The following is a 288,358-nucleotide window of genomic DNA, read 5'->3' on the forward strand; positions in this document are numbered from 1 at the left end:
TGTGTGACCTTGGGCAATCATTTAACCTCAATGCTCTAGACAACTTTCTGTGATCAAATGTTACAGAGAAGATGCCAGTGGCACTGGAATTAAGGGAATTCCACATTGGGTTTTCCCTCTGTCAGTGAAATCACAGGTCCAGCCACAGGCTCTATGAAATGAAATAGTTTAGCTTGGTAACTTCCAAGTTCCATTCCAGTTTATCATGATTTTATTAGAAGTCATTTCCCTAATCTTGGTCTCAATTTCCCTGTGTATAAAGTCCCTTCTAGATTGTAATCTATGATCCAATGAAAACAGTGCCATATGTGTGTGTGTGTGTGTGTGTATAAAACATATATGTTTGTATAGCTATATAGATAGTTGTTGTTCAGTAGTTCTTAGTCATGTCTGACTCTGTAACCTCATTGGGGGATGTTTTTTGATCTGTTCCAGGTACCACATCTTAGGAGAAAGACTGCCATGTTGGATAGCATACTGAGAAGGCTGACCAAGATAGGGAAGGCTCTGAAATCATCCTATATAAAGATATCTTGCTGAGGATACTTAACCTAGAAAATAGACAATCAGAGAGAAAAAGGCAACTCTAAAAAGTATTTGAAAGGCTATTATATGTAAGAGACATTAGATTTGTCTTCCTGATTCCAAACCCAGTTCTATACTGGAAGCATTTGATGAAAATTATAGAGGCAAAATGTAAAGACTGTTTTTGAATAAGAATAGATATAGATAGATAGATAGATAGATAGATAGATAGATAGATAGATAGATACATGGATGGACGGAAGGATAGATAGATAGATGGACAGATAAATATGTAAATGTGATATATAGAGAGATGTATAGATAGATAAATGGACAAATAACTAAATAATTAGATACATAAATGAATAGAAAGATAGATGATACAAGACTAGATGAATGCATGTATACATACATAGAGGGATAGATGGATAGCTAGCTGGATAGGAGTGTGTGTGTATGTGTATATATGCATGTGTGTAGGTATATATGTATACACATATATAAAAGTTATATTACATTGTATATCTTACAATATACTAATATATTTATGAATATATAAAATGAATTAAAGTAAATCAGGGAGGTCATAAAGGTGCATTTGATCTTTGTTGAAAAAAAAATACAACCCATTTCTCTGAGACACAAAACTCAAGAGAAGAAAGGCATCAATCACCCCCATTCAACATGATAAAGTCTCAGTATTGTGCCTACTCATTTCTGTGTAGCCCAGTAGCCTGTTGCATGAAAAATAAAAGGAGGAAGGGATGAAAAAAAGTTCTCAGAATACTACATTGTTTGAGATAAAAGCTGCTCTGCCCATTTAGGTAGTTATGAATAAGAATTATAGGCATTGGGCTGCCTATTTGATTCATGAAGTTAACTTAACAGTCATTGCTGCTAGACTGTCTTCTTCATCTTTGTCTTTATTCAGGACAAAAGTTTTAAACAGCTGTATTTTATTTTATTTAGGCAAAATGTAGTAGTCCAAAGCCAGCCTACAAAAATGATTCACACAAATACTAAGAAGTATGGACCCAGCAACAACTGCCATCCCAGATCCCATCAGCCTTAGATCACCTAAGTATTCACAGCAGAATAAAGAATCAGCCCCACCTCTTCCCTATCATTAGGTACTGTGACTCAGTATCCCTCAGTTGACTACTTAAAGAAGTGGACTTCCCTTTTGGTCTATAGTGAAGATTTTTGCTTCATAAATATCAATATGCCTGGTAGCATTTGTAATACCAAGGGGGTGTAATTGCCTTTGTTGCCAATAAATCAAGGTTAACAGCAAGGCCCTTTTGTGTAATCACTGAGATTACTCATGTTCCATTTGAAATCTAGAGTTATTAAATCACAATCCATTTTTAATAGATTTCGGAAATACTGTAGTTTCAAAGCACTACTCTATATACTTTGAACACTAAAATGCCAGATTGTAATCTTGCCCCTTCATATGTTGACTGGAACATCGATCCATGATATTAGCTGCCTTGTAGAGGAATACCAAAAAATGTCTGATTTCAAACTTCATCCCAAAGGGATCTTCATTGTTTATAATTTTGAGCAAGAAAATAACCAGTACTAGAAAACAGTTTCAGTTAGAGTTAATATTAAAATGTAAGAATCTCAAGAAATCGCAAGGTCCTCTCTTTTCACCACACTTAAAAATGTCCATTTTCTCCTTCCCATTTTGATAAATTTCACTTCTTAAACATCCCTAACCCTATCCTTCTTTGTGATTCTTCTCCACAGGAACTCAGGGACTACATGGAGTCCAACACAAATAGAAAAGAAGAAAAAAATTGCCTAGACAAAATTGTGTTGTTAGTAAAATACCCTCAGCCTCCTTGTTCTTAGCTTTTATTTCCCCATTCTGAGGAATGGTCCTTTCCCATCCCCCCAAAGAATACTTAAAGTTTCCCTTTACACTAAGGTATAAGTGACTGAAAACAGTTTCAAATATTCTCTCTTAAAATGATTGTTGCATTTTAACTGGGTTCAGAGCCTGAAAGGACCAAAAACTGAAGCTAAAGTTATAGGTGATACCTTTCATATAAGATTTAATCTTATCTATTCCTATAATGTTAGCCTTAAGGTAAGTAATGAAAAAAAAAAACAGTACTATTTCCTTTAAATCTATGATTTGTTTTAAAATAAAATAACCCACTTTCTCAGGGCTGATGCAAGCTTCCAGCTATGGGAAGGAGGAGCATATGGGTGTGAGTGGGTGAAGGTAATGGATAAAGCTAAATGTCCTTTTTTGGGGGGAAAGCCTCATGAATGGCTACTATAGGAAGGATGGGATTCTTATCTGATCACTCAAACCTTGGAATCATTCCACCCCTCTCTTTCTAGATCTTGTATCTGCCCTTGTCGCCCTTATTTTGGTGATCAAGAATCTACACAAATAAGCTGAATTTTTCTTTTGTGTAAGGTAAAACACTAGACCTTAGATTCTTTCTGTACCCAGAGAAGAGAAGAGGAACCAAGCTTCTCACCAATTTTCTGATAGCCCAATCACTGAGAATCTTACCCAGCAATACCAACTTTATTCCCAGTTATGCAGTAACCAAGAAAGGTCTCCAGCTCTGCAAATTTCTGGAAGCTGCAAAATGGGGAAAAGCCACAATGTGATGTTCCTACAGCCTGTTCTCTCCAAGCCTGGGGGTTTAATGTCATCTTATATCTGGAAGCCCAGGACTGTCAATAATACCAGTTTCTGTTTCACAAAAGCTGTATTCTGTGGTGGGCAAGTTAGCCACCAAAAGGACAGAATTTCAGGGTTGAGGTTAAGAGCAAGTCTTTGTTTATTTAACCAACAATTCACATATACAATTTGATAATTGTAATGCCTCAAAATGTATTTTTGGTTTGACCAATGGACTTTTGCTTTCAAGTCTGTCTCTTTACCAGAGGTCACATCTTTGATAAATTTCTCACAATGTAAAGCACATTCCATTTTCAGTAAGGCAAGATTCCAGCTTACAGAACCTGATTGTGGGGATTTATATGCAGGGATTATTCCGTTGCTGTGGAGCTGAATTTTAAAACAAATCTTTTCTATGTTCTTCCTTCCTTCCTTCCTTCTTTCTGTGTTTCCTTTCTTGCTTCCTTCTTTCTACTCTCTCTTTGCTTCTCTCTCTCTCTATTTCTGTCTTTTTCTATATTTCTTTGTCTCTCTTTATCTCTCTCTCTCTTCCTGACTCTGTGTGTCTGTCTATGTATATGTCTCTGTCCCTATGTTCTCTAATTCTGTCTCATTTCTCCATCTCTTTCTGTCTCCATCTGTTTTTATCTCTGTTTTTTGTTTCTGTGTGAGTCTCTCTCTGTCTCTATGTCTCTGTCTGTTGGTCGGGCTATCTGTCTCTGTCTGTCTCTGTCTGTCTCTGTCTTTGTGTCTGTCTCTCTGTCCCTCTGTCTCTGTCTCTGCCTTTTCATTATTTCTGTCTCATCTCTCCATCATTCTCTGTCTCTCTCACTCTTTCTCATTCTCTCTTTCTCTCTGTGTGAGTCTCCATCTCTACTTCTCTGTCAGACTCTGTGCGTGTGTGTGTGTGTGTGTGTGTGTGTGTGTGTGTTTCATTTATGTCTGTGCAGAGCTGGAAATGTTTATATCTACTAGTCTGATGAGAAAGCAGCAAGAGTTTAAGCTTTAGAGGTGAAAAACTCGGGTTCAAGCCTTAATTCCATTACTTGTTATTTTGGTGAATTTGGGGAAGAACTTGAGCTCAGTTTGCTTCAACTCCTTTCTCTGCAAAATGAAGTTTTTGGACTGGATGGTCTCAAAGACATCTTAAGGCCCTAACTTTAATCTTTGGAATAGTATTGTCTCTTTAACTCTTGCTTTGGATGGTTTATGAAGAGCCTGCCTAAAGTTTAGGAGGTAAAACAATCACTCAAAGTCCTTGCTAGACCTTGAATGATATAAATCTATGACTAAAACAGGGACATAAATCCTATGTTAACATGCGCTTATTTTAAATTGGAGAGATGGAGCATTATGGCTGAATAATTATGGTTCAAGTAAATCCCATTTGAGTCTACAACACAACACAGTTCAAAGACCCAGAACAGTGTCTTCTATGGTGGGTGTTACCCAGCAGAGTAATAAAGTCTGGCTTGGGAGGAAGCAATTACCTTCCATCTCCTCAATATTTACTTGTGCAAATAACCTTAACCAAGTAACTTAATTTGAAGGAATCAAAAGAATCCACAGCTTACATTTGCAGAGAAGCTTATGAAATAGCTTTCATATTTCATTTGATCCTCATAAGAATCCTGTAAAATTATTAGTACAAATATAGTTTTCTTCATTTCAATAACAGTTCACATTTATATAGATCTTTAAGGCTTGCCAGATGCTTTATATGTTATTTTACTGGGTCTTCAGGTCAGCTTAGTGTCAAAATTTATTCCCATTTTACAGATGAGAAAAACTGATGCTCAGAAAGTTTAACTCACTTGCTTAAGCATGTGAGACAGGACTCAAACTCAGGTCCACTATGCCAGATCACTGCCTATGAGGATATAGGATCAGAGGGGATGAGTGGGTACTCCAGAATACACAAGAGAGTGACAGAGCTATGGATACGATGTAAGACTTCTGACCACTTTCAGGCTTATTTCCAAAGCACCACAGCAGCATTTACATGAAGCTTCATAAATGTTTGAGCGCATAACTCATGTTTGTATAATATGGCACACTAGAGATTGCTGGACCTGGATACTGATTCAATAATCGATAGTGTGAGTTCCAATACAGTGTTGGATACAACTCACTATGATATCCTGCACAAATCATTTATCTTAGATAAGCCTCCATTTCTTCATTGTAAAGTGAGAAAAACAATAGCTTTTACATTTCTAGGTTGTCATGATCAAATGAGACAATATATGTATTACATTATATTTTTATATTATTCTTTTTGTTATCATTATCATTACTAACAACACCTTGAAGTAAATTTTAAAAAGTTTTTTCAGTTGTGTCTAATACTTCTTGATCTCATTTGGCATTTTCTTGGCATAGATACTGCAGTGATTTGCCATTCCCTTCTCCAGTTCATTTTACAGAGGAGAAAACTGAGGCAAACGGGATTAAGTGATTTGTTCAGGATCACACAGATAGTAAGTGTTTGGGGACAGACTTGAATTCAGGAATATGAGTCTTCCTGATTCCAGGCCCAGAACTCCATCTACAGGGGGTACAGCTTCTAATATAGTGATGATGAGATCCCCTGATTTTAGGTTGCTTTTATTATAACAATCCGTGTGGCGATGATTCTAAAGTCTTCTGGTCTTAGGGTTATCCTACAAACATTACTGACTGTCACAGATAATCTGTTGGTCAGTAATAACTAAGTTCCTGAAGCAATAGTGAATCAATCACCCCTCAAACCTACTTAGCAAATAAGTAACAGGAAGCTCTAACTTTTCCTATAAATTCATCTTCTTGCCCTTGGTTCTTTTGGAACTTTGCCCACTTCAATTGGTGTTACAATCATAATAAACTTTGCCTCTTGACTTGAAGATGGGTTCAAGCCTGCCTTACAACACTGGTCTGCAACCCCAGACTTTTGGGGTCTTCTTTTGAACATCAGCATATGTACCATATAGCTGATTCCACTAACAAACTTTATTGCTCTTTTTTACAGATATGAAAGTTAAGACATAGAGGGAATAAATTACTTCTCATGATAAAATAGTATTATTTTATTAATAATAAATATTAAAGTATTAAATATTAAAGTATTAACATAGTAAAGTAAATAAGTATTAATCATAAGTATTAAAGTCAGGATCTGGGTCTTGACTCTAAATCTTTTCACTATATTTACTCTTTAATGTAAATTATTCTTATTTCAGTTCTCTAACTAAGAAAGAGTTTGTTATTTCAAATGAATTTTCTGCCTGGAGAGTGCATGGCCCCTGCTGCACTGCTGCATGCTCTAGCCTATAGGTTTTCTTCTGTTGCCCTTTGATAGCTTTGTTGTCACTGTGTATATTTGATCATTTAATCATTAATCTTCTATGAGTTTATCTTCAAGAGAAGAACTTTGGGAAAAGTAAGTCCCAGCAGTTTTTTAGTGAACTCTGTGTTTAGGCAAGAGTCCAGACTAGAAGGCATGGTGACAATGTCCTTGGTGTTTAGAGGGAAGGAGACATCTCTTATCACACAGAAGCCAGCCCTCTTGGCTTATCTTGCAGGGGCACTGATATGTCTCTGAGGGGGTGTCTCAGCACCATCATTCTGCTCCTACTGGGGCCTTGATGAATCATCCCAGATTGGGTCATGCTGTGCACACAGCATTATTTTTGAGTAACAGGAGCAATTTGGAGAATGGGGAAAAAAGGTTACTGTGACCCAGGGACTTAATGGGAAGTAAAAAAGAAAGAGAAATAGAAAGAAGCAGGAAAGCAAACAAATAGCCCAAACAGCATGTCAATTGAAAGTGGTAAAATGTTCCATAAATATTCTATTTGATTAAACTTTGTTAAATTGAGATTTCTCCAGAGAGGAGGAATATTCAGGATTATATGTAAAAAAAAAAAATATATCCCAAAGATATAGACCTATATCCCAAAGAATAGATGCTTAGGTAGGATGGAACTTGGGGGAATCTAACAATGAATGTAGTCAGATAATTTGTATTATAATCTTTTTTTTTCTCAAATGCTTGTAACTCCATTTATTGTTCCCAATGCAAATATGCTCAGAGTACATTCTATGCATCAAGGAAATAAATACAAATATGCTAAATAAGTTAATATTTTGAACTGAAATTTCCCATGCTGATCTCAGCTGGGATGGAACATAAATAACAATTTCAAGAGGTGTCAATTAGGTTATTCATAAGAATGAGCTTCCTGTAAAAATTAAGAGAATGAAGTCACTATAAAAAATGATAATGAAAAGGGGACCCTGAAACTCTGAAAATCCTTAAAGGAGAAAATCTCCTTCAATTCTGCCTCAATAAGGGACTCAGCCCCCGAGGGACAAACAGTTTCCTTGTTATCTAGGTGAGGTTGGCTCAGTCCTGAAACTTATTGAATCAATTCAAATTCCAGCTCAAGCTGAAACCCAGGGAGGAGCCAATGTGGGACTCCACTCACAGGCCCCTTTAGCTAAATCTCTCATTATAAAAAGAGCCAAACTAAAACCCTCTCTTTGCAGAGGTTCCAAACATGCCAAGGAGCCTCTGTCCACTGGAATACTCTTTTTTCCAATCTTTTCCAATACTCTTTTCCAATCTCTCTTTACCCTCATCTATTTCCTAACCAGACTTTATGCCTCTCTGACAGGATTTCTAACCTTTCCTATAATAAATCTCTTTTATCAATCTAGGTTTTTGGGTCTGTAAATTCCTTTACAGAGAACCTCTGTGACGCCAGAAGGGAGTCCCCAAAGCTCCCCAACCTTATGCCGAATCCCAAGGGGGTGCAGGAGAGCCAAACCTCTCCATTTGGTTCCCTGAACCCCGAACCTGCCACTAGACCTTATCATTTAATTCTCTGACCACCAGGAATCTTAATCTCATTTTGGTTCCCTAAATCTAAACCTTATCAATAAAAATGTCTTCCTCATTGATTTTTGAGTATAACTATATAGTATGTTAGTTACTATATATATATATGATATTTTTAACAAGCATATAGAATTTACACACCTAAATGAATGATATTTCTTTCCAAGTTGTCACCTTGAACATCTATAACATCCCATTGAAGGTACTATTGTTCACAATATTTTCGAAAATCATCCTTTAGAATTGATTTTCATACTATATTTTAATCTGGTGCCTTCTAGGTGCTCAGCACTTAAGAGGCTATAAACTTGAACATCACAGAGTATTTGCTACATTGTGTCTGTGTGTTGTGCCACAGTCTCCCCTAATTGTCCTGCCTCAGTTTCCCTAATTGTCCTGCCTCAGTTTCCCTAATTGTCCTGCATTAGTTTCCCTAATTGTTCTGCCTCAGTTTTCCTGAATTGTTCTGTAATGCTGGAGAAACTGAGGCAAGATAGAGATTAGAGAGTTATTAATATTTTTTAATTGGAGAGTATAATTGATTGGACAGGACTCTCGTCTTAAAGTATCCAAAGACGAATGGGAGAATCCCAAGTCTTTATATACCCTTTTTAGACAAAGAAGGGGAAAGAAGTGGGAAACTTCTTCACAGACCCATTTGGTTCTGTCAGGATGGGGGAAAGCTATAAATTCTTACTAAAAGCCAGAGTCAGGATGTCTGGATAAACAGAAGTAAAGATGTCAATGAGGTAGCTGAGATAGTCTTATCTTTTGGAATATTTTAGAGGGATAGTGTCACAAATTCTTGAGAACAGAAGGATTTAGGAGCCAAGAAGTCTGATCTCCCCCTTATCTTGAGTCTCACATTGACAATTTATAACCTTAGAGCAAATGGTCCTCAGTTTTGATGAACCAGAGCAGGGGTTTACAACTAAGGGGATTGAGCAGAAAAGTTAAGGAAACTGAGATAGAACAATTCAGGGAAACTCATTCAGGACAATAAGGGAAACTAGTGCAGGGAAAGTGAGGTAGAACAGTTCAAAGAGACTGTGGCATAACAGTTCTGTCTCTAAAGCTGGATGCTTTGAGATGTCAGCCTTGGGGGCAACATGCCCCTAGCACAATCTCTCTCCCTCTCAAAAATCCAAATAAAATATTAAAATCTCTCAAATCTCTATCTTGCCTCAGTTTCTCCAGCAATACATGTGCTTGGGACCAATGGGCTTCTCTCCCTCCCTTCCTCCGTTCCCCCCCTTCCTCCGTTCCCTCCCTTCCTCCGTTCCCTCCTTCCTTCCTTCCTTCCTTCCTTCTTCCTTCCTTCCTTCCTTCCTTCCTTCCTTCCTTCCTTCCTTCCTTCCTTCCTTCCTTCCTTCCTTCCTTCCTTCCTTCCTTCCTTCCTTTCCTTCTTAAAAAAATGACCTCATCCTTGGGATGCTCAGAGTTGTGGAACTAAGCATACTTTACTCTTTGATCCCACAATATTGGCCTCTTGACTGTTCCATCATTGGGACATTTCATCTCTAAGCTCTGGGAATTTTGGGGGTCTTACTATCATGTCTGGACTGAGCTCTCTCCTCCACTCCTATTGGACTCCCTGGCTTCCCTCAAAACCCAGCTAAAATCCTACCTTCTTACAGGAAGCCCTTTCCACTTCTTCTCAATTCCAATGTCTCTCCTCTATTAATTATTTCCTACTTTGAGCAGACAAGTGGTGCTATGGATGGAGCACTGGGTTTGAAGTGAGGAGGATCTGAGTTTAAATCTGGCCTCAGACAAGCTGTGTGATCCTGGGAAAATCACTTAACTCCAATTGCTTGACTGAAAAACAAAAAAAGTGGTATGTTCTTAAGTGGAAAATTCCTATTTATCCTGTTTATTGCTTGTTTTGTATATATCTGTTTGTACTTTTTCTTTCCCATTAGATTGAAAACCTCTTCAGGATAGGAACGGTCTTTTGTCTCCTCAGTGTTTAGCATGATGTAGTATATAGTAGGAACTTAATAAATGTTTGTTGAATTGAGTTTAATTGATGTCTGTTTTCAACCTAGATGATTAGTAACTAGTGATTTCTCTAGCAGGTGCACAAAGTATGATTGAAGGCTCATTTCTAAGGTCAAACTATAGACACCAATTTCCTGGAGGTCTATCAACTCATCTTAATTAGCTCATTAAATCTTGTGTAACTACCTCATCCTCTTCCCTCAAATCCCTCCCTCCCTAAAACTATCAATGACCTCACACTGTCAAACCCTCAGTCTGGTATTACTCTAATTATCAATCGACTTCACTCCCATTTAAATGTAAATGAAGCTGGAGAAAAATTTTGAAACCATTCTGATCAGGGCCACTACAAATTTATGCTATGTAATTTCAACTGGCCATACAATCTTTTTTACTTCACTAATAGATTCACTATAACTCTCCTACCACAGCATATTTTCCAACCTTTTCATCTTTCCTCAATCCTCTCATTAGTTATTTACCACCCCGTACCATCTCAGCTGAAAATCTTGCCTCATATTTTATTGGGAAAAAAAAAATTGAGACTGTCCACCAAGAGCTCCCTCATCTCCTTCCTTACTCATTTCAAATCACTCAGACACCTTCTCACACACTTCAATACACCTATCTCACATAAAGAGGTGGCCCGTCTTCTTTTCTAATGGAAACCCCCTACATGCACAAGTTATTCAACTCCATTTCATCTTCTCCAGAAGATTATTCCCTCTCCCTTTCCCACTCAAACTAATGTTCAAACTCTTCCCATCTACTGGCTACTGAATACCCTTCTACCTCTCTAATCTTATTTCTAATTCCTAGGCTTCTAAAAACCAAGGGTCCCAAGGGCCAATATTGATAAATCTTTTCTGAGATGAATGGCCAACCCATTAGAAATAACTTGCTTGGTTTTAGTCTTGGTCTCCAGAATATACTGAAATTCTTGGGATTTCTTTCTCCAGCATCCATAGGGCTTTTCTTCTTAAAGGGACAATTACTTCTGGTTTAGAAACTGGGACAATTCTCTAGCATCACAACCCTGTCCATGTACTTCTGAATAGGATAAAATTCCTACTCGTTCAACTTGTGAGCCAGTTGCGGGTATGTTATATTGGCTATAGTCAAGAGAGGTAGCAGAGGTATCCTAATAGTACTTCTACTCCTAACTCTACCATTCATATAGCTAAATGGTCGTTAGGGATGATTGAACTGACTAAACCTCAAAACAAGGAACTCTCAATAAATGGTTAAGTCCTTCAGATTCTTCTATTGGTGGATATTACCTGGATGTTTACCAAGCCCCAGAGTACTTCTTGAGTGAGGAGATACATATTCACTCAGAACATTTCAGTCTAATAATCCACAAAGCAAGAGACAAGTAGAGGAAGAATTATTATTTATTAGATTAAAATTTGCATTTTAATGGACATCCCATTTATTCTCATTAATACATATATTTTGAAAAAACTCTGCAAACAATGAGTTGAATGGATAATAGAATGGGGGAAATGGCTAGCCTAGATTGCCTTTTAATTCATATTTTTTAGCACTAATATCTTGGTAAATCAAGCAACTCTAAAATTGAAAGACATAATATTATGGACATAATTATTATGGACTTAAATTAGTAACTTGGCAGTGGGTAAAGCATTGCCCTTGAAGTTAAGAAGACCCAGATTCAAATCCCACATCAGATACCTTATAAGCTTTGAGACTCATAGCAAATCATATAGCCTCACTGAATAGCAATTTCCTTATTTATAAAAATAGGAATAATAATAGCATCTATATCACTGGGTGTTGTGAAGCTCAAATTGTATATAAAAGTTCAAGTTATATGGAAAGTACTTTGTGAACTTTTAAGGGTAGAAAAATATTAGTTATTATTAGATAGAGATTGAATTTTGTAATTGTATTATAAATATCTTGTATTTAAGAAAAATATTAAATGTATTTTCTGGGAGACATGATCAGGAAAGGATGTGGTTCAATTATGTAACAAGAGTGAATGATAAAAGATGAATATTCTTGAACACAGGTAACATATAAAATATTACTAATAGTTTCTAATTTCACACTATAGTCATTTCTTCACATACTCTTTGTGTTTTAATATCCTTCCTTATAACACAGAAAAAACAATGACTGAATCTAACAATACTGTAATATTCTGCACCTATGTTAACTCCCCTCTCTATTAAGGAAAGGGAGGTCTGTTTCATCATTTGTTTTCTAAGACTGGTCATTGCAACTAAGAGAGTTTTGCTTTTGATTTCATTTGCATTTAGAATCATTCTCCTGATTCTAATGATCTTATTTTGCATTTAATGATATGTCGTTTCATGTTTAGCTGATTTCCAATATTTACTATTTTACCATAAAAACACTCCATTACATTTATACAGCTATACATCACACACCATTCAGCCATTTCTTAATAGAAAAATATTCCTCTTTTTTATCTTTTTGTCTCTCTGTCTTTCTCTTTCTCTCTCTGTCTGTCTCTGTCTGTCTCCCTCTGTCTCTCTGTCTCTGTCTCTGTTTCTCTGTCTCTGTCTCTCTCTGTATCTGTCTCTCTGTGTGTCTCTGTTTCTCTGCCTCTGTCTCTCTCTCCCTTCTTCTTCTTCTCTTCTTCTTCTTCTTCTTCTTCTTCTTCTTCTTCTTCTTCTTCTTCTTCTTCTTCTTCTTCTTCTTCTTCTTCTTCTTCTTCTTCTTCTTCTTCTTCTTCTTCTTCTTCTTCTTCTTCTTCTTCTTCTTCTTCTTCTTCTTCTTCTTCTTCTCTCTCTGTCTCAATTTTTTTTTACTATGGATAATGGGCATATATAGAACTTTTCATTCTGTCTTTGACCTCCTTGTAATATGTACTCAGTAGAATATTTAGTGTGTCAAAGAAGTATATATACTTTTTCCTTTATAATTGAAGGGTAATTTTCATCATAAGTCTTTCAGTATGGTCTGAATTACTGAAAGGGGCTAAGTCATTCACAATTGATGATTCTAATATTGTGGTTATTGGATACAAAGTTCCCTTTGTTCTGCTCACTTTGCATCAGTTCATATAAATCTTACCAGGTTTTTCCAAAACTATCCTGAGCAGAGAGATTTCCAAACAAACAAACAAACAAAAACAAAAAAATAAAATAATTTGCAACTATAACTCATCTTTTCAATATGTCCTTGATGGATCAGGGCATAGATCACAAAGGATATGCATGGATATTGGGAAGTATGTATAAGAAAACATTTCCCAGAAACTTCTGAATGCTATTCTTTACCTTTGCAGAGTGCAAAAGAAATTTATTTAATTTAATTAGTCTTAGAGCTTGGGGAAGAAATAAAGGATAGTTTCACAACTCCACAATTTTTTCTGATACTGCGGCTCAAAGGTGGAGCTCCCTGCTTTTGTGACCACAAAAAAGAAAAAGCAAAACAACTGAAATCTGTGTTAACCTCTTCATGGACTGGGTTGTTGATATTGTTTGTACTTCATTCTCAAAGAGGACCATAACCTCAGAGAGGTTATGCCATGGCATGTAAGTGCATTGAATATAAGTGAGGGAGGCCTGTGCAAAACCACCTGCCTCACTTTCCCTTCCTGAGCTATCTAGGTCCAATGGCCAGATATAGATTAAAATGACTAGAGATGGCTGTAGAAATCTTTGAGTAGAGGGGAAAAAAACCCTTAATTTTTGTTCAAAATAGGAGGAGAGAAAAGAATGGAAAATCTTGAAGGATGTGGCAGACTTTGATTTATAGGATCACAATGATGCAAAAAGAGATTTCAATAGACTAGAATGAGAGACAAAATCTAATAAGCTTATAAAAATAAATGTAAAATCCTGTATTTGTATTAAAAAGCCAATGACACAAGTACAAGATGAACTTGATGTATCCTAGGTAATCATCCCTGTAAAAAAAAAAAAAAATCCAAAGTTTTTGTAGGACTTTGAGACAAGTGTGAGAAATTAGGTTTCCCCAGATATTGTCAAAATGGAATGGGTTTACTGTGTGATTCAAGGAACTGGCTGAACAACAAAGTTCCTGACAAAGGGGAGCAGACTGAAAGAATCAGAGATGGAGTAGACCAAAGGTGAATGAAGGGTAAAAATCAGAGGGGGACATGTGGACAACTGACTAGAATACTCCTGTCCTAGTAAGATCAAGCAGAGTTCTAGTCCAGTTTCTTTCTTTGATATCCTCACAATATCTTCCTAAAGAAGTTCCCCCGAGTTTTTAAAGTTGTCCAATTCTTTTCCTTTCTGTAACCTTTGACTATCTGGAGCAACAGTGAGAAGAAAAGGAAATCCACAACAACAATACATACACTCTGTGATGAGAAAGCCTTGTTTTATTTGCTCAAATTTCTCTGGACTATTATTATTAATATATTATAATCTTACTATACTATTAATAAATCATAAATAGATCTTTCCCCTATTCTACCCAAAAATTAGTGCCTTCTTTTAATAGCTACTAATGTTGTACCACAGTTCCCTAATTGTCCTGCCTCCATTTCCCCAAATTGTCCTGCCTCAGTTTCCCTAATTGTCCTTCCTCAGTTTCCCTGGTTGCAAACCTCCCGCCTTTTCTGCTCATTAGAACTGAGATAGTTAGAGCTGTGGATATTTGGCTTTCCAGAAGATAAAATTCCAGATGTCCTATCTCAGATACCTAATTGGCATTGTTTATAACTCTAAGTCCAGACTTCCTGACTCTAAGCTGGATACCTCCTTAACTCCCAATTTGTTAGAATTTATGGTCCTACCCTCAGTCTGTCAGAACCGGATTGATGGTCCCTGCTAGAGATTCCTGCTCACCAGAGTTAGGACTCCACCCCTTGCCATTGTTTAGCTACCTGAGCTTGGAGCTACTTATGCATATATATGTCACTGAAAACTTACATTGGCTGCTGGTTGCTTTGGACATCAGCCCTGGGGGCATCATGCCCCCAGCACAATCTCTCCCTCTCAAAAATCCAAATAAAATATTAAAAACTCTCTAATCTCTATCTTGCCTCAGTTTCTCCAGCATTATACTTTCTAACTACCTTGTATATATTTATATTTATTCTGTATATATTTCTTAAGATACATGTTGTCTCCACTGGAAGAATGGAAGTTCCTTAAATGCAAAGATTCTTTCATTTTTAGCTGTCTCCTTAGTTGATTAACAGATTGTTCTTTGCAATAATAGGGAAGCCTGCAGGTAGTATTCATTATTAAATGCAGCTTTTAGTATTGTAACTAGCATGCAGTTAATGGTATTGTCACAGATGATTAAAGGTTTATTTGGGGAGGGTTTTTCTTTCTATTGTTTATTTACTTTTACTATTTCTCCTTTTGCAATATATGAAAGCTTGTGAGACTCTTGACAGAATGACTTCATAGGTCCCCTCCATTTCTATTTACATCATTTTGGAAAATGCAAGTGTCAAGACAATGTTGTAGAAGTGACCTGTAGGTTTAACTTTGGAAATGTTGAGTTTTGAAAAATTCAATCTTTCTGCATACATCTATCTCTCTCTAAGGACATCTGAAAAATGTGTATTCCCTGAGATTTTATTCTTAGATCTAATCAATCTAGCTATTATTAGTTATGAAGGATAGAAAAACTAAGGAAATAGTCCATAAAATTCAGACTGAAAAAAGATACATCCGTTTGCTATTGAAAAAAATCAAATAAATCCCTGATAATTAAAGAAAAGGTAATTTTTTTATTTTTTTATAGTGGCCATGGGGTGGGGAAGGAGGAAAGGAGGGAGAAAGAGAGACAGAGACAGAGACACAAAGACAGAGACAGACAGAGAAACAAAAACAGAGAGAAAGAGAGAGGAAGGAAGGGAGGCAGGGAAAGGGAAGAAAAAGGGAGAGGTAGGGAGAGATTAGGAAAACCTCAAATACTCTTGTTACAAGTTTTATTCCCAATTTACAGATAGTGACCTAAAACTATTCAAGTCTCATTCAAGTCTGGAAACATAATATGCCGGTGGCTATTGTCAGAAATAGATTTACTGAGTTGTCTTGAATAAAATTTTTAGAGAGTGAAAATATGTTTTCAATTATTCTGACCTCCAGGGTCAAATGTTTTAGAACATGATGTCACTTTTCACTAATAAAACACTAAACTTTTTCAGTTCTTGGGTTCATATCCTGAAATAACTCTAGTATTGTCCTGGTGACCTATGAGGTGCTAAATGACAGGAAACTCTTACCATAATCAAAAACAATACTAAGAGCAGTTTGGAACTAAATAAAGAGACAAATTTGATTATGACAATTAGTTAATCAATTAGTTCATATTATAAAAAAAAAACAAGTTATACAAAACAATGACATAAAGCATCATCTAACTTTTCACTTGTTAAAAAGTTTAATTCAAAGATAATTTTGTAAGCATATAAGTACTAAACCTATCCAAATTCTGGCTTTCTTAACATATAAATTGAAGAATGGAGTTTAGAATAATAGACTCTGAGAAAAGAATTTTAAAAGTCGGGTAATCAATGTGTCATAATAAAACAATGTTGATAACTCCATTTTGCCATTATCTTGTGATTTTGTGAAGTTAAGTTTCAATTTCTTGATTGAAACCTGATTTTCGCATGATTTTGAGAAACAAGATTACTCTCCCCTCCCATTTCTGAAGGTCCCAATCCCATCAACAAGGAACAAGTTGATTTAATCTTTATACCCTATTTTTTATTCTCTTCAATTGCATAACTGTAAAAACTAAGATTCAAGGTCCTTATGCTAACTGAAGGCCTTGGACCTGATTTATTTATTACAATTGAATGCCTTGCTAAAAAATCATTTTCTGGATTAATTGGGTGTCTTTAATTCATTGTGTAATACATGTCACTAAAGTAGAAGTCAGGGTACTTGGGGAAGGCCCCCAACATGGCCATAACTTAAATCTAAGAAAGATGTGATTAACTAATTAGAGCATGGGAAATTAGGCAATTTCTCTCTGTGTTTGACTCCAATATAATCTCACCTATCCTTCACTAATTACAGTCTAATACTTATCATTCCATGCATTTTTCTGCTGGCCTTCCCTTTTGGGCACTCAAACTCAGATGATAACTTCTGCTTAACATGGTGGGGTGAAAGGTCATAAAGAAGTCCACTTTAGAAAAAAATAAGAGAATGAATTACCTTTGAAGAAAAGTTTGTGGAGAAGACATTCCTAGGAGAATTAAAGAAGTGAACTGAGAGACTTCAAGTACCATCCTGGGGTGAAGGTCACTATTATTAAGGAAAGATGAGCTGATTTCTGAGAAGAATTGAATCAATGGACTGTGATTTCAGAGTTCTGAAGCAGTCAGCAATTGTAACAGTGATGACAGGAATTCCAGTTTGCACCTTTCCTCTTGCTTTTTCAAAGCACAGAAGTGACTTTGGACCTTACCTTCTTCATAATTAACACATTGTATAAATATTAAACTATGTTTTTATATTCTTTTTACTGTTGTTATATGGCTGCAACATAAAGGTTTTTTTTAAGCCTAGGATGTCAGAGTTAGATAGTGAGAGATTGGGGGGGTAGGAGATTATAGGAAAAAAAGTTTCTCCATGCTTTGGAGGGGATAGGAGGGAGAGAGCAGCTCAAAGTGAGTTAGTTAATTAAAGAGAATTTTCATTTTTGGCATTTTCTGAGTTAATTCTAGTTACATCTCTTTGACTGACTTTGAACTAAGTAAAAGAATTAATAAGATAATGAGCCAAGAACAGTTTTGAGGGAACTGGGGAAAGGGTTTGGGGCAGAATGAATTGTTATGTATTTCTTTCTGAGATCACCTGAGAGATATTATTTATACTTTACATCAGTTATAACACACAAAGACTGCTACATGTGAAACAAATGTGGGTTATTGTTCACAGTCTGCATCAAAATATGCTTCAAAATGATTCCTTTTTGTGGCGACTTGTTCATGGGATTGTTGGAGGTAAGCTATTGTGAGTCTGAATTTTCTAGATTCTAAGTTGAAAAAAGTATGCATTATTTCCTTGAGAATAAGAATTAGAGAACACTTTTCCTCACATCCTCACAGAAATTTAAACACAAACTGTATAAAGCTACATTGACATTTCCTATGAAGTACTTTAGGTAAATGGGCAAAAGAACTAAAGTGATGATTTTCTAAGATGACCTCAAAACAGAATTTAAAAGTTAAAGGTTAGGACTTCATGATTGAGCAAGGTGGCACAGTGGATAGACCACTGGGCCTGGAGTTTGGAGAACCTGAGTTCAAATCAGGATTCAAATATTTACTAGCTGTGTGTAAATTTGAACAAGTCATTTAACCCCATTTGCCTCAAATATTTAAAAAATAAAGCACTGGAACTTAGTAACACTAAAAATCTCAACCATCTTAAACATTTCAATAGGAAAATCTATAGATTTAACAATATGAATTCATATTATTCAAAGAAAAGTTCCTTAGAACTTTTTTTAGAATACTTTTAGCCTATTTACTCTTACTTTTTGGTTACATTTCTGAAATTCTTGGTTCTCCTTGGTTTACCAGACCACAGTAAATGAGTTTATAAATTGGTTTATAATAGAGCAGCTAGAGTTGGAGTTAGAAAAATTGGCAACAGTGAAAAATGATCATTGGTAGTCTAAGACTAAAGAAGGAAATAGCACAAATTATAAAGATGTAAAAACTCAAAAAATATGGCAACCTAAGTACATTTAGTAACAGAGCACATACAACACAATAACTTCTGAATAAATCATTCCGATTTAACTGCCAGGAAGGTTATTTAGATGTCTTCCTTTTTTGAATCTAGTTCAGGGTGGTTCAGAGAAGAGAAATGAATTCTGGGACCTTTCTGCCATAAAGGAATTGCCCTGGAGTTTTGTGAATTACCTCTGTGACAAAGGAAATAGCCTGAATTTCCAAGTGGAATTGCAACCTCACCAGCATGCAAGAGGAAGGATGCCAAGCTAGACTGCCAAGGTTTAGCTTCACTAAAAGAAAAGAGCTCATTATCGGCTGTTAGCCAGAGTCTGAATCTTGCTTAGTGAAATGGAGGCATGAGATTTTTGTTTTGACTCCTACTTTGTCACTTAGGAAAGCTAAAAGGGACTTTTTTACTCCACCACTTTCAATAAGTTGCAAGAATAAGGACTTTCTTAGCATTACAGAGCAGTTAGTGTTAGTGAGAGTAGAGGACTTTGTTTTACTTGTGTATGTGTGTGTGTGAGTATATATATGTATATACATATATATACTCACACACACATATATATACACATATATATACATATATATACTCACAAACACATACACATATATATACACAAATATTACCGTTGTTATATATATATATATATATTACAACTGTAATAATGCATATGATGTGTATCTGAAATAATATATACAGAGGGGAAAGAAATTGAAAAAGAGTGCATACTTTTTTTTTAATTAAAGCTTTTTATTTCCAAAATATATACACGGATAATTTTTGACATTCACTCCTACAAAAACCTATGTTCTGATTTTTTCTCTCCCTTCCCCCTCCCCCAGTCAGCAAGTGATCCAATATATGTTAAATATGTGCAATTCTTCTACACATATTTCCACAAATATCATACTGTGCATACTTTTGTCAGGAGAAAAATTAGAACATAAATATTGCAATTATATTTTAAATATTCATATATTTGATTAGATTGTAGAAGACAGTAGCATTGGCAAGGGCTTAAAGCTAATTGAGGCCAAAAAAGTGAAAGAAAAAGTCATCTGGTAGTCATTAATATAGAGGAACAGGTCTACCTGGGAGTGTCCTCCAATGACCAGAAGGAATATTGTAGCCTATTGGAAAATTGAAAATTCAACTGAGTCAAAAGAAGGAAGGAATAGCTTTACGAGAGCGCCATCTTGTAGCTGACTCAAACCTTTCACTCTGAGTTATTCCAAACTCCTTTGACTAGATTTTAACTACGTGACTGTAGCCTTCCTTAATGTTCAAAATGGGAATTACAAATCCTAACAAACTGAACAGGGTAACAATAACACAATGTAAAGATGATCCTCAGTCACTGAGAAAAAGTTAAATTATGTACAATATATGGATATGTGTGTGTATATATATATATATATACACACACACGTGTGTGTATACATATAATATACATATATTTGTGTGTATATTTGACAGAATCACAATGTCAGAATTGGAAAGAACCTCAGAACCCATCATCTCGTCCAATCCGTTCCCTTTTTCTTTTCTTTATTTTTTACATTGTAAAATTTATTAGGTTTAAGTTTATTTGATTTAAGTGGAAGAATCATTTTCCTCCCCTAAGAGATTTTTTTCTTTTTTTATGAATGGGTACTTAAAATGTGGTATAGAACATGTCTCCACATAAAGTAGTACCATGAGATTATCACCTCCCTTGGTTTAGATACTATACTCTTATACATGAAATTTAAGATTGCATTTATAATCTTGATTACTCTATCAAACTGTTGATACATGGATCTGCAATCCCTTAAACTCTTCAAGTCTTTTCCATAAAAACTGTTGCTAGCCACAGCTTTCCCATTTTGAATGTGTAATTGACTTAATTTAATCTAAGTATAGGACTTTATATTCATCCAAATTAAATTTTATCTTATTAGATTCAATTCATTATTTAAGCCTGTCTATTCTATTTGAATCCTGTCATCTGAGATTATAGTTATCACTCAGCAACAAGTCACTTACAAATTTGTTAAATGTGCTATTTTTCTTTAATTCAAGTTATTGATAAGATTATTGAAAAGCACACAGCTAAGGAATGGACTAGTAGGCCACTGTAATCCCATTCTCCACTGAAATTCTTTAGTTAGTCTTGAAAAAAAGATGACAAAATCAATAAAACTTTAATTGCTGAAATGCTTTCTATAATGTCTTAACTCTGGAGTTCTATAGCTGCTTATTAAGGACATAGTTATATCTAAGAATCTAATAACTGACAGTGCTATTCTTCCTTTTATAGCCTCTGAGAAATGTAAATGAATCAATATTATTTTCTATCAAATATATATGTTCAGTTACATGTACATATTTAGAAAATAGATATTTTAAATTATTAAAAAATAAATTTTCAATTATAATTCATTAAAATAACTATTAAATAATAAGATCTTTATTCCTATGTTATAATCTTTGTGTATTGAAAGTGCAATTCCTCCTCCCTTAAGGGAGCTAAGCCGTGCAGCGGATAGAGTACTAGAATCAGGAAGACCAGAATTCAGATTTGGCCTTAGACACTTACTACTTGTGGGAGCCAAGTCATCATTTAACTTTTGACTACCTCAGTTTTCTCATCTATAAAATGAAGATAATATCATTTACCTTCAAGAGTTGTTGTGAGGATCAAATGAATTAACATTTGTAAAACACTTAATGCAATGCCTAAAACATAGTAGATGCTTAATAAATACTTATCACTTCCCAGTGGAATCTGAGCGAACATTTCACGTGAATCCAAAGCAGGATAAAACAAAACTCTATGAGACCTATAATTTCTCTGTTAAATAAACACTCCAAGTTCAGCCTCCTAAGAAAGAATCACCTCAACAAAAAGGTAGACAGGAGATATTCAGCCTTGGTTTGAAATCTTCCAATGACAGAGAACCTATTATCTCATGAAGTAACTCATTCCATTTATAAGAAGCATTGGAGTTTCACCAATTATCTGTATAAAATGTTTTATTTCTATAATACCAAAACTATTGGTTGAAAATGGAAGCATTCAAACAATTCACTAGTTTTATCTACATTCACTAAATATATTTTTATTGAACTGAATGATTGTTTTTTAAAATATTTATGGTATTACACACTCAAAACTAAAATCACAACCTATTTAATATAATTCAATTTAGTTTAAATTTGAGATCCCCTCACACCACTTCCCAGACAATACATAATGTAGTAGAAAGAGCCATTTACCAGACCTAAGGAAACATGACTTCTATTCCTGACTTTTCCCTAACTTAATGACTTTTGGCAAGTCACTGGTTTTTTGTCTGGGACTGATTCCTCATGTGTAAAATGATGAGGTAGGACTGGATAAATGCTAAAGTACCTATTGATTCTCACATTCTGTGCTCTTGAGCTCTGCGTGACAGACAGAATCTGAACCATGTTTTCCTGTGCTGGTAAGATAATGGAATTCTTGGTTTTGGAGGGATCAGTTGACAGATCTAAAATTACAAGAGAGACAAAGGCAGAATTATTTCTTCATGAGATCAGGCACATGAAAATTTTAGGGAAAATAACATTTAAAGAACCCATCCAACTTCTATCAAAAGACAAAATGAAGGGCATGAGTGAGAAGCCCAAAGGCCTGAAAATGTTGTTGTTTATGTAGTTAAAAGATTTAGGGGGTTATTGTGAAATACAAGTATAGTGTTTCCCTCCAGAAACAAAAATCTTTATCATAAGAGTTTGCTTGTCCTGTGTTTAACACTCCTATGAAAAGCAGACACAGCTGTCCACAATATGTAAAAATAGAGCTCAAAAAACGAATAAAATAACATTAAGAGCTTGGCTGCTATCCACCAAAGCAAGGAAAAGGTCAAAGTTAAAAAAAAATCAAACCCAACAACATTCTATCTCTTCACAGTGATTCTAACACCTCTCCACTCCTCTGGCTTGATAAATTGTGTTATATGATCATCAGTAGTTCCAAGACCTCCAGAAAAGTATCTGGAAAATAGAGTTTAAAAGTACACTTTTATTCAGGTCCCTTTTCTTGTAAGCAATGAAGAAAGTCTGATTTTTTATCTGGAAAAGCTAGCTATGATCTTCAAAACTTTATGTTTCTGGGGCACCTAAATGGCACGGTCAATGGAACAGTGGCGGTAAAGTCAGAAGGATCTGACTTCCTATCTGCCTCAAACACTTAACACTTCCTAGCTGTGGGACCCTAATTGCCTCAAAAATAAAACAAAACCTTCATCTCTGAAGATGGGAGAATAGCTGAAGGGAGATTTAGAGAACCATTGATGCAGTACAGCAAGATTCTGATCTATTAATGAAGGGAAAAGGATGCAGAAATTATAGTTGTTTTTTTTTTATATTTATAAAAATTACTGTGCTATTCAAATTTTATTAGAGAAATTTTTACATAATCATTGCAGATCTCAGAAAGTCCTCTAAGTGGGTGCATTTCATAGGGAATAATGCTAAAAACAGCAATTGCAATACTTCCTTTGACAACTCTGACAACCCTGTTAACATAAAAGGTCTTTGTCATGCTTATTGTCTAAATTAAAACTGTTGTACACTTGTTTGATAGTGATCATGAGTTCCTGAAGTGGTTAATTTTAGCATAAATCCTTAAAGGATAGCTTTTTCAAACTCTGGTACAACTAGAGAACCATTCTTTGGTATATCTACTCTCTTTTTAAAAAAATATTATTATACCTTTTTATTTACAAGATATATACATGGGTAATTTTTCAGCATTGACAATTGCAAAACCTTTTATTCCAATTTTTCCCCTTCTCTCTATCCCCTCCCCCAGATGGCAGGTAGACCAATACATGTTAAATATGTTAAAATATATGTGAAATACAATATATGTATACATATACATAGTTATTTTGCTGCACAAGAAGAATCGGACTTTGAAATATTGTACAATTAAACTGTGAGGGAAATCAAAAATGCAGGTGGACACAAACAGAGGGAATGGGAATTCTATGTAGTGGTTCACACTCACTTCCCAGAGTTCTTTCACTGGGTGTAGCTGGTTCTATTCATTATTGAACAAATGGAACTGATTTGGTTCATCTCATTGTTGGAGAGTCCATCAGAATTGATCTTCATATAGTATTGCTGTTGAAATATATAATGATCTCCTAGTTCTGCTCTTTTCACTCAGCATCAGTTCATGTAACTCTCTCCAGACCTTTCTGAAATCATCCTGTTGGTCATTTCTTACAGAACAATCATATTCCATAATATTCATATACCACAATTTATTCAGCCATTCTCCAATTGATGGGCATCTACTCAGTTTCCAGTTTCTAGCCACTACAAAGACCTGCCACAAACATTTTGGCACATACAGATACCTTTCCCTTCTTTAAAATCTCTTTGGGGTATAAGCCCAGTAGAAACACTGCTGGATCAAAGGATATGCACAGTTTGATAACTGTTTGAGCATAGTTCCAAATTGCTCTCCAGAATGGCTGGATGTGTTCACAATTCCACCAACTATGTATCAGTGTCCCTGTTTTCCCACATCCCCTCCAACATTCCACATTATCTTTCCCTGTCACTCTAGCCAATCTGACAGGTGTGTAGTGGTATCTCAGAGTTGTCTTAATTTGCATTTCTCTGATTAATAATGACTTGGAGCATCTTTTCATATGGCTAGAAATAGTTTCAATTTCTTCATCTGAGAATTGTCTGTTCAGATCTTTTGATCTTTTATCAATTGGAGAATGGCTTGATTTCTTATAAATTAGAGTCAATTCTCTATATATTTTGGAAATGAGGCCTTTCTCAAAACCTTTGAGTGTAAAAATGTTTTCCCAGTTTATTGTTTCCCTTCCAATCGTGTCTGCATTAGTTTTGTTTGTACAAAAACTTTTCAATTTGATATAATCAAAATTTTCTATTTTGTGGTCAATAGTGATCTCTAGTTCTTCTTTGGTCATAAATTCCTCCTTTTTCCACAGGTCTGAAAGGTAAACTATCCTATGCTCTTCCAATTTATTTATAATCTCATTCTTTATGCCTAGGCATGAACCCATTTTGACCTTATATTGGTGTACGGTGTTAAGTGTGGGTCAATGCCTAGTTTATGCCATACTAGTTTCCAATTTTCCCAGCAGTTTTTGTCAAACAGTGAATTCTTATCCTGTAAAGTCCGGACTAGCTCCTTGGAGGCCTCAGGAACAGCTGGAGTCAGGATAAGTAAAAGTCCTTGGTTTTTAAGGGAAGAAGTGAAGGAGACAGACAAACTGCCACAGGCTCACTACCAACCTTTCTCCTCCTCATCCTGCTGAAAAGTGAAGTTCTCAGACCTCTCTCACCCCACCCCCTAATCCTTATCTACAATTCTCTTAACCTCAAACATTGAGCCAGCATTAACTATGAGAAGAGCAATTCCAAACATATGCTAATAGAGGCATTGTCTTATTTTGAATAGCCTTAAGTGCTCAGTTGTCTGATTCAAATGCACCTATTCAGAGTTTCAGCCCTTTACATTACCCCCAAAGCTAGAATCTTTGGGTTTGTCAAACACTAGATTGCTATAATTCACTATTTTGTCCTGTGAACCTAACCTATTCCACTGATCAACTAGTCTGTTTCTTAGTCAATACCAAATGGTTTTGGTGACTGCTGCTTAATAATATAGTTTTAGATCTGGTACAGCTGGGCCACCTTCATTTGATTTTTTTTTTCATTAGTTCTCTTGAAAGTCTGGTATATCTACTCTCGAGAGATATTAGTCTATATAAAATATATAGGATGCCATGTTTTGTGTGGTGATTTTTCAAAAAGAAACGAAGGGATACAAAAATCATAACAAAATAGAAAGAATGATGATAAGGATAGATAAAACCCAGGACTTTCTCACCAATATCCAATAATGTTACTAATTTTTCTAGTTTCATTTAATATATTATTACTTTACTAAAATAATTCTCTGGATTTTTTTTTGTTAAATCTCTAGAATTTAAAAAAATAAACCTTATATCCTTGTAAATAGAGAAAACTGTATTTCCTCTTTGTCTAGGTATAATAAATCAGGAAGACCTCATATCAAAAATAGGATTTCCTATCTTGTAGGAAGCTGGGAAAGCTAAGAGACAGAAGTTGCCATGTACCAGCCAGCCCTTCATTCTAAAAACATCATTCTGAGACTGAATTCAAACACTAAAAGTACCTCCCACCCATATGACTTGTCCCTCTCATTGGAAGGCTCCTTAGAAGGGAACCTTCAAGGCGGGCACCCAAGCAATCCATGTCACATTCTTCTCCAGGCTGCACTCAGGACTTCACCAGAATTCTGTGCAGAATACTTATATCTCTTTTCTTTTCATGTTCCTTTGATGTGTTCTTCTCCACTCCTTGTTTTTACATTATTATTATGGATGGCATTTGTAGCATTGTGTCAATAATATTAGAAGCAGTGGACATCTTGCTTTATTCCTGATCTTATTAATAAAGTTTTTGAAGTTTCTTTTTTAAACTGATGGTTTTGTATTTGGATATATTCTATAGAACATATTAAAGAAAGCCCTTCAATTTATATTAGAGCTTGTTAGTACAAATATATGTAACTTTTATACCAAGATTTTCCTGTTTTTATTTATATAAACGTGATTTTTTAGTTTTTTTTAGCATTAATATAATTATTTTAAAAGTTTTCCTAATGCTAAATCATACTTGTATTCCTAACATAAACATAGACACATGGAATATGCTTTTAATAAATGCCTGTAGCCGCTCTGCTAATATTTAATTTAATATTTTTGCACTATCATTGATCAGTGGTATTGAGCTAGGGTTTTCTTTCTCTATTTCTCCTTAACTTCGGTATTAGCACCATATCTGTTTCATAAAATGAGTGCCTTAATTCTCTTTAATTTGTGTAAACAATTCAAATATAATAAAATTTGTTTATTTTATTAATATTTGATAAAATTAATTAGTAAATACATTCAGTTCTGGGTTGTTAATTTCTATTGTGAGCTTTTTTCCTTGTATTTTTTTTCTCCCTTTGGAATTTTTTTTAAGGTTTGCTTAATTTTTTTGCAATTGGATTACTTAGATAATTAAATTTCTGTTTGGTTCATTTGGATGTTCTATATTTTGGCAGCTATTTATTCATCTCATTTAGATTTTCATTTTTGTTGGAATCTAATTGGATATAATAGTTTCTGATCATTTTTTATATCCCCTTTAGATTGAGTCTAAGGTCTCTTCTTTGCACTTGAGGCAGCTAAGTGGTGCCATGAAAGAGTGCTGGGGCTTGAAGTCAGAAAGACCAGAGTTCAATCTGGCCTTAGACACTTACTAACTGTGTTACCCCTGACAAATCACTTAAACATTGTATGTTTCAGTTTCCTCATGTAAAATGGGCATAATAATTGCACCTAATTGTGAAAATCAAATGAAATAATTGTAAAATACTTAACACAATGCCAAATAACACTGTATAAATGTTATTATTTTTGAAATAAATAATTTAATTTTCTCTCTTTTTAAATAAAATTATTTAATAATTTACTAGTATCCAAAAATAAAAGCTATATTTTTAATTGATTCAATAGTTACTTTGTTTTCAGTTTTAGTTCTCTACTTGAAATTTTAAAAAAAATTCTAGAGTTTTTATTCTTTTTAAGAAATACTTAATCCAAATACTAAAGTTTTTTCTTTCTTTTATTAAGCATTCTGAGGTTTAAATTCTCCTATAAGGATTATTTTAACTGAAGCCTATAAATTTTGGTACATTATCTCTATTATCATACTATTTAATATAATTATTATTTATTTGAGTATTCAAACCACTAGTTAGGATTATATTAATTAATCTCCATATAATTTTGTCATTTATTCATAATTCCCCCATTAATTACAATTTTGTTGAATAAAAGATGCATTTGTTATTTCTAACTTCCAAATTTTTTTCTTAATGCAAGAGGCAGCACAGTATTGTGGACAAAGAGCTAGCTTCAAAACCAGGAAGTCTTTGATTCAGCACCTGCTTCTGGGATATCATAGCCATGTGAACCTGAATGAGCAATTTAACTTCTGGGTGCTTTAGAACAAAGTGTATTAAACATTGGATTGTAACCCTATATGAAGTCAGAACTGTATGTGAAGGTTGTGAAATTGTGATTTATTATCAATAAATGTTTGATAACAAATCACAATTTCACAACCTCTACATTCAGTTATATTGCTTTTCATTGATAAAGGAAACAGGTTTCCTACCTGTATGTTCTTAAACCATGATCTTTTTTTGTTTTGTTTTGTTTTTGTGACAATATCATTCAATCATGAAAAAAATGGCATATGTCTCCAAATTCCTATTTTATCTTCCCAAAGATTTATCTTATTTTATTTTTTAAATATTTTGTTCAGCTAGGTGGCACAGTGGATAGAGTACTGGAATCAGGAAGACTGGAGTTCAAATCTGATTTCAGGTACTTACTAACTGTTTGACCCTGGACAAATCAATTAACTCCAATTGCCTCATAAAAGAAAAACGAAGAATACCTCAAATAGGATCACAAAGACTCAGACACAATTGAAATTACTTGAAATCATTCAACAACAGCTCTATAATTTTGTAGTCTTTTGTTGTTTGATGTGTCTAAATCTAAAAGGAAGATTGAAGTAACCTTGCATTATTGTCCCCAAACCTTGGTGACTTGCCAAATCTCTTTTTTTCCCCTTAAAGAACTCAGCTGTCTTGTTATTCAGTGTTGATTTAGTTAGTATTGATATTGTTCCACTGTCTCTGGTGCCTAATTTTTATTGTTGCGTTAATTAAATGACTGGCACTTCAATTTTTTTGTACTCAGCTAATAAATTCTGCTACACACCTTATTTTAACTCTACATGTATTTTTTTTGTTTAAAACATTTCTTATGTCAACCTGATTGGTGATCTTTGCTTTTAATCCTTTCTGCCCCCTCCCCAACCTGTTTTATGGACGACATTATACTATTAACATTCATAATTACATTGTTTGTAACAGGACAAGAAGTCCTGTTATACTATCTTCTGGTCAGAAGAAAGAAAAGAGGGAGAAAGGGAATAGGGAATTGAGGAAAGGAAGACTAGAAGTCAGTACTAAATATCTGCAGTTTATTTTGTTTGGAATAATCTGATTCTAATCTCCTCCCTTTTTTCTCCTTTCCTGATACACATAAAATCTTGAGTTTTAACACCCTCCTGCCTCCCACCATTTTAAGAAAACATCTGCCCTTATTAATTATGTTTTATTTTACATAAGGCAATTTCCTCCTCAATTCTACAGCCGCCTCCTTCTTAACCTAATAGTTCTTTGTCCACTTAACTATATTTTCTCAGCTATAGTCTCTTTCACTTTTCCTTGGTCAGACAAAATAAGGGTATATTTCATATACTTTTGTTCCCCACTGAATTATGTATTTTAATGACCTCCCAACAGTGCCACCCTAATTTTAAGAAATACAAAGTCCTTTCCTTCCCCTCTCCTCTCCTTGTCTAGAGCAGGATTTTTTAAACTTTTTGTTTTTTACCCTCAATGCCTTTTCACTCAAGAAATCTTTACTCCATCCCAGGTATATAGATATACAAATCAAATATTTGCTGATAATTAATCATAAAGAAATTTATTTTAAAATAATTATTTGGTATAGCATAATGTTTCCATTTATTAAAGGCAAAAGCAAATTTGCATATTAGTGAGATGGATGCATTTGTTTATTTTTTACATAAAAAATTTAATTTTGGTGGAATATTTGATGCTTTTTACTCTTGTCAAATTTTTAAGAACCTCCACATTAAGTTGCATGACTCCCTATGGGGTCCTGACCCACAGTTTAAGAAGGAAAAAAAATAGCATTTTCTTTTTTTTTTTCTTAACACCTCAAAACAGAGATTGTATCTTTCTTTTTGATAAATAAGTATTAAATCCCTACTTTGCGTTGCACTAGGTTTATAACAAAAATTTAAACACTTTAAGTTATTCAGACATGTTTAGCTATTCTTTAAATTATTTTCTATTTTGTATTTGAATTTCAAAGACTTTACCTAACTGTTGTAATTGTCTTAAAGAAAGTATTTGAAAATCATTAATTCCTTTACCAGTAAATTTTTCTATTGGTCTCAATTTGGAAGATAAGTTGGATTCTATTCATTTGCATATTCTTTCATTTCTTATATTCCTCTTCTTTCTTTAATTTTTTCTCATTGTCTATTTGTCCTGAACATTTTTGTGTTTTGATAATCCATTAGACACCAAATTCTTGAAGTTGTTTTTTTTTTTTTTAAATAATTTGTATCCCACAGCTTAACCTAACACTTTAGCTTATAGTTCTTGTAACCCATTTGAGGTTTTTTTCATAGAATTACTGGAGTGCTTTGCCATTTTCTTTTCTAGATCATTTTACAGATGAGAAAACTGAGGCAAACAGAGTTAAGTGGCTTGCCAAGAGTCACACACCTAGTAAGTATAGGAGGCTAGATTTGAACTCAGGAAAATGAATCTGAATCTTCCTGACACCAGTTCAGCTCTCAGCTGCCACATAGTAAAGCTAGCACATAGTAGAGAGATGCAAATGATACTTTACCAACAGTTTGTGAAGAAAAATTGGCTTTTAGACACTTTTAATATTACATTTTCTTTTACCTGAAAAAATGTTTTAATATTATGAGTGCACTTACAACTAAAGTAAATTTTGGGTTTCTTTCTGTTGGCATAATGCTCAGATTATTGATTTACCCTTTGCTCCTTAGCTTCTTTCCTTCTGCACAATTTTCTTTTATAGTTATCTGAAATATTGCAGAGATTTTTATTTCATTGAATTTTTTGGTGAGTCAGCTTCTTTTTTTTTTTTTTTGATCTTCTAGATCAATTATCTTTGTAATGTCCATGCATGTTCTAATCCAGCTGCTTTTTGACTGTGCTCTAATATTTTTATTGATTTTTATATTTTTAAGTTCTAGCTTTTCCATTTTCTTAAAAAATATTCACTACTTTGTTAAAATTCATCAGTTTTTCTTCTAAATTATTCTTTTCCTTTTCGAAGTTTCTATTAAGAGCTCAAATGTGCCTTATCTCTTCCTGCAAACCATTGCATTAGATTTTCTAGATTCTTGTGTCTCTTCTACTGCCTTTTCTAGAATACTAGTTATAGTTATTGTGAAATTATTTTCTTCTTTTGGAAGTTAATCTTTGCATTTCTTTATTCTATGATGTTTGTTATATTAGAAGCTTTTATTTACTTCCTCCTTTCCTCAGTCCTTTTTCTTGTCCATACTCTTGGCTTCCACTCCCCTTCTCTCATTTAGTTTTTCTTCAGGATTTTCTTACGTTTCCCTCTTTCTATTACTATTGTTCTTTTCATGTTTGTTTTGGTTTTGTTATTCTTTTTTGCTGTTATTTATTTTCCTTGACACATTTCTTTCATTTTGTGATAAGAAAGAACAGAGCTTAGGCACACCCCTTCACTTGGCTGTATTCTGAATTGTTGTTGTTTAATCATTTCAATCATGTTTGAATTTTTGACCCATTTGAGATTTTCTTGGCAAAGATACTAGAATGATTTGCTGTTTCCTTCTGCAATTCATTTTATAGATGAAGAAACTGACCCAAATTGGGTTAAGTGACTTGCCCAGAATCACACAGGTAGTATCTGAGGTCAGATTTGAACTTTGGAAAAGGAGTGTTTCTAACTCTATCCAGTGAGCTAAATAGCTCTGGATTAGCCCCATCTAATTTTCTCCTTTTGGTTAGCAAATATACTTAATATTTCTCAATAGTGGAAGAAAAATGACTTCTATGTACTATGTATTTTTTCAAATGAAATATGGAATCTTTGAAAATATAAGGTTTATCCTTATCTATATCTATGCCTATATCTATGCCTATATTTATCTATATATCTCTGTCTATATTTATCTACCTATATCTATGTCTATATCTATCTAGTCTCTCTCTCTCTCTCTCTCTCTCTCTCTCTCTCTCTCTCTCTCTATATATATATATATATATATATATATATATATATATATATAAATTTTTGCCATACTGTTTTCTTCTCCATTAATTATGCATGTGTATGTGATAGAGATGACATGTCCACTTTGACAAATGATTTAAGCTAACATTATTTTTAAAATATTTAATAAGTACTGACAAGCATAGAGAAACAAGTTCCATCTCTGATTTACAGCTACCGTGTGACTTTATATGAATTACTTACCTTTTGGTGCACCACTTCCTTCGTCTCTTATAAAAGGATGGTATCTGGGAAATGTTTATTAAAAATTACACCTACCTCTCTCATCTATTTAGAGAATTACTGACATGTTGGCATTTCTCCTCTTTAATTTTAGAAAAAAGATCATATGTCTTTCCAAAGTAAATATGATCTGAGATGCAGTTTTTAAGTTCCCACTGTTCACATTGTATTTCCATTGCCGTGGGCTAACAGTATTTAGTGTTATTTAAATATGAACTGATCACATCATGCTAACTCAATCTTTTTGTGCTATCTTATCTTTTATATATTCTATTTTCCATTTCAAATATATATTCAAATCAAATCAACAGATATTTATTAATTACTTTCCATGTCTAAGGCTCAATGCTGGGTGCTATGAAAGATACAGTGATCATCAAGACATAGTGCTTTTGAAAAAATGACAGTCTGAGGAAGAGATAAAAGAAGTACATTAATAATGATATAATAGTTTGGTTCCACATAAAGCCGAGGAACAATTGTCAAACTGAACTACTCGTTGATTAAAATTCCCAGAAAAATCTACTTAGCATTATTCTCTGGCATACATCCCATTTTCTATCATGTTTTAATATATACATATATCCAGTAGATTTCTGGTTTATAAAGTTTTATTGTCTTAGTTCCATTAAAAACTGACAGTTAAGGAAGATTCATTGTATTTACAATTGTAATAAAAAGGATTTGTATGTATATATAGAATAAATAATAATATTTCCATTCATATTATGTTTTACAATTCACAAAATGATTTCAAATAAATCATTTCATTCATTCACTTACTGAGATTTTCTCATATACTATTTTGCATTAAAAATCAAGAAAGACAAAAAAAAGTAAATGACAGTCCCTACCCATAAGGAGTTTATACAACCTTGTAAGGTAGGCAAGGGAAATATAATCATTCCCATTTTACAGATGAGAAAATTTGAGCTCAAGGAAGTTAGTGTGCTCAAAGCTACATTCCTGTGAAAGAAATAGGACAATAATCTAAGCTGTGATGATTAAAAACTTCCAAGACACATTATTTCTGAGTAATTTAATCATTTTATTAATAAGGCCATCATGTTTAATTAATAAAAAAATTTGGCCATTTCTCTGAAAAAAAAAAAACCTTACTAGTAGTGGGCTCACAGTTTATATAACCTTCAAAGAGTACATATGAGGGGTGGCAATCAACTCTTTGTTAACAATTAATGAAAAAAATGATATACAATGAGAGATTAGATTATATTACAATAAGGCTTTGGGCATACCTGACTTGGAACACCTAAATCTTGGTCAAAGAGACATCAATTTCCATATCATCTATCTGACAAAAAAGACAATCAAACCTTTACCAGACCTGTCTGAGCAAACCAATGAGCAGGAATACATCCATTAACCCAAAGTTAGAATGTCTTTTACTGTCTGATTAGATCTTGGTCTGGGTGAACCTTTCAAAGAGATTTTCCACACTGGTTGATTTCTGGATGAGAAAATAGAAAAGAGGAAAATCTTGGTTCTGATTCAATAATTAGTTATTAAATATGAGAGGATTAATTATTTCTCACAAGGCTTTCTGGCCCTTAGTCTAATACTCTAAATGTAATAATAATTGGCATATAAATGGCATTTAAAATTTGCAAATGATGTTAGATGCCTTATATCTTTTCAACCTCACTAATAAGCTATCAGTCAAGTACTACAATATTAGCATCCTGACTTTACAGATGAGGAAACTCAGTTTAGAGGTTTAAGTGACTTGCCTATGGTCACAAAACTATTAAGTGTCAGAGGTAATTTGAATTTCTTTTTCTGACTACAAGTACAGAAGTCTCAGAATGTGTTAAGTAACATAAAAGAGATTTAAACAAAGGATTTTACAGATTCAGAGAAAAGCATTACTTCATGAAGAAGGTGACATTTTTAACTGGGTCGCAAAGTAGGAGTGATAATGACAGCAGTCTAAATAAAGCAAATGACATCTGGGCAATAGCGTGTGGCAAAGTTTGATGGAAGATATTTGTATGGTAAGAATAAAAGATAATGCAGGAGGGAAAAATTAGGTTAGATCAATGCAAAGAGAACCTTGAGGGCTAGCTAAGAGATTTGGACTTTATTCTATAGACAACTTGGACCCCTGAAGCTTGCTTGTTTGTTGGGTTAGATAAATTGATTGTTGGTTTTGTAGGAGAATACCACATCAAGCTTTGTTTCAGGAAACACAGAGAGACCATTTGGATATTTAAAAAATAATAATTCAAATGGAAAGTAATGGAGCACTGAACTGGGGTATTGTCAGTAGAAATTAAAATAAAGACATGAAACTTTTCTGAGATAGAAATGATAGAAGTTAAGAGCTGCTTATTGTCTGGGGCAATAGAGAAGGAGACCTAAATGATTGTAGTTTTTTATTTCAGTGACTAGGAGAATAGTGGTGCCATTAAGAGAAATAAGACTCTTCAGAGGACTAGTTGGCAGGTGAGACAATGACTTTGTTAAAGATCTGTTAGCTTAGAACAGCTAAAAGGACTTCTGGATGGTGATACCTAATAGGAAGTTAGAATTGTGGTATATGATTGTGATAATATACTACTGTGCTTTAAGAAATGATGAGCTCAGTGATTTTAGAAAAAAAAATAGAAGGACTTGCATGAAACAATGAAGAGTGAAATGACCATAACCAAGAAAACATTATATACAGAAAAAGCAATATTGTTTTAAGAACAACTTTGAGCAAATGAATTGTTTTGATTATTATAAATGCCTAAATTAACTATAAAGGACATATTAAAAATGCTATCTCTATTCAGAGAAAGAAATGATGAATAGAAGTATGTACAGGACCATTTTACATATATCTATATGTATACTTATATACATATATGTGTGTATTTGTATACATATATGTGTGTGTGTGTGTGTGTGTGTATACCTATTTATGTCTGATGGTAACTAAGTGCGGGGTAGGGGAATAAAAAAGGAAAAAAATTACATGATACTTCTGTTATATATTTGAAAGGAATAGTACTAGTGTGCATAGTAGATTTATAATTTCATATGCAATTATGTTTTTTATTGTGCTGGTATGGAAATACTTGTTTTATTCAATAAATTAATATTTAGATTTTTAAAAATTAATTACTGAAAGTTGGAAAAAAGTTTGGGACTGGAGATAATTTACAAAAAGATGATAATTAAAGCCATAGGATGAGTTGGGAATGCTGAGAGAATAGAAAATGAATTGGAGAAGAACAGAACTTTGGAGAATGCCTAAGGTGTCAGGCTAATAGAAGGAAACAAAGTCAATGAAAGAGACAGAAAGAATGATTGAAAAAAGTAAGGAAAGGACCATAATAGTGTAGTGTCATAGAAATTCAAGAGAGAGTTTCAAGTATAGTTTAGTTAGTAGTGTCAAACATTATAGAGAAGTCAAGAAGGATGAGGATTGTGAACTGACTATTAAAACATCACTGAGCTACACAAATTTAAATTTATTGTTGCAGTTATAAATACAGTGAAGTTTGCTTAAATTATTTTTCATGGAATTAAGAAAATAAAACTTTATAAACCAGAAATATACTTTATACAAATATTATGCTGTAATAATTTTTTCTTTTAAAAAAAGTGTTTGTATAAAAACTTGCCACTTTCATCAAAACTTTAACTAGAAAAATGAAGAAAGAAAGAGACTCTCATAAAAAAAGACACTCAGAAAAAGACACCCATAAACATGGCTGCATATCAATTATGATATAGAAAAAAAGCAACTTTTGAGGAGGTACTCAATAATTCAAAGAAGAAAAAAATGAAAAATTTTAGCAGAAACAATCATTATCACCTCTAATGGCAATATAGGTAATAAATTATGTGAACTTGTGAACTTGAATTTGAAATGAAAATAGATAACTATAAGCTCATAAGAATCACCAATTCTTCGTGGGATATAATAGTGCAAAAAGCACTAGATTAGGAGGCAGCAGGAGCTCTATGACTTACTAGTTTTTGAGCTCAGGAAATCATTTTTATTTTCTGGGTTTCAATTTTCTCATCCCTGCCAATGTCACCTAGTATCTACTTTTTATATGTTTTTTGGTATGTTTTGCTGACTTTCATGTTAAACGTAAGAAACATCTTTTTTTCCAATTTTGCTTAGAACATAATAGGAACTTAATAAATTCTTATTGATTGAATGGTAAAATTTAAGTCTTGGGTAAAATGTTCTTTAAACTTCCTTTCAGTTTTCAAATCCTATAATTAAATGATTCATGACAAAAATACTAGAATTTAAGGGTATTTCATAAGAAACCATAAAGAGGAATTTATAAACAAAGAAATAGAAATGAACCTATGAGAAAATTCATGAACCTAAAATAGGAAGTATGGGAGAGAGAGATAAAAGGGGAGGAAATACCGCATGATGGTGAGAGGGTCAGCCAGGGAATGAGGAAGACCTGGGTTCAAGTTGTAATTCTGACACATACTTAGCTGTGTGATCATGAATAAATCATTTACCCACTAAAATTTTCAACTTGTTTGCCATAGAAACTCTCCCTAACAAGGTAAGTAGACAAGTCCTCTGTAACTTGGTGTGTTAACACTGAGAAATTAAGTGCCTTGCCCAGGCATCTGAATGTCAGAAGCAGAATTTCAATCTAGGTCTTGCTGATGCTACTATACTGTGCTACTGCTCTTTAAATGAAATAAAACTAAAAAATTGAAAAATAAGCTGATTATATGCCTTTTGACAATGCACTGGTTCAAAAATTTTCTGAGAGAGAGCTGCCCTGAGATGGGCTAGCTGGCTGAGCTAATCAGTGAAAGCAGGGAGTTCTAAGAGTCGTGGCCACATGTAGGCAAAGTAAAAAGTGGGCCCCCTCATCTGTGTCAAATTATAGCCTCTATTTGAAAGGTCTTTCAGCTTCCAATCATACCAGAAGTAGCACATATAACAAAAGCAGTGTTCACTTGCCCAGGAGCTATTGACCATTTGCAGGTATAAATCAATACTACATTTTCAAAATGCCTTGTTCTTTTTATGAATGCCTCCATTCCTTTTGGCCAAAGGAAAACAGAGGCAGAGGAAAAAAGCCTCAGCCAATCCACATTAGCATCTATTCATGGAAGTGCAATCAGGTCCTGCACAGAACAGTATGTTCTGGGGAAGGCTCTTGGCTTGTGCAATCTATGCAAATATCTAATTCCTTACTTAGAGACCTATCGGCAGACTTCTAGTAAGTGTTCCTCACCCAAGGATGGGCAAGATTTGCTGTGTGCAGTTTACCTTTGTCCTGCTCCTGGGGAAAGTTCAGAGAGCGGAAGCTAGGAGCTCGTTTTACAAATAGAGTTGCAGGACTTGCTCAGGATCACACAGCCACTAAGAGTCAGAGGCTGGATTTGAACTCACGGAAATGAGTCTTCCTGATTCCAGACCTAGATGCACTGAGAAACCAACTGTTCCACTCTCACCTTATTCATCTGTAAAATGGGAATAATCATACCATATATCTCACATCCTCACACAGGGATCAAAGAGATAATTGTTCAGTTATTTTTCAGTTGTATCTAAGTCTTAATGAACCCATTTGGGTTTTTTTTTTTTGGCAAAACTATTGGAATATTTTGCCACTTTCTTCACTTATAAGTGTTTTGCAAACCTTATACCACTACAAAAATGTTATTTATTATTATTGTTATTTTAAATAATCTAGAATCTGGGATAAAGTCATAAATTCTAGAGTCATAAGAAAATTTAAGAGATTATTGGATCATAGATTTAAAGATAAATAAGAGTCTTTAGAGTTTGACATACTTAATAGTATCTGATCACTTCAATTTATAGGAAAGAAACTAGGGCTTAAAGTAATTTTTCCAAATTCACAGAGGTTATAAAACACAATAAAAATTTGAATTCAAGTTCTCTGTTTCCAAATACAATGCTCTCCATTCACTTTTATTATCATTGCTCATAATTACTATCATTTTACACAAACGTAGACAGAATTTAGACAAGCCATGTAAAAATGACTTCCAGAATTAAGCATCATGGAGGAGCTTTAGAATTTTAGGAGGGGAATCTTAGATCTGGCCCTAAATCCATTGATTTAGAGAAGGGCCAGTAACATAAAAAAATTTTTTTTAAAGAAACATTACAATTCATTGAAGATCACAATACTAATTAGGGGCATAGTGGGGTCTAGAACTAAGATCTCTTCGTCACCAATAATTGTTTTTCCCATAATAACAATTTCACTTCTTATTGAAAGAATCACAGAAAGATAAGCAGAATTAAATTCCATTAAGTCTATATGCTATTATCTTACTCAACTTATTACCCATGAAGATGTTAATCCAGTAAATAAAGTAACCTTTATCCCTCTGCTACTTTACTACTCTAAGAGAATGATTACCTTGCATGAGTGTAAATGTATCCTTAGACCAGGATATTTATAGAATTAAATGGAGCTTTGCCTCCTACATTTTGAGTCACCTTTGGATAATTATTTAGGTCTCTGCCTTTTCCTCATTAGTGAAATGAATGAATAAATGTGCATTTGTGTATGTTTATATTCTTGTTACTACTATTTGGATCTTTTTTTTCAAATAGTTTTAAATGTTTTAAAAACTTTCCTTACCCTGAGAACTTAAAGGCAAATCAGAGATGGGGAGAGGAATTTTAAAGGTTTTAATATACTTTAACTGTTTTTATTCTCACAGTGACCTAGCAGCTAGAACTGGAGGTCAACACTGGAAGTTTGCAGTTTTTTTTTTAATCTATTCTATAAATGAGGAACCTAAAATTCAGATAATACTCATAGCACTTACATAAAACTTGACACACAAGAGTTTTATCTGAACCTCTCCTTTTGGGATGCATTCTTATTGTCCATAGTTTAGAAATTTTAAAAAACCGAGACTGAGAGAAATTAAATGAACTGTCTAGGATCATACATCTGCTAAGCATTTAAATCAGGTCCTTCTAAATCCAGCTCCAATGCACCACATACCAGGTTAAGAGACTGATGCATGGTCACATAGATAACAACTGGTGGAGTCAATCCTCAAACCCAGATTTTCTGATTCCAAGTCCAGCAGTATTTCCACTATGCAGTATCAATATACTGATATCAATAATGCAATATTAACATAAAAGATCATCATTTGAATGATGAATCACACTCCATTTGTGAATGACCTGAAGGAGTCACAACTTAATTCTTTTGAGGGAAGGTCACAAGGAGTTTAAATTCAAGTTTAAATTCAATGCAGTAATCTTTTTCTCTGAGAGGAAGGAACTCTAGGACTGAGATGTATGTTTTATTGCCCCAGTGAACCTGTACATCTTTCCAAAGTGCCACTAATCATTGCTTTTACTTCAAAATGGATGAGCCTGAAAAAAAGTATGAAGTTTCATGGGGCCCAACCTAAATATTGCAGCTAAAAGTGATTTTCACGACCAGGAGCTTGCTGCCAACTCAGAGTCCTCTAACCAATAATATCTATGGAAATGACATTTCCAATGAATGAGATCGCCATAGAGACCCAGAAACAAAAAAAGTCCTCTCTGTGTTCCTTAAAGGTTTCTGAAACTTATAAGTTTACCATCTGGGGAAAGAACAAAATTTTATTTCTTTTGAGATTGGTTTTTCTCTGTTTATAATCTGTTTTCTTGTCAAGATTTTTTTTTCTTTTAAAAAATTTGGTATTGATACATTTTGATTTGACATAATCTCTTTGGGGATTTATTCTTGAAGTACACATTGAAAATGCCTCTAGGGGTGCTGATATAGATGACAGCTTTTTGGATTCATAGTGCATTGCCCAGAAAAATGCACTCAATAAATATCTGTTGAATTCAATTCAATTTGATCCAAATTTCAGGCTGCAAAGAACTAGTGAGAGCCATTTCTTTTATGTCATAAAAACCTCCAGAGAGCAATGACTACCGCAGTCTTGGCAATAGAAATCAATCCATTTGAGGAGCAATGTGGTACTGCATTTGATATTGATGTCACATCTTTGTGGCTAAATTGTGTCTATCTGGCAAAACCTTTTTTTTAATACTCGCCACAGGTGTTCATCAGTATCATGATGAACATCCTGCACAAAGGCCAATTTGGAGAAGTATTCTGTACCAGAGTGAAGTTTTCTAGCTGCTAATATTTGAAAATGCTATTTTGTTAATTCTATCAAATGTTGTAGGACTTTTTCATGAGATTTGCAGCCACTTAAGAGAGACTGACCTAGCCAATCCCACAAGAAAAACTAAGGGGATGAAAAAATCATGTGCAGATTATGCTACATAATCAGATGGACAGTTAATACTTGCATGTACCTGATGGATAGTGAAATGAAGAAGAATTAGAGAAAATCAGGCTAGATTTCATTAAGGAAACTATGCAATGTTTTCATTAACATCAAGTAATTAAATGCAAAAGCCCAGTTGTCTCTGAAATCAGGGAGACCTGGGTTCAGATGCCATCTCTAAAGCTTATTAGCTATGTGAGCCTAGGCAAGTTATTTAACTTGGTAGTGTTCCATAGGCAACCAAGATCATGAGTTTCAAAGAAAATAGCAACTTGCACCTATAGAACTTTCAACATTTGGGGGTTTTCTGTATCAACGAAATTACAGTAGAAATCCCTATCCTAATTCTCTAAATGATGCTATATGGCTATGAATAATGGAATATTAAAATCTCAGAGGAATTAAAATAACAAGACTCTAAAAGGTTAATTGCAATCAGAAACATGGTAATAGATACAATTTATATAATACTCTAAGGTTTTCAAAGGGTTTAATATATGTTATCTTATTTTATTTTCATGATAGTTCCATGAGCTAAAACATTTTATCCCTGCTTTTGCAGATGAGGAAACTGAGGCTAAGTGATTTTCCCAGGTCCTTCAATCTCTAGGCAATTAGATGACATCATATCCCTTCAGGGACAGGGGTTTTTCTGACTCCAAGTCCACTGTGCCACTTAGCAGTATGAAGATATATTTGGCAAATATGAGCAGGCTATAACCAAGAACATTTTGCATACAAGAACTGAAGAAAACCAATCAAAAAGGGGAAAAGCAAGGGGGCCAGTTCTGTGGTTAATTACAGTCATTTCTGAAATGGAATGAACATAAAGTGGGGGAAAAAAGCAATTCCCATGATAATTTTGTTGTATATTTAAAAGGAACAAGTTGTACATAGTGAATTTGTGGTTTCATGTGCAATCATCTTTTTTTACTATATTATGTTATGAATTTTTTTTGTTTTACTCCAAAAATTAAAAAATAATAATTTAAAAAAAGAAAGTGAAGGACTCAAGGATAGATAATCTGCAAATTGCCCTAAAAACTACAAAATCTTAAAAGAACCAGAAATTGGTTTCTAATACAATGGGTAGTTCTTCTATGGAGGATTTATGGAAATAAAGAAGTAAGAGTTTCTTTCAGTGAGATTATTGAAAGCATTGCTGTTTTCCAAGTTACTCAGGTTTGTTGACTTCATGTCATTCTTTATTCTTCTCTCACACATCATCTCTTGCCTGATCACCAGTACAGCCTCCTAATTGGTCTCCTTGCTTCAAGTCTCTTCTCTTTCCAATTTATCCTCCACCAAGCTTGCCAAATAAACTTCCCCAGTCTCAAGTTTAACCATGCCAATATAAAAAAAAAAAACCCACAATTCTAGTCTGTCCCATTGCTTATAGAATAAAATACAAACACCTTGGCTCTGCATTTAAGATCTCCTAAATCTCTGTCCTATCCACCTTGCCAGCCTCTCTGCATAATACTCCCCTTCATGAAATCTATGTTTCAGCCAGGCACGGTTTTGAGCTGCTTCCTGAACTTAATATTCCATGTCCCATTTCCTTGCATTTACACAAATTTCTCCCATTCCTGGAATTCATTCCTCATCATCTTTTCCTCTAATAACTCTTATTCTCTTCCAGTCTCACCAAGGATGTCATCTTCTCCTTTAAACCTTCCCTAATTACCTTTTCCCCCAGTTGATAATGTTCTTTCTTGCCTCAAACTCCCTTGTAATATATTCATTTTTATCCAGGTAGACTCTCACTGGGATGGACGTTTCTGAGGGAAGAGGCTGTTTCATTTTTGTCTTTGCTATAGACTCTAAACTGTAACTGCTATCTTAGGGTCATGCTTTCCTGATTTGTAAGTAGCCATTCTGTCTAGCTAGCTGCCTAATTTTTCACCCTTCTCCTCACCCTCCCTGTCACCCTATATCTTCCTGCAATGAGAATAATTCCATCCCTTTAATTTCTACCTCTTAACTCACGATCTTCAATAAAATTCACAGACTTGTGAATGATTCTATTGCCCAATTGTTCCATTCACCATCTTTATGATTTTTCAGACCAAAACACCCTTTCTGGTTATTATTTCCTTAGATATGTTGTCTCCTTAGAATGTAAGCTGATTAGGACAAGGACTGTTTAGATGTGATATTTGTATCCCCAACATTTGGTATAGCTATTGGCATGTAATAAATATTTAATGTTTTTTTTTGGTTCCTTCATTTATTGTTGCCTAGCATAGTGCCAACAGTACCATCACAATGTGTAATACACAGTAGGCACTTAATAAATCTTTTTTGAATTGAATTGAAGGGGGTCTTTATATCAATGAGACTCCAGATCCATCGAAGTCATGGAATAATGTTAACAGAAAAATTTTTAGACAAATGCTAGTTGTCATCAAAGTAACCAAAACATATCAGATTATCTCTGATTGCCTTGTGTCTTACCTCATAGGTAGAAGCGTCCTTGACCTTTGATCTTCACCCACTTACCTTTCTTTGTAATTTCTCTGATGTACTGTGATGTTTCATGGTTCCATTACTGTGGTTACTCACTTTACTCATATAGTGCATAACCTCTTCACTGATTCTCAGTCTATGCAATTTTTTTTTACATTTCCCCATAAATCCTCCCTAGAAGGTTAATTAATTAATAACTGGCATTTATATATGGCTCTTAAGGTTTACAAAGTGCTTCCCCTAATATCTCTTTTGACAAATTCAGTGTGCTAAAAGCCCTCCTCTGCTTCTCTTGCTACCTTAGGAATACCAGAGTAGTATTTTGGCTGTCTATCTATCATTTCACATTCTTTTATGGTTATATATGTCCTTGATGATATTTTTGGTGCATCTTCTTGGATACAGGAATAAGTATAGAAAATTGACTTACAAGAGAGAATTTTCTTTTGATCAAAGAAACCCAAGAAATGAAAAAGAAAAATCTTTCTTGGATATCTGCATAATTCTATCATGAGGATTAATTTTATACTTATTGGTTCATCTTATTATTGATGCTCCTCCCCTTCCCCAACTGCTTCTTGATTTGTTTTCCTCAGTTCAATCTCCCCAGTGAATTATTCCAAATCAATTCCCCTTGGTCAGGTTTCAGTTATAGAGAGCTGGACTCATGTCAAGTTCTGGTTCTATCAACATTCCTTCTACATTATCTTATGACTCATCTGAATGGCCAATCATTCCCTGGTAATATGGAAAGAGTGTTGATTGTTTGTACAATTTCTTATTCTTTTCAAAGCACATTCATATGCACTTTTTTATTGGATAGTAACAGTTCACATTTATAAGTACTTTAAGTTTTATAAAGTGTTTTCTTTACAATATCCCTGTGAGGAAGGTTGTATAAATAGTATTATCTCCATTTGGTAGATGAGAAAAGTGTGGTACAGAAAAGCTTAAGGAATGTACTGCTGAGTTTTAGAAGAACCTGATTAGGAATGCGTCTCCTGAATTCTAATCTGCTATTTTCTCCAATACACTACTAAAATTTTTTGAGGTTAATTTTTAAACACTTTTGTTGGAATCCTTACTAACTGCTAAGTAATTAGAGTTGATCTAATCTTACAAGAAGTTGTTTTGTTCTGGTTGTGCTGGGAGGTTCACCCACTCTATCACACTGTCTCCTTGATGAAGGACTGCTGTGGGTGCTTCTTTCGTAGCAAAAGCTGATATTTCCAAGGGTTTTTGAGTTACTCTCTCAACTACATTGGATAAAGCCAGTTCAACTTCTCTCAAGGTCTCTTGAGCTTCTTTTGTAAGCCGGCGTGGTGAATTTAAAGCAGTGTCTCCCCTTAAAATGTCATATAGGGGTTGCAATTGATTGGTAGTTAAACCTAATACTGGACGCATCCATTGGATATCTCCTATTAATTTTTGGAAATCATTTAAGGTGTTCAACCTCTCTGTTCTTAAAGACAGTTTTTGTAGTGTAAGTGCCTTAGGATATATTTCATATCCTAAATATTGAAAAGGAGCATGCCTTTGAATTTTTTCTGTAGCGATATGAAGTCTGTAGTATCTTAGTGTTTCTATGGTTTTTTGTAGACATGCTTCTAGAATTTGTTCCTCAGGTGCACAACCCAATATATCATCCATATAATGTAATAGCATAACTTTTGGAAATGCTTTTCTTATTGGAGCAAGAGCAGCAGCAACATACATTTGACACATAGTGGGGCTGTTCTTCATACCCTGTGGCAAAACCGTCCATTCATATCTTTTATAAGGCTCAGCTAAATTGACACTGGGCACCGAAAAGGCAAATCTCTTCATATCCTCCTTATCCAGAGGAATGGAATAGAAACAATCCTTGATGTCTATAACCCAAAGAGGCCATTCTCTAGGAAGCTGAGTAGGAGATGGAAGTCCAGGCTGAAGAGTTCCCATAGTTTCCATCTGTTCGTTCACTTTTCTTAAATCAGTGAGCATCCTCCATTTTCCCGATTTCTTTTTTACAACGAACACTGGTGAATTCCAAGGACTTAGAGAAGGTTGTAAATGCCCTTGTTCAAGCTGCTCCTGTACTATATCTAATAAGGCCTGAATTTTATCGCTACTTAAGGGCCACTGTTCTATCCACACTGGTGTATCAGTTTTCCATTGGATAGGAATAGGTGAAAGTGTTGGCAGGCCTTCAACAGCAGCCCTGCTTAAAAAACCGAAGTACTCATTTTTAACCCCAATTGTTGTAAAACGTCTCTTCCCCACAGATTGATGGGGATTTTTTCAACTATAAAAGGAGTAAAAACTCCTGTTTTGCCTTCAAAAGTCCATCTCATAGGGGCAGCACTAACTTCAGCTGCTATTGATCCTCCTACTCCAGACATATAGGTATCTGCTTTAATCTTTGGCCAGTGACTGGGCCAACTGGCACCTCTAATAACTGTACGATCCACACCTGTGTCTACCAATCCTTCCAATGGTAGGCCATTTATATAGATAGTGAGCATAGGTCGGTCAGCTGTTACTGCTGCTGTCCAGTATATTTCTGGTTTTTGTGGTCTGGAGTCAGAACCTGGGTGACTAAGCTAGGAGCATAGTGAAAAGCTGTACAGCTTGCCTTCCCTTCCACGCTCCTACACTGCCTCCAGGGAAGAATCCTCGTGGTTTGAGACCCAATGAAATCTGGCAAATGGATGTGATTCATTATAAATCTTTTGGTCGTCTGTCTTTTATCCACGTTGTGGTAGACACCTTCTCAGGATTCACTTTTGCCATACCAGCAGCAAAAGAGACAGCCCGAGTGGTCACTGAATTCCTCATTCAAGCATTCGCAATTATGGGTGTGCCACAAGAAATAAAAACAGATAATGGACCGGCATATACCTCCAAACATTTTGAACACTTTTGTGCACAGTATAAGATTTTACACACTACTGGCATACCCTTCAATCCTCAAGGTCAAGCAATAGTAGAAAGAAGAAACAGAGACATTAAGACACTCCTCCAAAAACAAAAGAAAGGGGGAGCCACGGGTAACCCTAGAGAACTTCTAAATTTAGTTCTCTATACCATTAATTTTTTAATCTTTGATAAAGATGCACTGGCTCCAGCAGACAGGTTTTATAACCCACCAGAAGAGCAGTGTCCAGTGCGAGCAGCTCCACTATCTTTAGATAATCGCCAGGTGATGTGGAGAGACCCAGAAAGTGGTGAATGGAAGGGACCAGATAGGCTAACTGCTTGGGGGAGAGGATTTGCTTGCATCTCTACAGGTGGAGAAGGAATCAGATGGGTGCCTACGAGCCGCATTCGCCTTGTCCATCGCAGAAAGATGGAGCAGACCCTTGAAACAAAGGAGAAGACCCAAGAAATATCGGGTGGTTCTGTTGCTGATTGTGCTCACAAGAATTATTAGATTCCTGGCACATGAACTAATGGACAATGGAATCCTATTGGACTGTTTCTAGGACTTATGGACATGTGTAAATTTTCAGATTGATTCTTGTTATTTGTTACATTACTACTAGCCTGTGTTATATTGCTATGTGCTCATGTAAATTATGTATAATGCCTCCCATATTGATGGATTTATGTATACCATGTATATCTGTTACAAAGTTCTGGCCCATATTGATGGATTTATGTGTACCCCCTCAGAAACCCCCTATGTTTTAAAACAAAAGAAAGGGGGAGATGTTGGAATCCTTACTAACTGCTAAGTAATTAGAGTTGATCTAATCTTACAAGAAGTTGTTTTGGCCAGAACCTGAAACAAGGTACTAAGTAGAACTAATCAAGACAAGGCTTGTGTTCCCACCTTTACTCATTGGACTCCACAAGTATGCTAGCTTCACAAAGTACACTTTCTAACTTCAAGAGAGTTCACACCTCCCTTAAAGTCATTGGGCCAGAGAGCACTATGGGAGAAAACCCATAATCCCATTCTCTCAGAAGAGGCAGATAAAAAGCCAGCGATGAAGGATCTATGGCAGAATACATTTTTTCCTCTTGGCTGGCTGATCGCGCTAGACTCGAGAGAAACGACTCTGCTGCAGAGAACACTTTTGACGGATTTCAGTAGAGTTACGCCAGAAGCCCTCTCTCCGAGGCAAGGCAGAATATTTTCCACTTGGCTGGCTGGTGGCAGAAGTGTTCTTCGGAGAGAGGAAGACGCTACAAGTCGAGATTTCACCGGAATGACATGAAGACTGGAGCTGGCTGGAGGCTGAAGAGGCAGAGGCAGAGGCTGAAGGACCAGACCTTTGGATTTAAAGACATTTGGAGAGAGCTCTTGGAACCAAGCAGAGAGATAGGCCTCTAAGCTAACCGGGCTTTATTGGAAATAATAAAAGATCTGAACTTTTATCACCTGGCTGCTTTTTGAGAAGAAAAAGATCACAACACACTTTGATTTAATGACCTAATCCAAAAAGACAAAGATCTAATTTTTGTGATTCAGTTATAAGTAATTATGAGGTAGATAGTGTGTATGTTGTTATCTCTATTTACATATGGGGAAACCAAAGTTTAGGGAGTTTAAGTAACTTAGGGAGTTTAAGTAGTTGGCCATTAAGGGCACAAAGCTAGTATCAAAACAAAAAGTACCATGCTGATAAGATGAGACCAGTGATTCTCAATATACAATCTGGGGTTCATAACATCCTTCAATGTGGTTCATAAGCTTTTCTCTAGAACTATTAATGTTATAATATGAGCAAGCATGAATAATAATTTATCCACAATAACTTTATAGAAAACAGATGGCATCCAATTATAGAAATGTAGACAAGCAGCACTTTCCTGTTCATTAATTTTGGTGATCGCTTAGTGGAAGTGAAGTGGTGGTAGGAAAAACCAGGTTGGGTAGATTGTCCCAAGGGTCTTTTGGTGAGCTGAAGGAGAATTGAAATAATTGAGCACCAAATGAGCAAGTTAATAATATCAAGATTATTCAAATTGCTTAATTCATTAGGAAAACAGCTAATCAAATATATTGAGGGTAACAAGATGGCATCATGGAGAGGTCTGGAGTTAGAAAAATTCATCTTCCTAAGTTCAAATCTGGCCTCAAAACCTTCTGGTTCTAATTAGATTCTTCTGAAACTCAGTAGTATGTCCCTTGAGCTTTTCTGTACCTCGTCTACCAAATGGAAATAATGCTATTCATACATTTCTGACAGGGACACTGCAAAGAAAGCAATTTAGAAAACTTAAAGGACTTATAAATGTGAGCTATTATTATCCAATAAAATAGTGCATGTGAATGTGAGTTTCCTCATCTATAAAATGGGCTAGAGAAAGAAATGCAAACTAGTCCAGTATTTTTGCCAAACAGTCCCGAATGCAATATTGTAGAGTTGTACATGACTGAAATGACAACAACAATGAATGTGTAATAAATTATTAAAGGAATGCTTATTGAATATAGTAAAGATAATCAACAAGCAAAACAGGTTCATCAAGAACTGGCTATTCTCAACTCATAATTTTTTGACTTGAAATAAGGGACTATCTTTTGCCTTTGTCTCCTCAAGCTCTTCAAATGCTTCAAATGCTTAAAAAGTTGTTTATTGACTAACTGACTAACAAGATTACCATCAAATTAATATATTTCCAGAGATATAGGATACCCATATACTTGGCATTTGATCAAAACTTTCAGGATATATTCACAAAGAATGAATGAATGAATGAATGAATGAATGAAGCACTTAAATGTACCATAGTAAGCACTAGAACAAAATCAAGCATTGCAAACAACGTGATAACACAATGAAATAAATTGGCCTAATAGTCTGACTTAAGGAGTAGAAGTTAATAAATTAATGACAATCTAGACAGTGGTGGCTGATGGCATGAATATAGAGATTTTCTAAAGATAGTCTCCATAAGACTTATAATTTGATTGAAAATATTAGATGAGGAACGTTAAGTAAGTGTTTAGTAAATGCCTGTGGGTTGCTTGATTAAAAGAGCTATTTAGGTAAGTTTGGTTCAAGAATAGATTTAGGTTCAAAATTAAATACTTTTATGATGTATCCAATGAATTTGAGGAGTCTATACGTCATTCAAATCAAGATAGAGATTTCCAATAAACATTTGATCACAGATTCAAGTTTGGAAGATATTCCAAGGCTAGATTAATTGATATGGTAGTTAACATTGAAAATATAATTTAGTCCACAAAAGCTAATGATAGGACAGAGAGAAGGGAAAAGATAACAGACTCCAGACTGAAGTGTTGGGTGATACTTTTAGTTAGGGTATAGGATATAGATGGCCATTATACAAATTAAGTGAAAGGTCCCAGTTCTACTCTTAGGCTTCTGAAAGAAGGTACCACCACTATTTAAGGAATCAAGACTGTCCAGTTCTCTAGCTCATGATTCCTTCTGCTTTCAACTCACATGGGAAATAGGGTGTGGAGCTATAAACAGGAAGAGACATAGGAAGAAATAGTGCCAGATTCTGACTTCTCTCAAATATCGGAGGATGATAAAACAGGCAGGAGTGATAAAGGAAAACATTCACCAGAGGAGACAAAAAAAGTCTGCCTCCTGTTTCCTCCCCTCTAGTGGATTATCCATTGCTCCTCCCCACCCATGCTTGAACTAATTTACCCCTCTCTAAATTCTGCCCACCAGGAGCTTTGCTTTGTTTAAATTGGTGATGGTTCTGAATAAGTTCTATGTTTATCCAATGTACACAAAGTATAGAGGAAAAATTAATATGATGGAAGAAAATCAGGATCCAAACAGATCTCGACAGGCTAGAATGAGAACCTAAATCTAAGAAGATTATATGTAATAGGGATAAATGTGAAGTTCTACACTTGTGTTAAAAAAACAATACATGAATGTATATTAGTTTTTTTAAGATCTATAAATTTTAATAGACTACAAGTTAAATAAGAAATAATAGCATGGTAGCGTATACAAAAATGCTAATTCAATTTTAAGCTGTGTGAGAGAAATAATGGCTCTATAGTTCTGATAAGACTAAATTTGGAGTATTGTCTGGACAACTCTTTTTAGAAAGGACTTTGTAAAATGAAGCATTTCTAAGTAATGCTAAGTAGGCAGATTAGAACACAGAAAGGTATGTGTCAAAGACTTTTGAAAGAACTAACACTAGTCTGGAGAAGAAGGGATGGATTGTGAGAGGAGTGAAGCTGAATTGAGACTAGGGATGGGTATCTTCAAACATTTGAAGGTCTATCATGTAGAATAGATATTAGCATATTTTTTTTCTTCCAAAGAGCAGATTCAGGACTATTGGATACAAGCTGCTGAGGCATATTTTGACTGGAATAGACAGGAAAGTCTCTAACCAACAGAGCTATCAAAAATGAATCACTAGAAATCTTTAAACAGAAGTTGGATTGTTCTTTGTGAGGGGGAATATGGAAAAGATGTCTATTTTGGTATAGGTTGGAGTAGATGACTTTCAGTTCCCTCTCATATCTGGTATTGTGACATACAGGTCAAATTGTACAATGATGAAAATCTTGGGAAGCTAGGTGAACAATAAGAATTGGAGGGCAAAGCAAAGGACAACTCCCAAAGCCTCCAAAGGCCAGATTTCTCTTCATCACCCTCTCAGATAGATACACTTCTTTGGATTTTTCCTTTCCCACCATCAGGTACATTCCCACATCTCCCCCTTTTCAACTTCTTTTTGTGTGCTATTTCTCCTCATTTAATTGTAAGTTGCTTGATGGCAGAAAATGTAATTCTTTTTCACATTTGTATCCCCAGAAAGTATCTGGTATACTGTTAGTACTTAATAAATGTCTATTGACTAGCTGAAAGATTGGGTTATATAAGAGAAAAGGGTCAACAGAAAGGGAATGGACCAGTTTTAGTGTCAAATAAGCAGCTCAAAAGTAGGATTCATTTTGTTTCCTCTCAAATTCATTTTTTGTATCCCTGGCTATTTAGATCTTCATGAAAAAAAAATTAATGTCCAATTAATTTTGAAAATTAGTATTATCAGTCATATTTCCCAATCTCTGAAGAGTTTTTAAAAACCTTACCATTTAGAAAAGGTAAAGTAAAATAGAATTTTCAGCTCTCCTGAACATCAATGAAGCTTTTCAATTAATTCAAACTGGAACTGATATCATATTGTTTCAAATAACAATTGAATTGAAGAAGTTACATAGAAGGGGATATTCCACAGCTAGCCATAGTTGGCTTTCTTTTTGCAGGTAAACAATACAACAGTGAGAAAAAGAGGTCATGGACAAGAAAGGGGAAAAAATTCTAAATTTACTTATATCCTGAAGATAGGTTTCAAAAGACTTTATACAAGACCAGCCTTAAAGTAAAGATACACACAACCTTAAAGTATGTGTGTATCCACTGTACTCCTGTATTTTCAAACTTTGTTAATTATTCAATATCTTTTCCCAGCTTTTCTTTCTCATCTTTTCTTGTTCTTTCTAGAACACACACACACACTCACACACACACACACACACACACACACATACACACACCCTATAATACTATGTCCTCGGCTTTCAAATCTGTTACTAAGAAAGAACTAAAATTCATTATAGCATCTTGCATATAGTAGATATTGAAACAAATGTCTGAAGCGTGAATGTTTTCAGTTAAATGATGGTGACAGTAAAGTGAAGTTTTTTTTGCTAGTCATCACTATAGATTCTGCACCCTTTGTGAACTTGTGCAATGTTGTACTTGGAGGGATAAAGGGACAAGGAAAGAAGAGAGGCAAAAACAATAGAACATGTGATCATTGCTCTCAAATTACTTAGCATGGAATTGAACTCTAGGAATTAGTAACAAGAATTTAAGTGTATATACATATTTATATACAAATACATGTGTGTATGTATATATACATATGTATTATAAGTGGAAGATTTTTTTAGTAGAAAGATATTAGCTAGGGATGGGATGAAAAGTCCTTCATTTTGGGGAACTCTGGTGTTGAGTCTTTGATGTATACTTTTTTGACTATTGTTTGAAACCTCACATGATATTCTTTTATTCTCCATGTATAAGTTTCTCTTCATGAAACTAGTGACTAAACTCCTTAAATGGGATCCAGAAAAATCTGAATTCAAATGCTGCTTCCTTTGTTTACTAGCTATGTGATATGAGGCAAGTAATTTAGCTTGTGTGAACCCTTAGTTTCATCATTCATAAAATGGAGCTAGAAATAAGTTATCTCCAAAGCTTGTTGTGAAGATCGATAATGCTATATAACTGGTAATTATTATTATTATTAACAGTACATAACCTCTTCTTACAGCAAAAGAACAAAGATAATTGTTACAATACATATATGTGTATATGTATATATATATAATATACAAGTATATATAAATGTTTTCATTTATATGTATATAATTATGTACAATATATACTTTTATTATATATGTATATACTTAAGTTCTATATATATATATATATATATGTGTGTGTTCATATATACCTACACACATATAAGTAATAAAACATTGCAACATTGTCTCCTCAGAGACAAGAGTTTTTTATAAATCAGTGTGGTGGTGATAGTGTTCTGAGATACCAACTATGCTCTTTAAAAAAAAAAAAAAAGGTCTGCTCAGCTGAGCAGAAAAGAATCAGAAACAGATCTTTCTCATGAAGAAAAATAGAAAATAATTCAAAGGATGGGAAGATAGATGCCTGGAAAAATGGCAGTTTGCTGTCTAAAAATGCTCATAAATTATTTTACAGGCTTGGCTAAGCACTGGTCACAGCTGGATTCTGCTCCATTCCAAATTAAAATGAACACAAAGAGACAGGGTTATAGGGGGGCAATGTGAAGCCTGGTACCCAGCACTATGCCTTGCCCATAATGGATACACATAATGGCCAACAAGAAATGTCTGCTGAATTTTATTTAACTTTAGGCAGTTGGTAGAACATAAGCAACTTGAGAGCAAGCAGCCTATTTTGTCTGGGTTTTCTGTTTAGCACCTCATTTGGTGCCTGGAACATTGTGGAGACTAAGAGCTCATTGGTGATGATAATCAGGGATATTTCTGAAACTGCTAGGCTCTCAGAAACCCAATCCAAAAGGAGTCTTCTGGGTCACAGCTGGAAAGAAGTTCTGAATTTAGACCCATGCTTGCAGAAGAGCCTCATACCCCAGCCCTGAGGAATTTTTTTAACTGCCCTTTACCAAAAATTACCATAAAGTAAATGACCCTGAGTGTGCCCTCTGGAGTCTGTTCACAGACATCCAGGTGACTCACATTTGGTCCTACTCAGTCAGAGGCAGTATGATTTTGATTACCTTGTGCCCAATCTCATCTTCAATGCTAAGCCTCCTGTTCAATTATTCTATTCAGGAAGGAAATGAAGTGTTAGGCTCAGGAGAGCAAGAGACTGTTTCTGAATCCCTGAAATGAAAGAAGACAAAGAATTCCCACTAGTGAGCAGTAAGAAGAAAGATGGCACTGGGGCATTAACCCTAAAGCTTGGAACATCCTTTTGTTTCAACTGTGATCAGGAAAATAGTGGGGGATTGTAGGATGGGCTGTGGGGGTGTTTTAATCTTAATTCTCTAGAATCTGGAGTATTTTGAGAAGCAAGAGTTTTATATATAAAACTTATGGCTCACATATGTCCATATGAACTGGATTCAGTCTTGGAAACATCTCTTTAGTATCTTCTTTATAATTTGATCTTCCCCCATCCCTGGAAACCTGGGGAATGTCTGAATTTAACTAATTCTCAGTTCTATGGGCCATCTCCTTCCTTCACCCAGTATTTTTTAAATATTGTAGGCTCACAAAACTTTCAGAAAAAATTAACTTTTTATTTTTACTAAAGCTTTTTATTTTCAAAACACATGCATAGATAATTTTCAATATTTTGAATTCCAAAATTTTTCCCTCCCTTCCCCCCATCTCCTCCCCTAGATGGTAAGTGATCTCATATGTTAAACATGTGCAATTCTTCTATTCATATTTTCACAATTATCATGCTGCACAAGAAAAATCAGATCAAAAAGGAAAGAAAATGAGAAAGAAAATAAAACAAGAAAACAACAACAAAAAGTGAAAATACTATGTTTTGATCCTCTCTAGGGGTGCAGATGGCTCTCTTCATCATAAGACCATTGGAACTGGCCTCAATCACCTCATTATTGAAAAGAGCCACATAGTATCAGAACTGATCATTGTATAATCTTGCTATTGCCACATACAATGATCTGGTTCTGCTCATTTCACTCAGCATCAGTTCATGTAAGTCTCTCCAGGCCTTTCTGAAATCATACTGCTGATTTTTTAAAAATATTTTGTTAGATTCCATAACAAAGAATTAACTTTTTAAAAGAGTGAAAAAAGAAACTTGTATCAGAGCCCACTTGTCAGAGAGTAAGTTATATGCCAGGAAAACTAATATTACACATTAGTCAAGTCTCTAAATTATATACTACTTTTGAGAATATCATAGATCAATATCAGCAATATCAATAATTCCTTGCAATGACAGCTTGATGTAGAGAATAGGACAATAGACTTGGAGTCAGTAAGACCTCGTTATGTGTTCTCAAACCGATATAAATTATTTATCAAAATGTGTAATAAAAGGGAACTTAAAGGATATTTTACATTTTGGAAAATTTTACATTTTGAAAATCTTCCAGCTAGATGGTACCATGGATAGAGTACTGTGTCAGAAGTCAAGAAAACGTTAATTCAAATCTTGCCTCAGAAACTCACTAGCTATGTCTCTAACTTATCACCACTCTTTTTATGTATGCAGAAAATGCAGAAAATTCTTCTCTTTGTATCACTTATGTGTCTAGGAAGACACTCAGCTTCCTTCCACTATTGTCTGTGTCATTTTAGTGTCGGGCCTACAGCATCATGGGGAAGGACTATCTAGGTTCTGAGTGAGCTGCACGATAACATGTGAAAATTAAGCAACAGATTCTGATACATTTTTTTGTTTCCTACCTTAAATATATCTTAAAAGAGGAATATGGGAAATATTAAAATGGCAAAATATCTTAGTAGATTAAATTTAGCTTGTGTGACACATAGTTTATGTCAGGGGGAGTTTTCTGTGTAATCCTCTGGTCCATCTGAAATTTAAACTTCCCAGGTGAGTTTTCTTAGTAGGGTGCCCAGCACAGAGGCCTTTGTAGGAGGGGTTAGAACTGAATTGTTTTGCTGAAATATGTACCCTATTTCCAAAGAACTATGTGACCAGGTGAATTTGTTGGTTATTACACACACACACACACACACACACACACACACACACACACACAAAATGTCTAACACAATTGAATATTGAGTCACATTCTCTGCCCCTCCATCTATCTCCTCATTATCATAGGGTACTATACAAAACATGCACTTTCTTCATAATTCTTATTTTATTTTTGTCTCAATAAATCAAGTGGAATAACAGAGCTTCATCAGGCTTTTCTCTGAGTGAATTTTCAGAGGCACCTTCGTGGAAATATTTGGAATAAAATTAAAGATCACTCAATGGCTTCTTCAAGAATCCAAGGCAGGTATATTTATTTTGCTTCTTTCTTTACTCTTTGTAGATCTGCCTGGAACTGTGGCTCCAGTTCTTAGTCATTCAACAGCTAGAGCTGCCATACTCAGAGTCACATGCTTGTGCCCTGATATTATGCAAGATATACTTTCTTTAAAATTAGTGAACTTGAGTCTTATTTGCACTGATTTCTCCATCATCTCTCCTCATCTGGTTGTTTCAGGCATGAAACTTTGGTTTGAATGGCATCCAGGCTCCAAGGTGCAGAGGGCTCAATAGGCTCCTGCTGTGACAAAATCTAGTCTTCCCATCTCAGCCTCAAGCCCTGCACTGTGAATTATGATAATAGACTCCCTGTGCAGTTCACGGGTTCTTCCCGTCAGTTGTTTACAAGGATTCCAGTAGATTGTATTACATGACTAAAATAATGGCATTGGCTTTTAGAAGGAACACAGGAGAACTTAGATATTTAAGTGAATATTGTCCCCTTCCACAGGGTTTGTGTCCTTCCTATGAAACTAACACTAAAATGACAGCAACAACAAAAGCATCTTGAGAGCTGCCTTCTTTGGAAATGCCTTCAGTTTATGAAGCACGCAGATAAATCAGTCTGATTAGATTCATAGACCCTTTTGTCTTGGTTCTATGTCATTTTCATCACCTCCCTGTTTTTAATTTGCTCTGTTCCTATCATACTTCTTGAGAACTGGGGGGCTGTCTTGATTTTTCAGTTTGTGTCCCCTTCATTAATTCATTCATTCACTCCCTCTGTTAAGTTTTACACATATGCTCTTCTTTTGTTTAAATCCCAGAATCCTCAGAGAAAGGATGTATCAGGCTATTAGGCTCTGAGGAAGAAGGTGAAAAAATAAGTTACACAGGAAAGGTTAGAGAGGAGAAGTTTAGGTTGCAAGGATCAATGAATTTAAATGACTTCCCCAATATCATTCAAATATCAAGTGGGAGAGTCTGGATTTGAATGAGATCTTTTGACTTCAAATCTTTCACTGCACTGTACTACCTATTCTGATACCTAAGTTCATTTAGGAGTTTCTTGGTGCTGCTAAGATAAAGGTAATAGATTGAGTACCGTTAATATAAACACATCCAAGTAAAATTTCCATGGAAGTCATCAATAATAATAGCTAATATTTACATAGCTCCACAAAGTTTTCTAAATTCTAATACATTATTTTATTTGATCTCACAACAATCCTGAGGTAGATAATACATATATTATTGTTATTCTCTTTTGTGAGGTGGAAACAGATTAAGGTAATTTGCTCATTGTTAGCCATCTAATTAAGTGTCAGAGATAGAATTTGAACTCAGTATGAGACTCACTGTTATATCCCCAGAATGACCCTGTTCCTATTGGGGAAGAGGGCTAGAGCAGGTGCAATGAGTAAGATACGTGAGAGAAAGTTTGATTGTAGGCTGCTGAGTTTAGATGGATTCAGATGGACAATAAGAGGTCACTGTGAATTTCTGAGCAGTGGAAGGATAGAGACAGAAAAAGCAAAGAAAACAAAAACCTTTGCTGGTTTTATGGGCCTTTCTTATGTTAAGCTTGATTTGGATTCTGTCCAAAGTAAAATGGTAAAAAGAAACAATCATTACATTCAGCATAGATTAGACATCTATTGCTATAATGGCAGCTCAGGCAGGGTTTTTCTTTTTCTTCCACTGCCTCATTTTCCTCAAGACCCTCCTTTTAGCATTTTCTGCTTTCCTTTTGGATTTTTGTTCCCTACCTGGGCAGGTATCTTGTGCCTTCTTGCTGGGATTTTTGATAAATAGGCTCTTCCCTAAGGGAAATTCATAAGCAAAAGGTTGCTTTCCCATGCTGGGACCTCACTATTGCTTTCTCCAGATTCAGCTTACATAATTTTGACTTATCATTATCTGAATGCATGCATAAGGACTGCCTGTTGTTTGCTAGATGTTTTATATGTACATATCTTATTTCCCGACTAAATTGCAGCCTTTTCAGAGGCCATGATCACATTTACTTTGCATCATTTCCAGAATCTAATACAGTGCTAATCACATAGAAAGTGCTTTTTGAATGAATGATATTATAAGCATCTGTGATTTCATCATGATGGATACATACAAAGGTATAGGTGGGGTGAGATATGTATCAGTGGATGGAATGTACACAATAAAGGTGGAAACCCACTTACACTTTAATGGTTCCAAGAACTGCTGTGACCAATTGCCTGAAAATGACTCTGAGTTTACTTCAACTTTGGATGACATTTGTACTTAAAATATTTCAAACTTTGTATGACTCCAAGAGCTGGTGCTTTGCTGACATAGCCTTAGAGATTCTAGGGTCTCCCACAAACCACAATGAAGCACCAGAGAAGAGCATTATGAAGGATGAAATGAAAGGATAAAATTTATTAAGCCTTCACATTGCAGTGCTAGTTAAAGTACCCAAGAAGCAGGCACAGAACGAGCCTATAGAAACCAAAACTTTGTTGTCCTAGTCAAGTCTGTAGAATCATGTGCATAAATCTGATGCTGACCTTGCCAATTTGGGACAATGCAGCTGACTCCAGGCAGTCCTTTAATCTGCCATCCTGGTGATAATTGGAGCAGGGATGCATCAGACAGGACTGGCCATTAACCCAGGAGGAATGATTTGCTTAAAATGTTTAAAGGGATTTATTCTGCTTCTAGCTCTCTTTCACTTTGCTCTTCAGCTGGAATCCAAAACTTCCTATGAAGTGGGGAAGAGTAAAGGCATTTACCCTATCCTCCCATGGGCCCTGAACACATGGCAGTTAAAGACCATGTTCAGTCTCAGTTTTAAGATGCATCTTTTGTATGTGTTTTTCTCTGACCTTAGGTAAATGAGCACTGATCACAAGAGAGACATGTCCAGGCTTGAAAGTTCAAGAGGTTCAGAGATCCTGAGTCTTTTGATTAGAGCTGATCCTTACTATATGTAACACGAATGCCAAAGAAATATCTAACTATCTTCATATTTACATCATATTAAAGGGAGGAAGCAAAAAAGTGCATCAGAATCTGTTGTTTAATTTTTACACATATTATTGTCCAGTGCACTCAGATGATAGATAGATAGTATCTTCCCATGATGCTGTGGGCCTGAGATTAACTTGACACAGACAACAATGGAAGAAAGCCGAGTGGCCTCCTGTGAGTAATGAGGAATAAAGGATTTGCATCATGTCAGAAAATGATCAGACATAAGATATGGCCATTACAGTCATTTTCCCCCATTTTACCTCAGCCATGTAGTTGCTTCCCAACTAATGAAGAAAATGTTTCAATTATCCTGTGTGTGATTTGGTGACTGTGTATTGGTACAATGGCAGCTTCCACCTGATATACTCTGAATCCTGTGACTATTCAATCCTTAACTCCTTTTAATTTTTTTTGCTTCCTTCCTTTATGCTCAACAAAATTCCATCAGGATAATTGGCCTGGTTCCTAAGGCCACTACTGGTTTGCTACTCCTCAGTGCCGAGAAGGAGTCTATGAAACAGCATAATCTCTGTCCAGAATATTCCCAACACCCCCAACGCCCATCAGTCACAGGTCTTGACTGCCCCCCAGATATGGGCAATCCTTTGCATATAGACTGAGCTTGACTCTATCAGATCTGCCAAGCATCAGTCTCAAAACTGGCCTCCCCATGAATTAGGAGTAAAAATAGAGTGCAGAGTATATAAGGAAAAGGCATGACCTTGCGGCCTCTCCTTATCATTTCTAATGGACCATAATCTAGCAGATGTAGCTAGTCTTAGAATTAGAAGAGCATGATTAAAAATCAGGTCTCAGACTCCTACCTGCTATATGAAATGGGTGGAGCGAGACGTTTAAACCTAATTGACTCCAAAAAAAACCCCATAATGGAAGAAACTGGACATACAAAAGAGGCTTCTTTTTGTATGTCCTGTAATTGTTGTTGCCTTTCACATAATTGGAGGAAGGGAGGGAGGGAGGGAAGGAGGAAGGAAGGAAGGAAGGAAGGAAGGAAGGAAGGAAGGAAGGAAGGAAGGAAGGAAGGAGGAAGGAAGGAAGGAAGGAAGGGAAAAAGGAAGGAGGAAGGAAGGAAGGAGGAAGGAAGGAAGGAAGGAGGAGGAAGGAAGGAAGGAAGAAGGAAGGAAGGAAGGAAGGGAGGAAGGAAGAAGGAAGGGAGGAAGGAAGGGAGGGAAGGATGAAGAGAGTGAGGGAGGGAAGGATGAAGAGAGGGAGGGAGGGAGGGAGGAAAGAATGGAGCGAGGGAGGAAAGAATGGAGCGAGGGAGGAAGGAAAGAAAGAATGGAGGAAGGAAGGAAGGAAGGAAGGAAGGAAGGAAGGAAGGAAGGAAGGAAGGAAGGAAGGAGAGAAGGAAGAAGGAAGGAAAAAAAGAAAGAAAGAAGGGAGGGAAGGAGGAAAAAAGGGAGGGAAGGAGGGAAGGAGGGAGGGAGGAAGGAAGGGAGGGAAGAAGAGAGGGAGAGAGAAAGGGAGAGAGGAAGAAAGGAAGGAAATTTTTTTCCACTTCATGAAATAACAGAAGCAATAAATTACCAAATCTCAGATTTTGGAAAAGATCTCAAAGGCCACTTGTTCTGTTTTCTGAAGAAGAATCTCCTCTCCAATATACCAGATAATTAGCCATGTGACCTTCAATTAAAGCCTCCTGGTAAGGAGAAAATCCAACCCAGCATCCACCACCCTTTCTGAGTCCACTTCATCTCCTTTTTTCTGGTCAAGGCAATTCAGTTCAATGAAAATGTTAGTTTTGCTCCATGTGGAAGCACAAAGTTAAAGCATATATTTTAAATGACCAGCAAACATTGTGTTCTGGGTTCCTTTTAGTGTAGTTTCAACAGAGCTATAGAAATAGCCTAGCTCACCCCAACAGCAAAAATGATGGAGCTCTGTTATTGTTAGTCACAAAATTCATGTCACCAATCATGTAGCACTGAACACAATGCTGACACAAGTTGACTCACTGACACTCTCAGGTATTAATCAGGATATCCAACTACACTCAGACAATTATGATGTGGAAATGTTGTTGTGTTGTTATTGTTTTCCTGATAAAAACAATTACATGGGGACAGCTAGATAGCACAATGAATAGAGCAACAGTCTTGAAGTCAGGAGGACCTGAATTCAAATCTGGTCTCAGATACTTAACACTTCCTAGCTGTGTGACCCTGGGCAAATCACTTGACCCCAAATGCCTCAGCAAAAAAAAAAAAAAAAAAGAAGAAGAAGAAGAAGAAGAAGAAGAAGGAAGAAGGAAGAAGAAAAAGAAGAAGAAGAAGAAAAGAAAAAGAAATTACATGTTTTAATACAATTATATTCCAAAGAGATATTTAGTTTTATCATAAAAGTTCTATCAACAAAGCATCACTTGAAATTTGATTAGATTCTTCTTATCTGCTAGAAATAGAAACAAAGTCAAATAAAACTGTACTCCTAGGATTGGGCTATAAATTTAAGAGGGACAAATTAAATATTTGTAAATTAAAACCCAGAAATTCCACCAGCAATTTTTATTTGTTGGGGGAGAAGGAAATAGTGGAAGTACAAGTTCTTCATAAGCACAGTGATGCAATGATCTCTACTTCAAGGAATTTGATTGAAGTATGTTTCTTTGAAATTCAAAAATACATGGTGAAAATTCCTCAGTCTGGCAAGACAGTATGATGGGGAAAAAACATTAAATGATGATTCATTTCTCCCCAGAAACTCTCCTCACATTTAAATTTTGATAATTTTCAGAGGAAAAAAAATCATCTCCACTTAATATTAGTAACTCGCTCTCTAGGTCTAAGAACTATCAAAGAATTACTCATATTTGTATTTTAAATAGCTATCATTTCATGGCTAATTTTCAGATCATTTCATATATTTGGGGAGAGAAATAAAAATATACTGAATTATTTTAAGACTTTTAAAATTCCGTATAATTCCTTAAATAAAGTGAAAATATCCTATTTGTTCTACCTTAAGTGTTTTATAGGCTTGTGCTTATATAGATATGCCCCACTCTCCCTCATACCCCAATTAATGTTAGGAACTCCTATGATAAATTAATGGAAGGACATTAGATTAATAATAAACTAAGGGTAGACAGTCATTGCTGGGCTATGGTCCATATCATCAGAGTAAATTTCCACATCAGTGACATCACAGATCTTTTTGAGTGCTTGAGCTATACATCTGTCTATCTCTGTCTAGCATATCTCTTCCATTTAAAAGTCTCTTCATTTAATGTCTCATCATGACATGGATCTGACCTTGGATTCTCAACTACTGTATTAGCAGATCTCATTCTTTGTATTAAAACATATACCTAGAAACAGACTGAATCTAACAATCAAGGTCCAGCCCAGTGAAAAACACAGAAACAGAATGTTGCTTACCTGGTGATAAGTTTCATCTTTATTATAACATATTATAATATTAATTTTATAACTATCTATTAACTTCATGGAATGGTTGTACCCTACACTTGTAGAAATATTGAATCTGTAAAAGTAATGAAGCACAATTGTGTACATATCATATGTATGTATATAAAAACACATATATGACTGCATACATGAAAACACATTTTAGAAACCTGGCTAGCCGCCCAACTTTGCAAAATAACAAAAAGAATAATGATGAACTGAAAGGGTCTGAACAACAAAGTGATGGAAAAAATCTGGAAAGAATTTGCTTTAAAAAAAAAAAACTAATATAACTCAATTTTTAAAAAAATCAATTTCACAAGCAAGCAGTAATGATAGTGAAAGGGAAGATATGACTAGATATTAGCTTGTTTGAAAAAAGCTAGGAATTTTCATGTACTTCAAGCCACTAAAAAAATCTTAATGAATTTTAGGCTACATTGAAAAACATAATATCCAGGACCAGTGAGGGATTATTCCCATCATTCTCCACAGTGTCCAGACTACATTTGGAATGTTATGTTCATTTTTGAGCACCATATTTTGCGATGATCATTAAACTGGGAAGCTTTCACAGAAGCACCAGGATACTGAGAGTCCTTGAGGTCATGCCAAATGAAGATCAGTTTAACAGACTTGAAATGTTCAACCTAGAGAAAAGAAGACTTAGAAGAAACATGATAGTCATTTTTAAGAATCTGATAGGCTGTCACATGGGAGAGGAATTAAATTTGTTCTTTGTTCTGAAGGAAAAAATAGTAGGAGAAATGGATAAAAATTTTAAAGGCAGATTTTACTTTATAACTTTCTAACAATTAGAACTATCCCTAAGAGGAGTTCCCACCTTGGGAATTAGTGGGTTCTCCATCCTGGGAATTTGTAAACTGGATGAAAACTTACCAAGAAAGTTTTAGGGGACATTTCTGTTGAAGAACATATTAAACTTGACTCTTAAGGCCTTTCAAATGCTGATTCAGTGATTTTTTTTGGTTTGGCCTCAAAAGTAATTTCTCCTCCCAATATACCTCCTCTTGAGCCTTATAATGTTTACCTTCCATTTTCCATCCATGCTGTGAGACTCAATGAGATGCCTTACTGTAAGTGCTCTGAGATCTGCAGAAGAAAGCAATCCCCATTTATTGCTGCATTAACCCATCTAGTCATTTGGTACTGACTTATGAAACCCTATTTTTCATTTCTCACTCCATGATTTCCATTGGCATCCAAATAACAATCTGAAATGATATCTCATTACCCCAAAAAGGTTGGATGGGTTAAAAATATCAAAGAACCTCCAGAGAGACTTAGCTAAATTCATAAATAATTGACCAATCCACAGTGGAATACTAAGACAATTAGGAAACTTAAGCAGAAATACCCCTTTTTTGCTGCAGGCAGAACTAGATTTGAGTCATGGAATTTCTTATATTTTCATGTTCTGTGGGCTGGAAGGACAGGGAAATTCTGTTTTAAGGCATCACATCAAAAGTACAGGATACTAATTCTGATTTCTAGGGAAGGAAAAGGAGACAGAGAAATCTAGAAAAAAAACTGAGGCTAGATATATAGAAATTCATCAATGATTATTCACCTAGATAGCCATAATGAAAAGAATATTTGTGGATATACTCAAAAGAAGTTCTTTTTATTGTTGCTGATGCTGTTCCCTTCTTTGATACATATTGCGTTTGTAACTGAGGGCAAGGCGCTTTACCTGTCAAGTTCCCAGGCAACTCTCTAAGACTATTTATAGATCAAAAAGAGATCTACATGGGCAGACTTTCCCATCAGGGTTCTCCCTAAATTGATGAAGTCTCACATCTGGACCACAACCCTAGACTCAAATCAAATTAGTTGTTTTAAATTCAAAGCTGTGTCTTTTTGATGAAATCCTCATTAATATTCTTTTAAATTCAGAATGGAATCAGCGAAAGGAAAAAAAAAAAAGACAAAAAGAGCTGCCAGTTGATTATGCTTTCAAGAGTGTGTGAATCCTCCCCCTCCTCTCTCTAAATCCATAGGGCTTCTTAATTCAAGAGGCGGTCCCTGGGTAATGGAGTTCTCTGCCATAAAGGGATTACTAAGGAACTGAAGCAGATTGCTCAGTGATGGGGGCTTCATGGAGACTGAGCAGATACTGTATAAGCAATTTCAGAATTTGTGCAAGACTGCTAAGACTAGCAGGGAGCAATTAAAGTTTGGCTTTATTAGTTGACCACTGCATCTAAGGGGGAGAGAAGGATCATGGAGGTATGGACTAAAGGGAAGGGAAAAGTGTAGTGAGAAAAAAGTTGATGCATTTTATCTTTTGATGGTCTTGTATAAAAAACAGCTGGATTTTGCCAGCCTTCTAATTTAAAAGCTAAGGAATTAGTGATGACAATATTCTGGGAATATTCTTTAGATTGGAATCTATACTCCTCAACCCTCAAAGAGCTACTTTGCAAAAGCATCCAAGGAAGCCACCCAGTGCTTCATCCTTGGGAATCCCAATTTGCATCTTTCTGAACTTGTGATGCTAACTGACAGTCAGAATGCTGCTTTTAGGCTTACTAAGTCACAATTCTTAATTCCCTTGCTCCCAGAAAATCCCTAACATACTGGATAGCTAGCCATTTAAAGATCTGGGTTCAGATTTCCTTTGGACAAATCACTTAAATTTCCTCAGTGTTTCAGGCAATTCTCTAAGATTATGAATTATGAGGAAGGTACCAACCTGCATTGATAGAGGAAAGTTCCATACTTGAGAGCTCCCTGGATAAATGAAATCACAGGTGGAAACCCTATTCTCATCCCAGAGTTCAGGGAAATGGTTAAGTATAAACTACATTTTCAATGTGTTAGAAGATTACTTTCTGGTAGCTTCAGTGAGATCTTTAAGAAACAGAGAAAGGGGAGTGGGCTGTTGTTCATATTGATAAATGCATCACCAGCTACAAGTATTCCTAGGACTCAATTTACTGCTTCTATTGTTTCTTCTCCTCCCTAAAAACTCAAACAGAAACTCACTCTTCCTTTTTCTCCCCTCAGATGGGGTGGGCCAAAGCCAACTCAGAAAGTCAACTGTTAAATTTTAGGGGTGATCGTTTACACGTGGAACATGGAGAAGGAAATGGTAAACTACTGCAGTATCTGCAAGAAAGCCCCAATTCACGTCACAAATAATCAGACATAAAAAACAACTGAACAACAAATATATATCTTGAAAATCAGCAAATGGTACAAATCAAAACTTAAATTCTTGTTTTAATGATTATTCAGTTTTAAGAAAGTAGTGGATGCAGTTAATGATGCAGCTTGAATTTTTCAATATTTTATATAAATTCTTCTTTCCTTCATCCACCAGAAGCTGGTTGTTAAACATTTACTAGCAATGCCTCTGGAGAAATATGGAAAAGGGACTGGACAGAGTAAGCAGCTGCAGACATACTGAAGGTGCCCAGAATAGTTCTCAGAACCTCTCAATCTTCATTTTCTTGAAATTGTGGGAAGAAATGTAATGGCCTAAGAATAAACCTATAGGCCCTAAAATAGATAATTGTCAAAGTTTAGACAACATTACTTCATTGCTAGTTGATGGAATTTTTTCAGAGCTTGCTTTGGATTAAATAACTGGGCCAAATCCTTTTTTGCCATTTCATTTACATTCTTATTTTTAAAGTATATTAGAACAAGTTTAAGAAGGGGGGGCAAACTTTGAGGCACTGACTTCCTAATATGTCCAGAGATAATATTTGTTAAATGCTTAGCACAGTGCCCAACACATAATAGGCACTATATAAATGCTTATTCCCCTCTCCTTACATATCCCCAAACAGCACGGCTAAAAGTTGCCTTTTAAAAGTGTCTGCTAATTTTCCATTTTTATTATAAGACAGAGTTCCCATTATAGCTAAATCTTGGAGCTCATCTCTCAGTCTGGAAAGTTCTCTCTCTGCTTAAATAGATTGGTTTAATGTAAGCCTATGGATCAGAAATGAATTGGAGAGGGGATTAAGATTATGCTTAAAAAGGAATTTCAACAGTTCATGGAGGGAACTTTTAAAAAAATAATCTACAGAGTCCAGCTGGTACTTAGCTTATTAGAACTTTTGTTGTCTGTTTTTTTGGTATATAAGATCTTAAGAAACCAATCAATTGTTCATCCTTTGTATTTAAAGAGAACCAATGATATCATTGTTTTCTATTGTGTCTTATCAGTCTAATACAAGGTTGGAAGGCTCTACCAACATTTGGACACAAATAATCCTTTGGTTTGGGGGATGGAGATGTCTTGATTTGTTTATTTCATGTTTGCAATATGCTCTTGAAAGCTCTTCAGAGAGACCATTTCTTCTGACCTCTTTGTGAGCACTTGCCTTTTGTGAGTTTTTTGTGACACTGTTTTGGCTAAATGGGCATTTGACATGCAAGCTATGGAGCCAACCCATGAAAGTTGCACCCTCTGCAGTAGAGCTAGAATGCTTGGCAGTTTAGTTTGAGGGAGAACCTCAGAATCTGATACCTTAAAGTCAGGTAATCTTCCGAATCTTAGTAAGACAATTCAAAAGGAACCAGCTCAATTTTTAGGTATGGTGCTCCAGGTTCCACAGACAATAATGAAGTTAACACAACGGCTCTGTAGACTTTAAGTTTGGTATAGAGTCTAGCACCTTTTCTCTCTCTCCCCTACTCTCCCCCCCCCTGCTTTCCTTCAGTGCTTCTCAAATGCTGAACTAGCTCTGGCAATGTATATATTAACCTCATCATCTATGTAGACATCCTTGGAGAGTGTTCTCCCAAGGTAAATGAACTTATTCACACATTCTCCAGTTGCTTTAATTAATGGCTCTATGTATGGGTTGGAGAGTGGAGAATCTTTGTTTTTCTTTCATGTAGCAGCACTTGGCACTAATTCCATCTCAACAGAGATTTACAAGGGAAAGGGTCCATTTCTTATATAGAAACTTCTGGGTTATGTGGCAAGAGGAGTTAATCCCTCCCCAAAAAAGGTCAAAGATACTTCATTGTCCATCTCTGTAAAGGAAAATGAAAACTGGTTGTTCTGTGACAATCACAGGTGGGTTTCTCTCTTAGTCATTGATGGCAAGATTCACCTCAGAATTCTCTTCAGCTGGATGATCCTTCAGCTGGAAGATGGTCATCTACTCCAGAGCTAATATAGCTTCAGAAAGGGCCAAGGAACGGTGGCTATAGTGTTTGCTGCCCAACAACTCTAGGAGAAATGCCAGGAGCAAAGCAGAGGTCTGCCCACAACATTTATCAGTCTGATCAATCATAGTATTCTCATTTTATACTCAAAGAGAACCAAAGACATCATGATGTTGTTTCTGCTGTGGCTTATCAAGCTTGAAAGGTTCTACCTCACTTTGGGTACAAATGGTCCTTTTAACACCTGTCAGTTGTGAGGGCCTTTGGAAGATCATGGCAAAATGTGGTTGCCTGAGTAGAATAATTAGTATGGATTTTCCTAAAGGCACGCTTGTACTGGTTCTGGATAAAGAATGCTGCTGTTATGTTTTCCCAGTCACCAGTGGAGTGAAACAGGGTTGTGTGCTTGCTATCTCGCTTTTTAGCACGATGATTTCCATAATCATCAAAGACAGAACAAGGTCAGCTGCTCCGCTGATGGTAAATTATTTAACTTGAAAAGCCAAGAGACTACAGTGGAAGGAAAGTTAATGCGTGACTTTTTGTTCACAAATGACTCTGTACTCTGTGCAGTCTCTGAAGCTGAGACACAACAGATAATGGTTCAATTCTCTAGCATTTGTGCTAATTTGGCCTTGACAATTGACATCAGGAAAACAGAGGTTCTCCAGCAGCCATGGTATACTAAGGGAAGTCAGGAGGTCATAGTGAGCTCTTTCTAAGGTGTGTTTTTTTTCTTTTTTTTACCCCTTCTCAATCAAGAGTAAAATGTTGCCAGGATATCACTGAGGAGCATAATTTGTACCCAGGTTGTTGGAAATTTAACTCAGGAAAGTAGGGAACTTTTCTAATCTTTTGCTAGCCATATGTCTTAAAACCTCTTCAATTGGATGATCCTTCACCTGGAAAATGGCCATCTCAAGAGCTAACATAGCTTCAGAAAGGGTCAAGGAATGGTGGGTACAATGTATTGGAACCCAGAATCCTTTTTGTAAGAAACAAAAATTGATGAAAGGGTTAACTGTAATTATAGAAGCTGCTGCTGCTGCTATTGTTTATAGTGATGATCTGTACACAAAAGATTATAACAAACTGTTGAACTGAATTCATTGGTCAACAATAATATGATAATAGAACTGCAGAGTTGGGAGGATATCAGAATCCAGCAGATTAGGTTATATTCCCACCCACTGTAGGAATCCATTCTGTAGTATTCCTGATGGATTCTGAATGGTGAAAAATAATAATAAACAGCATAACCACAGAGTTGAAAGATTCATGGAATTCATGGAACATACACTATTGATTAGGACTTCCCACTGCCCACGCTGATGCTGTGTTTGAAACTATGCTTTAATAATCATCTAAAATTTGTAAATAATGCAATATGGTGTATAAGGAGCTGACTTTGAAGTCAGGAAAGCCTGTGTTAAAGTCTACTCTATGATACAATGCTGGTTTTGTCTGGCACATGATAGGTACCATATAAATGTTAACTTTTTTTTAGATCCTGTAAATTATAGGGGAGTTGCTGATTCACATTGATAGAAGGAGTCTATACTAGGAATTCCCTTTTTTGTTATTGATGTTGCCCAGTTCTTCATGCTCATTATTAGTATTGTTTTTGGAAAGGCAATTGGGATTAAGTGCCTTGTCCAGAGTCACACAGCTAGTAAATATTAAATGTCTGAAGGAGTATTTGAACTCAGGTACTCCTGAATCCAGAACTGGTGCTCTATCCACCAAACCATCTAACTGTCCCTATGTCCAACTCTTTGTGACCTTATTTGACGTTTTCTTGGCTAAAGATACTGGAGTGTTTGCCGTTTCCTTCTCCCGTTCATTTTACAGAGGTATACATACAGCTTGTAAGTGACTGAGGAAGATGCGTCTTCCTGACTTTAAGACACTGCATTACCTAGCTTTCCAACAACAGCAACAATAACAACAAATATTGCTGAAATCACAAATCCAGACCAGAAAAAAAGTATAAACAGTCTTATTGGTCCTTTTTCAGGCAATTAAAAACACAGTCATTTCTTAAAAGTAGTATGAGTATAAATATGAACAGAACTGGTTTGTTTCCTTCCCCAATCCACCCTGAACTTGGTCTTCCAAGTTTCTCATATTCCACTTTAGACAATTGCCTCAAACCTTTCACTCACCCAGCCAATCAACAAGTATTTATTAAGTGTCTATTCTGTTCTGAACACTGTTTTATATATAAGGCTTTCCAGATAAAAAGGCCCTCAAGGAAATTCCTTGCTTCCTTTTATTCCCTAATTATTTGTGTCTGCTACTATCATATTCCTCCTTTTCTTGACTATATGACTCATTGCATCTTACCTTTCATGCATCCCATTGTCTTAGTGCTGTGCCCTGTGCCTTCCAAGGTATCAAACAGTAAATTTACAATCCACACTATTAAGGCAATGGGAGAGTCATTGAGCTTCTCTCCATTCTTTGAAAATGTAGATTTTTAATAGTGGCCATCCAGAGATAATCATCCTGTTTTTTGTTGTCAGATCCCCATTGAATGGATAATGGAGTAAAATTAACCAAAGTTATTATCATTTTGACAGCGGACTCTATGAAAATGAACTAAACACTATAATTACAAAGATATAGCTAATAGCTGGCTTTTATTATTAAATCTCTCTCCTAATCAATGGTATTGGCCTCCCTAGGTAGGACTCTTATTTCCTTCCTATCATTACATCTTAAAATTCCCATGGTGATTTCCATAGCTTTGGAGGTATAATGAGAACATTTTCCCACTTAGCCCTCCCATTCCCTGTTCACTTTGCTCCCTGATGGTACTACAGCTTTTGGGAAGGTTAAAACCTGCTATAGCCATAAAGACACTCTGCAGCTGTGAAGAACAGCTAAATGTACCATTGTAATAAGATGCTTTTCTCTATAGATCTCTCAGTCATAGCTAATGTACCTTCTGTGGTTTATCAGCTGTGAAGAATATTTCCTGTTGGATAGCTTTATAAAGCAAGTTTTTCAAATACCAAGGGTACTATTAATACTTTCATAAGTTAGGATCAGGCCTCTGTAATCTTAGGAAAAAATCTCTCTACTTCCCATTCTGGAAAAAAAAATATATATGCTTCTTGAGAAAAGATATATTGGACCTGGAACAATCACTTTGAAACAAAATAATTTATTGTGAAAAAAATTAGGATAAAATATGTGGTTTTAACATTATGCTTTAAAAAAAAAACAACCCTTCAAAATTTTATTGGAAAGAATTTTCTTTTGCTTTTCCATCATTGTGTCAAAATGTCATTCACCTAATTATTCTGAACTGCTAGCTGCTTTTTCCCCAGGATGAAAAAAGAAATCTATTGTTAACCATGAATGACTAGCTAGACTAACTGGGTAGGGAAGAACAATCAGGAAACTATTGGATCCATATGAAGGTACCTCTGGGGCATGTACCTTTTGTTGAGTTATTCCTTAGTCTTTCTCCCTGCCATTCTGTATGCAGCACAAATGGGTTGAGACTCATTTTTTCTGAGTAGCTAAAACTATAGATACCTTTATCTTATTGTCTAAGAATTTTAAATCAAAACTTCCCTGCTACAATGAACATTAAAAACATTTTTTAAGTTGTGAGAAATTATGGAAGAGGAGATATCTTTTGGTATATCTTTCTCTAGATATAGCATAAATTTGAAAATAATTTTCAAAAGAGTAATTATCTGATGAATTCAAATGTATAGCATTATAAAAAATGAAGATAATAAAAAGAAATGTCAATAAATTATATGTCCTGATAGTCAAGACTATATTGACATTGATTGCTAGCAGAGACATTGATTGTCCTTCTGAATAAGTTCTTACATTATCTATTATCAACAATTATGTTTTATCAAAACCCTAAGGCTTTATACAACACTAGCTCAGAAAACAATGGATCAGAAACAAAACAAGATAAAATATCAGCAGTCTTTGCTATATTTTAGCATGTATCACCTACAGTATATTAAGAAATTAAAACTGAAAATCTGATTTTAGTGTAAATGAAATAATTGATAGTTTGTTATAGTGAAAATAATGCAGAGAACCTTGATTTATATATTGGCTTGGCCACTTATACCTATTTGATCTGGAACTTCTGTGGGTCTCAATTATCTTAACGGTAAAAGAGAATCAATTGACTAAGATGACTTCAGAGGTCTCTTCTAGTTCTAAAATTGTGATCTTGTAAGTTGCTGTGATAGACGCTTATGGTATTTATGAAAGGAAAAATTAGATTTCATGATACGTATAATGCTTTCCTTATAAATTCAGTCCTCATGCTACAGAGGAAATGTCAATGCTGTTTTACCATCAACTATGTCCCAATATTTCTTTGTTGATTACTTCTCAAGTATTGACTAATGGAGGACTGCTTCGTAGGTCTTTTTAGTACTTTTTTAATACTATCTTCTACTTTAGAACCTTTGAGGAAAAAAAAGTCATGGTGGTATCAATACCTATGAATTTGTGAAAGATTGCTTGGAACTTCCTATTTCTCGAAATATGATGAAGAAGTAAGGGTTACTATATTTGAATATGAGCTACAGAAAGGAGTTTTATGGAGGATGTCATAAAATACCTTCTGTCTTTAAAGATAAAGTTAATTTTTATTTCATTGGATGGAATAAATGGTATCCTGCCAAAGAAAAGTAAAGAAAATGAGTAATCTCAGTTCTTCTTAGATAATCTTCATTAGATAACTAAAAAAAAAAAAAACTTGAAAGGAGACATAAAATATTTTAGTTGATTTTTGTGATACAAAAATGTGTTTTCCTTTTTTTCTGTTTTTTTATTAATTTATTGTTTTGTGGGGTTTTTTTTGGAGTGAGGTTGGAATGTTATGCTGTTTCCCTTTGAAATTATATGTTTATATTTAGAAAGATAATTTTTCCACATATAAATTGATAATGAGATTTTGACAATACTGAAAATACTTCTAAGAAACACCCTCTGTATTCTTTTCTTTGGGTAGCTTTGTGGTAACTTTCAATCTCTATTAATCATATACTTCTTCCCCCTGAAAAATAATGCAATGTTAATAAAGGGTGCAATTTTCATAGGCCTGAAGTGGGCATGGCTGACTATTCTCTTTCTGTATAAATATGGACACAGGCACTATTGCTGGGAAAGGGGAGAACACTGGAAGAGTAGAGAGGAAGTAGAGTCAAGCCAAGTAGAGTAGAGCCAAGTAGAGTCTCTCAGTATATTCCCTTTCTTCTAAAGTGCCTATTTAATTCATAATTCAGTGAAAGGATCTAGTACTTTCTATCTCAAAATTGGGGATAGGATTAAGTCAGTTAATCAGCATCCAAGAGTATATATAGCCTAATTATTGGGGCTGATCAGATATGTTATGATTCTGACACCTAATTCGTATCTGAAGTCTCTTTATTATGCATTTAGAGAATTAAAATGCAAAATTGAATGCCAACATTATCTCTATTTTTCATTATATGTGGCTGATGATTTTCATGGTAAGAATAAAAAAATATTAGGTACAAATGATTAATTACCATTTTTGGCAAAGAATTTTGGCAAAGAATCTACTTTCATCATCCAATATTTCCCCCCTTTCATTGGTTTTTCAACCAATAGCTTATTCTTTAGGTTTCTACTCAGTTCCCATTTTTCTGTCTCATTGGAGAGTCATTTGTTATTGATAATAATATTAAATCAAATATCTATAGGATTTGTTAGTTTGATATACAAATGCTGTTTGCAAATATTAAGTATTTCATTTATAATTATTTGTAAGTTAGATAATAACGTGCCTTATATCACCTGCTTTTTAATTTATTCATTAATCAAACATGATTCTTCTAATTAAACTCAAGAAATACTCAAGTACCCACATGTTCATATTTGTCTCCTCATTTCTCTAAGAATTGAAATATATTATATACTTCAAGAGGTTTAGAAAAGTAGAAAATTCACAGTTATTACCAGCTAACAATATTTCTCAAGGAATAAAACCGCTTGACTTTGAAAGATTTATTTTTTTTCCTTCATTTAATGAATGGCTTCAAGTCCATCTCTGATTCCTCAGCCTAGCATGGAGTTAACCCTGGGTCATTAAGGCCTTTGTTAGTGGAATATAAAGTCTAGTAAATCCAGCCAATCTTGTAAGAATTGTATGCACATGCACCTGGCAATGGAGTGTATGCCTGTTTTTAAGAGCCAGCACAAGTGTGTTTAGTGAAATTGACTTGTCAATAAATAATCGGCCAGTAGATGACCAAGTTTTTCAGTCACAGTCAGTTATGAAGAACCATTGATTAAGGGGGGAAAAAATTAACAGCGGCACTTATGGAACCATAAGTCTTTGAAGCAGTGAAGTTAGTAGTAAGTGGTCATTCTAGTAAACTAAAAAAAAAAAAAAAAATTAAGACTAGAAAGAAATAATCCTTTCAGGAAATAGTTTACTCATCATTAAGATTGGTGTTAAGACGATTAATTATAAATACAGCTTTCAAAAACTAAAATCCAGTGAAATTAATAGAATTGCTAGTTAACAGACTGCAATTTGTTGCCAAGGATAAGGTCAGTTAAAAGTGTCTCAATCACTTTAGACCAAAACTTCTTAAACTGTGGGTTGCAACTCCATATGGGGTTATATAACTGAAGGTAGGGATTGTGAAATTATGATTTATGAGTAAATGTTTGATTTGTACACTTAATTTATATACCTATGTATCTGGGGTCATCTAAAACTTTCTTGGGTGAAAACAGATCTCTAGTGGGAAAAGTTTAAGAAGCCCTTGTTTAGACAAGTAGCATTCTCTATCAGCTTACCAATGCAAAAATATAGGGAATTTTATAGAGATGAAAACTTAAGTCAAAGTATGAAGTATTTTTTAAAGTTAGAAAGCATGTTATGTGTGAGTTCTTAATTCTGCACAATGATCCCATTTCAATCCAGAAACCTGGGTTCTAGTCCCAGCAATCTGTGTGTGTGATGATCTGTGCCACCTTGGGCAATTAATCCAAAAACACACTATGGTACCATGAATGTGAGGAAAGAGAGTATTTGCAGAGTGCCTACAAATGCACATCTGCCTCACTTATTTAATAGTAATTTACTGTATATCTGTAATCATTACCTAAAATCTTTCTCAGTTGCAAAGCTGAAAAATTACACATTGCGCAAAAAAGTTTGGTAAAAATATATTTAAAACAAGCAAGAAAAATATTTTTGGCTGTAAGGATCAGTTTCTTCATTGTGTCAACTAATAACATGTAAATTATATTTCAAATGATTCCAAGTACCAACTTATAAAAAATGTCATAAATCAGAAAACAAAGAGCAAAGGGACTTTTTTTTCAGAAAATGTATTTGCAATTCCATTGTTCATATAAAAAGCATAAATTTAAAAAGTTCATATATGTTTTTAGAAGTGCTATGGTTTCACCATTCATTGCAACTACATTCCAAAATGCTGTTTCGATGGTCCACAGTGCATTATCCTTACATTTTCATTACACTGAAGTCACTCTCATCACAACCTCCCCCGAGCTGTTATCTTCTGACAAGTCTTCATGGGGCCTCATTCGATTGAACAGGTGTAATAGTACATAGCCACACTGAAATCTTGGTGAGGTTAACTGTGTTGGGTGAACTAAGTTTCTATTTCGCAAAGCAGTCAGTGGCAACCACAATGTCCTACTTGTTGAAGACTCTCCTCGGCTACTTTCTTCTATATCTGTGGCTTTGTCGTAATTTAATACATCCCAGTGCAAATTAACGGCCCTCCAGCGCTTAAATACTCTGTAAACTGCTGCCCCTTCATGCACAATGAGACCTGAAATCCAGGGGGAAAAAAAGGCCAAGTTACAATCCAGAATTTAGGAGCATGATCTTAATGGACAAAAGCAATTCAAGGTCTGGTCAATTCTCTGTTCCACAACCTGGCCAAGGAGTAGAGTGTCGTATTTGGATTAATACTGTAATTCATAAGAAATTCTTTTATATAGCATTAATACATTGCCACTAAGAAGGAGAATACAACAAAAACATTTTACAAAAACAGAATGAAGTTAAGTTTGATTTTCTTTAAAGTTTCAGAAAACACTTTAGGACCTTTCATCTCTTTTAGGTCATTATTATGAATGTGTAGTATTCATTATATAACTTTAACTAACTAGAATGTTCAGGGAATGTGAGCAGCTATGACTCCACTTTGTATCTGCTTCTCTGCCTGGTTTCAGTTCCATGGAATAAGTGGCTCCTCCAAGCTGTTGGCAAACTCAGAGTGATAGCATCTCTGTCAGTCTCTTCTCTCCTCTGACTGAAGGACTACAGAGCTGAGTTCCTAACTCTTCCCGATGTCTTCCTTCATAAAGGTCAGAAACTGTACTTTGGGGCTCATTTTACTCGGCACCTGCTGCTCTGCCTGGTTTCAGTTCTATATATTCCAGGCTGGGTACTCCTTGGTGTTCAGTCTCCTTCCCTCTTTCCTGCCTCCTTTTGTATATCTCCTCCTTTAGAGTGTAAGCTCTTTTGAGGGCAGTCTACCTTTTTTATTTTTATTTTTTTATTAATTCTATCCTCCAGCACTTAGCTGGCAAGTAGTAAGTTTTTAATAAATGTTTATTGGATTGAATTATTAGTTAGTTGAATAATCTAGTCACTTAAGATTCAAATTTTTTCAATTTTTATTTTTTAAAATCTTTCTACAGTATATATTTTACTGAAAGAATATAACAAAGTGAACATAAATTAACCTTTTTTTTGGTGAGTGAGAATTTTGCTCATTTCAGGCTTGTCATTCTGAAACCACAGCACTCTAGAGGAAACCTAGATTCTAGTACCAATATAATCTCTAATGATCTGTGCTCCATTTTTATGCTCCAGTTTCCCCAGCTGTAAAATAAGGAGCTTAGATTAGAGAATCTCTCAGGTCCCTGACAATTTACATATACCACTGCCAGCACACATCCTCAATGTAGTGCTGTTGACTAAATTCCTCCTAAGAATTTCCCCAAAGTTTATTACTATATCACAAGGGTAGAGTACAACAAAATCATGGAGTTCAACAAACATTTATTGAGCATTCACTTTATGCAACTCATTAGTCAATGGTAAAAGGTCAATATAAAATGCACTGTATAGTGATTACTATATGGGGGATTTATTGGAAAACAGACCTGAACCACATTGAATAGGAAACGCATGTAAAACATACAATCAATCTATCAATTGAAAGAAAACATGATTTTGATTCTAGCCAACTACTTATTACTTTCAAAATATTATGCTAAAGATTGTCCCAAATTTATGTCCCAAATCATATTATGTGCAGAAATGCTGTCTAATAGAAATTGAGTTAAATCAGTTTTTATCATTCATGTCCACATGAATCTATCAAGTATCTGTTATCAAAGTATCCACTGATAATGATTATATCCCTTCATCAACAATTGATTCAGGCATCAATCAAGCAATCAACCAACCTAGAAGAATTTGCGTTTCCAAATGGCTACTATGTTCTAGGTATTGTGCTAGCTACTGAGAATACAAAGAGACAAGAAATAGTTCTGGACCTATCCACTGTTAAGGTAGATACCAAAAGCATTATGAATAAATATGTCCTAGTAATCTCTCTAGGTTGCTGACTTGGAACTATCTGGGTAAAAATGCAAAAATTCAAAGTAATGCCAAATAATTTTCAACTCAAAACTTTTACATCCAATTAGTAAAAAATAAAATTTGAACCAAATTGACAGGATATTTCAGTGTCATAAGTAGAAAACCCGATTCAGGAGAACTGGCTTTAATTGCTGCTTTTGTGAATAGTTTACTGAATTATTAAGAATTATTTAGCCTTTTGGGTTTGATTTGATCCTCACTAAAATGGTGGCCTTTGCCTTTACCAGGCTAGTAATGAGGATAAATTACATCTCATCTGACAATTATGGCACAGAAACCATAGAAACGCATAATGGTAATAATAATTTTTAAAATCAATACTATGTAGTAAGAAACACTCATTCACACTTGACAAAATAATTACATCATGAAATAGGTTTCTTGTAGGTACATGATATGAGAAGGAACAATTCAATTGAAGACCCCCACCTTTGAATTTGGAGAGCTCTAGGATTTTCTACTGATTTCTTGGGCAAGGCCAGAAATAAAAACAATCATTCAAATTTTAACATCACTTTCTGGCTAACTTTCCAGTAGATCTTTTCTAAATATGCAAGTCTATCAAACGATCAGCAATAAATGCCATAGATGTATAGAGTAGATTTAAAAATTTGAAGAGAATCTTCTATTTGAATTATCTCTTGGAAGTACAGTCCTCTGGAAATTCTGGGTCTATGTTGTCTCTTTTTAATTGCATTTTGAGATATTAGTGGTGTGTTTAGTTTAGGTGAATACTTTTCATTAGCACATAGACATCATCTTTGAACTCCAGAAAATTTTAATTCACTAAAATAAGGTCAATGTCAAACATTTTACATAGTTTTTATTTTTCCTTCCTTTTTTGAATTTTTTAGAAAAATTCTTCCAACTGATATTGGCATAAAATATGGCATGACCTCTGTGTTCTCTAAAGTCCAAGGGACAGATTCACTTCAACATAACTTCTAAAAAAAGAAATTGATTAATCTGTATTTTTTTAAATAAAATACATTAACAATATTGTTTGCTGATAATTAAATCTCATTATGGAGGAGGCTTATGGTAAGAGAGAAATCATAATCTGTTTTTGCTTTGTGTTTTCTGAACTCACTCATTAGATTACATGTGAGAAAATGTGGCTTCACCAATGTGATAATTTTATCATAAGATCACATATTTATAAGCAGAAGAAACTTCAAGGGCCAACTAGTTAACTTTTCATTTTACAGATGAGGAGCCATAGAGTTAATAAAGTTATTAGAAAAAAATTTAAGAGTTGCACTACAACTTTTTTGTATTGTGTTTGTCATATCATAGCATGAAAACCTCTTTATAGAAAATATTCTATATAAATGTCCCCAATTTAAGAAAGGGATTTAATTTCTTTCTGGAGTTTTCAGTTCCATTATTCCCCTTTCGCTTCTCCTTGTTAATGCCATCTGATTTGATTATCCTGCTCACAGGTGTAAACTAAAGTCTCATTCTAGAGAATCACATTTCAAAAACCAACACAATTTTAGCAGTAAATAAATCTTGTAATATTTAAATACCAAAAAAGGGCTTCTTTATAAACCATATGCACCCTAAATTATGGAATAAAGAATTTGGAATTGAGATTGAGAGTTTTACACTAGATTAAAGAAATGATATATTGACTAAAAAAAGGATGGTGGAGCAGAAGAGTATCATTTACATAAATTTATTTCAAATTCCTAGCCCTCTGTTACGCACTACGCTAAGGAAACAGTCCAAATACAGACAGAAAAGAACAGAATTCATTGTTGTTGTTGTTTTTTTACTTCATCTGAACTATTAATTTACTTGTTAAACAACTGTATTTCAATTTGGTTAAGTAAATACTTTCCCATTATCAATAGCCTGGATATTTCTCAGAATCATAGACTCTTAAAACTGGAAGGACTGGAGAGGCTGGGATATTTCCCAATATCATGGAGTAAGTTTCTTTGACTTATTTGCTTGAAGACATTCAGAAAAACTGCTACAAGTTATGCTTTTCTTCTGCATATGAATTTCTACATATGCAAAAAAAAACAACAAAAACACAACTTGTTTTACCACAGAATGTCTGATAGGTAAGAAGGCTGGTCAGTCTTATATAAGCATTAATATCAAGGGCTGAGAGCACTGGTGATTAGATATAGCCTTTTCCAAGGTGATAGCTATGTTGCACCCACTGTCAAGTATTACATGGACCACATACCCTCTTATGAAACTAAACCCAAGCTAAAAAATTTGAGAAAGAAGGACTCATAGGAAACTTAAGGAATTCTTGGCAACTACAGACTATAGAAAGGCTCTTCTCTGTGTAGATACCCAGAATTTCTAGGTTCAGAATCAGATATAAAATGTTTCTTTGCTAAGATGAAGAATATAGTGTCTATGTTGTATGTATGGTGAGGTCACCATTCTTGGCAATTCCAAGCTTTGCAAAGCATTAGGCATATGTTATTATCTCATTTGTTCTTCATAACAACTTCATGAAGTACTAGTCCTAGAAAACATTTTGAAGGCAGGAAGGATGAATCTATTTCATAATTTAGCCATGGAGACTAGGAAAATAACTTGGGAGTCCCCATTATTCCCCTTCATTTCTGCTGAAGTGGTAAAACACCAAAAATATTCCTATAAGTAGAGTGATCTAAGAATAGACTTTGTTGCCTGATGAACCACATGCATGGGCTTTTTTTCTGTGAGAGATGCGAGTTCTTCTAACTACTAAGCTTGCCCAACAGTATGTTTCTCATCAAACCAAGTTGACCACCTCTCAACCCCACACCCTTTAATGTTGACAGAGGTACAAATAATAACTAGAATAAGTGCAACAATAAATTTGTGAAAATATTTAACATGAAGGAGAAAAGAGGCTACTACATGAATAATAAAGTTGATAATTATAGGGCTACAAAAAGTTATCAAACTGTGCATACCCTTTGATCCAGCAGTGTTACTTCTGGGCTTATACCCCAAAGAGATACTAAAGAAGGGAAAGGGACCTGTATGTGCCAAAATGTTTGTGGCAGCCCTGTTTGTAGTGGCTAGAAACTGGAAATTAAATGGATGCCCATCAACTGGAGAATGGCTGGGTAAATTGTGGTATATGAATGTTATGGAATATTATTGTTCTGTAAGAAATGACCAGCAGGATGAATACAGAGAGGCTTGGAGAGACTTGCATGAACTGATGCTAAGTGAAATGAGCAGAACCAGGAGATCATTATACACTTTGACAATGATATTGTACGAAGATGTATTCTGATGGAAGTGGATTTCTTTGACAAAGAGACCTAACTCAGTTTCAATTGATAAATGATGGACAGAAGCAGCTACACCCAAAGAAAGAACACTGGGAAACGAATGTGAACTATCTGCATCTTTGTTTTTCTTCCCGGGGTTATTTTTACCTTCTGAATCCAATTCTCCCTGTGCAACAAGAGAACTGTTCGGTTCTGCAAACATATATTGTATCTAGGATATACTGCAACATATCTAACATATATAGGACTGCTTGCCATCTAGGGTAGGGGGTGGAGGGAACGAGGGGAAAAATCGGAACAGAAATGAGTGCAAGGGATAATGTTGTAAAAAAAATTACCCTGGTGTGGATTCTGTCAATATAAAGTTATTATTAAATAAAATAAAATAAAATATTTTAAAAAAAGATAATTATAGGGCTAATTTTGAAAGCCAGGACAGCCTGAGCCACAATACATGGATATGTGCACCAGTCACTTTGTGTGTGTATGTAAGAATATAAGAAGCAATATGTCTCAATTGTTCATCATGCAGAAATCAGTATAGTAAACCTATTACGTTATCAATATACTTCATTTTTATCAAAAGTATGTGCTGATTTCTCCATACTATAATGATATTAGCTAGTATTTACATAACATAACACTTTAAAGTATGCAAAGCTCTTTAGAAATATTACCTCCTTTTATCCCCACAACAACCCTATGAAGTAGATTCTGTTATTATCCTTATTTTAGTATTGGGGAAACTGAGGCACAGATCAGGGGATTGCTCAGGGTCTGAGGCTGAATTTGAACTTGTCTTCCTAATTCCAGATCCAACTTTGTCCTATGCTGATTTCACTCCCGATGTCCATTACTATCTGGGTAGTCTTGACCAATCTATGTAGGGTTCAGTTCCCTCATCTGCAGAAGGGATTGTATTAGATAAAACTCTGAGATTCTTTCTAGGAAAAAATCTATGATCCTAGGATTCTTGTAATTGCCAAGTTTAAAGTTAAGAAAAGTCTGCTTCTTTCTCCCAGAGACTACTATGACATAAGTATCATTCAACAAATGGATTTATGTTGCTGGAGTAGGAAAAAGTAATTGAAGGTAAGCAAATGTGCTTCACCCTGATACATAGAAGCTCAAAGGAAACCTTTTAGGGGGTAGAGCCAGTAGTTATATAAAGATATTGCTTCTGCTGTACCTCCTGAACTGTTGGAAACCTGCTTTCCTGTAGAACTTCCTGAAGAATTGGGCAAAGTAAAATAATGCTTATCTGCCAACAACCCCTTAGGCTAGCTAGGACTAAAGGCTAAAAGTACTGTTTCCTCCTCCCCCCTTTGCCCTATGGGGTGCACTGCAGTGTCCTTCTGGATGCAAAAGAAAAGCAGAATCACACTATGCTCCTCACAGCTTCTGATCACAAATGAGAATGCAAATCTTGATCTGAATGCAAGCAATGTTCTTGCCTTCAGAACTCAACGATACCCATATTCTGCAAATGAACATTTTCTGGGACTGAGGCTTATTTGTATTAAACCATTTTATTTTATCTGTCCCCTCCCAAGATGGCTTAGCTTGTAGCCCATTTTCTAGAAAAAGCTGTCAGTGGACCTGACCTTGTAGCAAGGAAAGGGAAAATAACTATACTTAATTATCTCTTACCTCTTCAATAACTAAATTGTCTAGCCCAGATTCACAGGATTTGATTATAATCACCTTTAAGGAAAATCATACATATTTACATTATCAGTTTCTTTTCTGGGAATATTTTAACAGGTCTAAATTGAAATGTCTAATTAAAACTCATGCTTTTTGACAAATGACCAAATTTTTGTTTTCCTGGTCTTACAGGCTTAAGGTACTGAGATTGTCTTCAATAATGTATGGACTGTACAAAAATACAAATCAGAAGCTATCATCATATATAGAACTTGGAGAAGTAAATTGGAAAGACAGGTGGCTTCCACATGGGGTCTGACATACAAAAGAGTATGACTGATGAGGGCTACTTTTTAATATAGTCTCTAGATACCCCTATGTTTAATATCAGAAAAAGTCTATTCTATGTGACATGAACATTTTTTTTTTATTTTGATGTAAGTCAAGTTGTATGTGTTATAGTGAAGACTGTAGTCCCTAGTAGACAGTAAAAACCCAGAGGTTATAATGTTTCAGCTTTGCCTAGCATACACAATTGTCATGTCATAGTAGTAATCTTACTTTTTTCCTACTCTCCTGGAAAAAAAAAAAACTTCTGTTCATCTAATATCAGTGCCAAGAATACAGGTCAAGAAAATAGGAATTAACTAGTATACACAAATATCCAGATTTTAACTTCTTTCAAGATCCATTCCCCAAGTCCATAGCTTATGAATACTTGACACAAATGACTCTCATGAAAAGAACATTTCATTGACCAATTGCCGTGGTTTTTGGTACAATGAGTTCTCTTCTATTTGCTGATATAATCCATTGTAAGGGAACATTCCTTTCTGTAATAGCATAGATTAAAGCTTTTGAGACTGGACAAACCAAACCACATTACCCCTTAGGTTTTTAGAAAGAAAATATTCTTCTTCTTGTCTATAATTAAATAACCCTCCACTGAGATCTTGGGTGGATGTTTCCCATAAGCCTAAATAGGTATGTGCTCCTTTGCTACATACTGTCATTCTGAAATAACATCCTGAGGAAAGGATTGCGCTCTTCTTGGCTAGAATGAGTCATTATATACATTAAATACATGTTCTATGTATTTAGAAAAAATTCTACAAGTTTCTCCTGCAACAGGAGAATATTCATTTGTATTGATAGTCTTAGTAATTACACACACAGCTGAAGCATTTCACTATCCCTCAAGATCCTTAGGTCCACTTATTTAGTGGCAAATGAGAAAACAGATCGCCCGCATTCTAAAGCTTTGTATTCCCCCATTTAGTGTTTCCAGCAGAGAAATATTCCTAATCAGGGGAAGTCTTAGAGGGGAGGAACGTTTATTGAACTGCATTGTTATCATTTTCATTGCTGCTACTAAAGGAATGATTCTTCTGGAAATCATTGTTTGGATACTATCAGCTTCTTCATCTGCAAATTTCTTCCAATAAAACCATTATTTGCAGAAATTAAGCTACTGATTTTTCAATGCCTCAAAAAGTCCTAAGTTACAAAAAGATGAAGCCTTGAATGCTGGACTTATAAAGAGATTCTTTTTAAAAAGCAACCCAAAATGTTTAGCTTTAAAGGAATCATCTTTCCTGTGCCCTGTAGGTGATGTCAGAGCTTTTCTTCAGATACAAATTAAAACTACTGTAACAAAAGCCACACTGTACCATTTTCCAAAAGAAAAATGTCCTCTTCAGTTAATATATTTGTATGAACTAGTCTCAACTATCTTTTGCAAACTTTTGAGATTTTATAGTTTTTTACTGTCTACTTGGCTCAGAGACTTGCTAGGAAATTCTATCACCAGTCTGTATTTTTGTTCTTCCCTAACCAGTGCTTACATACATGTGAAACTAAGGAGACAAGAAAATTGTGATTCTAAAAGGGTGACACCTGTTTCCCCCTTTTGTCTACAAAACTGGTAAAGATATCTATGTTTAGTCAGTTTGGCTTTCTGCTCTATAGTTTAAAAAATTTAAATAAACTAATAGTAATTTCTCTAATAAGCTTTGAAACTAGACAAGACTGTAGAGTCACCACAAAGCCATACCAGAATGTAAATACAATGGAAACATTTCTTCCTGGGACAGTATAAGAAAAAGTGAATAGGCTGAGAGACTAAAGAATGTTGAACCTAGTACTAGAAATTTATTTTAAAATTTCTCTTTCTTCTTCTTCTGGGAATAAAAGGCAACATATCAAAAGTGATCCAATAAGATAATGATCTTTAGAGAAATTAATAAACATAATTATAAGTGAGACATATATAAAGTCTTATTAATTTATAGCTTAGAACTAAAGGGACTATAATGACTTCCCAAAACACATAATTAAGATAAAAATTTAGTAGTAGTAATATTATATTTTTAAATAACAAAGAACACTCCCTTTCTGTTCCCTAAGGAGAGTTACTATTTTGCAGTCACTGAGAAGAAAGGTCTACTGCATTCAGGATTCAAGAAATCTTTATAAATAGAGAATTTACTACCAAATCACTATTATCACAGTCATCATAAGGTATAGAAAGATAATTTTTCCATGTAATGTTTCAGACAGAGAAGTCCCACTATTATTAAACCAGGCCATTATTACATTTCTCTTGTACACACATACACACACACTCACTCACACACAGATACACATTTATATAAAATTAAAATGAGGTTTATCTTCTCCAGAGGTAAGGAAGGCCTGCTGTGTATGAAGAGAGGGTATTTTAGGAAGGGGAAATTTGTATATGTGAGATGGGTGTATGTGGGGATGTGCTCAAGTGTGTACATGTGTATACACAGAAGAGACTAGTTCTGATAGTAGTAGCCATAACCAGGTCACATAAAGTAATTGTATTTTAATTACAATTTAGCCCTACATCCAATTCTTTTGTAAAACTCTTTGATGGAAGCCCTGAAATTTAAGACAAGGCTCTGGAGCAATTTGTTTGGTCTCTCCCTGCAAAAACAAGGAGCTGTGATTCTAAAGGAGATATTGTGATGATTTGTGGAGCCAAATGCTAGGTAATTTTCCTGAAGAGCCCCCCACGAGCTAGTGATGCTCAGTGACTTTCCTCCCATTCCTCCTCTCTGACCCAACTACAGAATAGATGACCCCTGGTTAGACCGATTAAAGAAAGATTGCTGTTCAGATACAGATTAGGCTAGATGACCCCTGGAGTTCCTTTTAATTCTGAAATTTTGTGCCTGAATCCCTCTAGAGGTCAATACCATTTAGATGGAACCACCACTTAACTCCCATGCTCTGCCCTTCCTATCCCTTCTAGGTCATGTTATCTGGAAAGCTTTCTAAACCTCAGCCCTAGTTTTTGAGGATTTCCCTTATTAGTTTTTAATTCTCTGTTACTTTCAAGTGATGTTTAGCAGGTGAAGATGGAATTCCATTTCTTAAAAATAAATAATTTCATATTGGACATAGGGAGAAAAAGATGAAAATTATGTCTTATCTACTTTGTAAGGTTCTTTGTATATATCTATTTACATGTCTCTGCCATTAAGATTGGAAGCTTCTTAAGATCAGCGAGTGTTTTTGCCTTTCTTTGTTATCTCCAGTATTTAGCACCTTGTCTGGCACACAGGTGGTGCTTAATAAGTTCTTTTAGATTGACTAGATTTTTCCTGGTGATGTCTTGAATCAGAGACTCCCACTCTTTTCTGAATATGAGCTACTTTTGATTTCCTTCAAGTATTAACGTCTTTGAAAATGTAAGGAGACACTATATAAATCATTGAGATGTGTAAATGTTGCAGAAAACTGACCACTGAAATTGTAGTAATTTGGAGGTTGTGGGTACTCAGGAACTGAGGTAAGGGGAATGGGCTAGTGTTCCCTGGCCTTAGAGGGCCATGCTGGTGGGAACATGAGCTTAGAAGGAGCACCTGGCATTAGCTGCCAATCCTAAAGTGGTCCAGGTCAAAGATTCCTGTCAGGGAACTTAGACTCCCAGAAAACTGATTAGCCCTGAGACCATCTATCTTATCATGTAATGTGAAGGCATAAAAGGCTCTTAATATATAAGCTTTCAGTGATTTTCTGAATTCTGAATCTCCTATTCTTTCTTCTCAGAGCTGTTAACAGCAACTTATGATTGTTTTACCACTAAAAAAAAATTCTCAATACTGGTGATAAATACATTTTATATTCATTCTAATTATTTTTCAGCTTGAAAGAAACTATTTCTATAATGATCCAAATGGTAGAATATTTATAACTTTCTCAAAGGTTGTTCTTTTATTTATGAGGAAAAGGGATTTTTTTTTAATCTTTTGGTGACTTTGAGGGAGCATTTCTGCAGCAAAAGTGATCATTCAAACCTTTTTGATGACTTTTATCAAGAAGACATTTTTTGATGGAACTTGTTTATTCCTTTTAAATCATTCTCTATCTTTTATGTCAAATTCCCACTTCCAAGGCTGTTTCCTGGCTTCCCTAGCTTCTTCTGAGATTCAACTAAAATCTTACTTTCTATAGATAGCCTTTCCCTATCCTTCTTAATTCTAATGTTTTTCCTCTGTTAAATTTGGTTGTTGTGGTACGTGTTTGTTTGCTTGTTGTCTTTCCCATTAGAGTGTAAAATCCTTGAAGGCAGGATTTTGCCTTTCTTTGTATTCCCAGTCTCCTTAGTATGGTGCTTGGAAATAGCAGATACTTAATAAATGCTGACAATCTGCTAATTAATATCTAACTGCTTTCCTTCCAGATTATATTCCTAATTCTCCAATTGGACTTTTGCTTACAATGCTTCAGAAAGCTATCCACCCTTGAAACTCACTCCAGCTCTAGACTGACTACATTGAAAGTTACTCCATCTTTGTGATCACTCCCAACTTAAAGAAGTGCCACGTTTGCCTTTATTGTTCTCCAGTCTGTCTTTCTGATCTTTCTCTTGGGCTTTTTCTACTCTTCAATGTGACTGTTGGGCATCCTTCTCTCTCCTATCGAGACAGCTACAGTAGATAGAATATTGGATCTGGAATCAGGAATACCTAAATTCAAATCTGGCCTTAGATACTATCTCTGTGATTCTGAACAAATTATTTAACTTCTGTCTACCTCAATTTCCTCAAATGTGCAATGACTACAGAAACAGCATCTACTTTAGCAGGGCTGTTATAAAGATGACATAAGACGTGTAATGTGCTTATCATTGCCTGTCATATAGCAGTGCTATATAAATGCTTATTTCCTTCCTTTCTTCCCCTTGTTGTAGCATACTTTTTTTATTAATTATCTTCTACCATAAGAATCTAAGCAACTTGAGGGAAAGGACTTTCTTGAATTTGTACTTCACAGTGCCTGTCATAGAGTAAGACTTTAACAAATGCTTGTTGATTTGACAAGGGACATTTTTTTTAATCCTTTCTTTTCTTTTTAATAATTATAACTTTTTATTGACAGAGACAAGAGACATTCTTTAGAAAACTCATATTTAGTGATCCAAGTCAACATATAGCTGGTAGCTATCACCAAGTCATTATTCCCCTGACTCATAGGCATTATTATCTGAAAAAGGGCCTGAGAACAGAAGTCATTAATATCATTCATTACATTTAACCTTTTCAATTAAACAACCAAACAAACAAACAATAACAAAAATTTGCTGAATATTTTCTATGTACAATCCACAGTGGTATATGCTTCAGAAGATGACAAGAAATTTTTAAAATCTCTTTTCACAAATTAAATAGTTCCATTTTAAATGCATTATTATGAATGATCCAAAGGAGTGGATAATGCACAAATTATTTTATTATTGCTTGTAATGCATGGTATACTTTTTTTAGCACTAGATTTTCTTTCCTGATTATGTTTTATTTTTGGTAATATTAAAAGTAGGGCTACATTCTCTGAACTATGGGGAGAAATGTCTCAGAGCTACTGGAATTAAGAATATAGTGCACAAAACCCATAGAGCAGATAAAACTGAATGTGGATAATTAATGACTAGATAGAACTACAATTAGAAGTGAAAAATCTTTCATGAGTTCTCCATATATGTTCTCATTTTTCAAAGAGCCAAGAAATATGTATTTTCATTCAATGATGCTACATATTGTGCTAGTTTCTAGGTATTTAGAAAAGAAAAAAAGAGATCATTACCTTTCCTCAAGGAACATGTCTTATTACTAAATTTTAAGCTTTGTTATTACAATGTCCAAAATCATGTTTTTTTTCCCCATTTCTTTGCTATTAAAAAAAAACAGATGCTTAACTGTCAAAAATATAAGGCAAATGCTGATCCTTTAAAAGGTCAATGTTCATGTAAATCTGGCACATGAATACAGAATGGTGTTGTGTTTACTACTAGGTGCTGAGATGCTCAATATGTTTTCCAGTTTATGCATATCCTTAAAATAGATTTTTATGCATCCCCAAGTAGCAGTGACGGGATAAATTATGAATTATTTTAAATTGATTTTCAAAAGGGCTGTAATATGTACCCATAATATTTTGCATAGATTTTGTCAACTATGAAGTACTATTACAATTATATAAAACTGTGTTTTGCTGAATATGACTTTTTAGTTTATATTACAATTAGTGTAAAAAGGTAGAACTATCTCAACTTGGTAGTCATTCTGGTATATTTAAATCAAGTAAAGAGCTTTAAGCTCCTCTTTTATCTCTTAATCCCTCTAGTTAAAAAAAAAAAAAAAAAAAAAACATGAAAAATTCAAGAGGACAAGACCAGTTATTTTTGTCTTTGGGAATGGGTAAGTTTCCATTGATCACTTTCTGTTCTGATTATTTATCCTTTAATTTCAGAAATAAAGGAATATGAAATATAAGCAATAATAAAAATTGTACTTTAGCAATAGAACTAAGAACTTGATTGAAGCATTTTCTTCCATAAAACAATTTTAGGAAGCACTTCTCTGTTAAAGATAAAAAGTGTGAGAAATGAATCCTATCTGATGTAAAATACATATAAAAGAAGAAAATGACCTAATCTTCACCTATCTTGGAAAATTCAGGGCATTTGAGTAGCAAAGCCCTTATGAAAACTGCTCCAGGAACTCCTATCAATTCTCTTTAAATCAGTTGTAAGGAAGACAAAGATGAAGTGTTTGGAGAATAAATCAATTCCCCAAGAAATATTTTAAGAGCAAAACTACCAAATAACTGATTTTTAATGAAATTAAGCAATAGAAGTTTTGTTTGTATAGCAGCTAAAGGCAAATTTTGTTTTTGTGATTCTTGGCAGTTAACATCTTCAAATACTAAATTTGTTGACATTTTGGCTCTCAATTTGAAATTCCAACACTTAACTAATAGCCATTTTTCTGCTCTCAGGAAGCTTTGAGAAACAGTAGCACCACTTTAAGGTTAAAGGTCTACATCATTAAGTCTGAATAATGTTCACTACTCCTAAAATGGAGTGCATTAAAGGGATGATTTGGACCACTTGAGGATGAGAAAGACAAACTGCTTTCTGGATAGTACATCGGTTCCTCCATGTAGATTAATACTTTGATTTAAATTAAATTCCCTGAAGACCATACACATTTACATTCTAATGTGAGAAGTACTAAAATCAAATTGAATGATGATTAGATTCTCTTCTTTACCCTCCTAACTTTACCATTCCACTGATAGTTCAGATAATCAAAGTGGACTATTATTTGCATTGTATTATATTGAAGTAGAAAGTTTAACTTTCATAGTTCTGTCTGGCCTTTGACACAAAACTTGCTCTACCTAGGTCTTAATTTTCTAATCTATAAAAGGGATTGTTCTAGATGGCCTATGATATATCATAAAAAAATTGTGAGGTGCTTAAGGGTCATGGTTTAGAAACCATTATTTTCTCTATAGTTATCAAATATCATCCTTTTACTACTAAATACTCCCCCCCCCAATACTGTATCTATCTTAGGTCATAAACTCTTCCTTTCTTTTGGTGATCTCACCAAAGCTTCAGTCACAATTTCTAAACAAAATTCCATGTCTGGCCCTCATCTCTTTCCTAAACTCTACAACTCTTTGCTGGACATCTTCATCTGAATTCTTTATAGATATTTCAAGTTTAACAGGGACAAAGTAGAATTCATTCTCTTCCATTATTGGTGTGGGAACTCATCAGGATTGATGATCTCGTTCTTCTTTGTAAAGTCATAAATTTATAGCTTCTTTCTCTTCATTAGTAACAGAGGATAAAATAGGAGGTTGTTATATTCCAGGCAGGTTAAACTGTCACCATCACATTAACTTTCCTTCAGATCTTAATAACAAACCCCTTTTTGTCATTCAAAATCCTACACACTTTCACTGTTCTACACTGATTTTACAAGACTTCCTCTTATACTTCTATGATTCAACCAAACTATACCACTGACTAATGCTTGTGTTCCATCTCTCATCTCTGTACTTTTTCCTCTACGCCTAAATTAAAATTACTTTGCAATTGTTTTGCATGTTGTTGGGTTTTTTTTTTCATTTTATTCCCTGGATAGATGCTTCCCATCTTGCTCCCTGGTATAATATTAATCTTAACAACAGAGGTTATTTTGTTTATGTCTTTGAATCTCCAGTATCTAAACCAGTGCCTAGTACACAGTGCTTAATAAACTCTAAACTGATTAGAATTAAATAATAAATCAATCTGCCCCTTTATTCGTGTTTGTTTTCTGTGAAGCTTTGAAAACACAGTTAACCTTACCTGCAAATGTACATCTTATGTTCCATGGCCAGTCACTTCTACTTTTTCTCTCTTCAAATATATTGCTTATATCAGTACCAGAGAAGGCTACCATTTTAAGGAGAAGGTCTATTGAACTTTCAGCTTTGTATCTCCAATTTACAATGCTTCATACATAGTAAGCATTTAACAAATGCTTGTTAAATTGAACAGAATTCCTAGAGGTTTTTTCAAATATGCTCTTCAAGGTCATGCAGAGCTTCATATTCAGTGCTGATTTCCTTCCACCTTTTATCTTCACGGTCTATAAGTATTTAGACTTTACATCTTTGCCAAATGAACTGAATGTCCAATCAATTTAAGCTACATTAACAGAGCATAAAGTGGAGACTAAGTAAGCAATGGCATAAATATGCAGCTACTGAGGGAGAACAAAGCTCAAGGAAGTGCTGGGATTTTTTATGGGAAACAACACTCTAATATAGGAGTTGAGAGCAAGATGGGAAAGAATAACAGCAGCAATTGTTGTAACAAAAACTCAGCTAAGTTGGAGTGATAAAGATCAGAAAGTTCTTAATGAATTGGTCACCTTGCTTAGAGTAATGATAAGCTGTTAAGACTTATTTCATGAATGCCGGGTAATAATACTGTAGGTTTAGAAATTATAAAATCTGCTCATAAAAAGATCTCATAAAGAAATGAGTTATCTATTTTGTTATTTGTATTTAATAAATTCATGTATAATTGTTGTTTTTCAGAAGGTAATGATTATTGACCTAGCCATATGTGAATTTCTACTATTCCTAAGTAAGACAACAATATGTGTCTATGAAACAAGGTGAAACTAAATCCTTAAAGGCTGCTAGATAGAGCAGTTAATAGAATGTTGTACCTGAATGCAGGAAGATCAGAGTTCAAAACAACTATATGATTATAAGAAAGATACTTAACTTCTGACTCAGTTTCCTCAAATATAAAATGAGGATAATAGCAGCACCTAATATCCAGAAGCTATTGTGAGGACCAAATGAGATAATATTTGTAAAGCACTTAGCATAGTGCCAGACACATAGAAGACACTTGATAAATATTTGTTTCCTGTCTTTCTTCCTTCTCTCAAGAAGGGAAGGCCTCTTCAAGATGCTTCTCTATCTAGTTAGGCTAGACTTTAATTCATAGACTTTAGTATTAGAACATTTCTTGTTCTTTTGGACATCGACACTCAAAGAGTTTTAAAGATTACTTTCAACCTTATAAACACATTATTGTAAAATTTTATTGATGAACTCTGTCTTTGAATATCTCTCTCATTTAGTTATTTGAAGTATTTTAACACAGTTTATTTAGGTCCGAAAAATGAGACGATTCTTGAAAAATTTTCCAGTTATATAGTACTTAAACATAAAAAACGAACCATAGATTATGACCTAGAAGAGTTATTATAGATTATTTCTTGAATATTCTGTTAATAAATGTATTAAAAATAAAAAGAAGAAGAACCTTTGGTTATATCAGGTGTCACATCTTTGCACTCCTTCTTCTGAGCTGGTATAGATACTCTATAGCCTAATGATCATGAAGACAATTTTCACTGTCTACAGAACTGAGGACACGCCAAATAGGAAATTCCTACTGTATAGGAATAGGTATACAGAGTATAAAGATCACTTTATGAGCTCAACTCTTCCAGCACATAAATACATGGGCCTATGACTGGAATAGAGCTACCTCTGACTTCTTTTTCTTGGTGAAACCCGGTGAATCTTAAAAGGCATCTCCTATTTTCCATCATCCCGAAAAATCAGCCACAGAAACAGACTCAGTGACAATGGCAGCAGACCCACCAAGATAGAATTACCCACAGAGAGAGAAGCCACCAAAAAGATTAAAGAGATCTTTTGGCATTCTTCAGGTTATATTTAATAGAACTGATATGGAAAACAGCAAATGAGCAGTTCTGGCGCAAAAGCCCAAAGGAGACATATATTAACCTGCTAACTGATTATGATCATCCCATAACTTATTATTGCTTAGCATTCCTTTTCTATGTCAGAATAAATCTTCCTGTTCCATACCTGATTCATTTATGCATTCTGGGAAGCATTTTACTTTCCCCCACCCACCCAGCTTAGGCTCTCCTCTTAAATTGGAACTGTTCTTTAGATACAGAACTTTAGATACAGAACTGTTCTTAAACAAGTAGAACTGTTCTTTAGTTAACTTAAGTTAAAATGAAATTGGACAACGATGGACCTAATTCCCCTATGGAGATGACAAACAATGTCAAAGCAAGGAACTTAAGGCAAAAGGAGAAAGAATGGTGCCTTCTGGGCTCAGCCTAGCAGTGCTTGGCTAACTAATTTTCTAGACAAAGAATATTCTATCCTTATCTGACCTCAGACACTTAACACTCTTCCTAGCTGTGTGACCCTGGGCAAGTTACTTAACCCCAAATGCCTCAGCAAAAAAAGCAAAAAAAAAAATTCTATCCTTGTATAAAACTATGGTATGTCTGTAGATGGAATAGTGTTGAGGAATTGTGGTCAGTGCATCTTCAGGAAGTTAGCAGAGAAATAGAGAAGGATAAACAAGCAAGAGAATAACAGCAAGATGACTTTTATGAAACTGTGTGCATGGAAATATGGGAAGAGAAGGAAGAGAATCTGTAATGCAAAGTTTTAAAAACAAATGTTAAAAAATGTTTTACAGGGCAGTTAGGTGGTTCAGTGGATAGAGCACCAGCCCTGAAATCAAGAGGACCTGAGTTCAAATCTGGCCTCAGACACTTAACAATTCCTGGCTGTGGGACCTTGGGCAAGTCACTTAACCCCAATTGCCTCTGCCCCCCCAAAAAAGTTTTACAGGTAACTGTGATAATTTATATATACAAAAAAAGAGGATAGCAGAAGCTGTATAAATATGGGCAAAAAAGGGATTATAGTTCTTTAGTCTCAATAGAAATCTGAAAGAGGATATGGTCAAAATCTATAAAACTGTGAAGGCTAGAGATAAAGTGAAGAAGTCTAGGTTCTTTAATTTCCAGAGGATACTAACAAAGGGAGCCTCCTTAAAGCTTAAAGTCAGTTTAGGACAAATAAAAAGAGAGGTTGTAAATGCAGAGAATTCATTACTCCCAAGCATTTTCATAGAGTCATAGAAATGTAGCACTAGAAAGAGAGCATTTATTCCAACCCCATCTTTTTTATAGACAAGGAACTCAGATACAAAGCACAAAATGATTTCCACAGGTTTTTAATTCTAGTGAGTGATGAATTAGGAAATAAAGCTCATGTCCCCTAATTCTGAGTCTCACATATCACATGGCACAAACTGAAATATATATATAAACAGTTGAGATAAAGGCAAAGAAAATAGAGCCAAAATTTTTTCTAAGGGAAATCAAGATATTTGGAGAGTTATCTTAAGCAAATTGGAGGGACATGGAAGGAATTACCATTTACATTTGTGGATAGAGGAAGTGGTCATGACCAAACCAAGAGATAAATTCACAGGAGGTAAAATAAACACTTTTGATTAAATAAAATTCTATAAGTTTTCATACACACACACACACACACACACACACACACACACACACACATATATATATATATATACATACACACACATATACACATAGACACCAATTAGAAGAGAAGCAGGAAATTAGAAGAAAATCTTTGCAGCAAGTTTCTCTGATATATGTTTCATTTCTGAAATAGAGAACTGAATTAAAACAAATTAAGAGTCATTCCACAGCTGATAAATGGTCAAAAAATATGAATAGACAATTCAGAGAAAAAATATTTAAGTTATAAATATCTATATGAAAAAATGCTCCAAATTATAAGTATCAAACTCATTGCCCATGTGCAATTTGAACCAGATTAAAATATCATTTAGAAATATGTTTCAATACAAATAAAATATAATAGAAGCTAAATGATGTTAATATGTGGTTTTCTAAATCAACATTTAATCTACAGAAATCCTTATATATGGTATGGTGGCTCTTCATTTCTATTTGAGTGTGATATTACTACTCTAAATCACTAATAATTTAAAGAAATAAAGTAAAACAAGTCTGAGATACTACTTCACACTAATCAGATTGCCTAAATTGACCAAAAAAAAAAAAAACCGACAAATGCTGGAGAGGCTGGGGGGAAACAGGTACACTGCTGAACTGTTGGTAGAGCTACGAATTGGTGTAATCACTCTGGAAAGTAATTTGAAACTATACCCTGAAATACCACAATTAATATCTGCCTTAAAAATAAAGGAAAAAGATATATATTTACAAAATGTACTTATAGCATTCTTTTTAAGGTAGTGAAGAATTAGAAAATAAGGATGTACCCATCAATTGGGGAATAGTTGAACAAGTTACCTTATATGAATATGATGGAATACTACTGTATGTAAGAAATGCTGAAGTAGATGATTTCAGAAAAACCTGGGAAAACTTGTCTGAGCTGATGTACAGTGAAATGAACAGAGCAAAAATAACTATGCATACAATAACAATAACATTATATGCACAAAATACTTTGAAAGACTTAACTCTGATGAACATAATCACCAATCAAAAGACTCATGATGAAACATGCTATCCCCTCCAGAGAGAGGATGACTTAGATGATGGACTTAAGAGTACTTATTGAAACATATATTGTTCTCTTCTGCAGCCATTTTAAAAATAACTTCATACAACAAATCATTTTCCCTGCCATCTGCTCCTAGCTGACAAACCTACCACCATGAAGGACATGAATGAATACAGAAATATCAAGTTCACTGGTTTCTCCAAAATCAACATCAGCAAGAACCAGCAGGATGACAATAAAATGTCTAATAAAGGGCTAAACTGGGATATGAGCAAGAAAGATCTAATTGAGTACCTGTCTCATTTTGAAGAATCTGGAGACTGCACAATTAAAACAGATCCAGTCACTGGAAGACCAAAGGGATTTGCATTTGTGCTTTTCAAAGATGCTGCCAGTGTTGATGAGGTCCTGGAACTCAAAGAAAACAAACTGAATGGCAAGATAGCAAGTCCCTCAAAGTGTTAATGCTTTAAAAGGAAAAGAGTTCCTCAAAAAAGTATGTGTGGGTAAACAGGGCACAAATACATCTAAAGAACAAATCAAAGAATATTTTAGACCATTTGAAAAGATTGAGAATATTGAACTTCCTATGGACAATAATAATAAGTGAAAGAAGATTCTGTTTTTATCATATACAAAGATAATCAATGAAGAATTTGTTAGAAAACAGCTATTTATATTGGTTCTGGAAAGTGTGAAATCAAAATTTCACAGCCCCAAAAGGCATACAGGAAGCAAGAGAAACAACCAAAAGGGGCATTGTGGTTAGTGGCCACGATGGCACCAGAGGTCATGGCTGAGGTAAACAAAGCACACTGAAAGAAAAAATTACCCACTATGTTAAAGAAGGGTGTGGAGAAATAGTTGCAAATGATGCAGCAATTTATCTTGCAGAATGACGACACTGAATTGAAAGTGGTCTTCAATAGATCTGAAATGAGTATTTAGAAAAGACTTTTAGTGTACATGACACAGTTGCATCCAATTATATAAAGATGCCTGTAGGGGTTTTTAAAATATAATTTTTATGTTATCTTTTGCCATCTGTTGGGAAAAATGTGAATTTGGTTCTATAGAAATTTCATTTGTAAAATTTCATGATAAATTATTCACAAAAATAAATTATTTTGGGGAGAGGATTTTAGAAGATGGCAGAGTAGAATTTATGGGGAAAAAAAAACAAGGGTAGTGATCATGAAGAGATGTGACTACAATAACATACAGCTAAAAACAAAAAGAACAAGCAAAGGAGAAAGAACCCAACAGAGAAATTGTTATGTAGTTCATCTTCTCAAGAGGAGAGTGAAGGAAAAAAAAACCTCTCCTACCCAAAAGAGTAATATCAAAAGTTTACCTGCCCAAAAAGAATTCACAAAAGAACTTTTAAAAAACCAAATGAGAGAGACTGAAGAAAAATATTTTAAAAATAAGTACAACCCAAGAAAAACAAGATGATTATGGGGAAAAAATCATTTATCTGAAAAAGGACATCTAGAATCTTTAAAAAGAGAACAACTTCTTGAAAATTAGAATTGGACAAAAGCCAACAAAGTTATAAGAGACCAAGAAAAACTTTATGATGAATGAAAAATTGAGTAAAATGAGATAAATGAAATTAGATATAAAAAATGAAAAAAATAAGAAAAACAACTGTTCTGGAGAATAGAGCAAGAGAAAACATAAGAGTAATTGGAATATGTGAAAGCTACAATAAAAAAAAAGAATCTTGATACAATAATACAAGAAAAAATTAAAGATAATTGTCCTGTAGTGTTAGAACAAAAGGGAAAAGTAGAAATAGGAAAAAATTCACAAATAACCAACAGAAAGAAATCCTATTAGGAAAACGCACAGGAATATCATATCCAAATTTTAAAACCTCCATGTTAAGAAGAAAATATTATGAGCATTAAGAAAAAAAATCAAATATGGCAGAGCCACAATTAGAATCACATAAGATCTAGAAGCAACTATATTAGAAGACCATGGGTCTTAGAACACTTTATATATATATATATATATATATATAATATATATATATATATATATATATATATATATATATATACACATATATATATATATATGTATATATATATATACATATATGCAAAAAGAACTGAGTTTGAGACTGAAAATATCATATCCAGCAAAGTTAAGCATATTCTTGAATGGGAAAAAAAAAAACATTCAATGTATTGCCAGACTTTCAGGATTCTGCTGCAAAAAGACTTGAAACTTAATAGAAAAATTAATAGAAAAATACCAAGATCCAAGAGAACTGTAAGATAAATATCAAAGACTAATTATAAGGGACTCAATAGGAATAAACTTTATTTTTTATACTTGGAAATGTAAGCATATGTCTAAGACTGTCATATTGGTTGGTCAAAAGCAAGATGAGGGCAGAGCTAAGTATGATATAATTCTAAAAAACAAAATCATTGAGAAAAAGGTAAAAAAAAATCATGCAAATGAGATGAAAGAGGAAGAATGTCACAGAGGAATTAGATGAAGGAAAAGGACTGGTAGTTTTGAATTGAGAATGGGTTAAAAAAGGAACTATACATACACATATATATGCATGCATACATACACATACACGCACACACAAAGGTATAAAAGTCTTCTAAATTTAGAAAGGGAATAGGGAGGGAGGAGAGGATAAGGGAGGTATTTTTAGAGAGAACTCTACTTATATCAGATCTGGGTTAAAAAGAGAAAAACAAACAGTTAGAAGGGAATAAAAGTATTCTAAATTTATAAAGAAATAAGAGGATAAGAAAGTAATAGCATAGGGAGTGTTGAAGGGTGTGTATATAGACAAGATGGGATCAAGAGGGAATACAATATATATATATGGCTATAAAAATCTTCAGAGAAACAAGAGGGCAAGGCATAAATGTGGGAGAAGAGGATAAGGGAAGGTTCTGATTGGGGGGAGAGATAGGTTAAGTAATAGAAGGAACTAAGTTGTGGATAGAAGTAAAGCAGAGGAGTCAGGAGGAATAGAAAATAAGAGATATAAACATAAAGTAAAGATTAGAAGTATAATTTGTATTTTTAAAAAAAACAAGGGTAGTAATCATACTCTGGGTCAAAATCAAAGATAAAATAGATTTAATCAAAACAGAAAAATAGGGAAAATCCACTATATGTTAGCCTTATTAATCAATATTATTTTAGACTACTAAAATAACAAGACAATATAAAGGTTGGAATATTGTGTGGTATAGGAAATTTTGAGTTGGCAGAGTTAGAAAAAGATGGAAAAACTTGGGCTTATGAAGGAAGAAGTTATGCACCTTTAAAGAAACAAAGGACTTAAGGTCCTTACATAGATGCATGTAAATGTGTGTGTGTGTAGATATGTATATAATTATAGTTATCTATGTATATGTATGTGTGTATATGAACATTTATCATATGTGTGTATGTGGGTTTACCTACACATCTTCCTTTCTTTCTCTCTCTCTCTTTTCACTTAAAAAAAAGTAGCCTTCAGGAATCCAGGAAGGAATAAAGCAAAAAGTACACAGTAAAGAAAAAAAGAAAATCAGCAAAGAAAAGATGGACAGATCTGACTGAACACAATGTGTAATATTTATCATATAGAATTTCTTGAAATCGAGATTTATTGCTTTATATTTTGAATTCTCTCATGTGTTCTGCTGCACACATAGCAATGGATTTTTTTTCTTTTTCTATTTTGTATTTAGGTTTAAAATGAATGAAGAAAAGAAAAAAAGAATAAATTATTTTAACTTTTTTTCTGTTTTTGACACTAAGTATCTCTGTGAAGACATAATATTAAATAAGCAATAATTGAGGTGCAGTTTATTTTCTAAAGAGTCATGGATAGTGGGGAGAAGCAGTAGTCTTTTATCAGGAACAGCAAACTTTGCTTTAGTTGCCTAATTCCTTATGTTAGGGATTCCTGTTCATGTTTAAAATAACAGGTTATAAAATGTAGTTAAGTAACATTTGTCTCCCAAGTGCATTCTTTGGAACTTTGTAATGAGAAGTTAATTCAAAATGTTGTGAATAACTTAAACTGTTTCTATCAGGCCATAGACGCCTTGACTTTTATTTTTAAGAAGATCCATAAAAATAAGGTATGTTTAAAAACTTCATGGGTTGACAAAATGATTTGAACTCATTTATAAAAATAACAACAAAAAAACCTCCTATGATTATCTGACATTTGAATTGAATAAATATAACTCGATTTGGATATTTCCATATCCATTGAAAGTGGATCAAAGATTAATATGATCAAGCATTTTCACCATAGAATTGGGAGTAAATGAATTTTACCCAAAATAGTGCATTATGTCACAGACACTGCCAAACCATAAACAGATATCCTACCGGAATACTTATTTGGAAAGTTAGAAGAATTATGGAAAGTTTTTAAGAAAAATCATTAAAGCAAATCCCATGAACTTGTGAATAGTTTTGTACTGTAACTAAAGGTTATTTTTCCATGAAAAAAGAAACATATCTTCTTTTTTTCTTTTTCTGCTTCTTTATCTGCTCTCTTCCGTAGAAGGATTTGTTTTTCTTGTTTTCTCAATGGGTAGAGGAGGGAAAGTAGAAAGGAAAAAAATTGGAATTGAAAATAAAATAAATTGTATTAAAAATAAAAGAGCAGCCAATAACTTCAAAAAAAAAAAAGATGTTTGTAGTATTCCTAACCTTTGAAGATTTCAAGGACAGCAACTATAAGTTCCCACAACATATCTTTATTGAACCATAAAGGCTGATCCCAATGTGGCAAGTCTTATATTCATAAAATAAAATGATTTCATGCAAAAATGGATACATGATTTTTAGAAATTCTTAAAGAAAACCAAGTAATTTTACATGAATCACTAATAAAAGACACATTTTAAAGCTTCCATTTTTTTCAAATTTCAAATTTTTAATTTTAATTTTAAATTTTCAAATTTCAAAATTTTAATCCAAAAGAGAGCTAATTCAGTTTCAATTGATCAAGGATGGACAGAAGCAGCTATACCCAAAGAAAGCTACACCCATTTACACTGGGATGTGAATGTAAACTATTTGCATTTTTGTTTTTCTTCCTGGGTTATTTATACCTTCTGAATCTAATTCTCCCTGTGCAACAAGAGAACTGTTCGGTTCTGCACACATATATTGTATCTAGGATATAATGTAACCTATTCAACATGTAAAGGATTGCTTGCCATCTGGGGGAGGGGGTGGAGGGAGGGAGGGGAAAAATAGGAACAGAAGTGAGTGCAAGGGATAATGCTGTAAAAAATTACCCTGGCATGGGTTCTGTCAATAAAAAGTTATTTAAAAAAAATTTTTAATCCAAGATATTTAATTGTATAGCAATAATTATTCTTTCTCAGAGTCTCAGAGGGAATCAAAATATTTTCCAGACATTAATTATGACACCAATTAGGAAAGGAGCAAACACTGTTATTGTTCTTACTTCATAGTTATTGCTCCTGAATCAATATGTCATTTTATTCATTAGCTGCAAAAAGGACTAGATGAATTTAAAACTGCTGGTAAAGCAGATCACAAAACAGTATTTATATCTGTATACATGTGAGTATACATAATATATGTGTATTGTGTGCATGTGTATGTGTGCATTAAACAAATGCTGAAACAACATTACATACTCATGACTAATCTCTTCTGCTAAATTCAGCAGCCTATGTTAGGTCATCATGCGATTTGCCCTTTCGGCTGCTTTTGACACTTGAAAGAAATGTCGTCACTTCTTTCCTCTCATTCTCTTCTTAACCCTTTAAAATCTGGCTTTCAATCTTACCACTACACTGAAACTGTTCTTTCCAAAGTGACTAATGATTTCTTAATTTCCAAATCCAACAGCCTTTTCTTAAACTTCATTCTCTTTGATACCATTGATCATTCTCTCTTCTCCTCAGGTTTTAGAAACATCATTTTCTCAGCCTACTTGAATGCTCCTTTTCTGTTTCCTTTGATGGATTCTTCTCCATATCATGCCCTCTAACATAGGTATCTCTCAAAGTTTTGCCCTGGGTACTCTTCTGTTCTCCCTCTGTAATATTCCACTTGGTGATCTCATTAGCTCCTATGAATTAATTATCATCTTTATGTTGATGATTCTCAAATCAACTTTTCCTGCCCTAACATCGCTGCTGGTCTCCAATCTCCAATTGCCTTTCAGACATCTCAAAACAGAAGTCCAGAAGACATCTTAAACACAGTATTTCCAAAATCAAACTCATCATCTTTCTGGCTAAATCCTCCCTATCTCCCTATCTTTCCTTATTATTGTAGAAGATAACACTATCTTTTCCAGTTCCTCAAACTTGCAACTTAGGAATCACATGGAATCCTTTACTATTTCTCAACCTCCATATCCAATTTCACCTTTGCAACATTTCTCAAAAGTGCCCCCTTCTGCTACTACATTGGTATACATCTCCATGACTTCACAGTAGAGCTTCCTCAAATCTCCCCACTCCAATCCATTCTCTATTCAGACACTCAAGTTCTTTTCTTAAAATCCTTATCTGGTTGCTCCATCACTCTATAAACTCCAGCGGTTTCCTGTTGCCTCCAGAAGAAAATACAAAATGCTTTGTTTAGCATTCAAAGCCCTTCATTATCAAGCCCCCTCCTACTTTCCAGTATTTTTACATTTTGGTTCCCAACACATACCCTTTGATCTAGTGACATTAGCCTCCTAGCTGTTCCACAAATGGATGACCCCCATAGCTGGAATACTTTTCCTACTCCACTCCCACTATTGACCTCTCTGACTTCCTGTAAGTACCAAATAAAATCCCACCTTATACACACAATCTTCCCTAATCCCTTTCATTGATAGTTATTTCCTATATATCCTGTATATTGCTTACTTTGTATATATTTGCATGTTTTCTTGTCCATTAGACTGCCTCTTTTTTATCCCTAGGACTTGGTGTAATGCCCAGCATATAGTAGGCACCTAATGAATGTTTATTTAACTGAACTAAAGTGAATTGTCTTAAGGCTTCCCTTCAATCTATTGATATTCTATCATCAATTTCATGTACTGCTGTCTTCTAAACATTGGTATCTTCCAAGACTCTGTTCTAGTGCCTCTTCTCTCACCATACTTCCTCCTTTGATGCCTCACCTATTCCCATCAGTTAAGTTATTCTATATAATGACTTCCATATATATAGCCCTAATTTCTTTCTTGAATCCCTACTCTGTATAACCAACTTAATATCTCCAACTAAATGGTCTACTGATATCTCAAGTTCAACATGTTCCTAAGAGAATTCAATTATCTTCACTCTTCCAAAGTTCTCTATTTTTGTGGAGGGTAGCAACATCCTTTCAGCTACCCAGGTTTTCTACCTTGATGACTCTTCTCCCACTCTGAAATCCCACAACCAATTGGAAGCCAAGTCTTCCATATCTACAATTCTCCCTCCTCCATTCTCCTTTTCCCCACTAGCTTCAAAATCTCATTACCTTATATTTTGATGACTCAGCCTCAATTGTGGTCTCCCTGTTTCTGTCTGGTCAATCCAGAGCATTGCTAGCAACATGATTTTCTAAGGCTTGGATAATCTTTTTTTTTAAATAAAACTTTTATTTTCAAAACACATGCATAGATAGTCTTCAACACTCACCCTTGAAAAACCTTGTATTCCCAGTTTTTTTTTTCTCCCTCCCTTCTCCCCACTCCCTCCCCTAGATGGTAAGCAATATGTTAAATATATGTTAAACATGTCGCACAAGAAAAATCAGCTCAAAAAAGAAAAAAACCTGAAAAAGAAAACAAAATGCAAGCAAACAATAGCAAAAAAAGATGAAAATACTATATTGTGATCCACACTCAGTCCCCTTCTGGGGTGCAAATGGATCTCTACATCACAAGATCTGGCCTAAAACCTCAGGTAATCTTTTTTACACTATCTATATTCACATACCTCCCACTAAAAATCTTCAGTGATTCCCTTCTATGCAACAAATTCCTCAGCTTTTCCAGACTTATGTCATCTCATTCCCCTTTTGCAGAGTTTATGTTCCTGCCAAAGTGACTGCCAATTGTTCCCCAACCATAATCTATCAATTCCCATCTCTGTGTCTTATGCCTGGGATATAGCACTTTTTAACCTAAGCCTCTTAGAATTATAAGCTTTTTTCAAGGTTCAGATCGATTGTCCCAAATGTTAATGTCCTTTCTGTTCTCAAATTACCTTACATTTACTTAACTTTATACATAGGTATCCCACCATTTAACCCATAGTAGAACAGAATCTCTTTTGAGAGCAAAAAGTGTTTTTCATTTTAAATTATGAGGGCTCAGTGACTGGGACATAATGTTCTTGCACATAGTAGGCATTTAATAATGCCTAAATTTATTAAATTGAATAGTATTATAAGTGCATTCATCCTGTAGCAAAATGCTTTGCTACTTCAGTCATGTGTAACGACAGTTTATTCTGTAGCATGTGACAAATAGGATATTAAGAAGGAAAACTAGGGCTGAAAGTGTTACCATACCTTCAAGTCTGTATATTCCCTTCAATTTATTCCTCAGTTTGCTAATCTTCATTTGTACATAATAAAAATCTTCTTAAAAGGAATCCAGCACAAGAAATTTTGGTTATTACTTCTTTTTAAATTACTGCCATTGGGCTGCAATGTTTGTAGTGATTTAAATCTTTTATATTGGTTTCTTTCTGCATGACCACAGTCTGAATGCTACCTATTTAAATATTAAAAAGAGCCTCCAAATATAATATAAAATTATATTTCTTTACATTTCCATTATTTTAGCAGTGAAGTATAATTGATAAAGTAGTATGCTATAAAAATAGCTCAGAGATTGAATTTGAACCTAATCCATAGAAGTATCATAAGAAAGGTTAGTAACAGAAAAAGGCCATCTGCTGAAGAGGCTTGCTGCCTTTTATGGATTATCTCTCCTCTACCTCCTTGCAATTACTCTCTAACCTTGAATACCCTTCTCCAGAAACTGTTGAGCTCATTCTTACTTTAATCATTTCTCTTGGAACACAGACTTCTATTGCCATTTAGAAAATGCAAACCCATTTATAGGAACCAGATAACATAGTTTATTGAGCCATTTATCTATTTATCAATCTATCTAGCTATCTATTTCAATCCCATAATATCTAGACCCCTGACACTTCCACCAATAAATTAATATCAAGAGAAAGTCAAACAATGGAAAAGGTGAATAGGCACATCATTAAATATTTAACAAAGTCCTAACTAATCAGAATATGTTCATCATGAAAACACATAATCAAATTCCTATTTAAGTGGCTAGCTTTTTTAAAAAAAGAAATTAAATTGCTTTTATATATTTTGCTCTAAAGTTGATAACTCATTTATTAGCTAACTAGAGGATGTTATGGTTTGAACATTTACGTTTCATGTATATGAGCCACAAAGAAAGTGTTTAAGAGGCTAATTAGTATCTTGACACTGTAGATAAAACTTAATGCAGTTTCCCACACCCATATAAACTGATAGCACTCCATTTTTCCCCAAGACCTCCAAAGAGTCAGAAGGTTTAACTTCACTCTATAATTTCTGTGATAACCCTCACTGTCAGGAGCTTTTTACTTATAGATGACCTAAATCCCCATGCTGAAGTTGAAACTCATTTGTATTTGTCTGATACTCAGGAAAAAATGGAAAATAACTTGTCAATCAACTTCTATATTCACTTTGTGGAACTTTAGAATATTAAAAGGAAAATGGCTTCTTGGGTCAAGGAAGTTTTCTTATGTTTCACAAGTTTCAAAAGATTATTTTCAAAGATTATTAATATAATTAAGGCAGCAAGGTGTCACCGTGAATAGAGCAGGGCTTCTTAAACTTTTTCCACTCACGACCCCTATTTGCCTGAGGGATTTTTATGGGTCCCTGGGTATATAGGTATATAAAATAGGCATAAAAATCAAAGATTTATTGATAATAAATCATAATTTGCTACACATTCAGTCATGAGATCCCACATGGGATGTAGCTCACAGTTGATGAAACTGGGAAATTGAGCACCAGCTCAGGAGAAAAGAATTCAAATCCAACCTCAAACACCTACTAGCTATGTGACCATGGGAAAGACACTTAACCCTATTTCCCTCAGTTCCTCAACTGTAAAATGAACTGAAGAAAATGGCAAACCACTCCAGCAAGAAAATGGCAAACCACTCCAGCATCTTTACCAAGAAAACCTCAAATGAAACAGATCAACAAAAAATGTAATAAATAAGAATCATTAGCTACTTTAACAAAATTGTTTATAGATACATGATTTTGTGTATTGCTTAGACATACTAAACCATGTCTCAAAAAGCAGACTTCTTTAGTACTTAATACATGTTTATTGATTGACTGGCTTCTTCCTAGTCATTACCAGAATCACAAGATAGAAAAGATCTGTAGCAAGTACTTCAGCACTTTAGTGGAGACCTATCTACATCCACTTCCCCTCTAAGGAGAAACGTGGTGAAATCCACACCACCAACCAACATGCCTCCAAACAGAAAACCACCTTTGAGCTTCGAATCTATGATCCTATGAATTTGCAATACAGACACTTACTAGTTATGTGACCCCAGGAAAGTCACTTAAGCTCTGTTTCGTCATCTGTAAAATGAGAATAATAGTGATAATAATAATAATCGCACCGATTTCCCAGGTTGTGGTGAAGACCAAATTAGATAAAAATTGTAAAGCACATAGTAATCGGCATCACATAAAATTTTAATTGCTATTATTAATTATTAATATCTTTCCTTATTTATTTTTGAATCTCCCATGGTACTTAGAATGGTGTCTTGGACATATATGAGATGTAAAATAACTGTTGAATAAATGAATGGCCTTGAATATACTTCTAAGAGGCTCATATTCTTTTGAAGTAATTTACACAGATTTATGAGGCTGCTATGTGAACTAAGCAACATTTTTTAATGTGAATTCTTTCATATTTTTCAGTAGTTTAGGAATGATTTAGTGATGATGTATGAATCAATTCATCAAAAGATATTGGAAAGCACTTACCAATATGAAAAATACTGAATTAATGAAAATGTTAACTCCCAAAAGATTTAACAAAAAGACAGTAATTGCTTACATTGATTACTTAGCAAACCATGCTTTCAAACAATTGTTAAAAACTTTATGAAGCATAACGCTTCTTTTACATTAGTTAAAATTATTTGTTGTTATGATTTAACATTCAAAATATTTAAATGCTGAATTCAGGAATTAAAATGTTTTGTTAGAACAACCAAAAATTTTTATCTTTATATCACAAGAAATAATATTTTTAAAATTATCAAATATAAAAAATATTTTCTTACCCATGAAACTAATTAGTTTTCAGGATTCTAAGAACAGTCAAAAACTGAATAAAATTCTTATTTGGAGGTTTGGGGGAAGAAAAAGCTTAAATTTAAGCTATATTTTCTTACCAATAGCAATAGGCAATAATTCTTTTTTTTTAACAATTATTATTGCTTATTGTATTTCCTCACATTGATTCTCTCTTCTTTCACCCTGTCTAACTTCTAAAGTGTTTTGTTACTTCCCCCCTTCCCATATCACATTCTGCTCTTATTATCCTGCATGGTAAAATAGATTTCTATACTCCTATTATGTATATTATTTCCTATTTGAACCAGCAATAATTCTTTAAAATACTGGTGTGGTTCAACAGGACTAATTCTTTTCTAACAAAATGATTCTATAAACTGTCCAGTCAATTCAGTTGTTCTCTACTGAAAACAAAATGCAGTAATTCATGCAAGGGATAATTGAGTTGTTCAGGTAATGACTGTTCAGTTTATAACTTATCCATTAGTTAAAATGAAGCTTGAATGGAAATTGTAATGTAAGAGACCTGAAAAGGTTAATGCAACTCACTTTCTAAACTTCTTAATTTACAGCTATATCATAGCTCTAAAAATGTTAATTATATATGCTTTCCATTATCAAATCAGTTATCTTTGTGGCCACATTGAGAGGAATCAAACTTGCATCACTGAAAACTACAGGTAGCCATTTAAAGTCTCATTTTTGCCAAAAGTTTCAATTTCATTCTTTACCAAGCCATTTAATTTACTAAATAGTACCTTGTGGCTTGAAGGGGTAATAAATATTTCCTAGGGTGTCCAATAATTTTTGAGAGTAGCTTAATGCCCTAGGAGAATCAATCCCATTGTCTCCCTAAATAGTATCATCCTCCCATTCACATCAGTTAAAGCATTATCAAACATGAAAGATGTCACTATCCACTGCTATTTCACAATGGAAATCCTTGTCCTAATATCATCCATTTATGTAATGATTTCTTCAACTTTCTTAACCCTTTATTTCCAAAACAGGTAAAACAGGCAAATTTTTCTGAAAAAAAAATTTTTTTTCAAAGGAGTGGGATGGGAAGGAGGAATTTAGGAAACTATTTGATCTAATTTTTTTTGGGGGGGGAGGCTATATTAATTCATTTTAATTTTTTTAAGTTTTACATTAATAATATTTTACTTTTCCCAATTACATGTAAAAAAATGCTGAATTTTATTTTTAAAAATTTCTGCTTCCCCTCCACCACTCTCAAATAAGTTAATGATCTGAAGAATCAAGAAAACATGAATTATATCACACTGCTGTAGACAGAATTTACAAAAAGAGAATAACAAATATATTAATGACAGTTTTCAAAGTTTGATGTCATAATCTTACCTATGCACACTAGATCCATAAAACCATACATCCCATAGCATATTTGAAAGAGGATGTCCTTCCTTTGCCATACCGCATAGGGGCTGAAGGCTGACCACAGAAGCCAAGTCACACTTGCTATTAAGAACAGTGATCCTAGGATTACAGCAATCATCTGAACTTTCTCAACCAATGTTATAGAAATGCTCTGCCACTAAAAGAAAAACAGAGTCATGTAAGGAAAAAAAAATCTGTTTATTACCAAAAACAAACAAACAAACAAAAAAACATTTTCGGTTGTATATTCGTCTTGAAAAAACTATTGTCAATACATTTGGTTTCCAAATGTACTATGCTGTTTCATCAAGATTAGAATGGAAATACATAAATTGATTAAGATGAATGAATTTCTTCAACTTCATTATTTTCAGTAATTTACCAGTCTGCAGGAGTTAATTTCATTATGCCCCAGATAGTACTACCATATAGCAATAGCTCAGAAATATTTAGCATCTGGGAATCACATCTATTATCTTTCACATATGCATGAAATTAACTACTATGAAGATGCATGAGTGCTTCAATATTTGCACTTTATCTTGCTTTTCTCAAAATGCTTGGCTAGAAGACAAAATGCCCATGCCCCTTTTTGCTTTCTATTTGAAAAAGAAAAATTATAGGAATAAACTTCACTGGATCAGCCATGGAACAGTAATGCAGTATTTCCCAAATAATTTGACCACAAAAAACTTTGGAGGTTGCAATATAGACATAATACAAAAAAGCACTGAGGCAGAGTCAATAATAAGACTTTGGAAAAACACTGTAACAAAAAGAATTTGGGCATATTTTGAGTAAGATAAAAAGGAAACTAAGCCTAATTTTATACTAGGAAAAAATGTCACAACTTTTTGATAACACACAATTTTATGTTAAAAAGTTTGGGGCAGCTGGCTGGGGGGAGGTAGGGTAGAAGGAAGACATTTGCAATTTTTCAGGGAATCTTATTTACTTCATAAAAAGTATTTGCAAAATACTCTTTTATAGAAAACAAAATGACAGTCTTAAAACTCTTATCAAGTATAGATTTATTCTGATTTTCTGCAACCCAATGTAATCAAAGATATAATATTTGACATATTTATGAAGACCAGCTGGGCAAATATTGCAAAAGTATTTAAAATTTGTAAGTATTGGATGATGATTAAAACATTAAAGTTGTATTAATAATAGAGGTTTTTTTGCATTCCTTCTTTTTCCTTCTCTTGCCCCTTTTTTTGGAGACTTTTTGTCCAAATTAAAAGTTCATATTCTCTCCACTGCTAATCAGCACAGAAGCTGTGGCCTGCTCCATTTCTGATCTGAGCTCCTTCTTTATGCAGCTCATTGGCCACTCTTGTTATAAAGAGTTCCCCATTTTGGCGCCGTACTTAGTATTTGAACAGCTTTAACCCTATCACAATTCAGAGCCCCTGAACGCAAAGGATCTATAAGTTCCAGCCTAACAAAAGCAAGGATTATATGTATAGCTAGCTCACCACAGCTAGTTAAAAGGAGATTTCAATGAAAAAAATAATATTCATGCTTTTAGCAACAGCATTTGCCAGAAATAATAGCATAAATGATCAAGAATCTGTGCAAAGCACCATTCACTCTGAATTTTTAGTCATGTTTTCATTTTTGCCAAAATGAGACAGAACCAAAATTATAATTGCTATTCTGATTTGACAGTAGTCTATGAAAATCCCTAAATCCATAATCTTACCCCATTCTATATATAGCAATTTGTGTTGCTATATAACAAGAGCCTTTCAAAAGAATTAATGTTTCAAGTAAACTTTACTTGTTTAAAAAGTGAGTATTTTAAGACTCACCCCTTGAAAGAAGTTAGAACCATCTGAATTTCTATTAAATATACTACTCACCTTTACAACTGAGTGTGTTTGTTGTAGGTTTGACTTCCCTAGAATTTGCTGGAACATCCCACATTATTCACATACATATACCTGTGTGTATTCGTATGTGAAAAGCACTATGACACAATGGACAAAGAACCATTCTCAGAGCTAGGAAGACCTAGATTTAAGGACTAACACATACAAAAGTCAAATCATTTAAAATTCAGACTAGTCCATTTGTATTGGTGGAAGAACTTTTTTCTCTACACTGATGAAATCACAGGTCTTGTTTATTTGGTTTTTTTTAAATTTATTTTTTGTTGAGGCAATTGAGGCAACTGCCCAGGGTCACACAGCTAAGAAATGTTATGGGTCTAAGGCCAGACTTGAACTCAGGTCCTCTTGACTTCAGAGCTGGTGCTCTATCCACTGCACCCACTAGCTACCCCTCAGGTCTTGTTTAAAAAAATAGAAATTATACACAAAAGTATGTGTATATATAATATATACATTTACATAAAGGAATAGTTATAAGAGACAGAGGTAGGAGGGTGAGGGGGGAATAGAAACAGGGCTTCTAACTTCGATGAGATATGTGTATATGTATGAAATGATTTTTTAAAAATTATATTGCTAAGAGCATTTTGTAATACTTCATATTATAACAATCTTATTTTATTGAGCCATTGCTTTAAAAATATTAAAATTCCAACAAGGCATAAATATAATTGTACTAATTTTAGGTAAGTCTAGTAATAGTATTATAGTCAATTTTTAATAAAAATATTCATTTCTTGAGATGAAAGACATTGGGTTTTTTAAGGCTCTGTAAGCATAATAGGTTAAAGAACAAAACTTAGTATTTTTACTTTACCAATTACAACTTTCCAATCCTCCTTGGGAACCTGGAAAATAGTAAAAATTCTGTTTGAAATATTATATGATTGGGAGTATGGCATACTAACTAGAATAACCATTCCTGTAATGAAAGTATTCATGTCCACCCCATGAAAGTATTTCATGTCTGCAAACACATAAACTTTCTCAAAAAGATAGGAATAAAGATTATTTTAAAGGACTATTATGTGTTAATTTTTAAAAAATATTTATAACAATAAACTTTTTTTCATCACACTGCTTTGGAGAATTTGAATTAAATTTGTTTTTATATGCAAATGCATTATGTTTTCTGTTTTAATAAAAGAGATGAACGTAATAGAAAATAAACTGGATTCATTCAAAGAAGACTAGCATTTTAGGCAAGTCACCAAAGTTCTGGGCCTTTGTTTTCTCATTTAGAAAATGAGAGAGAAAGTTGCATTAGTTTATCTGTAAGGTTTCATGCAATTCTAAAATTCTATGCAGAAAAAACATTGCATTTGGAGTCACAGAGACAGAGTTCAAGATACATCTTGACATTTACTCACTATATAACATGGGACTAGTCACTAAGAATTCTAGGCCACAGCTTTATCAAATATAACATGAGTATAATATCTTAGACTCTTTCTACTTCACAGAATTGCAAGTATCAGATGAGATAACTTTTTAAAGTGTTTTGTAACTCACAAAATACTATAGAAAGGTCAACTATTTTTATGGCAAAGAATTAGTTTTCACTGCAGCAAGATTTAGTTTTTTTTTTTTTTTTGTTTTGTTTTTTTATTGTGGGTTTTAAAAAAATCTATTAAGGACAGAATGTGTAAAATTCACAACCAAGTTGTTGACTTTCCTATTTTCCATGATTTGAGCATTGATACACATGCATTATATTTGTGTAGGACACCAGGATAGTGAGAGATCATTTTGAGTTTGTGACAATATAAAGAACAATTGAAAGATAAAGAAGACTTGAATTTCCATCCTAACTAGGTCAATTACTAGTTGTGTGATCCTGAGCAAATAAGTTACTCAACTTCAGCTTTCTAATTTGTAAAATGGTACCTACCTCATAGGGTTGTTGTGAGAATCAAATGAAATTATAGAAAATTATTTACAAATGTTGGACCACTATATAAGAGCTAGCTGGTATTATTAACATTTATTATTATTATTAGTAGTAGTAGTAATAGTAGTAGTAGTACTTCAAAGTAGTTCAAAGAATTAGACATCAACAATGGTAAATATTTGAAGGACTGTTCCATGGATTAGGCTTTAAAGTTGTTCAGGTTGGACCTTAAAATCATAAATTCTGTAAAGAGCAGAAGATGCAGAGAAACAGGTTTAATCTAAGAGAAAGTTTCCCTGATAACAAGAGCTATTAAAAATGAAAATGGGCTATTTCTTTAGAGGTATGGTGGATAGATGGAACGCTGGGTTTGAAATCAGGATAACTCATCTTCATGAGTTCAAATCTAGCCTCAGACACTTATAAACTCTGTGATCTGGGCCAAGTCACTTCACCTAACTTCGCTCAATTCTTCATCTATATAAAAATGAACTAGAAAAGAAAATAGCAAATCACTCCAGTATCTCTGCCAAGAAAACCCAAGATGGAAATTATGAAGAGTCAGACACAACTGAACAAGAACAACTGAGGAAGTAGGACCTTAAAGCAGAAAGCTTCATACTCCTTTGTTGGAGTTGGTCTACAAATGATTATTTTTCAGTTCTGAATTAGATCATACGGTTTCCGAGACCTCTTATATCTCTTAGTTTCAGTTTCTGTTATTAGAATGTACAAAGAAGATGAACTGAATCTGGTAGGTTCCTAAAGATTAGCAGGAGTTCATTGACAAGCTAGACAGAGAAGTCTTATAATTATAGAAAGAAATACAAATAAATCTGAATCCTACCAAGATGACTTTCTTTTATGAACATAGATATCATCTTGGTGGAATAACTCTTTTTTTTATTTTTTCAAATACATGCAAAGATAGTTTTAACATTCACCTTTGCAAAACCTTGTGTTCCCAATTTTTCTCCCTCCTTCCCTGTCTGCTTCCCCTCCCCAACACATAAAGCAATCCAATATAGGGTAAACATGTGCAAATCTTCTAAAATATATTTCCATATTCATCAGGTTGCACAAGAAAAATAAGATCAAAAAAGAAAATAAAATAGATAAAGAAAAAAAGAAACAAACACCACTACCAAAAATGTGAAAATACTATGCTTTGATCCACATTCAGTCTCCATAGTTCTCTCTCTCTGAATACTTTCTATCACAAGTCTATTGGAAGTGCCTTGAATTGGTGGGGTTTTTTTTTTCGTAACACACTGGCAATCCCTAACAAAATAGTGACTAACCTTCCTAGGGTTTTCTTCTCTGCCCCAGTGATTAAGTTTTGAGATGTCTGTAGGAATCTTCTAAATTTTGAAACTAAAGCATCTATACTACCTTCCTGCACAGAATTTATAAACTGCTAAACATTAGTGTGTTTTGACATTAAAATATATTTGCATCTCTTCAGAGACATAAAAAAATAAAAGATGGAGAGGAACAACAACTTTGTAAGTAATTATCAATATTTCTTTTTTTACATACTGAAATATTTATTGCTATTTTATAGTCCCACAAAATCTACCACTTTTCATCAGAATTAATGTTTCTGAGCTTAAAGAGAGAGCAAGTGAAAAGGGCAGTTCCTCCTTTCAATGGAAAGCACTTAGCACAGTGCCTGGCACAAAAAAGTACTGGGCAAATGTTAGGAATTAATATTGTTTTGTTAGAGGTAACTGATTTCACTAATTTTCAAGTTACCTCACTTAGTGAATGCTTTAATAGCAACACCAGAGAAATAACTGATGCTCACAAATTGATATATTTTCCAACAGGTATAGCCAGGTCAATCTAATTTAGAAATGTGTGATAGATAACAAATTCATTTTAATTAACTGATCTTTGTTATGTGCATGTCTGATGCTGAAAAATTTTATTATTCTTATCCAGGAATGAAACAACTTCAAAGAATTATTCTAATTTTCATTAAATATTACTTCCCAGAGAAATTAGATTCACCAGCTCTTTCTCCGTGCTCCCAGCGCATAATGAGATAGTGTTTAGGGGAAAAGTAAGAGTAGTTTGTGGACAGTTTCTCACTCATCAGAATTCTGTTCAGGATATGAAGTACAAGACAAATCATCATCATCATCATCCTCCTCATCATCATCATAGACATTGTACTTTGTGGCTTACAGATTGCTCTCAATAGAATGATCCTGTGATGCAACAATTACATTATTATTCTTATTTTATAGATAAGGAAACTGAGGCTTCAAGAATTTTTTAAATCATAGCAACAAGGGTAGGAGGGGCTGCTCAAACTTAGTTCTTGAGCATTACCCACCTTTAAAAATATTTATTAAATATTTTTGGTGGGAATAAAGGTTAAAACTATATTTCCTTTCCCCCTCTTGATTTCTTTAACACCACTATTAAAAAGTTCTTGGGTTTTATCCTACTTTAACTTTCCTTTTTCCAGCTCTTAAATAATGGGTGTTTTCCAGAGTTTCATCATTGGGTCCTAACTTCTTTTATTCATTGGCTCCCGCTGTATTTTCCAATCCATGGTAATTTCCATTTGGATTTTTCATCATTATATATTAAAGATGTCCAAAATAAAATATATTCTCCCCAAATCATTTTCCTTTCCAATTCCTCATTTCTGTTATACTTCCTTTACCAGCAGAGGAGCAGGTGGGAAATATTATTTTCCCCAATAGGATCATGGCTATTTATAAGGAACAGAGCATATCTACACCTACACTAAAATGAGAAATGAGGATTATGGCCTCTCCATCAAACACGTCCAGCATCTGGCTCACCTTCATGCCAACTGAACCTGCTGGGGGAGGACAGGCAGGACAAGGGGCACTACACTATCATTACCAATCTCTCAGACTCCAAACCTGTCTTCCTTCCTTCATCTTCTACATAAAGACGTCTAATGGCTCTCCTTTTAAGATGCTTCTTGAATTTCTTCCTTTCTTTCCATATAACCACCTTGTTCTAAGTTCTCTCTACTCTCTCTCCATCCTAGACTGCTAAATGGTTTTCATGTTTCCATTTTTCTCCCCTTTGCCCCACCTTTCAGAAGGCTAAGATTTCTGAAGCAGAACAAATATGGTGGATTGAAAGTAGAGACTCTCCCAAGCTCCCTCAAATCCCACCAGCTTAAGGCTGGTTAGAGGGGGATTTCAGGTGCCTCTTTGCTGGCACCAAGGCAGGACTCTTTGAGTTGCCCATACTCTGTCCCTAGAAGAACTTCAGAAAATAGTTGCAGAAAACTCCTGAAGCTTTGGCCATTTAACCCTCCACCCTGGAAGCAAAGTCCTACTTTAACAAAGAATTAAAAGTCAAATAATAGGCTGGGGAATATAGAAAATTATTATGGTAACAAGATCAAAATATACACTCAGAAGAAGGTCACAGAGTCAAAGCTCCTACATCCAAAACCTCCAAGAAAAATAAGAATCGGTCTCAGGCCATGAAAGAGCTTAAAGAAATTTCTGAAAATCAAGTAAATGAGGTACAAGAAAAACTGGGAAGAGAAATGCGAGTGATACAAAAGGAAATTCAAAAAGCTAATGAGAAGTATGCCTTAAAAAGCAAAAATGGCCAAATGGCAAAGAAGGTACAAAAGCTCACTCAGGAAAATAATTCCTGAAAAATTAGAATTGAGCAAATGGAAGCAAATGACTTTATGAGAAATCAAGAAACAATGAAACAAAACCATAAGAATGAAAAAATAGAAAACAATATGAAATTTCATTTGAAAAACAACATGGAAAATAGACCTAGAAGAGATTATTTTTAAAATTATTGGTCTACCTGAAAGCCGGGATTAAAAACCTAAACATGATTTTTTAAAGAAATTATCAAACTTCCCTGACATTCTAATACCAGAGGCTAAAATAGAAACTGAAAGAATCCATTGATCACCTCCTGAAAGAGATTCTAAGATGAAAACTCCTATGAATGTTATAATCAAATTCTGGAACTCCCAGGTCAAGGGGAAAAATTGTAAGCATCCAGAAAGAAACAATTCAAGTATAATAGAGTCACACTTAGGAGAACACAAGATTTAGCAGCTTCTATGTTAATGGACTGAATGGTTTGAAATATTATATTCTGGAGAGCAATGGATCTGGAATTACAATCAAGAATCACTTACCTGATAAAATTAAAAATAATTCTTCAAGAAAAATATGAACATTCAATGAAATAAAAAGTTTCAAATATTCATGATGAAAAGACTAGAACTGAATATAAATTCTGATTTTTAAATACAGGACTCAGGAGAAGCATAAGATAATCAGAAAAAGAAAATCATAGCAGACTTAAATTAATATAGGTTAATCTGTTTACATTTCTACATGGGAGAATGATACTTGTAAGAACTTTCTCATTATTGTGGCAATTGGAAGAAGCGTATGTAATATGCTAAATTATATATATATATATATATATGGAGAGAGAGAGAGAGAGAGAGAGAGAGAGAGAGAGAGAGAGAGTGTTGGGGGGACAGGTGTTGAGTTGAATATGAAAGGATAATATCTAAAAAGTATCTCAGGGGTAAGAGAGGAATGTCTTAGGAGAAAGGGAAAGGGAAAAATGTAATGATGTAAATTATCTACCATAAAAGAGGCAAGAAAAAGCTTTTATGATAGAGGAAGAGGGGAAAAGGAGAAGAAATAAATAACCTTCTCTCATCAAAAGTGACTCAAAGAGGAAATAACATGCACACTCAATATGGGCATAGAACTCTATTTTACTCCTGCAGGAAAATAGGAGGGAAAAAGGATACAAAAAAGGGAAAGGGAATAAAAAGGAGGATAAATTGGAGGAGGGAGTGGTCAGAAGCAAAACATTTTTGAGCAGGATCAGGGTAAAAGTAGAGAGAGAATAAACAGAAAGGAAATAATACAATTAGCAACAGTAATTATGAAAAGAATTTTGAAATTTAACTGATGATTGGCCTTATTTCTCAAATGTAAAAGGAAGTGAGTCAAATTTATAAAAAATAAGAGCTATTTCCCAACTGATAAATGGTTAAAATATATGAACTATACCCAAAGGGCATAGTTTTTGACCCAAAAACACCACTATTAGTCTTGTATCCCAAATGAGGTTAAAAAGGAAAAAAAATGGAAAAGATATATGTACAAAAATATTTATAACAGCTCTATTCTCAGGGCAAAGAATTGGAAATTAAAGGGATAGCCATCCACTGGAAAATGGTCTAATAAACTATGGTATGCGATTATGATGCAATATTATTTTCTATAAAAAATGATGAGCAGGATACTCAGAAAAACTTGGAAAACCCATCATGAAATCAAGCAAAGTTGAATGTACTGCTTACAAAGTAATAGCAATGTTATGTGATGATTAGCTGTTCTCAGCGATACAGTGTTCCAAGATGACCTTGAAGGACTTATTACAAAAAATACTATCCATATCCAGATAGAGAACTGATTGTGTCTGAATACATATTAAAGCATTTTTTTTCACTTTATTTTAGAATAGTTTTGGGGGGGTAATCTAGGTTTTGTTTTGCAATATAACTTTTATGAGATGCCTTCTCAATGGGGATGGGGGAGGAAAGGTGAGAATCTGTAACTCAAAATTTTAAAAACAAATGTAAATAATTGTCTTACATGTAACTGGGGAAAATGAAAATATTAAAAAAAAGACTCTTAATTCACTCCTAAAATTAAGTGATAAGTATGTCAGGTGATGTTATATCACAAATATTTCCCTATTTCTGGAGGGGTCTAATCATTTCTTTACTTGATACCAGAAATCACTTATCACACATGAACACCCAATGGGAAAGTTCCAACTGTAGCTACAGAACAGATTCTTGAGGGAAGAGAAATATAAACACAATTCCTACTGATCAGGGATCAGTGACGTAGGGAAAATATAGAGTCATGAACTTTTAAAAATCAAAAATTCATCTTCAAGGAGTCTTGGCTACACAACTACCCTGTTATCAAACTCTAAACTCACTAAGATGAGAATCAGTTTCCTAAGGAGCTATTAAAATTTATAAACACTAGCAATATAGTCTTTGTTTTCCTCTTTAAACCCCTCACTACTCACTGCCTGTCCCAAAATATCCATAAAATGGAGGTATAAACTCAATTGTAATGAAACTAACCTATCCCTTTCAAGATGACGACTTGACTCATCATCTTACTTACTTCACATTACTTACTGTAGTAGTTGTAAATGTAGCCTTTATATTAATGGCAAATTAATCATCCTAATAATCAAGGCTTTATCACATGAACCTTCTATTCAAGAAACTGTAATGGGTATTTATTGACATATCAAGTCTAAACTCTTCAGCCTGACATTCATGCCTTCTATGAGATGATTTCTACAGTATCCTTTCTATACTTTGTCAGTGATAATAATAATAGTAATAATAATAATAATAGTAATAACAATGGCTCAAATTTATGTAATGCTTCATTGTTTACAATGGCCTTCTCTCACAACGCAGTAGAACCTGCCCCCTGACCAGTTCCCCAATACAAACTCTGCTTCACTTCATTGTTTTATTGTTTTATTCCCCCCCTCACAATATCATGCCTATTTCTGCCTCCAAATTTTTGTTATTAACTTTACTTCGAATGACCTCTTTCTTCCATTCTTTCTATCCAATTCTACTCATCCTTCAACTCATTAATTTCAAGGCCACATTTCTCAATGAATGTTTCTCTATTCACATCTACACTTTCCTCAGGTCTCCAAACATGATTACTACTCTATACGTATAATTATCACTTAATTAAATTGTACTCTACTGTTCTCTAGTTATTTCCCACTCAAATTATTAATATCTTAAGGGCAAGGAGCATATCATGCAATTCTTTGGCATCAGGCTCCTCCAAACTGATGATTATTAATTAAATCAATGAACTCTTCAGTATTTGATGCTCTTGGCCACACATCCTTCTTTGGAACTTCTTCCCTTAACCACTTCAACAAGATACAAAATACTGGTTCTTTTCCAAATTTTCTGTTTTCTAAGTCTTCAACCCTCTGCTCTTCTCTTTCAACACTCCCCCTAGAATTATTCATTTATCCTTATGGTTTCAATTATCACTATGTGGATAACTCCCACATCACTATCTGGATGACTTCCAAATCTTTATCTTCTTCCTACATCTTCAACTTGCCAAATGAATATTCCCATCTTAATATCTATCCCTCTGTCATCTCAAACTTGCTATGTCTAAAATCAAACTAATGTTCTTTCCAAAATCAGCTTTCCCTTCTGATTTCTTTGGGTTTTTTTTCCCACTCAACCAATCAGTCAGACAGATAATCAAGAAATAATTATCACAATTCTATTATACACAAGATGCATGCCCAGCACTGAATCAAGGGGACCATGTTTCTCCCAATGACCCATGCTTGAAACTTGAAAGTCATCTTTTATTTACCCTTGTTTACCCCTCCTATTCATACTACAGGAAAGTAATTCACCTATTTCTTCTTCTCCAAGTCATCACCCCATATTCAGATTATAAATCCTGACCCCTGGCCCATTGCAAAGATTCTTCAGCTGTTTTCCTGACTGTAGTCTCTTTCTCTTCATCTTAGGCACTCTCTCACTTTCCAATTAATCTTCCTCAAAATAGTTCTTTCATCCTACCATTGTCTTATGGTTTTTCATAAGGCAAGTTCAAATTCTGTAATTTGATATTCATATCTCTCCATTTAACTGTATACTTTGCAGTATACTTAAATTTTGCCTCCAAACTTGGCGTGTCGTTCCCATTCCCTTTATATTCTAACTTTGACAACTTTTCAAATATTCTTCATACTAAGTTCAAAATTTTCTTAAACTTCATGAGCTACATCTTCACGTCATCTCAATCACATACTTTTTGTCAGTGTAAATCAATGAAAAGAAGCTGCGATATGGATTCAGATAATCTGGGTTTGAATTTTGCCTCTATCATTTAGTACCTCTGCGTGACTTTTGGAAAGTGATAGATCTTAATGTGTCAGCCTCAGTTTCTTCAGGTATAAAATGATGTGATTGGATAACACAATCTGAAATCCCTTAATTCCAACTCTATAATTATTATCAGTCATGTCTGACTTCATGACACTTAATTGAGATTTTCATGGCAAAATGGTTTGGCATTCACACTGCTCATTTTAAAGATGAAAAATTGAGGCAAATAAAATTAAATTACTTACCCAAGTTCATACAGTTAATAGATGTCTGAGGCCAGAACTGAACTCAGATTTTCCTCCAGATCCAGATCTTTATCCACTGCATATGATCTATAATCTTGATTTTAACATTATCAAGGAGCTTTCAACTGTCACAACTCATAACTTTAATACTCCTTTCTCTGACTATAACACAAATCATTTCAGCTCTCCTAAGACTTCACCATTCCAAAGCATATTTTATATATCCCAGATAACTTCTAGTCATTTCAACCCTTGTTTTTTCCTTAGATTATTACTTAGGAAATTTGATTTCATTAATCTTCTTTCAAAATCTTGATCAATTAATTGACCAATTCCACTTTCTACTGACCCTGCCTTTGAATTTTCTTGGTCCATTGTCCAAAGGCTACTCATTCTTTTTCAAGTAACAATTCTGAATTATTCCCACTGCCTATTCTGCTCTTCATATTGAATGCCATGATATGACACACTTTGTTGTCTGAGTCTACTCCAATTCAGCTGGTACCTAACTACTGTGTCTCAGGCCTGATAAGCACTCGATCACACTTCACAACATGCCCATTCAAAATCTATTTTTTGCTATACACCTGCACTACTCTTCTATTTCGTGTCACCATAGGACATCATCTATATATTCACTGAAAAATCTACAGCCATCTGGCATAGAGTCCCTCTCATTCCTAATTCCAACTCAACATAATTCCCAATTGCTTCCTTCTTTCCCTCTCCTAGAGCAATAACAACATTTCTCTTTGTACTTTTGATCCCATCTCTTCATTTTTAATTATTTTCTCTCTCTCCCTAATTTTTAACCTCCCCTTACCCACTGACTTTTTCCTGGATGCTTAGAAACATGCTTAGAATTCTTCTATTCTTAATAAAATAAACTTTCATTTTACCAAACCATCAATCACTCAAGCTATTATCTTTTATCTCTTTAGCTTTTCATGTCCAGGAAACTTTTCCCTATATTTCCACACTCATTACCTCTGCTTCACACTTCCACCTACTTCTCAACCACTTGAAATATGGTGCTCATTCCTACCACTGCCTTGAAACTTTTCTTCAAAGTCACCAAAGAATTCTTTATTATAAAGTCCCACTCTTGTCACACATCTTGACCTCTACAACATTTGACATTGTTGACCACCCTTCCTTTTGGATAAGATTTCTTCCTCACATTTTCAGGACAATGGTCTGTCACTATTCTCTTCCTAATTATTAGACCACTCCTTGGTCTTTTTCTGTTAGATCATCATCTGTGCCCTAACAATTGTATCTATCTTGGGTCCTCTCCTCTTTTTGTTTGACAGAATGTAGAACAATTGGCAATTGCATTATCTGCTATGGATTCAACGATCATCTCTTTATGGAAGTTTTTATGAAATTTATATATATTCAGCCTTCATTTCTCTCCTCAACCTCAGTCCTATATCTCCCATTGCCTACTAGATGTCTGCTCATTATCTTTTGATAATAGTCTCCCTCACTGCCTTCCCCTTCATACTATCTTTTAACCAAATTGGCCTTCTTATCATTCCATTTTCTGCCTTTGTTAACATTGTATGTTCTATTTCCTACCAATGCAATGTGTTGACTCATTATTTAAGATAATATCTTTTTGGGGCAGTGGATAGAGCATTAGTCCTGAAGTCAGGAGGACCTGAGTTCAAATCTGACCTCAGACACATAATTTTTCTAGCTTTGTGACCCTGAGCAAGTTCATTTAACAGAGAGAGAGAGAGAGAGAGAGAGAGAGAGAGAGAGAGAGAGAGAGAGAGAGAGAGAGAGAGGAGATTCTTCAGTTAAGATTCATGACTAATGCCAACTCCTTCAAAAGATCTTTTTTGATTTTCCAATTATTAGCTTCTACCCCCCAATAACTTTTATTTATTTAGAGTTTATTTTTCATATATCCTATACTTATATATCTACCAATGTGTTGTATCGTTCCAATAAAATGAAAGCTACTTGAAAGCATAGGCTGCTATCTATATACCCAATAATTAGTACAGCTTCTGGCATATAATGACACTTAATAAAATCTCTTTGGTTAATTGAAATACTACTCATTCTGAAAATTCTTTAAGAGCTAGTACATATCCCCACTACTACAAGAAGCATTTTTTGACCAGCTGCTCAAACCAATGGCTATTCTTTATTCTGAATTAAGTGCCTAAAGTATTGATTTGGCCCTTAGCATGTATTACCTTGAACTACTTAAATTTTTTTTCTTTTGCTTCTTAAACAGGGTTATAAATTCCAACTTAAAAAATGTGGATCAGTGGGAAAGTGCTGGATCTAGTTTTACAGGACTTAGGTTCAAAAACCGGCACTCTCACTTACTACCTAGATGACCTTGGGCTTGGCTTTTATCAAGTATGAACTGATGAGGTTGGACTAGGTAATCTAAATTCGTAATTCCATGATTCACACAATTTTCAACCATCTCCATTGCATACCACTGCAAACTATCCCCTATTCATATTCCCAAAAGACTCCCAAAATTTGAACTGTGGTCCTGAGGAGGGTAGGCTCTGACAAATGACTTTTCACCTTATCTTAACAAAAACTAGACCTCTACACTACTTCCTGTCCATGAACCCACCATTACTCTTTCTCTTCTCTCTTTTTCTTCATCCAGCTCCCTATTATGAATTGTCTTCCCCAACTTTCTGAGATAAGGGAATGTCTTGTTTGCCATTATTTGTGTACCTAGTACTCATCATATTGCCTGACATATAATAAATGCTTAATAACTACTTTATGTGTCTCTTATCTATCTTTCTTAGTCAGGGTAAGGGGTGAAAGTAGTTTTCTTCAAAAATCTGAAGGGATGACATCAAGATTTATTCTGCATGTCTCCAAAAATCAGAACAGATGAAAAGGGAGGAGAGGAGATGAAAAGAAGGAGAAAAGAGGCTTGAGGTAAGGAAAAATTTCCTAATAATAAGACCTATTTTAAAAAGTGGAATAGAATGCTTTTAAAGAGAAAATACATTCTCCTTTGTGAGAGGCATTTTAACAAAAGTCAGATGCCACTTATTCGGTATGTTTGCATTTACAAGTTGTGTGACCTTAGGCAAATCATCTAATTTTTGCCTCAATTTCTTTGCCTCTAAGGGATGTTGAAAGAATGAAATGAGATTATACTTGTAATATGCTTTGCAAACCTTAAAGCCCCATAAAATGCTAGTTGTGAAGATGATGATGATGGTAATGATGATGATGATGATTCTTGTTCAGGTGTAGTTTGGACTAGATGAGTCTGAGGTTCTTTCCAATTTGGTGATTATATTAAAATTTGTTGTTCAGACATGGTCTAGTAAGTAAAGAAAGGTCAATCTGAAGTAAGATAGACTTAAGTAAAAGTATATCAACAGGAATCAAATAACAGTAAGCTTTGGACTTTGTGATTTATGGTCTTCTATTTCTCTGGGAAAGAGACTTCAGTAGAAAATTGCAAAGACATCGTGATCATTACAGTTATCATGTATCGTTGCAAAAATAAACTCAATGATGCACAATGTTTACCAGTAAGATTTGCCCTTAAACACAGAAGGCAAGTGAAAGGAAAACAAGCAGTCAGTATTACCCTCATTTTCCATGCAGGAAGTGAGACCCAGAAGGTTGAAATCAAAGGCTCAAGATCAGACAAGAAACAGATTCTCTGTCTGTCTGTTACAGTGAGCACACATAAACTCTAGGGAAGTGAATTACCTCTTTCAGACTCAGGAATACTATTTATAAAGCTGTTATCATTCAGTTATCTGAAAGAGTTAATATACCTTCCCCACACACTAACTAAATTCCTCTTTAAAAATAACATATGCTCTGGATGAACGGAGCTGAGTATTGCCAAAATGTGGATTCATCCTGTCCTTCAGTCCAGTGAGCATTAAATCATGCAATCTATAATACTGTTTAAACTTTAGTTTTTACAGAAGGGAAGCCAGATATGAATCATAAGCTAATAGATTTGTAGTGCAATGATTTATACTGCTCAGTAGTGACAGGTGGGATTACTCACTAGTGTCACAAGAGAGAACACCTGCACCTAAGAAGTGGCCTCCTTTGAAAAATGTGTTTAGCTAGAATCTATTCTTTAGGCTGTTTCAATTGTGTCATTGAATTAAATTGTGTCACTGAAGGAGCACTCTGAAATGCTGGCTGAAAACATTGCAATATGTAATCAATTTGACATGTGGATAGAACATTCAGTTAATTATATGCCTATTCTCCATTGTGCCATATTTATATATACAGCACACTGAGAGTGATTTCATAGTTTGGTATTAGACGGCTCTGCTTGGAAAAGCACTAATCAAAGCTTTGTTAAGAGTGGTGAGGGTGGGAAAAGGACCTGCTTTGATTAAGAAAAGGCACAATCCATAATCTCCACTGCTTAAAAGGGATGATTTTGCATTCCTCTTAAATGCAATTAATGCAATAACAGCTACTCAAAAATCTGCAAAGGGGATGTGTAATGATGGCTAATACAGAGGCATCCACAAAGTGGTAACTAAAATGATTTTCTAGTACTAAATTACCTATTATACTATTCTCTCATTATCCTCAGGCAATGGCTTGAGTCAAACCTTCCATGGGAATCCTCCAAAAAGACAAATAAAAAATAAGAATCCCCTGGGCTGATTTACTTTTACCCAAATCCTCCTCCCTGAAATGACAGAGAGGGAAACAACATTATCAACTATATGTCCATTGATGTTCTGATATGTGGGCATATTATCATTGTGGCGCTGAATCACTGGGGATTCTGAAACTAACTTGAAGCTCAACAAGCCCTCCCACTTTTTTGTACTGAGGGGAAAAAACAATCCAGCATGCTCTTTTGGAATCCTTACAAAGTGTTAACTCATTAGAATTGATAGAGACAATAATTACCTAAGTTAGCATGGTTCAGTATGATTGATCTGATCCTACAAGGAGATGTTATGGGCCAGAACTTGAAACAAGGTACTAAGTGGAACTGAGGAGATAATGTTTAAATTCTAGTTTAGAATTGATTTAATCCTATAACAAATAATGGTTTCCCAGTGATATAATGATTGGTGTGTACTCAGTGAACAGCATATAAGCAAGAAGCTCTCAGGGCCAGACACAGAACACTCTGAGAGATACAGAAGCCCACTCTCAGAGGCGGTCAGATTCATTCCATCTTCCACCTTTGTGCTGGCTAGAGGCTGAAGAAAGCAGAGGCAAAAGACAAGACAAAAGAGACAAAAGAAAAAAAGCTGCAAGAGCTCTTGGAAAAATAAACATTTTGGATTTTATCAGCTGGCTGTATTTGGAGTGATTATTACTTTGAACTGAAACTAAGGCTGTCTCCAGAAAACCTCCTCAAGAAACCTGCTCCCAGAGAACCATTATATTTTAAAGACAAGAACACCACAATGCCTCTCCTGTAAGTTTCTAATTTTCTGAATAGTAAAACTGCTTTAATTTTGGACTAATTAGGACTAGTTGAAGATGACAAAAATTCTAAATTACAGATTTTTAAAAGTAAACAATAAAAAAAGTAAAAAAAAAAGTTTTATTATATTAAATATGTATAATTAACAATGTTAACAAAGCATGGCCAAATAGAAGTTTTAGGGGGCACTTCTTTAATGGATTTGAATAAGAATGATTTGTAATTAATACCTTAGGTATTTTCACATAAGGAGGTGCTTTTTAAAATATTTAAAAATCTATTCTCTTAAGCAGTTTAAAAATCCTTTCCCCGTCTCATTCTACTTAGATTAATAAATTAGTTTTATTCACAGAAGGAGTAAAAAGTAAATTGTCAAAGAATGAATGATATGAACTTAAGCAATAAAATTTAGATAAGCAGAATTTAAGTATCTACTATATCAGGGTCCCATAAGAGATGCAAAGAAAGATAATAAATTTTTTCTTCAAGGAAATTAAATCTAGTTGGCACAATAAGAATATTATATTTAAAACTGTTAACTACATAAAGCAGCATTTGATGAATTTTGAGTGCTACAGAGGAGGGAGAAAGCAGCATGAGTATGAATCAGGAAGACTTGAAGGCACATGAGTCACATTAGATCTTTAAGACCCAAAGAATAAAGTGAAAGGCCTTCTAGGCTATAGAAATGGCACATGTATTGATTTAAGATTTATGAAAGATACACTCAGGGCACAATATGCAAAGCAACTTGGCTGAAGTAGCCAATTCTAAGATGACATTAATATGGTTTTATTACATTTGTAAGATTAAATATATACTGAAATGTTTCAGAATATCTAACAAAGTTATTTAGACATCTTCAAGAGAAACATGAGGTTTGAAAGAAACTTTAAAAGCATCTACAAAAGCAGGTGTTCTTCATTACTGTTTATATCACAGGGGAAAGTAATCCATTCCCTGAAAGTTATCAATCAATTATTAGTCACTGAGGTGATCACAACACCTGTTGATACAAGTTAAAATGTATGTCATCATTGTCTTTGGCAATATACGTCAAAAGAACAAGTCCAAATGAAATTTCTTTTTCAGTTTAGGAGGAGGATATGACACTAATGACTAAAATATCATATATTACATTAGAGAGAGAGAGTTATCCTTTCCACACTTGAGGTTTAGGAGAGTGGCATCCTGTGATCTGGAAAATCCCTGTAAAATTTTGTGGCCCTCCCTTTGTACCAGAGAAGAAATCTGAATTACTATAGTATTAGAAAATAAAATATGCTGATTTTATACAATATTACCCATATATTTTATACATTTCTGTGTTTCTGAATATTTTTCTGTTATCAGCTACTGGCCTTCACAAGCCATTTGTAACTTCGACAAAAGTCCCCCCAAATTTCTATTTAATTTCTTACGCCAACCTATGATATGTGGAAATCGCAATGTGGAAAGTCAAGTAGAAGTGTTAACTGTCTATGCAAAATAACCTGTAAATATCTAAGAGGGGAATGCTCATTACTACTAGAGGAATTAGGGAAGGCTTCCTACAGGAGATAGAATTTTAGTTAGAATTAAAGAATGGATGAAAATTGAATAGAAGGGGAGTATTGAAAGTGCACTTCCTTTATTAGACTGTTTGAATGCTTCCTCTTTCATAAACTGCTATGCTTTGACTATCTTTCTGTGAAATAAATCTTATGAATAAACTTCTAGATTGGAGTGTCATACTTTTTGCTAGAAATGTACACTGCAAAGTTGGAGTTTTTATGTTAACTCATTTCTTTGCATCCATTTCTCTTATTTCTTATTTTGAATGGATTTTTTTTTTACTGAAAAAACCCTCTGCTTTATGTAATTAAATTCATCTACTTTGTCTCTATATCTTCTGTATAATGAATGGGAACTTGTTCACTTGGCAATTGCAAGAAAAGTAATATTCTATTTTCTTTCATTTTCATAATGTACTTAATATTTAGTTTTTAGAATTTATTATGGTATATGGGATATGGCCACCACTGGTTATTTCATTCTTCTTGATTTTCCCCCACTTTTCTTTATCTCTGATATCCACAACCAAATTATTCCTTACCTCTTTTTAAAAAAAAAAACAAAAAAACACTACCTTGGAGGTGGCTAGATGGCATAATGTTTAGAGTATCAGCCCTAAAGTCAGGAGTATCTTAAGTTCAAATCTAGCCTCAGACACTTAACATTTCCAGGCTGTGTGACCTTGGGCAAATCACTTAACCCCAAATGCCTAAGCAAAAAAAATAAATAAAAAAAAAAACCCACAAGCAAACCCCACTACCTTTTAAACATTTTATTTTTCTCCCTCGTGACCACTCAAGGTAATTTGATTATTACATATAAAAACAACATTTCTAACCCACAGATTATCTGTGAGACCATTTAACCTTCTTGGTGCCCCAGGAAACTCTCTAAAACTGTCAGATGCAGAAAAGGTACCATCTGCACTGGTAAAGTTCCTCATCAGGAACCCCCAATGCCAAAATAGACCATTTTATTCCTTTACCTCTACACTGCTTATATTAAGCAGTTTGTTCATCTAATTCTTCTGTCACTTTGTTGTACTTCATCATGATTGCAAAGGGAAAGTTTAAATCCAAATAACATTCTTGATATTTTCCTATTCCTGTATAGGATTTACAATGAATCATGGTTGTCAAATATCCTTTGAATTGAGATTGATATTCTGCACCTTAGTGGAATTTTCTCTCAGCTGGGAGGGGTGGCACATGCTTATAATCCCTGCTATAAAAGAGGCTGGTCTATCACAGTTCAGGAGTTCACTGGCTCTAGAAGAGCTAAAGCCAATTCCATGACCACACTAAGACAATTACTAATTATGTTAAACTCCTGGGAGAGGAAGATCATCATGTTGCCTAAGGAGACAGAAACCTACCTATGCTGGAAATGGAGCAGGTCAGAGCTTCCCTACAAATCAGTAATGTGATCAGAACTATGAGGGGCCACTGCATTTCTAGACTAGGTCAGACTGGGAGATCCAGTAATAAAATAAAATAAAACTAAACAATGTATATAAAAAAAAACATTCTGAAAGTAGATTATCTCTTCATAAACTCCTGAAAGTCTTTAAACATTGTTGTCTATCAAATATGCTTAGTTTTGTGGGGAGCTGATATGATAAAATTTTATTTCCCTGATATTCTATATATCATATTTTAGATTTTTCTCATCATTTTCTCATATTAAATAAAAATCAGTGCAATTTGATGTGGTATGGTTTGATATATGATGCTTTTCTTCTAGGTGAACTATAAAATAATCTCATTTTCATTATATTCTTCAAATACAAAAAATGACATGTTTGAGTGAGTTGCAGCTTAGGTTCATCTCTTTTAAATATTCATTGCATTTTATTAATCTATTCTCTGTCTTTTGATTTAAATATTTTTGATAAACTTCCTCATATAATTTTCCAGAATAGTCATTAGATTTTTCACATTTTTTGTAGAATCTTAAAACTCTTTAAAATATTTCTATAAATGTTATACTCAATCCATTATCTTTGCTTATAAATCTCAAAGTATTTTTCCAGTTGTCTTATGTTTCAACTTTATCTTTTTGATTCCTCTATTTCTGCCATTCTTTCTTCTGGCAAAATTATTCTATTTTTCAACATTTCCAAGATGAAAATACCCACAAAGACTCTGAAAAACTCTGTGATGACTCAAAAAAAGATTGGACCATTAAGTCATAAGGGAGAGTGGGAATAAATGAAAAATGTCTATTGCCCTAACTATGCTCTGCAGTTGAATATACAGTTCATTGAGTTCGTCTATCAATATATACATCTTGGAAAGACTCTGAAGATGGACAATAATATGGAATTGAAGAAAAACAGAATGAATGTGTTTGTTAAACTGCATTTTCAAATAAACTTAATAGCTGTCTTATACAGAAACATTTATTTTAGCATAAATTCTCCTTGTCATTCTGCATGACTACAAATATTATATAACAACACAATCTCCAAAAATCAAAATTGTTGTAATGGAAGAGTGATCAGCATATTAACAATGTTAGCCTACACAAAAGAAATGGTCCAAAGGGATATCATGTAAGAAATTGGATTGGCTATGTAGTAGCAGTGAAGAATAATAAATAGCCAGATAAATATCGATGAAATGTGAAAAGACATAGAAGAAGCCTTTTTGTATACATCATAGAGAACCTTTATAGAGGACTTATGGGAATTCATGGACAAAAATCATTCAAGATGAAAAAGGATGGATTGGTTGTACTTCACACCAAAGAAAGAAATCCCCTCAGTGATGAGATCATGGATTCATTTAAATATGGAAAGACACTGATGTAATGGGCATGATTCAACTTTTTGCCAGATGATGGATACATAATGTACAATAATACTGAATACTGGAGAGAATGCAAATTTTGGAATGGAAAAGACAAAGATTTGAGTGAAAGTGGCTGCAGGAAGGGGGCAGAATGGTGTCCCAAACATCACTTGTCTCTCTGCTACTTTATATGTTGGATTTAAAACAAACAATCTGTGAAACACAGGCATATAGCCTCTGGAGGATTTATCAGCACACTAATTTAATACCAGGGTGTGGCAAGACAGACCAAAATCCAGTAAAACTACTGATTCCTAGCAAAATGTACAGAACTAAGCCAAAGAAAAGTCACTGGGGTGGACAATGAACTAGGGTTCAATTAATGCTCTGTGTGAGTGACTTTGACATTCCCTCTCCTTGCTAGAATAAGAGATAAGTTTTGTTTTCACTCAGTTCCTAGCCTGGAGTTATTGGGTTCTGAACTTCTGGGGTTTTTCTCTTGCCTTCTGCTGGAGTTGTATCATGAGTTAATAAAGTGCATGCTGGGTATGTTTATATAAACTTACTTTGTTATACTGTTGGAATTTGATTAAAGCTTTATATAAGTGTCTTTGCATGAGGCACAGAGACAAGTGTATTAATGGATGGGAGAAGCAAGTAATATGAGGAGCTTTGAAATTTGATGGAATGACACAGAAATGACTCCCTAGCTCAATGTCAGAATAATAAAAGCATCCATGAAGAGGTATTGCCAATGGATGAATGACATTTACCTGCTTTGAGTGTCTAGGAGAGTCATTGGGAGTTCAGTTGATTATTCAGAGCGTCTCCTGGTTCTAGGTAGTATGTAACACATTGGAATTTAAATTCATTGTTGGTTCATTTTCTTAAGGTTACTCTCATTTTAACATACTCTCTCTCATTCAACATTTTGAATGAGAATTTTAACAAAAACATCTGTTCATTTCAATTCAAGGCAATTTGATGGCATATTAGCTAAGTGATACAATATCTCTTATGAATGAAAACTGCAACCATGTTTCCATATATAACAAATACATATGTATGTATTCATTATTATACACATATGTTTGTGTTATGTATAATAATGTTATATAATTGAATATTGAGTATTGAATAATGAATATTTATATATATTCACATGCTACTGTAAATAGTTGATATTTTTACAAATAGGGTCTTCCCATTCTATGTTCAAGAACTTGAATAACAAATGATATGTCAGAATCATAAGATGCTTTCGCCATAAGATAAATATACCTTAGTTAAATGATTTGAATGAAAATTGAATCTGGGAATTTTTGTCTTCAAATCTGCTTTTTTGGATAGTACTTTTACCAACCCCCCCCAAATCTGGAAAATCTGGTTCATTTAGACAAAGTACCTTCATATCTTTGAATAACTATCTAATAATTTTGAAGATTTAATTATCTAAATTCCACATTGTCAAAAATAAGCACACTTTCTGTTATGTCTATTATAAAAACAATATCAAAGCATTTCTCTTTTGGTAATTTAATAATTAATACTAAATGTGAATGAACTGTCAAATATATCTGATTTTCAATGATTGATAATAATTGGTTTAATGATTATTTCATTCTTACTCATGCTTCAAAAGGTGAATAAAAAAATAAAGGAACTGCTATTGTAGAACTGATGTGATAAATAAGGATAGTTGATAAAGTAGAAATAATAGAAATTTTAAATGATCATATTATCTTAGCATTTATTATGAGAGAAAAATCTCACCTTGCAGGAATTCAGATGACAAAATCCAATTTTGAAAAAAAAAAGTAAAATTGTATAAAGAAATTGGTATCGATGCTAGAAGATTCAATGACCAACTTAAATGGAAGCAAGAATATATAGTTGAGGAGCAGTAAAAAGAGAATTTTTACCACAATAAACTTAAAACAATTGATGAATTTTAAAGACTAAGAGGGGCTTCCATAGTTATATAAGATGGAAGAGAAAGTTCAATCAAAAAAAGGCATAGATGGGACAATGAAAATAATAGAAGAAAGAAGGCAGAATTACTCAACTCATTTCTGTTTTCCTAAGCAAAGTCTTTGGCCTCAGAAGGATAGCATAGTTAATATGTTATAATATAATAACATTGTATTATGATATAATTTTATTATTAACTTTATATTAATATTATATATATATAACTTTATATTAAATATAATTGATAACAAAATAATATAATAATAATTAACATGGAATTAAATCTTGAAGACATGATAAGAGAGCACCTAACTGACTTCAATTCAAATTACCAGTCTAGTTGAATTTTCATGGCAAATGTGATTGTTGAATCAGGATCAGTGATTTTTCAAAAGACTGTGAAAAATGGTATAAATGACAAAGAACTGGAAAAGGGTAAATGTCTTTTATTTTCAAAAAAAAAAGAAAAAAGAAGAGAATCTGCAAGCTATAAATCAGGAAGCTTGAAATTTAAAATGTACTAGTTGAGATAGTTTGTGATCATTTATTAAAAAAAAACTTATCAGTAAAAAACTTAACTTATTAAGAACAGATTATACCAAGCTAAAATCATTTCTTATTTTGACTCTATAATTGGATTGGTAAGTCACAGAAATGCTGAGATCTTCACTGGAATAGTCACAGAGCAATCCTTGGCTTTGTGATGGTTAATATTTCTATCAATAATTGGGAAAAAACAAATCAACAGAATTTTTGTGAAAATTTCATATGATACAATGTTGGAAAATATATATAGTTAATGCAATTAATGACCAAATCAAGTTCTAAATGGCTCATTAGAGTAAGCTCTAAAACAAAGGGATGAGGAGGCCTGGTTTTGGACAACTAAGGCAAAAACTCCACAATAAATTCAGTATTGACTCCTAATACACAATGGATAGATGGTCAAAGAATATAAACTAAAAATTTTCAAAAGGACAGAGATGGATAAAGATCTTAACTTGGCTTGCAAAGATGAGTAAAATGTAGGTAAGCAGACAGGTACAGAGGATAGAGAAATATATTCCAGCAGGAAACAAAAGCAGCACAGGTTCTGAGGCAAGAAGAAGCATGGTACATTAATGGTACCAGCAATTATAAATAAATAAATAAATAAATAAATAAGGCAATTCATTTCTGTGAGAAATGAATATTTCTCTCTTGTATTTAATAATTAATTATTTTATTAGACCAAGGTTTTTCTGCTTTTCTCCTTTCTACTCCAGAAGCCAACTGGTGTTTTAAAAGGGCCAAGATCTTAGGTTAATGGTTGTTGTATTCCTCCTGCTCATTGGTTTTGGACTAAATAATCAAGTTTTTGTTAATGATTGTTCTGGTATTATTAATAAAATAATTAAATTTTCCAGAAACTGTTTTTTTTTTAATTTTTCAATCACCAAACTTCCAAGGGGCAAAGTCCTGGATTGGGGTTGGAAGAAACTAACATTTAACAAGTACCTATTACATATAAATGCAATATATTTGGTTATATGGAGGATATAAAATAAATAAGACCTACATCTTTTACAATATGCCTCAATATCAATTACATCTAATGACATTTTTTGAAGATCTATATAAGGATTGAAATAAAGTGGAAGAATGTATCTCAGTTATGGTGATTAATTATTTTTATTAAAAATAGAAAGAATTACTTAAGACAGAAGTGTTGACTACATTAAATTTTTAAGATCGATATAACAAAGACTATAAAAGGAAAAATATAAGACTGGAGAAAATGTAGAAAAGATAGATTAAAAACTCAAACTTTCAAATATACAAGGAACCATTAAAAATTCAGTATTGACTCCTAATACACAATGGATAGATGGTCAAAGAATATAAACTAAAAATTTTCAAAAGGACAGAGATGGATAAAGATCTTAACTTGGCTTGCAAAGATGAGTAAGATGTAGGTAAGCAGACAGGTACAGAGGATAGAGAAATATATTCCAGCAGGAAACAAAAGTAGCACAGGTTCTGAGGCAAGAAGAAGCATGGTACATTAATGGTACCAGCAATTATAAAGGAGCCTATTATATATATTGACTTGACAACAATACAGTCATTTAAAAAGTGGGGGGAATATCAATAATCTTTTTTAATGACATTTCCTTATTGTTCAGATAATTTCTTTTTGGATTAAAGTTGTTCAATGTTTTGTTATGACAAAACATAGCCTAAAAGTCAGTTTCTAATTCCAGTTTATAAAAACAAATCCTTAAATGCAAAAACCAGTCCTCTTATTAGTTTCATTTAGTTTTGATTTGTGAATATTTATGTATATGTGTATATATGTATATATGTGTCTGTGTATACATATGTGTGTATGTATGTGTATGTGTGTGTGTGTGCGTGCTAAGAGGCATCGTAGATAAGCGCTGAACCTGGAGACAGGAAGACTGATCTTTCTAAATTCAAATCTGACTTAAACCACTTAATAGCTCTACAATCCTGGGCAAGTCACGTAACTGTTCGCCTCAGTTTCCTCATCTGTAAAATGATCAAGAGAAGGAAATGGCCAACTCTCCATTTCCAAATGTTTCGTTTTTTTTCCAAGAAAACCCCAAATGGGATCATGAAGAGTCAGACACTTCAGAAATAACTGAATGACAAAAACAAATGTGTGTAAAGATGCTTCAGGACAAGTATGTTATGCACATACATATATGTGAAGTTAAAAGTATGTGCAATACATATATTGTATCTAGGATATATTGTGATATATTTAACATGTATAGAACTGCTTGCCATCTGGGGGAGGGGAAAAGTCGGAACAAAAGTGAGTGCAAGGGATAATGTTGTAAAAAAAAAATTACCCAGGCATGGGTTCTGTCATAATTATTTTTTTTTAAAGTATGTGTAATACATGTGCAATATGTGTATGTATATAATGTGTGTATATATTTGTACTGAAGGCACTCAAGCCTTGAGTACAAGATGCCTTGTCCCCAATGTACACTCCATGTGTATGTGTGTGAATTTGTATTTAAAGCACTCTTCTCTTCATAAACAAAATATTGAAGATTTGTGACGGAAAAGTTGCATCCACATCTAGAGATAGAGAACTATGGAGACTGGATGTAAATCAAAGCATAGTATTTTCATCTTTTTTGTTTTGCTTGGTTTTTTTTTCTTTCTTATATTTTTTCCTTTTTAATCAGATTTTTATTGTACAGCATGTTGAATATGGAAATATGTTTAGAAGAACCACACATGTTTAACCTACATCAGAGTGCTTGATATCTTGGAGGGAGGGGAAGGAAAGAGAGAAGGGGAAAAATTTGGAACACAAGGCTTTAGAAAGGTGAATTTTGAAAATTACCTCTGCATGTATTTGGAAAAATAAAATATTTTTTAAATAAAAATAAAATACTGTAAACAAAAAAATATCAAAATACAACTTCATTCTTTTAAAGGCATCCAAAATATCTTGTTTTTCTGGGAAAGCAAATCCCTAAGAGGTTCAATGTCACATGTCATTTCATCAGACTTTATATTGCATTACAGAGTGATTGTGAACTGAAAAAATGCACTTAAAAATGGATAGTGTGTTCAAAGGTACTGAAGAAAAAATTTGACTAAGATACTGATAATTTAATGGACTTGATCTAAAGTAATGTCTAAATTTTTGTTTTTCTATGGACTATGTGGCTATGTGTGCATGCATGTGATATGGTACCTTCATTTATTAAAGAAATGATTGCTAGAGTAATGAAATATGAGTGGCAGAAGAGGGAACTATTACTAACTAGAGAATGTCCTCTTTATATAAAATACAAACACTTTCTTGGTAGAAGTAATCCCAATGTGAGCTGTATAGCCAAAGTAAACAGAATATCAGTGTTGTCACATAGCAATGCTGTACCGTGTTTGGGGATCATGGTTTTTTTTTTTTTCTTTTCTTTTTTTTTAACTGTACTGAGCTAAAGTCAGAAAAATATGCTGTTGATTTCCGTGGAGAAATGACCTCTTTATCCTTCACTAAGTACTGGAAAGAAGCAGATGAGTGAGTGCCCTAATGTCTGCAAGATTTGAAAAATTGCTGATATATGAATATTTGGTTGTCAGAGGGCCAAGCATGTTCTTTAAAAGTCCAATTTTCCCCTGGGCATGGATTTACTGACAGTTATCAGACCTGGAGCGAGAGGCCACCAAAGTGGGGACCACTTTAAGAACATCAAGGGCTATTTGGAGGGGTGTGCTATCCTTCCCTCAGACAGGAGAGAGCAGGAAATAGAACAGGCTTCAGGATGGAGTGTGTAGTCACTTACATTCCCAGAAGATATACCAGTCCAAATATTGGTGGTTAGACTTCAGATTCATTTGAAATAAAACCTAGACAATTTATAATCTTGTACTCACATAAGATTCCCACCCTCCTGTATTGCTATTGATTGGATTTTCTTTCTCTTACTGCTTGTATTTGACTTTAAAATCGTGTATACATAGAGAGAAAAGCTAAAGGGAAGGCAGGGAAGATAGGAAAGGAGAACGTGTCCAGCCTGGCCAACCATGGCAACGGAGAAAACTGCCAGCTCCTGAGAGCTGAGAGAGAATCCAAGGCCAACTTTCCATGCTGGTTCTCTTCCAGGATATCCCAAATCCACTTCTTCCTGTAGGCAAATTTTTATCACAGGTGGAAGTACAAGACAAGTCATTTCTTCCAAGGTTCTCAGAGAAGACACTGCCTGCATTTTTTTTCCTTAGAAAACTTATGTAAATTTATGATTATCCTGTTGGATCAGGGAAATGTTATAGACATAGTAATGCTGGATTTCAGCAAGACATTTGGCTGTTTCTCATGTTATTGTAGACATGTTAGAAAAATGTGAACTAGATAGACACTAATATAGTTAGGTACATTTTAGAAGTGGTTTAGCAACCCTACTTATCAGGTAATATTGTTTGTGTCTTATTCCCTTAGTAAATAGACTACAAAATCAATGAGAGCAAAGATCACATTTTGCGTCCATGTTTCTAGTACTAGGTACTGTGTTACTGAAAGAATGAATAGGTAAATGGATGAATGGGTATTAATTTAGAGTGAGAGTTCTGGTGACAAACCATGAAACCTACTTTCCTTCCTGGTATTTTTGACTCTTAATAAACTGTTTGGATAAAGACATAGATGGCATTCTGTAATATTCTTCTCTAAACTACAGTGTTCTCTGGGAGCAAGTTTCTTGGGGAGCTTCTGGGAGCAGCCTTAATTTCAGTTCAGTAACCCCCCCAAATGCAGCCAGGAGTTAAAGTCCAAATCCTTTATTGTCTCCTTCACTTGGGGCTCAGCTAGTTTTTCTGGAGGCCTATCTCTCTCCTTGGTTCTGAGAGGCCAGTCTTCTCTGGCTTCTGAATCTCCCTGACTTCCAAGGGTTTGTGCTTCAGCTTCCAGCCACAACAAAGATGGAAAATGGAATGAATCTGTCTGTCTCAGCCTCCAAGAGCTTCTAGTATGTTTATCCTTCCTGGCCCTGACAGCTCCTCCTTATATATCCCACACTGAATATACACCAATCATCATATCACTACGAAACCATTATTTGTTGTAGGATTAAATCAGTGCTAACCCAGATTTAATCATTGTCTCCTCAATTCCACTAAGTACTTTATTTCAAGTTCTGGCCCATGACATCATTCTTATCAGATATGAAAACAGCATACAACTAAGGATGTCAGCTATATACTATATATACTGCATATACAATATATATTGGATGACAGAATCAAGATTCCAAAAAAGAAAGATTAAGTCTAATTTTATAAAATTTACTTTAAAATACCAAGAAGCCCATGATCCCATTTATGTGGATAGTCTTTCTACTAGGGTAAATTATAACCTATCCACCTTTTCTAGTCATATGGAATTCTGGTTCCTCCACAAAGGATCTCTCAAATGTTACAAGCTTTCCTCTTCTTATTTTTACATTTCCCAGGGTCCAGATGACCACTTTTTAAAACTGCCTATTTCCTTGATAATGTCATTTAGGTCAGTTTTTAATGAATTAAGAAATGGCTGGCAACAGGCTAGAACCACTGATACCTACCACACATCTCTCCATCTCCCTTGTGGATGGCTGGTGAGAAATGATACATAACACTCTCAATGATCTGAAGCTGATCCCTGATAGGAAGACCCATCTTTTCAACACCAGTATGTTCTTGGCAATGCTATATGGCTTCAAATTAAGGAACTCCATGATCTCAAAAAAAAATTGAGCACAACTAATTAAATTGAAAATAATATTCAGAAGGCATAAATGAATCACCCTGAATTTAGATTTAAAAATAAATAGTGCAAGAACAAAGGGAGATAAATGTGATGAGACAATAATGATGAGATTCGGTGCAGGGCAGAGAGTTGTGGGAACCCCTTCTGGAAAGTGCAGGTCCTTCATAAAAGAATTTGCAAACTCCAAAAGTTAGACTGCCAAAAAGAAGTTTATTGGCACTGGTAGGAAGACTGACTTCCTTCATGGCAAGTCCCAATAGAGAGATAAAAGTTCCTAGCAAAGAAATCTCAACAGAGAGGTAAAGAGGGGTGTGGTCCTGTTAGGGAAGTGGAATCTGGTACTGAGAAGAGAATGCCTTCTCAGTGGGCAGAGTCCTATTAGCTGAGCAAGCTACTTTAGGCCTTCTGCAAGGTAAATGGAGTCTGGAACTGAGAAGAGAATGCCTTCTCTGTGAGTAGAGGGTCCTAGAAAACTGTTTGGGCCTCTGCAAGGAATGAGTTTAAGGAAACCTGTTATATGGGTAGCTCTTGGTGGGGGCACTGGGACAGTCTGAGCTGATCAGACCAGGATTTCTCAATTGAATGAGAATTCAGAATTTCAAAAAGATCAATGGGAGCTGATCTGCACTTGAACAGTGTTGCTTCTCTCTTCCTGGGAGGATGGGCTCTCTCTCTCTAGACTCCTTGGAGCCTGGGAGATCCTGATCTCTCAGATCAAAAAGGGGACACAATTTGATTTTAAAGGGAACATAGTTTCAATAAAGGGAACACAGTTTCAGAGTGATAATCTTAAAGGGAACACAGCTTCAATAAAGGGAACAGTTTCCTTCCCATTTCATCCCCCTCACAAACAGTTATCACCAATACCTATGGAAAAAGACCTAAGAGCAATGAGAGTAACTAGGCGATTGGCATGATTTCACAGACTGATATGGCTGCTAAAATAATTTAAGAATATCTTAGCCTGTACTGATAAAAGTATAATATTCAGAATGAAATGATTAAAATTCTCTGGTGAGAATGATAGTGCTCTGGATGTCAATAAACATAATCAATAATCAATAAACACATATTAAGAACCTACTACCTTCTAAGCAATGGGGATATAAATATGGAAAAAGACAGTTCCTGCCTTTAAAGAATTTACAATTCAATGAGGAAAAGCAACATACAGAAGAAAGCTGAAAAGCAGGAGGGGAGAGGAAACAAGGGAAAAGATAACAGATGTGGAGACATTAAGGAGAATAGTGATGTGAGCAAGTTAAGGCAGCCAAGTGAGAGATGAACATATAACACATGCATAGTACTTTGCACACAGTAGGTATTTAACAAATGCTTTTTATTTAATCATATGTTATAGTTTAAAATATTCAAGCTCTCTGCTGTGCTTTTGGACTGAGAACCAAAAAACAGGTGGAGAGGGAAGGACTAGATGTAGGGGCATAGAAAAATTGTTGAAGTCCCAGAAAGGGAGAGCCAGGTGAGGGACATCTGAGCTGAACTTCTGTCTTCAATGGAGAGTTTGGAAGTCGACAGCTCTACCAATCCAGGAGACAGATTGTAGTAATTACATGAGAGTACTAAAGCTGATGGGACCTTGCAGGATAGTACAGTTTTCCTGGGATATGGTGAAAAAATTGGAGAAGTCTCAAAGGTTTGAAGTCAGGTGAGAAATACATCTGCAATATTTTGTTCACTTCTTGACACTGTATTTTAAAAGGGACATTCCTAGAGAAGGGTGAGCATAGTATTAAAACCCATCATATGCTGATTGAAGGAGACTGGGGAGTTTTTAGCCTAAAAAAGGAAAGAGATGGGGATATATAGAAGAAAAAATAATAGAAGTAACTGAGCACATTATTTTGGTCCAATTTTAGAACAATTTTAGCAATTAGAGATACCCAGAATGATCTGCAACAGTTTCCATACCTTGAAGTATTCAAGAAGAATCATAAGAATTTAGAAAAACCAAAAAGGGAAATTAATATATCACAAAGAGATTATGCAAGATCAGTTTTTTCTCCCAAATCCAAAGCATACAAAGCAGAGGGTTTTGGACACAGTAAGTGTTTAATAAATGCTTGTTCATTCCTTCATATATTGTAGTAAATATCTGAACTCTCGAAGATTGCTCTACTGTGCTTTTGGACTTGGAGCTCAAAGATATGGAGTAGTTTAAGAAAGACACTGGCCAAAGGAAGAAGAAAATGAGGAGTCTTTTAAGTACTGAGATTGCAAAAATTAGGACCACTGATAGCAAATATTTTACAAACCCTTGAAAATTTGCTGTCATCTCATAATTGAGAATCCTAAACTTAAGGTGTTTCACATTTCAAAACAACAGCAAAATCCAGGAAGGATGAGCCCCAAAATAACTGTGCACTCAAAATGTGATAGTTTAAGCTAAAGGCAACCAAAAGTATGATTTTTGGGCATTGAACAAAATTTAAACAATTGAGCTCAGCACTTAGGAAGCCTTATGCCTTTTCCTTCTAGCCACAGACTACATGAATTTCTCCTTGATACAAAAGTCTTGACACCCAATTCCTCAAAAGTGACTTCAGGCAGGGTGTTCTAAGGGCTTTAGTGAAGCTCTCCACATTCTCCACTGCCTACTAAATCAAGAAATGATTCAGTTGGAAAAATTGTTATGACTGCCAAGGTGGTCTTCAGATACTAGAAGGAGTCATGAATAAGGACAAAAAAAAGTTTAGTGCAATAGACAGCTGAATTTGGAGTCTAAGAATCTAGGTCCAGATTTCAACTCTCCCTTTTACTAACTGTGTTACCTTACTGGGCCTCAATTTGTGTAACTATAGTATTAAAAAGGGGTAAGTTAGATGGTTTCTGAAACACCAGATGGATCTACCTCTAATTCCCAGAAATCAGTTCTCTATCACATTCTTGGCCAATCTCCCATAGGAAGATGGAGGCAATGTGATAATGGACCTCCTGTCCCCAACCAATTTCATATCCAACCAGCTGTGGGACAATGAACAAAAACACTTAACTCTCTAGAAGTTGGTTTCTACATCTATAAAACGAGAAAGTTAGACTAAATGATCTCTTAGGTCTTTCAAGCACTGAAAAAAGCATCAAATTAACTTTGTTTAGATTTCCTTTTTTTCCATTCTAGTCTATCATCCATAGCGCCTATGTTTTCCAAAATTCATATTCCAACATACTTGCTGATATCTAAAATTCAATTAATTAGAAAAATAAAAAATTTTACACTTGCCATTCTAAAATTCAAAAATATGCTGAACTTAAAATATAGGTTGAAATCCCACTGTGATCTTAGCTGTGTGGCCCTAGGCCAGTTGCTTAAAAAGAAAGTACAGTCATATTTATTAAGTGCCTTAGTATTTGCCAGGCACTGTGTTAACTCCTGTGAGGTACTATTATTATTTTCATTTTACAATTGAGGAAACTGAGGCAGGCAGAGATTAAGTGACATACAGTATGTATCTAAGATTTGATTTTAACTCTACAACTTTCTGCTTCAGATCTAGCATTCTATCCCCTGGACCATCTGGCTGTCTTCTAGAAAATCAGTATTAACAAATATTTATAGTACACACTTAAAGGATTGTTGGGAAGATAAAATAATATGTCAAACGTGCTTTACAAACCTACAATCTTTAAAATACTATGTAAATAGTTTTAATTAATGAAAAATTTAATCAATCAAACTATGAGTATAAATGATTATTTGCCTATTGCATGAGGGAGGAGAGAAGCAAACAAAACAAAACAAAAACCTAAGAATAAATACAAACTACAAGACATCTCACTTCTTCAGGATTAAAGATATTCCAAAAAGCAAAAACAAAAGAGAGCACTTTTCATAAAAGAGCTTAAGTATAAGGGAATTTATTATAATATCTCTTAAGAATATCAGCATCTTTTCCCCCCTACATTTTATATAATATAGTTTCCTATGCCAGCTGATGAATGTCCTATGTCAAGACAATTCATAAAACCAGACATGATGGCATCAAGAAGAGAAATCGTCAAGCACCTTCTTTTAAGGGGTCAGAATATTTTGAATTATTATTGAGTGAGTAAAATGAAAGGATTTATTTTTTCTAATCAGAATGAAGCCTAAATGTCATTTAAATGACGTAACTAAACCGTGTAACTAAGCAATGATACTTTCCTCATTATCTCAGTGCTATATGGTTCTTATGAAATTGTATACAATGCAATCTCCAAAATCCTTCCCATCTTTCTAGTATTGAGTATCAATGAAAAGTCTGAGATTTTTTTGTTGAGTGTGTTTTGATGGAAACTAACTTTTTTCTTTCACGTAATGAAATTTAGTAAACATTATTGATACCTTATCATGTGCAAGACCCTGTGGTATGAAATGGTTGATGTCTAGTGCCATAAATAAGAACATCTAATCTTTGCTTTGAAAGTGAAAGTTTTGGTTACACAGATGATAAATGCAGAATGGTAATAAAATTGGAAAAAAAAGTGCTATTATACAGTGGCCGCATTTGAAAGAAATGCCAATATTTCCTACCTATACATTTTCTTTTGATTTCATCATTACCATATTCCATTAAAGCTTACTTATTAGGAATTCTGATGTGATATTCTTCCTTTTTAGCTCAGAAATCATTGCCTTGTCCCAATGTGACCAAAGGATTAACATATAAAGCCTTTCTGTATTCTTTATAAGATGCTTAAAAAATTCTGTGGCTTCTTACAAAAACTCTCCTTTTGCAAACAAACAAAACAAGTGTTAAAAAAAAATATGCACCTAAAATGAAATACGTTGGCTTGTTCTGTATTTTGAAAACTTTGGAACAACTAAATTTACTGAATATCATATTAGTTATTATTTTTTAAAAATAAAAGTAACTTATGAAGTTGAAAATCATTTATCCAGCTGTCTAGTAGACTCCATTTATTTATAGTATTTTTACTACATGCTATGTCTCATGCTGTTGCAATTAATTCATCTTTTAACACTACATGAATTACTTGCTATTAGAAGAGTTCATGAATAAGATTATAAGTCTTAACACAGCAGCAACATTTTTAATGGAAGTTAATGTTGGGAGACTATAAAGGGCATTTTCCAAGCAGAGTAACACAAAGACTGATGATTAATTCAGCCTAGTTATTAAAATAGAATTTGTGAATCTAATTTGAGCTATTATATCTGTAATAAGGGTAGTGCTCATTTTTAATTTGTTGATTTGCTTCATAATTCTTTAAGTTAGAGATATGCATTAGCTATTTTGGTATATATCTCTAAATTTCTTATTTTGAACTACTGACTAACTGTCATGATAATAAACTCTGTCAAATGAGAGCTGAAATTGCATTTTCATAAACAAATTAAAAAAAGAAGTCTGAATCAAAGTAAAAAAAAATAAACTGATTAGCAAATCTGAGTTAAGCACATCAGAGGGAAGAAAAGCCCAATAGCAACAATGCAATTTCATGCAAAGATAACACTTCCCTCCAAAAATAGGTTCTGAATGTTTTATTCTTACTGTTCACCTAATAATTTTTATTAGTAGAAACATTGAGTATAGGGTGTGTGTGAAGAATTTGCTTTTGTAAAATTGAGAATTTGTTGGCAAAACTATACAATGAAACTCCTTTATAACTCGACTGAAATTTTCAATAATTTGCTAAGAACACAAGTGGTTTTTTTTTTATTTTAACTTTTCTTTGTGAGGTGCTATAATTATCACCCTACTGACATACATATTATTGGAAAAATAGAGATACAGCTTAGAAGCCAAAATCAGACATGTGTAATTGTACAAATTAAGCATTTTGAAGTGCATACAAATTATAATTGTATGCTACATTGATTAGATCATCCTTTACTACTATTGATCCCTTTTGTTTGGTGGCCTCTACATCAATCAATCAGTTAGCAAACATTTATTAAGTTCCAATTATGTGCTAGGTGTGCTGTGTTAGGTGCTAGGGATACAGATCCAAATAACAAAACAAGCCCTTCTCTCAAGGAGCTTATATTCCAACAGTGAAGATGAAGACAATGAGATTGTACAAACAGATAGAAAACAGATAATCACAAGGTTATAATTACAAATTATTAGGCAGTGCAGGGATTAGCAGTTTGGGAGTAAGGTGGGGATCAGGGAAAGCTGAGGAGAAAATATGGTACCTGACTAAATGCTGAAGAAAGAGAAGGATTCTATGAGGCAGAGAGGAAGAGGCAGTGCATTTCAGGTAAGAGCATGGCTAGCACAAAGACCAGTTGCTTCTTTCTGCTGCCATGTGTTTTAGCTATAGGATTAAAGCCTTTAAGCTGAAAGAGATCTTCAAAGCCATTTAGTCCAAGTCTCAAACTTGGATGCCAAAACACCTTTCCTGCTTAAACCAGATCAGAATACAATTAACGCATGTTTTTAAAAATAAAAGTAGATGTTAATTTGTGGTTTTCTTTTTTTAAAACAATAGCTTTTTATTTCAATTTGTGGTTTTCTAAACCAATAAGCCGATAGAATTCAGCTTACTACCACTGATCTAGTCCAAATCCCTTATTTCACAGATAAGGAAACCAGGGTCCTGAGAGGTTAAATGATTTGCCCAAGATCACATAGGGAATTAGCGGTAGAGATGGAGTTAAGAGTCAGGTCCTCTGATTCCAAATCCATTACCCTTCTCAGGGCACCATACTACTTCATTCCTTCGCTATCATTTTCTCTGCCACTTCTGCACATTTCTTCTTTGGCCAAACATTTTAGCCTGTTCATACGTGGATCTTATGAATGCCCTTTGAGTAGCTTTCAGTTTTCATCCTTCAGAAGCTGTAAAACCGTATACTGCAACAACCATATTATATCACTTGAAGAATATTGGTATTAGAAAGATGATATTTGATGTCATTAAAAAATAAATCACAATTTTCCAAGTATAATCTGACTTGCTCTCATTTCAATGCTGGCCCAGTATCCTGTTTACCCACAGTGTCTATTCAAGACAGATATACTGCAATTATCACTGCACAATTGTATATTTTTGTATCTTTATTTAAATATCCTTTTGTTGGTTGTACATGTCCAACTGATATCAAAGTCTGGACAATAGGCATGCTTCATCCATTTGGTTTTTCCGATGGGTATAGTTGGACCAAACTTCTTTGAGTGCTTATGGATGGCTTTATATATAAATAAATACAATGTGATTAGTAATGGATCTCTTCAGGCAATACCACAGTTCAGTAGAAATTGCATTGGTCTTGCAGTCAGAATCCTCTTGGGTTTGAATTTTAACACCAATATTTATTTACTGCTATGTAGACATAAATAAGTGATCTAACTTCCCTTTATCTATAAAATGGAGATAATGAAGCTTACATTTCATAGGGTTGTTATGCAAAAAATTACTCTGAAAAACCTAAAGTATATAATATCATTCTTATAATTGACTTAAAACACATATTAGACTATTAGGCTCATGGGAAAATTGGTATGTTGTCCCTGGGCAGACAGTCATGTTTCAAGGAATGGAAAAAAAGACTCCCATACCATGGTGTACACTAATCAGACAATAATCAATAAACATTTATTAGGTACCAGGCCATTTATTATGGGCCAGGCATAGTGCTAACTGTGAGGGATACCAAGAGAGCTAAAGACAGTCAAGGAGTTCACAATCTAATGGAGAAGACAAGCAAACAAGTATGTACAAATAAGTTGCATACAGAATAAATAAGTAAATGAGAGGAAAAAACGGAATTTGTATCATTTCAATAACAAGACAACACATAGAAATATTTTCAATAAGCTAAATTTAGATTGTTAATTAGCCTAAAAGAGTTTTTCTGTGTAGCTTTCTCTAAAATCAGTCTGAAACACAATTCAATTAGGAACAAAAGTATAGTCGACGATGCCTATATTCTACACGTGGTTGAAGCTCATAAAGAAGAACTGAAGTTCATCAAGTAGAGCATTTTGGAGAAGAACTGAGAGGATAACAAAGAACTAAACTATTTAATCCAACTAGCAATTAGAATTTCAGTACAATTATTTAAATTACAAATTAGAAATACATAGAAAAGTCTTGAAGAGGACAGTACACAAATACTGTACCTGCTAACAATAGTAGGCATTTCCAGGCAACTAATAAAAGAGCCATTAGAAAGTACTGAATAAATAAGAGCCAAAGAAAAGGATATCATTACAGCTGTTACAGCTGTTCTGCTTAAAAATACTTACCATACACTGAAGCTTACTAGGAAAGAAGCAATAAGGCTTTTTGTGTATTATTCTCAAATGTTGTCTTTTCATTTGGGATGATCTGAATTGTTAACACCTGACTAGACATCCATTTCACAAGTTTATTCTCAAACTAACTGGAAAAATGTTAAGGGCAATGAGATGCAATTTAAAATTTGAAAATCAATAATTTGGAAGAGGAAGTTTTGGCATTTGAACTCCTGGATCCATTGCTCATCAATGTTGTCTGGACAAAACATGTCAATCTCAAACCACTGTTAAGCACAGAGCTGAAAGTAGTTCTTCAAGATGACAAAAGACCCTGACATACTTAGAAGAAACTTCTTTGAAGTCAATTGTTCCCCCAAAAGAAAATGTCCCAACTTGAAAGGTAATCAGAAAATAAAATTAAGGCACAATCATCCTAGATGCTATTTGATCTATGATCATCTCAGTTACTAGAGCTATAAGATTTTAAGCTCTTGACTTCTTAAATTGTTAGAGGATGCCTATTCATGAGCACCATTATGACTAAAATATCCTAAAGTCCTATCAGCCCACAATAGAACATTTGCTTTATAGACTTGCTGACAAAACCATTTAACTGTCCCAGAATTCTCAGTTTATTCCAATGATTATTCCTCTAAGGCAAAAATCCTAAAGGCTTTATATTTTATTCCTCCTATTTATAGTACTAAGAAACTCAACCCACAAAATTCAAATAAACATGCAGAATGCAATGAAACAGAATGAACTAGATTAAAACATATTACTAAATAAACCTTCACAAATTGTTTCTCATAGATTTTATGGCTATACATATGCTGTTAAGCATATATAACTCAAAAATGCTTTAGCTCCAGCAGATAGCAGAAATCCTCAAAAAGAAATGCTGCCTCTGGACCCCAATATCAGTTAAGAGTTTATCCTTGGTCTTAGCCATTTCTAAATTCAAAGTCGAGCAACTAGATGGCACAAAAAGACATCTTCCTGAGTTCAAATCTGGCTCCAGACACTTGCTAAGTTAGCAAGAAAATCTTTTAATCCTGTTTGCCTCGATTTCTCACCTACAAAATGATCTAGAGAAGGAAATGGCAAACCATTCTAGTATCTTTACCAAGAAAACCCTAAATGGGGTCATAAAGAATTAGATACAACTAAACAACAACAAAGCCAAAATTCAGTATGTTGTGGAGCTGGCTATCAAGTTAGAAAGGATCCCAATTCAAAACTAGTCTCTGACTCTTAAAACCTGTGTACAATTGGGCAAATAATATTACATTCCTGCATCTTAATTTCTTTTTCTGGAAAATGATGTGGTTGGACTAAATGGGCTTTGAAATACTCACTCTCACCTCCATCATATGCTAATTCTACCATCTCATGCTCTTAAGTAATCTTGGAGGTGGACCCAAGAACCATAATACCTGATGCCTCTGAACAGTATGTTTCCAAGAAAAAAAGTTCTTCTAATTCCCAAAGTAGGACTTCCTTGTTGGGGATCAGACTGATTCTCATGATCATCACAATCAGAAGAATAATTTTAATGCAATTTTAGATGCAGAGAGGAGTTTAAGCGATTATCCTAGTAGAGGGTCTCTTGACCACAGATCAGTGGATTTTTTTTTAAAATTTGCTAATTATATTTCAATATAACTGCCATTTTTTTGTAATCCTAAGTAATTTGCTTTATGTATTTTAACACATGATTCTGAAAAGGAGTTTATAAAAGAGACTGCCACAGGGATCTATGGCACAAAAAAAGGTTAAAAACCTCTGATTTAATAATACAATACCCTACTTCATAGATCTATGATGTGATAGATAAGATAGACAGAGAGAATGAATATTTGAATAAAGCATTACTTTAACTAAATTTCTACTATGTACAAAGAAATGTGCTGAGTACTGAGGCTACAAACAAGAAAGTTAGCCCTTGCTCTAACCAAATCTAATGAGGAAGACAATATTAAAGGGGTGCTGGAAAGGATAGAACCACATGGCACAGAGCTGGTCCAAAAGTGCCACAGATGCCTAATTCCAGCAAAGACAAAAAAAAAAACAAGTTCGCCTCTCAGAGCTTGGTTCCAGACAAGATGAAGAAACTGCACCCATGAAAAGTTCAGCAACAACTTAAAGGTCACTAACTAGTTGGTGGCTATGTATTTTTAAATACAATTCAATAAATATTTATTAAGCATCACCATGTACTAGATGTTGGGATAAAAATACAAGATGGAAATCATCTTTTCCATTGAAGAGCTTATAATCTACCAGAAAGATGTATTATGTATATGAGTAAGCTAAGATAAAGTAAATGCACATAGTAATACAAAGTTATTTCCTGAGGGAGACATTGCTCTTAACTAAGGAAATCTTTTTGACTTCAGAAGGTGGGAGGTGAGGAAACACTAAAGTAAGACAACATTTTTTATTTTAGTTGATACTTTGATAGATTGTTATTTTCTTTTTGGTAAGAAGTTAAATTTCAACCTGAATATCATATACTGATGATTAAAGAAAATGACCTTTTCTTAGATACAGATGGATAATGAGACTGAATAGGACTTTGTGATGCTCTGTTGTTGTATGACACAGATAAAGATCCCTCATTATAATCCAAACAACATAATCTCTATTTCTGAGGGCTTGCCTCATTTAAATTTTAGGGATATTTGTCAGAATTTTTGTTTTGTTATGTGTAAAAGTAGAATGGATGTCACTTTCAAAAAAAATAAGTACCTACTGATTCAGATTTAGAAACAAAATTTTTAGCTGAACACTCAGAGCATATCTATGATGTGTCTGCAGCCTACTTTTGCAACTTTATTTCGCCCAACCTTCTTACATTTCAGCTGAACTACCTGGTTCTTATTTCCTAGACTCCTGGTCTATTCCATTTCTTTACTTTCCCATCATCTCTCAAGTGTTCTTCCTCCCTGCTTTTCTCTGAATGATACTCTTGAAATCCTTCCTATTCTTAAATAGATGATTTAAGTTCATATCAGATTGATGATATTATTTCTCCAAAGGGCCATCTTCAGTCATCCTGATTTATATCTGTGGTCACTGAACCTAGATAGTTTCAGAGGAGAAATGGAGGCTGATGACTTGGTATACCTTCCCTCCCTCAAGTCTGATTTTGGTGAAAAGTGGTGAAAGCACCCCTTTCCCGATGTCATGGTCAAGTAAGCAATACCACCACACAGGAAAACACTCACAAGCTAATCTGGATTAAAGAGTGCAGAAAGCAGAGCAACACTACCAAAGTAAAACCAGAACCAAAAACAAAACCTAGAAGAGTGAGTAGGAGTCATGTTTCAGAGGGCTGAGAATTTTATATTTCCTTCTAAGACTGATAAGCAAGATTAAAGATTTCTGAATAGTAGGAGAGTAACAGGGTCATATTTTTATTTCAGGAATAACACTTTTTCAGTTCTTTGGAAGATGGTCTCTTCCCTTCTCACAGTCATAGAGGCAGTAGCTGATATAACAGAGCAGTGAGCCTAGCATCAGATAGACCTAAGTCAAAGCCAACTTCAGATACTCTCTAGGTATATGACATTGGACAAGTCACAAACTCAATTTGCTTCAGTTTCTTCAACTGTAAATGGTAATGATAACAACAACTTTCATAGGATTGTTGTATCAAAAAGAATTTAGCATAGTGCCTAGCACATAGTAGGTGTTTTTATTAAAGCTTCCATTTTACCATTTCCTAGAACTGCCTGTTTTCCTTTCTACTGACATGACTTATTATTCCCCACATAGACTTCTCTTCTGGTGACTGCCCAAAGCTAATGATTTTTCTATTCTCATCATGATGCCCAGATTTATTTTCCAATACTGTTTTCTCTCCTGTCTCTTAGTACATCCCTGAAAAATCTCTCTTTACTTTTTTCAAGTCAATCAATCAACAACACATTTAGGTGCCAACCATGTACCAAAGATGATTCCAGATTGGAAAGGGGAGTAGAAAGATGAAAATGAATCAGTCCCTGTCCTCAAGAAAATTATCTTTCATAAGGCAATGAGTGTTTAAATTTCCATATGTTTCTCCTACATGTGCATATATACATGTATATGTTTACAAAGAATACATACATTCATAAACAGAGGTACAAGATAATTTTGGGTGGAAAGATTAAAAGTTGAGAGACAAAAAAATTCTTCTACAAAAGTAGTCCTTCAGTTTTAAAAGAACTTATAAACTCTAAGAGGTAGAGAAGCTTGAAAGGGGGAGCATTCTAGGTATAGGGAACAAGCAGTAAACAAGGTATGGAAACTAAAGATGGAGTATTACCTGTGAGAAACAGCAGATAGGCCAGTACAGAGGGGTATGATGTATAAGAGGACTGGAAAGATAAAAAGGGGCCAGACTGTAAAGAACTTTATTTGTCAAACTTAGGAGTTTATTTTTGAATTTAATGGAGAGTCACTAGAGATTACTGACCAGGAAACTGATGTGGAAAAGCCTACACTTCTGGAAAAGCTTTTTGACATGTTTGGGAATTGGTTGGATTGGAGCAGGGAGAGAACTGAAGCAAGCAAACTGATTAAAAGACTACTGCAATGATCCAAAAGGTAATGAGTGTCTGAACTCAAATGGTGGTTGCAGGAATGGAAAGGGAAGGCTTATGTGATAGATTAAAACAAAATTCAGCAAATAATCATATATATATATATATATATATACACATATATATATGTATATATATATACACATATATACACACACATATATATAAATATATCATAAAAAAATCACATAAAATCATATATATATACATATATATGTATGTATATATATATGTGTGTATATATATATATGTATATATATACATATATATATATATATATATATATATATATATATATATAACAGAGGGGGAAAGGTCAAAAAGAATAAGATTTAGGAAATAGAAATCACTGGTTATTCTGGAGACTATAATTTCAGTTAGGTGATGAGTTAAGAATTTGGGTTACAGAATGTTAGGAAAGTGGAGCAATTAGAAACGTACCCAACAGTTCAAAGTTGTTTTGCTATGTTTTTTTAAGGATAGGTAATGTTTAGAGCTCTATATGAAGGAGGAAAGGAAACTGAATAGAAAAGACTGAAAAATCGGACTCAGTTGGAGAAATCTATTGGAGAAGAAAGGGGGACAGGATAAGTAGAGGGTTTGGGCTTCATAAGGAAAAAAAATTATCTCTTCATCAAAGACCAGAAAAAAGAAAGAAATGATATTTTTTTTAAAAAAAGTAATGATGAGATATGAAATGAGAAGGAAAGGAGAGGCTCACAGTAAATGGTGCTAATTTTCTTGAAGTCTTTAGCTGAGAGGCTGAGTATTGGATGTGCTGCTGGAGGCTTGAGGAAAGATATTTGCAAACATCTCCTGTGAATGAGATGGACAATCAAGAAAGAACAAATGCATTTCTTTGCTGCAATGACTGCCAGGAAGAGATCAGTTAATATAACGTAAATTAGTAGTAGACCAGATCAACATACTTGTGAGAATTCTTCCAATCTTGTTTATCAGCATATGAGGGGTAACAGAGGAATCATATGATGTAAATAAAACAGTGTTGGAGCTTGGCAAGGCATGAATAATAAAAGGAATAGTTTGCAAGGAATTTGAAAGCAGAGGATGGTGTAAAGTTGAATTGATTCAGTAATGAATCAAGAATGGAAAGGGAAAAGAGTATATAGTGAGAACAAGAATATTGACTTGGAAAAGTACTTAGGGGCAGAGGGATTAGAATTTATGAAGAGAATGAAGAATTGATTTGCTCAATCTGTTGCTGCTGCCTTCAAACATGCTCAAGCCTCCTCCATCCTTTAAAAAGTCTCACTAGATCATAGTTTGCCTCTTCTATCATCTCATACATCTACTCCCCTTTTCACAGCTAAACATTTTTTAAGTATTTTAATATTCATTTTCAAAATTTTGAATTCCAAATTTTCTCTCCCTGCAGTCCCTTGCTAAGAAAGCAAGCAATATATCAGCTATATATGTGAAATCATACAAAATATGTTTCCATATTAATCACTTTGGAAAAAAAACAAGAAAAATAAAGGAAGTGAAAAATGCTTCAATATACACTTAAAGTTCATCAGTTTTTCTTACTGTGGAGAGCATTTTTCATCATGAGTTCTTTGGAATTGTTTTGGGTCATTATCTTGATCAGAGTAACTGACTATCATCAAAATAATGCTGGTTACTATGTACTCTTAGTCCTGCTTACTTCACTTTTCATCAGTTCATATAAATCTATGTTTTCTGGAATCGTCCAGCTCATCATTTCTTCTTGCACAAAAATATTCCATTACAATTTTATACCAAAATTTGTTCACCAATTCCCCAAATGATAAGCATCCTCTCAATTTCCAATTCTTTGCTACCATAAGAGTTGTTATAAATATATGTAGGTCTTTTCCCTTTTTCTTTGATCTTTTTGGAATACAGAACTGGTAGTGGTATTTTCAATTCCTCCTGAAAAAAAGCTAACTCCATTAGATGCTTCCACTTTTTTTCCTCTTCTCCCTTGTTAATCTCTACCATCTGGCTTCTGACCTTATCAATTAACTTCAAAGTTATCCTTGATCTTTTAATTGTCAGATCTAATGTCTTTTACTTAATCCTTGTCTGACCATTTAATACAATCTGACCTCTCTGAATTATTTTCCACTGTTGATCATCTTCTCCTCCTAAATCCTTGGGATCTCCTCCCTCTTCCTTGGGCTCCTGTAATTCTGCTTTCTAATTGTTGCCTTGCCTGGTTTCAAATCCAAGAAACAAGATGCCCCTATGCCATGGATCCCCTGAGGTTCCACCCTCCCTTCTTTCTTGCCTCCTTTTGTGTGCTGTCTCACTTTTTAGATTATAAACTCCTTGAGGGCAGGGACTGTCTTTTGTAGCATATCAAATGCTTAATAAATGTTTAATGGATTGAACTAGAGAGGGAAGAGTCAAGGATATCTGGGTGTTATGGGCTTGGGTAACTGGAAAGACAGTTAAATGACACATTAAAGAGTCTATATTTTTTCTCCTTTGAGGGTTCTGCTTTCCCTTCTTTAGAGCAGTCTCTTCCCTAAAGGCTAGCAGTGTGATTTTGTGACTCATGCTTGGGGAATGTTATGAGCCAGAATTTGAAACTAAGTGGAATTGAGGAGACAATGGTTAAATCTAGTCTAGCATTGATTTAATCCTACAACAAATAATGGTTTCCATAATGAATGGTGTATACTCAGTGGGGAGCATATAAGAAGGGACTAAGAGCCACAGAGGAGAATCTGGCAGAGGCAGAGAAGACAAGTGCACTAGAAACTCTCAGAGGCTGAGACAGATTTCACTCCATCGTTCATCTTTGTGGTGGCTGCAGGCTGAAGCACAAACCTTTGGATTTGGAGAGATTCAGAGGGCAGAAAAAACAGGTGGTAAGCTTAAGCTCTCGGAACCAAGGAGAGAAATTAAATTCGATCTTCAGTCTTCCTGATGGCTGGCCTGGCCTCCTGCACTTTCCCCACCTAAGACCAAGGCCAGACTGAAAGGGTCTCCAGAAAGCTGCCCAACACCAGGAAGGAGATAATAAAGGATTTGGATTTTAACCCCTGGCTACTTGCGTGGTGATTACTGAACTGAAACGAAGGCTGCTCCCAGAGACCCCAGGGAAACTGAACCAAAGAGAACACTACAGGGGAAGATATTGATATATAATTTAATTTTATCCTCTTTCCAGGAATGCTTATTTATCTGTATCCTAAAGTTTTACCTGTATCCTAGTAAAAGTATAACTTCAGTGGATAGAGACAGATGCAATTGTCTAGGTCAGAGGTGAGGAATGTCCAACCTTAGCTGTATAAAGCCCATGAAATCATTTGGTCTGGCCCTGCCAAATCAATGGAAGTTTCAGCCATCACATTGGGGTGATTTAATCAAGTGACCAAATATAGCAGTCTAATTTTTAAGTTGATAATTTTGTGTGGTCCATAAATATGTTATAAATATCCAAATGGCCCTTGTCAGAAAAAAGGTTCCCCATCCCTGATCCAAATGAGAGCAAATTAGGATATGAAAGAGAATAGTGGTCATTTGAGTGGAGAAAAGGATTTATGTGAAATATGTTATGAAACTGGAACTGAGAAGGCTTGGAAAGTAATTGGATATAAAAGGGGAAAATAATTATTCTGCTTTATATCTATCTGATGTCCTGCTGAATTTCACTTCCATAGGACAAAAAGCCCTTCCCAAAGTAAACTGATCACTTCTATACGCAACCTTATATAAGTTTTGACTGACTCCACCTCCCTTAGCCTCCTTTAGAGATGGGAATTTCTTACTTCTTCCAGTGATTTCCTTTATAGAAGGCAGAAATTGGGCTCTCAGATCACTCCACTTTGTAACTTGTTGCTTCCATGAAACAAGATGCCCCTGTGCCATGGATCTTCTGAGGTTTGATCCCTCCTCTATTTCTTGCCTCCTTTTGTGTGTTCTCTAACTTTTTAGATTATAAGCTCCTTGAGGTCAGGGACTGTCTTTCTTAACATATATCAAAGTACTTAATAAATGTTTAATGAATTGAAATAGAGAGGGAAGAGTCAAGGGTATTTGGTGTTATAAACTTGGATGATTGGAAAGATGATGTTAAGTGAAATGGCTGGTTGATTTTTGTTTTTTTTAAGAAGCTATGACATGTGGTAATAATGTCTGAAGAGACTAAGAGTGTATTTCAATCTATGGTTAGGGGGAAAGGAGAGGAAGAGTCTGTACTAGGGTGGTGGGTATATGTGAATGGAGAGAAGATGACAGATGTAAGAGATACTTGCAGGTAAAAATCAATAAAATTTGGCCAACAATTTAACATGGAGAGTAATGGAAAGGGAATATTCAAGGATGACTTCGAAGTCATTAACCTCAAAGGATGGTAGTATCCCTAGCTTGAGAGATGTTAGATGATGCATCAGATTAACTTTTCTTAGAAAGCTCTGTGGGAGGATTAAATGTATATAAGCCAACAGTGAACAAAAAAAGATGCCCTTCAAATTAAATATATAGTTCTTTCAGTCTAGTCACAGATATTATGAAATCTACAAAAGTATAATGGAAGTCCATCAGAAAATATTATTTTGAAAGAGATTATAAAAAGAGTTAGAAGGATAAAGATCATTAGACATATTCACCATCTAATTTTACTAGTAATGAGTATAATTATCAAATGTAAAACAATATTTAAGTTCATGAATGAGTTATTTCTACTTTTTGCACCCTATGGTTTTAGCTAACATGTTTACATCCTCTTTAAATAGCAAAGATTTTCCTAACCAATATTCATCCCTATGACAGCTAGAGAAAACAGTACCTATATCTTCTGAAATCAACAGGTATATTAATCCTTTGCATGCACAAGCTGTTATTGCAGGATAGTCTGTTATTCTGTGAAGTATTTCTAATTTTAGTACCACCATTCAGTCCTGCTACTATGGCAACGTAGACCTTCCAAATAGTCACATGCATTTCATGCAACTGACATACGTTGATGTGGTGCTGTTGAAAAAGAGTGTTCTCTCTTTGCTCACATATTGTTTTCTGTATTTATATTTTAGAATTGCTAGGTTCTTTCAAATGGATAGGAGAAATGTGATCCTATTAAAAGTATTCACAAGCTGTATTTAAAAGCAATAGGCTGATTCTGCAAAGGATTGGCGATTTCAATGTGGTTTTTAATCTTTCTTACTGTGATAAGTATTTTCCTTTGTTTATATTTTTCCAACAGTTTTCAGAAAAAACTTTAGAGTTTACTTTGATTTCCTTTTAATTATTTTTCCAACAGAAAATAGTTTTAAGCAAAAAGTAACAAAAATTTCTAATGAAAATAGAATTGATAACATTTTCTGGATATGTAAATGTTTTAAACCAAGACTTTGAACCTGAGGTTTCTTAAAATTACCTTCTTCCATATAACAGATCCTCACTTACTATGCAAGTACTTGTGAATAGAGTATTTACATTTTTGAATTGGATTTTTCTGACTTTATAACTCTGAACAATGTGATAATAAACCACAATTTCAGAGAACCAAATATGAAGCACACTATTTCAAGAGATGAGGTAGACTTAAAATGCTGAATGCAACATGCACTTTGGGTCTTGGGCAATAAGGAAATTTGTTTGGATGATCTATGTATATTTGCTATGAAGGTTTTCTTTGCCTTTTATTGCTCAGTTGAGTGAGGAAGGAAGGGAGAAATAATGCTTGAAAATAGTTTGTTTATTTTTAATAAAAGGCGGGAAAGGGGAGGAACTTTTCTTAGAATTCACATCTAAAGACGAGTTGATTAGTTTCCATAATATTAGCTGGCTCAACAATGCTTCATTTTTATATAAACTACTATGTAAATACTACTTGTTATTCCATTTACTGCTCATTTAATCATCCCTAGTGCATCCCATAATATTCTAACCACACATTTGAAGGATTTATAATTCATTGTTCTGCCCAATACAGATCACAGTGCTTCAATGCCTGTGTCCAAATTACACACACATACACACATATATTTTTTATATATATATATACTTACATAAATACATACACACATACATTAAAATTTGGTGGCCAGACTTCTGATGATTAGCCTCTCTAAATTTCCTGAGGGCTCTCCTGAGATTTCAGTCACTTGAGTACTATAAGAAGCCTTTCCAGGCTGGGAAGCTGGATAAGCCAGGGTTTGTCCTCATTCATCTCTCCCCACTCTACCACAATGAAACAAGAAAATGCAGTAGCCTGTTAGTAGAGGAGTCTTTATTTGTACTTATTTAATAAATGTTTCTGGATTTTTCCTTATTTTTCTTGGTATCAGCCCTTGCATCAAACACAGTGCTTCATAATTAATGGCCCCTTAATAGAGAGACAGCATGGTACAAAGAAGAAAAAAATATGGAATTGAAGGACCTAAGATTTGAACCTTAGTTCTGCTATACTTATTGCCTGTTATCTTGGAATTTCCTCTAATTGTTCTCAGTTTCCTCATCTATGAATGAGGAATTAAAATATATGATCTCAAAAGTCCCTTTTCTAGTTTCAAATTCTGTTTCTAAATGTTTACTGAATGATAATCACAAAAAATCATTTCTACTTTTAGTTTTTCTTAAATATATTCTGTGTTCTTTAGGAACTATATATATCTTTTCTTATTTACAAAGATTTTACTTGTATTTATCAACATGGCACAAGAGATGGAAAATAGGGGTCAGAGAGAGTAAGACCTACAATCAGGACTTTGAAATGCTATCCTGGTAACTCTTGTAATTCTTATTTCATGCCCTGCAGATAATCTCTAAGGCTTTATGTTGTTTAATAGCTGCAGATGTACATCATTAACGACTATTTCCTCAATGGGAGTTCTCTCTGCCAAAAAAGGCATAGCACTGAACAACAAGGAACAAAAAGGAACATTATACTAGAGATGGGAGGGAGAAGACATATGGCAATCTAAGAACAGTCACACTGAAAAAAAAAAAAAAAAGGTGGAATGGAAAGGACAACTAGAGGGCCAAAGTTGAATTTTAGGGTAGCAAAAGAAGACAAAGGATGGAATATGGAGGAGAGAAGAGAAATAAAGCTGAATTATTTAATCCAAATAGGGTAACATGAAAATTTCTACCCTTTACAAAAACGTCCTTTGCATTTGAGTTGATCTATTAAGGAAAGGTGCTAGACTTCTGACAAGGTATTTATATTCAGTAGTTTAACCTGTCAATACAGGACTATTGTCTTTTTTTTTATTCTAAGCCCTTATTTTATGGAGGCAAAAAAGTAATCTAAAATTCAAAATAGGCTTTACTAGATATATTGTTATAAGACACAAGCAAAAAGATATCCATACAACACTAAAAGTGACTGTTGTTATCATATAAAGCAATAAAATATTGAATAAATTAAAAAGCATATAAAGCATCAAATATGTGTGTTTGTGTATATGTGTGTGTTTGTGTGTGCTAAGTAATTTATACTTTTAGCAATAGGGAACTATCAAATATCTCTGAATAGGGAAAGGAAAGAGTACAATTAGTTTATTAGGATGATTGTGTCAGTATGTGCCTGGAAAGATGAATGATAATAATAACTAGTATTTACATAGTGTTTTGATTTTTGCTGAGCACTCTACAAATTATCTTATTTGACCTTCAAAACAACTCTAGGCAATTCCAATAGACTTGGCTTTTCTATTTGTTTTTTTAATTAATTTATTTTTAATGCACACTGCTTTATGAATCATGTTGGGGGAGAAAAATCAGAGGAAAAGGGAAAAAACATGGGAGAGAAAAAAAAACAGAAAAAAGAAGTGAACATACCATGTGGTGATTTACATTCAATATCCGTAGTTCTTTTTCTGGATGCAGATGGCATTTTCTGTCCAAAGTCTGTTGGGATTACTTTGGATCACCAAACGGCTGAGAAGAACCAAGTCTTTGCTCATGACACATTCTTGCTGTTATGGTGTACAATGAATTTCTGGTTCTGTTTGTTTTGCTCAAGAACAGTTCATGTAAATCTTTCCAAGCCATTCTAAAATCAGGTTGTTCATCATTTTTTATAGAACAATGATAATTTATTATCTTCATATACCATAATTCCCCAACTGATGGGCATCTACTCATTTTCCAATTCTTTGCTACCACAAAAAGTTCTGCTACAAACATTTTTGCACATGTGGGTCTTTTCCCCTTTTTTATGATTTCCTTAGGATACAGACCCAGTAATGGCACTGCTGGATCAAAGGGTATGCAGTTTGATAGCCCTTTGGGGCATAATTCCAGATTGACCTCCAGAATGGTTGGATCATTTCACAACTCCAACAACAATGCTTTAGTGCCCCAGTTTTTCCAATCCCCTCCAACATTTATCATTATCTTTTCCTGTCATCTTAGTCAATCTGAAAGGTATGAAGTAGTACCCTAGAGTTGTTTTGAATTTCTCTAATTAATAGTAATTTAGAGCATTTTTCCATGTGACTATAGGTAGTTTTAAATTCATCATTTGAAAACTGTCTGTTCATATCTTTTGACTAGTTATCAATTGGGGAATGACTTGTATCCTTATAAATTTGACACAGTAATTTACCTGTTTTAGAAATGAGACCTTTATCAGAAATGCTGACTGAAAAGATTTTTTTTTCAGCTTTGTACTTCCCTTTTAATTCTATTTGTTGGTTTTGTTTGTGCAAAATCTTTTTAATTTAATGTGATCAAAGTTCTCCATTTTGTCTTGTTCTCTGGTTCTTCTTTGGTGATAAATTTCTCCCTTCTCCAAAGATCTGATAGGCAAATTATCCTTTGTTCTTCTAATTTGTTTATGCTATCATCCTTTATGCCCAGATCATGTACTCAATAGACTTGTGATGGAGAGAGCCATCTGTATCCCAACCGAAGATTACAGGGACTAATGTGGATCACAAAATAGTATTTTCACTTTTATTGTTGTTGTTGTTTGCTTGCTTGCTTTTTTTCTCATTTTTTCCCTTTTTGATCTGATTTTTCCTATGCAAGCATGATAAATGTGGAAATATATTTAGAAAAATTGTGCATCTTTAACCTACATTGGATTACTTGTTGTGTAGGGGAGGAAGAAAAATTGGGAACACAAGGTTTTACAGGGATGAATCTTGAAAACTATCTTTGCACTCATTTTGAAAAATAAAAAAAACTCTTATTATTTAAAAAAACACAACCTTAGATGGTAGGTGCCATTTTTTTCCTTGTTTTCAGATAAAGAAACTGAGATTATGTGAGTTGCCCAGAGTCACAAAGCTATGAAGTATATGAGGATGGATTTGAACTCAGATCTTTCCAATATTATAGCCACTGAGTTCCCCAGATGATAATATTAAGCCAATTGTGGTATATTACCCATGAAGTCTTAAGAACAAGAAGCAGAGCAAAAACCATTTTAGAATGTATCAATGACCAGAAAAAGTAGATAAGCTGGTCATGGAGAAAGAAGAGGCAAATGATGGACAGATTCTGTAACACTCTGAGATACAAAAGAATGAAAGGAAGTCATTAATTGAAGAATGGATTAACTCTTCAGTGATGAATTTAGTGAGACATACAAAAAATTAAACTAGAGAAGAGAGATAGCAATCTGTGTCAGTGAAGGGTATACCCTTGCACAAGAAATCTTTCAATTCACCAAGCAACTTTTACGAGAGTACGTGCATGTTTATATGCACACTCCTAAACACATCTAAAACAAAGATAAAATGATTTTTCAGAATTGTGTCTGGGTGATATTTGGAAATTCTATAAATTACAGACTGGTAGAAGCTGGATGCACAGTGAGATATGGAATGCCATATCATTCCACAGACAAATGTTCTAACAAAACATACTGGCAAAAATATAATTTTGAGTACTATAATATGTAATATGCAATAATAATAATATGTATTGAAAATGTGTAATGAGAAGCATGCCAACAAATACATAGCTTATAGAACTATAAAGATATAAGACAATGCAGCTCAGTATAGTCAAAGCTAGCCCCACAAGGAGCCAGAGAAATTGAATTTGAATCCAAGTTCCTCTTCTATGAACCTCTGGACTTGTTGAAGTCACTCAATTTCCAAGGAATCTCAATTTTCCTCAATTTAGCTTGTATTAATTATACCTCACAGACAAAACCTAAATGAGGGATTTTTAATTTTCAAGTTTCATACACTTTAAAAAAATATTTTAATAACTATTTCAACATAATTGGCTTCCATTATCTTCTTATACATTTTATTTTATGCATTTAAAAACATTATTCTGAGAATCATCAGGTCAAAAGAAGTCACTTTTAAAAAGTATAAGAATCCTTGCATTAAATGGGAAAACACTATTCAAATCTGGGCTATTGTCAATGTGCTGCTGCTGCTGTTATTGTTGTTAAAGATTTCCAGAAGAAGCTAGGTGTGCCAAAAATAGAGCCCTAACTTTTTAAGGTTACTATGTTGGAGGGCAGCCATACAATCTTATAAAGCATCCTTTAGCTCGACTATCAAAACCAGATTATTTTCCTCTGTTTTTACCAGGTATCACATTTTCCATTGCTATTAAAATTTTCACTGGTTCAGTGCCTGATGTGTTTATGTCTGGCACTGTTTCTTTCAGCCTCTGAGCTTGAGAGCTGATTTTAAATTTCCATGTGGTTATATAATGATGGCTTTTTTATTTTTCAAGAGACAAGGGATAAAAGGAGTCCTCTATTAGGAGACAAGATCTATGAGCTAGTCCTGGTCCTCTATTATCGGGATGAATGACTTTGGACTAGTCATTCAGCCTGTTCAATTCATAGCATCACAGACCTGTAAGGAAAAGAGCTCTTAGTAGTGATGTGGTCCAGTCCCCTTGTTTTAAATATAACAGCACTGATAGCCAAAGGGCTTAAGTCATTTGCTCCAGATCACATAGTAAGTTAAAGGAGAGTGATTCTAATTCAGATCCTGGGCCTCCAAAAACAGCATAATTTCCACTTCAACACATTGCTTCCCTGTCTCAGTTTCTTTACAAGTGAGCAGGATTGAGTATTTTAAGGTCATAATTATATGAATTTTTTTTACAGCAGTGAAAGTGTTTAGAAAATTTATTAAAGAATGTTAGAACTGAAAAGAAACTTGGAGACCAGAGAATTGGAGGGTTTTAAACCATTTTCATGACATGGACCCCACGGACGGTCTGGTAGAGCCTATCTATAGACCTTCCAGATTAATGGGGTTTTATGCATATTTTATTTTATGCATAAAACGTGCCAAATTACAAAAGGTGCCAATCATATCAAAATAAATATGTATTTCTCCCATCCAAGTTCACGGAATTCCTGCCATCTATTCACAGACTGCTGGGGAGCCCAGGTTAAGAACTTCTGATCTAATCTAACATCCTCATTTTAAAAATGAAGAGATTGGGACCTGAGGATGTTGAATGTCTTGATCTCAGCCACTCAGCTAGTAAGTGGAAGATCTGCTTATCAGGTCCAAGTATTCTTACTCAAAATCCACTCTGATGTCCCTAAGGTCCACCATTATACCTTACTAAAGACCAACATTGATTCATCAACATTTAGAGGTAATCCCACAGTCTTATAGACTATGGCAGGTGGACACAGGTCCTGACAGGCCTTACTTACACCAATTGAAAAGCCTTTAAGTATGGACCAAGGACCGACAGCAATGAAGGACATAGTCTAGTTGAGCATGAAAAATATCATCCCTAGGGAGGCTTAGCAATTGGGTAAAAAATTATTTTTGCAATGGTAAATCATAAAGCCTATTTTCTAAGGCATAGAGGAATTGTGATCAGCATTGGAGGCAAGAGTGACAATACTGATGATGCATTCATAGATCTTTTCAGTACTAAAGAAATCAAAATATATTTATACAGATATATGCATATACATATATTTTATGTATATTCGTATATACATTTTATTGAGAACATTTCATTTTATAGCCACTAATAGTTATTTATGAATTAAGAATAATTTCTAAGAATTAAGGATAATTATGATCAATAACACAAAAGGAAAAAAATATATTTAAAGTAACTTTAGATTTTGATAACAATTTAGGACCAGGCCTCAGCCTCCTTTCTGTACTTTAGCGTCATGCTATCTGCACTCTGTACGTCATCACCACTTCTTGGAATCTTAAATTTCCCCACCTGCCCCAAAACACTATGGTTTTTCACACAGAGAAGATATTTTTAAATATCTTTTGCTACATCTCATTCAGAACCAGGCTTCCTCCTCACTTCCTAGACACCAGCTCCAAATCATGCACATACTCCCCTCACCTGTGTACTAGGTCCTCTTTGTATATTGTCTTACCCTATTATATTATAAGTTCTGGGAGGTTAGGGACTATATTTCTTGACTTTATTTGCATTTTGAGTGCTTAATACAGTGTCTGGCCCATAGTAAGTGTTTAATAAATGCTTTTTCTATCTGATTTCTTGCTACAAAGGAATTTGAAACAGAGATTTTTCCAAAACTTTTTATCATGGAGATTATGTGAGAGAAGTAAAAACTGATCCAATAAATTGTATCACTCAGTTCAAATGAAATGACATTCCAAAGAACTATTTACAGATAAAATAGCTTGATATCTCCAAGAGTTAGTTTAGCCAGAGTTCAATCTAGAAGACAGAGGGAAGGACCTGAAAGTACCTTATTGGTACTAAAATGCTATGATTTGACAAGTGTTTAATGCTACCAGGAACAGCAATGAAAGATGAAGTGATCTGGGTCAGAATAAGGCAAGAAAAAGTGACAGCCCAGCAAGAAATAATGCATCTGAAAAAATTCCTTCTTTTGGGCTTGACAAAAAAGATCTTAACACCATAATTTTATATTTTGGAAATGATATAATAATTTGTTTCAAATACTTATTCAGTAGATCGTTGGCTTTGTTTATTTTGGGGGATGGTTTGACCAATTTGTTCTTTTCCTGAAACTGCCAAAACAAGAGGGAGGTAGCAGAGTGGAATTCTTATTTTATTAAGAGGTAGATAAACAGAAAAATAAAGAATAGCACTGTTCATCAGAGCGAGACTCTGGAGACTGAGAAGGAGCAAGGCAGACTTCACAAAACTCCTTACTAACAAGATAAATAGCTGGAGAACTGCTCCCCAGGAGGCGGGGCATCCTTCTTGCCACTGATACAAAGGGAGGACAGGGGTGAGTCCATTGCAGGTGCTTATAATGCTCAAAGATTGATTGTCTTGTTGACTGAGAGACTGAGGAGGTTGTAAAAGATGACAAAGAGGAGATTCCATTACATCTTATGAAAGAAGACAAAGAAGTCTTAATCCTTGCCAGGAAAAAAAAATAGGCTTTTTGCCAGGTGTCTGAGCCAAGTGTAGATGGAACCATTTATGAAATGTTGTATGAATTTGATGCTATGTAATATGAAGAAACATGAACAAAGAATCCATGCCTATTTTGTTTAAATTGCTAGGGGAAAATAACTGATTCTTAGCCTGATGTCCCTTCGTATTTTTTTCCCAAAAAAAGGATAGGTTGCCCAGTAGATAAAGCACTGCACCTGGAGTCAAGAAAGTCACAATTCAAATCCAGCCTCAAATATTTCCTAGTTCATAGGCAAGTTGCATCCCTCAGTTTCCTCATCTGTAAAACGAATATGGTAATAGTGTCTAATTCCAAAGGTTGTTGAAAATAAAAATGAGAAAATATTTGTAAAGCACTTTGCAAATCTTAAAGCAATGTTTAGAGCCTATAAATCTGGTCCTTTGCTCACTTTCTTGACTCTCCCATTTCTGGTTATGATACTTCCAAGTTTTGAATCTCAGAAACAAATTTGGTTTCTTCCTTTCTATCACCTTCATGCATTTAACAAAACTCCAAAGCCTATCACATTTCTAATTAAGAAATGTTTCTTCAATAAGTTCCCTTTATTCTAGCCCCACTATCAACAGTCTTGAATGTTTTCATAACCCTTGGTCTGTGCCACTGCTTCCAAATAATCTTCCCAGATTCCTCTCTCCTCCAATTAATTTTATGCATTACTATCAGATAAATCTTCTAGAAGATCATGCTATCCCATCCCATTCTTGTCCCAATTCTTACTGAATTAAAATTATCCCTTAAGTACAAACTCATTTGTCTGGGATGTAAGAATCTCTCTTATTCTTTCTAAATCATAGAAAACATAACCAGTGCCTTATAGGGAGAGGATCTTAAGTAAATAGGAAAGAAGAGAGGAAAATGGAGAGAGGGAGAGGAGAAAAGAAGGAAGGAAGGAAAAAAAGGAAGGAAGGAAGGAAGGAAGGAAAGAAGGAAGGAAGGAAGGAAGGAAGGAGAGAGACAGGGAGGGAGGGATGAAAGGAAAGGAGGGAAGAAGGAAAAAAGGGGGAAGAGGGAGGTATAGTAAGAAGGAAAACAATTTATAGAAAGTAATGAAGTAATGTGGCTATGAATTCAACTAGAGCAAAAAAATTCATGTAAAATTGACCTGAAATTAATAAATTGGTCCACTTTGACAAGTTCCCTTAAATTTTTTAGATCAACTGCTTAGATATATAACAGTTGTTGGCTGTTATTGTTTAGTTGATCTATCATGTCTGACTCTTTGTGACCCATTTGGGGTTTTCTTGTCAAAGATGCTATAGTAATTTGCAATTTCCTTCTCCAACTCATTTTACATATGAGGATATTGAGGCAAATAGGACTGAGTGACTTGCCCAAGGTCATACAGTATTCAAGTCTTACTGCCTTAATTGTTTTCAATTTTGCTTTTGCTTTTGCAAAGAAGAATTCTAAATTGACCAAACTGTCAACAAAATATAGCTTGTAAGGGAAAAGGACCCACACATGCAAAAATGTTTGTGGCAGCCCTTTTTGTAATGGCAAGAAACTGGAGACTGAGTGTGGATGCCCATCAGTTGGAGTCTGGCTGAGTACATGAATGTTATGGAATATTATTGTTCTATAAGAAATGATCAGCAAGATGATTTCAGAGAGGCCTGGAGAGATTTACATGAACCAATGCTAAGTGAAATGAGCAGAACCAGGAGATCATTATACACGGCAACAAGAAGACTATAGAGTGATCAATTCTGATGGACATGGCTCTCATCAACAATGAGGTGATTCAGATCAGTTCCAATGGGTTTGTGATGAAGAGAGCCATCTCCACCCAGAGAGAGGATAATGGGAACTGAATGTAGGCCACAGTATAATATTCACTCTTTTTGTTGTTGTTTGCTTGTATTTTGTTTTCTCTCTTTTTTTTTTTCCTTTTGGATCTGTTTTTTCTTGTATAACATGATATGTGTAGAAATATGCACAGTGGAATTGCACATATTTAACAGATATTAGATAAATTGCTAACTGGGGGGAGGAGGAAAGGGAGGGGGAAAAATTGGAACACAGGGTTTTGTAGGAGTGAATGTCAAAAATTATCCATGTATATGTTTTGGAAATAAAAAGCTATAATTAAATATATATGTATATATGTATGTGTAGCTTGTCCCCTCAATATGCTAAGTATTCATTCATTCCAGAGAGAGTTGTAGACTGTCAGGTGATGATAGTCATAATTTCTTGAAATAAAATAATTTCTAATTGTCGCCTTAGACAGACTTTGCACATTATGTCACAGAAGTTGGGTTCCATAAAAGTTTCTAACATAGGAACACACTGAAAATTCTCATGATTTTCCTTTTATTCCTTTTGGTGTGTAAGAAAAGGCCAAAGTTAACAAAATCACAATCAGCTACATGTTTAGTGGCTTCATTCTAGGCTTCATGAACAATGTAATTAATAAAGCCAATCACTCCATAACCTCCAGTCATGCTATTGAAAGTGCTCTGTAACACTGAAATCACCATCACTACTCCTGTCACCAGAGAAATCTGGAAAATACTGCTTCTTGGAATTGCTGGGAGATTTTAGGAGTAAAGTAAATAGGTAATACTGCCTTTACTGAAAGAGGACGACTTGGGGAAAAGGTTAAGAAAAAGGAAGGAGAATAAAGACAGGGACAAAAGAGGAAGATAAGAGAAAGGGAAAGGATCATAGAGATCTAGTAGAAACATTATAGCAGGGCTTCTTAAACTTTTTCCACTCTTGACCTCTTTTTATCCAACAAATTTTTATGTGACCCTGGATATGTAGGACTATAAAATAGGTATACAAATCATTTACTGAAAATACACTATAATTTCACAACCCCTACATTCACTTACAAGACCCACAGTTTAAGAAGCTGGAGCTTAAATGTCATTCAACTTCCTACTTTTACAGATTGGGAGGGACAAAGTAAATAACTTATGTAAGAGGGTAAAAAACTGAAGGGTGGGGGAAAAAAGGATCATTCAACTAGTAAATGTCCCAGGCTGAACTTGAATTCAGGTCTTTCTGATTCCAGATCAACTCTATCAAAAGATATATATCTTGCATCATGCAGATATCTAACTGCACCATGTATTTCTATCCATAGCTTCAACTTACAAATGTTGAGAAATATTAAAGGGGAGAATCCCTTGAACTTGTCTTTTTGAGTTGCCATATTTTTCAGAAATATTGCACCCAAAGCCCTAAACATATCAAGGCTGTTGTTCTTGGATGAACACTCTGCCCTCAAACAACTGACATAATTTGTTATTTGCATCCCAAACAGGGCTCTCGGTGTGTCCTTGGGAGTTGAGACAGGAACCAGTCAGTCTGCACTGTGCAACTGGGAGCCTTGTAGATAAGCAGATCTTCCCATCTTCAGAGTCTAACAGTTTTCCCAAGAAAAAAGATGGGGCTTTTGCAGTCCCTTGCTCCAACTTAAGGGAGGAGTATGTCCTTTTCAAAAATCTTTATGGCACCTTTCATCCTCTCATGCCACTTCCCTTTAGATGGATCTAGCATCTAATTTTCCTTTTGTCCTACTATTATAAATTTGCAGACTTCTGCATAGATTGTGAACTTGTTCGATTCCACATATATGTTCATTTCTGTTGTAATAAACCTAGTTTTCACATAAGTTTCGCAAGTTGTGACTCCCTGTTGACATAAGTCACTCTTATGAGAGATAAGAAGTCTGATTTTGAACTCAGGTTTCACTACCACCATCACCTTTTCCTCTATGACAAATTAGCAAAAAGGTAAGAAAAGTGAAGAGATGGAGGGGGACACTAGGGAGCTGAGGTTAAGGGGATAAAGAAGCAAAGTATTAGGACAAAGAGCTTGGAACAGAGAGCAGGGTAATAGGTGAGTATAAGAGGAGGGAGCAGGGGAAAAACTTCTATAAACTCCATCAATGCAAATGTATTAATATTTTGGAGGCAGCTAGGTAGTTAATTAGAGTGCCAAAAACTCATCTTTGTGAGTTCAAATCTGGCCTTAGAAACTTACTAGCTATGTGACTGTGTATAGGTCACTTAACTCTCAATTTCCTCATTTGTAAAATGAGTACGTGAAGGAAATGACTAATCACGCCACTACCTTTGCCAAGAAAAATGAAAATGGAGCAATGTAGAGTCAGACATGGCTGAAAAAAAAAAAAAAAAAAAAAACACTGAACAGCAACAATATAATTCCAGGATACTGGTTCTTTGAGAATATATATTCCTAGGTCTTCTACCTCTGCATCCAGTTTCATCCTCTGTAAAATATTAGTTTCCTTCATTGATATTGATTTATAAGGATATTTTCTATATTCATGCTGTAAAATTTATGCTTTTGTATGAAGTTTTTAGGATTCCAGTTCCCAAGACCCCTAAATACTGGCTCTTAAAGCAGCAGTAAGAATGGCCTTAAATTTGAAATAATGTCTTTCCCCACGCCTGGAAGCAGAGCCCTACTTTAACCTAAAATTAAAAGTCAAGAAATATGCTGGAAAATGAGCAAATAAAAAAGGAATCTGATCAAAGAAAAATATTATGGTAACAGGGAAAATGAAAACACAAACTCAGAAGAAGACAACAAAGTCAAAACCTCTACATTCACATCTCAAAAAATATTTGAATCTATCTCAAGACCAAAAAGAATTCTTCAAAAACTCAAAAAGAATTTTAAAAATCAAAAAAGAAAGGTAGAGGAAATATTTTGAAAAGAAATAAGAGTGATGCAAAAAAACATGAAAAAGAATTAATAGCTTAGTCAAGGAGGAACCTAAATCCACTGAAGAGAGAAACTCCATAAAAGCAGAATTGTTGAAATGGAAAAAGATACAACCAAAAACTCACTAAAAAGAATAACTCCTTAAGAAACATTTTTTTAAAGGTACAAAAATTCCCTGGCAAAAAATAAAAATTTAAGAATAGAACTGGTCGAGTGTAAAAAAGAAATCCAAAAGCTCACTGAAGAAAATAATTCCTTAAAAACTGTTATCAGAAACTTATGACTTCATGAGACATCAAGAAATAATAAAACAAAGTCAAAAGAATGAAAAAATAGAGAAAAATGTTATATATCTCATTAAACAAACAAATGGCCTGGAAAATAGATTCAAAAGAGAGAGCATCATCTTTCAAGAAATTACTGAGGAAAACTTCCGATATTTTAGAATGGGGGTAAAACTGAAATTGAAATCCACTGATCACTTCCTGAAAGAGATGCCAAAATGAAAACTCCCAGGAATATTGTAGCCAATTTTCATAGCATCCAGGACAATGAGAAAATATTGCAAAAAGCCAGAAACAAAAATTCAAATATTGTGGAGCCACAGTCAGGATAACCCAAGTTTTAATAGCATCTTCTTATTAATGAACTGATGCAAAGGGATGTGAACAGAATCAGGAAAACTTTGTGCATTGTAACAGCAATATTAACACAATGATCAACTATGAATGATTCGCCATTCTCACCAATATAGCAATCCAAGAAAATTTCAAAGGACTCATAATGAAAAACCTCTAATATCCTCCAGAAAAAAAAAAAGTGAAACATACTTTTTTATTTTATTTTTCTCAAGGTTGAGGTTTTGTTTTGTTTTGTTTTTTGGTTTATGCTTTCTTTTACAACATGAATAATATAGAAACATGTTTTCCAGGACATGGGAAATTATGTTTCCATGAAACATAATGACCTGTATCAAAATGTTTGCTTTCTTAATAAGGAGAGAGGGGGAAAGAATCAAATATTAAAAATTGCTTTTACATGTAATTGTGAAAATAAAGTATTACTTAAAAATAAAGAATGTACTTGACATATAAAGATAGCTATGACAGATGTTTTGCTATGAATGAGTTTACAATCTAATATAGAAGAGGACAAGTACGGTCACATGACATACAGGAAGCAAATACAAAGAAATGTTTATAAGCCCTTTGAAAAAAATTGAGTTAATAGAGATAACTTACAACTGACAAGGTGAAGTCAGGGAAGCCTCAATGGAAATGGTTGTGTCTTGAATTGAAGAAGGGAGCCAGAAAAGATTTAAGATTTTGAAGAGTTGGGGGCAGCTAGATGGTGCTGACCCTAAAGTTAGGAGAAGCTGAGTTCAAATCCATTCCCAGACACTTAACACTTACTAGCTGTTTGACCCCGGGCAAGTCACTTAACAGCAACTTACTTGCAAAAAATAAATTAAAAAAAAAATAAAAAGATTTTCAAGAGTCCATTCCAGGCAAGTCACAGAAATGGGAAAACGCAAGGTAAGCACTAAGGGACAGAAAGTCCTCCAATTTGACTATGACAAAGAATATGGGAAAGGATATAAGCTTAGACTGGATGAATAGGTTAGAATCATGTTGTTAAAGAACTTGAATGCCAGAATTTGATTTAGGCACTGAATTTATAGTAGAACACTTGGAAATAAAGGACTGCAGAGACTGAAAGTAGAGATAATAACTTGAAAATAATCTTTGGAGAGGTGATAACTGGTACTATCAGAATATATTAAGTCTTGAAAGATAATTTGTATAGAAAGAGGAGAGACCAAAGACAAAAACTTTGGGCATACCTGTTTTTAAAGGGAGTGAGGAGGCTAAGAAGTTAGAAAAAGAAATAGAAAAATGAAAGCTTCTATAGGCAGGGAGAAATCAATGAGAATAAAGTATAAAGAAGTAATGGAAATTGTAAAGGTAAATTCAACTAAATTCAACAAACATTTATTATAAAAAAGTTATTTACTTTAATGTTCAAGGAAATTACCATCATATCACAGAGTTGTCAAAGAGGATGACATATTAGGAAACTTTATTGTTAAGAAATTCATCAGAATTGTTGAAAAAAACTATTTCATTAGGGCATAGAAACAAAACCCTTCATTACAATGGGTCAAGCAATAAAAAAAGTGAAGGAATAGCCCAATATTCCTCTTCTTCAATATCAGTCAAGACAGTTTTTCTGACTCACTGACTGAAAAATTAAAAACATGACTTTCCTGTGGCCACAAAGCAAACATGACTGATTTTCAGCCTAAAATTCCCCAGAGCATTATAAAATAAATTCTGAGCTACACCTTAAAGTAAGTATCATTTCCCACAGTTACTATGCTATCAACCATGCCAATTTTCAATATTGATGAGACTAAGGTTTGATAAATCATATGAAGAATCTTAACACTGATCTATCAAAAACTGAACTTGTTTACCTCTTGTTTAGGGGAATTTTTTCCTGCCAAAATTCCTAAGAAAAATACGTGGATAAATTTATCAATTCTACCCTTCAAGATCAAGTGATGGAAAAAAATATTTATGACAGAAATAAGCTCAGTCACAGAAATCATATGAATTATGTGAAAACTGTCACGGATAGTTATGTAGGAAACGTGGAAATACATATAAAGATGGGTTTTTGCCAGTGGCCAAGTTGAAGAGTGTCAGAATTACAGTCACCATAAATAATGAAACTTAACTTTCAGGTGTTTCAATTCACCAACTGAAAAGCACCTAAAGCAACTATCTAGAATTTAAGGCAGTATATCAAAAAGATTTCGGTTTTCTCTGGGCTTTTCTCATATCTTAATCTCATACAACTGAATAAATTAAGTCTATATATGAGCAGAAGTATATATATATATATATATATATATATATATATATATATATATTATATATATATATATAATATATATCAGGAAAGATTCGTGCAATTATGAACTATTAGTAGGCTGGTGCTATTAACTGAGTAAATTCAAATAATAGTTTTCAATAGTTTACTAAAATGAACTCTCTGGATTTGCAGAGTGGATTCCAGGAGACCATGAGCAACCAATGAGGGGAGCTCAAAACTCAAAAGGATAAACCAAAGATTCAATTGTCTGAAAAGAAAGCACAGAATTACAGAATTTTAAGAGTTTTAGCAGACCTCAGCTTTCCCATATCCAAAGAGAAATCCCTAGTACAATATACCGGAATAGTGGTCATCATTCCACTTCTACTCATAGACCTCCAGTGAAGGAAAATATAGTCACTCTTCAGGCAATCTATTCCATTTGTTCTTGTAACTAGAAAGTTTTCCCTTTTCTAATTTCCTTCATTGCTTTTGCTTTTGCTTTCTGGGGCCAAAAAGATTATATTATCCTTACTACCGATATTGTAGGTACCTCTTTATTTCTCTATGTAACCATTGATCCAAGATAAAAATAACCAGTCTTTCAAACTTCACATAGCATTTCATTTAGAAAATAGTTTAAATTCTTCTCTCTCTCCACATTCTGATTTGTATCATAAACTCACTTATCCAACTATAAGTATGTTTCAGGCAAAGGCTGGGTTATTTCATCTACATATACCCAATGTATAACACAATACCTTAAGCATGTAAATAATTTATTAAATCTTAGTTGAATTGGATTGTGTTATGTCCAATAATTATAGTCAACTGAATGAGTTCTACAGTGTGTCATGTGTGTTTTAAATTTTCCTCAATGACCAGGTGACAAAATAGAGAGCACAAGTAATAACTTCTTGTCTGGCATCAAACTGAGAGAATTTCAAAATTCAAAGCAGCTTTGTTAAATTGGTAAAGTGTTTAGAAGTACACAGGATGACATCCAATAGGAACTCATGCTGAGTATGATTACAGTGGATAAAACAATTACTCAAATGCAATGTAGGGAATGATTGACTATGTAAAAGTATGTCTTAAATAAGTCTCAAGGTTAGTGGACCAGAAACTGAACATGAATTAAAAAGCTGGTGTAAAAAAGCAAGCACAATATTGGAGAATAAAAAATAAAAACACAATATTGGAGAAAAAAAATAAAGGACAAAATATGAGGCTAAAGAAGAGATTCTTTGACTCAGTTGCTACCTAGCCTTAATCATTGAATGGGGGGGAGGAGAAGGGGGAGCATCAATCAAACTGAGACCTGTTGAAGACCTTAGCTTAAAAAGCATCCATTGCATCCAGGGCCATCTCCAGTCATCTTGATCTATATCTGGCCACTGGACCCAAATGGCTCTGGAGGGGAAGGTGAGGTAGGTAACCTTGCACGGCCCTCCCTTCCTTAAATCCAATTCACTTGCATGTCATGGAATCACCTCCTTTATATCATGATTCTCTTCTAGAACATAGGCAATCATCATCAACAACAACAACAACAACAACAACTCTTTGCTCTAGTGACACTAATCTCCTGGCTGTTCCATGAACAACTTACTCCCATCTTTGGATTCTGGGAACTTTTTTCTTTCTTCCATACCTCAAATGCTTTCCCTCCCAATTTCCACTTCTTATCTTTCCTTTCCTCATGATTTCCTTTAAGTCCCAACTAAAATTCCATCTTCTAGAGGAAACCTTACTCAAAATATCTAAATTCCTATGCCTTTCTTTATTTCCTATATATTCTGTATTCTTTGTTTCCATTATTTAGCACAGTTGTGGCATATAGTGGATGCTTAATAAATGATACTTGCCTATGATTATAAGAAACTCAAAATCAGTATGATAAAACAAGATCAGTAAATGCATTCTGGAAGTCATCTGGTACATTTTTTAATTCTCTCTGGATAGTAAGTTGCTGTTTAGTGTCCTTTAAAAATGTATTTTAGGAAAAACGGTTCCCTGAGAGTCAGTACAAGTCTGTAAGATATATCCTCCCAGACCATGGTATTTATCTTGACTTACCTTTATCGACAGATTCTAATTGTTGCCATAATGAGAGAATTTTCTAACTCTAAAATTTTTTAACATGTCTATTCCTTGTTTTTCTTAAAATACAACTGTATCAAATCATGAAACCATTAGGTACTGACTTTGCTCTGCATCTTGTTCTGTCCTCTTCCTCCCTCTCTTCCCTCTCAGAGGCTTCATTCGATAAGGATTTGGCTGCTGGTTAAAATACTCATCTTGGTTTTTAATCAATCCAGATTGTTGCAAACTGTTTATCTGGCATACAGAATCCTACAGAACTAGAATTTCAATAGTGTCTTAGCCAAGAATTCTGTACCAGAATAGTAGTAACAAAGTGAGAGAGAAGCCTATTGAGTCAAAGTAGGATTTCACAAGACAAAGCCAACTCTTCAGATGAAAAGTGAATGAAATTGTAGTCATTCATCCAGATGCTGGCTCTGTAGGGAAAGCTTTTAGACTCATGGAAAAGATGGGACTCAAACAGATGAGATTTTCCCTTTTTATTTGGATTTCTTGTGTCATATATACATATCAGAAAACCATAATTGTTGTCAGGAGTTAAGATTCATGGCAAAGAGAGATAAGGACCAAAAGATGATGGGTGGATAATGAAAGGAAAATATTAATGTGTAACTCCACTTTTCTACCACAAGAATTCAGATTATCTATTAAGTTTTAAAACTGAAGTTCAATATAATGCAAATGAATAAGGAGGATTTTTTAAATCTTTGAGAAAAAAAATAAGGTCTTTTATTATAGCCCAATTATCCATGCTCTCCTACTGGCTTCTTCCTCCTGTGCCCTCTTTATGCTGATTCACCCACCTCATTTTTTGCCCTCCCCAAAATAATAATCTACCTCAGCTCTGTACCTTTTCTCTTTCCCTTTCTCACTCCCCATTCTTCTAACTAACAATCTCAATAAGGGACTGATAAATTGAGTTCATAGATATCAATACAATGTTCTTCTCAGTAATGCAATTATTTTTATTTTAATAGTGACTTTAAGAAGTTTGTCGTCTGTACTCATAATTTTCCTAATTTAGAAACGTATTTCCATCAAATTAGAGTTCCTAGAGGTCCTTATTTATGGTCTCTCAGCTAGTATATGTCAGGGATAGAATGTGAATTCACATATGGATTCCAAGGTCATCCCTCTAACCATTATACCATGTTGTTTCTCCTGGGAAAAACACCTAAACCTAAAAAAGCTAAATGGAGGTCTGAGACAGAAGGCATCTTAAGAATAAGAGGACTTTTAGAGTCTTTCAGCTCATATCTCAACAATGACTCCACTTTCTGTTGGAGTCAGCTTTCTATCCATATAAATGCCATATTCATGTAAATATCCATATAAGTGAAATTGTACCTAAATCTCTAGTTCTTTCCTGTATTTTAAACTACATCGGCAGCTAAAATGTTATGCAGTTCATTAGGTAGGTGGTTAAACACAGATGTCAGCAAATCCATTCTACAAGAGAAAGTGATTTTGGTGACAGTGTTGAACATAGCAATAGAATATAAAAAAACCAAACATATAAATTAATCTGTGGGGAAAACATACTGGCTCCTCAACAGTTTTAAACATATATAATTTAATGAAGGTTTAGAAACTAACCTTTTCCTTCCATACCGGAGCAGATTTTTAATTTTCTCATTCATCACCTACATTCAAATAATTTTTCTCTCTCCAGTATTGTTATTGACACTCTTCTCTCAGGTGAGTCATGGCAAAAAGCTCATTTCCTAATGTGGCCCATTATACTTAGAATAACATTGCCTAGGGTTTCATTTCCTCCTATCTTTTCCATTTTCATCAGGTGACAATTAGGGGAAACATTGCCATGAACCTTTTTGTATCATGAACCTTTGGAATCTTTTTTAATCTCATCCCATTAGTTTCCACATTACCCAGGAAATACAAGAAATAGCACTACAGCATCCTGCCTGTTTCATTCAGTTAATGGGACTGTGAAAACCAAATTTACTCTAATTTTCGAAAACAAGAGGAAATTACTTGATTTTCTGAATAGCCAAAAATATTAAGCAATGAGGTCAATAGCATACAGAGATCATGAGAAACCATTGCTCTTCTTAATCTTACTGTCTAAATGCCAAAACTCATCGTTTCCATTTTATTTTTTTAAAAATGGTCAAACAATTTGATTGTATCATTTTACTGTGACATTCTTTCTATTATACCAAATATTCAGTATGGGGATATAAGCATTTTATCTGATATATGTTGGTAATTGCTATTCATTAGTCAGCTTTCATTAAAATCACCTACAAACTAATCTCTGTACTTCAATTCACAGTCAAAAAAAAAGTCTTTTATTAGCTTGGCACTTTTCCTTTTTAGACTCAGATTTTCTTTGCAGGAAATTGTTTTAAATAAATAAAGCTCTAAAATCACGCAACATTACAGTAGGAAGACTAAGATGTTTACAAAGTATGAATATTTGATGAGCTGTCAGGAGGCAGCTTCACCTAGAATGGGGATTGGTGACCCTTACACCTCATATTTCTCATCACCTAGAGAAAGGGCAATTGGGTGGCAAAGTATGTAGAACACCATGTCTGGACTCAGGAATACCTGAATTCAAATATGGCCTCTTAATCTTACTGTCTAAATACTAATTTCCATTTTATTAAAAATAAATGATCAGGCAATGTTACTATAGCTTCTTACCATGACATTCTTTCTTTTGAACCAAATCATCAGTATGAATATAGCACAGTGGATAAAGTCTTAGCATCAGGAAAGATCTAAGTTAAATCTGTCCTCAGGCATGTCACTCGTTTGCCTCAAGTTTCCTCAACCATAAAATGGGGATAATAATAACTTCTACCTCCCATGTTGTGAGAATCAAATGATATGATATTTGTAACCAGCAATTAGTACAATGCCTGGAACACAGTAGGCAATATAAAAATTCTCTTCTTCCTCCCCCTTACTAGTCTCAATATTAGTGTTTTAATGGAGATTATGCTAAGAAGTCTTGGGTTCTAATCTAAACTCTGCAACTAAATTCTTGTATTTTATTAAAGCATATTATTTGAGTTTCCTCATATGTAAAATTAGAATATTTAATTGCAAAGGCCATATCAGACAGTATCTTAGAGAATGGATAATTTGTAGATAAAACAATCAAATTATAATAAATCTTTAACGCCCTCCCAGATCTTCACCCTATTCCCCCAAAATAGTATTTTGATTTGAAACTGAAACCCAAAATAAAGTCAGGCCCTAAAAGTTTTGGTTTTAGAAACGGGAAGCAGGAGAAATTTGCCATCTGGAGCTAGGCTGCATTCAACTTGGGTTGGTGGCACAAAAGCTAAACTGGGAATGCAATCAATACTCACAATTTAGCTTTTAAATATGAAATGATTTGAAAGCAAGCCAGGCATCTCTGAAACACTATGGCAAAAAGCAACCATGAGGGCTAGAGAAGCACAATGTTTCTGTGAGAAGTGCAACTCCTTCCTTCCATTAATAGCACTTTGCAATATTCTAGACATCAAAGGAAAAACTATACTTTCATTCAGTTAAGTCTATATGTTAAAAAGCTTCCGGAAAGGGGGAATATTAGAGGAGGTAGGGGCAGAGTGGGGCTTTCAAGCTTTATTTTAATGTAACTAAACTGGAAGCAAGTCAATACTTCTTGGTTTAATTTCCTAAAAGTAAAGAATTTTTTTTAAAAAGCAATTGCATCAATTTCAGTGCAGAAACCATAATATCTGGGGTAACTTTAGAGATTGGAAATTTGTATGGAAAACCGTCAAGGTAAGACAGATTTAACTAATAAAATCTGGGCAACATCCTAAGTTATGTCTATAGGATTCTGTCTTAAAAAACGTCAAAAATTGTTTTTCTCAAAAGAAAGTTTTTCAAAGATAAATAGGATTACTAGAAGCCAGCATTTTCCAATGGATAGAAAGCAGAAGATATTGACTCATCTTATGTCTACTGTTAATGAGAAGTGTAATCCTGGGAATGTCATTTGCCTAAAAATTCCTTCCTCTATAAAAGGAAGGCCTCAGAAGCAAAAAAAAAAAAAAAAAAACTGGGGGAAAATTGTTTTGCATCCAAATGTTCTAATAAAGGCCTCATTTCTAAAATACAGAAAGAATTGATTCAAATTTATAAGAAAACAAGCCATTCTCCAGCTAATAAATGGTCAAAGGATATGAACAATTTTCAGATGAATAAATTAAAACCATTTCTAGTCATATAAAATGCCCTAAATTACTATTGATTAGAGAAATACAAATTAAGACAACTCTGAGATACTACTACACACCTCTCAGATTGGCTAAAATGATGGGAAAAAATAATGAGAAATGTTGGTGGGGATGGGGGGAAAACTGGGACACTGGTACCTAGTTGGTAGAGTTCTGAACTAATCTAACCATTTTGGGGAGCATTTTGGAACCATGTCTAAAAAGTGATCAAACAAAGATTAAAAAGAACAATGGTTTCTCATGATCTCTGTGTGCTTTGACCTCATTGCTTGATCCTTTTGATCCAGCAGTGTCTTTACTGGACCTATATCCCAAAAAGATCATTAAAAAGGGTAAAGGACCCATATTTGCAAAAATGTTTCTAGAAACCCTTTTTGTAATGGCAAAAAAAACTGGAAACTTATTGGATGCCCATCATTTGGAGAATGGTGGAATAAATTATGGTATATGAATGTTATGGAATATTATTGTTGTATAAGAAATGATAAGCAGGATGATTTCAGAGAGACTTACATGAACTAAGTGATACTAAGTGAAGTGAGTAGACCCAGGAGAACATTGTACACAGCAACAAGATTATATAATGATCAATTCTGATGGAATGAAGTGATTCAGGACAGTTCTAAAGATCTTGTAATGGAGAGAGCTATTTGCGCTCAGAGAGAGGACTGTGGGAACTGAGAATGAACAACATAGCATTTTCATTTTGTTGTTGTTGTTTGCTTGGTTTTTTTTTTCTTTTTCGTTTTTCCCCTTTTTGTTCTGATTTTTCTTGTGCAGTATGATAATTATGGAAATATGAATAGAATAACTGCACATGTTTAACATATAATGGATTTCTTGCTATCTAGGGGAGCGAGAAAGAAAGAAAGGGGAAAATTTGGAACACAAGAGTGAATGTTGAAAACTATCTTTGCATGCATTTTGAAAATAAAAAGTTATTATTTAAAAAGGAAGGCCTCAGATTAAGTGATCTTTACTATTTCTTCTAACTCAAAAAATTATATTCTTTAATGAACCTGTACTGATAATTACTACTTCCAAAGACCAGACTCAATAATTATTTTAAGGAAGACAAAATTTTTTAAAATTATTTTAATGTTATAGAATACACTACAGAACATGATACATAGTCTGTAAGATGTCCAACTGTTTTCATACAATTACAAAATAAGAGGCTTTCCTTTAAGACTACCTTAATGCTTGTACTATTTGGTATGGTCATGGTTTCATGGTAAAATTTTTACCAACCCCATTTATATTCAACATATATATTTTTGGAGCATATTTTTCCTATGGCTTATCTTAATAAAAATATTTGCTTAAGGAAGTTAAAGTTTAAGGGAAAGTTTTAACTTCTTTCTCTCATTTCCAATCATTTGGTCAAAAACAATAAACATTCACTGTGTGTACAGGAATATATCAAGTGCTCTGGGTAAGTAAAATTCAATTGGACATTTACTAAGCATCTATTTATTATGTACAGAAAGCTGAAATAAAAACTTGCCCTAAGAAACTATGCATATAATTTATCATTTAAAGGGGAACTAGCAACTAAGTTCAAATTGAAGATTCACTTAAAAGATTAAAATATAGCAAAAATAGTAGGATATGGGGATGAGGAGAAGTAATTCTTATAGTTTTCCAGACTTTTTCAAATCTTACCTAAAAACTTATATAGGAAGCCTCTCCTAATCCCTCTTAATTCTAGTGTCTTCCCTATGTTAATTAGTTCATGTGTGTGTGTGTACACATACATACATACACACATGTACATATATATAAAGCATTATATATAACATGTGTGTATATATCATTATAAATATATATCTTGTTTGTATATATTTGCTTGTTGTCTCCTTCACTGGATAGTGAGCTCTTAGAAGGCAGGAATTATCTTTTGCCTCTTTTTGTATCCTCAGTGCTTACCAAATGCTTATTGACTAATTAGTTAGAATTTAGATTGTAAACTTCCTGGAGAAAGAGAACAATCTATATTCTCTTTATATCACCCTTTACATAGAACATATTATATAGTAGGAACTCCTTTAACTGGCTTGTTGAATGAATGAAGACAGGCAGACTCTAGCTTTTGTTGGACTTTGGTTGGATAGAATTGTTTTCCAAGAAAAACCATCCATGATCAACCTATGATAATTTTTGAATCACAGATTCAGAAATATGCCATCTAACCCATTCCCCCAAATTTACATATCTCCTTTATAAGGTCATTTTGTGAATCATCTGCATGCTTACAATATCAAGAAAGTTATATCCAAACAATTATGCCATGTTCGTTTTCAGCTTTAAAATTCTGTCATACTCTGCCTTCTTCCCCATACCTGAACAATTTGCAACTTCAAGACTTAGCCTCCTAACTCAACTTCCACACATCTTTTCTTCAGACACAGATGCCCACAACAATTTCCTCCATCTCTTGATTTCCTATTGCAGTTCATCTATCTCATTTTAGCACCATGTAGATGAGACCTATTTACTAGGTAAGAGATAGCCAGGTTAAAGTGACATGGACACTAGGTTGCCGATCATAAGACTGTGATTTGACAGATTTGCTTTCCAGGTATATGACTAGGCACAGAATATATAACAACTAGCTGTCTGAAATACACATACATACATACACACACAACACATATATGTACTTACATATATATGTGTATATATATATACACATTTTTTATAAAACATTTTTAAGCTTAATCATAATTACTAATATTTTTCCCATTACTTTCTCAAGTATATACATAATCAATAAAACAATAACTCAAGCCTTAATTTGTAGCATGTACTAATTTTTGAGGTATAAATGCCTACAGTGAAACTTTAATAATCACCTTCCCAACAGATACATTTTGGCTTCAGCACACCCCTATACATATTAGGAACTCAAAAAATATTTGGTGAATGAAATAAGAACTCCTTGCAACAGGAACATTACTCTAATAATCTAACAAGAATTCTATATATGTGGAATTCTATATATGTGGAAATTTATGAAAAAGGATAGAATTTCAGTCAATCATATATTTTTTGCAAAAGTTATACAAAATATGTTTTAAAAGACTGGTTCTAACTACCAATTAAAAAAAAAAAAAAAAAACTTTTCCAGAATTTAACTTAAGGTTCCTCTTCCAGCAATCTGGTGAATTTTCTTAAGTGTCTTACTTTTTAAAATCCTGGCTAAAACAGATATTATTTATCATCTCACTTGGTAAAGTTACTTTATACACACATAGACAGATATATTTACATACAGATATAGTATATACATATGTGTGTATATATATATATATATATACACATGTGTGTACATACATATGTATATATTTATATTAATTTCCACATTTAACTATGGTTAACTAGAGGAACAATATTGACTTTTGACTTCTAATTCACCCCAAAGACTCTCACCCCAGGAGAGTGAAGGCTGATGGCAAACTAAGAATTTTTGAAGAATTATCAGGAGGCAGCTTCACCTAGAATGGGAATTAGTGACTCTTACTCAGAATTCCTCAGCAAATTTGATGCTTCCCATGCAGAAAAAGGGCAATTCAGTAGTGCAGTAGATCAAGCATAGAGCCTCAAGATATTGCCTCAGATATCTCAACTACTAGATTTGTGACTTTGGGCAAATCACTGAATCCTGTTTACCTAAGTTTCCTCATCTCTAAAATGTCCTAGAGAAGGAAATGGCAAATCACTTCAGTATCTTTATCAAGAAAATCACAAATGAGGTAATGAAGAGTTAGACACAAATAAGTAACATTGCTACCTTGAAAAAACTGATGGATAAGTGAAATGCTCTGCTAAACAAATAAGATATAATATTTGGAAGCAAAAAAACCAGACCTTGTTGAAGAAAGATAGAAGGAACATCCAATATTGGATGATTTTTTAAATTCACTCTTCAATGAGAGTGAAGTCTATGTTGATGACTCTCAAATAGTATAGGGCAGAAACTGTACTCCAAAAGAAAGGGGGAAAACAAAGTGTGTATTATCTATTAGGAAAAGAAAAAAGTTCACTTTTAGATGAGTCTCTTGCTTTCAGAAAAAGCTGAGTTATAACTATGAGATATAGACTCCCAAAGAATGAGACCATGGCTAGGATGTCACTAGACTGGTAGAGGTAGTCTGTTTTAAGAACAGCCATGATTAACCAAATCAATAAATAAAACATCAAAGATCTCATATTCCTTGAAGAATTGGGACAAAAAAGAAATCAACAAAGGTTTTGGTATGAAAAATTAATTGACACTTGTGAATACTCTTTTATTATCAGTAATACTGAAGATTACAGGATCAACCTGAAAAACCATCCAGTTCTACCCCTTCATTTTTCAGAAAATAAGACCCACAAAAGTAAAATAGACTTACCCACTGTCACACAGATAGTAAGACTCAAAGGTGGGATTTGAATCCTGGTCCTCTGACTACAAAGTAGGGGTAATGGAAAATATACTTTCATAATAAGCTAGAAAACCCATGAAAAACTGAGAGCCTAAAAATTGTGGGCTTTTATAACAGCTAATTTTTGTAAATTTATTTCTTTTCTAAAGAATTTTGTTTTAGTACATTGCAGCTACTGGGTTTGGGGGAAAGGGGGAAAAAAGAGAAAGAGAGGATGAAACAGAAGAGACAGAGAGAGGAAGAGAAGAGAGACGCAGAAACAGAAACAGAGACAGAAAGAGAGAGAGAGATACAGAGACAAAGATAGAAACAGACAGAGAAAAAAATCATAGTACCTTAAAAAGTGTCTCTAAAGTTGGGCTTGGACAGCAAATGTATCTGCTACCATAACATACAAAAACCAAGGGCAACCATCACACCCCAATAAGATGTCAGAGTATGACCTTTGTCCCAAACAAAATGAGTCAAATTTCGGAAGCATAGAATCTTTGTCTTGTCAAAAAGTGTCAAGTTGGGGCAAAAAAAAAATATTTATAGTAGGTAATACAAAGTTATAAATATATGGCTCTCCTTACAAAAATATCATGTCTGTTTCCAAGTATATCAAAGACACTCAATCTGAGCTTATAAAATTTCAGCACTTTCTCAAAATTATGCAGAAGTGCTTTTAAATGAATCATATTTCTAGAGAATCACTCTTGCCTTGGATTGGCTCTCACCCAATCTTCTAATTAGATCAAAATTTACCTTTTAAAACATACTAAGATTCATAAAGAGCTAATAATATATGTCCATCTTCAAATTATCTAGAACTAGCTATTTTGTTCAATCACTTCAGTTGATTCTCACTCTTTGTGAACTTGCCCAGAGTCACATAACTAGTAAGTATCTGAAACTGCATTGGACCTCAGGTCTTCCTGACTGCAGGCACAATACTCTATTCACTACACTATGTAACTGCCTAAAACTAGTTATGCTACCTTGAAATATATTAAATCAACCTATGGACTTATTATTATTTATTTTAAAAGACTAGTGTCATGCAGCAAGAACCATAAACAAATAGCTCTACCACTGAACTAAGACATGGGACATCTAGGACCACAATGAAAAAAAAAAATTCAGTGGGACTTACCAATAATACAAATATTTTTTGGGGGAAAGATGAAAATGGTGAGTGCTAAACACTAGAATCTGGTGTTTAGTGAATCTGGGTTTATATCTTAATGAGTGAAAAACACTGAAATTCAAAAGACTTCTAGACTAGAAGGAATATAAATTAAATTACTGGAGATGATAATAAAAATTATCTAGAATAAGCTTTAAAGCACCAGATAAATAGATCTAATTAATGTGCACAATGATGGAAAAATAGAAGACTCATTCAACTGTACGGGTATTAGATTTTTTTTCTATTCCACATAGATAAAATAAGGCTCACAGAAGTCATATGATTTATATAAGGTCACTCAGCTGGTAAGTGTTAAAACAAACTGGAATTCAAGTATTCCAACTCCTTGTATTTCCACTCACATGACACAAACAACCAGTATATATTTAATTATTTGGTTAATTGATTTATTGATAGACAAAGAAAAAGTGAACTAATATGTATCCTTTCTAACTAATCTGATTTCACAAAGCTTCATGGTTTAAATAATTCTGTGAGAGTTGGGAATTGTCCAGAAATTGAAATATTTGGCTGCTATTGGTTAGTTGTATTTCAGTTGACTAACTCTTTGTGACCTCTTCTGGGGTTTTCTTTGCAGGGATTCTAGAATGATTTGCCATTTCCTTCTCTAGCTTACTTTACAAATGAGGAAACTAAGGAAAAAAGGGTTTAGTGATTTCACACAGCTAGTAAGTGTCTAAGGCTAAATTTGAACTGAGTTCTTCCTGACTCCAGGCCCCGCACTCTAACCATTGTGCCATGTAGTTGCCCCATATTGAAGTAAACACTAAGCTAAAATAGACATTCATTCTTTGGATTTATAGATTCACCCAAATGCACTTTTAGTCTTCACCCTTTTCACAGATATGGAAAGATACAATAGATTTGGAAATGTAAAGATAAAACAGACTTTCAGTGAAAGCTTTGTGATCAATTGTTATCAGTGTTATAGAGATAATCACCTCCAAGTTAGTTTAGGTGTTCTCTAAAGTCCCTTAAAGCTAGAAGATACTATGATTCTACCAAGTGGCAAAAGAGCTGGAGGCAGGAAAGATTGAATCCTCATAGATCCATTGATTACAAATGGAACCACCAGAAGAATAAGGAGTTTAGAAAATGCAAGAGAAATCAAACATAAAGGTCTGATGACACAAACATAACACAAAAGAGATCCAAAAAGGGAAGAATCAGTATGTCAGGAATGGTTTCTCATTTGAAACTGATTTGAACACTTAAAATTTTCTCTACTACCACCAAAACAAATACGATACTCCAAAGAGATTTTGAATTAATAAAATCATGCACAAGTTTAAGATAAGAAAATTCATTTCAAGAAATTGATAGGGTTCTAGATTTAGAGCTGAAAGGGACCATTAAATCTACCTTGACCATTGTCCTAATTTTACACATGGAGAAACTGAGGCTCAGGGAGATTAAGGTTTGCCAAGCTCACACATATAGCAAATTTTAAATTTAGATTCTCTTTTTCCAGAACCATTTTCTTTCCATTGTACTATGCTCAAGGGCAATGAAAAGCTGATAGTCATGAGTAATTACTGACGGCTAAGCATAGATCAGAATAGTCATAACAAACAATGCCATTCTTTAAAAGGTTTTATGTGGAAAGAAAAGAGAGAGGGGAAAGATATCAAGGAATCATAGAATATCAAATTTGGAAAGGACATTAAAGGATGCCTAGTTCTCTTCATACCAAGAATCCCATTTACAACATCTTCAACAATCAGTCAACAGAAAATAATAACAGTGATACTCACCTGGCCAGGATCAGCTAATATTTATATAGCATTTTAAGGTTTGTAACATGGACTATGAAAATTGACTATTTGAATTTCACAACAACTCTGTGAGATTAAGCAAATTTTACATATGAGGAAGCAAAACCAAGAGAAGTCATTTATGTCAGATTTCATAGAGGTAAGTGTCTGAGTCGAAATTTGAACTCAAGTCATTGTAATTATTAAGACCAGAACTCTGGCTTAACAAGAAGATTGTGGGAGACAACATGTTAAAGTACTTTGCAGACCTGAAAATGTAGTCATTATCATCCTCATCATCATTATTTCTGTAAAGTTCTTTTCACAAGTACAGATTACAATATATCTATGTCTGCTTAGTCCACAAGATTCTATTCTGGGTCCTTCCAAAATCATCCACAAAGATTCTATTTAACATGCTAGAGGCTATCTTCTGGATTGTTTTCATATTTTGTGTAAACCAATGCAAGCCTCAGATTGTTCAACTTATCCTTCAATCTTAATAAAATGATCAATCACTTCATTTTAGAGACATACATGGTTTAATGTGTTTCAACCAATTTATCATTTCAAGTCATTTAAAATATTGTCCTAACTACCCTTGTTAATTAATATACGTCATTTTTCTTCAATTTTTAGATTAACAAACATTTTAAGTATTTCCTTCTTGAGCCACAAAGCCTCTTCAAAAAGAACAACACAAAGAATATTGTGTCTAATAGCAGCAATAAGGCAGTGTATTCTATTTAAACTCTAGGTCTTCTCTGATGATTTGTGGCTTTGAATCTGGAAGAAGATCCTGTCTCTTTGTAGACCTAGAGGCATTTCAGGGATAAGATTAATGGAACCAAAGAGATGATAAGCCTACTCTCCAGGTAGAGAAGATATTTCAGGGAATGGGGCAAATTTCAAGCAACAATCACTTGGAACTTTTATTAAATCACCAAAAAGAAATTAAAATAAAGTGATTTACATGGGGAGATATGAAAATAATAGATGATGAAAAATGTCATCTACAACTAGCAAGATTTAGGATGCACATAACTAGCATGGTATGGTGGGGAAAACATGAACCTTTAAGTCAGGAAAGATATTTAATAACTGTATGACTATGACAATTATTAATTTCTCTAGACTTAAACTTCCTTATAAATAGTGAAGAGAATACAGAAATTAGGATCAGAGAGACCTGAAATCAAATCCCAATTTGAACACTTACTAGCTATGTGATCTGGGAAATCACTTTAACACTGTTCCTTAGATTCTTCTGAGGAACTTATTAAGATGAGAGGGTCAGAATTGATGGTCTTTATGTTCTGGCTCCAAATCCCTAATCTCATGAGATGATGGAGTTCTTCATGGAATTTTTTGGAAGTAAAATGCGGGGTAAAAACTGTAAAGGGCTGAAATTCTTGAATCAATGCACTGAGGTCAGACAACCGAGCACTTACAGCTGCTAACTACTGATTGGACAATACTCTATAAGCTCATGCTTGGAAAATGTCCCTTCCCACTATCCTGTGCTGGCTCGATAATTAGTGTATACAGAGAATTGTAGGAGGAACTGGGGGGTGGAGTAAGACTAGTCAGGGTCACTTCTGGGCAGGAGACAAAGAAGGAAGGTCACAGAGCTTCTGCTTCCATCCAATTCATTTCTACCCCTAAAGACCAAGAATAAAGACCAAGGATTTTTGCTTATCCTGACTCCGGCTAATTCTAAGGTATCCAGGGTACTAACGCGGTCATCACAAAAAATGAATAAGCACTGAAAGCTATGGCTAAAATTTGAGACTAACCATTAGACCTTTTTCTACAGCTTACTTAAAAATTCTCTTTATAATATGACAATGTATTTTGGGAGAAATAATGGGAAAGAATGTTTTCAAAGTGTAGGAATTGAATCCAGCTACTAATGACACTTGGACAGTTAGATGATACTATAATATATTGAGTATCAGGTTTGGAGTCAGGAAGAACAATTTTCATGAATTTAAATCTATCCTCAGACACTCACTACTTGTATGACTCTGGACAAGTCACTCAATCTTGTTTGTTGCATTTTCCTCATCTGTAAAATGAGCAAGAGAAAGAAATGGCAAAACACTCCAATATCTTTGCCAAAAAAAACCCAAATAGGGTCACAAAAAGTCAACTAATAACTGAAAAACAACTCAACAACAACAAAATGATCATAAACATGTCCAATTTATGCCTTGTTAAATGCTGAATAGTTCTTCATAGTAATGGTAGGTTCTAACAGTTCCTTCATTTCATAAACTATTCAGTTGAAAGATATTAGAATTTTCCTCTTTTTTCTTACATTCTTCCCAAAAGCCTGTCATTTTCATAAATTGACAATAATAACTAAGCTTATTTATACTTTACAGTTTAAAAAGCAATTTTACATAAGTTGTCTTAGACAACTAAGTGGAGTCCAATTAATAGAGGATTGGATCTGAAGTAAGGAAGACTTGGGTTCAAATCCAGCCTCAGGCACTTCCTATATATGAGATCCTTAACCTGCATCTGCCTCAGTTTCCTCTTCTGAAAAATGAGAATATGACACCTACCTCCTTGGTTGTTATGAGAATCAAGTGAGATAACATAAAGTACTCAGAAAACTTTAAGTTGCTAGTTATATTATTATCTCATTTGAGCCCCACAAAAATTCTGTGAGTTAGATAGTGCAAATATTTTTACCTATGTTTAACACATGATTGAATGACTTGGCTAGGGTCACATAGCTAATAATCAGAGTGCTAGAATTCTAACCTAGGTCTTCTAACTCCAAATCCCACAAATTATACTATATATATATATATATATATATGTCATATAACATAACCTCAATTAACATATGGAATGTTACAATAACCTACTAAACCTTTGGTGTATGAATATTCTATAACTCTCCTGGTGAAATAAGTCTTAATGGATTTGTAAGCTCTTAAGTTAGGTCAAATACCAAAACCAAAGTGTAGAAATGAAATGGAAAATCTCTACTTGAATTATCAAAATACTTGAGGCACAATGTTCTGGGCCTAAATTACTTCCATGACTATCTCAATTTTTTTACATGCCACTTTATATTTAGACACAACTGTAGTAAGGTCTGATATTAATAATGCTTTACATTCAAGCACTTTGTGCTTTTTAAATTGGTGCCTAGGTAATACTCTGAGGAAATTTTCTTTCCTTGATTTCTCAAGGGCTAGAGGAGTAGACCCAATCCACTCTGATTACAAAGTGGGAAGGAACCCAATGTACTCAGACTGCATCAGGTCCACTAGCATCAATGGAAGCATAGATTCTATTAGGCACTTAAGAATTGACCTACAACAGCTCCCTCTTATCCTTACCTTGTCCCTGTGAGGTAGCTAGGGTAGATATTTCCCCTTTCTTACAGATGACAAAATTGAAGTAGAGAAAAATCAAAATCCAAGGTCATAAAGGAGTCTATAGTAGCACTGGAACTAAAAACTGACTTCTAAGCCAGGGGCTCTTCCTGCAACTCAGTTTAGCTTAGCTCACCTGAATCCTGACAGTGTGCCCTAGCTTGTGCAGTACAAATCAAAATGAACCAGATCAAAGTAAAATGCATAGCAGAATTAAGCTATTAAAGCTGAAAGAGACAGAGACAAAAAGAGAAAGATACACACAGAGAGCAAGACAGAGAGACAGAGACAAACAGAAAGACATAGACACAGAGACAGAGAGAAAGAGAAGTTAATAACATTTAAGCTTTTTGTTACTGTTGTTCTTCAATTGGCATTCAACTCTGTGATTCTGGGGATCATATTATGCATGAGATTTTCCTAGTCATAAAGATACTGGAATGATTTGCCATTTCTTGCTCTAGTGGATTAAAGCAAACTGATTAAATGACTTGATCAGTGTCTGAGGCCACATTTGAACTCAAGGCTTTCTAATATCAGACCCCAGCATTCATATTGAGTTACTTAGCTGCCTCCATTTAAGCTACTAAAGCTTAAAACCATACTGACTTCTGAGACAACTCATATAAGTGTCATTTATTATCTTAATCATAGTCAGACTAATGGGACATTTAACAAAAAAGGATACTCAAATCTGTACTAACACACGCTCTCCAAATTGTTCTGATTGTCCTTAAAACAGGAAATTATTTTAGAAACTGAAAACAAAACACAGAAGGGTTATCATTTTTAAAATAAATGCCTGCTTGGACAAAATCCCTCTTCATCACAGACTGTTATGCAGTCAAATGGTTTAAAAAAAAAAAAGTCTGAATAAAAATCTAATGACATAAGAAATCCTTCTTATACTAAGCCCTAAAGATAGCAAACATTTGAGAATTTAAATATAATTTAATTAATGGATAATTACTTTTGATGAGAAAATTATTTTTGATTAAACATCTAGGAGAAACATCTTTTATCAGATTCTGTTAAAAGAAATTATCACTCAGAATTTTCAAATGTCACATAAACTCAAGGCTGCATCTCATCAATAATGAGAAGTGGATTTAAATTATCCCTCCTTCAAATTAAGTATCCTAGGTGCTATTAGTACCTCATCAGATGTTAAGGCCATGTCTTCACAATCTAAATTAAAACTGTTTTTTTGCAATACTGAGTATTTCTTTAACCCTCAAGAAGAATTCTAAATTCATGTCAGTGTTCATCATGAAAGTTCATAGAAAATGGCAGAAATGTTTTAGTCAGCTAAGTTAAATAAGAACCTATTAATCATATAAGCATTTCTCATCCTGATAATAATGGGCCTGTTTTGGTGAAATCATTTCAGGATTTAGACTGCCCCTCTCCTTTATTGGAGCTATGTTAATTAAAATAGTATCTTTTGCTTAAGATTCAACTAATAAAAGGACTTTTTTATCATTTAAAATAAATTCTATATTATGACTTTCTATGTCAGTGTTTCTCTGCTGTTAGATGGAAAGAATAAAGATACTGAGGCCTAGAATTACCCATTAGTCCTGATTTAAACTAAATCAATTTAAACTAAATTCATAAATATAAATTTTCAAGAAAACAGGTAAATTGAACTATTTTTAATTAAATATTTACACTTATTTGTATATATCATATTTGCTCATTATTAATTCACAAGTATTTTTTATTTTTAAAAAGGACTCTGGCCTGTTCCACCTTCCCCAAGAGTAATGTCAAACTCAATTGGAAAGAGTGTCACTAATGATTAGTAAGAATCCCTGCTGACAATATATTGATTTAGCTTTTAAAATAGAATGTTATTCATATTTAACATGTATTGGACTACCTGCCATCTAGGGGAGGGAATGGAGGGAAGGAGGGGAAAAGTTGGCACCTTGGAAGGTTTTACAAGGGTCAATGTTAAAAAAATTACCCATGCATATGTTTTGTAAATAAAAAGCTATAATTAAAAATGGAATGTTATTTTTAAATTTTTATTTTATTAAATATTGCCCAATTACTTTGGGAGGGGGAGTAGAAATGCGATACAATCAGGGTCATGTGACTTGCCCAGGGTCACATAATTAGTAAATGCTTCAGGCTTGAACTCAGATCCTCTTGACTATCCACTGCAGGACCCAGCTGCCCAGCAATTTCATTTTAATCTGATTCAGGACTCACTGGAATTGTTTTGGGCCCCATATCTCTGGTATAAGAGACTTTGAAAATGGGAAGTTTAATTGTCTTTCTCTTGCCAGGATACTTCTCTTTCCAACTCACCCCAACTTGTGTGTAAGAGAAGTTAGTGAGCATTCTACACAGACTTTGTCCAAATTTATGTCCTTCATAGCTATCTGTACATCATTCATGTTCAATAAATAATAATAAGTCATATTTTGAATGCACTTAACTTCAGGGATAATTTTGGCTTATTGATCTGAACAGAATGTGTAAATGCTTCCAGACTAGTAGCATGATTGTATTAATTATCTATAAATGCACCATACTTGCAAAATGAAATTTCATCTTTTACTTAGGACAAGAAAAATCTATAGATATTTGCTTCTTTTTCTCATTTTCTTGGCTTAAAGCAGTTACTATCATGGAATAGACTTTTCTAGGGATTCATGACCACCCAGAGGTAACAGAGACTTCCATGCCTCTCTCCCACCAGTGATTAATCCCTAGGAGATACTCAGTCCCTCACTAGTTACAGCTAATTAAAGTTCCTCTGGTTGTTAACCAAATACTTAAGCAGTTGGGGGAAAAATGTCTCCCTCTAGCAAGTTGACTTGCCATTAGAAGAACAATAAGTGTAGTTAAAAACCTTACTTTCAAATACAGTTCATAAGTTTTACATAATGAAAATTGTTTCTCATCACTTGAAGAGCACTGCCCTGAGCAAAAAAAAAAGGCCATCTTTGAAGAAAAGAAGATAATAACAGAAAGCAAGCAAAAATGAAACTGTTCCTTTTACAAATCACAATCTCCACTTTAACTCAGTCCATTTTAAGTGGATTTAATTTTAAAAATAGCAACATGAATTATAGCTCACATTGTATAGCATTTTAGGCACTGGAAACTTCATGATGTTTCTAAATATGAGGAACTAAGGTTCAAAACGGTTACATGACTTGCTCAGTGTCACATAACTAATAAATTGCAGACTGGGTGTTCACTCTGGATGAAGGCCAGTTCTCTGGTCCAGTCCACCAAGCTCCTTACCGCTATTCCACCAGAGCCTCAGTACTAGACCTTGCTATCCTGTTAAGGACCCGGAGAACTTTCCAAACTTCTACCTGTGAAGCTTAAGTTCTGGCCCGACTTGTCAGACAGGAAGGGTTTTTAATACAGGCTTTGAGAGAAGCCTTTATGTGTCAGAAGTAAAAGGCTCATCCAGTCATGAAACTCATTAAATCATCAACTAAGAATTAGAGAGGTTACAGTCTGTCAGTGAGGCAGTACTCAAACCAGTCATACATTATAGATCCTGTACATCTACTAATGACAAGATAAAATTATAAAAAGCAATAATGCTCCAGACAGCTTGGTTCAAAAATTTGATACTAAATTTTGCTTCTTGATTTAAATCTGTTTTTTTTTTTCTGGTAGAAATTAGGAATATAATTTTTGTGTGTGTATACATATAAATATAAATAAATGTACATATATATATGCATATATATATTATATAAAACCAATGCTCTCTGGTTTGTTTGCACTCTAGCAAAATCACTCAACTAAGAACTTTCTAGTCTTGTTTTTATTATCGTGTATTTTAAAAAATTGTTTACTTTTTAATGTTCTACAAATCAGTTATTCTAACAATCTGTCAATAATGCAAAACAATAAACTTTGAGGGGGGAGGCAATATCTTTAAAACCCTTTGAAAAGCTGGAAGAAAGAAAATGCAAAAATCAACTCTCCCTCATTCTCACTCTTTTAAGTAAAGAAAAAAATTTAAAGACAATTGGGGGAGGGGAAAAGAAAATAAAGGTATTGTTTTTGCCCTGTTTGAATACAGTGAAGACTAAATTCCAAAGCCTAGCTTAACAACTGTATTTTTAGACCATCAAAATATATAAAGATAGCCCAAAGAAGATAAGACTATGCAGTCAAATGTAAATAGTGACATACATTCACTATTGCAACACTAGAGGGTGCAGTTGTCTAGTAAAGCTCTCTGGACGTAATTTTGGGGGAAAAGAAATGGGCATTTTGATTCTTGCTCCTATCTGTGATCTCACAAGGCCTACACCAGAACGCTTTATTTTGACCGGTTATAAACTTTAAGAGATAACCTAAACTAGTTCACTCCCTGGGCAATCAAGCAGACATATGAAATCTAGACAAGGACTCTATGGAGTATACTTATCTGAAGAATGATCCAATTCCTCCATGAGTGTGTGTTCTTATATATAATATATGTCTTATTCTCATGAAACCATGATTACTTTTTCTCCTGAATAAAAGATCTTAATAAACCACATATGCTTACAGTTTTGAAGAAGTAAGATTTTAAGTTTCGTTTGACATTTCCTATTAAATTTGGGAAACCAATTATTCCATTTTGGTTGGCTGAGAGCATAAAATTCAAACAAAGTGTCTCTACCTTATTAAAAGTCAAGTAAAGAAGGAGGCTTCAACCTTCAACTCTCCTTTACATTCATATTTGTTGTCAATGACAGACATATAGAAAGATAAGCTGTGCAGTATTTTACTGTGTTGATTAATGAAAGTCATTTATTTCAGGAAGGAATTAGAAGCCCAATTGTCAAATTCAACAGTTACCAGAGGAAAAAAATTTAATCATTATAATGTTGTTTTCTTGGTGAATTGAGGCTCTTTTTAAATCTCAATTGTGACCTCAACAAAGATATGAGTTTGCAAATAATCCTCTCAAATAAATATTCTCCAAATAGCAATATGAAAAATCATTTGCTTTATTTTCCAGAATTCCATCTGACTTATTATATTCTTGATGCATGTTAATTAATGCCTTCCTTATCTATTAGATAGGAATAATATTATCTTTGATATCCATTTCATTGTTTTAACATAAATAAAACACTTTGCAAAACAGAAAACTAAATAAGAAATTCTTAATCTTTTTTATATCATAAACTCCCTTGGGCACTCTGATGAAATCTATGAATAGACCCCCTCCTCAGAATACTGCTTTTAAATGCATAGAATAAATACTATATAAGTATAGAGGACACCAATTATATTAAAACACAACTACTAAATTATTTTTTAAAACAAGTTCACAGACCCCAGATTAAGAACTCCTGCTTTAGGTAAATGTGAATTGCTATTATTAATTTGATAATACTTGAAGAAATATGAAAATCTAATTCCATTCTGCACTATGATCAGAAGAAGTAGTTCTAATATAGTCCTAGTTTTCTTCTTTGACTTATTAATCATTATAATGATAAACTAAAAATAATTGTATATGGTAGTTGGATGGTATAGCAGATAAGAGACAGCTTACTATGGGGAAACTCCCTTAAGCAACACAGTTTAGTAAGTGATCAGAAATGCCGCCCTCCACAATAATAGAAAGGAGTTAGGCTAGATGGTCTCTGACATCTCTTTTATCTTTGCATCTATAATTCTTTAATTTTATGATGTCAATGAGCTTTTAACTTTTAATTTCTAATATAGAAGTTAAATGATTTCCCTACATTCACACAAGAAGGTTTTGAAAGGTTTTTCTGTCATATTTAGGTCAACCCATTATCTATTATGGCATAATATCTCTCAATAAATAGTTAAAACATTCTTACTTCCAAAAGTAAGACTAATTTAACTGAGTTAAATGGGTATAATATAACTACCTAGAATGCTGCTGGTAATAATATTATCATAAAATAGATAAAAAAGTAATATCAGACAATATCATAAAGCTCAACATTGAGCAATAATTCAATTCAAAGTGCAGATAATTGCAAGCGCCAAATTCATTCATCAAAAATTATTTTTCTTATTAATGATTATCGGATAGTTTTAATAATATTGGGGGGGGAGAACTCCTTCCACATGTTATCACTATACTGTATTTATCTTCTCACACAGATCTATATATCCAGCCCCAATATCTCTCCTGAACTTTAGTCCCACAGCACTAGTTGTCTATTGGGCTTTTCAAACTGGATGTCTAAGATTTGTTCCAAATTCAACATATCCAGAACTGATATTTCTACCCCAGACGTTTCCCTTTTCCAATTTCTGTCAAAAGCATCATCTTCCAATCTCCAAGGTTTGCGATTTCAGCATTAATTTGGCTCTTACACTCTCACTCACCACATAGATCCAGTCAGCTGACAAATATTGCTTTTTCCACTTCCATGACATCTCTCAACATCTGACCCCATCTTGCCACTCATAAATCTTCCACTTTGGAAGTGGCCTTCATTACTTTTCACCAAGATTATCACAAAAGCCTCCTAATTCATCTCCCTGTCTCAAGTCTCTCATCATTCCAATATATCCTACACACAGCTGCCAACATATTTTCTTTAAACAAAGATCTCTCCATGTGACTCATCTACTCAATCCAAGTGGCATCTTACTGTCTCCAGGATAAAATATAAAATCCTTTGTCTTTCAAAGCCCTTTATAAGCTGGCCCCAAACCATTGGCTTAGGGTTTGTCAATTACCTCACCTCTACAAATGACTTGGGACCTTCAGTATTTTATACTAACTAGAAGGCACTGAATAATATAGATAGATGAGATAGATAGATAGATAGATAGAGATCTTTGAAGAATAGTATGGGATCTATGGCAGGAATTTTGGAATAAAAAGATAAAAACCTACAATCTAAGTGCCCAACATGTAGAGATTAATTTGGGAAATGAATCTAAAGGGACTGGAACATTCCAAAAAAGAAAGTATCTTGAGCTAAGAGTCTGGGAAATAGAAAAGAAAGATCTAATCTTAGCTCCTTCTAAATCTGCAGAGAATAACAGGAGTTAGCTTTTAAGCCTTCTATAATTTTGCCATCTTTCCACTTTTTGTTTCATATTCAAGAAATCTATATTATCAAAGGAATGATTCAATATGGGGGAATGTAGGAAGTCAATTGTCAGATAGCTACAGACCTTTTTTGGTAGTTATCACAGAATGACACTAATGTTTCCTATCTCCAATCAGAAAAGCCATGTCATTTCTTTTTTCTTTTCAGAAGGTAAACAGAAACAAATAGCACAAATTTATATCAAGAGAGCAACAAGTTTCATTTGAATTTGATATACCTTCAATTTAGCAAGACTGGAATAATTACTCTTATAATGATCTTTTTTTCAGAAGTTCCCAAGTATACAGTAATTTAAGATTTACAAAGTTTGTTTTGTTTTTCCTTATAACCCCTATTAAGTTTTAAGTAAAACAATTGAAACTGAATCCCAGAAAGCCTACAACCAAGTGTAGAAACAGATATAATTATTTGTACATATGTATATATGTATATGTATAATGCAGGAATATAATTATATATACATATATTTATTATGTAATATGCATATTATATAACATGTTTTTAATATATGTATGTATATATAATTACTCAGGTTAAATGAATCACTCAAGGAAAGGTTTTAATTTCATTTAATAAATTATATATATATCCTTCCTTTCACTGCCAAATTCTTAGGAAAAAACAGTCTACATTTATTTATCTCTTTTCTTCACAACTCACTTCTCTGTCCTTTGAAATGTTTTCCATCCACTCTTCTCCCCAGTTATCAATGTAGTATTTAAGGCTATTATCCACTGATTTTGTCCTCAATAATGCTTTTTAAATTTTCTAATACTTTGGACATTTTAAACAATTACCTCCTCAGAGACAATTCTCTCTTTGGTTGTCATTGTTGTTGACTATCTTTTTGTTTGTTTTAGTACTGTCAGGTGGCTTTCCTCCTACCTCCCTTACTGTTCTCAATCTCCTTTGCCAAATCATCATCCATATCTTGCCTTTAGATAGTGGGTGAATACCAAGACTCTTTCGAAAATTCTTTTCCTTGGTCATTTTATCAACTTTCATGGATCTCTACAGATGATTCATTAATCTATATTTGCATCAGTCTGTCTCCTGAGCTGCAGTCCCAAACCAACTGCCTGCTAGACATCTCTATGTAGATGTTTCATTTCAAAAGAACATATCTAAAAGAATTCTCATTATTTAAATATTATTCAACCTTTATTTTGATAATTTCTCTACTTTTTGTCAAGGACCCCACTACCTTCTATTCATCCAGGTTCAGATTTTTAATGTAAAATTCTTGTCTCTTCTCTCTCATTTAATCTCAACCAGCCCAAACCAATCAGTTATCAATTTCTGTCAATTCTACAAGTTTTCATGACTCTAACCCATTTGATTGACTCCCATGACCATCATCAATGTTTGGACTTTCAGCACTTTTTTCCCCACTGAAATCTCCATAAAGCTCCTCCATAAAGCTTCCATTTTGATATTTGCAAAGTATAGGTCTGACCATTCCATTTTCTTACCCAAGAAATTTAAACATCCTCCTTTATACTAATTTAAATGCCAATTTTTATATCTGTCCAAAGTTTCCTTGCACTTATGACATAATTATGGCCTTCCATGTATGTTAATCTCTAACATAACTATTTATCATAATTTGCTAAGTTCAAGATATTATGCTGACATCTGGAATAAAAGCCACTTTTAAAGAAAACAAAGCCATTTCATGGAAATGACTTAATTATGATCTTGTGGTACTTAAATTTTAATGATTTCCCTGTGGCACATAACAAAAATTTAAACATATTTTCCTTAACATATAAATAGATATAGACATAGATATATAAAACAATTTCTTGTGCTCTAGTAATCACTAACTAGGTATAAAGTAAAGTTTATATACCTTTCACCCACCCTTACCATAACTAGCCAAATAGGTCTCATCAAAGAAGTCAGAAAAACAGAAGTACTAAACATAAACAGAAACTAAACATAACTAATCACAATACATAAAATGTATACTCAAGAAAATTTTGAAAAAAAGAATAAAAAATTGGGGACTAAAAGACTTAATCCTTTAGAACTAGCAAGTCAAAGTTATAGAAACAATAGAAAATTTTATGAAAATGAAAATAATGAGAAAACAACTCATATTTTATAGAATGTGGCTAACATAGTCCTAAAACAGAAATTTATATCTCCAAATACTTTCATTTTCATCAACAAAAGAAAAAATAAATCAATGATTTTAAGTACATAACTAAAAAATAAAAAAAACCTAAATAAAAAGTTTCAAAAATTCAACTAAAACAAAAGAAGATATTCTGAAAATCAACAAAGAAATTTAAAAACTTAAAGCAAAAAGTACTGGATTAACAAATAAAACTAGAAACTTTTAAAAAACTAATAAACTAGAAGCTAGCTAGCCTGATTTTTTTTAAAGCAAAATCAAAATTGTTCTTATTAAATAAATAAAAAGGAGAACTGGCAACTAATGAAGAAGAAATAAAGGAAAATATCAAAAGCCTTTTTACCTAACTAAATAACAAATGAGAGGAAAGGGATCAATATTTAAAATAACATGAAATAACTAGATTAGCAAAGGAACAAATAGCTTATTCAATAAAATAAAAAATAAAGAAATCAAGCAAACCATAAATAAATTCATTCCTTTAAAAAAACTCACATGAATTTATCTGCAAGAATAAAATATGTCAAGAATATCAAGGGAATTAATGAAAAAAATGCAAAGGAAGGTGGCTTTGCCATACCAACCCTAAAACTATGTTATAAAGTGATAGTCATCAAAACCACTTGCTACTGGCTAAGAAATAGAATAATGGATTAATGGAATAGCTTAAGTACACAAAACTCAATAGTCAATGATTATAGTAATATAGTGCTTGGTAAATGCAAAGACCCTACACTAAGATAAGGTCAGAATGGATTCATGATTTAGACATAAAGAGTGATACTATAAGCAAATTAACAGCACAAATGGCAGTCTGTTTCTCAGATCTGTGGAAAAGGGAGGAATTTATGGCCAAATAAAAATTAGAGAACATTACAAAATGCAAATGGATCACTTTGATTATATTAAATTTAAAAAGTTTTCACAAATAAAACCAATGCAGCCAATATTAGAAGGAAGTAAGAAGCTGAGAAACAAATTTTACAGTCAGTGTTTCTGATGAAAGTCTCATTTCTAAAATATATAGAGAACTGACTCAAATTTGTAAGAATACAACTTGTTCAAAGGATATGAACAGACAATTTTCATACAAAGAAATTAAATGTGAAAAATGCTCTAAATCATTATTGATTAGAGAAATGCAAATGAAGACAATTCTGAAGTACTAGTACATACTTTTCAGATTGGCTAAGATTTCCTTTTTCCCAGCAGTTTAACAACTGGATCTGTATCCCAAAAAAGTTAATAAAAAAGGCAAAGGACCCATATGTGCAAAAATGTTTGTAACAGCTTTTTTTGTAGTAGCAAGGAACTGGAAATTGAGTGAATGACCATCATCTGGGAAATGGCTGAATTAGTTATGGTAAATGAAAGTAATAGTATATTATTGTTCTATAAGAAATTATAATGGGCTGACTCCAGAAAAGTCTGGAAAGACCTACATCAATTCAGACTTGGCTCTTCTCAATAATGCAGTGATTCAAGGCAATTCCAATAGATGGAAAATGGAAAATACCAATCATATCCACAGAGAGAACTATAGTGACTGAATGTGGATCAAAACATAGTATTTTCATCTTTTTGTTTGTTTCTTTTTTATGGTTCCCCCTTCCTCAATCTGATTTTTCTTGCACAACATGACAAACATGGAAATAAGTTTAAAAGAACTGCACATATTTAACTTATATCAAATTGCTTAGTATCTTGGGGAAGGGGAAGAAAAGTGAGGGAAGAAGAAAAATTTATAAACCAAATTTTACAAGAATGAATGTTGAAAATATCTTCATATGTATAAAATACTATTAAAAAAGAAAAATCTCCAGGACCAGATATTGTAAATAACAATTGAAAGAATAATTTCAATGTTACATCAACATTTTTGTAAATATGGTTTTAATACCTAAATCAGGGACAGACAAAGCAGAGAACAGGAGTGCAGGGGGAGGGGGAGATACAAAAACCTTACACCAATATTCCTAATGAACACTGACATAAAAAATAATACTCTACATAAAATATTAGCAAATAGTCTATAATAACATATTAGAAAGATTGCATGTTAGAAAGATTACACTAATAACCAGGATAAATATTAAGCAGGAGTTCAGGGTCAGTTTAAAATAAGGAAGACCATAAAATAATAAATCATATTTGCAACCTAAATGTTTTAAGAAAAACTATTTTACCTAAAGATAAAATACTTTTGACAAAATCCAACACTCATTTCTGTTTTTAAAAAATACTAGAATTCATAGTAATAAATAAGCTTTTTCTCAATATAGTGTTATCTCTTTAAAGTCAAAAGTAAATGTTATAGCTAGTCGAGAAAACATAGAAGCCTTTCAATAAGATAGAAAGCATATTCATTAATGACTCTACTATTTAGCATATTTCTAGAAATAATAGATAAAACAATTATATAGGAATGAGAAATGAAGGGAATAAGTATAAAGGAGAAGGAAAAATTGTTATTTTTTTACACACTATACAATGACTTACAGAATACTAAACTGTCAACTAAAAATTAACTGCAACTATTAAATTTATCAAAATTGCAGAAATAAAATTCATATACAATTTCGGTATTCCTGTACATTACCAATAAAATTCAGCAAAAGGCAATAAAAATTAGAAATTCCATTCAAAATAATTAGAGAACATATAAAATATTTGGAAATCTTTTTTTACCAAGACACATCTAGGAAACATATTAATCCAACTACAAAAACACTGTATAAAAATTAAAAAAAATTGAAAAAATATTAATTGCTCATGGAGAGGTCATACCACAAAAAAAAAAGTCAATGCTACTGAAATTTCATATCATACTATTGAAGGATTATTTTTATAGCTAGAAAAAAAATAATAATATTTGAATTCAATTGAATATTGAAGGAACAAAAGATTAAGGATCTCAAGGGGAGTAATGAAATAGTAGGAAAGAAGGGGCTTATCAGTACTAAATGTCAAACTTGAACTACAAAGTAATAGTAGTAATTAAAAATTATGGTACTTATTAAAAAATAGAGAGGTCAGTCATTACAACATATAAGGTATAAAGCATACCCCCCAATAAAAAGAATGTTGTAGCATAATTTTTAATAAACCCAAAGACCTTAGTACTAAGAGGTCTTATTAACTAAAGGGGGAAAAAAAGTTGATGAGAAAACTGCAAAGTAGTTTGGAAGGAATTAGCTCTAGGTCAATACTTCATACTATATACCAAGATGAATTCTAAATGGATACATGACTTAGAAATAAAAGGTAACATCTCATGTAACTAAGTGGATATAGTATTGGACAGGAAATCCTGAATTAAAATGTGATTTCAGCACCTTATTTGATGTATGACCTTGAACAGTCACTTAACAGTGTGCCTCAGTACCTACCTCCCATGGTTGTTTTAAGGATAAAATAAGATATTATTTTTAAAATTTTTACAAATATTAAAGTGATATATAAATGGTACCTATCATAAATAAATTAGACATACATGAAATAAATTTGTGGAAAAAATAAGAATTCATAACAAAATAAGTGACAGAGAAAATCACAGAAGATAAAATGGATTAATTCTGTTTACATGAAATTAAAAGGCTTAACACAAATAAAACCAATATGGCTATAATTAACAGGAAAATAAATAAATGGGAGGAATATTTGTAGCAAATTAATTTTGATAAAAAGTTCCATATTCAAGATATATTTGGAATTCAAGATATCAAGATAAGATATGATATGAATAATGAGCTCAAGTAAAAAGACAAATGGTGAAAGTATATAAACAGACAAATTTTCTGAGAAAGAAATCCAAGCTATCAACATTTTTTAAATGTTCCAAAATATTGATAAGAAATGCACCTAACGGGAAATGTTTGTTTCTAACTCTAATACATCAGATTGGAAAAGCTGATGAAAAATATGAAATGACAAATGTTAGAAGATCTAACAGAAAACAGATACTCTAATCATGGATGGAGCCATAAATCCCATGCAGTCACTTTAGAAAGCAATTTGTAAATAACTGAAGAAATATTCATTGTTCATGGGTAGGCAGAGTCGATATAATAAAAACAACAATCTACCTTCAATGTCATTTCAATTAAATTTCCAAAAAATTATCCTATTGAGAAAAGTAATAAAGAACAAATTTCAAGCATGTAAACCATGAAAGAAGGAGGTTTGGTATTACTAGACTTTAAAATACAGTACATGGCAGTAATTACACCAAAACTATCTGGTACTGGCTAGAAATTGAAAAGTGGATCAGTGGAACAGAATAGACATCCAATTTATAGCAGCAAATGACTAAAGTAACATTGTATTTGACAAGTGCTGTTTTAAAAACAACTATAAGTGACTAAGTTATTTTGATTTTCATAAATATCTAAATTAATTATAAAGGACATATGGAGAAAGATGCTATCTGCATCCAGGGAACAAATTGACAAATAGAAGTATATATAGAATGGTTTTACATATGTATACACATTTGTGTCTAAGAAAGAAAAAAAGGAAAATAAAATTACTTGATAAATTTATTGTATTGTTTAAAGGAGTAGGTAAATTATACATAATAGACTTACAGTTCTATGAACAATCATTTTTCTTTTCTATTCTACTTTGTTATGGAAATGCTTGTTTTATTAAGTTCAGAATAAACTAATTAAAAAAATACAGAGATACTTCTTTTGTATTTTTTAAAAAAGCTTTTGTACAAATAAAACAAATGTAGTCAAGATTAGGAGAAATCAGAAAATTGTGGGGGGAAAATACATACAGATTCTCTGATAAAGGTCTTGAATCTCAAATGTATAAATAATTTTGTCAAATATGTATGAATATGAGTCATTTCCCAGTTGATAAATGGCCAAAGGATATGAGCAGGCAGTTTTCCAATGAAGAAATCAAAATAATTTATAGCCATATAAAAATGCTCTAAATCATTATCGATTAGAGAAATACAAATTAAAACAATCTTGAGTTATCATTTTATACCTATCATAATGACTAAAATGACTGAAGGGGAAAGCAACAAATACTGAAAGGAATGTGGAAAAATTGGGACACTAATTCACTGTTGATAGAACTGTGAACTGATCCAACCATTATGGAGAGTAATCTGGATTATGTCCAAAGAATTATAAAATTGCCTATATCCTTTGATTCAGCAATTCCTCTATTAGGTCTCTTTCCCAAGAAGATTAGGGGAAAAGGAAAAAAATCCTTTATGTCTTAAAATATTTATAGCAGCTCTTTTTGTAATGACCAAAAAAAAAAAAAAAAAACAAACCTAGAAATTGCAGGGATGGCTGTCAACTGTAGAATGCCTGAACAAAATGTGGTATAGGATTGTGGTGGAATACTATTATGCTATAAGGAATTATAAACTTGAAGATCTTAGGAAAATATAGAATTTTACACAAAATAATGAAGAATGAAATAAGCAGAACCAAGAGAATATATACAGTAACAGCAATCTTGTTTTGAGAAAAAGTTTGAGCAACATTTTAACTATTACCAATAGCCAAATTAACAACAAAGGACCTATGAAGGAAGATGCAATCTTCATCTAGAGAAAGAACTGATAAATTGAAGCATGTACAGAATGATTTTACACACACACACACACACACACACACACACAGACACATTTGTGTCTAATAGTAGCTATCTAAGACAGGGGAAGGAGAAGGGAAAAAAAGAAAAAACTGGGGATGAAAACTTAACTAACTTTGACAGGTATTGGAGGGGTGAAAAAATGTTTAACTTTAAATTATTTTATACATTGTATCATAAATGTATTTTTATTTTTTAAAAAAATAAAAGTAATTTATTGCTGTGCCCAAAAAGTTACTAAACTTTTAAAGTACATTATTAATATGTTCAAAACAATTTTCTGGGCACTTACGTGTGACACCAAATTTATAATTTTTATGCATTGAAATTAGTCTCAAAGGTATTGCTAGTGTTTTATTATACAAAAATAAAAACTAAAACTAATCTTCTAAATGGATATGCATATTTATTTCCATAAAGTCACCCTTCTCCCCCATTATAACTTTCATGTTATAATTGGGAGAAGCAGAGAAGAGAAGATAGAAGGGTAATTGAGAAAGGCAAAAGAGGATCACATGCCTGCCCACATACTGGCTCACTACACTGTTGGCAACTTTCAATCATCCTTGAGATTCATACTTTAATTTACTAAAGAAAATGACTCATCCAGATTTATACAGTAATCACTGGCAAACCTAATTAGAATCTAAATCTCTTATAATTTCTTCATTCTTCAATAACTCAAGTTGTAATTTTTTTCTTAATAGTTTAAGATTGCTTCAGTAGATGTTAAATGTGTTTGGGGAAGAAAGAAAGAAATAAGAAGGAAAATTATTTTTTGAGCCTGAGAGGTAGTTATTTATATGTAGAGTTTCCTTCCACATTTCAGCCTGGGACATAGGCTGTTTCTGAGACATAATTTCAGAACAGCAGAAGAGGGAGAAGTATGAGAACACCTAGTACAAATCCTACTTGAAAAAAAAAATCTTCTCAATGGTATATTTAAGAAATGGTCATCTAGTCTTTACTTATAGATCCCCAATGAGGGGGGAACCATTACATTACAAGACAGCCCATTTCATTTTAACTTCCTGGAACTTATCATTCTTATTATACGCATGGTTATAACACATGTAGAAAAGAATACAAACGCCTAGAAAAGTGATACAAAGAGTAAGACTTCAGAGAGAAGAGGACATATCAGAGTAGCTTCATCTTTCTGGACTGGATTACTACACAGGTAGATACCATTGAGGATAGATATAGATATAGATATATAGATATAAATATATATGCCATTGAGGAGATATGCATATTCAGTTATGAGACCCCATATGGAGTTGCAACCTACAGTTTAAGCAGCTTTAGTATAATTAACACCATGTGGATTTTGAACTAATGGCAGGACCCAAAGAGACATTAAAGGTGAAATTACTGGATCATAAGTCCATAGAGGTGAACTGGAAAAGATCCCAGAGATCACATTCTCATTGTTCCTTCATGTGAGAAGAAAAATTTGGGCCCAGAGAGATTAGGAAATTTGGCAGGGTTAGTTAGTTATCACAGGTAAAATTGAATTCAAGTCCTCTGGCTCCAAAGCTACTCACCTTTCCATTATAGTATACTCATGAGGAGATTTACAGTTAATTGTTTAACAATCCTCTTTTGCCCTAGGGCAAAAAGAGGTTGCAAGTGGAAAAAAAATTAAGAAGCCCTGCTCCAGACCATATCTCTCACTTTGACCACAGAAATAGCTGAAACTGAGTATAAATAATTCTAAGTAAATATATATAATAATGTCCTGATGTACCTGTCTAGTAACCTGTCCAGAAATATGAAGTCATGCTTATAAACCATGCTTATAATTTTTTTATAAAAATTATTTGCACAAAGACATGGATGAAATAAAGGCATATTAATCTACACTGACACAAAGTAAGGAGGGATAGCAAATATGCTGGATGACAGAATGCAAAAAATTACTTCAGTGGGCTGGAATATTAGGCCAAATCTAATCAAGCAAAAATGAATAGGGAAGTACTTAATATTACATACTGCCATATGTGGAGAGCATCAATTGCTCTCAATGGGAGCTCTCACCAATGAAAATTCAAGTGAGCACTGTTAATCAGAAGAAGGTCTAGGACATCAGACTCCAGGAAGGAGTTGAATTCCCTAATCCCCTAATATGGGGTTGTATCAAGTGGCCCCAGCTTGTAAAAAGGAAGAGAAGAAGCATTACATGGAAAGGAGATGGGAGTAAGAAGAGAGGCTTCTGAGTGGAAAGTATCTAAGGTAGCATCTGGAAATGAATAGTGAGATCTTGAGATTCAAAGCGTCTCAAGCAAAGGAGACTGAACTAGAACCATACTGCTAGAGGGACTTCCAATGACTGCTGTCCTTTATTCTTGAAGAAGACAAAAATAATATCACTATCTTAAGCAGCAAATTATAATGTGTCCAACTGTAGCTGAACAGACCAGTACAAGACCAAGGTTCTATTAACAGATTGGGCACAAATATTTCATGTGAACATTTGGGATAGATTCTTGAAATTTATAGATCTTGCATTTCTTTTTTTTTTAATTTAATTTTATTTAATAATAACTTTGTATTGACAGAATCCATGCCAGGATAATTTTTACACAGCATTATCCCTTGTAATCACTTATGTTTCGTTTTTTCCCCTCCCTCCCTCCTCCCCCCCCCAAGATGGCAAGCAGTCCTATATATGTTAAATATGTTGCAGTATATCCTAGATACAATATTGCATTTCTTTTGAGCTCCTTCAATTCTGTTTTGCCCATAGAGCACAGTATCTTCTCATGATAAGGGCATGCATGCTGTGAAGTCCTGTGCCAGTGTCTCCCATATCATGCAAACAGTTCCAGAATTCGTGAGAGATCTTGAAAGTGATTGTACTGATTTTTCTGACCACCATGTGAGCAGTTCCTCTATGTAACTGAGAGATCTCAAATCCAGCAGTGAATTGGGAGGTATCTACTTCAAGCACATGAAGAAGGACTCTGAACTGTTGAAGAGGCAAGTTGCAGCTGTAAATTGGGAGATTTAAAAAAGCTTGGAACAGGATTAACACAGTTATCTCCAAGATTAAGAGTTCCAAGAAAATCATGATGACTCCAAGAAGTATCCTGAGTAAAGTCCATCCAGCAGATGCATAGAACTTTTACCACTAAGACTGTGAGTTCTTAAGGGTTTATGTCTTCCCCGCCCCCCCCCCCCCCCCCATTGTGCTGAAGAAAAGTGGCAATTAAAGGAGAAATTAAGATTCCTTCTGGACCATAACAAATAAATCCTTTTGTTTACTGGCAAGTGGGGAAATAGAGAGGGAAAGCACAATACTATTTGATCCTCTCTCTGCTTCTATAACCTTATCAAGAGTTTGAAAAATTAACTTCAAATATATAAGATGTGGGAATCATGGGCAGTTTACAGTCTATATAGAAAAGGCCCACAGAGGCTTTAGTGTAAACTCAATTCTCAATCCATGTCAACAATGTGAAAGGGAAAAACAAAAATAAAAATAAAAATAAAAAAGCAACAAGACAGTTACTGTATTCTACTCTGATTAGGCAGCATAAGGAAAATTATATTTTTGAACTGGAAGCCCAATTTTAGGAAAAACATTGCTGTTACAATGACCAGAAAGGGGTAAACAGGATGAAAAGGAGACTTATGATTCACTAAAGGATGTAGGGATTTCTAATTCTCTATCTCTGGAGGAAAGAAAGACTTCTGAGTGTAAGGAAATTTTCAGTCTCCTATATTTTTTTGCATCAGTGTAAGATAGACTGTTGTGAAGACTCGGAAAAGCAAACAGGGAACAGCAGAATATGGCATAAAGTTGATAGTATTTCTACAGAATATTCCTTTGCCAAGATTTCATAACAAATGTAAAGGTAGAAAGGAAGATACAAAGATTAGCGATAAACTCACTGGATTTTCTCAGTGAAACTGAAAAGCAGCCTATGCTGATAGGATACTTCCTCTCCTATCAATTCCAGTTATATGACTTCTTGACTAGGTCAATGATTCAGGAAAAGGGGAACAAAATGACTTGGGGGGAAGGTGTTTTGTGTCAAGCTGATGAAAAAAAGTTGGGATTTCCTAAGCAACTCCATTAGTGTACCTTTAACATCTAGCTGGAAGAGTTCCACAAAATATTACTACCAGGCATTGGGAGCAATCTTCCTCACACAACCTCACCCTTTCCCTCCACTCCCCACCCCTCACCCAGGAATTTGTTTTATCCTTTCTTCCAATAGCTCATATTTTGTTTTGGCAATGATTTGGACTTTTTGCTCCAGAGGAACTCAAAAAAGTTACTAAAGCAGGTAGGAAAAAATTTAGAAAATGTAAATTTGGAAGGAGCAGAAAGGGAAATCTAGCCTACATTGCATATGTATTAGTTAAATATGTTTTGGCAATAACTTTGCCCAGTTTATTTTAATTCCAATTTAGCTTCAAAATGTATTAAGTATCCACCATATTCATCTATTGAAATTAGTATAAACATCAAGTAACCATGTGACCTTGAACAAATCATTTAATCCCTCTGGGCCTCAGTTTCCTTATCTATAAAATGAAAGGACTAAACTAGAACAATAAATCAACAGGCAACAAATAAATATGTGCCTACTTTATATCTGACGCTGTGCCAGGCTGGAGACAGAAAGACAAAAATAACAATTCCTGCTCTTAAGAAGCTTACATTCTATTGGGGAAACAATATGTACACCTCATAGAAGTATGGAAAAAATAAGTACATTAATTTTGAGAGGGAAGATACTATTAGCAGAGGGCAGCAGAAAAGGTTGCATGTAAAAGATGGTCATTTTGCTGAACTTTGAAGGAAACTTAGAACTCTAAAAGGCAGAGATGAGGAAAAGGTATAAGAGAATCCAGGAGTAAAGCCAGAGGAAAGGCTGAGATGAAAGTGGTGTGGACAGCAAGATTGCCAGTTTGCCAAGATCACAGTGTGTGAAGAGAAACAATGTATATAAATCTGTAAAAGGTATAGGCTGAAACAAACAAAACAGCTGGTACTTGATCTTAGAAACAACAGGGAGTCACTAGAATTTATCAAAAAGGAGAATGACGGGGTCAGATCTGGGTTTAGGAACTTCACTTTAGCAGCTATGAGGAGGAACAGAGGCAAAACAAGAGAATCAAAGGTTCTGATAATAAAAGGGAGGACGTTGGTAGTTTTCTAATCCAAATAATGCCTGAAAGTAATATTCAAAAGATCATATTCAGCAAGGAGGAATATGTCTTCTGCCTGCATGCTTCTAAGGAACATGTCCTCCTTGAAGCAGTCCATTTCATTTTTGGATAGCTTTGATCATCCGGGAGTTTTTCTGATTTCTAAAGCTTAAATTTGCCTTTTTGTAACTTTCCTTTGCACTTGATTCACAGGATCCTAGAATCACAGTAGCATAAACTGAAAGAGTAAGGATAAGTGACTTGTCCAAGAAATATGTCCTCTGAGGCCAAATAGAACAAATCTACCCCCTCTTCAATGTCCTAGCCTTCAAATATCTGAACACAGCTATCCTTTCCCTCCCTACAAACTTTTTTTTTATTTTTTAATATTTATTTTTCTCAAGTTACATGTAAAAAAAATTTTCAACTTATTTTTAATTTTGAGTTCCAAATTTCTTTCCCTTGTTTTCCCTTCTCATCCCTAAAATAGCAAGCAATTTGATATAGGATACATATACCTGCAAACTCTTCTCTAGGATAAAAATCCCAAATTCCTAAAGTTGATCCTTATAAAAATGACTCAATGCCTTTGCCAGATTGGTTGCTGTTCTCTGGAAGCTTTCTAGTTTATCAAAGGGACTGTCTTTCCTCCACCTAAATTCCTTGAAGCTATGCCTCTCAATATATCATAAAAGCACATTTCTCTTTTAGTGTCTCATACAATAATGTCTCATATTAAGCATGAGGCCCATAAAAAAATCTCCATGTTTTTAGACAGACTAACCATATCTTAATGATTTTTCTTGTACTTTTAATTTTTTGAACCCAAACATGATTTTAAATTTATGTATGACTTAACTGAATTTTTTCTTAATAGATTCAGTCCTTATTGTCTAGCCTAACAATATTCCTTTAGATTCTTAATCTGTCATCTGATGTGTTAACTCTCCTAACTAGCTTTATGCTGTCTGCAAGTTTAATGGACCTACCTTGGTCCTTAGGGGTATTCCTGCCATGTGGTCAATGAACACTAATGAATGAATTCTCACTTGAAGCTGACATAGACCAATTAGTACACTACTGCAATGGTTTGAGTGAGAAGTGCTAAGGGCCTAAAATAAAGTGTTGACTGCATGATCAGAGAAGGGGATGATTCATAAGATCCCTTCCAACACTGAATCTATACCCCTATGATCCGTAAACATAAAAAAGGAAGTCAAAGGACCTACAGATACAAACATATTCACAAATTTGGAAAGAAAATACACAAGATTGAGAGAGTAGTTAAGTAAATTATATTATTGGGACAAAATGGTACCCTAAAAATAAAAATTTCGAAGCACAAAAGGATATATATATAGACCTACACAAACTGATATAGACAAAAATAATGAAATCAAAAGTAGGTATATTTTGAGTACAATCCATAGGAATGATAAAAAAAAACAGAAAGTGAGAACTCACATGAAAATTAGGTTTATTACAAGAGGAATGAACAGGATAAAAGAATTCACAATACTTAAAGAAGTTTATATTTTTATAATAGCAAGACAAAAAAGAAGAGAGGTTATCAGGAAGGGGCCGGATGTGAGAAGGGGAAGAAGGAACAGCAAGGTGATGGCAAAAACCTTATTATTTTCCTTTGGGAACTGCTAAACTATAAAAAGAAAAGAGTCCATATATCTACAAAAGACTCCCATTGCACAAGTTTTATCCCAGCCTGGCACAGATTGGCTGATTTCTGTCTTGTGTTCCAAGGACCCATAGGTACCATGATGGGGTACAAATAATTACGCCAGCTCAGAGACGTTTGTCTTTCTAGTTTATCAAAGGGACTGTCTTTCCTCCACCTAAATTCCTTGAAGCTATGCCTCTCAATATATCATAAAAGCACATTTCTCTTTTAGTGTCTCATACAATAATGTCTCATATTAAGCATGAGGCCCATAAAAAAATCTCCATGTTTTTAGACAGACTAACCATATCTTAATGATTTTTCTTGTACTTTTAATTTTTTGAACCCAAACATGACTTTAAATTTATGTATGACTTAACTGAATTTTTTCTTAATAGATTCAGTCCTTATTGTCTAGCCTAACAATATTCCTTTAGATTCTTAATCTGTCATCTAATGTGTTAACTCTCCTAACTAGCTTTATGCTGTCTGCAAGTTTAATGGACCTACCTTGGTCCTTAGGGGTATTCCTGCCATGTGGCAGGAATTCAGGGCCTCCTGCATGCTCTCAGTGTAGTATGTCTGGAAAATATGGCAACTCAAAAAGACAAATTCAGGGAACCCCTTAACAGTAGAGGAAGGGAAACAACAGAAGAGGAAATTCAAATAGACCAGAAAGAAGAGATGAGTCCCCAGGAGGAAGAATTCATTGTAATTCATTTGCTAAATGCTAGAGTTTTCAAGGAATATTTTACCTTTCATAGCTTCTGTTTATTAATTCTTGTTAACAATTAAATTTATAATTTTTAAAGTATTTGAAAGGCTGACATGTAAAAGAATAAGAATAATATTTAGAAAACACTGTAAGGTTGGCAAAATATCTTACAAATATCTCACTTGATACAACAATCCTGCTAAGTGCTATGATCACCCTCCCTTTTACAATTAAGAAAAATTAAGCAGACATGGCCAGGGTTATACAACTAGTAAGCATCTCAAGTTGGATTTCAACTTGAGTCTTCCTGACTCCACTATCCCTGCTGCCACCTCACTGCCAACTATGTATCATCATATTGACCATAAGGGGCCTAAGTAGAAACTGCATAGAATTGCAAAAATTTCAGTATCAATGGGAAAAACAAAAACTTGATAATAGAGTCAACAAAAAGTGGAATGGATCTGCTTGTGAGATGCTATTAGGCTTTCTTAGAGAGCTGCTGGAAAGGGAATGATTTTTGTCCAGTTAGGTGTCTACTAGATGGCCAATGAGAACCCTTCCAACTCAGCAATTCTGTGAAGCTAGAGATTTGTTTGTGGTAGAGACGATTGTCTTAATGTAGGGAGGTAGAGAAATGTTATTTTTTTATGTGTGAAGCCTAAGCCTTTTTTGATCTGAAAATCTTGAAGAATGAAACATACCAGTATTTATGTAAATCTTGGGAAAGCACAGCATAGGAAACCAGTTCATATTCCAATGAGAGAAAGGAATGAAAGAATTTTCCAGGAACATCTTGAATCTTCTTTTTACCAGAAAATAAATTCAGATTCTTAACATTTAAAGTACAATGTATCCTTCTAAAACTTTTTGGTAAGAGCTATTCTACAAACTGACCCTGGGCATTATGGATGAATTCCTCAAAACATTCCTTTGTCCCTTTTGACAACACTGTGAATCTATAGGCATCAGAGAAGTAAGAGGGATGATGACCTCTAGCACAAATGCAAAGCTAAAAATAGTAAAGGCATGACTAGCTGGTAGTGGGAGTAAGTCAGATATTTCTAGAAAAATAACAGGCCCAGGGTAGCCTTTCATTGTGTTCACAGTAAATTCTTACTTTTTTAATGGAAGATTACTATCCTAAGACTGAGAGTAAAGTACAAAAGTACTCAGGAAAAAAACCAAGATTTCTTCCAGGCAATGTGAATTTTTACCATAGCAAGAAATTGTGGCCAAGTTTCCTTAGCAAAAAATGAAATATAGATTTGAGATAATTACTTATAAGTATGAACAAAAAAGGCAGGCTGTGACTATATTTTTCATATCAGATATAGGAAAATGCTTCCAAATTCTCTAACTTCACTTTACCTTATGTAGAAATATTTCCAGGCCTTTGTCACATTTTTCTTCAAAACTGCCTCTAGAATTCTAATGTGAAAATTATACTCTTGTTGAAGCTTCATTTCACTAAAACACTTAGGACAGCTTTTGTTCGATGAGTTTGGCTCACAGAAAAGTCTTTGTTCAATACTCAAGGACATAAAATGTATAACCCACAAGACAGTGGCTGGGGGAGGCAGTATGTCCTTTGGCTTTCACATCCATTTAGCTCTAATTGTGAATGATCTTCTCCAAAGTCAATCAAGTCCCAGGTCCTTCCTCTCATTTTGTTCTAAGAGACACCTCATGCTGCACTCAGAATATCCAAAAATAGAATAAATAGTTTATGTTGCTCTGATCCTTTAGCAAAACATCACTCAGCTCAGGGAAGCCACATACCAGAGCAAAATGCAAAAGAGGAAATATCCCATTCTCATGATTCATTTTATTATTTTGTAGTAGTTTCTTCTTCAGTGAAAAGTGGTCCAAAATGTCACCTAATTTCTGTGCATACTGCTTACCAGAAAAAAAAGTAAAGGAAAAAAATTCACCTTGTTTTCATTCAGGTGGCACATTTCACACCTAGAATTATATTCTGCAGACATTCTTAACAGCTCAGATATGCCTATGATCATACAGTAAAATTTCTAACAAATTATTCAAACTCCCTGAACAAATGCTAGATGAAATCCTTCAACTAGTGACAACCTCAGGAAAGCAAATATGACACACATGGGTAATTCAGCATTCATTGATTCTTATTTCATGACATTTTCCCTTTTGAAAAGAGCAGAAATACCACCCTAGAACCTTTTTTTAAAATTCTGTAAGTTTTTCTTTTACAGATCACTCTATTAAACCAAAGTTTTCTTTCCCATGGTCCTGAGAGCTGAGTGTAATGGCATTAAAATGAGATCTTATTTCTGCAGAAGTCATTTATTCTTGTTATCAATCTAGGAGGTATAATCAAACTTAAACTTTGATGACATCAGAAAATAAGTTCACACCACCCAGTTTCCCATAACAAAAGACAAAGTGAAGTTGGCTGTCCAAAAAGGGAATGAACTATGACCTACAATAATTGCGTTTGCAGTGATGGCACTGATATGATAATTCCCAGGTCTCTGGACAAGTTTCATTTCTTCTGAAATAATTCTTCCTAGTATAATGGAAAGCATACTAGATTTAGTGTAGAGCCACCTTCAAATCCTGGGTCTTTCTCTCACTACTTACGTAATTGCTGGAAAGTCATTTAAGTTTCCTTATCAATGAGAGAATAAAAATAAATATTTCAACTACCCATCTAACAGATTGGTAATGTGAAAATCACTTCATAAAATACAAAGTTTCAAAAGTGAGAGTAATTATTAATAAAACCCGCTTCAAGATGTTAGCATAAATTGTAATTTGAACCTCACAAAATATTACAAGATAGATGCTATAATTATCCCATGTTAGAAATGAAGATGTTAAATAACTTGCCCAAAGTCCCAAAATCAATAGTGTCTGAAGCAGAATTTGAACATAGGTATTCCTGACTCTATGTCTAGAATTCTAGTCACTATGCCCACTGTCTCCTAAAATAATCCAATCTCATAATCTCAAAATATAATTTCATTCTGGGGTTTATCAAAAATTATTCCTAGGGAAATCTGAGAAGCTAAACTTTGAATACTTTAAAACTGAAAATTTAAAGAAAGTCAGGATCTCAAAATATTTGAAGGACTATCATGGAGAAAAGATAATTGATTCCATGTGGTCAAGAGGTCCAAGTGTGAATTGATAGATGAAAGCCAAGAAAAATTACCTATAGAGAAAAATTTCTTACCAATTAGATTTGTCTAAAGATTTGATGTGTGTTCTCAGAACCTGTAGGCTACGTGACCATTTGTTGACAATACAGGAGAGAAAATTCATGCTTTAGGGAAGAACCCCTGAAATCTATCTCAAGTCTTCTAAGGTTTGTGTGTAGCAGCACACCACAGAACACTAATTGCAATAATGAGAGACTTGCCCCATTATTTCTAAGGACTCGTTCTGAGATGTGACTATTTCCAAATCTCCCTTCTAACTTGAATCTGTCTCCAGAGCCTTTAGAGTAAAATTCAAAGTAGACCTGGAACAGCTTTATTGAAGAAATAGTATCACAATAAAGGTACTAAGGTACAAACCATTTGGAAATAGAAGTGACTTTTTAAACAAAGCCATTTAACTCAACCTTAGTTTCCTTATCTGTGACATAGGAGATTGAAATACCTAGCTCCCAAACTCTAATCATTATACAATAAAATTAATTGGTCCTATGCCAATACTTTTTTATGATATGTTATTGACCCAGGATCATCAAAGGAGCCAGCAGAGTGCAAGTTCTGGCAGATCCTAGCTAACAGCAGAAAAAACTTAAAATATAGTCCTAATGACAGAATGTAAAACTTCCAAGGATTGGCCTGCCTAAGTAAGTAATCAGTTGACTGCTGGGTAAATTATTTCACAGCCATAGCAATATAGATGGTCTAAGACCATCTACTGAGATTTAGTCATGGTGAGATCTGCATTAAACAGCAATCTATTCAACAATAAACATTGATTAAACTCCTACTATGTGCCAGACACTGTGTCAAGCCAAGCACTGGAGATGCAAAAAGACGCAAAAGAGTCTACTTTCAAGGAGCTTAAAAATCTAATGGGAGGACAAGATAAAAACAAATATATACAAAGCAAGCTAAATTTTGAATAAATAGAGACAAAATAGTGAAATTAAGAGGAGTTAGGACAGAGATTTAGTTGGGATTTGAAGGAATCCAGGAAGATCAGTAGTTGGGAATAGAGGAGAGAAAAGTCTGGACATGGGAAATAGACAGAAAATGCCCAGAGCTGAGAAAAGGAATACCCAGGAGGCCAGTGATATCAGATCAAGTGTCACATGGCAGGAAGAAAGGTGTTAAGACTCAAAAGAGCACTAGGTTATGAAAGACTTTGAAAGGCCAAACAGAACATTTTTTTATTTGATCCTGATCCTGATCCAGGAAGCCCCTGGAGTTTATTTATTGAGGGGAGATATGATCAGATCTGTAATTTAAGAAAGTCATTTTTGTGGCTTATCAGAGAATAGATGGGAGGAGAGACTTGGGGCAGGAAGATCCACCAGCAGGCTACTGCAATAGTCTAAGTGGGAGGTGATAAAAGCCTGCACTATGGAGGTGGCAAATATCAGAGGAGAAAAGAATATGTAATCAAGAGATGCTGCAAGACCTTGGGAAGAGACAGGATATGGAGGGTGAGAGATAATGAGGAATCCAGAATGATTATTAAGTTTCAAGCTAGAGGAACTAGGAGGAAGTGATGCTCTCTATAGTAATAAGGAAAGCAGAAAAGACAAAGGATTTAGGGAGAGAGATAACAAATTCTGTTTTGTACATTGTGACTTTAAGATGTCTACTGGAGATCCAATTCAAAATGTCTAAAAGGCAATGGGAAATTTAAGTTTGGAGGCCAGCAGAAAGTACAGAGTAGACATACTGATAAAATCACAAATCCTTAAAATATTGAAGCACTTCATTGGATCATTTCATATATGCATCAAATAATAAACATAAAATACAGAAATAGGATATTTCTTTTTATTTTTCACTGATGTCTAAATTAGTAGAAGACTGAGAAAAACTGAAATCCAAGAAAACATTATTTAGCAATGGCTGAAGATGTTCCATCTGCTACAGCTTCTTCAAGCAGCAAAAAAAAAAAAAATCTGCTCTTCTAATAGTTTCTAGCTGTGATTACCAGCTCTTGGTAGAGGCTCAGTCCTCTACAAAAGGTGAGGGCAAAGATTCAAATGAAAAAGATGACCTAAGAATGTTCAGTGGGTCAAAATAGGATATGGACCTGAGTTGAGAAAATATGAAGAAAGATGTGTTTAAAAGGAAGCTGTGGGCCATTCTGAAAAACTCTTTTCAGGAAAAAGATAGATTTAGGGAAAATGTTACCATACTGTAGTATGGTATTACAGGAGTTCACTTACATTATTATTACTATCTGGCAATCATATAGAAGTTTTATAGAAAGGCATCAGGCCACTACATAAAAGACAAGTATACAAAATAAGATGGTCCAATTATTATGCAAAGAGAAATTTACTTATTTTATATAGTAAACCATCTAGCAACTGAAATGTAGATTAATGGATTTTGAGAGTTAGCCAGTAAATGAGCAAAAATAATTTTTAAACAGGAAATGGCCTTATGATGTATATTTCACTTATTTTTATTTATTTTAATTTTCTATGGAAATTTTTTATTAAATCAATTTCAGTACAATGTCTAACATTTTTCTTTAGTAATATAATCTTGAGATTTTTACTCAATGAGAAACTTTGAGAATGAGAAACTTTACTACCCCCTACAACTATTAAAATTTTTCTGGGAACTTAGGTTAAATCAACCATCATTTTTATAGAAATAATCAAATTATCAGATCAGCTTAGTAAGGTTTAATATGGCTCCATGGATTCCAATTGTGAGAAAAGTACAAAATGCAAATAGTCAAAGATCATAAAACACTCAATACTTTGATACTTGGTTTACAAATAATAATCAAAATTTTAATTATTTTCTGTTGAATCTAAACCTAGCAGCTACTGCATTATTATAAAAAGACATTGGGGGGAAAAAAGATATTGGGAGAGGGAAGGAATAAAACAATACTTCCACAGAGTATCATTTAGTGGTTTGAAAAAGTTAATGATATTTCTACAAGTGCTTTATAATAAGGATCTATAGTTAACCTAGGCACTATATATTCCAGGATTGTATAAACAGATACGGTCACTTAAAACTGAATTTCATTTTATAGTACATAGTGTCATGCAGGGATACCATTATGTTAATTTTAATTAAAATTATATATAAATATAAATACTAAAAAATAACACATTCTACACTTGAGGAGCAACTAAGTGGCACAGTGGATACAGCTGCAGGGCTGGAGTCAGGAAGACCTCAGTTCAGTCCAACCTCAGACACTTACTAGCTGTGTGACCTTAAGACAAGTCACTTAATCTATTTGCCTCAGTTTCCTCTGTAGAAAAAAGAGCAAACCAATCCAGTATCTTTGCCAAGAAAACCCTAAATGGAATCATGAAGAGTCATGATGATTGAAACTAATTAACAACAATAATAAACAAAAAAAGTGTAATATTCACTAAAATGAGATACATCATCATAGTTATGTTGGTCTTCAAAAAGGAAAGGATTAGAGTCACAGAACATATTAGCCTTTTAAAGAGAGAGAGAAAGAGAGAGAGAGAGAGAGAGAGAGAGAGAGAGAGAGAGAGAGAGAGAGAGAAAGAGAGGAGGGTAGATAGGAAATCTCTGATTTGTAATCTACCCAAAGGCCTATATTATGTAACCAACAACCTAACTATAATCCATGCATTTATTCAAGGATATGCTTCAATAATGCTTTCAACTATCTTGGAGCTCACTTTAGGTGAAGTGATATTTGGTAGGATGATCAGGCCATCATTGTTAATGGTGTTAGGAGATTACACTTTCAAAACTTGGGAACATCCTTACTTTACAGAGATAGGCATAGTCAAATGAAAGGCTTTATGGAATAATGAAAAGGAAGAGCTGGGACAAGCTTTACTGCTTAATAACTCTGTGACTTTGGATAAGTCACTGACCACTGTAAGTCATAGTTTATTCATGTATAAAATGAGGATAAAAGAAGCATAATCTCAGAGATGAAAATCTCAGAGTTGAGTCTTAGAATCCAGTTAGTCTAACTCATATTGAAATAGGATTCTTTCTACAGAATTCCTGACAAATAATTCTCTGGTTACAATGATTAAAAAAAATTCCCTGTTTCCTCAAGCAGTTTATTGTGCTTTGGGATAACATTTTGTTTTGTTTTGTTTATACCAAGTCAAAGTCTAGTTTCTGTAATTTCTATGTATGCTCGTTAAGCTGCTCTCTAGGTTCATTCAAACAAACCGAATCTGTTTTACATGAATCTTGAAAGTATGTGAAAATGGCTATCATGTACCTCATGATATTCATATTATCAAGTGTTATGAAGAAGTACACAAAAATACATAAATATTAAGAAAGAAAAGGAAAAAAGAGAAGGAAAGGCTCTTTGATCAAAAGTTGAAAATAAAATAAGTACAAATATGCTAGAATAGTGTCTAAGAGAAGGTGCAGAAGGTAGAATGGCTAAAACCCTAACATGTAACATTGGAATTATCCACCTATGTCTCAGACAAATTACTCTAAAAATTAAATATACATTAAATTGCCCGATTCTTATGACAACTTAAGTCTATATATTTACAATTCACTGGAATTCAGTGATATATAGCAACAAAATTTCATAGAAAACTAGCTTCCAAATATTATTGGTAAGTAATATTTTATACTATCCAAAATACACTCTACTATACAAAGGGAAAATAAAACTTTTCCTCATTTACAGCAGTTATATTTCAAAGTTCTTACATAAATCTCTTATCCAAAAGAATTAATATATTCTTCATCTTTATCCATACTGAATTTGGTGTTTCATCTATTTTATTTCCCAAAATTTAAATTGAGGTATTAATGATATTTTAAGTATCAATACTATTTCTATTTAAATCTCAAACAGAATATAAAGTTAATGAATGAACAAGAGTATGCAACATAAACTTCAGTCAATTTATAGGTTTTGTTGACATAAATTAAATTCTATTCTAGTTTTCATTAAGTATTTTTGAAGCAATCTGAATACTTCCAATAGATATTATTTGACTATTTAATTAATTTGACTAATTAAATAACTATTAAACTGAAGTTAAAGTTAATAAATTAACTAATTTAATTAATAAATTATTTAATAATATGTATATTTATTACATGATATTCAATTTTTTTAAAAAGCAGTATTCCCCAACATACAGACATGAACACAACACATAAACAGTAAATTACTCAACAAGTAAAAGATCATTTTTCTGAATAAGTGCCACACAAGGTATACTGGCCTTTACTTACTTACATATGGTCGTTTGTAATTTATGAATTACCAAAGTGAAATAATGAAACAGACTGATTTTTCAACATCCTTTGCAATTCTAAACATGAAACATCTTCTATTATTTCCTGCATATCCCTTAATTTATAAACACTACAAAAAAATGAATGTATTAGTTGTTAATCAGACTGAAATAAAATTTATTTCGCTGGAGCCAAGATGACACAGAAAAGGCAGCAACTCACCTGAACTCTCTGCCAAATTCCCTGTACACCTTTAAATAATGCCAAAAACTAATTCCTGGAATAACAGAACTCACAAAAGATTAGGGTGAAATAATTTTGCAGTCAAAGACAACTTAGAAGTTAGGCAGTAAAATTCAGTCACGCCAAGATGAGAGCAGGGCTCTCATGAGAGCAGGCCATGCCAGCACAGAAGCAGGTCTTGGAAGTCACTAAATCATTAACAGTGTCTACTTCCTGAACAAGGGAAGGGGGGTCAAAAAATTGATCAAAGAGATTACAAGAGTCTCTTTGCTAACAGTGGGGACAGAACTCTTGCTTTGTCCATACTCAGATCTGGATCACAGCCCTGGATGGCAGTCTCTGGGCAAGAAGTAGCACTAGTACACCAGAGTTTGTAGTTGCAATAAAGGGAAGGCCCTTGTCACAGTTCAAAGACAAAAAAAAGTGCTTGTAGTCACTCACAGACAAAAGCACAAGTCAGGAGAATGGTAAACATATCTCTCTTCAGATTATATCATCTTGGAAGATCTGAAAACTTAAAAGGTCCCTAGAAATATCGCTGAAAATTGCACAAACCCCCTGAAATTTAGGACAATGCAATCTCCACCCTGAAAGCAGATAAAAAATGAGCAACACATAAAAATTAATCTGATCATAGAAAGTTACTATAGTGACAAGAAAGATCACTCAGAGGAAGAAAACAAAGTCAAAGCATAAGCATCCAAAGCCTCCAAGAAAAATATGAATTGATCTCAGACTATGAAAGAACTCCAAAGGGATTTTGAAAATCAAGTAAGAGAGAGAGAGGAAAAAGTGAGAAATGAGTATGATGAAAGAAAATCATGAAAAAAAGAGTCAACGCCTTGCTAAAAGAGACACACAAAAAAATCCTGAAGAAAATAACATAGACAAAGTGTTTTCTTAAAAAACATAGACAAGTGGCAGAAATTAGGCATGGACCCACACTTAACACCATATACCAAGATAAGATCAAAATGGGTCTATGACCTAGGCATAAAGAACGAGATTATAAATAAATTAGAGGAACATAGAATAGTTTATCTCTCAGACTTGTGGAGGAGAAAGAAATTTGTGACCAAAGATGAACTAGAGACCATTACTAATCACAAAATAGAAAATTTTGATTACATCAAATTAAAAAGCCTTTGTACAAATAAGATTAGAAGGGAAGCAACAAACTGGGAAAACATTTTCACAGTTAAAGGTTCTGATAAAGGCCTCATTTCCAAAATATATAGAGAACTGACTCAAATTTATAAGAAATCAAGCCATTCTCCAATTGATAAATGGTCAAAGGATATGAACAGACAATTTTCAGAGGATGAAATTGAAACTATTACCACTCATATGAAAGAGTGTTCCAAATCATTATTGATCAGAGAAATGCAAATTAAGACAACTCTGAGATACCACTACACACCTGTCAGATTGGCTAAGATGACAGGGCAAAAATAATGATGAATGTTGGAGGGGATGCGGGAAAACTGGGACACTAATGCATTGTTGGTGGAGTTGTGAACGAATCCAACTATTCTGGAGAGCAATCTGGAATTATGCCCAAAAAATTATCAAATTGTGCATACCCTTTGATCCAGCAGTGTTTCTATTGGGCATATCCCAAAGAAATACTAAAGAAGGGAAAGGGACCTGTATGTGCCAAAATGTTTATAGCAGCCCTATTTGTAGTGGCTAGAAACTGGAAAATGAATGGATGCCCATCAATTGGAGAATGGCTGGGTAAATTGTGGTATATGAATGTTATGGAATATTATTGTTCTGTAAGAAATGACCAGCAGGATGAATACAGAGAGGCTTGGAGAGACTTACATGAACTGATGCTAAGTGAAATGAGCAGAACCAGGAGATCATTATACACTTCGACAACGATATTGTACGAGGACATATTTTGATGGAAGTGGATTTCTTTGACAAAGAGACCTGAGTTTCAATTGATAAAAGACGGACAAAAGCAGCTACACCCAAAGAAAGAACACTGGGAAACGAATGTGAACTATCTGCATTTTTGTTTTTCTTCCCGGGTTATTTATACCTTCTGAATCCAATTCTCCCTATGCAACAAGAGAACTGTTCGGTTCTGCAAACATATATTGTATCTAGGATATACTGCAACATATCCAACATATAAAGGACTGCTTGCCATCTAGGGGAGGGGGTGGAGGGAGGGAGGGAAAAAAAATTGGAACAGAAACGAGTGTCAATATAAAGTAATTATTAAATAAAAATTAAAAAAAAAAAAACATAGACAAGGCTAACTGGTAAAAGAAATACAAATGAGAACAATGCCTTGAAAAGGAGAGCTGGCCAAATGGAAAAAATATGTACAAAAGTTCACTGAAGAGAACTCCTTTAAAAATAGAATGAGTCCAATGGGAAAGGTCAATAGAAAAGCTCACTAAAGAAAATAATTCCCTAAAAATTAGAATAAATCAAATAGAAGCTAAGAGTTGTATGAATAATCAAGAAATAATCAAAACAAAACCAAAAGAATGAAAAAATAGAAGAAAATGTGAAATATCTCATTAGAAAAATCCAGAATGAATAATTTTAAAATTATTGCACTCCTTGAAAGTCATGATCAAAAAAAAAAAAAGCCTAGACATCATCTTTCAAGAAATTATCAAGGAAAACTACCCTGATATTCTGAAACCCAAGGATAAAATAGAAATTAAAAGAATCCACTGATCACCTTCTAAAAGAGATCCTAAATGAAAACTTTCAGAAATATTATAGCCATATTCTAGAGCTACAGGTCAAGGAGACAGGAACAATCAGAAGGAAACAATTTAAGTATAATAAAACCACAGTCAGGATAACACAAGATTTAGTATTTTCACTATTCCAGAGGGCAAAAGAGGTGGGATTATAATCAAGAATTACCTACCCAGCAAAATAGTATACTCTTTCAAAAGGAAAAATGGATATTCAATGAAACTTTCAAGCATTCTTGATTAAAAAGAAAAAAATGAATAGAGAAGAAATTTTGATTTTCAAATACATAAAAAAGGGCAGCCAGGTGACACAATGGATAGACCATCAGCCCTGAAATCAGGAGGAGCTGAGTTCAAATGGGATCTCAGACACTTAACACTTCCTACCTGTGTGACCCTGGGCAAGTCACTTAATCCCAATTACCTCAGGAAAAAAAAAAGGTAAACAGTAAAGGGAAATCATAAAGGATTTAGTAAGATTAAACTGTTTCCATCCCTACATGGGATGATCACACTTGTAGCTCCTAAGAACTTTCTCATCATTAGGACAGAAAGGAGGAATGTGAGTTTAATGTGAAGGTATGGTATCTAAAAAAAAAGTAAAAGGTTGGGCAAGTAATGCCCTGGTAGAAAGGGAAAGGGAGATATAGAATGGAATCTCACATAAAATTGGGGAGGAAGCTTTTACATGGAGGGGAATAAATAGTGGAGTTTACATGCTTTAGGATCTGCATGAATTAATTGTATTTCTTTTCAAGCCTCCAGAATATCAATTAGGAAAATATTTTCCACTGTCCTAATGGCAATCCAGTGACCTAAAAAAGTTCATGACCTTTATAAATATGTAATGTATTGACTTCCGGTTAAGATGGCGGAGAGGAGGCTCACAGCTGCATAAGCTCCACACTTTCTCTCACTATCCACTTCATTACAAGCCTCTGAATCAATGCTTGACTGAAAAAAAAACCACATATAGTTACCAAGAGAAGCCATCCTTGAGATCCGCCAAGAAAGGTCTGTCTTTACTGGAGGGCTGGGACGGTTTTAGATCGGGCGCAGGCTGAGGGCAGCGGCAGTGAGAGCACAGGAGCAGACTGGAGAGGGGGTGGGGAGTGATCGCAGCCGTCTCTGCGGGGAGAGCTTCGCTACAGGTTTGGATACTTTGCTCCAGCAGCAAGTCAGCAGCCCAGCAGAGAAGCTAAAAACACCGGGGCTGAAGAATACAACCCCAAACAGCTGGAGTCTCTCGGGACCTGGCCGCCCCCCCCTTCCCCCCCACAGTGACTCAGCACGCTTTGGGATCTCAGAGCGCAGGCGCAGCACAGTCCTGCTAGTGCCTCACTGCTGCCCCCTGCAGTCTGTAGAGGAAGCTCGATAACATACCCAACCCCTCCCCCAAAGGAAGACTCCAGTTTTTTCTGTTTTTCTTTGGTAGTTTGTCTCTGATTAATAGACAGAATGAGCAAGAAGCTGAAGAGGACTTTAACCCTTGACAGCTTCTACACAGATAGAGAGCAGACTCTAAATCCTGAGGAGACTAAAAACAGGCAGTCCCCAGGTGAATCCCCAAAGGAGGAGACCATCTGTTCCTCAGCACAGATGAACCTCATAGAAGTGATTAAAAAGGCTCTCACAAGGGAGCTAGAAGAAAAATGGGGAAAGCAGAGTGAGGCTTGGCAAAAGGAGAGGGAAGCTTGGGAAAAGGAGAGGGAGGCTTGGCAAAAGAGCCTGGAGAAAGTTAAAGAGAGAGTGGATAAAGAAGTAAAATCCTTGAAAAATAGGATTGGTGAACTGGAAAACAAAATTGGCGAAATGGAAAAAAAATCCACAGAACAAAAGAACTCAATTGGACAATTAGAAAAAGATTTTTAAAAAGTGAGTGAAGAGAATACTTCACTGAAAATCAGACTTGAACAAGTGGAATTGAATGACTCGAGGAGACAAGAAGAATCAGTCAAGCAAATCCAAAAAAAACAAACAATGGAGAAAAATGTGAAATACCTTCTGGGGAAGACAACAGACCTGGAAAACAGATCCAGGAGAGACAATCTGAGAATCATTGGACTTCCAGAAAAACATGATGAAAAAAAGAGCCTGGACACTATTTTCCAGGAAATTATCAAAGAGAACTGCCCAGAAGTCATAGGAACAGAGGAAAAAATAAACATTGAAAGGATTTATCGATCACCCACTGAAAGGGATCCTAAAATCAAAACACCAAGGAATATAGTGGCCAAATGCCAGAACCCTCAGATGAAGGAAAAAATATTGCAAGCGGCTAGAAAAACCCAATTCAAGTATCAAGGAGCCACAATAAGGATCACCCAGGATCTGGCAGCATCCACATTAAAAGATCGAAGGGCCTGGAATATGATATTCCGAAAGGCTAAGGAACTTGGTATGCAACCAAAAATAACTTACCCAGCGAGAATGAGCATCTTTTTCCAGGGAAGAAGATGGACATTCAACGAAGTAAGCGAATTTCATCTATTTCTGATGAAAAAAACCAGAACTTAACAAAAAGTTTGATCTACAAATATAGAACTCAAGAGAAATCTAAAAAGGTAAAGATTAATTTTGGGAACTATATTTTGACTATATAGATGTATAAAGAATACATGTATACCTTGTTCTAGAAATTGATGTGGAAAGGACATTGTATCAGAAAAAGGGTAAAGTGGGGGTAGTACATCTCATGAAGAAGCATAGGAAACCTATTATATCTGAGAGAAAGAATGGAGGGGGATGAATATAGTGGGTATCTTACTGCCTTCAGAATTGGCTTTAAGTGAAAAATCTTAAGACATATTCAATCTATGGTGAAACTTCTCCCACCTCATTGAAAAGTGAGAAGGGAAAAGTGAAAAGGGAAGGAATAAGCTAAGCGGAAGGGAATACGGGAACTGGGAGGGAAAGGGGTAAGATAGGGGGAGGAACTCTAAGGCGGGGGGAGGGATACTAAAAAGGGAGGGCTGTGAGAAGCAAGTGGTGCTCACAAGCTTAATACTGGGAAGGGGGGGAAAGGGAAAAGAAGGGAGAAAAGCATAAACCGGGGTTAACAAGATGGCAAGTAATACAGAATTGGTCATTCTAACCATAAATGTGAATGGGGTAAACTCCCCCATAAAGAGGAAGCGGTTAGCAGAATGGACTAAAAGCCAGAATCCTACAATATGTTGTTTACAGGAAACACACCTGAAGCGGGGAGATACATGCAGGTTAAAGGTAAAAGGTTGGAGCAAAATCTACTATGCTTCAGGTGAAGTCAAAAAAGCAGGGGTAGCCATCCTGATCTCAGATCAAGCTAAAGCAAAAATTGACCTAATTAAAAGAGATAAGGAAGGACACTATATCTTGCTAAAGGGTAGCATGGATAATGAAGCACTATCTATATTAAACATATATGCACCAAGTGGGGTAGCATCTAAATTCTTAAAAGAGAAACTAAGAGAGCTGCAAGAAGAAATAGACAGTAAAACTATAATAGTGGGAGATCTCAACCTTGCACTCTCAGAATTAGATAAATCAAACCACAAAATAAATAAGAAAGAAGTCAAAGAGGTAAATAGAATACTAGAAAAGTTAGATATGATAGATCTCTGGAGAAAATGTAATGGAGACAGAAAGGAATACACTTTCTTTTCAGCAGTTCATGGAACCTATACAAAAATTGACCATATATTAGGACATAAAAACCTCAAACTCAAATGCAGTAAGGCAGAAATAGTAAATGCATCCTTTTCAGACCACGATGCAATGAAAATTACATTCAACAAAAAACCAGGGGGAAGTAGACCAAAAAATAATTGGAAACTAAATAATCTCATACTAAAGAATGATTGGGTGAAACAGCAAAGCATAGACATAATTAATAACTTCACCCAAGAAAACGATAATAATGAGACATCATACCAAAATGTATGGGATGCAGCCAAAGCGGTAATAAGGGGAAATTTCATATCTCTAGAGGCCTATTTGTATAAAACAGAGAAAGAGAAGATCAATGAATTGGGTTTGCAATTAAAAATGCTAGAAAAGGAACAAATTAAAAACCCCCAGTCAAACACTAAACTTGAAATTCTAAAAATAAAAGGTGAGATCAATAAAATTGAAAGTAAAAAAACTATTGAATTGATTAATAAAACTAAGAGTTGGTTCTATGAAAAAACCTACAAAATAGACAAACCCTTAGTAAATCTGATTAAAAAAAGGAAAGAGGAAAATCAAATTGTTAGTCTTAAAAATGAAAAGGGAGAACTCGCCACTAACGAAGAGGAAATTAGAGCAATAATTAGGAGTTACTTTGCCCAACTTTATGCCAATAAATTCGACAACTTAAATAAAATAGAAAAATACCTCCAAAAATATAGCTTGCCCAAACTAACAGAGGAAGAAGTAAATATCCTAAACAGTCCCATCTCAGAAAAAGAAATAGAACAAACTATCAATCAACTCCCTAAGAAAAAATCCCCAGGACCAGATGGATTTACATGTGAATTCTACCAAACATTTAAAGAACAATTAACTCCAATGTTATATAAACTATTTGAAAAAATAGGGATTGAAGGAGTCCTACCAAACTCCTTTTATGACACAGACATGGTACTGATACCTAAACCAGGTAGGCTGAAAACAGAGAAAGAAAATTATAGACCAATCTCCCTAATGAATATTGATGCTAAAATCTTAAATAAAATATTAGCAAAAAGATTACAGAAAATCGTCACCAGGATAATACACTATGACCAAGTAGGATTTATACCAGGAATGCAGGGCTGGTTCAATATTAGGAAAACTATTAGCATAATTGACTATATCAATAACCAAACAAACAAAAACCATATGATCATCTCAATAGATGCAGAAAAAGCATTTGATAAAATCCAACATTCATTCCTAATAAAAACACTTGAGAGCATAGGAATAAATGGACTTTTCCTTAAAATAGTCAGGAGCATATATTTAAAACCATCAGTAAGCATCATATGCAATGGGGAAAAACTGGAACCTTTCCCAGTAAGATCTGGAGTGAAGCAAGGTTGCCCACTATCACCATTATTATTTAATATCGTATTAGAAACACTAGTCTCGGCAATAAGAGTCGAGAAAGATATTAAAGGAATTAGAGTAGGCAATGAGGAAACCAAACTATCACTCTTTGCAGATGATATGATGGTATACCTAGAGAACCCCAGAGATTCTACTAAAAAGCTATTGGAAATAATTCATAATTTTAGCAAAGTAGCTGGCTACAAAATAAATCCCCATAAATCCTCAGCATTTTTATACATCACCAACAAAACCCAACAGCAAAAGATACAAAGAGAAATCCCATTCAGAATAACTGTTGATACCATAAAATATTTGGGAATCTATCTACCAAAGGAAAGTCAGGAATTATATGAGCAAAATTATAAAAAAGTCTCCACACAAATAAAGTCAGACTTAAATAATTGGAAAAATATTAAGTGCTCTTGGATCGGCTGAGCGAACATAATAAAGATGACAATACTCCCTAAACTAATCTATTTATTTAGTGCTATACCAATCAGACTTCCAAGAAAATATTTTATTGATCTAGAAAAAATAACAACAAAATTCATATGGAACAATAAAAAGTCGAGAATCTCAAGGGAATTAATGAAAAAAAAATCAAATGAAGGTGGCCTAGCTGTACCTGATCTAAAATTATATTATAAAGCAGCAGTCACCAAAACCATTTGGTATTGGCTAAGAAATAGATTAGTGGATCAGTGGAAAAGGCTAGGTTCACAAGACAGAATAGTCAATTATAGCAATCTAGTGTTTGACAAACCCAAAGCCCCTAACTTCTGGGAAAAGAATTCATTATTTGATAAAAACTGCTGGGATAATTGGAAATTAGTATGGCAGAAATTAGGCATGGACCCACACTTAACACCATATACCAAGATAAGATCAAAATGGGTCTATGACCTAGGCATAAAGAACGAGATTATAAATAAATTAGAGGAACATAGAATAGTTTATCTCTCAGACTTGTGGAGGAGAAAGAAATTTGTGACCAAAGATGAACTAGAGACCATTACTGATCACAAAATAGAAAATTTCGATTACATCAAATTAAAAAGTCTTTGTACAAATAAAACTAATGCAAACAAGATTAGAAGGGAAGCAACAAACTGGGAAAACATTTTCACAGTTAAAGGTTCTGATAAAGGCCTCATTTCCAAAATATATAGAGAACTGACTCAAATTTATAAGAAATCAAGCCATTCTCCAATTGATAAATGGTCAAAGGATATGAACAGACAATTTTCAGAGGATGAAATTGAAACTATTACCACTCATATGAAAGAGTGTTCCAAATCATTATTGATCAGAGAAATGCAAATTAAGACAACTCTGAGATACCACTACACACCTGTCAGATTGGCTAAGATGACAGGAAAAAATAATGATGAATGTTGGAGGGGATGCGGGAAAACTGGGACACTATTGCATTGTTGGTGGAGTTGTGAATGAATCCAACTATTCTGGAGAGCAATCTGGAATTATGCCCAAAAAATTATCAAATTGTGCATACCCTTTGATCCAGCAGTGTTTCTATTGGGCTTATATCCCAAAGAAATACTAAAGAAGGGAAAGGGACCTGTATGTGCCAAAATGTTTGTTGCAGCCCTGTTTGTAGTGGCTAGAAACTGGAAAATGAATGGATGCCCATCAATTGGAGAATGGCTGGGTAAATTGTGGTATATGAATGTTATGGAATATTATTGTTCTGTAAGAAATGACCAGCAGGATGAATACAGAGAGGACTGGCGAGACTTACATGAACTGATGCTAAGTGAAATGAGCAGAACCAGGAGATCATTATACACTTCGACAACGATATTGTATGAGGACATATTTTGATGGAAGGGGATTTCTTTGACAAAGAGACCTGAGTTTCAATTGATAAATGACGGACAAAAGCAGCTACACCCAAAGAAAGAACACTGGGAAACGAATGTGAACTCTCTGCATTTTTGTTTTTCTTCCCGGGTTATTTATACCTTCTGAATTCAATTCTCCCTATGCAACAAGAGAACTGTTCGGTTCTGCAAACATATATTGTATCTAGGATATATTGCAACATATCCAACATATAAAGGACTGCTTGCCATCTAGGGGAGGGGGTGGAGGGAACGAGGGAAAAAAAATTGGAACAGAAACGAGTGTCAATATAAAGTAATTATTAAATAAAAATTTTTTAAAAAATGTAATGTATTTCTATAAAGTAATTTTCTCATTAGTACAATCCGAAAATAAATCACTACACTCCAAAACTATATACTGTTTTACTAAAAAATAATATGGATGAGTGTATGAATGTGTGTATAGGTCACCTGAATATAATTGTTATCATGTTGTCTCTTCTGTTAGACTAACTACTCCTTGAAAACAGAGGATGTCTTTGCCTTTCTTTGTAAACCCAGTATTTACCACAATGTCTGGAATATAATAATATTCTTAATATTTGCTTAATATTATATTTATTAATATATGTTTATTAACTTAATAAATGTTTATTAATTATCATAGTGTATCAAAGGAATATTTTATATACTATAATGGGGTTAATCCTAGGTAGACATAAATAAAACTAAAACTGATTAAAATTGTGCATCATTAAATAAAGTCCTAACCAAAATAAATCAGGTATTGGCATTAAGAAATATTTTCTTCCCATCATCTCTTTAACTCCAAATAGAATCAAATTATAATACAAATTTTAACTTCAAATAGGAATGTATACTTTAAGTTGTCCTGAAAATTACAGTTTTAGGATTGTCTTTCCATTTTAGCATTTAAGAGTCATTGGTATTTACCTGGGGACCATAACTGGCCAAGTAAAAATAGGATCTGGAGCTAATCCAAACAAAAGAATGTTTAAAATTTACTATATATAATAGTTTCATTAAATAAAAACTGTAACTCTAATTATCCAATTCATATCCTAATCTTGTGAAATAATTTTATCTCTATTTTTTTCAAAATGACCTTCAAAGATTCATCCAACTAGCTCAATAAAGTAGTGATTCTAAAAATATATTTCATTTTGTAGCTCTCATCAGTATGATAGTATCACTTTTTAGTAGAATTTTTCAACTTTAAATATAATGTATAAGCCTCTAGAAAGCTTGAGAAAATTCCTATTTTCATCTCTTACTTGTTAATCATACTTAAGTAACCCCTTTTCAGATTTCCTTTCCCATTTTTTCTGTCTCTTCTGTGCTTTAGATTTCAACCTTCTTTTACCTGATCAACTTCATTTTTTTTATTAACTTTCTATGTTGGCCACATACACACTTTATTGATTCCACATATATTGGTTAAGAGTTTTGCTGTTATTTATGCCTGTGATTTCACTAGTATAGAACCTTCCTCATCAGCAGATGATTGTTTTAGAAAGTTATTGGTGTCACTAACCAGTTGTGATTTGCCCATGATTATACAACCAATTTGTGCCATAGGCAGGACCTGAACTGAATCTCCCTGATTCCAGAACAATTCTTCTATCCATTGAGTCATGCTGTTTCTCACTGTCTGCATTGTAGTAGAGCAAGAAATGGTGTGACTAAGATAAAGGCCACTTAAACTGATCAAATGAGTGGGAAAAAATGCTAACATAGAAATAATAAAAAGGATTGAAGGCTAAAAAATCTCAGATTACTTATTTTTTAAATCTATCCCAGTCCTCTACAGAATTACAAATTGATTCGCCCCAACTTGTCTTTCTCCTCAAAACAGAGCATATTCAATGTTAAAATGCTTTTTATCAAAAATTTCACAGATCATATAGATTAATATTAAAATTAAAACAATTATTTTAATTGCAAAATTAACAAATACTTTTCCAGTTTATGTGTTTTAGAAATTGATAGTGGGATATGTTATCAATAAGTAACTAATCAATTTAGAAAACTGGTTAACCAATTGGTTGAAATATGTAAGTCATTTAAAACCCAGATGCAATATGCTGTGGAAAAACAGTACTAAACAAATTTTAAAATTTGCCATTTCAGAAAATATTCTGAATAAAATATACTTTTGGCTAATACAACTACTTCTGAAAATATATATAATTTTTTTACCTGGCAAGGTTTTTTCATTTTAATTGCTATGACATGGTATCTATAACAGCAGAGCTCACAGGTCCATGACCCTCTTTCACTGATCCACTTTAATAGGCATAGCTGATGTGTATACCGAACTGACCCATCACATCTGCAAGGATTTAACAGTTCACCCTAAAAATAAAAGAAAGAAGTATTAATGTTATGGTGATGTCTATATATTCTTTACTTTTCTTTTTTGTTTCAGAAAATCAATATTAGGCTCTACCCAACTAAATGAAATTAAAATTTCATGCTTTAATTAGAATAACCATAAAATCTTACCCAAAAATATTCTTCCAAAAATATTGATAACACTTACCATATAGATGTTCCAACAAGATAGAAAATGTCTACAATATAACTTCCAATGCCCTTGGGGGAACAACAGTACTATTAAATCTCTTTAATAACTTTTAAGTGGATGGTCAAGTGCATTTCCTCTGCAGTTATTCTTAATCATTGCTAAAGAAGAAATGCATGACAACCCAGAGAGTAGCTTACAGTAGCACTATGCTTTTGTTTTTTTCTAGACTTAGCATCATAAATATTGACTTAATGCAATATATTATTGAAAGCCTGTGCAATTTCCTTACTTTTTAAAATATCCAAGCTAATATCATCTCAGACCACTAATTTATATTTTACCTTCCTTTCATTCACTTAGTTTTTTCCCAAAATTTAATAGTTTATGCTATATTATTCTACATATATGTACGTGTTGTTTTGAAATATTAGCAATTTCTGAAGCACACGCATTCAATAAAAGATGTCACTCTTATCTTTCTGAAAATATCAAGCATTCTTACTCCACCTCAGGGCCATAATAGCTTTCTCTGTCACTTGCAAAAATCTGAGACCTAAAAGTACAATATTAAAAATGACACTGTTTGCGTGTTTTTATGTCTCAGTATCGTGATACTGTATGCCCCTCAAGATACTTCTACAATTATATGTAAACCCAGGAACATTTTCATTCACAAAAATTTCTGTGCTTTCTGAAAGCACCTGAGGAATGTGTAACCCCCAAACCTTGCTAGAAAGAGAAAATGCAAAGCAAATGAAATGTCTTCATTGTGTATGAGGCAATCTGATAAAGTTATATGTATTTGCCTCCAAAATAAAGAGAAAAGAGGAAAAGGTAGGGAAAAGTTCTAAAAATCAAAAATCCTTGTTGTTCAAAAGTACAAGTAATGAGAATTTTAAGACAGCAGGAAGACTTGTCCATGGTGCTGAACATCTCCTCCCTGCTGAGAGTCTTTACTGAGCACCAGGCGAGGGAGTCTCTGGATTTCTGAGCTTGCAGACACCTGTCTTCGGAGCTCCCAAGTTAGTCCAGAGTACCGGGGGGTAAACTAGAGTTCAAGGAAACATTCGATAAGTGGGTAGGAAACATCCTTACCTGCTCAGCTCCTTGAAAGCAGATCTTGCAGATGGGCTGGTGGTGTTGGTGCTGGTGGTGGTGGTGCCCCGTGCGCTGGTCACTGCTGCTGCTACTACTACTGCGGCTGCTGCACACCGAGCGGGTCTCGGGCTGTTCAGAGGAGCTCGGTCCTTCTGCCTCCCCTCCTACTCTCGCAGTCTGCGGCTCCTCCGAGTCCTTAATCGCCGCTTCAGGAGGAGGAGGTTCAGAAAAGCGCTTTGGACGTTCCCCAGAGTCTCCGCCAGTTGACGGCTCTTGCTCCGCCAAAGGAAACGGGAGCGGGAGCAGGAGCGGGAGCTGCGGCGGCGGCGGGGGAGGCAACAGAGGCGGCGGCGGCGGGGGAGGCAGCGGCGGTGGTGGGGGCGGCTGCGGTGGCGGCTCCTCTCCTACTCCTCGCCGCGGAATCCCTTCGGCCAGCGTCGGCAGCTCGTCCTGCCTAGGAGCCGGTCCCGGCGGCGCCTGAGGGGGCGGTGACAGCGCGGGCAGAATGGGCAGCGAGGGCAGCGAAAGCAGGCTGGGCAGTGGCGGGGTCAGCGGCGGCAGGTAGCGCGGGGGGCCGGCCGGAGGTTCTCCGGGGGGCGGAAGAGGAGGTGGCTCGGGGTCCCCGCTCTCTGCCCGGCGGCGCCGGCTGCTGTTGCCACCCCCCAGATTCATGGTGTCCTCCCACCTGCCAGCCCAGGTCTCTGGCCCCGCTAGGTGATGAGGACACGGGTGGGGAAGAGGAGCGGCTAGGGCGGGAGGAACAGACCTGTGAGGGGAGGAGAAAGATCTTGAGCTCCCGGGGTGACCTAGCACCCGGCTAGGAGTTGGGGGTACAGGAGGGTGAGAAGGGGACGAGGGCAGGCGGGCAGGCTGGCGGGCGGGAGGGCGCGGGGCTCCGCGGCGGCAGCTGCTGGAGAAGCTGCTCCTCCTCGGAGCTGCCGGCTCTGGTTTGGTGGAGGCGGCGGCGCTGCCGCTGGATTCGACTGAGCTCCTGAGCCGCGCGGGCGGGGGAGGGGGAGGGGGGGCCGTGCGCGGCCGCGGGGGATGAGGGAGAGACAGAGGAGGGGGGGCGGGGTGAGTGTGTAGATGTGTGTGTGCGTGTGCGTGTGTGGAAGCGTGCGCGCGCGCTGGTGGGGGATCCCTTAGTCGGCTCCGCGGACCCCGCCCCTAGTGCAGCCCAAGTCTATTCCGGGAGTGGATTTCCCTTCTCCGAATGGAGCGGCACTGCGGCTTTCACTGGAGGGGAGTGGGAGATAGAGGTGGGAGAGTGGACAGAATGGCGGGAGGTGCTGGGGGAGGGCATTAAAGAAGGAATGGGGATGGAGATAAGAGGGAAGCCCTAGATGATGGGAATGGGGCGGCTGAGGGGCGGGGGCGGGGCAAAGGAAAGAGATACAGGACTACCGTTACCCCACGCGCGCGTGGTTGCGACCTGGGGGCGGGGTGACGAGGTGTAGAGGTGAAGAAGTGCTGGGGGGAGGGGACTTGAGGGGGACAGCACGTGGGTAATCGCCTCCTAGGGGTAGAGTACTGGGCGCTAAGCATTGAGAGGGGTGGCAAGTCAGCATCCCGGATGCGTCTTGGAAAGCTCGAGAATTAGGAGCAGTGTAAAAGCGCGTGGGAGTAGGGTAAGGTCACGAGGACTGGTGGAGCCGTTACCGACATTGCACTGGAGTCTTCCCCTCAGTCCTCACCTGCCACTGCTATTCCTGTTTTCCTCGCATCTGCTCCCGAGAGAAGGAATCATTCCAGCTCGGCCCTCCTGGAGTTTCACATTCCCTGCCTCCCACTCCTCACCCCCTCCCTCTTCTATTGCCACTCCCAATTCTTCTTCCCCCCCAAAGGTGGGAACGACCTTGCGGTTGGAGTTTATCTCTGCAAGAAATTCTGCAACCAAATGCGGGTACCTCGTGGCTATCCACGACTCGGGCTGTACACCCGCACTCCCTGGTCACTTTTCATCTTTCAAGAAGAGCAATGGGCTCAAGTGGGTCTGCTGAAAGAAAGCTGCAGTACCAGATGTCCCTTTGTTATCCACATCAATAAACCTAAATAACTTACTAGTGACCTAGTCCCACAGAAGCCCAAAGCAATTAGTCTCCGAGGAATAGTCACCATTCAGTTTTTCGGGATTTTTTCGCTTCTGAACTTAATTCACTAACTCATATCCTGCAGCAATGATTCGGATGCTGAAATTAGACTAAATTCTGCTCTTACACAAAGCAATCGATATAGAGTAGTTTGCAAATGAATCCAATGTGCATGCAAAGGCAAGGGACATATATTGCAATAATACTTATTCATTCACTTAAGAACCCTGGTAACATTTGATCTATCACCCTTCTGGCTTTCATATTTCTACCCAGTGTCATAATTAGTGGTCTTTTCTCATTCAAGAAAACCTTAAAAGTCATTCAGGGTAGTGTCATATTCACCTTTGAATCCCATCTCAGTCCAGCACTAATACTGTATCTTGCATGTGTACATATCCATATATGTATATACACATACAAATTGTGAATATAAGGCCAACCCTTCAGGAAGGCCTTAAAAGGGAGTGTTCCCCCACTTGATCCATGCTCCATGTCCAACTGTATAGTAGTACATATGTGTATATTATTGCTATGTGACATTTTTAGGGCACTAACTACAAAGAATTACTAAGCTAGACAAAATGAAATGCTCATTTTAAGATAAATTATGTAAACTCTCCTTTTAAGTTTTTAGTTTATTTGTTTGGGTATCAGGCAATACATTCATTGCACAATCAGTCCAGTCAGTGTTTTTAACAGAGTTCAGGTGGGAAAGAAGAGAAAAATAAGGGGAAAGGAAGAAGGAGTGGAAAGGAAAAATTCAAAAATGTTTTATCACAGATGGTTAACAGTGAAATCATTTCCAAGAATGTCCTCTAGCTTCCTCAGTTTACGTGTATCTTAAATATCTTAAAATGACAATCAGCAATCACATTTCTAAAAGACTATCCCTAATGCTCTAGTAAGTTATTATGGAGAAAATATGTAAAAAATAGATGTAAATAGTTTTTCATTTTCAGTTTTCACCTATCAAAGTCACATTCCATAAGTCTGTAAATTGCTGCAGTCTTTAAGATAATCATAAGTTGATTCTAGTATTTGGATGGGATAGTTTGTGAATTTGTCACAATATTTCCTAAAATACATTTCTTTATGATTTGTAAATTTCTAACCAGGAGTGATACAATTTATTTTTATTTTTAATAGTAAAAAAAAAAAACTGGATTCTGTATAAATAAGACATAATGACTCAGATTCTTAATAGCATAGATGAAAGATGTTAAAGTGCTAGATGTTTCCTCTCCCAGATCATTGTTTCTGAAAAATTAGGACAATAGACACTTAAATTTCATCCATAGATTGGGTAACAAAAACACAAATTTACACATAAAACTTTTTTGATAGCTCCCCAAAGACAAAAAAAAAACTTTTTCTATTCATTCTCTTCAACTAATCTAGTGAATATTCAATGAAGCAAAGAAAATAGATTATTTGTAGATGGTTCCTAATTCAAAGTAGTAGAACAACAATAATGTAATGTTAAAATAGCCAAAGACTTCAGTGGAATTGTTGGTAGGAAAAATAAAACTTATCATGGTTTCAAGAAAAACCAAACTATACTACCTAAAGATTACCTGAAGGAATTGGGAAGATATAGATGCCTTTAATCCTGCTTCTAATATTTACTGCCTAGATGATTTTTGATAAATCATCTCACTTTTCTCATCTGTAAAGTGAATAGTTGGACTAGATGATATCTAAATGTACATTTTAGCTCCTAATCTATGATTTTAAGATTATGCATATTTGAAGGAATGAGGTGTGGAAGAATAAGGATTAAATTTATTTTCTTGGTTCGCACAAGAAAAACTAGGAACAATGAGGAGAAGTTCCTAAAGGGAAAAGTTTTACATGATATCAAGAAAATTCTTCCTAACAATTAGAATTGCCCAAGTAAAATCATCTGCTTGGGCAAGTAATGAGTCACTTCAGTGAAGTCACAGGTTGTCTTCCCCCATTAGATTGCTCCTGGAGAGCAGGGTCTGTTTTTGCCTGTCTTTGTATCCTCAGCACTTGACATTGCCTGGCACACAATAAGTGCTTCATGAATGCTTAATGACTTGATTTGAAGGTCACTAAGTGTACAATGAATGATCACTTTGGAGCAATGGAAGAAGATTCCTTGTTCACTTATGAGTTGGACTAAATAATGTTGGAGATGCCTATCATCTTGGAGATTTCCACGATTCTGTGACCAGATAAAGAATAGCTGGATTGTCAGCAGGTGCTGGTAACAACCAAATAGTGGTATGTGACAGCATTTACCCTACCAATTGAAAGTAAATGCAGAGTAAAGTGATTCAATTTGAGCTAGGGAAAATGAGCAGGAAACATTTGGAAGGATTATTTTTAAATAAGAAGGAAACTAAAAATATTTGAATGCTTAAAAACTTTCCCTTTCCCTTCAAATGAAATAAAACTAAATGCCAAAATTATTTCTTTTCTCAAAAGTAGTATTCAATGTCAGTAAGCCTCCAGTACCTTTAGAATTTATTTGCTTTCTAAGAGTAACAAGTACTACCATTAAAGGTCACATTTGTAAGTTTATTAAGTATTTAATAATATTAGTCATTGGAAATACACAAATGAAGCAGTACTTGTTCTCCAAATACATTTCTTTCAAATATACTTCTTAAATATGTCCTAAATATCCTCAGATCAGCTTTGTGATGGTTTAATTGATGCCCAGAATTTACAAGCTTAGATGTCTCTAGAAAAATAGGAAATGCTCCTGGGAAGAAAAGGAATGACTTTATCATGTCCTCAAACGTCTTGAAGATGAATCTCTCCAAGTGCCTTCAGATTTACCCAGAAGTCACTCCCAGAGATGTTTCAGCATTTATTCATCCAACCTCCACAGAGTATAAGCCAAAAGTTTCTTCATTGACTTCTGGCCTCTTGGGGATGGAGAAATGAAGAGTTCAAAGAATTATTGTGAAGAAAAAGGAAATGTGCTCTGAAAACAACTGATTTAATAAAGTAACAAAATAGATATTTTCATTTTGAACTCTGGGTGGTTGGTTACTCAAAGATTAAGCCAAAATTAAAGGTATGTTTAAGTAATCCCAAAAAATCAAATATCAATCTTTTGAGCACCTATTGTATATGTCACTCTGAAATTTAAAAAAAAAAATCCCTAGAAACAACCTGCTGAATGAAAAGTAATTGCTTTCTATTTTTGTTCTGTGACACCAAAATCACTTAGTTTTGATTTGTTTATCCTTTAAATTGGCTTGTTGGCCAACTGATGGATAAACTAAATTAGATTATTTCAATCAGTTGGATCCAATTCAAGTTGGATTATCATATACCTAGTATATAGTACATGCAAAGTGTGGAACTTTGCCACATTTAAATCCATTTCATCACCTCATGACATCATTGGTCGTCTTCAAAAATAATGAACAATATAAAGTATTGTGCTAGAGAATTTTTTTTAAACTTAGTAAGGCAAAGTCCATAAGCATCTTATGTGGTATTGTGAGGGATGTAGAAGACCCTTACCCAAAATGACTACTCAGAGATCCCTCAGTAGAAGGCAGAAAAGTTGTTTATTGAAAAACCTCCGGAGGATGAGCCGTCCCATCGCAAGATAAGCTCGCGGTAGGAGGGCTAAAGGAGTAGTAAAGATACATAGCTTTTATACAAGAAATTACATCACAAGTAAGAGAGCATTGAGAAGGGGAGGGGGAGGCATCTAATTGGTTGTTGCTAGTTGGGGAGATTGGAATGGAAGGTTTCTGTTTCCCTGAAATCTCCTGATTTCTGGGAAACAAAGTCAGGCCTTCAGGCTTAATCAAGCAGACAGTGGTCCAGCTAATAGACTAAATATTGATAAATGTCAAATACCAAAAAATGTCATCAGTTCAGGTTAAGTAAATATGTTTCTAGCTGGCCAAGGCTCAAGTAGATATGAGCCTGCACATATTATACAGGTCATAGGGGAGACACAGAAATAATAAAATACAGAAAAAGAATTCATACATCCCTGTAAGTTCTTCACCTTATCTATTCCCCACAGCTCCCCCCTTCTAATATGTAAATGATTTTTATCATATTTCTATGAAGAACTTACACACTTTTCAAAATCAGTTAATATATCTATACATTGTTTATCAAGTTCACAATCAAGATCATCCCTCTTTAATACATTCCAGTCTTTTCTCTGAAGAATTATCATTTTAATAGCATTTTCTGTATGCAATATTTTGATAGGGACCACTGAACTATTCTGGTTACTAATGTAATTATACAGGGTAGACATAGCAGCAACAGGATAATACCATTGATTGCAATAAGTTCATACCATAAAAATTGCTTCCACCAACTATCTTAGAAACAGTTATCATAGAACAGATTGGCATTTGGCAAACATAAAAATAAAAAGACAGATAAAGATGACAATCTAGGGAAACTGAGGCACAACATTACACACTCTTCTTCTGAATATTTGAATTATTGAATTACCTCCCTAAGATACCTGGGAGGTCTCAGCACCATAATTTTGACCAACCCAATATGAGGCAAATAAATCAAAATGAAACTAGAAAATGCAAGGACTTATGGCAAGGGCAAGTCTCTTCCTGACAACCCCAGAGTTATCAGCAGTACAAAGGCCCTCATCTCAGCCAGAAAATCCAGTTTGAGATGGACAGTTCACTGTGTTAGGTGGTCTGCAGTCATTTGTGCACTTAACTCAGCTTCTGCTTATAAAGGAAGTAGCAGGGCTCGAGACAGTCATGCTGCCCATTCAGAGGGGCAACCCACTCTAGGGGAGAAGGGTGAGGCTTAGAGTAGCTCCACCTGTCCCCACCCAGGGGAACAGACAAGGCTGCTACTAGAATACAGATTTCTGAGCAGAGCTATCAGAGCATGCACAGTTAGAACATGAAGACAGGCAAACCCCATACTTTAGAGGCTTGATCTCAAAAGGGCAATGTTATTAAAAATGCTGAGGTACCAGTTAAGAAACTGGGGTTACAGGGCTGGTGATTGCCAGTCCAAAGACAAGTGTCTTTATCTTAGAGATTTCTTTAAAACAGAATAGTTCCCAAAACTGAGTCTGCCAGGGCAATTCCACAGAATAAGGGGTTTCAAAGCTAAAACATAGTAAAAACAAAAAGGATTGTTTAAGGACTTCCAATTCAATCTGAACTGGTGGTATAGGGGGTGGGGCAAAAGTACATAAGGCAAAAGTGAAAGAAAACTAAGGGTTCCCACTCTTTTAGGTATTTTGAGAAAAATCCACCAGTTTCTCTAGTTCCCTATCTCTTCCTCTCCCTTTTTTTTCCTCATGGAAAGAAATCATCCAAAAAAAAAATAATAATAATAATAAATAGTCAAATAACCATCCACATATAAATCCCAAGAGTGAATTAAAGTTCCTACATACATAACAGTCTAGTACAGGAGGAGTTTCCTAAAATCAATCAAATCAAATCAAATACCTTAAACAATTACATATTCTGAAGTGAACATAGATATTATAAACATATTATAGCTTCCTTAACAGCAACCAATTTTAATAATTTCCATCCCAAATCTTAAACACACAGTAATGTTTGTATTTTTTTTCTAACTCTAGTAATAGAGTTGTAATTTTAACAATAATTCATCAACCACTTTCCCACTTCCCCCATATCAGTCCAAATTACATCAGGAGCACTGGCGATGGTCTCGATCTTAGCTGCTTCAGGCTGAGAAATGGGTGAAGGTGCTCAATCCATGCAGGGGTGTGGGTGTGGTGTCAATCTAAGCTTCAGATGGGCCAATCAATGTCTCAGAAGAGATTCAATAATCTGTAATTTGACCAAAATCTAGAACAACAAAAAACCAAATCTAACAAAGTTAGAATAGTCTGGACCTGCAACAACATGTGGGGAGCCAGTATAGATTGGCCAGCAGTTCCTGTGTGAAGGAATAAGCTTGCTTCACAGGACAGGCAGACAGCTATAGTTCCAATAAATAGCAGTTAGGTTTCACAGACCATTGTAAATTGTCCTCTTATCATTAAAAAAAAAAAAACATTTTAAAAATAAAACACAAATATCCAGTAACAGACAGATGACCAGGCTAAATACTTATTTGCCTAAGTATTTAGGATATAATGATTACATATAACCAGATTGGAAACAGCAACGTATGACATATTTGAATTACATTAACAGTTCTTATTAACTATTGTTCTGATCATAGAAATCAGTCACAGGAGGAAAAAATTCAAGAACATAACTATAACATAATATAAGCAGTTAAAACTCAATCTTCAGCACATCAAAGAGTGGAGCTTTAAAACTTCCAAATAGCATTAATTACAAGCCCAAAGAATTTCGTCTCCAAAGTTTCAAATAAATCTCAGTTATTTACCATGACCTTATATCAATAACAGTAAGAAATTTATCCCAGAAAATTCACACAATTCTTATATACCCAAGTAGATGTTGCATCTTGAATAAATTTAATATACAAATCATTTTGCTTTTAAAATACCCAATATACAGAAAAATCCCAAACTACATATGGTTCACAACAAAAACATTTTCAAAAGGAAGAAGGCAAAAACTATTATCCTTAAAGTCCCATTTCAGATAATTGGCATCAATACAGTTAATTAAAACTTCCTATTTTCACATAAAAAGAATCTGAAAAGTTCTTGAAAACATCAATTAAACTTTTTGAAATAACCCTTTCAAACTATATACCACATTTCTGATCATATTCTTTAATATTCATAACCATTATGTATCTAAAGAAACAAATATTCAATCAATTAACATCTTGTAAGAGCAATTTGTCTCTTTAAATAACCAGTTGTTTTCTTCAGCCAAAGGAACCAAGCAGCTGCCGCTTTCCACTGCTGCTCACTTTCTCTCCTCCCACAAAAACACATCCCTTCTCACAGCCATCTCTCTGTGACTACCCTTTCCAACAAGTTCCTTCTTTTTCCCACTGACGACTTCTTGAAATCATTTGTTTCTACTAATTATTCCTTCTTAAATTAACCTTCATTCTCCTATCCCATCTCTCTGTCTCTCTCTCTTCCCAATGCTTACTTGCTCAAAATTTATTACATACTTTAACACTCCTAAACCAAAAATCCTTCCGACTAGATGCTCTATTTAAACTATTAATTGCTTTTGTAAATCAATCTCTTTTCCCTTGTCTTTAAATCATCTTTTTTTAAACTTTAAACTTCAAGATTCACAATTAATTTTGAATTTCATAAAACTTATAATATAGTTTACAAATTACTCAATACTTTTAAAAAGCAATATACCATTTAAGTAGGGAGATACAAACACAAGCCCTCCCTAAGGTAAGCTACTGGCATTTTGTTTAATAACCTATATTTCAATTTGAAGTTCAACCAAATAATAAAAAAAAAGAAAAGTTTTTCTCTTCAGTTGTAAAGGCCACAATATTCGAAAAATTCTTATGATTTTATACTCAGAATAAATCTAACATGTGTAAGGCAACAGTAAATTATTTCCCCCAATTTTAATTTTATTTCAATTTCAAAATTATAGTACCTCTTTAAAATATAGTAAATTCCCAAAACTCTTAATCAAATATTGCAAACAATTACCCAGTTTAGTCTTCTTAAACTTTCTGTTCTCTAATTCCATGAAGGCAAATTTACTAATAATGATTTTTCTTTCTTTTCTTGCAAATTTTTTTTTCTTTAGAAGTATGCCTAGTTTTCCCACAGGTCCAACAGGTCAGAACGCCCCTGTGTTCAACTATTTACCTCTCTTACTCTATATTTATTCCTCCCTTCCAATATCTGCAGTCTCTTATTTCCGATCTTAAATTTTCCAATCTTAACACACACACCAATTTAAAGTTATTTTACTTCAGTTTGTGAAATTTCCTAAAATTTACCTAGATACTTTATTCCCATGTCTTTTCTTTAGTAACCAGGAAAGAGTTAAGCACCAATCCTTGCTTTACCTTGAGAATTCTTTTCTCTGGCTGAGTCCTGATAACAGGCTCTTTGTTTACAGGAGCGATAGCCACTGTTCTTCTATTTTTCTCAAAACTTTCCAAACTTTCAATCTATGTTTTTATTTTTCCCCCTTCTTTCCCTCTTCCCGCAAAGCCACTGCCAGAGACAGAGGGAGAGAGAGAAAAATGATTTTCTTTTCTTGAGAAGCCCAAAACTAGTTCCCAAATTCTAAGACCAATACATTCTGAGCCACTCTGAAAGAATTACTACTCTGAATGAATTCCAGTTCCCACAATTCAGCCTGATATTTTTCTAAGCCTGTAACACAGAGCTGAATTCTTATCTTTTATGAGCTTTCTAACTTTTAACACAGAACAAAGGCAATGCAAAGCAGACATACACACAGACATTCACAAAACTCTATTTTCACCTTTTACATACAGATTTAACTCTGATATACCCAAATAATCCTGGGATATACATCCTCCCAGTTTTCTTCCCTTGTATATCTGGAAGTTCATTCCAGTCTTGAATTTCCTAGCTAACGTCCTGATACAAATTTTTGGACTGCTTCTATACCACCCTGGACCCGATCCAGGTGTTGGCGGAGGCCCTATGTTACCCTCACGCCCCCACAGCCACCCGAGAGCCTCCTTGGGAAAAGTCCTTTATCGTTGGGGTTAACAGCAGTCCACACCAAAAATAAATTTAAGAGGGCTAATCCCTCAGGGTCTCCCTCGACCCAGCCAATAAACCCCCAGACTTCCCAAGAGCTTTACCTCGAGAACATATGTTTCTTTTCAGGCTGCAAATGCCGGCCATCAGGACTCTACTTCTTTCAATCTTCAATTCTGCGTTCCACTGAGTATCCCTGCTTCGGGTTGTTGTCTAAGAGGGGAGGGAGGCTGCTCACCCAGATCCAGAGACCATGGAGAAAACTACTCCGTGGGCGCCTGTCCCTGTTCGGGGTGCACATAGCCGTCTCCCCCAAAGACCCCATCCCGGACGAGCCCCCATCTGTGAGGGATGTAGAAGACCCTTACCCAAAATGACTACTCAGAGATCCCTCAGTAGAAGGCAGAAAAGTTGTTTATTGAAAAACCTCCGGAGGATGAGCCGTCCCATCGCAAGATAAGCTCGCGGTAGGAGGGCTAAAGGAGTAGTAAAGATACATAGCTTTTATACAAGAAATTACATCACAAGTAAGAGAGCATTGAGAAGGGGAGGGGGAGGCATCTAATTGGTTGTTGCTAGTTGGGGAGATTGGAATGGAAGGTTTCTGTTTCCCTGAAATCTCCTGATTTCTGGGAAACAAAGTCAGGCCTTCAGGCTTAATCAAGCAGACAGTGGTCCAGCTAATAGACTAAATATTGATAAATGTCAAATACCAAAAAATGTCATCAGTTCAGGTTAAGTAAATATGTTTCTAGCTGGCCAAGGCTCAAGTAGATATGAGCCTGCACATATTATACAGGTCATAGGGGAGACACAGAAATAATAAAATACAGAAAAAGAATTCATACATCCCTGTAAGTTCTTCACCTTATCTATTCCCCACAGTATGGTGAAAATTCCACAAATATGTGTAGTACAGGGAAGAGTTTCCAAGCCCCTTAATCCAAGGCATAAGCAAAGTGCTCTAGAGATTCAAAGTAACATTTAAACTGGACCTTGAAAGATAGATGTGATTTCTAAAAACAATGAGATAGAAGGAGGACAGTCCAGTTTGAGGTGGGTTGAGACTAGATAAATAGATTTTGAGTAGAAGAAAAAAAGGCTTGACTTGACAGTAGGAAATAGGATTGGAGGGAGGAAAAGACAGAGGGCAGAGAGATCCATAAAAGTATTCCCTGTAATACTTCAGATGAAAGAGAACTTTAATTCAGTGATAAAGTGATATAAGAAACATTGTGAAAGATTTAGTAGACCAGATGCTAGGGATACATAAAGGGAAGGAAATTTAAAGATATGTTAATGCAAATGAAATCCAAGTAGTCTATACTCTTCAAATTTTCATAGTATTTAAGGCTAATTAGTTTAAGGATTTATTTTATCCTTATATGCTTTTCATAAACAAAAACTTTTCAGTGCTACAGACTGCTCTACTCTACCCCTTTCTATTCCTGCTATACCTAACTCATCCCTAACCCCCACTTAACCAAAAATTCTCTTTTGGCTAAAATAGTTACAGCTTTACTTGGACTCTCTTCTTAATATTCACTTGATGCATGGGATAGAGTTCCAGGCCTAGAGTCAGAAAAACTCATCTTCCTAAATTCAAATCTGACCTCAGACACTAGCCATCTGATTGTATAACCCTGTTTGCCTCAGTTTTTCTCATCTGTAAAATGAGCTGTATAAGAAATAGCAAAACACTCCAGTAACTTGACCAAGAAAACCCCAAATGGGCTCACAGAGTCAGACGTTACTGAGCAACTCTATTTCCTACACTATTTTACTCCTCACTAAATTTAATCTTACATTTCAGTCATCCATCCCATCCACAACTTTGTTCAAGTTCTAACCCAAGGATGAAAATACCATCAATTATTAAGTCCATATGCCTGCTGTATATGATGCAATAAAAAACACCTTCTATGTCCTCACCAAGAATAAAAATATAGGCCTCCCCAAAAGCATATGGTATTTTAAAGAATGAGAATTATAATAGCTTATATTCTGTTGAAATACAATTACAGAGGAAGGGATAAGCCAGCCAAAGCAGCATTTACTTTTGAAGAAGCTACTAATTTTAAACACTTAAAAATTGCTTCTTGCACACTTCCCACCCAATTTGTTAATGCTTGTAGATATGCATCAGACAAGCATTGAAAGATTTTTAAATTTGTCTTCTATACAATGTATCAATATATATTTTAACCTTATTTAAGGTTGAAAATAACTTAGAAATTTGAATGTCCTTTGTAGATTTTTTTCCTGAGGCAATTGGGGTTAAGTGACTTGCCCAGGGTCACACAGCCAGACTCTGTAGATTTTTAAAGCAGGATTCTTTATAAAGTTCAGCACATCTATGTTAGTAACCTGAAAACATTAATGGAAAGATGTTTTTTCCCTCTCTCCCTGCCCCTCCCTACAAAAATACACTTGTACTCAAGTCCTAGCTTGTTTCAGAGGAATCCCTGGATACAAAAGGAAAAAGACCATTGTTCTAAAATAGTCTGATCACCTTGGGGAAAAAAAAAAAAACACTTGGTGGGGGGAGGAGGGGGGCACGGAGCCAAGATGGCGGAGAAGGCACACTCGACTTTCTAAGCTCCTCTCATTCCCCTCATAGCCAACTATTTAATTCAGCCTCAAAAATAGCTCTTCACTGCTTAAATTCATGAAGATTAGAAGCACTACAATTTACCAGCAGAAGATAATCTGGATCGCCAGGAAAGGTTTGTCCTGAGGGGCCAGGAACAGACTAGCACAGGCAGCGAGAGACTGGTGTCCTGAGCAAATCAGGGGCGGGGGTGATCCCTGTGGCTAGAGAAGTTATAGGGACCACTCTGCTATAGGCTAACTGTTCTGCCTTGACTACAAAGCAGTAAACTGGCAGAGAAATTAAAGCCTAAAACAGAGGGTACTCTAAAAAACACCAGAACCTAACGATATCTGGCTGTAACCCCTCAAACCCGGAAGTGACTCAGGCAGACAGTAATGCAGCCCTGCAGCCACATTCTGCAGTTCAGGGCTTTTGCGGGGGGGGGGGGGGGGGGGAAGAGGGCACACCCTGGGCAGCCTCTAATCAGCACAGTGCGGGGCTCGGCCTGGGACAATAGAACTTCCCCAGCAGACTGTGCTTCCCAGGCAGAGGCTTCTGGGCAGACACTTCGGGTCCCTGCAAATCCACTCACTGCTCAACTGCTAATACCCACAGCCCCAGGGCAGGCTTTGGCTTGGGGTAGTGAAACTCACTGCTCAGCATCTAGCCCCAGGGCAGTCATTATCTCACACAGCAGGGGTTCTTTGCAGGACAATTTTCCCAGCTTGGCCCTGCAGGCCTGAGTTATTCCCGGGTGGGGAACTCTTTCCCAGAACACTCCAGTACCTCGCTGCTTTTTATAGCCGCCTGGCAGGACAGCTACCCGTCCATATACCTTTCACTGCTCTGCAAAGGAAGCTGGTAACTTCCTGGCACTAAAGACAGACCCTACAGGCTTTAGCAAATTGAGTAAAAAAAAATCAAAATAACGATTGATATTTCTATACAGAAAGAGAACAGCTTTTCAATCCTGAAGAGACTAATAGCAGACAGTCTCCAGATAATTGTTGGTCTCCAATACAAAAGGCTCTCCTAGAAGAGACTATTAAAAACCTTAAAAGAGAACTGGAAGAGAAATGGGGAAAGGAAAGAGAAGCTATGCAAGAGAGTACAGAAAAGGCATATAACTCACTAAAAGAAAAATTTGATAAAGTGGAAAAAGAACACAACTTACTGAAATGTGAACTGGAATAGGTAAAAAAAAAACTCCCAAAAAGTGCAGGGAAACAAAATTTGTGAATTGGAAAAAGAAAACTCACTAAAAAAAAAAAATTACTGAAATGGAAAAAAATTCCATAGAGCAAAACAACTCTTTTAAAAACTCAATTGGACATATACAAAAAGAAGTTTAAAAAAGCTAATGAAGAAAATAACTCACTAAAAATCAGAACTGAACAAATAGAAATGACTGATTCATTGAGACATCAAGAATCAATCAAGCAAAACCAAAAAAATGAAAGATTGGGAAAAAAATGTCAAATATTTACTTGTTAAAACAACAAATCTGGAAAATAGATCTAGGAGAGATAACCTGAGGATCATTGGACTACCCAAAAATTATGATGAAAAAAAGAGCCTAGATACTATTTTATAGGAAATCATCAAAGTGAACTGCCTAGAAGTAATAGAATCAGAAGGTAAAATAGGCGTTGAAAAAATTCATCTAACACCTTCTGAAAAAGACCCTAAAATAAAGACTCCAAGGAATATTGTGGCCAAACTTCAGAATTTTCAGACTAAAGAAAAAATTTTACAAGCAGCCAGGAAAAAACAGTTCAAATACCGAGATGCCACAATAAGGATCACGCAAGATCTGGCTGCCTCAACATTAAAGGATCGAAGGGCCTGGAATCAGATATTCCAAAAGGCAAAAGAGCTTGGAATGCAGCCAAGAATAAACTACCCAGCTAATCTGAGTATTTTTTTCCATGGAAGAAGATGGACATTTAATGAAACAGAGGAATTCCATTTGTTTCTAAGGAAAAAAACAAAAAATTTGATCTCCAACAACAGGACTCAAGAGACGTAGAAAAAGGTAAAAGGAACTCTTGAGAACTGTATTTGTGTTGTGGATATATATATATATACATATACCATATATATTTTTTTATTTTACTGATATAACATAAAAAGGGAAGTAGAAATGAAAAGGGGATAGTGTCAGAAAAAGGGAAAAGGGGAGATAAAAAGAGGGAAAATGCATGCGACAATGAGGAAAAGGAAACCTATCATATCTGAGGGAACCTAGAGAGGGGGAGGAACATTGTGTGAATCCTACTTTCATCAGAGTTGGCTCAAAGAGGAAATAAGACATATTTGTTTTACAAAGAATCTTCTCTCACTTCATTAAAAAGTGGGAGAGGAAAAGGAAAAAGGAAAAAGAGTAATAAGGGAAGGGTACAAGAAAGGGGAAGGGATTCAAAGGGAGGAGGGAGGGATACTAAAGAGGGAGAGCTGCGTGACTTAAGTGGGACTAATAAGTTTAATACTAGGGAAGGAGGGAAGGAGGGCAAGAAAAAGAAAAGCATAATCTGGGGATATTGGGATGGCAGGAAATACAGAATTAGTCATTTTAACCATAAATGTGAATGGGATGAACTCTCCCATAAAGAGGAGGCGGATAGCAGACTGGATCAAAAGTCAGATCCCTAGAATATGTTGTTTACAGGAGACACATTTAAAACAGGGAGATACATACAGAGTAAAGATAAAAGGTTGGCGCAGAATCTATTATGCTTCAGGTGAAGTCAAAAAAGCAGGGGTAGCCATCCTTATCTCAGATCAAACAAAAGCAAAAATTGATCTAATTAAAAGAGATAAGGAAGGAAACTATATCTTGCTAAAGGGTACTATAGACAATGAAGCAATATCAGTATTAAACATATATGCATCAAGTGATATAGCATCTAACTTCCTAAAGGAGAAGTTAAGAGAGTTGCGAGAAGAAATAGACAGCAAAACTATAATAATGGGAGACCTTAATCTTGCACTCTCAGATTTAGATAAATCAAATCACAAAACAAATAAGAAAGAAATTAAAGAGGTAAGTAGAATATTAGAAAAATTAGGTATGATAGATCTCTGGAGAAAACTGAATGGTGACAGAAAGGAGTATACTTTCTTCTCAGCAGTTCATGGAACCTACATAAAAATTGACCATATATTAGGACATAAAGACCTCAAAATTAAATGCAGGAAGGCAGAAATAGTAAATGCTTTATTTTCAGATCACAATGCAATAAAAACTACATTCAACAGAAAGTTAGGTGTGAATAAATCAAAAAAAATTGAAAACTAAATAATCTCATCTTAAAGAATGATGGGGTGAAACAGCAATATAGACACAATTAATAATTTCACTCGAGATAATGACAACAGTGAGACATCATACCAAAATTTATGGGATGCAGCCAAAGCGGTAAGGGGAAATTTTATATCCTTAGAGGCTTACTTGAATAAAATAGAGAAAGAGAAGTTCAATGAATTGGGCCTACAACTTAAAAAGCTAGAAAAGACCAAATTAAAAACCCCCCAATCAATTACTAAACTTGAAATTCTAAAATTGAAAGGAGAAATTTGTAATATAGAAAGTAAAAAAAAACTATTGAACTAATAAATAAAACTAAGAATTGGTTTTATGAAAAAACCAATAAAATTGATAAACCTTTGGTAAATCTGATTAGAAAAAGGAGAGAGGAAAATCAAATTAGTAGTCTTAAAAACAAAAAGAGAGAACTTTCCACCAATGAAGAAGAAATTAAAGAAATAATAAGGGGTTACTTTGCCCAACTTTATACCAATAAATTTGATAACCTAAGCGAAATGGATGACTACCTCCAAAAATATAGGCTTCCCAGATTATCAGAGGAGGAAGTAAATTGCTTAAATAGTCCCATTTCAGAATAAGAAATAGAACAAGCTATTAATCAACTCCCTAAAAAAAATCCCTGGGACCAGATGGATTTACATGTGAATTCTACCAAACATTCAAAGAACAATTAGCCCCAGTGCTTTATAAACTATGTGAAAAAATAGGGAATAAAGGAGTCCTACCAAATTCCTTTTATGAAACAGACATGGTACTGATACCTAAACCAGGTAGGTTGAAAACAGAGAAAGAAAATTATAGACCAATCTCCCTAATGAATATTGATGCTAAAATCTTAAATAAGATATTAGCAAAAAGACTACAGGAAATCATCCCCAGGATAATACACCATGATCAAGTAGGATTTATACCAGGAATGCAGGACTGGTTCAATATTAGGAAAACTATCAGTATAATTGGCCATATTAATAACCAAATGAACAAAAACCATATGATCATCTCAATAGATGCAGAAAAAGCATTTGATAAAATCCAACATCCATTCCTATTAAAAACTCTTGCGAGTATGGGAATAAATGGACTTTTCCTTAAAATAATCAGTAGCATCTATTTAAAATAAGCAGTAAGCATCATATGTAATGGGGATAAACTGCAACCATTCCCAATAAGATCAGGAGTGAAACAAGGTTGCCCACTATCACCATTACTATTTCATATTGTATTAGAAATGCTAACTTTGGTAATAAGAGTTGAGAAAGAGATTAAAGGAATAAGAATAGGCAATGAGGAAACCAAATTATCACTCTTTGCTGATGATTTGATGGTATACTTAGAGAACCCCAGAGATTCTACCAAAAAGTCATTAGAAATAATCCATAACTTTAGCAAAGTGGCAAAATACAAAATATTCTGTATTCTGTATCACATAAATCATCAGCATTCTTATATATCACTAACAAAACCCAACAGTTAGAGTTACAAAGAGAAATTCCATTTAAAGTAACTACTGTTAGTATAAAATATTTAGGAATCTATCTGCCAAGGGAAAATCAGAAACTTTATGAGCAAAACTACAAGATACTTTCCACACAAATTAAGTCTGATCTAACCAACTGGAAAAATATTAAATGCTCTTGGATTGGGCGAGCAAATATAATAAAGATGACAATACTGCCTAATCTAATCTATTTATTTGGCGCTATACCAATCAGACTCCCAAAAAACTATTTTGATGACCTAGAAAAAATAACAACAAAGTTCATTTGGAAAAACAAAAGGTCAAGAATTTCAAGGGAATTAATGAAAAAAAATCAAATGAAGGTGGTCTAGCTGTGCCAGATCTTAAATTATATTATAAAGCAGCAGTTACTAAAACCATCTGGTATTGGCTAACAAATAAACTAGTTGATCAATGGAATAGGTTAGGTTCAAAGGACAAAACAGCCAATAACTATAATAATCTAGTGTTTGACAAACCCAAAGACCCCAGTTTTGGGGATAAGAACACATTATTTGACAAAAATTGCTGGGAAAATTGGAAATTAGTATGGCAGAAACTAGGCATTGACCCACACTTAACACCGTACACCAAGAGAAGGTCAAAATGGGTTCATGACCTAGGCATAAAGAATAAGATTATAAATAAATTGGAAGAGCATAGGATAGTTTACCTCTCAGACCTGTGAAAGAGGAAGGAATTTATGACCAAAGAAGAACTAGAGATCACTATTGACCACAAAATAAAAAAATTTGATTATATCAAATTGAAAAGTTTTTATACAAACAAAACTAATGCAAACAAGATTAGAAGGGAAGCAATAAACTGGGAAAACATTTTTACAGTCAAAGGTTCTGATAAAGGCTTCATTTCCAAAATATAGAGAGAACTGACTCTAATTTATAAGAAATCAAGCCATTCTCCAATTGATAAATGATCAAAGGATATGAACAGACAATTCTCAGACAAAGAAATTGAAACTATTTCTAGCCATATGAAAAGATGCTCCAAGTCATTATTAATCAGAGAAATGCAAATTAAGACAACTCTGAGATACCACTACACACCTGTCAGACTGGCTAGAATGACAGGGAAAGATAATGCGGAATGTTGGAGGGGATATGGGAAAACTGGGACACTGATACATTGTTGGTGGAATTGTGAATACATCTAGCCATTCTGGAGAGAGATTTGGAACTATACTCAAAAAGTTATCAAACTGTGCATACCCTGTGATCCAGCAGTGTTACTACTAGGCTTATATCCCAAAGAGATTTTAAAGAAGGGAAAGGGACTGTATGTGCATGAATATTTGTGGCAGCCCTGTTTGTAGTGGCCAGAAACTGGAAACTGAGTGGATGCCCATCAATTGGAGAATGGATGAATAAATTGTGGTATATGAATATTATGGAATATTATTGTTCTATAAGAAATGACCAACAGGATGATTTCAGAAAGGCTTGGAGAGACTTACATGAATTGATGCTGAATGAAATGAGCAGGACCAGTAGATCATTATATACCTCAACAACAATAATACTGTTTGAGGATGTATTCTGATGGAAGTGGATCTCTTCGATAAAGAGAGCTAATTCAGTTTCAATTGATCAAGGATGGACAGAAGCAGCTACACCCAAAGAAAGGACACTGGGAAATGAATATAAACTGCTTGCATTTTTGTTTTTCTTCCCAGGTTATTTATACCTTCTGAATCCAATTCTCCCTGTGCAACAAGAGAACTGTTCAGTTCTGCACACATATATTGTATCTAGGATATACTGTAACCTATTTAACATGTAAAGGACTGCTTGCCATCTAGGGGAGGGAGTGGAAGGAGGGAGGGGAAAAATCGGAACAGAAGTGAGTGCAAGAGATAATGCTGTAAAAAATTACCCTGGCATGGGATCTGTCAATAAAAAGTTATTAAAAAAGAAAACAAAACAAAAACAAAAACTTTGTTTTGTGGGCCTTTAAATAAAGAAACTTTATAGCCCTCAGTGAGGGGGATAATCGTCCTCAGCTTCCTCATCTTGCCCGCGGGCCATAGTTTGAGGACCCTTGTAACCCAAACCGGTGGACTCAGTTTATATATGCCTTTTGATGAATACGTATTCCTGAGGGGTGTCAATCAAATCTGATTGGTTAACATAATGGGAGATGAGCTAGAGTAAAAAGAGGGTCTTGACTTAAGTCATCCAAATCTTGGTTAAAGATCACTTTCCCTATCTGGTATTTTGAAAGAAAAGGAGAAGCAACATTTTCCCAGACCTGTCTGAGCAAACACAACGAGCAGGAATACACCCATTAACCCAAATTTAGAATTTCTTTTACTGGCTGATTTTGGTGAGAGATTTCCCATACTGGTTGGTTTCTGGATGAGGAAATAGAAAAGGAGAAAATCTTTGGTTCTGATTGAATGATTAGTTATTAAATATAAGAGAAGTATCCTCATTCCCCAGATTATCTTACTTATCTAGTGTGCCTCTTTACTTCACAGGATTGAAGTGTCCAATTCACCTAATACTGAGAACCTTAGCATAAATTATATAAGATACTCTGTGTTTGGCTCAGCATTAAGGTTTATTCTTATGGCTAGTGGTCTGGTCCTGTTGAAGACCTCATACCTAGATTTCTCACCTCTTATTTTCTCATTTAGAGCCCTAGTCTCCAGATCCAGATCCTATGTCTCTGGACTTCTGTAACTTAGGTTTTTAGGGGGAGTTTTTGATATCTAAATTCCTACCTATGACCTGCTTTTTCCTGGTCTTGACCTCTCCCTGGACTGACTATCTATTGCCATCAAAATCCAACTAATAAAACTCAGAAGCACAGTACAATAATTGTAGACATTTAATGACTCAATCACCAGAAAAAATGCATTAAATTGTATTTAATGTTGAGAAGGTTGTTAAGTATAAATGCAATTTAGAAATATTTGTATCCCATTAGTTTAAAAAAAAACATTTTTGTATTTAAAGGAGTATACTTCAAGTACAGAGACTATCACTTACATGGAATATCTCATTCTGCAAGGATGCATATAAATAATGTGTTTACTACTTTACCCAGTAGATAGCAAACTTATGGCACTCATTACTCTAAGAAGTGATATGTACTGAAAATATAATTAAGTTTTAAAAGTCTAGATAAATTCTTGGCTATATATCTATAATGTTTTATCACAGGTAACTGGCATTTAATAAAGTAAGCTAGAATTTCAGTAGCATAAGAGTTTCTCTCTCCTTTTATTGACCACCTACCTACATGATAAGTCAATGCTTAAAATTCTCAACTTTAGAATCACTGCTTTGAATAAGGCCATGATCTCCTTAAATCCTTCTCTTCAGTGCTCTTCCCTGCTTGCCTCAAGGAGTAATTTTATCAGTACTTCAGGCTTTCTTTGCCAACCTCACCTAGTGACCCAGGATGTCATCACCTGAAATGTTATCACAGATTAGTTTGTCACTTAACAAATAAAAAAGCATTAAAAAAAATGGAACATAAGACAAATGAACTTTGATTGAATAAATGGAATCTATGAAGGTTTAAGTATTGGGGGGGGAAGCCCAAGGAGGTCAGGGTTGTTGAGATGTAAGTGTGAGGCCCAACAAGCAAGAGGAAAAGGTAAGCAATCAGATGTTAGGATGGAGTATGAGTGCTCTAAAGTAGGAATCTTCGCACTGAAAAAGAAGAAATCAGAAGACAAATACACTATTAAATTGTATTTGTAGACAATCCTCAATATTAGGAAAAATTCAAGATTTTTAAAAATAAATCCCTCATCTTTTGAACTGATATAATCCAGAATAGCCACTTGTGCTTTTCCTTAAAATACCAGTTCCTATCATTCTCAGACAAAGGTCATGTATTTGACTTGATAAACAATTGATCTGATGTAGCATGGAAATTCTTAAGTTCTTAATAAAAAAATAAATTAGAAGGTACAACAAATTGTGGTGAGCTTTTTCTTCTCAAAACGCAGCCAGGTGATAAAAGTTCAGATCTTTTATTATCCCAATATAGCCCGGTTAGCTTAGAGTCCTATCTCTCTGCTTGGTTCCAAGAGCTCTCTCCAAATGTCTTTAAATCCAAAGGTCTGGTCCTTCAGCCTCTGCCTCTGCTTTCTTCAGCCTCCAGCCAGCTCCAACTCTTCATGCCATTCCCGTGAAATCTCCACTTGTAGCGTCTTCACTCTGAAGCCCTTCTTCGACTGGCCCATTGGCCTATTTATGCTCCTTCCAGAGAGAGGGATTATGGGTTTTCTCCCATAGTGCTCTCTGGCCCAAAGAGCTTGAACACAAGCCTTGTCTTGATTAGTTCTACTTAGTACCTTGTTTCAGGTTCTGGCCAAAACATCTTCTTGTAAGATTAGATCAACTCTAATTAGTTAGCAGTTAGTAAGGATTCCAACATCTCCCCCTTTCTTTTGTTTTAAAACATAGGGGGTTTCTGAGGGGGTACACATAAATCCATCAATATGGGCCAGAACTTTGTAACAGATATACATGGTATACATAAATCCATCAATATGGGAGGCATTATACATAATTTACATAAGTACATAGCAATATAACACAGGCTAGTAGTAATGTAACAACATGAATCAACCTAAAAATTTACACATGTCCATAAGTCCTAGAAACAGTCCAATAGGATTCCATTGTCCATTAGTTCATGTGCCAGGAATCCAATAGTTCCTGTAAGCCCTGAAGTACTGCAAAAGTCTCATCAACAATTTTTCATCTCAGGGAACCCAATGATTCTTGCTGGTTTTTCAAGAAGTAAAACAGTTTCATCTTGTGTTAGGAAATCCAATGATTCCTGAAGCTTTTAAAAGTCTTTTTAACAGTTTCATAGTCAGCCATCTGATTCTTTCTCCATCTGTGGAAATATAAGCAGATCCTCTTCCCCAAGCAGTTAATCTAATTCCCTTCTATTTACCAAATTTGGGATTTCTCCTCATCATCTGGTAATTACATTGGAGTCGTTTGCATTGGATATTGTCTTGTTGTCTTAAAAGGCCTGTATTCTTCCCAACTGTAATCCTGATTGCTTTTCTGTTGGTTGATGACATCAGAATCCTGAATTTCTAAAGTCTCTCTGGGTGTAACCTCAGCTGCTATCATGCCCCACCTGTCCTTTGATTGATACTTTGGAGCTGGGCCCTGCCTCTCATTCTTCTGGGTCAATATACATTTAGAGGCCCAATGAAAGCCCCGGTTACATTTTGGACATGGGGTTTTGGGTTTTCTCTCACCCTGTCTTCTCACTCTATCTCCATATCTACAATGAGCTCTCAAATGTCCAATTTTTCCGCACTGAAAACATCGACGAGTTTCTCTAGAATTCCTCTGCCAAGAAGGACCTTGTCTTTCCATGTTTATCATAGTCTGGGCATAATAAGCATTTGTGCCCACTGTGGCACAGCGTCTAATGATCTCTTCTAAAGGAGCATTTTTGTCTAGCCCCCATATAATTCTCTTGCAAATCTCATTGGCATTTTCCTTAGCCAAATGTCTAGTCATTATTTCTGTTGCTGCATTGTCTCCAATGGTTCTTATTACAGCTGTTTGTAAACGTCCCACAAAATCTGCAAAAGGTTCATTGGGACCTTGCTCTATTTTTGTGAAAACATTATTTCCATCTTTCTGTCCAGGGAGAGAATTCCAAGCTTTTATTGCAGCCTTAGAAATTTGCTCATACACTGTTATGGGATAATAAATCCATTTTGAACTCTCTGCATACTGACCTTCTCCAGTTAGTTGGTCAAAAGCAACTTGTATAATAGCTCCTGTTTGCCTATTGCATTGGGCTTGAATCCTACATAATTCGTGAAACTCTGAAAGCCACAATAAATTTTGTCCCGGTTCAAGACATGTTTTAGTAATGGATTTCCAGTCATTCGGGGTTAAGATTTCATAAGACAAATTATCCAGTAACATCTTCACATAAGATGATGTAGCCCCATAAAGAGTGCAACCCTTTTTCAAATCTTTAATTTTTCCCAAATTAAAAGGAGTGTATTTTCTCTCTTTTTGACCTGAGGAGTTGAGCTCTTCAATCACAGGATATGCATTTATAAAATCAGATATATCTTCTCATTCATTTTTTGCTTTAATTAATGCTTTTTCTAATCTTGTCAAATTCTGCTTTACAGGAGAAGCTGACTGTGTTTCTGTCTCTCTCCCTCCCCCTTGTTCCACCCATGAAGGGTTAATTGCGGAGGGAGGGTCATGAGATGTGGAATCACCTAATTCCTCCTGCTGTGAAGTATCATACTCAGAATTGTAATTAACTCCATTCTCATCTGATTCGTCCTCCTTTTCACCTAGTAAAGTTGGCAATTCTTCCTCCTGTACTTTCCTTTTCATCATTCTATCACTTAAATAACTTCTTATAGCCAATTGTATTACATTATATGTATTAATTATTGAGTTAGGCCCATTTTTATCATAGAATTGACAAAGATCCTCTCCAACCAATTTCCATTCATTTAGATCTAATTCCTTATCAAGAGAGAAACAAGGACATATGTCCTTTACAGTTTGTAAAAGTTCAGTGATTTGCTGTAAACTTATAATTAAACCTTGGCTTTCCATAACTTTGACAATGCTCTCTAAACATTTTCCTTGAACAGAAACAGAAGGCTGTTTTCTAAATATCTGTCCCATCTTAGCTGGAATTCTACTTTAACTCTTTTAGCAAAATTTCTTTATTGCACTCACCCTAATTTCTGGGTTGAAGAGTCTTTTCCACTGGATCAGGATCAGAGGCTTTTCCACTTGAATCAGGATCGGAGCTTTTCCACTGAAATCCACTGAAGGGTCTGTTAGCCCCACGTTCAGGGCGCCAAAATGTGGTGAGCTTTTTCTTCTCAAAACGCAGCCAGGTGATAAAAGTTCAGATCTTTTATTATCCCAATATAGCCCGGTTAGCTTAGAGTCCTATCTCTCTGCTTGGTTCCAAGAGCTCTCTCCAAATGTCTTTAAATCCAAAGGTCTGGTCCTTCAGCCTCTGCCTCTGCTTTCTTCAGCCTCCAGCCAGCTCCAACTCTTCATGCCATTCCCGTGAAATCTCCACTTGTAGCGTCTTCACTCTGAAGCCCTTCTTCGACTGGCCCATTGGCCTATTTATGCTCCTTCCAGAGAGAGGGATTATGGGTTTTCTCCCATAGTGCTCTCTGGCCCAAAGAGCTTGAACACAAGCCTTGTCTTGATTAGTTCTACTTAGTACCTTGTTTCAGGTTCTGGCCAAAACATCTTCTTGTAAGATTAGATCAACTCTAATTAGTTAGCAGTTAGTAAGGATTCCAACAACAAATAACATAAACTTTAAAAAAATTAAGTGAATCAAAGAATGATACATTTGGTAGGTAGCTAAAAAAATAAATATAAGATAAGGAATAGGAAAACTTCTTAGGGAAATACAAAAAATGATCAACACAAGGTATAGAAAGCATTGTTAGAAAGGAGAAAAAATTGCAAAATCAAAGGAATTAATGAGAAAGTAATTCTATTGAAAACGAAATGGCACACAAGATAAAAAATTAAATATCTTTTTTTCATTTAAAAGAAATAGAAATAATGAACCATAATGTCCCAGAAGTAATTGGACATAATCTAAAATGCAACAACATAAGTTTAAAATTAAAAGGCAATTAAATTGAAACTGATGAAAGGTATGCAAAGGTAACCCATATGAACTGATCATAGGCTCTTTCTTTGAATGTATCTTTCATCATATTCAGTATTTTGTGAATATGCTTATCACTGATTTCAAGAGAAACTGGAATCTTTGAATTAATTTTGTAGAAGGAAGGAATTACACATAAATGAACAAAAAATAACCCTGATGGTTTAAATTGTGTATCCTCCTTGAAAATAGAGATTTTTGTCCTAATACACATTGTACTCCATACTATAGAAGATTGAAAGCTTTAGATCATGGTAATGATGATGTCTATCTAATTCTAGGAACATAGTGGTAATAACAGTTCTTAAAGAGAGAGACAACACTACAACAACATGAAAAAGTTATCTAACAAAAGAGCTTTCAACAAGTCACTATACAACTCCATTCTATTCAACATTTAAAAAATTCTTATTGTAATGGTGATACTAAAAATAGAAAGATGAAAGAGAAGGAAGCATGTTAACAAATTTCACAGTTTTTTTTTTATTATAGCTTTTTATTTACAAAATATATGCATGGGTAATTTTTCAGCATTGACAATTGCAAAACCCTTTGTTCCGACTTTTCCCCTCCTCCCCCCACCCCTTCTCCCAGATGGCAGGTTGACCAATACATGTTAAATATGTTAAACTATAAGTTAAATACAATATATGTATACATGTCCAAACAGTTATTTTGCTGTACAAAAAGAATCGGACTTTGAAATAGTGTACAATTAGCCTGTGAAGGAAATAAAAAATGCAGGCAAACAAAAATAGATGGATTGGGAATTTTATGTAGTGGTTCATAGTCATCTCCCAGAATTCTTTCTCTGGGTGTAGCTGGTTCAGTTCATTATTGCTCTATTGGAACTGATTTGGTTCATCTCATTGTTGAAGAGAGCTACATCCATCATAATTGATCATCATATAGTATTGTTGTTGAGGTATATAATGATCTACTGGTCCTGCTCATTTCATTCAGCATCAATTCATGTAAGTCTCTCCAAGCCTTTCTGAAATCATCCTGTTGGTCATTTCTTATAGAACAATAATATTCCATAATATTCATATACCACAATTTATTCATCCATTCTCCAATTGATGGGCATCCACTCAGTTTCCAGTTTCTGGCCACTACAAACAGGGCTGCCACAAACATTTTGGCACATACAGATCCCTTTCCCTTCTTTAAAATCTCTTTGGGATATAAGCCTAGTAGTAACACTGCTGGATCAAAGGTATGCACAGTTTGATAACTTTTTGAGTATAGTTCCAAATCTCTCTCCAGAATGGCTGGATGTATTCACAATTCCACCAACAATGTATCAATGTCCCAGTTTTCCCATATCCCCTCCAACATTCCGCATTATCTTTCCCTGTCATTCTAGCCAGACAGGTGTGTAGTGGTATCTCAGAGTTGTCTTAATTTGCATTTCTCTGATTAATAATGACTTGGAGCATCTTTTCATATGGCTAGAAATAGTTTCAATTTCTTTGTCTGAGAATTGTCTGTTCATATCCTTTGACCATTTATCAATTGGAGAATGGCTTGATTTCTTATAAATTAGAGTCAATTCTCTCTATATTTTGGAAATGAAGCCTTTATCAGAACCTTTGACTGTAAGAATGTTTTCCCAGTTTATTGCTTCCCTTCTAATCTTGTCTCATTAGTTTTGTTTGTACAAAAACTTTTCAATTTGATATAATCAAAATTTTCTATTTTGTGGTCAATAGTGATCTCTAGTTCTTCTTTGGTCATAAATTCCTTCCTCTTTCACAGGTCTGAGAGGTAAACTATCCTATGCTCTTCCAATTTATTTATAATCTCATTCTTTATGCCTAGGTCATGAACCCATTTTGACCTTCTCTTGGTGTACGGTGTTAAGTGTGGGTCAATGCCTAGTTTCTGCCATACTAATTTCCAATTTTCCCAGCAATTTTTGTCAAATAATGTGTTCTTATCCCCAAAACTGGGGTCTTTGGTTTGTCAAACACTAGATTATTAAAGTTATTGGCTGTTTTTTCCTTTGAACCTAACCAAATTCCACTGATCAACTAGACTATTTCTTAGCCAATACCAAATGGTTTTGGTAACCACTGCTTCATAATATAATTTAAGATCTGGCACAGCTAGACCACCTTCATTTGATTTTTTTTCATTAATTCCTTTGAAATTCTTGACCTTTTGTTTTTCTATATGAACTTTGCTGTTATTTTTTCTAGGTCATTAAAATAGTTTTGGGGGAGTCTGATTGATATAGTGCTAAATAAATAGAATAGTTTAGGTAGTATTGTCATCTTTATTATATTTACTCTCCCTATCCAAGAGCATTTAATATTTTTCTAGTTGGTTAGGTCTAACTTTATTTGTGTGTAAAGTGTTTCGTAGTTTTGCTCATATAGTTTCTGATTTTCCCTTGGCAGATAGATTCCTAAATATTTTATACTATCAGTAGTTACTTTAAATGGAATTTCTCTTTGTAACTCTAACTGTTGGATTTTGTTAAGTGATATATAAGAATGCTGATGACTTATGTGGGTTTATTTTGTATCCTGTAACTTTGCTAAAGGTGAATTTCACAGTTTTAAATAAAAAGAGAAATAGAAAGCCAAAAGAGATTCAAAGAAGTAGGCTTTACTTCTACCTGGGAAGGAAAAGAAACTGTGTGGAAGGGATAGGTCATGAACAAAGGGAAAGGATTTCAGTGACGGAGTTATATGAGTAGAAAACTCTAGACAGCCCTTCACATTTGACCATGATGTGCAACAAAGAGATAAGTGCCCAAATAGTTTCCTCATTGAGGATTCTTATTGAATAATATCCTTTCCCAGCTAATGCTAAATAAATTTCTTTTTGTTAACTGGTAGATCTTCTATAAATTTGTTATTTCATTCTAATATTAAACCTAAACTACCAGGAGATTGGTCTGACTACCACATCAAGAAAGAAAAAAAAAATGAAGATGGTTAATATTGGCAAATGTCTAAAGAAGCAAGGCTGTAAAAAGGTATTTGGAGCATCATGGCTAAAGTTTTCAGTCTGCTCAACCCAAGCATGTTGTTTTGGGTCTCTTTCTGTGTTTTTTCAAGATAAAATAATAGGGACAGAATATAGATTTCATGGTTGACTAGTGGTGAGGAAGAGGATGTTATTCTACACTCAATAGTCAAACAGTTGCCAAGTCTTAGCTAATCTACCACCAGAACATCTAGAGAACCTATTATCTTCTTTCCACTCAAATAGCTATCACCCTAGCTCAGATTCTCCTTACTTCTTATTTAGACTTTGATAATAGCTTCCTAATTGGTATTCCTACTTGTATCCTATCCCTCTCTGATTCATCCACACATAGTTACTAAATTACAATTCATAAGATGTAGCTCTGATCATGTAATTCTCTTCAATGTCTCTCTATAGCCTCTCCATTACAAAAACCTTCGGTGACTTCCCATCACCTCTGAGATAAATTACAAATTTTCCAGTCTGACTCTTAATGCTTAATTAACTACTTTTCAAGTCTTTTTTCATAATACATTTCACAAACTTCTAGCCATACTGGATCATTAGTTCTACAAACTTAGCACATTCTCTCCAAGCATTTGCATAGATTATTTACTGTTCCTGGGATGTGCTGCTTTTTCATACCTGCCCTGCAGATTCTTGATGAGAATATGAGAATGAGTAGCTGGACTAAAGAGAAAGTGAGGGCTAAAAGAGCCCTACTTGGAGATATTAGGAATTATAAGAATAGGAGGGAATTATGAGATCATCAGATGTTATTATTTCATCAAACCCCCTCATTTTTCAGTTGGAAAAACTGAGACTCAAAGTGATTAACTTCCCATGTCTCCCAGGAAGTAAGTAGCAGAACAGGAATTGTAACTTAGGTTTTTCTTTCTCCAAATCTAGTTAATGTTCATTCCTTCGTACTAGCTGCCAAAAAAGGTACTTGTCAGCCACAATTCATATGCTAACATAGATTTGTCTTTTTAAAAAATTAATTTAAACTAAATCATATTGAATTGATAAGAAAGGTATAAAGTAAGCAAGAACATTGTACAGCAAAACTTTGGTGGCTTCTGATAGACTTCATTGTGTCTTGGGCTTTGGCCATGGACAAGAATCAAAACCAGCCACAAGTCTTAGTGAATGGAACTAAGTACACATCTCTTATAAACAAAATTTCTTGACAAAGAAATATTAACAATATACCGGGTATATTATCTAAATAAGGGATTATAAATTATATTATTCTAACATTACCTGCATTTTTAATATTAACATTTTTCTAGATTGTAAATTTCATATATATGTGTCCCTTTTCTTTACTTGTTCCTATCATCAGTTCCTTTACCTTGATATTATCGTCACATTCTCACTCTACTCATTACATCTAATAAATAACTGATAACTCCTTTGGAATATAACTCTAGGTTTTCTCCTTTCTCTCAGAGCACAAAGGAAGACTTTAATTTTCACCAGATCAGATCTGGGAAAATTCTGATTTTTAAATAATGGAGAGAAAATGAGCCATTTTATGTAATGCTTCAGGTAGTTTTCATCTTTCTACTTTAACTTCCATCCTTTGTATAACTCTGGACCCATTGATATGCTGCCTAGAAATTATAACTAAAACCAGGACAGTCCTAGAAGAATTGGAACCTCTTTTTTTGAGGTCTCTCCTGCCAAACAGAGCATCCTAAAGGTAAAAACAGGTTAAATCTGAATTCCTCTCAAGATTTATTGCCTGATCTTTCTCACAGGTATCTTTTCACACAAATCCCACATTTCCTCCCTCCCTTTTTTTGGCCTTTAGTCTAATGACAAAGAGTCCTCAGTGATACAGGTTCAATTTTTATTTGAGCAGGTCAAAGCTAAAGGGCTAGGCTTTATAATTAGGAAAACCCCAGGTTCCTGCCTCTCTTGCACTTGGGAATCTACATGACATGACACTTAACCTTTATATACTTAAAACCATTCCCTAGTACTTATCCTCCATGTACTGAATGTTCTCTCTCATTCTTTAGATAATGTATTAGAATCCCAGGTAAAAAGTAAAACATTGATGGAAAGTCAAAAATGGGTAGCTAAGAAAGAAACATTAATTAGTGACATAAAATTTTTGGGGCAGTAAAGAAATACAATTCTGAAAAGAAAGTAGAAGATACCAAAAATTAAACAAATGCACAATTCAAAATATATTACACTGAGTAACCTGCTTGGGAAGGTGAATACATAGAGAAAACCCCAGAGTCTCTTTCATTGCATTATATTCCTATTTTTTTCTCAGAAAAGTTTAGCCTTTGGTCTTTGCTTCAAAAATACAGCCATCTACTCAAAAGACCTTCAGCAAAGTAGCTCTGTTGATCATAATTGTACACTTTCCTTCATTTCAATTTTCTTTATCACTTTCATTTAATTGCATTTTTAATGTCATTTCATTGGGAGTATTGCCACAGCTGTGACTGCAAGATCGAGTTCATAATGCACAGTTAATCTGTGGCATTTATTGAAATAATTGCTTAAGATTTTCAGAGGATTAGATTTTTATGAGTAAGAGTTGCCTCTCGCTTTGCATCAGCTAGAATAAAATTACAAGGGTTTTCAAGCAATATCCCTCTAAATAATAAATTAATAATTCTCTAAAAGAAATCTGTATCCATTAAGTTAGGCCAAATAGCCTGATATTTCTTAGACATTTACACAGTGAAAAATAAACACCACAGACAGAGTAGTCCTTATGTGAAGATGAAATAGACTGCAGTGATTTGAGGCAGCTGCAAATCCTAGTTCTCAATCCAGGTAGCTATATAGATATAAATTAATAACATCTGGATTACATTTCAGTCTCATGTAAATTTGGTTAACATGAATCAGAATACAATATGAATTGATAAAACTAAATTCCTTCATCTATAGAACTAATGACCAGACACCGCATTGTGATGATGCCCTCTAAAGGAAGATGCCCTATAATGATACTAAGGTCACTTGAGAATATTCTCAAAACTAAACAATCTCTAAATGAACATTTGCCCCTGTGATCTCAAAACCTTCAAACTTCAAACCTTGGGAGTAAGATTTATCTCCTACCCTCCCTAATGCTAAAGAAATGATAGATCTCTCTCTTTTTTTTTTCATTCAACAAGCATGTATTTTCTCCCTCTCCCACTTCCCCTTTCCCAGATGAGCAGAAAAAGAAGGAAGCAAACAAGTTGTAGTATATAATTATGATAGATTACTACTATGCTACAAGAAATGATGAGCTTGATAATCTTAGAAAACCATGTATAGACTTGCATAGAATAATGAAAAGTGAAATGAGCAGAACCAAGGGAACACTGTATATAGTAATGGCAATATTGTTTTAAGAACAACTTTGAGTAACTAAGTCATTTTGATTGTTATAAATATCCAAATTAACTACAAAAAGACATATGAAGAAAGATGCTATATGCATCCAGAAAAAGATATATAAAATGATTTTATATACATACATACATACACACACACACACACACAAATACACACATACATATTTGTGTTTAATGGTAATATTGCTAGAGTGGGGAGGGGGAGGGAAGAAAAAAGTGAAAAAATTGCATGATAATTTTATTATGTATTTAAAAGAAATATCAAATTGTATACAATAAGTTTGCAGTATCATGTGCAATCTTTTTTGATGCTAGTATGTTATGGAAATATTTGTTTTATTTCTTAAGTTCAAAATAAAATAGATGAATTTTTTATAAAAAGAAGGAAAGAGAAGGAATAATAAAAGGAGGGAAAGAAGGAAGGAAAAATGGAAGAAATGAGAATGAAAGGAAGAAAATAAAGAAAGAAGGAAGAAAAGAAAGAGAGAGGAAAGAAAGGGAAGGAGGAAGAATCCTCATTATAAATATGCAGAATCAAGCTAATTAAATTACCTCATTAGCCATGTCCAAATAATTATGTCTCATTCTGCATTTTGAGTCCATCAATCATCTTTCTGTTAAGAGATGGGTAACTTCATCTTTGGTTCCTGGAACTATCATTCATCATTATATTGATCAGGCTTCTAAAGCCTTTCAAAGTTCTTTTTCTTCATAATGTTATTGTTTAAACTGTTCTCTTGGAAATGCGAATTAAGACAACTCTAAGGTACCAAGAGGACAGGAAAAGATAATGATGAACGTTGGAGGGGATGTGGGAAAACTGGGACACTAATGCATTACTGATGAAGGTGTAAACTGATTTAACCATTCTGGAGAGCAATTTGGAACTAGGCCCAAAGGGCCATCAAACTATGCACACCTTTTGATGTAGTACTATCTCTACTGGGCTTGTATCCCAAAAAGATTACAAAGGAGGAAAATAGACTCACATGTACAAAAATGTTTGTGGCAGCCCTCTTTTGTAGTGGCAAGAAACTCGAAATTGAGTGGTTGCCCATCAGTTGAGAGTGGCTGAATAAGTTATGGTATATGAATGTTATGGAATATTATTGTTCTATAAGAAATGATCAGAAGGATGATTTCAGGGAGGCCTGGAGAGACTTACATGAACTGATGGGGATTGAAATGAGCAGAACCAGGAGATCATTGTACACAGCAACAACAAGATTATAGGATGCTCTTTTCACCAATGAGATGATTCAGGCCAGTTCCAAAGAGACAGCCATCTACACCCAGAGAAAGGACTGTGGGAACTAAATGCGGATCACAGCATAGTATTTTTACCTCTTTTGTTGTTTGTATGCATTTTGTGTTCTTATTTTTTTCTTTTTGATCTGATCTTACTTGTGCAACATGGTAATTATGGAAATATATATAGAAAAATTGCATATATTTAATATATTGGATTACTTGCCATTTATGGGGAGGGAATAGGGGGAGGGAGGGAAAAATTTGGAATGCAAGGTTTTGCAAGGGTGAATGTTGAAAATTATCTATGCATATGTTTTGAAAATAAAAAGCTTTAATAAAATAAATTATTCTTCTGGTGCTGATTGCTTCCCCTTATATCAATTCAACAGATCTTCTTTTAAGACTATTCATTTTGTCATTTATTTTGATGCAACAATATTTTACTACATTAATATCCCATAATCTGTTTAGCCATTCCCCAGTAGATGGACATTTACTTAGTTTTCAGCATTTTGTTACTATTAAAAGAACCATTATAGATATTTTCATATGCATTATTCCTTTCCCTCTTTTTTTGAGCTCTTTGGTGTATAGGTCTAAAAGTGATATTGCTTGGTCAGAGGATATTTGGAGGTACAGTTCCAAGTTACCTTTCCAGAACAGTTTGACCAACTCACACCTCTGCCAAACTTGCATTAATATAATTCATTTCTTTATAACCACATTTGTCATTTTTTTCATTTGTCATCTTTGCCAGTTAATGAAATCCCTTTGAAAGAAGAGCTATCTATAGAACACAAGATTAATGCATGTTAATTAGTTTGTGAAATTTTAACTTAATTTAGATATGAAAACATAGCAAAGGAGTTTCGATGACTGGTGAATTTTTGGTTTTAGTCTCATCCTACTTTGGAAAAGCAAATTATCAAGTTCAGGGGAAAAAACACCCAAATATGGGTGGAATCAAATAGTTTAAAATTCCAGATACAGAGGTGTTACTACTTTGAAGGAATTCACTGACATCAATTTGAAAGCAAGAGCAAGAAATTTAGAAGAAATGGGACAGGAGCCCATAGGAAAGATGTGATTACCACTAAGCAGTCAGTCTTGATTGTAATTGTTGCTCTGTGTGTTCATGGCTCTCTCTGCTGTTAATGCTATCATTTTTACAAATAAAAATATTAATATGTTTATATGCATAGTATATGCTATATAAATTCTGTGAGTGTATTCCAAGAAATACCAAGTTTGAGAAGCAAAATAAGTCCTTATATTGTCAGCTTGTACATATAATTCTATTACATGTTTATCACTGCATCGAGACCTTGCTAGGAGATCCGAATGTGACATTATTTTAATATTACACAATAATACTTGCTAGCATTTTCTGATGTTCAGATAATCACTATAACTACAATTCTTCATAAACAATATTTTTTTTAATTAAAATTTTAGATACCCATAATAATGAATGACTATGTAGAATGTTGGAAATATTTTCAGAAAGATAAAGGAAATCAGCTCATCTTCAGATACATTTTAAATTATCACAAAATATTGACTCATAATAATAATATGCATTTATTACATTGTGAGGTGGTTGGTTTTTTTTTAACAGAAAGCTTCTGAAACTTTTAGTATTGCCTGAAAAAACATTATTTTCATAGTCACTCACTATTTTAAAATACATAAATAAAGTGTTTTGAAAAATATAAAATAACTTATGATTTCAGTTATTCTCAAGAATAATACAATAATAGCTAATATTTACATATAATATTTACTGGTTCTGGATATTAAGAATTTTGCAATTGTCTCATTTGATCCTCACAGCAATCCTGCCATGTAGGTGCAATAATTTATCCCCATTTTACAGGTGAGGAAATTAAGCAAAGAGGATCTTGCTCAGGGTCACACAATCAATGTTTGATACCAAATTTGAACTCAGGTCTTCCTAATTCCCAGGCAAGCATTCCAACCACTTTGCCTCCTAGATGCCTTCAGGAGTCCCTACGAATTCCATTTTCTCATTCCAGAAACCCAAAGATTGATTTCTTAGAAAATTTGGAAACAATAAACCAAAGAGGTATGAAGATCTCCCAGAAATGAAACTGTAACAGTGTAGATAAGTAATTCTAGTGAGGAAAGCAAGAGGAAATTGTCTAAAGATTGATGTGGATACCACACATATATAGGCATGTATATATCCACATAGTACAAAGACTATACCATATATGTGTGGAGTTTCCAACAGGCAATTAGCATTTTTCTATTTTGATTAATGAGTTCAGCCTCTTTCCACATCAGTCTCGTTGTCTAAAATACTCCTTTTCCCCCCATTGGAATTACTTAGGTCGTCACAATTTCATTCTTAAGAGATTTCATCTTTGGTTATTGTTTCCAAATTCTCAACAGATATTAATCCTTGGGTTTCTGGAATAAGAAATTAAAATTTCTAGGAATTCCTAAGAATTCCTTAAATCATAAATTCTGCATTTTCCAAAACATTTTGTGTATGTATGTGTGTGTGTATATATTTATATATATTATATATATATATGTATGTACATATATGCATGTATCATGTATATGTATGTATATCTTGATGTACATAGTTTTTTACATATCTCTCCTACTAGAATGTGAGCACTTTGTGGGAAGCACTGTTTTTGCTATTTTTGTGTCCCTAAAATTTAACATTATGCATAATATATAATAAGTATTTGAAAAATGTTTTTTGACTTACTGGTTAATTAAACAATAAAATAAAACTACCTCAGAAAATAAGAAATGGATCAAATATAAAGGTATTTATTATTACCATTTCTGACAGAAATTTTGAACTAAGTAAAATATTGATCAATTATTTACTCATGATGTAGTCAGTGATTTCTTTGTTGGGTAACATTTGTTGTTGCTCCAAACATGTAGAATAATTAAAATTAAATTTCTTATTACTTGATACTGGCAAACTTCATTTAAGTATTCTCTTGATCTTGCTAGCTGCTTGAAATTTCATCCCCTCCAAATCCTTATATTATTTATGTATTTTATTGCATGTATATATATACACATATATATACATTTCCATATTACAACCACAACAAGGAAGACAAAAGAGCTTAAAATACATCTAAACTAGCTGCCATTTGACCTCTTTCCTCAATGTAGAGATATGGTAGCTGAGGCAGCACCAATATAGAACACAAGCACATTTGCAAACTATTAAAGAGCAGGATGGTGAGCAATAATTTCAAAATTATAAAAAGAAGAAAAAGCCAGCCTACAGAGAGCTGAAAATGAAATGAAGCTAAGCCAAGATCATTTTGAAAGAATTTGTCAATGATACTAACATCAACACTACTTATGACTAAAAAAGGAATTGGGTAGAATTATCCAGCAATAAGGAAAAACAGATGGAAAGCCCAATTGCTATATTTGTATTGTTATTTATAAAATATTAATATAACTATAAGAAGCTCTAGCAAATTGAGTAGATGCCCTATGGAGGTGTTATGGAAAAGTACGGACAAGAATTCTCATAGGATGAAAAGTTTTGGATAGTTTGTGATCTGTACATATGGAGAAATTGCCATCATCAGTAAAGTTATAAATTCATCAAAATACTAAAACATATGGTAAACAAAAAAGCAAATATGAATTACTGTGTTAAGGGTCCATTGAAAGAATGCATGATTTCTTGAGTTTCTGATTTCAAAAAGTTACTGATTTTAGATTAGTTTTCCTTGTATCAGTAGGTAGGAATTCTAAAACTTTTGGGAGAAATGACATTCAGTGTTTTATTAAATGAGTCATGGATTGCATATCTAAATAATTCCAATTCTGGAATAATGGCATTTTACTGTAAAATTAATAAATTGGCTTCCTTTGCCCTGTTGTTTGATGCTTATCATTACAGATTTGTTGACTTGGTCTATTTAGCATCTATACTAAGAAATCCAAAATAGGAAAAACTAGGATTTCCTTCCTTCTACATGCCCCATATGTCTCATTATTTGTATTCTGTGATGTATCAGTGGGAGAAAAGGGCCCAAGGAAAGTTTGCTCTTAATTAATAATAAGCATATTTAACTTTAATTATTTACATGCCCAGAGTAACATAAAATGTGTTCCCCAATAAACAAATCATTGGCTAAATCTTCAGTTTCAAACAGTTGACCAATAATATGATAGTCAGTTTTGAGCAGATGGTTAATTGTTTTTATGATAATACAAAATGTGTTCACTCAAAGAATAAAACTGCTTTCTGAATAGGAACATGAATTCATCCTGTGGTAAAATTTTTGGTTGCATGTATTCCAGTCTATAGTTTAATATCTGTATAGCATAAAAAACATTTCTAAATGGAATAGTCCCAAATGTTAACATTGCCATTCTACTGTTCTTGAATACTCATCTCACACTCATACATCTCCATCCCTATGGTAAATCTTCCCTTCTGTCTGTGGAGAAAAGGGAGGACAAAGATAAAGAGAAAGAGGGGAAAAAGAAAAAAGAAAGGAACAGAGACAAAAGAAAAGTAACAACAGCAAAACTGTTAAGGTTCTTACACTGTTGTTGCCCCTTGAAAAAAAGAAACAAAAATCTTCCCAGTCTCTGTTAATTCTAGGCCTTTATATGGATTGTTACTGATACTGTCCCTAACACAGTTAAAAGGGACACTTTCCACTACTTTCAGTGTTTGACTTCACAGAAAACATTATAGCTGAACATAAGATCATAGAACTGGAATAGAGTTCAGAGGCCATCTGACCCATCCCCTCCTTTTACACATAAGGAAACTGAGGCCTAGGAAGGCTTAGTGACTTAATTATATTTACACAGAGACTATCTTAAGACCAATTTGAACCTGTGTCCTCTGACCTCAGAGGAAGTACTCTACATGATGTCAGGTGTTTCCCTTGACTGGCTCACATTTGAACTGCTCAGTCTCCTGGACTTCCTATCTCATACTATTTCCACCACACTCTTCCACACACACACACTGGCTCTAGAATGAAATAGCTGTCACTCTTGATACATATCTTCTTGTCACCAAACTAGTTCAGGAGGAAATGCAGCTCAGGTGGAAAAGTTCCTGGCTCCAAAGCTAGTTCTCCTTCTCCTCACTTTCCCACCTTTCTCTCTTCTCCCTCATCCTTTCTATCTCCATGGTTTTCATGTGGTCACCTTCATCTCAACCTCCCTTGGGAACATTATCATATGCTAAAACCCACACAGCTTTATACAGCATTCTGGCCATTATAATTGAAAGACAAAACATGCTATTATTATGCCAGTCAGAGAAATAATAGCAAATTAGACTTTCATAGTAAGGCCTCTCTCTACTTAATTTGGCTTACCTTGAATAATCTACATCCTCATTCAACCCAACAATATGTCTGACTACTGACTAACTCCAAAAGCTTATATTTTATAACCACAAAAATTGACTCCAACTTCATCCAGCAAACATTCATTATCTGCTACATACTTTATACTATGATAGGTGAGAACACAAAAATGACAAATGGTCAGTCATAGATTTCTAGTAGCTCATAATGTGCTAGAAAACAGCAACTCACATTTATAAAGTGCCTCTGTTTTGCATAAGAAATTTGAGACATCGTTTCTAATCATTTTATTAATTATTTTTAGCAGGTAGTTAATAAAAGAGGACTTTCAAATGACAAAGACAAATCATGGTGACATCTCAATGCTTATACACCCTTGGAAGAGTGGGAGTTCCCAACAAACAAGAATTGATTCTACTGGTTAACAATTAATGAGAAGAATGAATAATATAATGAGAAGTGGACCTATTCTAATAAGGGGCTGATTATGTCACTCTTATTTCCAGGTCACCCCCAAACTTGGGCAATCGTGACAAAGGATCTTCCCTCCCTTTTTCCCCCAACTCTAACAATAAATTCTAGCTAGATGGGTCCTTATGGGTCCTAGGAAGAAGGCATTACACCCCACCATCAACGCTAAAAGCTGATATTCTCTTTAAACTACTTGCACGTCAATTTTTTTTTTCTTTTTAGTCGCAAAATTTAATTTATATACTATCTCAGTATTAATTTTTTTTGCAAAAACTTATTATATAATATTTATGTTACAAGACATACTAGATTTTTTTGTAAGGTTTTTCTAATGGGATGGAACAACAACTCCAACTTGATTATTTAGTGATTATTTCTCTCAACTCTTAAGATTTGACAAAGTACTTTCCTACTAACAACTCCATGCAGAGATTGACTAGTGTTTGGGATGCCCAATATTCTCTTCCCCACAAAATAGCAATTTGGCTTTTTCTAGCCCTCTCTCATTTTAAGAAAAGAACCATAGAATGTGGAACCAAAACTAGTAGTGTTTGTCACCAAATCTTTAGGATATTCATTAATAATTTTCTTGTACTTCATTTAAAATCCTTTGTTTAGCTATTCAAAGAAGATGCAAGACAAGTTTATTTAGAAATTCTTTTTTTTCTTAGCACTCCACAGAGTAGACATTTATTTAATGTTTTCTGAATGAATGAATGAATGAACAAGCAAATAATTGACAGTAGTTGTATATAGAAAGCCATCAAATATGGTGGCTATAGTAGAATACGTCCAACAAAAAATCATTTTGTGCCAGTAAGAACAGTTTAATCACTATCTGAAGCTGAGGAAACTGACTCTTTCCATTATAGTTGAGGCTCTTTTCAAGGAAAGCTAAGTTCTAGATTTGCAGCAATGTTTAATCTATCTAATTATCTCAGCTTCTGCTTGCAGTGAAAATTTAATCAGGCATTTTATTTTAGAACAACCAGCTCTGACTGCTAGTATTCAAATGAATTCCAATGCTCAACAAAGACTAAGGGAAGAACAGCATTTGAAGAAACATGTAGATAGGGAAGTTGAGACCTCTGCCAACTAAAAATTCATTCCTAATTCACGATATTTTGCTTTCTGCCCATCTAAAGTCTACCTAATCAGTTTCTTTAAATTATATTAAATATTGTACTCTTTAATATTCTTTTTGATTTATGGGCTAGCATAATTTAATGCTAAACAATATTTGAGGACACAATTTTTTTTTTACCAGTCTCTGGAATGAATAAAATTTGGCTAGTTTTGATTTAAATAGGAAAGTAAATGGTATAACTCCACTCACAATTTGGAATATATCCTTAATAAGAATCCTTGGTTTCTGGATAAAACAAGAGGCTGACCTGAAATTGTGTTCTAATTTTCTTATTTAATGTGCAACAAATTCCTGAGGCTCAGAAATCTCATTATCTTTTTATTCACTGTGAAACAAAGCAAAATGTAGTCCAAATTTGCTGTTTGCTTTGGATTTTGATTTGTTGAGTGATATCAGATAACCTAAAAACAAAATCAAATGTCGATGTATAAACTTACAAACAACAGAACTGAAATCATTCAATAAAATACATATATGTCAGAATTAATGACCTCTATGCATTCATGTTTATTTTTTGAGTTTCTGTGTTTGGAAAGGGAATATTTCCCCTTTTGGGTCTCACAACCCATTAATGGCCCCTAAATGTTTCATAATCCAAATAGGTCATTTTCATTGATGTTTCTTATATACATCTACTTTCAACTATTTGTCCATTAATTCATTCATTCAGAAAACATTAATAAGTGCCTACTCTATGTGGCTCTAGGAAAAAGAGGAATATTCTAAATAGAATAACCTTGTATCTTCTTTGAATAGCTAAAATAAGGATCTTAAATGCAGTCTAATACAAACCAATAAGTATGGTTGCTATGTGCTAAGAACTCTGCTCAGGGTTGGGGATACAAAAATAAAAAGAAAAATGATCCCTACCTTCAGAGCTTACATTCTTAGTTACAAGAAACTGAAGAATGTCAAATGTGCTCAATAAAGAGTGACTTAAGAGACCTTTGATGTAAATTCTTCAACTATATAATGAATTCACTCATGTGGGAATTTATTCAAATTTGCTTATCATAGAATTTATTGTTGATGTTCTTCCCGATAGACCTGGATTTTGTTGGTATGAGGAACTCCTAGTTCTAGGTGTAAATTTTATTTCACGGATACAGAAACTCCTTCTCTAAATGCATACTTTCAACTTATCTAGTACAAATTAGAGAGTTGCCTATAGCCCTGAGCACAACAAGGCTAATCAACTCACTTGCCCATAGCCATATGACCATTTTGTATGTTATAGGCACTGGAAGATGTTAGTTCAAATCCTGCCTCTGACACTCATAAATATCTGTGGATCTGTCCACAAATCACTTAACCTCTAAGTTCCTCAGTTAGATCTCAAAAGTAGTTCTGCCACTATATGGCTCTTTACATCTTGAACTTTTTTGTTCCTAAGTCTTCATTTCTTCATTCATAGGACAGAGATAATAATGACCTCATAGAGATATTACAAAAATAAGATGAATTTTAAAAGTCTTAAAAATGAAAAAGTCATAAAAATTCAAGGTATTATTATTACAATCTAGAAAAATAACAATTATGATTTCAGTTTTAAAATATCAATTATATTTAAAATACCCACTGAGTTATTGTTTAGTAGGTAGACTGAGGGCTAAGAGTTAGGAGGACTGAGTTTCATGTTAGATATTTATGAAGCAATGTTTCTGTTTTTCTATTTATCTAAATATAAAATAATTCCAATACCTGTAGCTTCTTATGATAGTGATGATAGCACCTGCTAAACATTGAGGGTTTTAAAAAAAAGTCTTTAAAAACTAAATAACTTTTTCTCTGGATCCATGCTTTCTTTACTACAAAGGGGAGATGAATGCTTCTACTTCCATGTAAATACACAGAAAATTCCCTATGAGGGTATACAAAAACCTCCCAATCTGCTAGTAAAAGAATCAAATTGATTTCAACTTATATCAACATTATTCTTGTCTTCCTTCTCTTTCTTGGGCTCTTTCTTCCTCCCACCTGCATTCTCCTTCTTACTTGAATATAAAATAGTGATCCTGGGATAAGAACCGAGTCCCAGCTTTGTGTCTCAGTGAAAAGCAACAACTTTAGATCCACATCTTGGGCTTGGTATTTTTTTATTCTGAACAACTATGTTAACATCAACTTCATGCCATCCTTGACAATGGAAGTTTTACCAAAAGATTTTTTTAAATCACTGTTGACTCTAGACAGCATAGAAATATATCACTGAAAAATCGTATTTTTCAGGGAAGCAATTCAGATAACATTTAGAAACCTTTAAAAATAGGTGTTACTATTATTTATAGGTTACTTTCCAGGACATAAAGGAAGAGAGTTCCATCAGGTAGAACTGCAATCTATAGACAAAATGGGAAAGAGACAAAAAAGACAAGTCATAATAAAAGTCAGAAGGAGGACAACTTTCTAGGTAAGATATTATTGATTTTATATTTCATTTTTTTTCGCTTCTCGACTCTTCTTCCAATACTTCTCATTCTAAAAAATTAATTTTCTGTGAAGGATTAATAGTAAAAATCTTAGTGAAATACTTTTCTAAAGACAAAGTTACTAGAGAGTTTTTGTTGAGCAGAATAGTCTTCCAGGAATAAAGAAGAATATAAGAAAATGGTGGTGGGAAATGTAATGTGGACAATAAATATGGTGGAAAATAAAAACAAGGAAAACATATGAGGAAAAAAATAAATATTCACGTGAATCTGTCATCTATGGATCCTGATGTTCCTTCCAATTATGAAGATTAAAACTATCCATGTCTGCCCTTCCTGGGGACTCTTGCCTGTGTCTTTCCAGAGGTTCTCCGTAGGGAGTTTTCCTCAACCTGCTTGAGGTTTTTTTTTTTTTTTTATCATGAGGATAATAATGGTATTGCATACCTGTGATATCTTTCCCTCCCTTGGATACCAGGTAAATCATTTCCTTCCTGAACTTGGAGTACACAATGTTATGATGCTTAAGGAAAAATAAAACTTGATAATTAGATAGGATAAATAAATAAAATAAAGATATAATTAGATAGGAAGTCAAAAGACTTGGATTCCAACCTAACTCCATTACTTACACACCTCAGGTACCCATGAACACTTTGTTCACATCTCTTAGTCTTTCATTCATTATTCATCAAGTGAAAGAGTTGGTTGGACCAAATTCTTTCCATAGTTCTTTTGTTCTCTCTTCCTCTTGCTCTGAACCTGTGATTCTATCAATTTGGAGAACTCTTTGTGGAAACTCTATTTACTGATACAAGGCAGAAATTTCCTTTGTAACTCATCTTCTCAAATGTCAAACCTGAGAACCAGATGCTTAAAACCCCTTGATCCTTTTCTACTTTTCCATACTGTCTCCTCTTCTTCCACTTCCACTTCACTTGCCTCCAGAAATATTCATGACCATTCATATCCAAGCCTTAACGATTCTGTAGGCATCATTCTAAAATTTATTTAGAGTTTACTGGAGGTCTACAGAGGTTAAATGATATGTCTGCACTCACTCCACCAGTATTTGGGAAAGTCAGGCTTTAAAGAAAGATCTTTTAATTCCAAAGCTGGTGCTCTATCTATATGCCATGTTGTCTTTCCCCAAGACTTTCTACAACTGTGAAGTTCTCTTTCTTTCTTTCTTTCTTTTGAGGCAATTGGAGTTAAGTGATTTGCCTAGTCACACAGCTAGCGTCAGAGGGCATATTTGAATTCAAGTCCTCCTTACTCCAGACTGGGTTTTATCCACTGTACTATCTAGCTATCCCAGAACTATGACGTTCCATGAGCCTGATATTCCATATCTATATTTTCTAAAGTTCCAGAGTTACATAATTTTCTTGTAGTCCTTACAACACTCCCCAGCATCCTTTCCTTCAATGTTCTGGCTACAAGATAAATTATTATTTAGGTGGAATTTGCTTTGGTATTCTCATTTTTCTCCCAATTCAGGCACTCAGAATCAATACCACTATCAAAATTTAATAATAGAAAGGATGCTGTCTGTCTTAGTAAAGATTTTAAGTGGGTTAACTCACCTGAAACATTTTTAAGCCTTATTTCATTATGATGAGAAAGATTTTTTTTTAGCTCTGGTTAAAAGAATTCCAAATTTCAGAAAGCAGGTAAGAGAGGTATTTAAGCAATAGGAGGCCATTGATGGAGGCGTCATCAACACTCTCTTCTACTCTCTCCAATGATATGTCCTTGATGTTCCCGAATCATGAGCAATCTCTGTTAAAGCTAAGTTGAAGGAAATTCTGGACTACTATTTTTCCAATCTCCAAGTTTTGCTCTTCATTTATAAATGAAATTTTATACCTTGTTATATACTCTGGGGGACGGGGGGAGGGAGAATCAACCTAATCTGTTAGAAAAGTTTTTATTGTAGAAATAAGCTACAAGCAATTGTATTATTTTAAATTGATGAAAAAAAAATCAATCAATTAATTAAACTGCCTCTTGTAAAATATCCATGGAGTAAAAATACTTGTTTCTTATATAATATCTTATTAAATATGTAAGATTGTGGCATCTAGGTGAAGGGATGGAAAGAGCTGGATGTCTGAAGATGGAGATTTACTGATCAAATGAAATAATATGTATAAAACACTTTGCAAACCGTAAAGTGCTTTGTAAATGTTAAAACTATTATTAGAAGAAGAAGGTATAAGGTTATGAGTCTGAATAAAAGAGGTAGAAATATTAAGATACTTAAATTTTTTCTCAAAGAAGAATTTTGAAATAATATTCAGTTTTGCATTTTTCAAATGTGTTTTTTTTTATCACTGTTCATCCTAAGATTCATTTAAGGTAGAAAAAATTATATGGCAATAAAGATTTTATTTTTAATTAGTGGATTAAATCTTTTGCTAAATATGTTTAGGTTACATTTCATTTGCACTTAATAGTCATGTTGCAAATATGAAAAATCTTAGTTCCAATTGCTAAAGCTTAGGATACATAGGGTCCCTTTATTCTTTCTTATTTTTCCATTCCATTTTCTCACCCCCTGCTCTGGCTTCAGTTCTTTCCATAGACAACTATGGTCCCACAATCTGTCACTTTAATAATTCTGTAGTCATTATCTTAGAATTCATCATATAAGTGACCAATCCCCATTCCTGACCCGAGCTAAATCCCTAGTTAACCACCACCATCTGGTTTCCTTCCTTCTGCTCTCTAGAGGCTGAGTTCCAATGAAGAAAACTGATACTCAGCACATATTTATAATGCATAACATTATTTCCTAAATCCCATCTCCTCCCATTCCACTACTCATTCCCTTACTGACATGTATCTTGCTGACTCCTCATCCTTTCACCCCTTAAAATGGGTCCTCAAGTTTCTGCCCTTGGCTCTCTCTAAACTTTTTCCTTAAGTATTTCATTTATTTACATGGCTTGAAATACTATGCTACATAAAAAGATGAATTCCAAACCTGAATCTCCAGTCCTGATCTCTTTTCTTGCCTTGACAATAAATCAGTTTTCAAGTCTTATTGATTCCAATTCTCCCGCTACTGACCCATCTCTCTCCTCTCCTTCACTTCTCAAGTACCTAAAAATTGTTGTCTATAGCCAATGACTCTGCTTCTTCACTACTCACTACCTTCTAAATTCCTCATCATTTAGTTCCACTGCCAGAACCATAGGCACAGAAAATGAAGTGTCTTGAGTTAAGAACAGAAAGAAAGCCAGTTTGGCTGGATCACAAAGCACAGGAGGAGGAGTAATAATCAATGGAAGAATAAGTTGGTTGTATTGGGTTTGATTGTACTGCACTTTAAAAGCTAAGCAGAGATTTTGTAGGAGAAGCAGTAGGAAGCCACTACAGTTTATTGAGTAGGGGAGTAATGTAGTCATATATATGATTACAGAAAGCTATTTTACCAGCAGTGTGTAGGATAGAGTGGACTCTGAGTAAAGAAACAAATGGTAGGAGTAATCCAGCAATGAAATTTTCAAAAGATGATGGAGGCAATGGATATGAGAACAAAGAATGGTATAGAACTGAAATATCACTAGGATCAAGATTAGAAGAGAAAGAAAGTGAAGTTTGAGCAGATGGCATGAGAAAGCATTGAGGGTTGTGGGAGTTGAGTGACGTGTCCAAAATTACACAGGTAGCAAATAGTAAATCTGAGATTTTTGATGAAGTCATCCACAATTGATTTCTCCACTTTTTCTCCTCTCACTGATCCTATACCTTCTGAAATCTGGCTTTTGACCTCATTATTCAACTGAAACTGCTCTCTCTAAGGTTACTAATGATATTGTATTTGTTAAATTGAATGTTCTTTTCTCAATTCTCATCCTTCTTGACCTCAACTGTAGTCTTTAACACTATCACCCTCTTCTCTCTGTTTCTCTATTGTTTCTAGGTTTTCTTAAATACTCCTCTCTTGATTCTCCAATCTGATCTTACCTTCTCAGTTTCTTTTGCTGAATTTTACTCATTAATCATAAATAACACTCATTTACCATGAGTATACTCAAAGGTATGTCCTTTGTCTTCTTCTTCCTTTATACAATCTCGCTTGATGAGCTCACCAACTCCCATCAATTCAATTGGCATGTTTATAATGATGATTTTTAGATTTATTTATCTAGCCCTAACTTTTCTTCTGACCTCTGTCTTGCTTCCCTAACTGTCCATTGGACATGATGAATGGGATGTCCTGTAGATAGTTTAATATATCCAAACCTGAACTCATTACCAAAGATCTCCCATTATTAGCTCTGCTATTACTATTAAGGACATCACCATCCTCCAGTCACATTGATATACATCGTTTTTTAACAATTTAACAAGTTAGTTAAACATTTTAACAAGTTAGTTGCTAAGTTTTGTCATTTCTACTTTCATAACATCTTTTGTATATTCTTCCTTTGTTCCTTTAATAGTATCCCCACTCTAGTTCAGTTCCTCATTACTTTACTCCTAGACTAGCAATAAAGGCTGATGGATCTCACTGCTTCAAATCTCTTCCCCTTCTAGGTTGTTTTTCACTCAGCTACTAAAGTGATCTTACAGTATAGGTCTGACAAGGATCCTTGGCCCAAATGGCTCCCTATCATCTCCAGGCTCAAATATAAAAACCTCTGTGTGGCTTTAAAATCCCTTTGATGGGGGTGTGAAACTGTGTTCCCTTTTGATCTGTAAAATTAACACCCTGAAATTCTATCATCTTTGATTCCTGACCACCCCACCCCCCAGACTCCAGAGAGTCTATGAGAGCATATCCTCCTGGCTGGGCCTTTTCTAAGGCAAATCACCCCATTGATGGGGACCCTTTACAGGAAATTCCAAATTCCAGAAGCCTTCAAAAAGTGATTTCCATTCAATTGCTAATCTAAGCCTGGAGACTTTGGCTTTCTTTTCAACCTGGAACCTGAGCCTCATATTTTCCTATTACAGAATATTTCTAAACTCCTGGTCCTTGCAGAAGTCTGGAGTAGGGCATAGCTGCCTCCGATCTACTGAGAAGACATTCTTTTCTCAGTATCAGCATCTACTTTCCTAATAGGACCTTGCCACTGAAGAAGTCAATTTTTCTAGCAAAGCTAACTTCTCATCCAACAATAAACTTCCATTTTTGCCACTTAAAACTCTTCACATTCGTGAATTCTTTCGCAAAGGATTTGCTCCAACCAAAAGGGGATTTCCACAACTCTCTGCCTACCACTAGAACCCCATCACCTTCACAGTAGAGTTCCCTCTTTATCTCTACAATATTTTTTTTTATATTTTATTACCATTCCTTGCACAAAACACTCCATCTCCCATTTATCTTTTCACTGGCTGTCTTTCTTACCCAGAATGCTTTTCCTCTTCACCTCTGCCTACCAGCTTCCCTGGTTTCCTTCAAGATCCAAATCTCACCTTCTTCAAGGGGGCATTTTCAATCTCTTCATTTTCTAATGCCTTCTCTCTGAAATTATTTTCAATGAACAGCTAGGTGGTGGTAGAGTGGATAAAACACTAGAAAATATTTCTTTCTGCTTTTAAGCCCATTATTCTTTTTTTTTTTAATGATTTACTTATTAACAGCTTTTTATTTACAGGTTATATGTATGGGTAATTTTACAGCATTGACAATTGCCAAATCTTTTGTTCCAATTTTTCTCCTCCTTCCCCCACTCCCTCCCCTAGATGGCAAGATGACCAGTAGATGTTAAATATATTAAAGTATAAATTAGATACACAATAAATATACATGATCAAACTGTTATTTTGCTGTACAAAAAGAATCAGACTCTGAAATATTGTACAATTAGCCTGTGAAGGAAATCCAAAATGCAGGCAGGCAAAAATATAGGGATTAGGAATTCAATGTAATGGTTCTTAGTCATCTCCCAGAGTTCTTTCGCTTAAACCCATTATTCTTAACCTAGCATCCCTCCTACCATTTCTAGCACCCCATTATATGCTGACTTCCCCTATTAGAATATAATTATCTTGAAGGCAAGAACTGTTTGCTTATATTTGTTTCCAGCAGAGTGTCTAGAAAATACTTAACTATCAAATATCTATCATCTACTTATCTATTAGCTACCTAACCTGGGATCTTGTTTCAATTATTGCAACAGATGAGCTTATGTCAACAAGTCAACAACTACTTCAAATCTGACAAATACCATTATGCTCAAGAGCAAATTTTCAAAAGGAAAATCACTGAAATAACAGTCCAATAAATGGTCCTTTATAGGAGGAATGACCTTAAATCTTTATGGCAGGACAAGATTCACATTAGCATTTCACCTTATTATTGAACAAATAATTACTGCATCTAATTGTTCTAGGCATTAAATTTGAGACAATTAATGATATAGTCTGAACACAATCTAGGAGTTACAGGTCAAGATCTTCTAGCAAAGACTTTGATCACCTGTCTCAGTTTCCTTTCATATAAAATGGAAATATTCATCAAAAATTGATACTTGACTTTAGAGATGTGAATGCCTGGTTTTTAACTAACTCCCCCTTTTCTGGACTAATACAATATGTTATGGTTTTTTTCTTATTACAACTAAAAGAAATAATCCAGGCACTCTAAACTTCATACTCTCAATAAAGATCTAAAGTGTATTCATAATTCTTCTCAAGTTTATCTCTCAGTCTTTAATACTGTATATATTTGGGGCTAGTTTATGTGATTGCCACATGAAGAATTATTTTGACCTCTGATAACTTTGGAGCTTCTCACAAACTGATTACACAGCTTGAATTCTCTTATAATTTTTACAGGATCTTCTCCCTGAGAGAGCACACACATAGGAATCACAGGGATCACTTTTAAGGTCTGATCTGATTTAACTTCTTTATTAATGATCTGGAAGAAGGAGAAAACACCACAATAAAGAAATCTGATTCTAAATTAGAAGCTTTTGCGAGGACAGAGAAATAAATTGCGTAGAAAACCACAAAGCACTGAAATTCGACTTGGCAAGTTACAAACTAATATATTTGAGAACTAAACAGAATTCAAAATGTGGCTGTCAATGAATGAGTGAAGTCAGTCAAACATTAACAACTTAAACTGCCTTAGGGTAATGGCAGACAGCAAAGTTAATCATAGGAGTTAGTAACACTTTCTATGGCCCCAAAGGATGGAAAATGGTCATTGCAAGCAAAGAACAATTGAAAAGAAAGATATGATGATTTGTTGAGCTGTCAGCTAGTATTCTGTGCTATATTGGGATTCCTAACTGATACAACTCAATTAGAAAGAGTTCGAGAGTAGATCATCAGGATATGGAAGGAAATGAAAGAATGACCTTGGAAAAAAGTAAGCTGCAGAGGAGATTAAAATAGGTAAATATGAATAGATTGGTTTAGCAACTATTAACAAGCTGGGGATAACAATCTACAAATATTTGAAAAATGAAAATACTAAGGAGGATAAATAAATATTTAACATGAATTTCTTAATTTTCATTTATTTGATTTAGATAATGTTGACTTTTTTTGGCTTTAAAAGTGCTATTTTGAAGGCTCACTATATTACTCCATATTCTCTATCCTAGTAGGCTCTCCATGCTAAGTAACCCATTGACTTCCATTAAATCCTCAGACTCCTAATACCATGACTTTATGGAATTTCAGAATCAAAAGACATTTCAGTGTCCATCTACCTTATGAAAGACATCCCTCTATATCATTTACCTGATAATAGCAATTTGGTACTTGTTTAAAAGTCTCAAATGAAGCCTCATTTCTTCTCGGATAATCCCCATAGCAATAATGTAAAAAAAAAGGAATTCATTCTTACTTGAAATTTACTGAATTAGGTGAAAAGCAAATGGTAAAGTTGAAGTTCTTAGTGGCAATGATTACATTTGTATTAGATAATAAAATAGAACTATTAGAAAACAGAGATTTCATCCTTATAAAATGCTGAGTGTCTTCCTGGCTAGATAACAATTTCATTGTCAATGTGGTAAACAATTTTTTAAAAAGATAAAATATAATGCACACAACATCATCTGGGTTAATGAAGGAGAACAAATAATGCAAAACTTCTAAAAATCCAAAAATGATTGATATTTAGATTTGGTATTAGAAAAATTTTAAATCATTTACTTAGATTACATAGATATAATATTCAAACTTTAAAACTCAAACAACTGTGTGTGATCTCATTAATTAAAGAGTTTTTTCCATAACACAGATCCCAACCCATCCATACTAATTCCTTTGTGTATCTCTTATGCATGTAATACTAAAAGTTCAACACACTGGATCCATTCAACCTGTTGACTTTGTTCTGTGTTGAGGGTTCCAGTGATATATATATATATATATATATATATATATATATATATATATATTTCTTATTATATACCTATCTTTCCCTGCTCTTATGACATGACCATTTCATCTGCTCTTTCTCTTATACAATTCTTTGAAGACATCCTTTCCTTCTTTAATCAAGCAAAACAAACTGCCATGTTGCTCACATCCAAAATATATTTCTTATTCTTCATATTAGTCAATTATCTTTCTGTAATGGAATGGGCAGCATTCATCTTAATTAATATTCTGAAATCAGGGTAGTTCATTCACTTGATCAGAATTCTCAAATCTTTCAAAATGTTTCATATTTATAATATTAATGTTATAATATAAATTGTTCTTCTGATTCTGCTCACTTTATGCTGCATCAGTTCATATAAGCATTTTGTGACTTTTAAAAGAAAAAAACTTTTTCTCATTCTAATTGGAATTATACATATCTATAGTTCTACATATATCGTATCTCCTTTTCTAGTGGCCGTTAAATGGTAATTGTGCTAAAGGGCTAAATCTGGAGTTTGGAAGACTTCCCTTAAAATGTGGCCTCAGATACTTACTAGTGTGCAACCCTAGGCAAGTCACTTTAATTGTGACTTGTCTGCTTCAATTTTTTCTTCTGTAAAATTAGGGTAACAATAGCATCTTCTTTCCACAGTTACTGAGAATCTTCTCAATATGAACTCATAAGAAATAATTTTTGGAAAGTGCTTTGCAAACCTTAAGGAGCTATATAAATATTCTATTATTGTTGTGCTTGTAATCTAAACTGAAAGTTCCAAGAAGGCAAGGACCATATCTGATTCTTCACTTTATTTCTAATGATGTCCAATAATGATATGTAAAATACAATGTATGAACACTCCCTTCAGACTGATGCAAAGCAGCCAGACTAAATGAAGCTGGACTTTTTCTCTAAATTTCTTTATTTCATTAACACCTTTCTTGAGAGTACTGCATTTAGTGAAGTCATGTTGGTTTAAATGGCCTTTCCAGGAGTTGAAAGGTTGCTCTGTCACTTTGAAGCTAGAGATGGCTGCCTTCATTAATGAGGCTGAACTCATTCGTTTTTTAAGTGAAGAACCAGAGCTCTTACTGCCTGTTCATCTGATCTGATCCTCTGAAATTTAAAAAAAAAAAAATAACCAACACTACTCTGTACTCCATAAACCTTCTCCTGTGAAAAGAAATAAATAGTAACATCCTTCTAGAATTGATACATACATGACAATTTCTTTTCTCAAAATTGAACTCCCTCCTCTACCATACATACCCCCAGTCCCAATAGTTTTCAGCTGATTCCTTCAGGGATATCACTCCTTGGTAATAGTAAAGTCATTTCGATTTTTATCTCTGTCATTCTATATTTTAATGCCATTGAAGTACTATCCTGGCTATTCGGTTTTAAACTATTTCTAGACAATTACCCCGCTCCACTTAAAATAATAGGATACTATGCCCTGATACCTTAACTCAAACTATGGCCCGAAGGCCAGATGCAGCAGCTGAGGACGTTTATCCCCCTCACCCAGGGCTATGAAGTTTCTTTATTTAAAGGCCCACAAAACAAAGTTTTTGTTTTTACTACAGTCCGGCCCTCCAACAGTCTGAGGGACAGTAAACTGGCCCCCTATTTAAAAAGTTTGAGGACTCCTGAGAGAACACATCTTAATTATGCATGTGATCTCTTATGGTATAAACAAGGCTCAAGCAACTTCCATTAATTCAATTAATCAACCAATCATAGGACTTAGATTAGAAGTGAAAAGTCTTTGATCTATTTAGATGTATTTGAAAGCCATTTTGTGGACCTGTATAAAAAACTGGTGAGCTAGCTGGAATTGAGCCAGGAGAGAACAGTTTCAGCCAAGTCCCTGAGAAAGAATTCCTTAGGAAGTAGGGGAGAACTCAGCCTCAAGTTTGGTCTCAGTTTCTCCTCTCCTGCCTCCACCATGACCAACATAGGACTTTGTGACCTTCAGAGAAATGGAGGACTTTTTCATTGATGTCTAACCTTGTCCTCTAGGATAGCAATGGCTGGTGATTGTATCTGTAGCCAGTGCCAGTGATAGCCTGGATTTAGAGGAAAGACAGATTCAAAGTTCTATAAAGATCCTAGAATAAAAACTACATTATACCTAAGAAGATGATCTTGAAGAAACAGCAAAAAGACCTTCAGGAGCTACGATTTATCTTTTTCAGGCATCTCCAAACTTGAGGCCACTTTCCCCTGGACGTATATATTGATGGGAAAGTGTATTATGGACTTTAGGGAAGTATGTTTTGTTCCAATTGTCCTTACTATGTAACCTTAGTTAATATTCTTTTCAAAAATGCTAATCAAGTCTGCCTAAATAATTGAAGTCAATTAGTAATAGGGAAACATATGTGGAGACTTAAGAAATATAGCATTAGAAACAGCACTTGTAAATCCCTCTGTGACACTCTTACAACCCTAAGAGTTGTAACTAACTCTGCTAGTAAGGCTGGGACAGTGCCCCAAGAACATATGGTATGTTCAAAGTAGGGACCTAAGAAAATCATTCAGGTAATTCAAGATCAAAAATACTTTCTGCGGAAAATGAAGGAAATCATTTTGAAGGGATTCAGATGCTTTAATTAGCTGCATAATTGCCTCCATTTCTCTGCCTCGGTATTTGTATGTGGAACACCAAGAAACAATATTTTTAAAAACATATTCATTTATTTAACACTGTTTGGGTATATTTGATACACTTGATTATTTGATACTGCTTAGATACATTTGATACATTTGAAGTTATTTTGGAGGAATTTAGAAGGTAGGATCAGCTTTGGCATAGATCCTTTAGGGCTATAACCCTAAAGCAGCTAAATGATACAAATTGTACAGACTCTTTGTGTGCTTGAACCCCACAAAGTGCATTTTAATACTTTGGCAATTCACTACTCACATACCCTTATTGGAGTTATTTTTTGTAAGTATCCTCTTTCTCACTCTACTAGATTGTAAGTCTCATTAGAGCAAGTACCATGTCTTCCCTAAACTCATCTTGCTCTGGAGCTGGGTCAGTTTTCTTCAAATCCATATGAAATCTTTAAAAGCTTCAGTCTTATCAGATAAAATTCACGTCTTCTCCATTCTCACATTCTAAATGACAACTCTTTGCTTGTTCTCAGATCCTGTTGATGATGTTGATGATTCATTCTTCTGATGGAATACCATTGCCTGCCTCTGGCCCCTCAGACTAGAACATGATATCCTAGGTAACTGAGTTCTGTCGCTGTACATCTAACCCAGTGTTTCCAGCCTTTCCCTAAGAAAATCCGTTCCAGTGTCTTTTTCTACTTTCTCTTCTTCCCTTAGGGGCTATTGTCTTTAGTTCAAGAATTTAGAAACCTTGGACTTCTAGGGAAAAAAAAGAATTCCTGTCTCATGAGATGACAAGAATTATTCACATTGCTCCTGAATCCCTAGGGGTCCTTAGAGTTAAATATATATTAAGGGAGGATGGGGAGAAGGAAAGAGAGAGACAAAGAGACAGAGATACACAGAGAGCCAGAGAAGACTTTTACACCAGAACTCCTTCACAATTACAGTGACTTATTCAAGACTTATTTGGGAGACAATGTTACATTGGGAGACCATAACAACCTCCATAACAATATGGATCATATGACCCTGAGTATGTTGCCCAAACTCTCGGTGTTCTAAACAATTCTATGAGACCATCAATTGCAGAAAAGATGTCAACTTCTTGTCATAATAACAGCTAATATTTTTAATAGTCCTTACCATATGCCAGGCACTGTGCTTAGCACTTTACTATCATCTCATTTGATCTTCACAACAACTCTGAGAGGCAGATGCTATTATTATTCCCATTTTACAGATGAAGCAAACTGAAGCACAGAGAGGTTAAGTGACGTGCTCAGGATCATACTACTAGGAAGTGTCTGAAGCTAGATTTGAACTGAGGTCTTCCTCATTCCAAGTCTAGGATTCTTAGATGTAGTTTCTATCTCTATTCAAATAGTGCCAGTTCCAAGGAGATTGCCATCTAGCAGCTATGAAAAGTGTTTTCCTTCAATAAGAGGCCAAGGCAATGTTGTAAGTAGGCATTTTTCTTTGAAAACAGAGTTAACCAACTTAAACTCATCCAATAGCATTTTATTTAGTCCTAGGAAAGCAATAGCAAAGGCTACAGGTATAAAAAAATATATCAGTCAGCATTCTGAGTCCTGTGGTGCCCTTCCCCTTGCTGAGGAGTTTGATGGATAGAGCTAATTCTTTACTTTTCCTGGATTAATGTAGTTAGTGGAACAATAATTTCACTCTCCTTCACAGTGGAAGTGATACATAACCAGACCTTCAGATCCTCAGTGGAGATATCTTTGGGTGAAATAATGTTATCTGTGTAGGAAAAATATATATAAAGTAGTAGAGTCTTAGGTTTTTTGGTTTTTACTTTTGGCATCATTAAGGATTTTTATACTCTTGATTCAATTCAACAAGTATTTTGAAAACCTTTCATGTTCAACAC

General features: G+C 34.4%; 1 protein-coding gene and 1 pseudogene across 1 annotated transcript; one reads left to right on the forward strand and one right to left on the reverse strand.

The window, feature by feature from the left end:
- Positions 1 to 73,956: 73,956 nt before the first annotated feature.
- On the reverse strand, positions 73,957 to 234,054 carry MARCHF11 (membrane associated ring-CH-type finger 11). The gene is made up of 4 exons (XM_051969866.1): positions 232,658 to 234,054; positions 231,235 to 231,390; positions 107,471 to 107,663; positions 73,957 to 74,712 (listed from the first exon to the last, which is right to left on the reverse strand). The coding sequence occupies exons 1-4, from the start codon at positions 233,330 to 233,332 to the stop codon at positions 74,390 to 74,392; spliced, it is 1,347 nt and encodes a 448-aa protein (XP_051825826.1). The 5' UTR covers positions 233,333 to 234,054; the 3' UTR covers positions 73,957 to 74,389.
- On the forward strand, positions 94,874 to 96,251 carry LOC127543644 (heterogeneous nuclear ribonucleoprotein D-like; annotated as a pseudogene).
- Positions 234,055 to 288,358: the final 54,304 nt, after the last annotated feature.

This window comes from Antechinus flavipes, chromosome 1 (assembly GCF_016432865.1).
Source record: "Antechinus flavipes isolate AdamAnt ecotype Samford, QLD, Australia chromosome 1, AdamAnt_v2, whole genome shotgun sequence".
Taxonomy (NCBI): domain Eukaryota; kingdom Metazoa; phylum Chordata; class Mammalia; order Dasyuromorphia; family Dasyuridae; genus Antechinus; species Antechinus flavipes.

Excerpts from the sequence above, each read along its gene's own strand:
- MARCHF11 (XM_051969866.1), bottom strand. The coding sequence starts at position 233,332 with ATGAATCTGGGGGGTGGCAACAGCAGCCGGCGCCGCCGGGCAGAGAGC. Across the intron at positions 231,391-232,657 it reads GCTTTCAAGGAGCTGAGCAG|GGTGAACTGTTAAATCCTTG; the intron begins GTAAGGATGTTT and ends TTTTATTTTTAG. Across the intron at positions 107,664-231,234 it reads AAATGAAAAAACCTTGCCAG|TGGCAGAGCATTTCTATAAC; the intron begins GTAAAAAAATTA and ends TTTTTCTTTTAG.